The sequence below is a fragment of the Mustela nivalis genome (genome assembly GCF_964662115.1).
Source record: "Mustela nivalis genome assembly, chromosome: 9".
In the NCBI taxonomy this organism is placed as follows: Eukaryota; Metazoa; Chordata; class Mammalia; order Carnivora; family Mustelidae; genus Mustela; species Mustela nivalis.
In genome coordinates, this window is record NC_139028.1 from 112,826,767 (window position 1) to 113,054,791 (window position 228,025).

The 228,025-nt window shown below is 54.9% G+C and overlaps 13 protein-coding genes, 2 long non-coding RNA genes and 1 pseudogene across 38 annotated transcripts; 7 read left to right on the forward strand and 9 right to left on the reverse strand.

The window, feature by feature from the left end:
- Window positions 1-249: 249 nt before the first annotated feature.
- Window positions 250-13,168, reverse strand: MAP4K2 (mitogen-activated protein kinase kinase kinase kinase 2). The gene is made up of 32 exons (XM_082748328.1): window positions 12,744-13,168; window positions 12,563-12,620; window positions 12,268-12,358; window positions 12,109-12,173; window positions 11,747-11,802; window positions 11,337-11,384; window positions 11,202-11,244; window positions 10,730-10,802; window positions 10,517-10,648; window positions 10,373-10,435; window positions 9,926-10,007; window positions 9,723-9,830; window positions 9,253-9,331; window positions 8,436-8,494; window positions 7,894-7,937; window positions 7,772-7,810; window positions 7,640-7,673; window positions 7,406-7,514; window positions 7,238-7,326; window positions 7,116-7,157; window positions 6,926-7,010; window positions 6,746-6,825; window positions 6,598-6,658; window positions 6,395-6,512; window positions 3,063-3,121; window positions 2,880-2,983; window positions 2,588-2,765; window positions 1,544-1,612; window positions 1,323-1,409; window positions 1,007-1,077; window positions 843-898; window positions 250-736 (listed from the first exon to the last, which is right to left on the reverse strand). Exons 1-32 carry the CDS (start codon window positions 12,837-12,839, stop codon window positions 649-651), a joined length of 2,466 nt encoding a protein of 821 aa, XP_082604454.1. The 5' UTR covers window positions 12,840-13,168; the 3' UTR covers window positions 250-648.
- Window positions 13,169-13,248: 80 nt separating this feature from the next.
- MEN1 (menin 1) lies at window positions 13,249-19,683 on the reverse strand. Of its 4 annotated transcripts, none has more exons than XM_082748381.1 (10): window positions 19,442-19,683; window positions 18,592-19,052; window positions 17,477-17,685; window positions 17,163-17,291; window positions 16,826-16,866; window positions 16,659-16,746; window positions 15,840-15,976; window positions 15,331-15,466; window positions 14,777-14,941; window positions 13,249-14,571 (listed from the first exon to the last, which is right to left on the reverse strand). In XM_082748381.1, coding segments are annotated over exons 1-10 (1,851 nt in total). In that variant the 5' UTR covers window positions 19,444-19,683; the 3' UTR covers window positions 13,249-14,088. The 4 variants fall into 4 exon arrangements, with proteins under 4 accessions (XP_082604507.1, XP_082604508.1, XP_082604510.1 ...); XM_082748382.1 differs by having other exon boundaries at window positions 19,430-19,670; XM_082748384.1 differs by having other exon boundaries at window positions 19,339-19,547.
- A 64-nt stretch (window positions 19,684-19,747) lies between these two features.
- On the forward strand, window positions 19,748-21,284 carry LOC309873213. The gene is made up of 2 exons (XR_014316240.1): window positions 19,748-19,853; window positions 21,030-21,284. It is a non-coding gene; the product is annotated as an uncharacterized lncRNA (long non-coding RNA).
- Window positions 21,285-29,521: 8,237 nt separating this feature from the next.
- CDC42BPG (CDC42 binding protein kinase gamma) lies at window positions 29,522-48,702 on the reverse strand. 8 transcript variants are annotated; one of them, XM_082748324.1, is made up of 37 exons: window positions 48,069-48,702; window positions 45,318-45,409; window positions 45,153-45,236; window positions 44,699-44,794; window positions 44,254-44,402; window positions 43,649-43,742; window positions 43,233-43,433; window positions 42,872-43,120; window positions 42,424-42,503; window positions 41,509-41,606; window positions 41,326-41,406; window positions 40,955-41,043; window positions 40,671-40,850; window positions 40,255-40,347; window positions 40,027-40,148; window positions 39,878-39,950; window positions 39,539-39,645; window positions 39,337-39,451; window positions 38,954-39,102; window positions 38,782-38,870; window positions 38,327-38,379; window positions 38,141-38,239; window positions 37,992-38,051; window positions 37,619-37,724; window positions 37,270-37,403; window positions 37,035-37,174; window positions 36,852-36,933; window positions 35,881-36,097; window positions 34,905-34,967; window positions 34,202-34,801; window positions 33,056-33,153; window positions 32,891-32,975; window positions 32,643-32,763; window positions 32,379-32,496; window positions 32,076-32,199; window positions 31,855-31,940; window positions 29,522-30,861 (listed from the first exon to the last, which is right to left on the reverse strand). In XM_082748324.1, the coding sequence occupies exons 1-37, from the start codon at window positions 48,226-48,228 to the stop codon at window positions 30,805-30,807; spliced, it is 4,644 nt and encodes a 1,547-aa protein (XP_082604450.1). In that variant the 5' UTR covers window positions 48,229-48,702; the 3' UTR covers window positions 29,522-30,804. The 8 variants fall into 8 exon arrangements, with proteins under 8 accessions (XP_082604450.1, XP_082604449.1, XP_082604451.1 ...); XM_082748323.1 differs by having other exon boundaries at window positions 31,855-31,943; window positions 48,069-48,373; XM_082748325.1 differs by having other exon boundaries at window positions 31,855-31,943; window positions 38,141-38,236; window positions 48,069-48,363.
- Window positions 48,703-56,030: 7,328 nt separating this feature from the next.
- EHD1 (EH domain containing 1) lies at window positions 56,031-77,035 on the reverse strand. Of its 2 annotated transcripts, none has more exons than XM_082748386.1 (6): window positions 76,937-77,035; window positions 75,318-75,744; window positions 71,409-71,506; window positions 59,827-60,239; window positions 57,080-57,244; window positions 56,031-56,762 (listed from the first exon to the last, which is right to left on the reverse strand). In XM_082748386.1, the coding sequence occupies exons 1-6, from the start codon at window positions 76,962-76,964 to the stop codon at window positions 56,238-56,240; spliced, it is 1,656 nt and encodes a 551-aa protein (XP_082604512.1). In that variant the 5' UTR covers window positions 76,965-77,035; the 3' UTR covers window positions 56,031-56,237. The 2 variants fall into 2 exon arrangements, with proteins under 2 accessions (XP_082604512.1, XP_082604513.1); XM_082748387.1 differs by lacking the exon at window positions 76,937-77,035 and adding an exon at window positions 76,458-76,698.
- Window positions 77,036-89,959: 12,924 nt separating this feature from the next.
- ATG2A (autophagy related 2A) lies at window positions 89,960-109,852 on the reverse strand. 3 transcript variants are annotated; one of them, XM_082748316.1, is made up of 41 exons: window positions 109,469-109,852; window positions 107,191-107,353; window positions 106,948-107,100; window positions 106,688-106,790; window positions 106,128-106,263; window positions 105,888-105,986; window positions 105,478-105,574; window positions 105,225-105,389; window positions 104,978-105,118; window positions 104,196-104,433; window positions 103,966-104,110; window positions 103,779-103,871; window positions 103,216-103,374; window positions 102,858-103,101; window positions 102,423-102,519; window positions 102,151-102,310; window positions 101,328-101,470; window positions 101,100-101,239; window positions 100,827-100,987; window positions 100,047-100,197; window positions 99,753-99,952; window positions 99,571-99,651; window positions 99,233-99,339; window positions 99,049-99,141; window positions 97,965-98,035; window positions 97,565-97,641; window positions 96,828-96,998; window positions 96,583-96,709; window positions 96,285-96,496; window positions 95,480-95,688; window positions 95,074-95,209; window positions 93,458-93,664; window positions 93,171-93,272; window positions 93,006-93,090; window positions 92,776-92,908; window positions 92,620-92,692; window positions 92,351-92,433; window positions 91,991-92,112; window positions 91,690-91,844; window positions 90,711-90,863; window positions 89,960-90,627 (listed from the first exon to the last, which is right to left on the reverse strand). In XM_082748316.1, the coding sequence occupies exons 1-41, from the start codon at window positions 109,637-109,639 to the stop codon at window positions 90,391-90,393; spliced, it is 5,793 nt and encodes a 1,930-aa protein (XP_082604442.1). In that variant the 5' UTR covers window positions 109,640-109,852; the 3' UTR covers window positions 89,960-90,390. The 3 variants fall into 3 exon arrangements, with proteins under 3 accessions (XP_082604442.1, XP_082604443.1, XP_082604444.1); XM_082748317.1 differs by having other exon boundaries at window positions 96,834-96,998; window positions 109,469-109,765; XM_082748318.1 differs by lacking the exon at window positions 107,191-107,353 and having other exon boundaries at window positions 109,469-109,563.
- Window positions 109,853-113,754: 3,902 nt separating this feature from the next.
- Window positions 113,755-122,485, forward strand: PPP2R5B (protein phosphatase 2 regulatory subunit B'beta). 2 transcript variants are annotated; one of them, XM_082748389.1, is made up of 15 exons: window positions 113,755-113,872; window positions 113,972-114,591; window positions 115,063-115,523; window positions 116,289-116,485; window positions 116,980-117,081; window positions 117,222-117,314; window positions 117,441-117,571; window positions 118,645-118,704; window positions 118,803-118,911; window positions 119,425-119,478; window positions 119,550-119,600; window positions 119,719-119,838; window positions 120,924-121,051; window positions 121,268-121,369; window positions 121,703-122,485. In XM_082748389.1, the coding sequence occupies exons 3-15, from the start codon at window positions 115,325-115,327 to the stop codon at window positions 121,848-121,850; spliced, it is 1,494 nt and encodes a 497-aa protein (XP_082604515.1). In that variant the 5' UTR covers window positions 113,755-113,872; window positions 113,972-114,591; window positions 115,063-115,324; the 3' UTR covers window positions 121,851-122,485. The 2 variants fall into 2 exon arrangements, with proteins under 2 accessions (XP_082604515.1, XP_082604514.1); XM_082748388.1 differs by lacking the exon at window positions 113,755-113,872 and having other exon boundaries at window positions 113,955-114,591.
- Window positions 122,482-123,823, reverse strand: GPHA2 (glycoprotein hormone subunit alpha 2). The gene is made up of 4 exons (XM_082748409.1): window positions 123,711-123,823; window positions 123,287-123,459; window positions 122,945-123,129; window positions 122,482-122,815 (listed from the first exon to the last, which is right to left on the reverse strand). Exons 2-4 carry the CDS (start codon window positions 123,381-123,383, stop codon window positions 122,714-122,716), a joined length of 384 nt encoding a protein of 127 aa, XP_082604535.1. The 5' UTR covers window positions 123,384-123,459; window positions 123,711-123,823; the 3' UTR covers window positions 122,482-122,713.
- Window positions 123,824-125,887: 2,064 nt separating this feature from the next.
- On the reverse strand, window positions 125,888-151,610 carry MAJIN (membrane anchored junction protein). Of its 7 annotated transcripts, none has more exons than XM_082748395.1 (12): window positions 151,379-151,610; window positions 150,847-151,010; window positions 142,803-142,919; window positions 137,617-137,662; window positions 134,613-134,688; window positions 134,316-134,441; window positions 133,216-133,247; window positions 132,819-132,910; window positions 131,549-131,612; window positions 127,695-127,767; window positions 126,829-126,946; window positions 125,888-126,219 (listed from the first exon to the last, which is right to left on the reverse strand). In XM_082748395.1, exons 3-12 carry the CDS (start codon window positions 142,901-142,903, stop codon window positions 126,174-126,176), a joined length of 774 nt encoding a protein of 257 aa, XP_082604521.1. In that variant the 5' UTR covers window positions 142,904-142,919; window positions 150,847-151,010; window positions 151,379-151,610; the 3' UTR covers window positions 125,888-126,173. The 7 variants fall into 7 exon arrangements, with proteins under 7 accessions (XP_082604521.1, XP_082604519.1, XP_082604518.1 ...); XM_082748398.1 differs by having other exon boundaries at window positions 126,117-126,219; window positions 126,829-126,938; XM_082748393.1 differs by lacking the exon at window positions 126,829-126,946 and having other exon boundaries at window positions 151,452-151,610.
- Window positions 151,611-157,921: 6,311 nt separating this feature from the next.
- Window positions 157,922-161,426, forward strand: LOC309841308 (nucleoside diphosphate kinase A pseudogene; annotated as a pseudogene). The gene is made up of 2 exons: window positions 157,922-158,530; window positions 161,383-161,426. The product of its transcript is annotated as a nucleoside diphosphate kinase A pseudogene (transcript).
- A 5,074-nt stretch (window positions 161,427-166,500) lies between these two features.
- Window positions 166,501-172,525, reverse strand: BATF2 (basic leucine zipper ATF-like transcription factor 2). 2 transcript variants are annotated; one of them, XM_082748390.1, is made up of 3 exons: window positions 172,275-172,525; window positions 170,879-170,980; window positions 166,501-168,160 (listed from the first exon to the last, which is right to left on the reverse strand). In XM_082748390.1, the coding sequence occupies exons 1-3, from the start codon at window positions 172,311-172,313 to the stop codon at window positions 167,474-167,476; spliced, it is 828 nt and encodes a 275-aa protein (XP_082604516.1). In that variant the 5' UTR covers window positions 172,314-172,525; the 3' UTR covers window positions 166,501-167,473. The 2 variants fall into 2 exon arrangements, with proteins under 2 accessions (XP_082604516.1, XP_082604517.1); XM_082748391.1 differs by having other exon boundaries at window positions 166,501-168,157; window positions 172,275-172,489.
- Window positions 172,526-183,374: 10,849 nt separating this feature from the next.
- Window positions 183,375-189,522, forward strand: ARL2 (ARF like GTPase 2). Its single transcript, XM_082748406.1, has 5 exons — window positions 183,375-183,559; window positions 186,307-186,417; window positions 186,519-186,681; window positions 188,124-188,204; window positions 189,070-189,522. The coding sequence occupies exons 1-5, from the start codon at window positions 183,495-183,497 to the stop codon at window positions 189,202-189,204; spliced, it is 555 nt and encodes a 184-aa protein (XP_082604532.1). The 5' UTR covers window positions 183,375-183,494; the 3' UTR covers window positions 189,205-189,522.
- A 2,449-nt stretch (window positions 189,523-191,971) lies between these two features.
- Window positions 191,972-204,390, forward strand: SNX15 (sorting nexin 15). 2 transcript variants are annotated; one of them, XM_082748411.1, is made up of 9 exons: window positions 192,071-192,200; window positions 195,297-195,366; window positions 197,778-197,813; window positions 198,043-198,163; window positions 199,330-199,445; window positions 199,598-199,745; window positions 200,059-200,202; window positions 203,274-203,525; window positions 203,819-204,390. In XM_082748411.1, the coding sequence occupies exons 2-9, from the start codon at window positions 195,319-195,321 to the stop codon at window positions 203,923-203,925; spliced, it is 972 nt and encodes a 323-aa protein (XP_082604537.1). In that variant the 5' UTR covers window positions 192,071-192,200; window positions 195,297-195,318; the 3' UTR covers window positions 203,926-204,390. The 2 variants fall into 2 exon arrangements, with proteins under 2 accessions (XP_082604536.1, XP_082604537.1); XM_082748410.1 differs by lacking the exon at window positions 195,297-195,366 and having other exon boundaries at window positions 191,972-192,200.
- A 418-nt stretch (window positions 204,391-204,808) lies between these two features.
- SAC3D1 (SAC3 domain containing 1) lies at window positions 204,809-207,104 on the forward strand. The gene is made up of 3 exons (XM_082748412.1): window positions 204,809-204,903; window positions 205,068-205,648; window positions 206,498-207,104. Exons 2-3 carry the CDS (start codon window positions 205,075-205,077, stop codon window positions 206,998-207,000), a joined length of 1,077 nt encoding a protein of 358 aa, XP_082604538.1. The 5' UTR covers window positions 204,809-204,903; window positions 205,068-205,074; the 3' UTR covers window positions 207,001-207,104.
- Window positions 207,067-219,958, reverse strand: NAALADL1 (N-acetylated alpha-linked acidic dipeptidase like 1; the record flags this gene model as incomplete). The annotated part of the gene is made up of 18 exons (XM_082748413.1): window positions 207,067-207,535; window positions 207,877-207,969; window positions 208,078-208,165; window positions 208,242-208,415; window positions 208,502-208,583; window positions 210,474-210,564; window positions 210,646-210,737; window positions 210,958-211,025; window positions 211,110-211,173; window positions 211,256-211,341; window positions 214,201-214,320; window positions 214,437-214,522; window positions 216,371-216,475; window positions 216,568-216,851; window positions 218,838-218,960; window positions 219,289-219,410; window positions 219,500-219,672; window positions 219,765-219,958. 18 exons carry the CDS (start codon window positions 219,956-219,958, stop codon window positions 207,349-207,351), a joined length of 2,232 nt encoding a protein of 743 aa, XP_082604539.1. The 3' UTR covers window positions 207,067-207,348.
- On the forward strand, window positions 214,313-215,333 carry LOC309873217. The gene is made up of 2 exons (XR_014316241.1): window positions 214,313-214,641; window positions 214,916-215,333. It is a non-coding gene; the product is annotated as an uncharacterized lncRNA (long non-coding RNA).
- Window positions 219,959-228,025: the final 8,067 nt, after the last annotated feature.

Below are 228,025 nucleotides of genomic sequence, written 5' to 3' on the forward strand. Positions count from 1 at the left end.
GAGGCCTCTCACTTCAAAGCCGAGGGCTCATGCTGAGCAGGGGAGTCTGGGAAGACAGTACCCCCCGAGATGACTTTCGGGGACACTGGCCTTTCCATCAGCTCTGCCTGGCTCCCCCATGGGTGGCCCCCCTTTTCTGGTGCCACAGAGAGATGAGCTGGAGGGAAGGAGGGGAGGGGGAGGGAGATGAGACCGTGGGCTAGCTTCTCCCCCCCAACCCCCCCCCCCCACAAAGAGGGATCAGTGGAGTAAAATCAAACCAGCTTTAATACCAATATAGTCTCTCTTTTAAATACCATGTTCCCCAGGACAGGGTGCAGGGGGCAGGCTCTTGGCAGGAAGAATGGAAAGGAAATGTGGAACAAAATGGAATGGGGTCGCCTGGGCCTGCCCCCACCCTGCCCAGGGCCCTTGCCGCAGGGCCCCAGCTGCGCACAGGGGAGGGGGAGGGGACAGCAGCTTCCTCTGGTCCAGTTTTGCCGGGGGAGGGGGGGTGGGGGGGCTGGGGTGGGCTCCCCTCCACTCCCCTCTATAGTCCCAAAACTCTTCTCAGGATTATTTCTGCCCTTTAGGCCAGCACAGCCTGGGCTCCTCTGACCGGGGAGAGGGCCCTCTGCCTAAACGGATGGCAAGGCCAGACCCGCCCCCTCAGTAGCTGCTCTGATGGCCGGTGAGGATGTAGAGGTTGCTGTGAGCCCCTGGGTTGTCGGTGGGAATGCTCTCAAGGATGATATCTCTGGAGGCGAGAGAGAACCGGATGTGAGCAAGGCAGGGAAGACCTGTGGGCACCTGCATCGGGCCGCAGGCGCATCTGAAGGGGAGTTCGGGGCACTGTGTCCTACCTGTGGGCCCCGAGCACCCGGAAGATCCTTGTCTCGTCTGTGATCTCCTGGGTCACCTGGGAAGAAAAGAGGCACTGAGGCCACCCCAGTAAGTCCTCTCCTAAGGGGCGGGGCCAACAGGGCATGGGGTTGTCGGGGCAGCCAGGGTCCTGAGTTCCACTTACCTCGTTGGTGTCCAGGCTACGGCCTTGCATCCCATGACTCCAGAAGGCCAGCACGCTGTCTTGCAGACACACTAGGAGGCATCAGGCTGCCTCAGGCCTGCACCAGCTCTGAGGACACACCACCCCCCACCCCGCCCCAGCCACACCCTGGACCTGGCCACAGAGGTTCTTGCAGATGGAAGGTGAGCCGTGTGGCTCTTGAGAGGGGTTGGGGCCTGCCCCCTCATCCAGCTGCCCACCCCCGGCCCCCGAGGGGCCCCAGTCCATGCTCCAGGCTAGGGACCTTCCTGGCCCCACCCCCATCCGGCTCACTCACCCACGGTCTCGATGGGGAAGTCAAAGGTCAGCACAGGTGCCAGTGCGGCCGTGGGCTCACCCAGCAGGTCGACAATCCTCACGCAGCCTGTACAGGGAGAGGGCTGGTGGGTGCGAATGGGGTGGTCCCCTTCTGGGGAGGCGGACCCTTACTCACGTGGCTTCCCTCAGCCTCCCCGCGGCCCCTCCACTGCCTCCAGCCCTGACCTCAGGGGCACTCACGGTCAAAGCAGACTAGCACTGTGTCCCTGTCCACCTGGATCACCTGCTGGGCGGTGCCGGGGAGGCCCTCTGCAGGCAGACAAGGGAGACGTGCCCGGCTAAGCCACCAGCCTCGCTGGGGCCCGCCAGAGGGCCAGCTGTCCCCACAAGCACATTCCAACCCCACAGCAGTCTGACAGACGCCCACACGGGCCAGTGTGGGGAACTGAGATTCAGAGTTGCTGAGTGACCCGCCTGCGGGCACGTAGAGAGGCAGAGGGGCGTCCCAGGAGGCCGGGGAGGCCAGGGTTTCTGGAGCCGGGGGAAGCACAGTGTGCGACTCTGGTGCCATGTGACCGCATGTCTCTGAGCGGTCACACTCGCATTCTCTGCTCCCTCGTGCGAAACACAGGCAGGGCAATGGCGACCTTGCGGGGCCATCGTGCGGATTAAGAATGAAGGCCGGTGTGGGAGGCCCCTGGCTGGGGGCACAACTTGGCCTCAGTCCAGTGCTCCTGTCCTTCCTGACCCATGGCCACCCCCTCTGCTCCCCTGAGCCGTCCCAACCCAGTGTCCTGCTTCCCCTGCTCAGAATGAAGGCCTCGGTGCCTGCCTTGCCCAGTCGGGTTCTGTCCCTGCGGCCCCTACCGACCGGTCTTGGTCAGGCTTTTCTCAGCTGCCAAGCCTGGGGTCTCATGAAACCTTTTATTTTTTTTATTTTTTTTAAACCAAGATTTTATGTATTTATTTGACAGACAGAGATCACAAGTAGGCAAGAGAGGCAGGCAGAGAGAGAGGAGGAAGCAGGCTCCCTGTTGAGCAGAGCCCGATGCGGGGCTCGATCCCAGGACCCTGCGATCATGACCTGAGCCGAAGGCAGAGGCTTAACCCACTGAGCCACCAGGCGCCCCTCATGAAACCTTTTAAAGAAGCCCGGCTGGAGTGGCGCTGGGAGCTCTGGGCTTCCAGGCTCTCCGCGGGGCCCTGAGCTGCTGTGAAGCCAATCCCTAACCCTCCACTCCCCCCCCCCACCCCCATCCCCCTACACACAGCTCTCCGGCTTACCAGGGGGTATGAGAACATCAGGAGTCAGACCAGCCTCCAGGGGCAGGACGTGGAAGAGGACTCGGCAGCCAGGCCCCTCCGGGCCCTCTGCCCCCACGCACACCTGCGGCAGCTCCTTCCCGTCCAGCACCAGGGGTTCCAGCATCCCTGCTGGGCTGGGCAGGGGGCTGGAAAAGTTCTGGGGGCAGCAGCGGTGCTCAGGTCTCCATTTCTCCCCCCAGGCCCACTGCTGCCGCCCAGGGTCGCCCCTGTCCCGGCGGCAGCCCTCCCCGCCGCCACCCCCGTGGCGTACCTTCAGCAGCAGGAACTTCTGCAGCGGCTCATACCACTGCAGCAGGAGCAGGCTGGCGGGCAGGGCGGCCAGCAGGAAGGTGCTGCCCGTGTAGGGGTTCCGCACTGCAAGAGAGGCCGGCGATGGGGACCGGGACGTAGCTGTGACCTCCGCCCCCCCCAGCCCCCAAAACCCGGCTCTTACCCACACGACACTGCAGGCAGCCTTTGGTGTCTGGAATCTTGGCGGACAGGGCAAAGCGCCTGCAGGGGGTGACGACCAGGGCGTGGGTCATGGGCGCCATCCAAGGTCAAGGCCCCCCTGAGCCCTGAGATGGGCACTATCCCCTTCCCTGCCTGATGGGGAGGTGGGGAGAGACTGAGGGTCCAGCGCCCACCTCCACAGCCTGTGCAGCAGGGGTGTGGGCACATTAGTCCCTTCACCTGCGCCACTTTGGGCAGCTCGCTTGACCTGCCCCTGCCTCAACTTCCTCATCTGGAGAATGGAGGTCATTGTGGCACCGACCCCGCGGGGAGGAGAAGGGCTTCCAGCAGAGCCCAGTGCGCTGCGTGCACTCAAGCAGGGCTAGCATTTCCCAGTCTGAATAATTACTTTCCTGCCCACTGTCAGTCACCGAAAATCCTTCTGAGGCGAAGGCAAGATCTAAAAGCGGCCGTGAACGGAGGAACAAGGGCAGGGGAGGGCAGGAGCGGATGGCGGCTCCAGCCTCCGTGAGCACCCGCACCCCCCCCCCCCGCCCTCTGCCTGCCACATGTCACACATGTCACACGTCACAGCAGGGCAGGCGGGCCCAAGGGGATCAAGACTTGCAAGAAAACCACAAACAAACGGCCTCAGCTGAAGGGATGCCACAGGAGACCAGCAGGTGGCTCAACTACCTGGGCCGCCTCGGCAGGGGGAGAGTAGGTATCATCCTTGCTTTGGTTATTGGCTGCCCCCCAAGCCCCCAGGGGACCTCCAGAGTCCGAGTCCTTCTCTGGGGAACAGGGTTACACGTCTGGAGGCCTCCCAGCGACCCAGGCCGTCTGCCCCTCTGTCTCCTGTCCCTTGGCTCTGGCTGCTCTCTGTCCCAAATGGCCTCTGGACGGGACAGAGGCATATATTTTTGTATCCGTTTTTTTTTTTTTCCCTCCAAACAATTCTGGCTCTCTGATTTTAATGTGCAAAGGGGACACCATGACTCTGTGACTTTCCAAACACACACCCAAGCTGGGGCTCTGATGGGCCCGTTTCCTGCAGGTCCTGGGACAAAGCAGAGGTTTGCTCGGGAACTGAGTTCAGGAAGCCCCAGGGCCACAGGGCTCCAGATGTGGTACATGAGTGAGGCCGCTGCAGGAAGGGCCTGGGCCCACAGCTCCCCAGCTGGGGTAGCCACCAGCCTGACTTCTCTCGACGCCCCTACCAGCTCCCACCATGCCCCCTGGGCAGGGCAACATCCAAGCCCCACAGCGAGGACCCCTCCTCGAATCCAGACACAGCTGGCACACAGCTGCCGGAGGTCCCGCTTGCACATCTCAGACTCGATGCGACGACACCCCCATCTGATGACAGCTCTATCCTTCCTGCGGCCCAGGCCGAAAACCCCGGAGTCATCCTAGACTCTCGCTCCCACCCACCAACTGTCAGGAAATCCTGCTGATTCAACTTGCAAAGAAAACCAGAATTCAGCCGCTTTTTATCTCCTTCACTGCTACCCTGACCCGTGCCACCATGGCCTCCGGCCTCATGATTCCAAGAACCTCCTGACCGGTTTCCCTGCTTTCCCTTCACCCCGTCAGTCTATTCTCAACACAGTGGCTACAGGGATCCCTGGTCCATGAACCTCAGAAAACCTCAGTCCACGTCACTCTTCTGCAGCGGCCCTCGGGCTGCAGAGAGTCAAAGTCAAAGGCCTCACTGTGGCTACCGGGCCCTCCCAGATCACCTTCCTTGCACTCCGTCCATCTGGCTACACCAGGCTCCTTGCTGTTTGTCAAATAGGCCAAGCCTGTTCCTGCCCCAGATCCTTTGCACTGGCCGTCCTGGCCCCCTGGAATGCCCCCCCCCACCCCAGATATCAACAAGGCTTGCTCTAAGTCTTTACTCAAACAGCACACGTCACAGGTCCTTCCTGACCACCTTGTTTAAAACACAATCCAGGCCCCACCCCTCCTATTTCTCCTTCTCCCCCTGCTTTACGTACCATTTCCCCTCTGCACATCATCAGAGAATACGCTTTTTATGTTGATTGTTTGTTGTTTGTCTCTCGTGACAAGAGAGTCCAGAGAATACGAGGGACTCTAGTTCACAGAGGGCCCCAGACACGTCCAAGGTGCTGACCTTGGACATCCCCTGGACACCTCACAAAACACACGGCACCAGCTCCCCCGAGGTGCCCCAGTCCCTCCCTTCTCCCTCTTGCTCACTCCGGTCAGGCCCCAGAGCCAGTCAACCCTGCTTCCTGAACATGGCTCAAGCTGAACATGGCTGTCAGCACAGCCAGCCAGCAGATGCCTCTAGTCTTCATCTGTCTCTCTTGACCCCCAGCTCTAGGACAGGGCACGTGACCCATGGACTTTGTGGGAACCCCTTGGAAGCCAAGGTTCTAGTACCACAGAGCTGTTAGCTAAGGCAACGCTGGTCTGGATCGGTGGGCCTGCCTCCCTGGACAGGAAAGCCTACCTGAGGAGGAAGGGTTAGAGGAAAGCAGAGCCAAGAGATGCAGGCAGATTCCTGATGAAGCCGTTTAAGCCTGGATCCAGCTGGGCCTGAAGCTAACTCTACTCCTGACCTTGCAGTTACATGGGCCACTAAATCCCCTTTCCTGCTTCTGTCAATGACCCGCATCGCCGACAACAGGAAGAGTCCCGACTGACATACTAAGGGATCCTTCTAAAACGCTCCCCCTGCTGCTGCCGGTTGAACAAAACCCAGATCCTGGGCCTGGCATCAAAGGAAGGGCTCTGACACCCATGTGTCTTCCCCTCAGGCTGCTCTGCCCTCCTCCCTCTGGCCAAACGACTCCCCAGATCACCCACAAGAATTCTCTCGTGCTCTTCCCCTGCCTGGAACACCCTTCCCAAATTCATCTGCACAGAAGCCTGCTGTGCACCTGCCAACCCAACGGCCTTGGGTGGCTGCCCTCCCAGAGGCCTCTGCCCCACCCCCCCACCAGCTCTCCCTCTGGTTCCCTGCCCGGCCAGGTAGTGACCATTAAGGACGCATGTGATTTGCTGTCTCTAAGCCTAGCTTAGGCACAGACCTACAGCACAAGCATTTCCTGGTATCCTAACGACCACAGCTGCCTCACCAGGGTCTCCCTGCTTCCAAACAGGCCGGGAGACCCAGGGGCCGGGGATGGGGGCTACCAAGGCTCTGACAGAGGAGGCAACTAGGCTCAGACAGGCAGAGCAACCTGTGAGATCACAAGCCCAGTCCCATACAAGGCCATAGTCCAACCACGGCTCTGCCCCTCCACCTCCCCCCTTTCCTGCCCCACACCGCATCATCCAGGCTCCTCGGCTGGGGGTCCTGACCTGGGGATGATGCGCTGTGTGAGGCGGTTGGTGGGGATGGAGAGGGGAACCTGTTGCTGGAGTCTTCGCTGCTCAAACAAGCCTGGGAGGTCATGGGCCCAGATGTGCGTGGATTTCCCTGCCGGAGAGAGGGAGAGAGGGGCTCAGAGAGTGTGGATTGGGGGTGGGGGCAGGCCCCAGCCCCTGGCGGCCCCAGCCCATACCTGAGAGCGACAGCAGCACGTTATTCACACAGTAGAGCCAGGTGCAGCGCTGCGAAATCAGCTGGAGGCCACAGAGCGATGGGTGGACGGGGAGTCGGCACCCCAGCCTCCCAGGGCCCTCCCCCCTCCAAAGCCGGCCGGGCCTCACCTTCTCCAGCGTGTCCTCATGTAATTCATGCAGGTTGAGGGTGTAGATGCCTTCCTCGGCCCCCACCACCAGGAACTGGTCTGCGGGGTGGGGAGGGGGTCTGGGGTCAGGGGTCCGCCCCCACCCTTGGCCCAGGCTGGGGGATTCCTGGGCTCCCGCTTCCTCCCGGCCCTGGCCTACCCCGGGTGACAGGGTGAACCCAGGTGACAGCTGCGTGGATCCGCAGGGGGCAGCCATTGAAGACCTTGGAGAAGCAGGCGCCCATCTGGAGAGAAGGCAAGAGGCTGGTGAAGAAGACAGAGGTGTGGGGGGGGGGGCAGGAGGTGGGCGGGGGGTGGGGAGCGGGCAGGCAGGGCTGCAGGACACTTACGTGCACCTTGGGGGTTGGGGGGAGCCCATGGCACAAGGATCTCTGGAAGGGAGGGACCAAGTCAGGGCCGAGGGGGCACCCCAGCCTCCCATCTTCCCGGTCCCTCTGGAGCGCCGTCTCACCTCAGGGTCCTCCCTGTGCTTCATGGTGGCCCAGGCAGTGGGGAGCAGCGGGGGGCTGTTAGGGCCTGGGGGCGGCGGAGGTGGGGTTCCTGCAGGCACAGACCGGCTGTGAATTCCAGCTCCAGCCCCACCCGAGCTGGCCTCCTGGTCCCCCAAGACTGGACTCACCCAGGGGGCTGGAGAGAGGGTCTTCTTCGGCTGGAGGCTCAGCAGGGGATGGCCCCAAGAACGGGGCCCGCTTGATGGTTCCTGTGGTATCGTCTGGGGAGTCCAGCTCCTGGGAGGAGAGTCAGGGGACCGAGCCTGGCTGTCAGCAGGTGCCCCGTAACCTGGTCTCACCCACCTGTACCCTCTGCAGCCCCCACCCCCCAGCCCCAGCTCCAACTCCTCTCCATGCTGTACCTGGAGTTCTGAGGCTGGCCGGATGGTCAGGCTCCTGTGGGGGACAAACCAGGGGGACGTGAAGTATGAGATGTCACCGGGCCCCAGATCCAGCTGCCCGACCCCCCCCCACCTTCCGGCCCAGTTCCTCACCTTTCCTCTAGGGCCTCCTCCACGGACTGTAGCAGGCTCCTGGGCAGGAGGCGATGAGGTCAGAGGTCAACCTCTTCGGCAGCTCCCCCCACCCCCCCGTGGCTTCCCTCTCCCTCACTCACCCACTCAGCTCCTCCTTTCCCAGCAGCGTCCACTCCTCCTCCCACTGTGGGGAAACCAAGTCAGAAAGGCCCAAAGGGAAGCAGAGAGAAGAGAAGCAACGTGAGAGGGCGCTCGAGGGACCGTGGGAGAGAGCGGACAGACAGACAGATGGAAAATGACACGGTATAGGCAAGAGAGCTATGATCGAGAGACAAGGAGGGACACTATGAAAGAGGAGGACAGACAAAAGGCAAGAGAAGGGGAGAGAGAAGCAGCAGAAAAAGGGACCAGAGAAGGGGACCCAGAGGTGGGGGGTCAGCTAACTGGACCCAGACACAGAACACCAGAGAGAACCACGCCGAGCGGGTGGGGTGCGGGCTCGTGTCTGTGATAGGCCCGTTTTTTAGAAAGGTGTGATCACGGTGCCCAGAAGCACCCCCCAACCCCCTTCGGTGTCACGGTTTTTCCCCAGGCCCCAGGAATCTGAGGCGCTCAACCTCTAGCCCAGCTCCTCCCACGCCGCCTGGGCTCACGGCCCCCCCTCACCACCGGCCCCCCTCACCGGCTCGTTTAGTGGGTCTGTTTCCTTCCTTCGTGGGGCACCAAATTTCACTTGGTGAACTGGGGGGCCCAGGGTATGCGAGTTAGCAAGGTAGTCTCTCGAATGACTCTCATACTCACACCAAATGCCCACACACAGCCCCCCACCATATCCCCTACCACAGCACCCCCCACCAGGTCTATGCACACGGCTCCCCCACCAGATCCCACAGTCCCCAACCAAATCCACACACACAGTTCCCTACCAAATCCATACATGCAGCCCTCCCACCGGAACACCCCCCGCCACAGCCTCCCACCGGTCCACCAACACAGTCCCCCCACCAGATCCCCCACAACCTCCCACCAGATCCACACACAGCCCCCCAAATCCACACATAGCCCCCAAGTCCACGCAGCTACCCTACCAAATCCACACTCAACCCCCAGCAAATCCAAATCCCAGCCCTCTTACTAAATCCACACACAGCCCCCCAATCTACATACAGCCTCTCCCCAAATCCAGTCAGTACCCCGTCAAGTCCACACGCCCCCAACTATATCCAAACACATAAGCCCCCACCAAATCCACATCCGCACACACAGCACCCCCCACCAAGTCCATATACATAGCCCCCACCAAACCCCCCCACAGCTCCCCCACCATACCCCCACATGCATCCCCCATTGGATACCCCCCAGAGTCCCCCTGCACAGCCCCCCACTGGATCCCCCACACAGCACCAGACAAGTCCATCTACACAGCCCCCCACCAGTTCCGCACACACAACCCCACTAACCTCCCCTACCCCCACACGTAACCTGCTGAGCAGACTCACACTGGATCTCCGAGGGGGTCCTCTCGGCTGGGCCGTGCTGCCCCCGGGAGTGAATGGTGTCTGGAAACATGTCATAGGTCTAGGAAAGAACACAGACAGTTGATACGCACCTGACACTTGCTCAAAGTCCTTTACCCACATTTGGTTTTCACAACAACCCTTTGAGATTATCGTAAGAATCAGGAGGAGAAAACCAGCACAAAGCAGCAAGTAACCGGCTAAAGATCACACAGAGACCAGAAGAGAGCTTAGCCAGGGTCAGGTCAGCCTGAGCCAAGGGCAGGAATTTATCAAGTGGGGGTTCCTGGGGGGCAAGATGAGCCCAGGGAAGATTTCTAATGGGTGGGTGCCCCTGGAGGAAGGCTCCCAGTGCTGGAAATACTCAAGTCAAAGGAACCTGACCCAGGCCGCCTCTGCATTGCTTCTCATCTGCCCGGGCCAAGATCCATTCTTCAGCTCCCCTCACTCACCTCTAGGTCACAGTCCTCTGGGGAAGGGGTTCCCAGGTGGGGGTCATTGGCTTTGTCCAACAGCTGTGTGAGGAGAGCCCGAGGGAGGTGCTGGGTTGTGAACGGGTGCTGGAGGAGCGGGGGTGGGGGGGCACAGGTTGGTTCCTGGCCTCTAGGCCCCTGCTTGCCAACCCCTCGGCCCCTGTCCTGCCCCCATCTCCCACCTGCAGAAGCTTCTCTGCTGTTGGCCTCTTCTTGGGGTTCTTGGTCAAGGCCAGCTTGAGGAAGTGGTGGAAATTCTGGGTCCTAGTGGGCACAAGAGCCCCCCACCCCCAGACCCAAGTTAGCCCTCATGGGGGGCATCCTGCCGGCTCCAAAGCAGGGAGTCTGCTCCAGGAAGGAGACAGACTGAGGCCAAGGGCAGCCAGCCTGAGCGATACCACTGTTGTGACCGGGTGGCTCCTTGGTCATTAACCATGTGCCCTCCCTCCCTGCCCACACCGGGTCCCCGCGCCCAGGGGCAGGAGTGGGCCCCGCCCCCGCCCACAGACAGTCCACAAAGGCTGAGAGCACAGAGCTCCCCAGGTTGCACCCTGGGAGTTGGCAGAAGGTTCTCCGCCCCCGTGGAGACTGCTGGAAAGGAGGCCCCGGCAGGGGACGTGGGCCCTCACCAGCGCGTCTTGTCTCTCAGCCTGGGCGGCTGGAAGCTACTCTTCGACATAAGCATCAGGGCCCTGTGGAGAGCACGAGGTCAGGGGACAAGGTCTGCAGGGCACTGGAGGTCAGGCAAGGGGGCCGGTCAGTGTTCAGCAGACCTCATGGGGTGTAGATGGAAGAGAGGGGGCTGCAGCTCGCCCAGCTCGATGGCGGTGATGCCCAGGGCCCAGACGTCACAGAGCTCATTGTAGCCTCCTTTGCGTTCCACGGCGGCCACCTCTGGGGCCATCCTAGAGAGGGGGTCACAGATGGGATGGCCAAGTGCTCGATCTGTGCCCCCCCCGCCCCCTCAGCCAAAGGCACAGCCTCACCAGTATGGAGTCCCAATGAAAGACCTCCTCTTAGCCACGGACGCCGTCAGCTCGCCTGACACCCCAAAGTCGGCTGCAGGGACAAAGAGCTGTTCCCACCTGCCCTCTGGCTACAGCTCCCCACCCACCTCGAGGGCTGAGGCTCGGAATGCACCTAAAGGGTTCAGAGAGCAGGCGGCCCAGGTTCAGCCGCAACTGCCACACGTCCAAGTCGAGGCCAGGGCCCCCTCCAGGAGGGGTCAACCACCTTCTATCCCTGACCAAGTGTGGAGTCCCAGGTTAGACTCCATACAGACCCAACCACATCCAACTGCTAGTGGGGAAAGAGGGCGGTTCCATGTCCTCATGGGGGAAGCTGAGGGTTAAGCGGTGAAGTGACTCGCTCAAGGACACCCAGCGCTCCAATGCAGACCTTAAGACTCCACAGGCTTCCAGAGAACCCTCACCCTGATTGTGTCCCCGGGGTACTGACCCAGCTTGACATCTCCCTGGAGGGTGAGGAGAAGATTGGCTCCCTGTGGGAATGGAGGAGAGAGAATCCCGTCTGGTGCCCCCGAGAGCCTCCCCCCCCCCCGCCCTCCCAGGATGCCCTTGGCCGGACCCCTACCTTGATGTCTCTGTGGATCTTCCCCTGAGAATGCAAGTGGTGCAGGCCCTGGGGACAAAGAGAAGCTCCTGAGAGCAGCCACCCAGGACTATCCCCCCCTTTCCTGAGCCCCCTCTCTCCACTGGGGCCCCCCACCCAAGCAGCTTCCTCCTCCCCTCTCCCCAAACAGGAAGTGACTGAGCCAAGAGGGAAATGTGCTGCTTCCGGCAACAGGGCTGGGGCCCCTTCCCCGCCAGGACCCACAGCCCCTCAGGCCAGCTCTGCCTGAGCCACTCCACTCAACCCCCAACACACACACACACACACACACACACACACACACACATACACACACACAGGCCAGGCCAGCTGGGCTCCCTGCCCATAGCTCCTGGGACTGGGGGTGTGAACAGCCTTAGGGGCCCGGCTACCTTCAATGCCTCTCGGCAGACATAGGCAATCTGCCGTTCCTCCAGGGGCCCGGTGGCTGGAATGGAATGGGTGAAGGCTGGCATGGAGGTCTGGAGAATAGGCTGACCTTCCCAGGCCACCCCTTGTGGGGGAAAGCAGCAGGCACTGCCAGGTGAAATAGATGTTGACCACATCCCCTCCCTGCACAGCCTGGGATACAGAGCCCAGAGAAGGACACCGTTTCTCTCAAGGTCACACAGCCAGTGAGGAGTGGAGAAGGGCCCGAGTCTGGGACCCCAGCTCTTCTCTCATGCCCCATGCTGGGGAAGGGCGGGCTGGGAAAAGGCTGTGGCCCTCTGGGGCCTGGAGTCCCGGTCCTCACCGTGGTAAATCTCCTGCAGGGACCCCCCTCCGCAGAACTCCATGCAGATCCACAAGCGGTCATTCCTGGGGGGTGGGGGGGGCACAGAACTGGGGTGGGCACACAGCAGAGCCACATGGGGGCTGCCTGGGGGTAGGCAAGGGGATAAAGCAGCCTCACCTGAGGTAGCTGCCAATATAGGCCACCACGTTGGGGTGACGGCACTCACGCAGGATGGTGATTTCCTGCTGGAGGGAGCTGGTGTCGTCCCCTGGGGAGAACAGGGCATCATGGGGAGGAGGCGCCTAGGGATTGCTCTAACTCAGTGCCCCCATCTGCAAAATGGGCACATCCGGGCCAGAAAGATCCCAAGTGACAGTACCTCCTGGGGCCTGCCCCTCAGGGGGTCAACTCTCAGCGCCCTCCTGGCGCTCCGCCCTCCCTCCAGCGCAGAGGCCCTGCCCCGGGCCCTCACCTGGGTCTAGCTTGACTATCTTGACCGCGGCCAGTTCGGACGTGACCGTGTCGCGGGCCTGCAGGGGCGGAGGAGGTGAAGCGGGATGAGGAGGGGGCGGGGCTGGGGGCTGGATGCGCGGTACGGCGCAGAGCCGGCACCCTCCCCGCCGCTCTCCCGCCCGTCCGGCCGCCTGGCGCACCTTGTAGACGTCGCCATAGGTCCCGGCCCCCACGCGCTGCAGCAGCTCGAAGCGGTCCCGTGGATCCTGCAGCGACACGTCCCGCAGCAGCGCCATTGCCCGGCGCCGGGCGGGCCGGCGGGCGGGCAGTCGTGAGCTGCGGAGCCGCGGAGCCGGCGCGGGGCGGCGCGGGGCGGGGTGGGGCGGGGCAGGACCGCCGGGGCGGGCGCGGGTGTCTCCGAGGCCGCGGAGGCGGGGCCCGGGCCAGGGGCGGGGCCAGAAGGGGGGGTGCGCAAAATGCCCCGCCGCCCGGCCGGGAGGAGGCGCCCGCGGGACAGGCCCTCGCCGGGAGGGGAAGCCCCGAGGCCCGGCGGAGCAGACCCGGCAGAGGCCCTTCGGCCGGCCACCTGTTCCCTGCGCCGTACAGGTGGGGAGTCCGAAGACCAGAAGGCAGAGGGAAGAGGGGACACCCTTTCCTTGTCCCGCCCGCCCCTCCCGCAATTTCCCCGATGAAACACGGACGTGTACTTTTTTTTTTTTTTTTTTTTTTTTACAAAATGTATTCATCTTCCTTGGAACTGAAAAATAAATCTATGTACAAAACAGGAAGAGATCAGGCTCCCCTCACCCACTCGCAAACCCCTGCAGATTTCCTCCAGAGTCCCCTGAGACGGGCTGGACCTCGGGGAGGTTCCCAGAGGGTCGGAAAGAGGTCTGCTCTGATCTGGGGCCAGTTTGGTCAGGAAGGGGGCGGGGCTCAGGATTCACAGGCCGGAGACTGCGTTTCGTGTCCCAGACTCGCAGGGCAGAGAAGGGAAGAAGCTAGGATTTCCAAACTCTGAAAGTTTTAAGTTCTTTGGGGTCGGGGGCTTGGATTCCCAAAGGATGGAATTCTGAAGTGCGGAACTGTACTCCTAGGGGCCGAGCGGAGTCCCAGGTTCCCGAGTTGGAGGCGGGACCTGTGCTTCTGGGGTGTAGGGCGAAACCTCCGCCCCACAGGCAGGGAGCAAACATGAGCAGCCCCGGTCTGGCCCAGGGTTAGAGCCTCGGTTCTGAGGTGGGGCCTGTTTCCAGTGCTTGGACCTTTAAAGATTAATGATGGAGCTCCAAGTGAGGTTTCCCTTGGCCGGTTGGGATTCCAGGGGATGCGATCTACATTCCAATGACCGGCAGAGCCGGGGAGTGGTCTGCCCTCCCGCAAGTTGCAGCAGGGGTTCCGGGTGGGGGTGGGACCTGAAGGAGGGGCTCAGGCCCCCTTGGCCCGGGGGCGGGGCTTGGGCTCGAGGGCCGGGTGGGGGTGACGGGGGTGGCCCCTCCATCGGGACCGAGTGCCCTTGTCCCCCCACCGCAAGGGCCGGCAGGTAGTTCAGAGGCCCTTGCGCTGGCGCTTGAGGAAGGAAAGTGTGTAGTCGCTAGGTGTAGACACCTTCTGCTTCTTCATCTGCACTTGCGACTGCGCTGTGAGCTGCAGCTTGATGGCGCTCGAGTTGATCTTGGTGGCCACCAGCAGCTCCTTCATGCCCTTCATCTTCTCGCTCTGGAAAGTGAGCACCGGGCCCTCGGGCGGTGGCGTCGCCGCAGGCGCTGGCGCCGGAGCCGTGCTGCCTCCTTCCGGGCCGCGGGCGGTGCCGGGGACCGTCCCTGGGGGCTTCCGAGGAGGTCCTGACATCGCCCCCTGGCCTGCGCCCGGGACCTTATCCAGCGCTGGCTTTTTAGGCGGCGGCGGCTCCTCAGGCTTGGACTCACGCCGCGGGCCTCGCCGGCGTCCTTCACGGGCTTCCTCGCCCCAAAGCTCCTCCGCCTCGGCCGCCTCGGCCTCCCGACTCACGATACGCACCTTCTGCCGTACCTGGCCAGGGAGGGAAAGTGGAGACCAGGCTGCAGGCCTGTGGCTGGAAGCCCAGGACCAGCCTCGGGCCACGCATCCCAGGGCCTCAGTCCTATCTGCACCCAAAGGGGACAAGCCAAGCCTCTTCAGGACCACAAAGGTTCTGCTTCGGCAGCCGCCATCACCCGCCTGGCCTCCCCTGCCGCCCTGCGCAGCTGCGCCTCACCTGTCCCTCGAACCGGCCTAGGGACTGCACGAGGAAGGTGGCCCAGCCCACGTGCAGCACCGGCGTGGGGCTGCCCTCTTCCCACTTGCAGATGCCGTCATAGAACCGCAGCAGGTGGGCAAAGCACTCCGGGTCCTGCAGGGCAGAACCCTGGCTCTGGGCACCCTGGGCAAGGGGTAAAGATGTCTTAGATCTTTCAGAACCTCCTTCCTTTTATAAAACCAGTCCTTAGCCAGGACTTGGGGGAAGGCAGAAGCCAACTCTTACCTATACCCCACCCCCCAACTGAATGAGGGGCACTGACCATGAGAGAGATGGGCTTCCACACCCTTTCCCTGCAGGCACAGAGTAGTGACCCCTAAAATACCCTCAGCTCCCTCAAAGCCAGGCCAGGGACCCCCTACAGCAGATAGAATGTAGCTCTCCATGCGGGGCCACCTTCCCCCAGCAGGCCCCAGTCCCACGCAGCAGTCCCTGTGGCCACGGACAGGGAGCTCTGCTGGGGGGCAGGGAGGCCCGCAAGGTGAACACAGGCTGCCCCTCCAGCCCTTCACCTGGGTCTGCTCCCCTGGCCGCTCCTCGCCGGCCTCCAGCAGGCTGGCTGCCTCCTTCAGCAAGTTGGGGATGACATCATTGGCTACTTCGAAGAACTCCTTGTAGATCTCCTCGTCCTCACGGCAGTAGTTGTAGCTGTGAGAGCAGTAGGGCACTGTGGGGTCTGGGCCATGGCAGGGACCCCCAGGGACCTGGTGAGCGGATGGGAGTCTTCCCTTGGAAATCATGAGTCTGAGTAAGGGGTGGGGGGGGCATGGGGCGGGGGGTACAAGTTCTACTGCTGGATGGCAGTGGTTGCAAACTGGGAGGCCATGGGAGCCAGGGAAAGGTGTGAGGCCCTCATCAAGGGGTCCCAGCCTCCTGGGTGATGGTGGCTTTGGCTGTCTGGGGACTGGAGCGAGAAGGGCTAGGGCTGGGGACCCAGGCCTCACGCCTGGATGAGGGTGGTTGGAAATTAGGTAGAAGGGGAAGGCCAGCCGGCCTGAGGCCCTGGCAGGGGCATCCTCACTCCTGGATGACAGTGGCCGTGTCAGCCCAGGCCTGGAGGGCTTCGCGCACATTGCGGTTGCGACAGTGGTAGCCAGCCAGGTACATGTAGGGGTAGATGTGCTCATCCCGGTAGTAGGTCTTGGCTGAGGCAATGCCCTGGGGACAGAGCGGAGGGACCTCAGGGCGCAGCCCCAGTGGCCGTGGATGGCAAAAATCCCATTCGGTCACACCCGTGAGGCGCAGTGGGCCGATCCCAGAGAGTCTCGCCTCTGATCTCACCCCACCCCGCCTCTGTCCTCTCTGCCAATTGCTCCTGCCCAGGCTCTGCAGGGGGCTACCTGTTGAGGCCTGGACCACACTGCAGGGGGCAGAGACCCCCAGAGAACAAGGGCTAGGAAAGGGAAGGGACCCATCCTCCAAGCTCGGGACGCATCCATTTCCCGGACACACTCCTACATAAACACCAAAGGCTTTTAAGCCGGGCCCAATGTCCCTCCTACTCCCCAAGCCCCACAGAGTTAACAACCCCTTCCTAGGGCTCCCGCCACAGGTGACCTCTGTTATACTCTAGGACAATAACAGGCAGCAGAAAAAGCAGGGTTGAGGGGACAAATTCAGACCCCAGCCCTCCCACGCTGGGGAACACAGAACACCCCTCAGACAGCCCTCTGTGCCCTCAATACATGCGAGGCAAAAACTAAATGAGACACGGATGGGCGATACCCCTCGATACACGTCAAGTTCCTCTCTCCTCACCTGCCCCCTCTCAGTCCCCAAACAGAATGGGACCCCAGCCAGTGTTGGGCCCCCCTTCTGTACCCTCCTGAGATGTCCCCACCTTGTGGTAGAGGGTGAGTGGGTCTGGCCGGCCGGGGGTGGGCTCCAGTTCCTCCAGATCCGCCAGGTTCCCCAGTGCCATGGGGTACCTGGGAAAGGGTCATTGAGTCCAGGCTGCCTCCCAGCCACCCGCTCGGAGGCCCAGCCTGGCCACTTTCCCCTACTGACCTTTCCAGATGTCCCAGGTCATAGAGCAGCCAGAGCAACTTCTGGGGGTGGGGGGTGAAGAAGAGAGAGAGAGGCATGAGGGGGGAGGGGAGGAGGGTCTCAGTCTCCCAGGCAGATGGGAGTTCGGCAGCAGCAGGGACCTCCCACCAGGTGGCTGGGATCAGAATTGAGGAACCAGCCCCTTCGGGAGTCCGAGCCCTTTCACATCCCAGTTCTACTTTTCCCAAGAGCCCTGGGAAAGGCCAGGCAGAGAATGATCAACCTGTGTTCCGGAAGGGGAAGCTGCAGCTCGGGAAGGGAAAGCGCCCCCACCCGGGGTCCCCCAGGCACCCCTCACCTGCTGGAGCTGCAGCAGCTCCAGGGAGTCGGTGTGCAGGTCGATGGAAGGGTTGATGGCACACACCATGAACGCCACCTCCATCTTGCGGTCACAGCGCAAGTACGAGCCTTTCAGGTACAGCCAGCTCTTGGGAAAGGACAAGACCAGATGTCTCAGGATGGCCCACCTGGGCCTGCTCCAGAAAATGACCACCAGGAAAAGGGGATTCCCCCCTCGTTCCTGGCATATGGAGGTGATGCCAGGAGGAGGGGAAGTGGCTTGGGCTAGGAGAGAAGAGTACCAAGTGCACCAAGTGGGGGGAGGGGCAGTACCCGCTCAGCCACACCCGCGTTGACCGTCTGGCCCCTGCGATCCTCGTTGCCCTTGCCATGCCAAGTGACCTCAGCTGTCTGTTCTCCGTTGGGCCCAAACACTACCCAGGCGTGGTCCTCGGACAGGGCCAGGTGGACATCGCGGAGACCCAGAGCCTGGCAGGCCCCCACCACGGCAAAGGCCACACCAGAGCTGTCCAGTTTAGTGCCTGTGGAAGGGAAGGAAATGCAAGAGGGTCCTCTGAGCTCTGACCTCGGGGAAGGGGCCAGGTCGTGATGGGCCATGCTTCCTCCCATGCTCACCTCCAGGCCTGTGCCCAAACCTTAGAGGCTTCCGCCCATCAGTTCTCAATCCCTTTCCTCCTTTGTGTTCAAAGCCTCTCCCTCCCCCTTGACGTGCTGCAGCAGAAGACCTTCTAGGCTTTCCCGCAACTCCACCCAGTCTTTGACCCTGTCCCTTCTCTTTCTCTGCAACCACATTATAATTGCTTTATTGTGCCTGTTAGGTTATAACAGGGACAGCAAAAACAGGACCCTCTGGCCAACACTCCTTCTTCATACACTCACTAGTAGATACTCCTAATTTCTGTTACTCTTTTCCTGCTAGGCACAGAAGAGGCCTCAGATTCCTTCTCAGCGTGGCACTCCAGGACCTGATTGCCAGTCTACTGGGCTTGGAGCAACGAAGAAAGTTCTTTGCAAGCCCTGAGTCTTAAGCTCCTTGACGTGAAGCCCCTCCCTCATCTACTGACTTTCATGTTAAGTGTCTGAAATGTAGCCGGTTTATGGCTCCTCACTCCCCAAATCTGCTCCTGCCTTCAGTGCCTCATACTGAGCTGAGGGACTCCTGTAGCTGCTCAAGGGTGGGGATGGGGGGTACTGAGGAGGCAGAGTCAAGTGAGTGGGGTGCAGGCCATTCTGTGCCTTAGGCATTATCACTTCCCTTCTCTGGGCTTCAGTTTCCCTTGCTGCAAAGAGGGTAGTAACACTTGCCCCACTTCACAAGGCTTACAGGTCTTAATGGGTTCTGCAAACCAGACAGGGTTGTGAAGAGGTGGGCCAAGGTTCCCAGGTGAGACAGGATTCTCGCCCTTTGCCACCTGTCAGGCTCCAACCTGTGATGAAGCTGAAGAGGGATTGGATGTGAGCCCGATCCTTGAAGTAGGAGCGGCTGAGGCTGTTCCAGATGACATCGGAGACCTTCTTCACCAGTTCTCGGCTGGAGACACCCCCCTCTCGCGGGTAGAGAGACAGGTCGACAGCGCCACGGATCTGGGCGGTGAAGCGGGCATACAGCGCAGCGATGATGGACAGGTCAGCCACAGGGAAGTAGGTAAGCCCGCCAGGTGGGTCGGGCGCGGGGCTGGGCTGGAAGGTGAGCTCGGGCACATTGGTGGGGATGACGCGGTTGACAGCAAGGAAATGCTCCACGAAGCCCAGTACCAAGGACAGGAGCACCAGGTCCGGTTCCTCTCGGCCCAACTCGGCAGCGAACAGCCGCACCACGTCGTCGATGGAGCGCAGCGGGAACAGCGTCTTCTGGGCGGCCTTCAGCCCCATGGCGGCGGGCCTCGGCCTGCGGGCGAGCCGGAGGAGGGAGGGTCGGGCGGGTACGACCGGGGAGCCCCCTCCCAGGCTCAGCTAAGGTTCTACACCCCCATTCCCTACATTCTCTTGCTTTCCTGCCCCCCCGGCCCTCCGCTCGTCTGTTCCCCCTCTTCCGTGGAAGACCCCTCAGCCGAGGCTGTAAGGGCCTCCTCGTCCCCCACAACCCTAGGAGCCGCGGCCCCGACGGGGGTGCGCCCCTAGGACCCCGCTGGGGAACCCTCCCTGGCCGCCCCGCCCCCTCTCTACGACCGTACCCCCGGGCACCTAGAGTCCGTCCGGAACACGCCCTTAGGCCAAGCCCCCCAAATCCCAAGGAGAGTCCTGGCCTGGGTCCCCCGCGCCCACCTCCGCGCTTACATCCCACACAAGGCACCACGGCGCCCGCCGCCTGGAGCCTGCTGGGAAATGGAGTTCCGCCCCTTGGGCCGCACCGCCTGCCGGGAAGTGCAGTCCCGGGCTCTCTCCCGTCCCTGCTGCGTCCTGAAATGGTGGCCGGCCCGACAATCCGCGGTGGCTGATGGGAGTGGTAGTCCCGCAGCTCTGGGCTCCTGAGCAGTAGGTGAGGAGTGGAGGCTGCGCCACCTTCCTGAGATCCTCCGGGATTGGTCACTCCATTTCACGCCCTCCAGGTAGGCCGTGGAAGCGCGGTAGATTCTGGGAGATGTAGTCCAGGGAGTGACGCAGGCATTCTTCAGGCTGCTCTGGCTTCGGCTTTCCCATGTAGTCAAGATGTGAGGAACACGGGTACTTTTAAACAATGCAGGGTTCCGTAAGTGCCTTCAAACCCTTGAGTTGGGTATTTATCCGTATCCATTAACATGTAAGTGTGACTACTGTATCTAGCAGTTCTTCCCTAGTTCTGTTCTTCAGGAAGTTTAATATCTGTGCAAAGAGGAACATTTAAAGAATCATTATAGTTACTTGTAATAGGGTAAGAGCATATTATTGAGGGGGAAAAAAGCTTCAGAACGATATTTGTGATAAGATATTAACTACATTAAGAAAAAAATTTTAAGAGGCATTTTTTATTTTTTAAAAGATTTTATTTATTTATTTGACAGAGAGAGAGATCACAAGTAGGCAGAGAGGCAGGCAGAGAGAAAGGGGGAAGCAGACTCCCCGCTGAGCAGAGAGCCTGCTTCAGGCCTGGATCCCAGGACCCTGAGACTATGACCCAAGCCAAAGGCAGAAGCTTTAACACACTGAGCCATCCAGGTGCCCAAGAGGCATTTTTTTTTTTTAAGATTTTATTTGTTTATTTATTTGCCAGAGAGAAAGAGAGCATACAGGCAGGGGAGCGGCAGTCAGAGGGAGAAGCTCAGTGGGGAGCTTCATGCGGGGCTCAATCCTAGGACCCCAGGATCATGACCTGAGCCAAAGGCAGACACGTAACCGACTGAGCCACAAGTCGTCCTTATTAAGAACATTTCAAACCAATACTAAATAATTTCTACAGAATCATCCATTCACCTTCCTTATTAATTCAACAAACAGGTTTTAGGTGCTTGTGGGCCAGGCACTCAGTCCTAGGCACTGGATATATAGCAGTAAGGAAAACATCAAATTTCCACCCTTCTTCACCTCCATAGGTATTTCCCCCCACGTCCATAAGTCTAGTCTCATCATGAGAAAACATCTGGCAAGCCCAAACTGAGGAACATTCTACAAAACACCTGACCAGTACTCTTCAAAAGTGTCAAGGTCGTAAAAGATGAGGAAAGACAAAAACTTGCAGATTAGAACAGAGTAAGACAGGACAACCAAATGCAACATGGTATTTTGGGTTGAAGTCTGGGACAGAACAAGGACATTAACGGAAAAAAATGGTCAACAGGGTGACTGACCTTTGTAGTTTGCCTAGGACTAAAGGGACTTTAGGAGTATAGGACTTTTGTTTTTTTAATAAAGATTTAAAAAAAAAAAATTTTTTTTTTTTTTTTGACAGAGACACATCAAGAGAGAAAACCCAAGCAGGGGGAGTGGGAGAGGGAGAAGCAGGAAGCTGGACTCCCACAGAGCAGGGAGCCCAGTGCAGGCCTGGGCTCAGGGCCTTGGGCTCAGGGCCTTAGCCAAAGGCACACACCCAACCACTGAGCCACCCAGGTGCCCCAGGAACATGGGATTTTAGTCTTAAAACCAAGTCAGGGTATCTGGGAACCCTCCCTGTGAAATTTAAATAAAGTCTATAGCTTTGTTCATAGTTTTCATAGGTTAGGTTTGATAAATGTATCCTGATTATGTCAGATGTTAACATTAGGGGAAGCTGGGCAGAGTGTATACGGGGACAAGAACACCAATGACCAAGCTCTGGGGTACTTCTTCTCATAGAGATTAGGAGACCAGGAGGAACAAGCAAAGAAGACTGGCCGGAGAGATAGGAAGAAAATCAGATGAGCCTTTGTGCAGAAGAAGACAGAGGTGTGACCAATAGTATCAGATGCTGTTGATAGGTTAGCAAACTAAGCATGGAAGGCTGACTGGATTTGGTTCAGAGGGAACGCCTGGTGACCACGTTAAGAGCAGTTTGGGAGCAAAAACCTGGAGTTCCTTGGCTCAAGAAAAATGAGAGGAAAGAAATTGGCGACAGTGCTAACACTCAACACTTTCAGGGAGCTTTGCGGCAAAGATGGAAGAAAAACAAGATGGCAGCTGGTGGGCGGGGCAGGGGTTGGGGGGAAAGAGGGTCAAAGGAGGTTGAGGTGGTGGTGGTGAATAGAGCCTCCAAAAGGGGCGCCTGGGTGGCTCAGTGGGTTAAAGCCTCTGCCTTCTGCTTGGGTCGTGATCCCAGGGTCGTGGGATCGAGCCCCACATCAGGCTCTCTGCCCAGCAGGGAGCCTGCTTACCCCCTCCCTCTCTGCTGCCTCTCTGCCTACTTGTAATCTCTGTCTGTCAAGTAAATAAATAAAATCTTTAAAAAAAAAAAAAAATAGAGCCTCCAATGCATGGAGGGTATGAGAGTTTCTGAGTGGCGTGTTTGGCCTTTGCTAGGAACATGAACAGTTTCCCTGCAATAATTGGAGAGAAGGCAGACTACATGGGCACATGTACTTGGGGACTTTAATGTTCTCGGTGAAACAGGAAACCCAGGTGGTGGTGTCTTTCCCTCCACACCTTTGCTCAGATGTCACCTTCTCAATGAATCTGACCCAGACCTGACCAGCCTACTCGAGATCACGCTCTCTGAGGTGCCTGGATGCATCAGACTCTTGATTCCAGCTCAGGTCATGATCTCAGGGTGCTGGGGTAGAGCACCCCCCGCCCCCCCACCCTCCGCCCCCTGCCTTGGGCTCCGCGCTCAGGAGGGAGTCTGCTTGTCCCTCTGCCCCTCCCCCCATGTGTGCACCTGCTCTCTCTCAAATACAGTCTTAAAAAAAAAAAGATCAGGGGCGCCTGGGTGGCTCAGTGGGCTAAGCCGCTGCCTTCGGCTCAGGTCATGATCTCAGGGTCCTGGGATCGAGTCCCGCATCGGGCTCTCTGCTCGGCAGGGAGCCTGCTTCCTCCTCTCTCTCTGCCTGCCTCTCTGCCTACTTGTGATCTCTCTCTGTCAAATAAATAAATAAAATCTTAAAAAAAAAAAAAAAAGATTATACTCTCCAACCCAAATTTCTCTTTCAATCCCTCCACTCTGCTCTACTCACCCCCCGCCCCACCCAATTAGTAACACTTTCTAGAACAGAGTTTCTCCACCATGGCCGTATTGACATTTGAGCCTAGAAAATTCTTTGTAGTTGGAGACAGCCCTCTGTGCTCTGGGATGTTTAGCAGCATCGCTTGTTTCTATCAACTAGATGCCAGTAGCCCATCTTCCTCTGTTGTGACAGCTGATAATGTCTGCAGACATGGTCAAGTGTCCCCTTGGGGGGGGAGCAAGATTACTCCCAATCGAGAACCACTTTTCCAGCATCTTATATAACTTATTTGTTCATTGATTATCTCCTCCTACCAAAAAAAAAAAGCTCCACGAGGACAGGATATTGTCTCTTTCATTCACTGATGTGTCCCATGTGCCCAGAATAGAGTCTGGTGTACAGTTGGTCTTCAGCAAAGATTTGCTGAATAAATAGATGAATTCTGCAGGAGAGTAACTATAATGATTGACCTGGAATTTATGCTGTGTGAGGCGGGACGTAAGACACATCAGGAACGAGTGACAGTCCAAGTGTGGCAAAATCAGTGGATTGTAGGTTCCAGTGGGGTCAAAAGTTTACTGGGGTTGGGGTGTTAGAGCTGGAAAGATAGGGGTGTTGGTTAGAGATGCTTGAGATAGGAATGCTTGGGATCGAAGTTACAGGGAGAGAGCTGTCGTTATTGGCAATGAAATGACCTAGCATGGTGCTTCCAGTAGAAATGTAACATGAGCTATATATATAAAACTTTAAAATTCCTAGTAACTACATTTAAAAAAGTAAAAGACTTAAGCAAAATTAATTTTAATTATGTCCAAATGTTATTTCAAGTTGTAGTCGATATAAAAATTATTAATGATAATTTATATATTTTTTGACACTGAGTTTTTGAAATCCGCTCTATTTTATATGCACAGCACATCTCACTTCAGGCTAGTCCCTTGTCAAGGGCTCCAGAGCCCGTGTATTTGGTGGCCGTCATGCAGGCGGAAGCAGCTTTCCAAGATGGCTATGGGAGCGTGCGGCTGGGGCAGCAGAAGAAGACGAGGTGCCATGGGAGAGGAGGGTTCAAGGAACAGAGAGACCCAGGGCTGGGTCATGCATATGTTCTATCAGAGTCTCTAAGAATTGAAACTGGAGTAGGAAGGAGAGAGTGACAGCAAGTCAGGAGCTGGAATGCATGCCCTCCTGAGTGTCCGAAAGGAGGAGGAGGGTGTCCGTGAGCGGCAGTGAGAATCATGGAGAGCACCTACCCCACCTCCAGCCCCAGTGTTAGAAGGAGGTGCAGTAGTGACCTCAGGTTCCTGCTAGAGTGGGGGGTTGAGGACCACTTACAGATGGGGATGAGGACATGGGGGATTTTGCTGGAGATGGCCATGAGCCTGGAGGGCACCATGGATCGCTAGTCGGAACTGCGCATGGAGATGAGGTCAGAGAAGGGGACAGCCAGAGCATGGAGAATCTAGGTGGCCTGAGTCCCTCGCGGGACACTGAGCAACAGGGATAAAGGGCAGGACTAGTTTTGATGGTCCTGAGGCAGGAGTGAGGTGGGGGGCTGGTGTGAGGGTGAGAGTACTGAGGGCTGGGCTTCCTGCCAACACTAGGAAGGGCCCTAAAGCTCTGACTTGATTTCTGCTGATGGAAGCAAGGGGACTCGGGGAGGGTAGCCCCTCTTGATGTCTGCCAGTGTATGCATATATACGGGCACATATGACAACACAGAGACGTAAATTCACCTCATGGGGGGAGGGGAGAGAGTCACAGCAGAATTCACTTTCTAATTTACAAAACAAAAGGTATCATAATTAAAATTAATACAATTTTTTAAAAGATTTTATTTATTTATTTGACAGAGACACAGCAAGAGAGGGAACACAAGCCAGGGGAGTGGGAGAGGGAGAAGCAGGCCTCTCGCCAAGCAGGGAGCCTGATGTGGGGCTGGATCCCAGGACCCTGGGATCATGACCTGAGCTGAAGGCAGATGCCCAATGACTGAGCCACCCAAGTACCCCCCAAGTTAATTTAAAATAGCATCAACTATGTAATATTCTTTTTTTAAAAAATATTTTTATTTATTGAGGCTGGTTAAATGTCTGCATTTGGGGGGCACCTGGGTGGCTCAGTGGGTTAAAGCCTCTGCCTTCGGCTCAGGTCATGATCCCGGGTGCTGGGATCGAGCCCCGCATCGGGGTCTCTGCTTGGCGGGGAGCCTGCTTTCACCTCTGTCTCTATCTGCCTACCTCTCTGCCTACTTGTGATCTCTGCCTGTCAAATAAATAAATAAAATCTTGAAAAAATAAATAAAATCTTTAAAAAAAAAAAAAATGTCTGCATTTGGCTTAGGGTATGATCCCAGAGACCTGGGCTTGAGCCCTATATCGGGCTCCCTGTTCAGTGGGGAGTCTGCTTCTCCCTCTCCCTCTGCCTCCCCCTCCTACTCTAGTTCTCTCTCACTCTGCTCTGTCTCTCATTCTCACTCTCAAATAGAAAAAAAAAAAAAAAAAGACACCCGCCCCCCAAAAAGATTTTATTTCTTTATTTGAGAGAGAGAGTGAGCATGCACCTGTGAGTGGGAGTGGAGGGTACAGAGGGAGAGGGAGAAGCAGGCTCCCCGCTAAGCATGGAGCCCGATGCGGGGATTGATCCCAGGACCCTGAGATCATGACCTGAGCCCAAGGCAGACACTCACCGACTGAGCCACCCAGGTGCCCCGGCTATGTAATATTCTTGACAAAAAAGTTAAATGTGAATGTAATGGGGAAATCATCAGAAATATGTAAATTGCAGGCCATTCTACAAAACAATAGGCCTAGACCCATGGAAAAAAAATGTTACTATCACGGAGGCAACAAAAATGGAGGCCAGTAGAATTGTTCCAGGTTAATGGAGACTAGAGAGCCTGGACCCCCAAATGCAACCTTTGATCTAGAATCAGATATCTGATTTTTTTTTTAATGCCATAAAGTACATTTTGGGGGCGCCTGGGTGGCTCAGTGGGTTATGCCTCTGCCTTCGGCTCAGGTAATGATCTCAGGGTCCTGGGATCGAGCCCCGTGTCGGGTTCCCTGCTCAGAAGGGAGCCTGCTTCCCCCTCTTTCTCTGCCTGCCTCTCTGCCTACTTGTGATCTCTGTCTGTCAAATAAATAAATAAAATCTTAAAAAAAAAAAAGATTAAAAAAAAGAACATTTTGGACACAGTCGTACCATGAATTGGGCGGCTTAAACAACAGAAAAACACAGAAATGTCTTGTCCCCCCATCTGGAATTTGGAAGGCTGAGGTCAGGGTGTCCGCCAGGCTGATTCCCTCTGAGGCCACGAGGAAGAATCTGGTCTAGACCTCTCCGCAGCTGCTGGGGGTTTGCTGACAATCTGTGGTGGTCCGTGGCTTATAGAAGCGTCGCCCCAATCTTTGCCTGCACCTTCACATGGCCTTCTCCCTGTGTGTCTTTGTGTCTGCTTCTCCTTCTGCCCCTCCCCGTTTGGACTCTGTTTCTCAAATAAAATCTTTAAGAAAAAAAAAGGTAAAAAAAACCTTTTTTTAAAAAAAAGATTTTATTTATTTATTTAACAGGCAGAGATCACAAGTAGGCAGAGAGGCAGGCAGAGAGAGAGGAGGAAGCAGGATCTCTGCGGAGCAGAGAGCCCGATGCGGGGCTTGATCCCAGGACCCTGGGATCATGACCTGAGCTGAAGGCAGAGGCTTTAACCCACTGAGCCACCCAGGCGCCCCCTCAAAAAACTTTTTTTTTTTTTTTTTTTTTTTTTTTTTTAAAGATTTTATTTATTTATTTGACAGAGAGAAATCACAAGTAGATGGAGAGGCAGGCAGAGAGAGAGAGAGGGAAGCAGGCTCCCTGCTGAGCAGAGAGCCCGATGCGGGACTCGATCCCAGGACCCTGAGATCATGACCTGAGCCGAAGGCAGCGGCTTAACCCACTGAGCCACCCAGGCGCCCTCAAAAAACTTTTTTAAAGCAAACTCTAACCCCATGGGGCACAAACTCACAACCCCAAGATCAAGAATCGCACGTTCTACTGACTGAGCCAGCCGGGTCCCCCAAGTTTTCCTTTTCTTAAAGTAACTGGTCATATTGGATCAGGGCCCACCTTAATGAACTCATTTTATTTATTTATTTATTTGTTTGTTTGTTTAAACTATTTTTTAAATTTATTTGACAGGCAGAGAACACAAGTAGGCGGAGAGGCAGGCAGAGAGAGAGGAGGAAGCAGGCTCCCCACTTGAGCAGAGAGCCCAATGCGGGGCTCGATCCTGGGACCTGGGATCATGACCTGGGCTGAAGGCAGCCGCTTCACCGACTGAGCCACCGAGGCAGCCCTTCTTCTTCTTCTTCTTTTTCTTTTAAAGATCTATTTATATATTTTAGAGAGCGAGCTGGGGGGACAAAGGGAGAGAGGGAATTTCAAGCAGACACCCCCTGCTGAGCACAGAGCTGGACATTATGCTCAAGCCCATGACCCTGAGACCATGACCCCAGCCGGAATTAAAGAGTTGGACACTTAACGAACTGAGCCACCCAGGTGCTGCATGGTCACTCCTTGTTCTTTTTTTTTTTTTTTTTAAGATTTTATTTATTTATTTGACAGACAGAGATCACAAGTAGGCGGGGGGTGGGGGGGTGGGGAGCAGGCTCCCCGCTGAGCAGAGAGCCCGATGCGGGGCTCCATCCCAGGACCCTGGGATCATGACCTGGGTCGCTCCTTGTTCTTAAGGGATGCCTGTGAAATAGGATGCCTCAGTGTAAGACGTCTGCAGCGTCCTTCCAAATGATAGCAGGGTGCGTGCTATACACAAATGCAGATATGGATAGATACGGAGGGGAAGCCAAAGCAGCAAAATGTGAACAGTTGGTGAGTAGAGGTGGAGAGTGCTTTCTTGATCTTTCCGTAGGTTTGAAATTTGTCCACATAAAACATTGGAAGAAAATTAATTCTATTTATTTATTTTTAAGACTTTATTTTTTTAAAGATTTTATTTATTTATTTGCAAGACAGAGAGATCACAAGTAGGCAGAGAGGCAGGCAGAGAGAGAGCGGGAAGCAGGCTCTCTGCTGAGTAGGGAGACTGATGTGGGGCTCGATGTGGGGCTCGATCCCAGGACCCTGAGATCATGACTTGAGCTGAAGGCAGAGGCTTAACCCACTGAGCCACCCAGGCGCCCCTTTAAGATTTTATTTTTAAGTAACCATTATGCCCAGTGATGGGCTTGAACTCATGACCCCAAGATCAAGAGTCACAAACTCGGCTCAGTTGATTGGGCGGCTGCCTTCGGCTCAGGTCATGATCCCAGCGTCCTAGGATCAAGCCCCGCATCGGGCTCCTTGCTCGGCAGGGAGCCTGCTTCTCCCTCCGCCTCCGTCTGCCAGTGCTCACTGTCTCTCTCTCTCTCTCTCTCTCTCTGAGACAAATAAATAAAATCTTAAAAAAAAAAAAAAAAAAGAGTCACACACTCCACCAGGTGCCCTGGAAGAAAAAAAAAATTTTAAAGATTTTATTTATTTATTTGACAGAGCAAGATCACAAGTAGGCAGAGAGGCAGGCAGAGAGAGAGGAGAAAGCAGCCTCCCTGCTAAGCAAGAGACTCAGTCTCAGGACCTTGGGATCATGACCTGAGCCGAAGGCAGAGGCTTTAACCCACTGAGCCACCCAGGCGCCCTGAAAATAAATTTTTAAAAATGTGAAAACCTTTTGGCTGAATCATTGCTGGGTGTCTGGGAAGCAGCCATTTCCCAGGTTTGGGGAGGATGGTTGCGGGCCTTAGCTTGCGAGAGGCCTTGGGGTCCCTGCCCCCTCTCCGGGGTTCTGCATCTCAGTGGGTGGAAGCAGACATTTCCAGAGGGGGCTGAAGGCATTTTACACTCATTGCACCGAAGTCTCGCCAGAACATCCCATGAAGTGGGTCTTAGGATCCTCCATTTACGGATGGGAAGACGGAGGCGCAGAGAGGTCGGGTAACTTGTCCATGACTGCACAGCTAGGCTAGAATTCAGGTTGTCTGACTCTCAAGGCTGGAATTCCCAGGGCACCCTCCAACTCCCATTCCCAGCCAGATGTGACACTGGGGCCCCTTCTTGGTACTGTCCCCGGTTTAGGGCTGGCCATGCATCTCAGGGCATAGTCCTCAGCTCCCCAGGCCTTTCCTGATCCCAGGGGCACAGGCCATGTCCTCCTTCCCCATGCACCTCAGGCCTGGCTCCTGCTCAGTCAGGGACCCTGGAGCTGCGAACAATGAGCGCCCTCCCACACCTACCAGCCTGGGTGGGGCAACAGGGCGCCGGCGCCACAGGAGGGCCCGGCAGATCCCGGTCCGGCTCGCTCCACCCAGCTCTGTGCCCCCAAGGCTGTTCTGCGAGCTGTGGGGACCAAACTCGACGGTCCTCTGGCTGCTGCTTGTGTTTGGACAGAGGGAGGCAGGAGGTGGAGGGAGGTATGAGGAATGTACTCCTGGGCTGGCTGCCATTCTGCTCAGCCACAGCCAAGTTCGAGGAGAGCCTCCGCTCCTATCCGGTGACACCGCCATCTCTTCCCACGCGGCTCGCGCTCAGGAGCCCCGGAGCCCCGCCTCTCCTTGGCAGGTTCCCTGAACACTGACCACGTTTCTGTAAACCGTCCCTTTGCTGTTGAACTGTCCTCACCCCCACTGGCATGTGTCATCTGATTCCTGGAAGTATGGGGGAGAGAACTCAATTCTTTAACTATCCCGACATCCCGCTCCCTCCCTCCATCTTTGACCTCTCCCCGCCACCCCAATTTCTGAGCCCCAGGAAGACAGATCCAGGCAGGGAGGCCAGCAGCTTAAAAAGTCATCTTTATTGGTTTCCAACTGACTCACAGAGCATCAAGGTCAGTCCCTCCTGGGAATACGGCGTTTGAAGAGATAAATACTTATTTTGCCCCCAACTTGTCAGTAGAGGGAAGTTTAATAAAAATAGTAATATAATAACAATAATAATGACTATGATCAATAATAAAATGCCTCCTATGATCCCCTAATACACAGGTGGTTGAAGCTTTGAGAGAAAGGACCACCCCCCCCTTTCTGGGAGGGGCCAGAGTGTGCCTGGAGACCCTCCAGCGGCCCCCATCAGGTGCCATCTCCCACCGAGTAGCCTTTATAAATACCCTCCCCATCCTGTCCCTGTCTAGGAGTGATCTCCCCCTGGGCGGATTAGATACAAGGTCAGTTGGTTCACAGGGCCCCTCTCTGTCTCCAACCCCGCCGAGCTCCTCCCCAGAGAGAAAGGCCCCATTAGTAGTGTTCGCCTCCGGGCCCCTCGGCTCTGCTGCGCTCTTCCTCTAACCCTCTCCTCTGGGTGCCTCCCCTCCCCCTCCTGCCAGTCACTAACACCGCCGCCCTCACTTCCTTTCCATCCCGACCTTCTCCGACTTCCTTCACCTACATCCTCCCTCATCTACATTCTCTCTGTTCCTATTCTCCTTCCCTTTGAAAAAAAATATATTTTAATTTTTAAGTAATCTCTACACCCAACATGGGGCTTGAACTCACAACCCTGAGATCAAGAGTCGTATGCTCTACTGACTGAGCCAGCCAGGCGCCCCATTCTCCTTTCGTTTGGATCAGACTCTGTCTTTCCTACATTGACCCTGAGCAGATACTGCGATACACCCCAACGTGGCCTCACCTACCGTCTAGACAGTCCGCAGTCAAGACCCCTCCCCCCCCCCGTTGCTCCCAAGGCCCAGTCCTTCTCTACCCCTCATCCTGACTCTTGCTTGCAGGCTTTCTAAGGCTTGGCACCGAAAAGGAGAGCTTTGGCACAATTGCCCCAGGACTCCAGGGCAGATGGGCCCCCAGGGCAGAAAGGGGGCCATTCTATTCCCATAGCTAGCACAGACAGGGGCTGGGAGCAGAGGGGAAAGGCAGGATAGGGCTGGGAGTCAGGCCCCCCAGGTCCTGGGTACCCAGACCAGCTTCCAAGTTGCTCTCTGACCCAGGCCCTCCCTGAGTCTGAATTTGCACACATCCCGGGCCAGCCGGAGCATGGCATTCCTCAATCTCCTTGCTCGTTTCTGTCTCTTGGTCCTGGGATCGGGGTGGGCCCTGCCAGAGGGTGTCAAGGGGAGCCCTCTGATTCAGGGGCTGGGGGAAGGCTCCGGGGCCGTTCTGACACCTGGAGGGAAACAGAAGGAAAGACTCTTTCCTCACCAGACCAGTGCCCCCCACAGGCCTTCCCAAGACCCATCACCTGCTGCATCAGGGCCCTTGGAGGAGGCCAGATGTGAGGTGGGAATAGGACTATAGGAGAAAAAGCCCTGGGTAACTCCTACTTAACCCTGGAGCCCAAATCAAAGCCCCTTTGTTCATTTACTCAATTCTTCATCAGTCAGCAAACATACTTTTCTCTAGGCAGAAGCCAAACTTGACCCTCACTATCGGGGAGCCCACCGTTGAGGGAGGAGGACTGGCATCGGAGGAAAACCATAGCACAGAAGGAGTGACAAGGAGGGATGCGGAGCAGGGCCCGGGGCCTAGGGAGGCTGGTGGCTGCCAGGCAGTGCTCTTAGTGGAGAGCCTTGAGAGTGGCCTGGACGTTAACGAGAGGGCATTCACGCCAGGGGGATGTCAGGGGCAAGAGCCTGAAGGTGTGAAAGAATATGGCAAGTCCCAGGGCTCTGAGTGGCCTGGCGTGGCTCCAGTGGGGGTGGCAGTGAAGAAGTGACCGGAGGGTGAAGGGGAGCCTTCCCAGCTCTTACACCTTCCCCTGTGCCCAGCCAGAGCGGCCTCTCCTCTGATCCTCCACCCCAGGTTGGGCCTCTGAAGAGTTCCCCTTCTGTGACTTCTCCCCATGTGTCAGGCACCCTGCTGTAGTCATCATCGCCTCGGACAGCTATCATTTCTAGAATAATCTCACAATAACCTCATTTTATAGGTGAAAGGGAGGCCGGACATCTCGCCCAGGGCCACACTCCTGGGACAGTGAGGGCCAAGATTCCCACCTAGGGTGACCTGACTCGAGGCCTCCGTTGGGGCCCACTGTGGGGCGAGTCAGCCTCTCTTAGTATCCAGGGCAGGGATGGGCCCAGCTTGTTCTGTGGCTTCAGGTCCCAGCCCGGACAGAACTGCCTGTGCTTTTACAGGGGAGGAGAAAACCCCACCAGCTCACCTGTATCAGGGAGTTTGCGGGGCTCAGAGATCCCTGCGGGCAGGACACGGACTCGCTGGACAGAGATGTCCAAGGCTTCCTCTTCACTGCTCCAGGAGCAGGATGGTAGGGGTGGGGGTGGGGAGGGACACAGAAATCCAAGGTCAAATATGAGGAGTCCAAAGGGGGTGGAAACTTCTGGGAACGAATGAAGGCAGTGGAAGCAGCGGGGTTGTCCTTACTGGCGTCCGCGTCTCCAGAAAGCCCGTCACTGCCCACGGAGGCTGGGCGCCGCGAAGCCTCCGAGAAGCTGTGGGGACGCTGCGGGCCGGAGCTGCGCGTGCCTCGGCCCTTCCCTTCTGGAGCCTGTTGGGGGGCAGTGCAGAAGGGCTGGGACCGCGCTGTGAAGCCGTAGCAGTGGGGACCCCCGCCTGGACAGGCTGAGGTCTCGGGTCCCAGGTAAGCAGAGGCTTAAGCGGGTCGGGAAGGCCGGTGATTGGCTGAGCCTCCGCACGGCGGCTTGTGATTGGCTCCGGAGAACTCACCCGGGGCAGGTCCCTGGCGCTGGGCTTCCCGTCCGTGGGGCCCACGTGCACCAGGTGGTTGAAGTTGGTGGGCGGCGAGATGAGCTTGGAGCGCACAAAGGGGTCCTTCAGCATCTCCCTGCGGGTGGAGGGATATGGGGGGAAGGGGTAACTCCTTCACGCCGACCCTCTCCCCAAACGGACCCGCCCCCGGGACGGGCCTGGGTTTCGCCCCGCCCCCAAGCTCGGGAGGCCCCGCCCAGCTTCCGCATCGCGCAGGCGCACCTGCGCCGCTGCTGCCGCTGCTCTTCCGACACGCGAAAGAAAAAGTGGCGCTTGCTCTTGGTGCGGAACAGCTGGCGTCGGCTGTTGTCAGTGAGGTCGGGGATGTCGAACTCGTCCTTCTCTGTGGGAGGAGCAGAGGGCCGGACGGTGCTCCCAAGTGCCCAGGGCCCCCGTCCGCTGGAGTCCAGCGTCACACACTCACACGTGAAGGCACACACTCGGGACTGTCTTGCACACGCACTTCTCACCTGCCAGCCGGTTCCTGAGGTAGGTCAGGCGGACCTTCTCCGTGCCAAAGAGGAACAGGGAGCCCTCCGGGTTTAGGGGTCGCACCTGAGGCAGCAGGCACAGAGGTCAGCCGCGCTCCCCGACTGCACCCCACTCCAGGGCCAGGGGTCTGGGCAGGACCTCACCTTCTTGAGTGGCACCGTCTGGACCCATTCTGCTTTCCTTACATCAAACACGTCGATGGAGTTCTCGCTGAACACTGTCAGGTAGGGGGCTGCATAGCCTGTGGGGCAAGAGACGTGCTGAGCAGCCCCCGCAAGCCAGGCACCTCTGTGGCCTCATCTCCTCCGCCGTGGCCCTGGGAACAACCCCCTGGGTCCTGCCGCCACACAGTAACTTCCACGCCCCACCGAAGGTCCTTCTGAAGACTCCAGCTTGCCCCACCCAACATCCAGAAGAAATCAGATTACAGTCTCGGAGCACTCACTAAGTGGCATGCCAGGCATAGTTCCCACCACTTGGCAGACTTTTTCTCCTTCATTTCTTAAACAACTCTGGGCAGGTCGCGTTATCATCCCTAACTTACAGATGATGCAATGGAACCCCAGAGCTGAGCAGTGGCCAAGGTCACCCAGTGGTGAGTGAGAGCTGGGAATTAGCCCTGGGCAGCCTGATTCCAACTCCTACAGACGAAGTCTGTGCTACACCCAACCCACAGGCCCAACCCGAGAAAAGCCTCTGCTTGTGAAGGCAGCTGTGTCCCTGTCTTCTAGCCCAACGCCATCTCACAGTTACCTGCGCATGTGTTGGACTCCTCCACTGCCCTGTTCATTCATTCATTCATTCATTCACTCATTAATTCCTCCAAACATTCATAGCCCCTAGGATGTGCTTCCCTGGGCTGGTGCAGGATGTGATGAAGAAACCAGCCCCAGCCCATTCCACAAGACCCCCATCGTACCAAACCAGTTATTACAAGAAGGTACAAAGAGCAGTAGGGCTGAGGTCTGCACACACAGGTAGGGGAGCAAAAAGAAACAAAAGACCAGAAATGGGGGAAGGCAGGGTGGGGAGCATGAGAGCAGTAATGACAATGACAGAAGTCATGGTGGTTATTTACGGAGAGCCTACCAGCTCCAGGCCCTGAGCTGGCATCGGGGCTGGACTTGGCTGTTAAGAGTTTGCCAGGTACAAGAAAAACAGTTTAGGCGAGGGGAAGAGCACGAGCAGAGAGGCCCAGGAGAGGAAGATCTGGTGCGGTCCACCGAGGGCAAAGCAGGAGGTGGTCAGGTAGGAGGACCCTCCGCAGCCTGGCCCTCAGCAGGCCTTACCCCAGCCCGTGGGCACTGCTGGCCACAGCAGCTCGTGGATGCGAGACTTGCGGCCGGCGCTGTCCACATAGACCCCCGCGGTGGTGAAGAGCAGCAGGAACTCACTGAGGCTGAGCTCCACGGCGCCCAGCGCCTCACCCAGGCCCCCGCGGGACGGTGGCAGCTCCTCTGGCACCAGACCGGCCCCTAGCGCTAAGGGCGCAGCCTCGTTGAGCAGCGGGTAGAGGGCAAAGGCACCAGCGGCTCCCACGCACAGCCGGTCGCCCAGCAGCCCCAGGCTCTGCACAGGTGCTGGTGCCTGCAGCTCCCGGATGCGCCGCTGCCAGGGCCCTGGGCCCGGGCCCAGCTGGTAGCAGAGCACTTGGCGCTTGACAGCTACACAGAGCACAGGGGTGCGGGCCTGCAGGATGCGCCCGGCTGCCAGCGCCTGGCAGCCTCGAGACTCGGGGATCTTGGCACCCACCACCTCTGCGCTCTCCAGCTTGGCCAGGGCGAAGAGGCGCACGCTGGGGCCGCGGCCGCACAGCACGACCAGAAGGCCCGCCGCGGGGCTCACAGCCAGCCGCTGCACCCGCCGGCACTCGCCCACCTGGAAGATGTCTTCGGGGTTGGCAGAGGAGAGTGTCAGCAACCGTGCCCATCCTCCCCCAGCCCCTGGGGCTGACCCCCACCCAGGCCTACCCCCGCCCTGCCGGGCACGTACCGTTGCTGTGCAGGTGGATTACAAAGAGGCCCTCCTCAGTGCCCAGAGCGAGCCGGTCCTGGTCTGGTAGCGGGAGGGAGAGAATCGGGGCTCAGGGGGCCCATCGGCAGCTGCAGATGAGGCAGCCTGCCCGTCCTTACTAAGCCTCAGCTTCTCCTGAGGACATGGGGACGGCAAGCCCGCTGTCCCTGAGTCACCGACCCTTTTCTCTCAAAGTCTGGGCTGGCTCTACAGGGGGCCGGGGGAAGGCCCACAAGGGCCAGGGGCAGAGTGAGAGGCCCCCACCCCAAGTTGTGGGATTTGGGGTAAGTCCTGTCACCTCTCAGAGGCTTGTCCCTCCTGAAGTAAAGTGGGGACAAGGGGTCCTTTCTCCCAGAGCTGCCCATGAGTGCCCGGCTCACAGCAGTCCCTGCTCAGCCAGTGCCCTTGTCCCCCCAGTGACCGGTGGACACAGGGGCCCTGTGTCAGGAGGAGCTGCACAGTCTCTCCTGGGGTGCCCACTCTGAGTGCAGGGGGAGGCCCCAGCTCTCCAGGGCAGGGGCTGGCTAAGGCCAAGGTGAGCTGCCTAGGGAAGCCAGGAGGCACTGCTCCCTCACTTCTTCATGGAGGTCCCGCTGAGCCCCAGGCTCCTGGACGAACACAGTGGCCCCACAGAGGGCAGTATGCGGCTCCCCCGTGGTCTCCCCGCTGCCGGTAAGAAAGCCAGGACGGGAGCCCTCATTCATCTCTTGCTAAAGCACTTAAGATGCTTTGAGAAAAAGCAGAAACTCTGAGGCACAGAGAAATGGAGTGGCAGAAGCCTAGACCTCAGCCCCTGGCTCCGGGCTGCCCACACAGCCACGCCTGGGGGAGGGTCACGGACATAATGCAGAGAGTCTGCAGCTTGTGGATGTAGGGACCCGGCAGGGACCGGGCAGTGACCAGGCAGGAACCCTCCCAACAGACCCAGGCTCCTCCCCAGAGCCATGCAGCTCACCGATGATGGCGGCGCAGAGTGCGTGGGGCAGCAGCGGCAGCCCGTTGTCATAGGCTTCCTTCAGCGTGTACACAGGCCTTGGCCTTGGCCGCGTGTCCAGCAGCAAGCGCTGCAGTTCGCCCAGCACCTGCAGCCAGCGCTCCCTCTCGGCCTCGCTCTCGGCCAGCAGCAGCACGGTGCACATGGCGGGCGGCACGGTCAGCTGGGAGGCTGTCACCTGCGGGCAGGGGCCCAGGCTGGAGGGCTGTGGACCGACAGTCGGCCATCCCCTCCCTCCCCGGGCCGATGCCTCTTAGCACCATCGGGAGCAGTCAGACGCCCTGCTGGAAGCTGTCTTCCAGCAGGTGATTTGCCAGGCAGGATGGTCAGACTGGCACACCAAGGCCAGAGCCCTGAGCCAGTGCCACGGTGGGGAGGGATGGGGCATTGTGGGAACATCCAGCAGGGCCCGGGCCAGGCTGAGAGGGAAGGATGACCTCTGTGGGGAAGAGACATTTCTGCTGGAGCCCCGAGGGTGAGTGGAGTAACCGGAAATGGTCCAGGCTGGGGAGAGGCTCAGGTATGGCCTGGGCCGAGCAGAGGACACGGGATGGGAAGGGTCCGTGGTTACAGGGCACTTTTGGAACTGGAGAAAGCAAGCCGTGTTCAGAGCAGAGAGAGGATCCAGAGGGAGGCCGGGGAGGCCTGCAGGGTCAGAAATGGGAGGACCCAAGGCCATACTCAGGAGCACCCTGAGGTGATAGGAAGCCACAGAAGGATCCTAACGGAGCAGGACATGGCCAGCGTCACAAACAGAAAGTGTGCTGCACTGTGGGATGGAGGCTATGGTAGCTGTCCCTGTGGAGGTGATGGGGTGGTGGGGGCAGGGGGCGGTGAAGAGGGCAGCCACGGAGAAGGACACAGAGAAGCGTGGCTGGAGCAGGGCCACGCAGAGGCGGACGGCGGCCTGGCTCACCCCGCCCAGCACTCACCCTAAAAATGCATGGCAGGTCCCTGGACTGGGCGTGGATGACATCAGAGGCCAGGACCGGGGTGGCTGAGAACTGGGGGTCCCTGGGGAGGTCCATGGAGCTGGTCAGAAGTCACAGGGCCCCTGGCTGCCTCCCCCCAACCCCTGCAGCCCTTCGCTCCCACCACCCCTGCCTGGTACCCACCTCAGATCCAGGGCCTGCATGAGGGCCCCGCTGGCCGGGCTGAGCCGTGGGTCAGGGGCGTCAAACAGGAGCAGGCGGGAGTCACTGAGGGCAGCAAACACACGCTGCCAGCCGCGCCGGACGCCCGAGGGCCGCGGCACCTGCAGGGTTGGGGGGAACAGCAGGCATGGGAGGGCCCGCCGGGCTCTCAGCCGACCCGCGCTGGCCTCCCCCTCCCTGGCCAGACCCAGCTCACCGACAGGAAGCCCTCGTAGGCTGTGCCCGTGCCCGTTTCGGGGTGCACTCCCAGGGCTGTGCGGAGGAGGTCAGGGGGCACGGGGCAGGGCGGGGCTTGGGGGGCACATGCTGAGTGACAGAAGTAGCCACAGGCTGTGGGGAAAGCAGAAGCCGGTGGTGTGAGGCTGGGTGGGGACAGCCTGGAACCAGGACTCTGAACTGTCACCAATTCCCCCATCACGTGAGAAAAAAAAAGAGAGCACGAAACAGAGCAGCAGGAAAACTGGGGTGCGTCCGGATCAGGGCATCTCATTCCCTCCCCCAGGAACAGGAGCGGGGCGTGCAGGTGGAGTGGGGCGGGGTCTCACCGTCACAGCCCAGGCCCTGGCGGCCCAGGCCCAGCATCAGCGAGGTGCAGCGGAGACACTTGGTAGGGGACGGGAAGGTCCGGGGTCGCAGCGCATGCGAACCAGGCTGGGGAGGCAGGACACGCCTGTTACCCACAGCTGACCGTGGCCTCCCAGGACCCTGTGGCCCATCCCCGAAGCCACCCTCCGGTGGATCCAGGGGACGAGCCTTGGCAGTGTGAGCCCAGCCCCAGTGAGCCCGTCACGGTGCTCAAACTCACCGCCCCCGTCCCCTGTGGAGTCTGCCAGCCGTGACCCCTGGGGAGGGACCCAGGCAGGGACCTGGCAGAATGGCTTGGTGCCCCCACCCCACTCCAGCCCTCTGGGTGCTGACCTTTGCTGGAGGACCTTCAGCAGGGGCGGTGGGAGCAGCGGGCGCTTTGGGGAACACAGCCTACGGGGGAGGCAAGTGGATGGGTGAGGAGGGCACAGGCAGCCGGGGGGGCCCAGCCCCCGAAACGCGGGACTCACGCCTGTCCTCACCCCCAGGCGCAGGCTGCGGCGGCCCTCTGGCCTCAGCTCTGGCTCCACACCGGGCCTCGGAGCCTCTCCCGAGAGACCAGCATCCGTGGTGGACTCCTTCTGGGCAGTGAGATGAGGAGGAAGTCAAGACCCCTGTGCTTCTCCCCAGGACTCCCTCCAACCGGCCCCGCCGCGCACAGTTCTTACCTCTGAGCTCCGGAGGGACAGGAAGGGAATCAGGGAGTTTGAGGGCTTCGTGTCTGCAAACAGAGAGCACAGGTCACTGGGGGTGGGGCCCTGGCCCAGCCCTAACCCTCACTCCTGAGGAACTGGGGGCCAGACAGTGCCTCAGTTTCCACCTCAGTGAAACGGAGCACGGACGGCAGGCTGTGGTGGGTACAGCAGGCGTTCTGTAAGCGCTGGGTAACAGTGGGGTAAGCAGCAGAGTCTGGACTTGTCTCCACAGTCTTGTAAGGCTGTCGTGGACCCCCCCTCAGTCCTCATGAGGCTGGAGCCGGAGGCCTCACTCCAGCACAGGCAGGCAGACAAGCACTCACCCTTCGGGCTGCGGGAGCACCCACCTCTGGGCTGTGGGAGCACTCACCCACCCCCACCCCCGGGCTGTGGGGACACCTGCTCCCCGGGGCCACGGGAGCACTCACCTCCTGGGCCGCGGGCTGCCAGCTCCTCTCTCAGCGCAGCCAGCTCCTGCTGCAGGCCCTGGTTCTGCTTCTGGGCTTCCTGCAGGCGGCTGGGAGACAGGCGGCAGAGGGCTCGTCAGAGGCCTCCGCAGAGGTCCCGAGACCCCTTGGCGGGGCCTGCCGGTGCTCTCACCTCTCAGCCTGCAGCTGGGCCTCCTGCATCTGCGTCAGCCGCTCCTGCAGGCTCTGCTTGGCCCGGATCTCAGCCTCCAGCGCCGACTGCAGCTCCAGCCTGGCCGAAGCCTCCATCTTCTGCAGCCGCCGTGCCTTCCACTGGTGGTCCTGGTGGCCAGGGGGCGCCAGCGTAAGATGCCTCCCAGGGCCTGGCTGCCTCGGAGGCCCCTCCCACCTGAGCGCACTGCTGTCCACGCCACCTGGCCAGACTCAAAGCCCTAGACTGGCCACTGGCCTGCTGTGAGCTCAGGCAAGTCACCGATCTTCCACGAGCTCAATGTCCTTGTCTACTGAGGGAGGCTCCTGGGACGCCCGCCCCCCAGGGTGTTCGCAGGCTCTCACCAGCGGCCGGGAAGGGAGCGTCTGGGTGCCCACATTCCGCAAGGACTCCAGCTCCTCGGCCATCTTGGTGGCCAGGGCCTGCAGGTAGCCCCTTGAGACCTTCTCGTCGTTCACCCTGATGGCAAAGGGGGTTCATGGTCATGGCCTGGACCCTCAGCCCCACCTGGGCCCAGCCCCTCCCCACTACCCCGTCGGCTCCCACCAGCTAAGGATGTCAGCGATCTGGGCCTCCCAGTTGCTCTCCGTCTCCCGCCGTTCACCCTCCAGCTGCTGCTTGCTCTGCTGCTCCCGTTCAAGCTCTTCCACCAGCTGGGGACCAGGCAGGAAAAGGGTCAGTCCCCGGAGGTCCCAGCACCCTCGAGGCCCATCCGTGTCCACCCTAGTTTACCCACCATAGCTCGCCTGCCAGCTGTGGGTGCTACCGGGCTGGGGAGACCGCCTGCTCTAGGACCCTGGCAGCTCGGACCACCCCCCCCCCAGCCAGCTCCCCACTTCCGTCCCGCTGCCTGTTGGTCTGTCCACCTCCGTCCGCCATGCTCACCCGCTCCTGCTCGAGGCTCAGCCTCCGGTTCTCTTCCTGTAGCCGGCACAGAGCCTCCTCCTTCCCACTCAGCCTGGGGAAGCGAGGATGGCCCAATGACTCCCAGCGCAGGACCCCTCCGCCCCCCCAACCCCGGCGGCCCAACTCACGCGTGGCCACGGGCCTGCTCTAGCTGCGCGCGCAGGGCCGCCACCTCCTTCCTCAGCTGCGCTTCCTGAGGCCCGGCCTCCGGCAGCCCCGTGCCATTGGTCTCAGAGGCAGTGTGGATGGTCTTGGGGACACGAGACAGGTCAGGGCAGGGGCCTGAGGAGCTATGGCCCACCGCACTCCAGGGACCCAGGCGGAAGTGCCCCTTGGAAGAGGTTAGACCGCCCTACCTTGACCCGGAAAGAGTCCTTCTCAAGACTTCGTTCCCTCTGTCTCTGGAGCTGTGTCACCTCCCGGCAGAGGGTAGCCACCTGGGCCTGTAACTGTGACGAGAAGGCATGGGGACAGCCACTGCTGACCATGTCCACACCAAGCCACTCCCCCGCCTTGCTACACTCTCTGGGCCCTGGCAGCCATGGCAGGGATGCAGGCAGGGACCGTCCAGCCGGGTCCCCCGGCCAACGCATCCCCTCGCTGGGGCCGCGGGCATCCACAGTGGGGGTGCGAAGGTGTGCAGTGTTGCCGGCACCAAGCCCCAAGCTCCCAGGGCTTCTTCCAGCCCCAAGGGTGTGTGTTTATGTGTGTGTGTGTGTGTGTGTGTGTGTGTGTGTCACAGCAGCAGTCCCCACCTGCCCCTATCACACACCTTCCTGCTGCTCTCCTGGGCTTCCTCCAGCTGGGAGCTCAGGGTCTGGGTCTGGCTGGCTGTGGCCGCTTCTCTCTCCTGGGCCTCCCGCAGCCTCTGGAGCAGCTCCTCCTGCCGCTCCTGGGCTCTGCGTAGCTCCTGAGCCTGCGCCCGCAGCCCTGCCTGAGCCTCGGCCAGCTCCTGGAGGCCCAGAGAGCGGGTGCAGAGGGCAAGGCCTGGAGTCAGGGCACAGATCTCCTGAGCACAGAGCCCTGGGCCGCTCCCCCACCACACCAGGCCCTCACCTGGACGAGCCCGTCTCGCTCCTGCTGTAGCTCGCTGTCCTGGCCCGGGCTCCCACCGTCTGTCTGGGCCTTGCTGTCCCTCGGCGTCTCTGCCAGGAATGGTCACTGAGGCCCTTGCATACTGATGGCCTCAGCCACTCCACATGCGCCAAAACCCTCACCCCAGCCCAAGAAAATGGGTCTTCTTGGCCCATTTCCTATGGGTAGGCTCAGAGAGTTTAAAATATTTCCCTAAGACCACACCTCGTGTCCAGAGTCGGGACACGACTGGAATCCAGGCTGGACCCAGGGGCGCCAGTTACACCGCTCAGCCTCCGGGGTGAGGATGGGGGTAAGAGATGGGGGGGGGTGGGGGCGGGGGCGCGGGATACCTGACAGCCTGCCCTGTAGAGTCTGCACTTCCTTCCGTAGCCTCTCCAGCTCCCGATGGTCTGAGGAGAACTGCAGGGCCTCTGCGGGGCAGGGGGTGGGCACCCGTTGGTGAGCAGCTAGTCCAACAGTAGCTCCCGGGTCAGACCCCACCCCCAACCCCGGCCGGGCTGGCTCCCTAGTACCTTGGAGCTTCCGGCTCAGCTCCGTCTTCTCCTGCTCCAGACAACGGAGCTGCCGCTCGAGGCCAGCCCACTGCTCGGAACTGCTCTCAGGGTCCGGACTGGGGAGAGCAGGACGACATTTGGTGGCAGAAGCCCCACCCCACGAAGGGCCCCTCCACCTTCCCGCATCCACTCATCCATTCATCCAAGAAACACCCTCTGCGTGCCAGCTCCGGACCCAGCCCTGGGCTCTGTGCTGGCAGAAACAGACCAGACCGGACCAGACCCTGCCCCCAGGATCCCAGTGGGCAGGGCCGTGCCCCAAGATCCCCCAGACCCAGGTTCAAGCCCCAGCCCTGGACCTAAGAGGCCGCTTGAACTTGACTGGTCACCTAACATATCTGAGCCTCAGTTTCCTCAAGGCCCTCTTCCAGGGACTGGCAGGACAGTGATCAGGGCCAGCTGGCCCCATCCCCCGTACACGGTGGCGCTCAGAGTGCCGGTTGGATCCATTTGCTGGCTCCTCCGAGCGCCTCCTCACTGCCGCCGCCGACTCAGGCCAGCCCCTCGAATGATCTAGGTCACCTGGCCCAGTGTAGAATGGGCATCAAGAGGCATAAAAGGCAGCTCAGGGACTGGGAGGGGCCCTTTCAACTCTAGGTCTCTGCTTCTGAGTCTGGGACCCTCTCAGCCTGTGTGGAGGGTCCTCTAAGGGCCAGATGCTGGGATGCGACCCAGACGGGGCATCGGCATGGCTCCACCAGAATTTGAGCACATGGGACTTGTCTCCCCGAGAGCTCAGAGTACGCACCCAGACTCCAGTCACGGACAGGCACCGGGTCGGCCATTCAACCTCTTTCCCGGGGTCCTAGTGGCCCACGTGCCCAGTGACCTCCAGGCCAGGCCTCCCACTAGGTATGTGAGGTCTAGACTCACCTTCCCGAGGTGTAGGTGAAGCCCACGAATGGCAGGTGGTGGCCAGAGAAGGCCCCATGGGAGGGTGGTGGGAGGGTTCCCTGCAGCAGGAGGGGAAGGAGTGTCACACCCCACAGGCCTGTCTCCAGGCTGAGGTTCAAAACCCGGAGACTGCCCTGGGACTGGGAATGCCGACCTCCTCCTGCTCAGATGGAACCGAGGAGGGTGACCTGGTCCCCACCTAAGCAGACCACGACCCCTGCGAGTCCTCACAGCCATGGCCTCCCAGGTGCCACTGAGAGTTCTTCCTCACAAGACCTCCGGTTCATAGGATGACACTTGAGGTCCAAAGACCTTCACTCGTTACAACCCACCGTAGCACAGGTGAACCGTAATGCCTGTGAACCTCTGGAGAACTTCTGGGGGCTTCCACAGCCAGCAAGGTCCAGCAGCGGGACCCACAACTCACCGGATGGTTGAGCGTGTCATCATCCACGTCGAAGTTGGAGGTGTCCACGGGCCCACGAAGCTCAGGGATGTAGGGGGCCGTGCTGGTTGCCAGGCGCTCCCAGTCCACGCCCTCAAAGAAGGGGTGGTTCCGGAAGTCATCCAGCCCCCGACGGCCCAGCCGGTCCTCTTGGCGGCACAGCAGCTGGCGGATCAGGTCCCGGGCAGCGGCAGGCACATCGGGCGTGTCCGAGGGAAACTGCAGGTGATCCTGTAGGCCAGGGGGAGGGAGGGTGCAGGTGGGTGTCCCGGACCCCACCCCCGCCCATGGACATCCCAGCTATGGGGGCTTAGGACTCCTGCCACCCTCCTGGCAGCCAGACCTCGTGGTTCATGATCTTGCCGTAGGTTTCCACGAGGGATTCAGCATAGAAGGGCGTCTCCCCGAAGAGCAGCTCATAGGCACAGACGCCCAGAGACCACCAGTCACACTGTGGGCCGTAGTGGCCCTTGCCCTCCTCCATGGCCTGCAGGATCTCAGGGGAGATGTAGTCCGGTGTCCCCACCGCCACTGACGAATCCACCTGTGTGTGTGTGGGGGGGTGCGGGTGGAGGGGTGACGACACCATGAGGACAGCCTTGGGCTTGGCTAGGCCTGATGGCTCCTCACCAGAGCCCCCGGGTCTGGCCCTGACACTCCCACTGGCCCAGTGACCCCACCTGCGGCCTCGACCCCGTCCTTCCTGCCCTGGGAAGCTCTGCGTGCCGGGGGGCCCCTGCCCTCACCCCGGGGCCTTACCATGCCGCTGTTGTTGAGCCGGAGACACGAGCCGAAGTCAGCCAAGCGGATGTGACCGTTCATGTCCAGCAGGACATTGTCCGGCTTGACATCCCTGAGGGAGCGCAGGGGAAGGGAAGGGCTTGAGCCGTGTGTGCAGGGGTGTGTGCAGGCACATGCCTGGATGGGAGTACGTGGGCACACGCACGCTGGCGTGTATCTGCTCACACGCATGTCCACGAGCACACAGGAACAGTGTGTGTGCATGTGTACAGAGGGCCGGGGGGTGGTGGAGGCTGGTGACGAGGCCTCCTGACTCCCAGAAAGGGAGAAGCTGGTTAGACTGGGAAGAAGGACCCATAAAGATGATCCCGGGAGGGAGCAGGGCCCACCATGGGGGATGCGGGAGTCAGACTGCCCCGGTGCAGCCCGCTAGCTAAACCCAAACTAAGCCCTGACTTTCTCACCTGGGGACAAGGGCAGCCCCCCCCACACACAGGGTTTTGGTGGGAGGACTCAAAGGCGTCACATGTACGAAGCAGCCAGCATAGGGCTTGGCACGTGCTAAGCACTCAACCACTGGCAGCCGTCACCAGGGCAGTCAGCGGGTGGACTGGGGGCCCTACCTGTGGACGTAGCCCAGCTGGTGCAAAGAGTGGATGGCCAGCACCATCTCAGCCAGGTAGAACTGGGCCAGCTCGGGTGGGAGGCGGTCTTCAAAGCGGCTCAACAGAGTGAGGAGGTCCCCCCCAGCATAGTAGTCCATCACCAGGTACTGGATGGTGGTGGAAGGGGGGGTGGCCAAGAATCAGACAGTGGGGGGTAACTGTCCTGGGGCCCTGGCTTTTGCCCACCGCCCCATGGTCCTGAGGGGTTCTGGGAAGGCATGAGTGTGTCCCAGCAGCTCTGGGGTCACTAGCGTCCAGCCAGAGCATAGGCAGGGGCTCCAGGCCCAGCAGGTGGCAGGGAGTGGAAGCTTCATGGTTCCCACAGGAGGGGTCTCTCTCTCCTCGGACCCAGCATCTCCTTCATCCCCAGGCAACACCCCCCAACCTGGCTGAGTCCCCTCACCAGGTACTCGTCATCTTGGAAGGCGTAATGCAGAGCGGTCACCCAGCGGCTGTCCCCCTTCACCAGAACGTCCCGCTCCTCCCGGAAACAGGCAGTCTGCAGCAGTTTTGGGGAGTGGGGCAGGGGGGAATGGTGGGATCAGGGCCCAGGAAACCCTCCTCCCCAGCTCAGGGGATGGAGGAAGAATCAGTCAGTCTGGGAGCTCAAAATGAGGTTGCCTGTGTGAGCCGGGGCCTGCGCTCTATGGCTCTGGGCCTCAGTGTTATCATAAGGAAAATGGGAACTATGTTAGCTTCTAAGAAGGGCTTATCGTGGGGAAGCAATGGGGGAGGCATGCTCAGCAGCATCGCCTGCCCCTTCCCCGGTATGCCCCGTACACCCCACTGGCAGCACCCCCGTCCCCACCCCTTGCCCATTGGTAGGACGCCCAAGTCCCATCGGAGCCCAAACCGACCTCAGCCCTCTTCAGCATCTCCCACTTGTGCAGCATCTTCATGGCAAAAATCTGCCCGCTGTCCCTCTGCCTCACCACGGCGACCTGAGGCCACAGGGAGCACCGCGGTCAGCTCTGCCCGGGTGCAAACCCCCTCTCCCCACCCATCCCATGCCTTGCGCTCACCTCCCCGAAGGCCCCTCGGCCGATCACCTTCAAGATCTCGAAGTCATCTCTCTGCAGCCTCAGCTCTTTTACCTTCGCTACGAAGGGGCTGGCTGAGGGGACACAGAAGAGCAGAGCTCAGGGACCCCAAGGGGAGGGCCCCGGCTCCGGCTCTTGCCTGGGGAAAGCAGGAGCTGCGACCCCCACGAGGCCAGGGCAGGGATGGCCTCCCCAGGGAGGGGGGAGTCTCTGGCCAAGTTGCTGAGAGGGGCTGCACCATCCCCGCCTCAGTCGTGGAGTAAGCAGCACGGAAGGTGGGCTTTGCTGACCACCTGGCCCCCAGACCTCCTGAAATCCAGGGTTCCCTGACTCTAGGTAGTCTTGGTTCCAGGGGCTGATGGAACTTGTAGTCCTTCCCAGTCTGGGGCTGACTCTGGCTGACCAGGTCACCCTGGGGAGGAAGGGGATACACCATTCCCACCCTCAGCTCACAGTTCTTGGCACCTGGCAGGACCAGGCCCGGGCCTGTCTTGGGAAACTGGACAGACGACATTCCTTGTCCCCAGAGAGGCTTCCCTGCCACTGGGAGCTGGGAGCCCTGGTCTTGGGACCCTATAGGCACGGAGGTACCTGGCTGCGAGGGAGGCCTGGGGCAGCCCCAGAGGACAGGACACACGGTGGCTCTGCAGGGCTCCGGGAGGGCAGGCTTTGTGTGCCCTATGTGGGGCCTTCTCAGTCTGGAGGCATAAATAGGTCTGCCCACGTTCTCACAAGACTTAAAAACAGAGCCAAAAAACCTTTCCCTGGCGCCTGACGCTGGCACCTGAGGGAGTGAACCCTCAAGATCTCCTCCAGGCCTGACCAGCCCTACAACTCTAGGCCCTGCCTCCCTCTCTGGACTCGGCTTTCACCCAGGCGAGAACCCCCTCTTCTCCCAGTCCCCTATACTCCCTGGAGGGGCATCTCCAGCCACTCCCAGGCCCTTTCCAGGCCCCGAGAAGCCACAGGCCTAGGGAGGGGATTGGAGCCTGGAAACTCAGGGAGGCAAGAATGGGTGGTGGGGTTGGGGGGCAGCTGCAGTCTGGCTCCCTGCCTCAGTTTCCCCCGGCCAGCAGGTAAACTCCCTGCCAGCTGGGCGGGTCTGTGGGTGGGACAGAGAGCTGCTCCACAGGTTTATCAGGCAGAACCCCCGCAGCAGGGGTGGTGTGCAAACCTCATTACAGAAATTAATTGTCTCTTTCCCAGGTCTGTGTGTGCAGCTGGGAAGAAGCAGCCACAGGCATCCGGGGGGGGAACTGAGGCCAGCGTGGCTACCTGTCAGCCAGACAAGAACCAAAACCCGGGGCCCACAGTCGGGAGGATCAAGGTCTCCAGGACAAGCTGCCCAGTCCTCTTGCCTTGCCACAGGGGATGGGGGCTCTGGGCTGGAGCGGGGACAAGTTGGAGCAGGAGCAGAGTGAGTCACCGCCCTGCTGGGTTACCTCGGGAGATGTCAACACACAGGCCCCCATGCTGGGGTCCTGGGCAGAGACACTAGAGGCTGGCAGGGAGGAGCACATGTGTGTGCAAATACACACACACGCGTGTGTGGGCGTCACAGCAGGTGGTGACAATGCGGTCAGAAACACAGGAGTAAGGTGCAAAAAAGTCCCAAGGAGAGTGGCAGGTACCAGAGGCAGGGGCTTCCTAGCTGCCCTCATCCTGGAGGAAAGGGCTAGGCTCGGAGCCAGCTCACTGGACTGTCTTGTGGGCCCCCAACCAGGCCAGGCCCTGTGCCTACCCAGAGCTAAGGAGTGCCGGGAACGCTAGTCACCCACTGGGCAAACACTGGCCTCACCCCACCCTCCCGGCCAGGCTTCATGCCCCCCCCCCCCACGGCCTGGCCAGGCATAACCAGGGAGGCCTAGGGCTGGTGCCAGGCTGGTGCCAGGCTGGTGCCCACACTGGGTTGACCGTTGCTCTGGGTCACCCATTTCCAGTGACTCAGAGGAGTCAACTAGGAGGGGGTGCAGACCCACCTCCAGCCGGACCCCCCCACCCCCACCCTGGGGAACAGACTCAGGAAGCCTGGCCAGCGACCTGCACAGGGAAAGGGGCTGAGGTTGGTGCCTGTGTCCAGTTTGGGGTGGCCTTGTGTGCCATGAGATGGACGTGTTTGTGTGTGTGTGCGTGTGTAGGAATGTGCAAGTATGCAATCCCCATGGATCTGTGAGTAGTAGGCAAGTGTGTAACAGCCAGTGTGGCTGGGACGGCGTTCAGGGCGAAGTGTGGGGTCCCCGGGTCTCTCCTTGAGCTGTGAGGATCTCAGCATGTCTGTGCGGTATGTGGGAGACTGAGAAAGCGTGTGTGTCAGTGCGTGAGACACACGGGTCTGCGTGTGTGCCTGTTTGCTCTCCAGGGTCATGAAGTATGACAGGTGAGTGAGGAGTCCCTGACCCGATTCTGTAGCACATGTGAGGTGGACACGAGTCTGAGGTCTACACCTGAGACCAAGCTTGTGTGTGTCTGCGTAAGTTGTGTATTGTGAACACGCGCCAGCTTCTGTGAGTGGGAAGGAGTGTGTGTGTGAGTCTGAGGGAAGGTAAGGTGTACAGCTGAGAGGGCCCAAGGGGTCCGGTGGCACATGTCAGGGCCAGTGCGGGCTCTATGCGGGTAGCTCGTCGGGGTGCCGCTCCCCGCGGGAGGGTCTGTGGGCGCAGGGCGCGGGAGGGAGAGGGTCTCCGCGCGGTGTCCCTAGAGCCGCCCCACCTCGGTCCCGCCCGAGTCACTCACCCCAGCTCAGGAACTGCGCTACGTTGCGCTCCCGCCGGAGGGGGGCGCTGCTGAGTTCGTGGTGCAGCCCCAGCAGCAGATCCAGGAGGCCGTCGAGCCCGGGGCCACCGCCGGCCTCGCCCCGCGCCAGCCGCTCCAGCGCGCGCAGCCGCCGCTCCATGGCTGCGGCCGGAGCCCCGCGCCTGGGCTAGAGCCGGGACGCTCGCATGCCAGCCCGTCGGCCCGTCCGTCTGTCGGTCCGCGGGTCGTCCGCGAGTCCTCCCCCCACCCCTCCCGCCCTCCCCGCTGTCACCTTCCTCCGCTGCCGCCTGCGCGCCCACACCTGGGCGCCGCGCCACGCCCTCTGCCCCGCCCCTCGACGGACAAGCAGGTGAGCTCCGGCCAATGGGACACGCGACTGAAGGTGAAGGTGGGAGGGCGGAGGCGCCCGGGGGCGGGGCCAACCCTCGGCCAGGAAGTGGGGGGGCGGGCCCCGAAGAGTAAACTCCTGGCTGGGCTGGACAGGGGGTTCTTTCCGTACGGGCCGGGAAGGCTGCCTACATCTCTGTGCGGCCCCAGGCCCAGCCCTACCGGGCCCTTCGCCGGCCCCTAACCTAGGTAGGGGATGCCCGGGGCAGTTCAGCTTCCCTCGCTTCCTTGGGACAGCGACTGCGTCTTCCTTAGTTCAGGGAGAGGGGGCTGGAGACGCCCGCGGCCCCGGAGCCGGATGGGAGTTGTAGTCCCCTCGCTCCCCGGGATGCCCGCCGCGCTTGGCACACCCCCCTACCCCCAAGAGCGGGGCAGGGGTGGGAACCTCGCTAGTTTCTGATTTCATTTTATTTGTGTCGTTACAGCCGACCCGGGAGACAGGTAGGTGAGGCAGGGATGGTTACACCCATTTGGCAGATGGACACACTGAGGCTTGAGAAGGACGGAGGTGAATGGAGAGTCTGAGGGTGAGGAGGCCCCGCAGCTAGACCCTGGAGTGGAGCTGGGCTGGCAACTCCACCACAGGCTTTTCAAGCCTCGGCAGGAGCAAGGCCTGTGGCCAGCCTGGAACGTGAGGGCCAAGGAGAGGTGGAAGCTGGGCAGGAGGGGGAGGGACTGATTCTGTCCAGTGACATTTGATTTCTGCCCAGCTGTCTCCAGCTGGGCTGGACCGGACGCCAGGGGACTGTGGGTCTGTCCAAGAGGAGAGAACAAAGGGTGGGGCATTTTAGTGGCTTTAGACAACAAATTCTTCCATTAGGCGATCTCTTTGGGGATTTGCCTGCCCCCTCAGACGGGGACCTCGTTGAGTCCAGACAGGGTCATTGCCAGTGTTGGTGGAGGAGGCACTCTGTGAATGTCAGCGGAGTTGAACCGAGCCTCCCTGGCGGGACACAGGGGACTTTCTCTCAGGTGTCCCATTTGCTGTCCTCTGAGACTTGCCCTGTGGCTTCCCTGTGCCCACCGTCAACGAAATGGGGAAATGGAGTCAGGCTGTCTCACTCACTCCTGGCAGGGAGTGGGGGCAGGAGTTCTGGGGTGCTCTTACCTGAAGCATTCTGGGTCCTCCTCATGGGGCAGGGCTGGGGTGGAGCCCACAGGAAGAGCCCCCCCTCTACAGACCACAGGAGGGCGCCAGAGACCAGAGGAGGGCCAGGTGCTCAGGACCAGTCCAAGTGCCCATTTCCTAAGGAACTAGAGGGTAGGCAAAGTGTCCTGGGTGGGAAGATGGGCCATTCCCCCTGCCCCTCTTGGACACCCTGATTCCCTGCTCCCAGCCCCCAGGGGTCAGCAGTCACGGGCCAACCAGTGAGGCCTCTGGGTCCTGGATCACTCCCAAGTGCGACCTCTGGCAAGTCCCTAGCCTCTGAATGCTATTCTCAGACAAGGCTATCCTCTTGCCCAGAAGTCTCCATCCCCACAGGGACCCGAATGCCTGGAATTCCTGCCTTTTACTAGGGGCTCCCTATAAAAAACATCACAACAGGGGCACCTGACTTGGTCAGTCCCTAGACCCTGGGACTCTTGAAATCTTAGGGTTGTAAATTCAAGCTCCAGGGTGTAGAGATTACTTAAGAAAATTAAAAATCTGGGGCACCTGGGTGGCTCAGCCATTAAGCCTCTGCCTTCGTCTCAGGTCATTATCCCAGGGTCCTGCTTAGCGGGGAGCCTGCTTCTCCCTTTGCCCCTTCCCCTTCTCGTGCTTTCCTGTCTCTCTTTCTCAAATAAATAAAATATTTTATTAAAAATCTTAAAAAGAAAAGATTCCATGCCCACATTGGACAGCAGAGGGGAAACTGAGTCACGGGCCACAAAAACGGGAGTCCTGCCCAGGTCTGCTTGGGCTGAACTGGGACCAGGGCTCGGCACTCCCCGCCTATCTGGTACTTGGTTCAGTTTGGTTCTGTATTCACTTTTGTCACATCCTTGTTCCAAGTCTCAGTTTCCTTATCTGTCAAAGGAGGTTGGGTGCTCTGCCCACTCCGGCGGGGCTCCAAGGTCGGAAAACCTCTCAGCACTCAGTCAGTGCCTGAACTCCTCCTCCTCCGGCCTCCACAAGCACCTGTCCTCCAGCCCTGAGCCCAGAAAGTTCTTGTACCCAGAGTTGCTTTGTCTCAGTACATCTGTCTCTGAGCTTAGGTCCTTGCCCCAGGGACCCCTGTTGTGGGCCAGCCCCGTGGCTGCTCAGCGGGTGAGTCTGAGCAGGAAACCCCCCACTACTTCCCTCTTCCCTACTGCCATCTCGTTCACTGCTTGTGTGAGGCCCACCCAGATGCGGCACCTGCTGCCCTCATAACCTCTTCTCCCCTCTCTTACCCAGTCCGCAAAGAGCAGATCTCCGGATTACACCTCACATTCCATTCCTGCGGTGCTTCTGAGCATCTCAAAGGGACTGCAGATCTGTTATCTCCGCCAGGAGGGGGTTATTATTTCCCTCCTGTAATAAACTAATACCTTGAGTCTGGGGAGGGGGGAGGGGGGCAGTGCCAGCTTGCCTCCTGACCCAGGCTGCAGGTCTCCGCCAGCGCCGGGGAGCAGGAGGGCAGTGTGTTGTGCCTTTATGCTGGGGACAGGAGTGAGGAAAGGCCAAATGACAGTGGACTTGACATAGAACTTCTGCAAAGGGCCTTAGACGGTGTGACCTGGGCTTAGTGGGGGAGAGAGGCCAGCCCAGATAAGGGGGTCCCAAATAAGGGGCAGGGAACTCTGCTTCTCCTGTCCCCCAGAGTATAGCCCTCTGGGGCTGTGAGAAGCAAGACAGGCTCCAGGGTCTCTCGCATTGACAGCCACATCGTAGGCCTCCCCAGCCTGGTCTGTGGCTCCCCTTTCCCCCAAAGTCGAGAGAGAGGCAGCCCCGTGGCTGAGGCTGAACCCTTCCCAGCCGTGCTCGGGAAGCCGCTCTAGCAGATGGTCCCACAGGGGTGACTAGAGTGCCAGACTGCACTTGCCCTTGGCCGCCCCGGAAGCAGTGACCCACTCCTGCCCTAGAGGACTGGGGAAAACTGAGAGGCTGGCTGTGGCCTCATACAGCCCTTCCTACTGTTGACAGGGCATGTGGTCTGCGGCCCCTCTCTTTTTGGGCCGTGGTCTCTGTGCACCAGGGAGAACTGCCCAGCTCAGGCCAGAGACGCAAAAGAAGACGGACCACCAATGGCTGCTGGAGCTTGTCTGTCCAGGAAGAGTGTGTGGTTGTCGGGGAGGCAGGGTGGTTGCTGTGTCCTGCTGCTCAGGCACTCGGGTTTAATGGCACTGTCTGTCTGTAGGGGTGGCTTTTCGGGGAAGAGCTGATGGAGATGGTGCGGTGGGGCCCCCCCACTCCCCAAGCTAGTCTTGGCAGCCCAGCATGCCCACTCCCCTGCCCTCCCCAGCACACCGGGGGTGTGTCCTTTGAAAAGTCCAAAGCTCCAAATGGGTGGACATATGGTGATTTCATCATCCTGGTTTTTCTTCCAAAAACCTTCTCTGTGCTGCTCCAACACGCTACAGGGGCTCCCACGCTCCACAGCCGTGGCGGCCCCACGTGGTTTTATAATTACCAATCCCTCTGGGTGCACAGGAAGCCAGGCCCAGGAGCCCCTCGGCCACCACCCCCTGACCCACGGGCGCCACCCAGTCTGTGAGCCACTTCAGGGAAGGGTGGGCCCTGCCTGCTTTGTTCTGGGACTTGGGTGGGGTGCTGGGCTTCCCTGCACCAACCCTTAACACCCCACCCCCGTACCAACCATAGCGAGTGGCTGGAGTAGGGCACCCCAGGGACCCGGCCTCAGTGAAGCCGGGGTCCCTGCATTTGGCACCGAAAGAAAACAGTCTCGGGAAGGGAGAGGCTGAGTTCTGCCAAGTGGTGGAACTGGGATTCTAACTCCTGCCTGCCTGGCCTGAGCCCCACAGTAGAAGAATAGAAGAAATGCTCATTCTGGTGTGTTCTCATGTGGAGCATGAATGTGTGAAACAGAGCTGCCACGGGGGCACCTAGGTGGCTCAGCTGGCTGGGCGTCTGTCTACCTTGGCATGGGTCTTGATCTGGGTCCTGGGAGGGAGCCAGCTCCCTGCTCAGCGGAGCTCCCTCTGCCCCTGCCCCTCCCCCTGCTCGTCCTCAAGCTCCCGAGCGCTCGCTCGCGCGCGCTCTCTCTCTCTCTCTCAAATAAATAAGATATTTTAAAAAGGGGCACCTGGATGGCTCAGTCGGCTGGGTGTCTGTCTGCCTTTGGCTCAAGTCATGATCCCAGTGTTCTGGGATCGAGTCTCGCGTCAGGCTCCTCGCTCAGCGGAGAGTCTGCTTCTCCCTCTGCCTGCCACTCCCCCTGCTTGTGCTCTCACACTCTGTTGCTCTTTCCAGCAAATAAATAAATTTTTAAAAAATATAAGAAAACAGAGCTGCAGAGTGCAGCTTAGACAGGGGTGGCACCCATGGCTCCCTGGGTGCTGGACTGAGGTGCCTCTCATTCCAGGAGCTCTAGGGGCCGAGTGCAAGCAGCCCCGTTCCCCAGACTAGGCTCTGAAGAGGGGTCTTTTGCCCAGAATTCTGGCCAGCTGTGGGGTGGGGAGGAGGAAGAGATGTAGCGCCGGTCCTCACGGGGGTTGGCCACACTTGAACCTCAGCCTGGGAGAAGACACCCCACTCCCCCCAGCTATAAAACACAGACTAGGGGGGCGCCTGGGTAGCTCAGTGGGTTAAAGCCTCTGCCTTCAGCTCAGGTCATGATCCCAGAGTCCTAGGATCGAGCCCCGCATCGAGCTCTCTGCTCGACAGGTAGCCTGCCTCCTCCTCTCTCTCTCTGCCTGCCTCTCTGCCTACTTGTGATCTCTGTCAAATAAATAAAATCTTAAAAAAACAATAACACACACACACACAGACTAGGGACACAGGCTCTGAAGCAGCAGTGGGGGACAGCTGCCGAGGGCCTCTCCTCCAAGCCTCAGATGGGCAGCACCCCTGTGCAGTGTGGGCCGTGGCTGGAGGAGGCCGAGCCCGCCAGCAGCGCCTCTCACCCACTTTCCGTAAGAACTTGGAAGTTTTGTTTTCTTTCTCTAGCAGCTCGAACAGCACGCTCTACCTCTCGGGTGACCCCTGGAAATTGAGGACTGTCCTGAGCCTTCAAGGCCCTGGGCCGGAGTGACCGCAATGGACCTTCCGTGTGGGGTTCTCAAACCTGAGTCTTTCACACAGAGTTTGGGAGCACAGCGAGCTTTTCTTTTCTAAGATTTTATTTGTCAGAGAGAGAACACAAGCAGGGGGAGAGGGCAGGCAGAGGGAGAAGCAGACTTCCCACTGAACAGGGAGCCGGATGCGGGGCTCGATCCCAGGACCCCGGGACTATGACCTGAGCTGAAGGCAGATGCTCAGCCGACTAAGCCCCCCAGGCGCCCCACGAGCGATTCCTTTTTAAAGGCTGCTTTCGAGCGCTGGTAGTCTGCAGTCGGGCCGACAGGGTTGGAGCCCCCAGCTCTCCCCAGTCTCCGGTTCCTGGAGGTGAAATGGGAAAAAGCGATTTCCTGGGTCTTGGTGGTCAAGGCAAACCCTCGGAGTGGTACCGGGAACACTGGCGAGCCCCCGCTAGCTCAGCCACTGGCCATCAGACTGGATACCTGCCACGTGGGCTGCGGCCCACAGCCTGGCCCTCAGAAGCCACGGGCACCTCTCTGTGACCTGTTTTTTGCTCCGGCTTGACCGGTGTCCACCCCAACCACATCTCGAGTGTTCTACCTTCCAGGGCGCGTTAGTTTCAACTGGCCACGGTTCCCTCTGGAACCAGCCCTTCCTAATTGTGTTTTTGTCGCAGGGTCTCCAAGCCACCCTGAGGCTAGCCAGTAAACCCCTGTCTAGGTGATCCCTCCTGGGGCCCAGCGACCCGGGGCACCCCCAACTGCCTGAGGCTAGGGAGGGGCCCCGGTTGGAGGTGAAGCTGGGAAGGCGGCAGAGGGCAGGTACCTTCTCCCCCAGCCCCCGGGGCCAGCCTGCTTTCAGTCACCGGAAGTTCCGCTTCTTCACCCCGGTCCTCCCCTTCCCAATATAGCCCGCACCAGCACAAGGACCAGGGACCATCAGCCGCATGGCAGGCCTCACTCTGTGCTGCCGAGCTGAGCATCCCGGGGAGGGGACCCCCCCCACTGCACCCCGGCAGGCTTGCCCAGCGGCCTCTGCGGGCGCCTCCGCCCTCCTAATGCTCGGCCGGCATCCCAGCAGGTGCTGTGCAGGGCGCAGGCCCCAGGGAGAGACAACTCAGCACCAAAAGCCAGCTTCAGTGCAAGTCAACTTGTTTTTTAATGCAAGGGGGGAAAAAAAAGTCGTCTTCTGTTGCTTTTCCTTGCCATAGGCAGGTGGGCACGAGCTAGGGTCCCTCACGGCGACTTCCCAACCAGGAGGCTGCCGCGACCCTCAGCGGATACTGCACACACCCGTGGGCTGAAGCCAGCGCAGGTAACTCAGACCCTGCGAGAGCCCGGGGAGCAGCCCTGGGGGGCTGGGGTCAGGGGGCGCCGAAGAGGTCCGACGGAGGAGTCCCTGAGCCCTGGCCTGGGGGGTGCCCGGTGGGACGCGTGCTCCCCTGCCCGTGGCTCCAGCAGGAAGCCAGTGAGTGGGGTGGTCCTGGGTCTCCCCCACCATGGCTCTGCTGGGAGAGCCCGGCCAAGGCAAAGCTGAGAGGTGGCCTGCCCCGGCTGCTCTGCTCACTGCCTCCAGTCCCGTCCCGCAGTCCGGGGGGATGGATTCTGAGGGCATCCGAGACATCCGCTGCCCTGCTTTGCTCGAGGGGAGAAGGGAGGAGAGAGCTTCAGCAGGGAATGAATGGAGGAGCGGGAAGGGGCGGGTTGTCCCTGGTCTCTGATGTCTGGACGCGAGGCCCAGGCGGGAGCACCAAGCCAGGCCAGACTCATGGAGGCCACCACCCATCCGAGGTCGGGGAGGAGGAACACCAGAATGTTCCAGGAGCATGAAAGGGAGAAGCAGGAAACACAAACCCTGGGGTCCCCAACAGGGTGTGCTCTCCAGGTCCCACGGCGCCTGGGTGGAGCTGCCCCTAGTTGGGAAGTTACTGGAAAATTCGGTCAAGTAGGAAAGGTGTCACTTCACAGAATAAAAGTAGCTTATGTTTTCCTGAGGGACGTTCTCACATCCCCCCTCATTCCCTGGAGCTCATATAAATGGGAGCTGGGCTCATTTCTGTGACTTTCAAGCTGGGGTGGGGGGATGTGAGAGCGGAGAGCAGGGCCCGCGCACGGGGGCTGCCCGGGAGGGCGAGGTGGAAGGTACCAGACCAGCTTATTCCGGGAGCGTGGGGAGGGGGCAGAGCCGGACAGGGAAGGAGCCACGCGCTCAGCAAAGCAGTCCTCAGCTTAGAAACCAGCGGGAATGCTGGGGTTCCTGTCTACACATGGCCCCGGGGTCCCCACAGCTGCTGGGGTGGGGGGGCATGTGCTGTACAGTAGGGCCGGGGGCGGGGAGGACAGGGGCTCACGTGCGTGGGGCTGTCAGACGGAGGAGGCAAGAAAGAACGCTGCCTCTAACGTTATATATTAAAAATATCCATAGTTCTTGTGCACAAAATTCCATCATTCACATACAAGTACCACCCGCCTCCCTGCTGGGCCCGAGAACAGCCTGAAAAGAAAGATGGTGGTTTTCCTTCGCAAGAGCCGAGGAACCGTGGCTCAGTCTTTACGGCCCCTCCCCCCCGGGGCCGCGCTGGCGGTCACTCAGGGCGGTCACTCGTGCCTCCGCTTGGAGGGTGGGACCAGGTGTGGAGGCAGGTCCGCGGGCAGCTCGTGGCCCTCCAGCTTGACCTTGATGAGGTGGTTGGCCAGGGCAAACTCCTCGTCGTCCAGCAGCCCGTCCTTGTCCACATCGGCCAGCTTCCAGATCTTCCCCAGCACCGTGTTGGGCAGCTTGGACTTGACCATCTCCTTCTTGGCGTTGGCGCCCGTGATCTTGCCGTTGACAGGCGACAGGGTGTAGAAGATCTCGTCGTAGGTGGGCTTGTCCTTGCCCACCACCCACTCCACGTCGTCGATGCCCTCGCCGGCGCCCTCGCCGTAGCCGTGCCCGAAGGGCCCGTTCATGGTGCCGTCGAAGGCGCCGCCCTTCACGGCCTGGGAGGGCATCAGGGACTCCTCCTGCCGCACCATCACCATGAGCCGGGCGATGTCGTTGGCCAGCATGTCGTCCACCGTGTCCAGCAGCTTGGGCTTCAAGGCCTGGAACTTGCTGAAGTCCTGAGTCTGCAGGAGCTCCTGTGGTGGGCAGGGGAGGGGGGAAGGCCGGGTTAGGTCCCCGCAGATGCCAGGCCAGGCAAGAGCTGGGCCCAGGTCACGACCCCACCCTGGCTCGCCCCTCAGCTTTGGCTCTGGAGCTTGTAAGGTCAAAGTGGCAACAGCACCTTCCCTTGAGGGCTGGGGTCCGGGCGGGCGGGGGGGGGGGGGTGCGGCGAGGTGAGTCACCGCTCAGGGTGAGTCACCACATTCCCCTCTGCGATGTCATGGCCCGCAGTGGGGTGCTGCCACTGAACTCGGGGGGCCCCTGTGTGGGAGGCCAAGAGGGGCAGCCATACCTGCATCTTGCGGAGGCTCGGGAAGTCCCCGGGGGAGATCTGATGCTCCCGTTCGATCTTCTGATAGATCTCTCCCAAGTTATTCACCAGCTCCTTCTTTTTGCTCTCTTTCCCAAACACATTGGGCATCTCCTTCTTGAGGGAGCTGATGATGTAGGCGTGGACCTGGAAAACAGGAAGGGACACCGTGTCGGGAGGGGCCGGAGATGGGCTGCCCCAGGAGGCTGAGGTCACCAGGGACCGCCCGCAGCCACCCAGGGCCCATGCTCTCTGCGGCGCCGGGCACACCCCCAGCAGAGATACGGGACCTGCTGTCCCGCCATCCGCAAGCACACGTTGGGGGCCACTGACGTCAAGGTCACAAAACCCCAACGCAGCCCGAGCTCTGCTCAGTTTATCACCCGGACAGCTCAGAATGAGTGTTAAGTAAAGCACATAAGCCGTTGCCCAGATGTTTTGAAGTTCCTCTAAGCTCGGTACCTTACTTCGAAGTCTGCCAACGAAGGGCGGCACACCCGTCATTCCCCGCAGTGAGCTGGTAGCGTTGGCCGCCCTCCAAGGCTACGGGCTCTCGGATCCCACTGCCTTGCCAAGGAACGTCCAGGCGCGAAGGGCTGCAGGCAGCCAGCCTCACCCTCCTATTCCCAGCCGTGGCAACTCGACCCCCTCAAACCCCCCCCCATAAGCTGGACCCTGTGTGTCCCAGACTGGGAGCCCCACCGGCTGAGAACAGCTCGAGGGAAGCAGGCCCGCCGCGGCAGGGCAGCCCCTGCTCTGCCCGTCACCGGCCCGTGCGGCTTGGCACGAAGAGCCACTCGCTCCAGGAAAGGGAAGCCGTCTGGAACCCACAGGTGCGGGACAAGATCGGAAGCCTTGGGGTTTTCCGGGCACGGTGACTCAGGGTGCCCACAGGCCAGGCGATTACACACCACTTGTCGGTGAATGGAGAGCCTGCCTGTCGTTCCCTCCCTGAAGAAGGCTGCGCGAGGGCACAGGTAGCCCCTCTGGTGGGGGATGGTGTGGGGGGTGCACTGGACAAAGAGGGAGGAGCTCTGCCCTTCCCTGCAGCCTGGAAATGGGAGGCAAGGAGCCAGCGACAAGGATTTTCCCAGAACCACCCCCCTCCCTGGGAAGCTTCCAGAAGTGAGACATGTGGAAAACTGAGGGTTCCTGGATCCCCCAGAGCAGATCCTGCGACCTCACTGTGCAGACAGATCCCCAGATGGTTCAGTGATGCAGGGTGGGGCCCGAGAGCTTGTCCTTCTAGCACATTCCGGTGGGATCCACGAGCACTCTAGGTAACCAGTGTGGAGACCAGGACTGGTGGTAGGTGAATGTTGAGTTCTTTTTACTCAAGACAGTGAGCACCGGGGTGCCTGGGTGGCTCAGTGGGTTAAAGCCTCTGCCTTCAGCTCGGGTCATGATCTCAGGGTCCTGGAATCAAGCCCCGCATCGGGTTCTCTCCTCAGTGGGGAGCCTGCTTCCTCCTCTCTCTCTGCCTGCCTCTCTGCCTACTTGGATCTCTGTCTGTCAAGTAAATAAATAAAATCTTTAAAAAAAAAAAAAAGACAGCGAGCACCAAAATGCCACCTGACTTCAGACCTTGTGATGGCGTGGCGCAGCCTGAGCCACTGTGTGGGGCCCCTGGTGGATGCTCAAAAGCCAGAACTGCACACGTGCGGTGCGTTCCCAGAGCCAGGAGCCCGGGACTCAGGGTTCCTCTTGGTTTTCGCCGGAGGGGGCCTGCCACTGGAGAGGAGGCGCCCCTCCTCGGTCCTTTACTGGGGAGCCTGGGGTGACTGTCTTCCCAGCCACAGTACTGCCTTTGCCAAAGCCCCTAACCCCCACGGAACCCCTTCCTACACCTCCAGAGCCCCGAGGCAGGTGTGAACACCCCTGCCCTCCACGGCCAAGTCATCAGAGAAGCAGTGATGCTCAGGGTCCCCGTTGAAGCCGAGCTCGGAGCTCCATGGATCCAGGATCTGCGCATGTGCACAGAGGTGGCCGGGCTACATTGTGGGATGTGTTCTGCCCCTCCGTGACCGAAGGGGCCTGCTGGTGGCATCCACCTCCATTCCCAGCCCCAGCCAGTCTCCCTGAAGTCTGTAGGCAGGTGTCGAGATTCTAGGCTTTTGGGCGATCCAGATGCCGCCAGCAGAGGCCAGCGGGCCCTGTGCCTCCCCAGGGGGGCGGGATGGCTCACAAGACCCATGGGGACCAAGGCCACCCAGTGTTCTCCCTCGGCTGACAGGCTTGCCCCCCATCTCTCTGCTAGCTCCCTCCTGTCCTGGCATATGTACCCATGCCCACCCGCGGCCTCCCAGTGGCCACCTTCCGCGGCATCCCACGACAGGACAAACAACTGGGCCTGACTTTCCTCCACACATTCCGCCTTCCTGGTACGACTAGGGCGCGCTGGAAGTGCGTGTCAGTCCCTACTGTGTCCCCAGCAGCCCACCCGTGCGGAATGCTCGACAGGCCTGGGCGGGGAAGCCGGTAAGACCTGCCCTCGCCTCCTCCCCACTTCCCAGGCTGCCCCCGGCCCAGCGCACCCCTCCTGATTAACGTCTGCATGCACCAGGAGGACTCAGTTGAGAAAGGGCCGCACCCATGGGTGCAGAGAGGACCCGTTTAGACACAGGGCAGCGGTGCGGCAGTGGGTTATGGGGATGGGTCTCGGGCACCCCAAGAGCCATGGCAGCTCGATCCTGGGGCCCTCCCCAGCAGTCCCCCACCCACAAGTCTACCTTGGCCAGCCGCGCCCGCTTGATGAGGTCATTGAGCTTCCGGAGGGCAGCATTGCGGGGCAGAGACTGGATGTCTTTGAAGAGGTCCTGCTCCTCCGCCTCAAAGAGCTTGCGATTGTCAGGGATGAGCAGCGGGTGGGACCAGAAGGAGCCGATGTAGACCCTGACGACCTCAGGAGTGTTGATGATCTTGCCCAGGGACCACATGAGGGCCCCGTAGACCCGCATCAGCTGCTGGGTCTCGATCTGGTCCGCCTTGTTCAGCACCACGCGGATCTTGTCCTCGTGGTTCTTGAGGGCCTTGATGACCTCGGAGAACTCGTCCGAGATGTCCAGCTTGTGGGCGTCGAAGAGCAGGATGATGCGGTCCACCCGCTCGGCGAACCACTCCAGCACGGCGGCAAAGTCGTACCCTGCGGGAAGAGCGGGCTGAGCTCGGGGGCACCGGGGGCCGGGCTGCTCTGAGGCTCTCCTCCCCGACTCAACCTGGGACTGCCCAGCCTGGGCTCATTTAAATCCCCACCGTGTCCGCACGGGGCCAGCACAGCACCCAGAGCGCAGGGCCTTGGGTCCCCCTATTTCTGTGTCCGCCCAGTGTGACCCTCGCCCACAGAGCACCTGGCACGGAGAGGTGCGCCACAGATAACGCAGAAGTCGTCACAAAATCCAGGGGTGCCTGGGTGGCTCAGCGCGTTAAGCGTCTGCTGGCGGCTCAGGTCCTGGGATCCAGCCCCGCGTCGGGCTCCCTGCTCGGCAGGCAGTTCTCCCCCTCCCACTACCTCCCCCCACTGTCCTGCTTATTCTCACTCTTGCTGTCAAATAAACATATAAAATCTCAAAAGAAAGAAAAGAAGTCACGAAGTCTGAGCTCTAAGGCGGCAAGGACAAGGAGGGGAGCTCAGCACAGAGAAGAAAAGAGACCCGGCTGCAGCCTGCCCGCGACATGCTCTTGTATGACAAGGACAGTAAGGAACAGCTGTGACACCTGCAGCTGCTACTTGCGGGGCACCCGTGCCGGCACCCCGTCCTCTAGGAACCTCAATTATTCTCCACAGCAGGGGCCGGCCAACGGCAGCTGGCCCATCACCTGCTCCGTATGTCGGAGTTTGACTGGGATATGGCCACATTCCTCCGGACCGTCTGTGGCTGCCCGGGTCTACAGCAGCAGAGTTTAGCTGTAGGACGGAGACCACAGGCCTACGGCCCAAACCATGAACTCTAGCCCATCTCTGCCGCCCAGATAAGCCTACACAATGCTACGCACCACCACCCCCAGGTCTTCAACGCTTCTCTAAAATGAGGTAGCTGGACTACATCAAGTCTAGCTCTCAACTCCAAGTCCCCCACCGTCCAGTGGAAGCCTCCTGGTGGACGTGGCCATCTGTAGCAGAAACTGCTCATTGGAGCTCTCCCTCGAATGACAGAATGGACCAGTTCTAGCTGACTTCTGGCCCGCTAGTTTAAGACCGCATCTCCTAGCCTCTCCTGCAGCAGACATGAACAAGGTTTCTAAGACCTTTGTCCTCTTTTCCCTTCCTAAGGAATGGAATGCAGATGTGATAGCAGGAGCAGGAGCAACCACCTTGAGTTAGGAGATGAAAGCTGAACGTTCAGGATGGCCTTGAACTGTTACTTTTCACGTAAACTAGCGGATATCTGATTTAAGCCAAAGGATTTTTGGGTCTCTGCAACAGCACTTTAACCTGTACCCTATTTCTTTTTTTTTTTTAAGATTTTATTTATTTATTTGACAGAGAGAAATCACAAGTAGATGGAGAGGCAGGCAGAGAGAGAGGAAGGGAAGCGGGCTCCCTGCTGAGCAGAGAGCCCGATGCAGGACTCGATCCCAGGACCCTCAGATCATGACCTGAGCCGAAGGCAGCGGCTTAACCCACTGAGCCACCCAGGCGCCCCAAACCTGTACCCTATTTCACAGCCACGTCTCTTCGAAATGTTTCCACTTCTTCCACTGCCCCCAGAAGGAGGGAGGTTCTATTTCTCATCTTGTATTTTTTTACTTGTAATATTTTATTTCTTTCTTTGAGAGAGAGAGAGCGCGCACGTGCGAGCACAAGCCAAAGGGAGAAGCAGACTCCCTGCTGAGCAGGGAGCCCAGCACGGGGCTCGATCCCTGGACCCTAGGATCCTGAACCGAGCTGAAGACAGACACGTACCGACTGAGCCACCCAGGCGCCCCTATTTCTCAACTTTTAGGAATAAAGATGAGAAGATGTAGGAAGACCACGTGACAACAATGGCCTAAGAGTCTTTGGGAAGCTTGGCTCAAAGCCCCCGAGCTACCATTTCCTCTCCGGGTGATTCTGGGCAAGCCTCCTTTGTCCCTGGGCTCCTGGTTCTTCACCCACTCCCCACAGGCCATGTCCGACACAGGCCGGGCCTCTTAAGCAGCAGCAAACATACCCCAGAGCACAGTCGAGCTCCTGAAAGTATGCTGGAGAAGCTGTTTCCCCAGAGAAGAGCCTGAGACCATGCTCGCCACCCTGAACACACTGGGATGTGGCCATGCGCTGTGTGGACTACAGGTTACAGAAAAGTACCAGGTAGAGGGAGAGAACAGAGAAAAAGGACAGAGTGACCAACGGTGCCATGAGGAGGGAGGGCAGCCCTCCCTGGCCCCAAGGGAACCTGCTCAGTAGGTCAGCAGGGAGGTATTCAGCTGCTCCGGGTCCTGCCAAGGCTCCTGGACTGAATGCAGGTCCCCAAATGGGCTCCTCAAGAGACGACTTCTACTCAGGCCAGAACCGGGGCCCCACTGCCAGGGCTTTAAGATATACAGTTAACGGTGGGGCGTGCCGAGGGGTGAAGCATAAACATTCTGGCCACCAGGTCCCCCAGGTTCAAGTGCGCTGCAGAACTGTATGTCCGAAGCCACAGCGTTCCAAGCCTCGCCCCACACTTAAGCACTCAGAAAGACCGTGGGCTCTTAACCAAGATAGACCTAGATTCGACTCACAGCGCCAGGCACTGACTGAGACCTGCTGTCCCTCACTCCTGAGTTACGATTTCTCGATCTGTGGAATTCCAGAAACAATTCCTCCTTCTCTGACTATAGAGCAGATGAGATCAGGTCACACACCCACACACGCACGCGCACGAGCGCGCACACATGCTCCCAGGCAGGAGCGGCCGAGGGGCCTGGGCCAGCACTACCAGTCAGAACTGAGAGTCACCAAAGTTCAGCCTGGTCCTGGGGCCAGAGGCCAGCTTTCGTCCTCGGGGTGAGACTGAAACCTCAGGAAAACCTCAAATTCACTATTTCCGTTGACTTAGCACGCAGCCTCGCCACAGCTCCAGTGGGCAATCCGTGCCCCCGCCCAGTGTGCCAGGGAGACAGGCCACCCTGATCAGAAGATCCCTCGACCGGCTGGAGTTTCCAAAGGGGGTCAGTGGGAAGGGAGGTGGACCAGGGCGGAGGGGGCAGGGGTGGGGGAGGGGGCAGTAAGGCCTCGGAGAATCTGAACTTGAGCCCAGGCAGGGCAGCCATTCGCCTACCCGAGGCCCATGCTGAGGGTCAGAAACAGCCGGACCACCGAACTGTCCGTGCACAGAAGGTGTGAGGAGGCCTGGAGCCAGCACCACAGGCCACCGGGGGCAGAGGATGCGGCCCCCACGGCCCCGGACACCACGCGGTTGGCTCCGAGAGAAACTCCTGGCAGAAACCGCGAAGGGAGGGCAGAGCAGCAGGCGAGGGAGACTCAGGACTGAATGACGGCTCCCGCTCAGCAAAAACAAGGCCCAACTCCTGCCCTCACCACCCTGCCTGTTCTCAGACCTCCACACGCTGAACGAGCCCAGATTCGCACGGCTGGGGAGGCAGCGGCGCCAGAGGTGAGGTGCTGGAACCAGGGGTTCCCTGATGGGCTGGGCTCCAGGCCAAGTTCGTTTTGGCCCAGGAGTCAGGACAGCGCAGAGGGAGCTGAGCTCAGCCCCCAGCCTCCACCCAATGTCCCCCGCTGGTAGGGGCCCAGAAAGACTCCAGGAATGACAGAGAGGAGGAGGGGGAGCAGCCATCTCTGAATCGTGGCGCCCGAGTCACCACGGGAAGAGCCAAGAACTCCAAGTGCTCCCTCCTGCCCGCCCTCCCACAAGCCCCGTTATCCGCCAACACCTGAAGCTGGAGCCAACAGAGCTAAGTCCATTTTTTTTTTTTTGTGCAGGTGAATGAAATTTCCTGTTTATTATGAAAAATGCTCCCAGTTTCGGGGCGGGAGACATGGTGCCTGGCCAAGTACGTCCACGGGTCACGAAAAGGGTCACGGCACTTAGGCACATGGGACGTCATCACAGCTGTATGACCGCGCACAACCACGTGGCTGCAGCCTCTGCCACGCCCACCCGGCACCCATCTGTCCACCAAACCCTCACTCTGGCCTGATGGATGGTGTCTCCAGGGCTGGACCCACAGCAGCAGCAGCACCAAAGCCTCAATGGAGGCCAGTGCCCCCACCGTAGGCATCACCCAAGGCGGTGAGCCTCCAGGCTTCGGGACACACGAGGGGTCAGCCTCGGCCCCAGGACGCATTGGGCCCCTGAATCCACAGTGTGAGGAAAAGCCGGTGCCGTCTCTGATAAGGGGCAAGTCCTCGCACAGAAAGCTCTGGGACTTTGGAAAAATTTTAAAATAAGCCGGGCACAAAGGGACCAACGCTGCACGATTCCATGCATCCAACGTCCGCAGACACAGAAAGGAGAGCTGAGGGGGCCGCGGGCTGCAGGGAGGGGGACGGAGAACGAGTGGTTAACGGGGATGCTGTTTCTGTCTGGAAGACGGAGAAGTCGGAAAGGCAGATGGTGGGGACCGTCACACAACGCCACGAACGTACTTGATGCCACCGAACCGTGCACCGAGAAGGGTTATTACTGCGGTCAGTCTCAGCGCTCAGGCTCAGACGTGGGGACCCAGGAAGAGAGGACAAAGAAGAGTCGCTTGTGCCCTCGGGGCAACCTGGCTGAGGGCTGGGCTCGGCCTCGGGAAGCAAGCACACAGGGCCACGCGAACAGGACATCCAAACGTGCCGCCCGTCTCCGCTCTGTCCTCACCCAGCCTCGTCTGGGCCCCTCGGGCTCCTCACCAGGTCTGCCGTCCTGACAAGTGTCCCGCTCCCCGCCACGGGCACAGAGGTGAAAGAAAGGAAGTTGTGACAGGTCCTCGCCCTCTCCTGGCGCCCTCCAAATACAGGTAGTTCCAGCAGCTGGGGGGAAAAGCTGCTTCATACATTCCAAGTTTCTAGAACATCAACAATAGAGGGCTTGTCTGCAAACGACTTTTGTTTCCTGCCATTCAAGCTGCGTGGGCCTTGGTATTTCTTGCCGTGGCTCCCACCACACACGTTTCCAACCGGTGCTGGGCACGGGAGAGGGGGCGCAGGACAGCAGGGGGACGATGAAGGAGCTGAGAGAGGACCAACGTGGTGGCCGAGATTCCTCTGGAGGGCACTCTCTTCCGGGAAGGACTTTCCTGGTGTCACTCAGCGGCGAGGAGAAAGGGGCCTCCCCACTCCTAGGTATTTACCCAAGAGAAATTAAGAAACTGAACTCCATGGGGCGCCTGGGGGACTCAGTATGTTAAAGCCTCTGCCTTGGGCTCAGGTCATGATCCCAGGACGCTGGGATCGAGCCCCACATCGGGCTCTCTGCTCAGTGGGGAGTCTGCTTCCTCCTCTCTCTCTCTGCCTGCCTCTCTGCCTACCTAAATAAATAAAATCTAAAAAAAAAAAAAGAAAGAAAGAAACTGAACTCCACACTGTACTATGCAAATGTCTGTAGGAGCTTTATTCAAAAGGGCCCCCAATTGGAAACGCCAAGGCTCTTCGGCAGGTGAATGGATCAGGCATGAGGTACACGGGAGGAATGATGGGTCAATGTTCTCAAACACGACGAACACCCCCAAGCATGGAAGACTTGTACCGGGCATTCTAGAGAAGGCAAACCCTCAGGGATAAGTATCAGGTCCGTTGATACTGCCGGGGACCAGAGGGATTATGAAGGGGAGCAGGGAACTTTCCAGGCTGATGGAAAGACCAGACGCTGATCATGGCGATGGTTACGCAAATGCTTCCTTGAGCTGCGCGCCTAACAAGGGCGAAGACCTCAGTAGCTAGTACTGGGAAATGGGCAAAGGGCGGGGAAGGACCGATGGCCTCTGCAATCAGGCAGGCACTTGAATCCAGAGCCCTCTACTCAGCAACCAGCTGCGTGACTCCAGCAGGCCGTGGCCCCTCTCGGAGCCCGTTTCTCCGTCTGTGACGCGGGGATGTCCCGTCTCTAACACGTGGGGCTGCTGTGGGCACCGAAGTGGTGCCTGGTGGCCCGTAAGCGCTGGTAAATGTTTGTTCTCATTTACACCCAGGAACTGTATTTCGGGCTCAAGGAGTGCAGACTCAGAGGGCTGTGTGGGCAATGACCACCTCTCATGCTCAAAGAATGCCCCGTACCACCGAATATAAACGGAACATTCGCAGGCGCCCGGGCCAGCTGCCAGCTCACAGCCCCCCGAAGCCAGCAGGTGCCGGGCGCCGGCTGGTCCCACTCCTCCGCAACCAGCGGCCCACGCCCCTCGGCAGAGCTGCTGCATTCCCGCCAAAGGCTGAGCCAAAAGCTGTCCGGGGACCAGAGTGGGGGTGGGGCGGGGGCGAGAGGGAGGCCTGGAGGCGGCCAGGGGGCCAGGAAGGGAAACTCCAGCTGAGTCAGTGCTTCCCTAGCCTCTGGACTCCTCAGGGTGTTAGTCAGAGAAAGGTCTTTCTAATCAAAGTCTGGGAATTCCTGGATTTTTTTGACATCTGTTTGTAATTAGCTGACGCTGCCTAAACATGTCACTGAGCATGAGATACTAGGGCAAGGGGTCAGCACACGGGCTGCAGGAACTCCCCAGGGTCCCTGGCTCAAGTACGGAGCTGGGGCCCAAACCTTCCGTCCTCATCCACTCTGTGCGCATGCGGAATCCAAGAAGGGTGCAGCGCGTGGCCTAGCCAGAGGCTTGCAGGCCATCTCATGGAGCAGTCTACGGACTGCAGAGAACCCCGACCTCGATGGAGGGCTTTTAGGGATGGGGCAGCTCTGGAGGCAGTCGCAAGGGTCAGCAGGAACAGGGGGCTGCCCACAGCGCGGGCCCCCTCAGAGTCAGAGGACTTCAGGTCTGCCCCTGGAAGGCCCTACCTGCCTACTGGGGCGGTTTCCAGGCTTGGAGGGAGCCTGGGAACCAGGGGTCAGTCAGTAGGAGGGCCCGTGAGAAGCCAGCCCTGGCCAGGGGTCCTACACCCATCCGCAGAGGGTCTCGGGCGGGAAGGTGATCCTGGCTAGAGGCTGAGAACAGGGAAAAGGAAGAAGACACCAGCATGGTTGTTCCAAGCCCTGGACCTCGGGTCCATTTGTGAACTCGGAGTCTGACTTCAGGCTGGGAGAGAACTGTCAGGAGAGCTCAGAAGCCCCGCAACGTCACCACGCAACAGGTCAAAGACATGCCCGATCTGGGCTCTCGGTGCTGTTGTAGGCCGGGCTGGCGTGTGCCCTCTCCGTAACGGGGTGGTGGGTGGCTGGGGGGCTGGGGGGCGGGAGCACTGCTCCTGCTGGGCCCACAGACACACACCTACCCGTGCAGCCTTGTGCGAACGACTTAACCTTCCCAAGCCTCAGCCTCCTCGTCTGGAAGGCAGCAGGGCTTCCCCATGTGTAGCTGTGTGACAGCTAAGGGGCGCCGGCTCACTCCGAGGCATTGGTACAGACCGCATACAAAACGGCGGGCCCAAGGCTGGCCAGGTGTCAGCTTCCAAACCCAAGCTGAAGGAACACTTCCCTGCAGACACAACTCACGTGAGGGAAATCAGGGCACAAAAGTGACAATACCCAGCTCATAGCCACAAGGTGACGATGGCAGGGAGTGCCCCGGCCAGGCCCCTAACCCCCAGGCTCGGGCCTCCGCCTGAGTGCACCTGCCCCCCACAACCCCGGGACCCGCTGTGGGAAATCCCTGCTCTGGCTTGTGACTGCGCAGGCACAGGCGGGAGCCTGGGAGCGAAGGGCGCCCGCCCCACCAGGCCCCGGATGCCCTTTGGAATGCCCTTTATCAGTCACATGGCACTCAAGAACGAATGTTGTCCCCACAAATCACCTTTCTCTGCTGACACAGGAGAATGTTTTATCTTTAAAGTCACTCGGATTATGTGCACCTGGATGGCTCAGTTAGTTAAACGACTGCCTTCAGCTCAGGTCATGATCCTGGAGTCTGGGTATCGAGTCCCGCATCAGGCTCCCTGCTTGGCAGAGTCTGCTTCTCTCTCCGACCCTCTCTCTTCTCAAGCATGCTCTCTCTCTCAAATAAATAAAATCTTTAAAAAAAAAAAAAATGTCCCTCCAATTAGCACACCAGGGAAGTGCAGCTTGAGACCCCCACGGAGGCCCCTTCTTCCTTGAGTAACTCTTGGGAGTCTCTTGCAGAGCCTGGCCTATATCCTGACTGCTCTGGGCCTACACAGCCCCTGTGTTATCTTTCCAGAAGGTATTTCCTCACACATTAGGGACCACAGGAAAAAGGGGAAGAAGCCAGGAGAGGCCTGGCAGATACGGTGGGAAATGGACATAAATGTAATTAACAACTCTAATGCAAAAGAACCTTGTTTCCAGGGAACAAGATCCGCAGACCAGAGAACTGCACGCTGCTTGCCCAGGACCCGTGTTTTCTGCTGGTCCTATCTTGCTGAGAGGGAAACACCTGCTTTCCATGCTGTCAGCAAAGGGAACAGACAGGCGAGCTGGCCGCGGAGCCTGGAACGCACTGCCCTCCTCTGACTTCCTCTGCTGGACAGAGCCACACGGGACCTTTGCAAAGACTGGTGGGTGGGGCCTCTGAGCGGATGGCGACTCCTTTCCCTGTCCAGCTAGCGGCCACCTCCCTCGAAGACCACAGGCAGCACCACGGAGAGGTAATGCGCGATGGTCTCTCTCTGGCTGATAAAACACTCACACCAAACATATTGCAGAGCAAATCCCAACTTAGTAACTTTTAGTAAAAGAAACCAAGACACCTTGGGTCCTGGAGGGAAAGAACTGTCCAGTAAAATCAGTTTGATCTCGCTATTTCACAAAAGGAAGCCCTGCTCCAATCAGATTAAACCCCACTCCACCTTCCTGCCCACCATGGGGTGGGGGAGCAGCTGCCCCAGGACAGAGAGGGGTCAAGTCTCACACCTGGAGGGGGGCACAGGCAAGCAGGGGAGAGCCCTGGCATCCCCTGCTGGCTTCCTCTGCTGAGAATCTGCCACCTGCACGGACAACTTGAGGGTGGAAATCGCCCTGCACACCTCATGTCCCCCCCCAAACACCTCCCCCATCACATGCACCCTATGTCCACAGATCCACCCCCAGACAGCCCAGGGAGACGCCGCAGTGGGGCCCATCCCAGAGAGAGAAGGTCTAGACACCGCTGCCCACCATTTGCCGACCAGGAAAGGAGGCCAGGGGCAGAAGGCGCATCCCAGCAGAGAGGGCAGGGTGCCCAGAGCAGCCAGACCTACCCTCCCAACCCATCAGCCTGCTGGGCTCCCTGGACCCAGGCTGATGTGTCAAAGACACGCCGCCGCGCCTCCCGCCCCACCCCCGCAGCAGGGGCACGCCACAGCACTAGGGGAAAACAGTGGTCCCCGGGGTCATAAGGCTCACAAGAACCCCGTACCCTTTCCTGCAAATGCCTGAACTCCCAGTTCTGAAGGTCACAGTGAACACAGCCTGAGATGTTAAGCCTCTTTTTGTAAGCTACGGTCCCTATCCCGGCCCCTATCCGAAGACCTGCACGCATCGACTGACCCCTGGGCTGGGAGCGTTGTGCGCAGCCCAGAGGCGGCTTAGTTCTCTACCCCATGGCCCCAGTTACAAGCAGCCCCTCTGCCTACTCTTCCAGATCATTCTGAAGATACCACTAGGGAGCCTCCAACGAGGTCCCTCTAGGATAACTCAGGCTCGAAGTAAACAGAGGATAAATCCCTCCTTGTGGGTCTTTCTCTTGAATGCTTACCAGGCATTTTCTTAAAACCAGCTTGGAACAAGAACAGTAAGAAAGGAAAAACAGCCTTGCTCTTTTATTTTTAAAGGTTTTTTTTTTTTTTAAGATTTTACTTATTTATTTGAGAGAGCGAGCAAGAGCACAAAGGTGGGGGAGGGCAGAGGGAGGAACAGACTCCCCGCTGGGATGCGGAGGATCCTGACCTGAGCCAAAGGCAGACACTTAACTGACTGAGCCACCCACACGCCCCGTATTATTTCTTTAACTAATCTCTACACCCAACGTAGGACTCGAACTCACAACCCTGAGATCAAGAGTGCGCCTCCACCTGAGCCAGCCAGGAGCCCCAGCCCTTGCCTTTTCAGAAGGGGTCTCAAAGCTGGTCCCTTGAACTCCCAGGACTGTCTTTCTCACTGGGGTGCAGAAGCTAAGAGCTTAAACCTGACTGAGAGACAGAGCAGTTTCAGGGAGCTCTGAGATAAGCCCTTACTGGCAGAGGCCCACAGCCTGGATTTAAAAAAAAAAAAAAAAAAGAGAGAAGCAAGGCTTCTCAACACCAAGAACAGGGCCCCCACCCCCTGGGAGCCACAGCAGACATAAACATCCCCCAAATGCCAGGTCGCCAGGTCACCAGGTCGCTGGCTTCAAATGCAAACTTCACCAACACTGGGCAGCTCAGAGGGGAAGGGCCATGGGGAATGATTTGCAAGTAAATGATACACAAATCTGGTTGCTTCTCCCCCACCCGTGGTCTGAGCCTGATTTTTCCCTTCCCCATCTGCAACTATAGGCTCTGCTCCTGGCCTGCCCCCGTGCAACCGCCAGAAAGCATTCAGGCCCCGAGGCTCCCCGCCCCTCCACAAAAAGGAGCCGCAGCAGAAACAGAGCCCAGCTCAGGCTCATCCTGAACCGATCTTCAGGAAAGCGTGGCAAAGTCAAGACAGGAGCCGACACAAGCAGGGGCCGGCTGCCCCGGCACTCAGCCCAAAAACCTTCCAGCGTGCACAGCCCCTGGGGAGGCTGCTGACTGCTAACCCCCGAGCAAACTAAACCCTTTTCCATGAGCCCCCAAACGTTTAACAAACCCCTGCCGCTTCTCCTTTTGGCCGGCCTGCTGGAGTCAAGTGCTCGCTCACAGACCTGCTAGGCTTACCAGGAATTCAGACGGCTTAGCCTTTACACCCCAACTAAGGTGAGGAAGTCCCAGGGGAGCAATGATGCTGGCTGGGGGACCTGGAGCCCGGACACAGAGTGACTTCCCGTGACCTCACAGCCAGCCCGAGGTGCCATCTCGCCAGCCTGCCCATCTCCCAGCATGCCCCAGGGGCTGGAAAGCACGAGAGCCATGAGATTGGTTGTGCTTGCCCCCGGACAGCTCTGTAACTTCGGCCCGGGGAGCCCAGGGCGAGAGCAACTCCTGCCCCGTCAGGGCTCAGCACTCCGAGCAGACACCTGGCCGATGGCAGACGGGTTCTCACTTGGGCCGGGAGGGACCTCAGGGGCAGCCCTGGTCCGGGTCCCAGACCGCAGATGGAAGGCACCCTGGGCTGTGTCAGAGCCTGTTTACCTCTGCTGATGCGCTGCTTCTCTCCAGACAGGATCCCGGGAGTGTCGATGATGCTGATGCTGTCCAGGACCGGGTTGGGCAGCTGGGCACACATGAACCTGCAGGGGAGCGAGCGCCGGAGGGGACATGTCAAGACTCCGCTCTCGCTGCTCTAAAAGTGACGGGGGCTTTCTGTGCACCTTCCTCTCCACCTCTGCCTTCTTTTCCCAGACCAAGGAGTTTAAAGGAGTTTCTAGCATTTCCGGGGTGGCCACTGAACTCTGTACTGTCTTCTTTAAAAAAGATTTTATTTTATTTTATGAGAGTGCAAGTGAAAGCGCACGAGCAGGGGGGAGGAGCAGAGGGAGAGAGAGAGAGAGAGAGAGAGAGAGAGAGAACCAGACTCCCCGCTGGGACACTGACTGAGCCACCCAGGCGCCCCTCCACTCCGTGGTGTCTTAACTGAGAACCCAACCAGCAGCCAATCTGGCCTGCCTCAGCATTTCCCTCACATTAGCTTTTCCCCCAGGGTTCAAGAGTTCAGCTTTCAAGTTGCTGATGTGTTAGTGCAAACTGCACGAGCCTAAGTCACCATTCCATTCCAGAAGGGAAACATAAAGGTGACAGTAGGAGTTAGTAAATTTCCTCACACCCGGAAGGTGGGGAGAGGCTTCCTTACTGCTGCCGGGACCAGCCAACCCCTCCACCCAGCTGCTTGGATGAAGGGATGGCAGGGGGCGGCCAGTAAAAGCTGGGGGATGCGTGGGCTGGTTGGCGGGACAGGGAGTCTGGACCGGGAGTCTGGACCCCATTCTCTGAAAGCCGGAGCAGGCTGGAGGAGGGACAAATTTAAGCCACAGAGAGGTTGGCAACTCCTGGGCCAGGGCCTAACCATGTGTGCCCAAGTTCCCACTAAGCACAGAACAGCCCAGAACAGCAAGGGGCTGTCCCAACTGATAGCAGAGATTCTTTACTGGACACAGAAAAAGCTCCTTTAAAAACCTCTGAAAAAGACATTGTGAGCAAAGAAAATACTGACCCTTTGTCTGTAGGATGCAGGCTTAAAGCTGCCTTTCCAACTGTGGGGAGGAATCCGAGCTGATAAGGTTCTCCTTTTTCGCCCTCCCCCCTCCTACCCCCAAGTGACCAGTGGCCAGGCCTGGGGCAGACCGCCAGGGCGAGGGGTGGTGTCTGCAGGCACAGCGGGGCAGAACCAGCTGACCCTCAGACCTTGGACCCGGTGGCTCCCCCTGCCAGCAGCAGCGCACGCCCTGATTATCGGTGCGCCAGCCCTGGGGATCCTGCTGGGGAAGGGTCAAGGAGAGAAGCCCCAATTAAAAGAACCAAAAGTAGAACTGGCTGGAGTGGTGACATTACACAGCACCACCTTGTAAAGGAGACCTGGGAGTAAGGGAATGGGTAAGACCCGGAAGTGAGCTGTCCCGAGGAGCCCTGGGAGCCTGGTGGGAAACAAGAAAGGGAGCAAGCAGTACAGACACAGAGGCTTCATCTCCCACCAGCAAGGACACACCGACTGCATCTCACCCCACAAGTGGCTGGTGGCAGCCACACAGTGAGTTTTCATAGGCTGCTCGTAGGACACCTTGCCTGCAGCCTGCCTCGGTCTGCTCCGTTGGATTTTAGTCTTAGAGCAGACACTTAATGGTGAAAAGGGCAGAAAGTCAAGTTCATGATTCAATAGGTCTCTTTAAGCTGCTGGGAGAGGCTGTGTCAGCCAGAGAAGAGCCCCCTTTGTATGGCCTGGCTGGCCGGCGGGCGGGCGCTCCGTGCACTCCACAGGCTGACACAGCTTGGGGCCTCTGCTCCAGGGCAAACCCGTGCCCCACCTCCTCCCCACCCCTGGGCTGATAAGGACACTTAGTGATCAAGAACCCTCTGGAGATCAAGTGGCAAGAGGAAAATAAGGGGCGCCTGGGACTCGTCAGCGGAGCCTGAGACTCGATCGCAGGGGCAGGGGTTCAACCCCATATTAGGTGTGGAGCCTACATAAATTAAAAAAAAAAAAAAAGGGGGGGGGAATCAAAGTGTGCTTCTTGAATCCCGAGGCACCAACATCATCAGAGTGTCTGTCCTGGACCCAGCATCCCTGACCTGTGTTTTTTTCCCAGGCAGAAGCAGCAGGAGGCAGTGACCGGACACATGAAGGCCAGTCGGCCAGCTGGCCCTACAGTAAGCTACCCCGGTGAGCTCAGCAAATCAGCAGAGCCCTCTAAGCGGGCACGGAGATTGTGGGGGGGGGGGTGTGCCCAGATGAGTCTATGATCCCATCTGACTGAAATTTTAGGTCTCCAACTTCAGAAACACGTCGCATACTCCATTTCTCCTTTCAAAAGCTGTCTGCTCTCACACTCAGAAGTGGAGGCCCAAGGACCGAAGGCGCAGCACCCCTCCTTCTAGCTTCCCATAGTTGTGTGTGAAAGTCAAGACCTAATAATGCTTGGAATTCCCAGCACAGCAGCCAAACTACGCACAACGCCGTCTGGTGCCCACCAGCTAACAGTCCCGGCCAATCGCGGGTCCGCTGGAGCAGTAATTCCGGGACACAGCGATTCTCCAGAGGAAGGCTCAAGGTGAAGAGGGCCGTGCCTCTCACTCAAAGGGCTCTGCACAGCTCCGGCCGTGACACACAAACGCCAACAGCCATAAAACAGGAGGCCAGGCTTAAATGCCCGAAAGGGGCAAAACAACGTAATATGAGTCTGCCTGTCTTCTCAAAGTCAGCTCTGTGCAGAGAGGTAGGCTGGCCACTGGCCTGGATCGGGAGCAAGCTGGTTCACCCTGTGCGGCTGGACAGTGTCTGGAAAAGGAATGTGATCACACAGGGTGGAGACCTGGAAGGCAAGAGTCAAGGATTCTTTCCTAGGCTCTTCCATTACACACACTTTGAAAGGCATGTGCAGTCACTCCTTGAATGGGGGGTGGCAGGAAGGGCAGATCTGTGAAGTCCTTTGGTATGTCCCTGGGGGTAGGGGTGGGGACAGGGATGTTAGAACCACTGACAAGCGCCTTTGAGTTCCTTTAGAGAAGAGTGAACTTGGCTGTTGGACACCACAGAAAATCAATGTGTTTCCTTCCCAGCAGCATGAGGGTTAGACTCTTGGAGGATGACCTGTATCACGAAGAAGCAAGATTTCCTCCGTCTAACTGGGGAAACTGAGGCCCAAACAGGTTAAGGTACCTCCTAGTGAGGGAGTCAGGGCCCGGATCTCATTCGCCGGCTCCCAGTGCTATAGACAGGCTGCTTCCTGAAACCCTTAAGAGAGCACAGGCCCTGTGGAGCTGCCCCCCAGGGGGAGTGTTCACACTCCATCTGTCTGCTACCTCGTGGGCGGCCCCCAAACTCAGCAGGCCACAGCAGATCCTCCTTGTCCCTCCCACACAAAACCAGCGGTCCCCAGGGAAGCACAGCACAGCACAGCAGCAAAGGGAATGACTAAAGTTTCACATATTTTTCCAGGACACTTAGGCAGCAGCCACTTGAAGGAAGGGAGGAGGACAGGGACTGGTTTGAATGAATTCGGTGCATCCAGCCTGGGACTAACTACACTGGGAGGAGGTGGAGACAAGAATCTCTCACCTTCCCAACTCTGACCCCGGTTCTGAGGAGAGTGGGGCTGGGATCTGCGGGACGGTGCGGGAGTTAAACTGATAACCTGGAAAATTCTGGGGTGACCGAAGCGGGGGAGGGGGCGGCGAAACCCACCGCCAGACCTCCCGGTGGGTTTCTCGTGCGAAGCGGCAGGGGCCCCTGTCCCAGGGAGCGGTCGCAGAGGGGCTCGCTGGGGCCTCGGAGACAAAGGACGATGGGGTGGGGGGGCGGGCCACGACCACAGTACGGCCGGGACCCGAGTGCGGCCGCCCCCGGGGGTTCCCCACCGCCCCCCTCTCCCCGGCGCCAGGGGCGGGTACCTGTTGAGGAAGGCGTTGCCGAAGGCGTTGAGCTTGCGGAAGGGACGCCGCGGGTCGACCACCAGCGCGTTGCCCGGCACCACGCCCTCGGTGGGGCCGTGCATGACCGCGATAAAGGAGTCGGTGGTGGGCTCGGGCCCGATGCGCATTCCCGGGAAGTCCTGCTCGATCAGGTGCCGGATGAAGGTGGTCTTGCCCGTGCTGTACTGGCCCACGAGGAGCACCATGGGCTTGTTGTCGAAGTCCGCGTCCTCCAGCGCGGGCGAGTGGAACTCGTGGAAGCGGTAGTGCTCCTCCAGGGGCAGCAGCTTCTGCGCGTACAGCTGCCGCAGCCCCTCGGCCACCGTCTGGAAGAGCTCCGGCTCCTTCTTGCGGCGGGCATCTTTGCTGACCCAGCTAAACATGCTGGCGGGGACGGGGCTGGCTGCTGCGGGGCAGAGCGGCGGCTGAGAGCGGGGCGAGGGCGCGGAGCCGAGGCGGGGCCCGGCCGGCCGGCGGAGGGGCGGCGGGGCAGGGGGGCGGGGAGCGGCCCGTACTGCGCAGGCGCACTGCACGGCCCGCGGAGCGTCCTCTGCGGAGTGGGGCGCGCGCCTCGCCGAGCCGCCTTTATAGGGCCCGGCCCCATGCCCGGGCGCGCGCACCGCCGCCGCCGCAGCCGCCGCCGCAGCGCCGAGCCGCGGAGAAAAGGGCAGGGGAGGAAGGAGCCCCGCCCGCGAACTCCGCGCCACGTCCTCCCCTCCCCCGCCTCCCATTGGCCTATTCCAAATATCGCGAGCGCCGCTCGCTCTGCTCCCCGCCCCTGGCCCGGCTGCCGTGGCAACCGCACCTGTTTTCGCCCCTCCCTCGGTGGGGCTGCGCTCGCGAGTGCGGCGGTTGGGACGGCGGGAGGAGAGAGTCGGGCGCGAAGAGGTCCCGGAGCCTCCGTGCCTTCGAACGTCCGCGAGACGCTCAGTTAGACACCCGGGTCCCCGGCTGCGCGGCCCACCCGCAGTTCCCCCACGAACGGTCCTCCCTCCCCCGCCGGCTCGGAATCCCCGGCAGTAGCGGCGGACCCCCGGGGAAGGGGCGGCCCGCGCCTCCCGTCGGAGCCGCCCTTCCCCGCCGCCTCCCCGCCCCTGCTTCCCTGCTACTACTTCGCACCCTTCTTGATCTGCTTTGGGAGAGGGAGAGAGAGAGGTGGTAGGGGAGGCGGGCTGGTGATGAGGGAAAGGGGAGTGGGGAGGGAGTCAGAGGCCCCTGGGGAAGGTCCGACCGGCCGCAAGACGCCTGAGCCCCCCGCAGGCCGGTGGCGCTGGGGCTTGGAAGAGGCCCGCGGCAGTGGAGGACACAAAGGGCACTGGACATGTGGGGGAGACGAGATGGCCTCTCCGCAAAGGCTGCCTCTGCGGGAGGAGGGGTGGGGGTACGAAGGAAGTGGAGGCCCTCTGGCCCGAGTTTTGAGGAAGTGAAATCGGAAATTCCCTATGTGGGGAGGAGGCGAAATGTGGGGCAACAATGAAATCTTGTGGGAAACTTAGGGGAAATTAAAAAAACCCAAATACTTCTGCTTTCCTCTCAGGGTCACCAACAGTTACCCTCTTTTACCTCTGGCCCGGGGTCCCCCCCCACTACCACCTTACCAGTTCCTGGCTGTTCCATTACGCTCATTCCCCCGCCATCATTCCTGGCCACACATCGGCCCCCTTGGCTGGCCAGGCTGGTGAGAATCTTCAGCGGGTGATGTCAGAGCTGTGGGGCCGGTGATTGTTAGGTAACCAGTATCCGTGGAGGAGGGGGGGGGGGTGGCACAGCGCTGCGGGGGGGTGGGGGGGGCGGGTTGGCGGGGACTCCTAGGTAGATCTGAAATGCATGCAAGAGCTTGAAGACCTCATATCCAACCTTCTCGCTTCTGGGAGGTGTGGAATGGAGGCAGGAACTCAAGTCTGAGAATGAGCAGAGTTCTTAAGTGGGCTGGGTCAAGTGGGAGCCAGAAGGGGCAAAGTGGAGGGGGAGGTGAGGCCTCCCTGTCTTCTGAAGAAAGAAAATCTTCCCTCCATCGCCTCCCTGTTGGAGAGCCCTGTCTGCACTCTCAAGCCCATGACTTTTATTTGCTTTTATTTGGGGTTTGATTAGCATTCTTTTCATCAATACCAGTAAACCAGAAGCCACAAGACTCTTTTCTTGGTGGCCTGCTCAAAAGAACATATTGAGAACTCCTAAGCAGGGCTGTCACCAGAGGCTGTGTGCCAGCTGGTGATGGGGAACCTTGGGTGGGCCCAGTCCAGACTTCCTGGGCCAGCCTTAGAAGCCAAAGGACTTGCCTCCTCCATGGCGCTTTGAGGGGTCCACCCCGGAGATGCAGTTTCTGGACTGTTCCAGGGAAGGGCTCGGGGCTGAGGCTCCTGAAAGAGGCGGTTGTTCAGTGGCCTGAATGAGGCTCCAAGAAGGCCCCTCTCGGCAGGGTTCACACTGACCCGCCAGGGTCCTCACATCTCCCCAGAGTCCTCTATGCTGGGAATAGCCAGCCCAATAAAACTGAAAACAACAAAATGTTCCTGGGTTATTTATACATGAAACTCCAGCCCCCTGTTTTGTTCTATAGGGCCCTTGACTTTCTCCAAGGAACACAAAGGACTGGAAGAAGGGGTCTCTCCCTCAGTGGGGCTCAAGGGGGGCGGAAATTAGTTTCCCGAAATTCATGGAGTTGGTGCTTGGATCCTGGGCAGCTTCCTGATCTAGTAATTCCCAGATTGTGAAAAAGTCCTAACTCTCTTTTTGTATTCGGAGCCCTGTGGATTCTATTTGGTGGGAGTTTTGTAAATCATTAAGTGAAACATTTCACTTGGTTTCTCTGTTTCACTTTCTGTCTTTGCCCAGGGCTGTGACAAAAGACTAAGGAAGAGTTCAACTATTTTTCTTTTTCGTGGAAATGAGGAATTGTGGAAATGAGGCCCATCCCCCACTCCTAGTGTTTCCTTCGTTCAAATTCACCAACACACACCTGCCCAACCAGGCCTTGTTCTCTAGGTCTCCCCAGAGAAAAGGCTTATCTGCTTCCCCTGGAGGTGATCTGCTCCGTCCTGTAATGGCCTGGTCTGCAGAAGATTCTATGTACAAGGCCCCTAAAAACAACTTAAAAAAAGAGAGGAAGAAAAAGCAGACTTTTGTCCAAATACGGCAGAAGAGTCAGGCTGGGGGTTGGGGAGGGACCAAAAACACATAGGTTTGTTCCTGGAAGAGTGGTTCATTCTTCCTGCGGAGAAAGTCTGTGTAGAAACAGCTTTTCTGTCAGGAGGAACAGATTTGGCCAACGGTGAGTTTTGTCAAATCAAGGTAAAGAACAGGGGAGGTCTGGTCCTCTGCAGTCTGGGGTGTCCAGCACCGGTCACAAGGGCATCCTCTGTACCCCGCGAATCCTCTCGAAGGGGAACGGCAGTGCACGCGGCCATGGTGCTTGGGTTCCAGCAACAGTTGCTGCGCTCCAGGGACCTCTGAAGGTATCCAGCGGCTGGGACAGGCCCAGCTTGGAGGTGACACAGAGTGTCAGGGCCGCTCAGGATCTCTGCTTTCTGATCTCAGTGACAAGAGCCCAAGGCCCACGGATGGTAAGTGCCTGGCCTGGAGTCACTCAGGCCGAATAAGAAGCTGGGCCTTTGGAATCTTAACACGGCCCTCTCCACGCTCACATCTTGAAGTTGCAAGTTCAGGGTCGGGCCGGTGGCCACGCAGTGGGAGAGGGTTTCCAGAACCTTCTTTCCAAGTGCAGGCTGGGGTGAACTCCGCCTGTGAGCTCTGCAACCCCGGGGCCCCAGCCTGCAGGTTGAGCAGGGTGCTGTGGGTACAGAACCCGGTAGTGCTTTGCAGAGCCAAGCCCCAGAAACCTCTGAGCGCTTGTGGTAGACACTCCGCCCACTGCTGGGCTTCCCAGCACCCCCATCCTGCGGGGGCCCCCAAGCCAGGAGCTGCAGCTGAGCCCAGAGCACTATGTTAACTCTAACCCCCCCCCCCCCCAGGAAGGAAGAAGCTGAGGTTAGTGGGAGCCACGGAGGACGTGAGGAGGCCATCGGCCACTTAGGAAGCTGCCAGGGCTGGTGGGAAAGATTGGGAGGTTTGGTCTCAGCAGTCGGAGGGGACACCCGAGAGGCCACAGCTGTAGCCCCACCCGTGTGAGTACAGGCCACTGCCCCACCTCAAGTCCCCTCCAGGCACGCTTCTCTGCTCCAGCCGAGACTCTCCCTCACCATAGCCTTGAGGCCCTGTTCACCCATGGCATGGGGTGGGGGCTACCCTGCGCCCCACAGGCTGGGGGCTGGACAGCAATTCTGTGCCCAACAGGGTGTCACACATGTCTACCCAGACACAAGCCAGCCCCTCTGGGCTCTAGACCTGCCTCCCACCACCCACACCTCTGTGGGGGCCAGACACTGTGCCCAAAGCCACCCTCCGGGCCCGTCTGCTGACCTACAGCTCCCTCCTCCTTCCTCCGCTCGGTCTCCCTGAAGTTGGGGTGGTCCGTGCAGCTGCCCCAGGTGACCTACTCTGCCAAGACTCAGTCTCTCACTTCCCTTTTGGCCCAGCTGGAACATTCCTCTGACCTGTGTCTTCTTCATCCTGCCCTAAGTACGGGCAACGAAAACAGGCCATCTGAAAAGGGACTGGGACCTGGGGAGATGAGAGGACCCAGGCCTGCAGAGACACAGGCTGGGACTCATCCAAGGGCAGGGGCGCAGCAGGACCCTTCCCAGAGCTGGCGTCGAACCCCTGTTTGCTATTCGGCTAGCCTGGCCTCCGGCCCCTTGGGTTCCAAGACCTCACCCTGAGACACCCCATCGCTGTCTACTAGTCATGATAGGCAGAATTCTGAGCTGTACCCAATGTTTCCCACTCTGGTGTACACACCGGCTATAGAGCCTGTGGTTGTGACTATGATGGCTTTCCTCTGTGATAGGTCACGTTCAGTGGCACAGTTGACCTTATTCATTTATGGATTTATTTTAAAGATTTTATTTATTTATTTGAGAGAGAAAGAGAGAACTTGTATGCACAAGAAGGGAGGAGGGACAGAAGGAGAGGGAAAGGCAGACTGGAGCTGGACGCGGGGCACGATCCCATGATCCAGCGATCGTGACCTGAGCCAAAGGCAGACCCTCAACCAACTGAGCCACCTAGGCGTCCCTGCAGTTGACTTTAGATAGGAGAGTCTCCCAGTGGCCTGACCTAATCACAGGAGCTCTTGAAAAGCACAGATATTCTGCCGCTGGTGGCAGAGGAAGGGAGTCAGAAATGCAAAGCACAAGAAGGAGTCAAGGGGCCAGTGTTGGCTTAAAGATGGAGCGTGGCCATGTGGAAGGAATGTATTGGCCTCTAGGAGCCGAGGCTGACAAGTGGCAAGGAAGCCCAGTCCCTGCTAAGGGATAACAAGAACAGGCACGGAGGGAGACTCTTCCGCCCCGAGCCTCCCGCTGAGAACTCAGCCAGGGTAGCCCCGGCATCAGCATCTGAGACTTGGGACTTCTGACCTGCAGAACCAGGAGCTAAAAAACATTTTTTTAAAACACTCTATTAAAAAAAATTTTTTTTTTTAAGATTTTTTATTTATTTATTTGTCAGAGAGAGAGCGAGCGAGAGCAAGCACAGGCAGACAGAGTGGCAGGCAGAGTCAGAGGGAGAAGCAGGCTCCCTGCGGAGCAAGGAGCCCGGTGTGGGACTCGATCCCATGACGCTGGGATGATGACCTGAGCCGAAGGCAGCTGCTTAACCAACTGAGCCACCCAGGCTTCCCACTCAATTTTTAAAATTTTTTTAAAGATTTTATTCAGGGGCACCTGGGTGGCTCAGTGGGTTAAAGCCTCTGCCTTCAGCTCAGGTCACGATCTCCGGGTCCTGGGATCGAGCCCCACATCGGGCTCTCTGCTCATTGGGGAGCCTGCTTCCTCCTCTCTCTCTCTCTGCCTGCCTCTCTGCCTACCTGTGATCTCTGTCTGTCAAATAAATAAATAAAAATCTTTAAAAAAAAAAAAAAAAAGAAGATTCTATTCATTAGTTGACAGAGAGAGACACAGCAAGAGAGAAAACAGAGGTGGGGGAGTGGAAGGGGGAGAGGGAGAGGAAGGAGCAGGCTCCCCGCGCAGGCCAATGCAGGGCTCGATCCCAGGACCCTGGGATCATGGCCTGAGCCCAAGGCAGGCACTTAAGCCACTGAGCCGTGGTGGGTGTGTCTTTTGGTCAATGAACTATTTCTTCAATTGGCAACACCTGGTGGCCAATCGTGACAAAAAGAAAAGGAAAGACACTCACAGTGATCGTGGAGTCAGTAACTGATAAAGCAGATTGCAACACTGAACAGGGTGCTGCCTGGCTTGATACGCGCGCACGCATACACACACACACACACACACACACACACACACACACACACGGCTCCGAACAGAGATTTCCCTCCCCAGGAAACATCTGGAGACATTCTTGGAGGTCACAGCTTGGGGATCATTGCTGGCATCTGGCAGGCTGGAGTCAAGAATGTTGCTTACTGGGGCGCCTGGGTGGCTCAGTGGGTTAAGCCTCTGCCTTCAGCTCAGGTCATGATCTCAGGGTCCTGGGATCAAGCCCCACATCAGGCTCGCTGCTCAGCAGGGAGCCTGCTTCCTCCTCTCTCTCTGCCTGCCTCTGCCTACTTGTGATCTCTCTCTCTCTCTCTCTTTCTCTGTCAAATAGATAAATAAATAAAGAAAGAAACAAATTTTTTAAAAAATGTTGCTTACCATCCTACCACACACAGGACGGCCCCCAACAGAGAATTACCCAGCCCCAAATGTCCATAGAAGGTTGAGAACCCCCCCCAACTTGCACCCAGCCATTGTTAAGAAGCAGTGTAGCCTAAGGGCCAAGTGGAAGGTCAGGTTCCAGTTCTACCCACGGTGTGATCTTCAGCAAGACTTGAGGTCTCTGAGACCAGATGTCAGGAAAGCACCTACCTCTGGGGTAAAGGAGTTACTGTGCAGCGTGCACAGAAAAACAAAGTCAGCTAACTTGAGCGATCACAGGAAATGTCTACACCGCTACGCTTGCATCATAGGAGCTGGGGCAATTTTTGTTGACTTTTCTATATTGCCCAAACTTGATATAATGGACATATTTGATTTTCTTAACTGAGGGGAGAGGGAAAGCTGAGGAACAAAACAACTGGCCTGTACTTTAAAAAAAAATTTTTTTTTAAAAGATTTTATTTATTTGACACAGAGAGATCACAAGTAATCAGAGAGGCACAGAGAGAGAGAGAGAGAGAGAGAAGCAGGCCCCCTGCTGAGCAGAGAGCCCAAGGCGGTTCTCGATCCCAGGACCCCAGGATCATGACCTGAGCTGAAGACAGAGGCTTAAGCCACTGAGCCAACCAGGCGCCCTGGCCTGTACTTAAAAAAAAAAAAAAAAAAAAAAAAAAGTGAGATCTTGAAAAACAAATCAAGGCTAAGGACAATTGCAGACTAAAGAAGGCTGAAGGGAGCTGGTAGCCACATGTGAGGTGTGATCTCTGTTTATTGGGACAGCTGGTGACATTGGAAAGGGGATGGCAGGGGCGCCTGGTGGCCCAGGGGGTTAAGTGTCTGATTTCAGCACAGGTCGTGATCGCAGGGTGGTGGGATAGAGCCCCAGCCCAGGCTCTAGCTGGGCAGAGTCTGCTTGGGATTCTCTCTCTCCCTGTCTCGGCCCCTCCCCCTGCTCCCAAACCAGCTCTCTCTCTCTCAAGTAAATGAATAAATAAAATCTTTAAAAAAAAAAAAAGTAACAAAAAAAGAAAGTGGATGGCATGTTCGATCTCAACACAGGATTGCTTCACTGTCTCTGGGCCTAAATTTGGGAACCATATCTCAGTTGTGTAAGAGATGTCATGGGGGGGGGGGGGTACATGTTGAAATATTTAAGGGTGAAGGGTCATAACCTATGTAACCTTCTCTCAGATGGGTCCGAGGAAATTCCAGGGGTGTGAGAAAGAGAAAGAGAAACCAATTGTTGCAAAATGTTACTCTTATTGGTGAATCCAGGTGAAGGGTTCATTGGTAACTTTTGCTCATTGTACTTTTCTTGCAACTTTTTTGTTTTGGCAAAAACAAAATCAGGCCTGTAACTAGGTGCTCCTCCCCCGCCACCCCCTGGGGACCAGGCCAGTGTGAATTTGCTGCCCCCTGCCGGACACAGCCAAGCGAAGTCCATTTATAGTAAAAGGGAGAAACTGACTGTTTTTCCCTTGGTGCGATGGAATGCCGCACCGCCCTGAACGCACGCTAGCGACCTCCGGGGCCGGACGGACCGGCGGCAGGGTTCCATTGGGATAATAAGCACACGACAACAGCGACAAATGCAGGCAAAACGAACACATATTGTTTTAGGCTGCATACATGGTGGGGGGGTGAACAGGGAAGGACAATGAAGCGATGATTGTAAAAGGCAGCACTGTGCTTACCTAGGGAGGGGTCACCTGGAAGGACACTTGTGGGTGGGGGGGAGCAGGCTCTGCAGCGCAGATATTTTCTTATATTTATTTATTTGAGAGAGAGAGTGTACGAGCGTGGGGGAAGGGGCAGAAGGAGAGGGAGAGAGAATTTTAAGCAGACTCCCTGCTGAGCGAGAACCACCCCCCTTCCCCTCCCCCGCCACCTTCCCCTCATTGATCCAAGGAACCTGGGATCATGACCTGTGCGGAGATCAAGAGTCAGAAGCTTAACCGACTGCGCCACCCAGGCACCCCAGAGATTTTCCTTTTTGAGTGGTAGTTACACGGGGACTTACTTTATAATTACATAAATATACACTATACATTTATGTTTTATACATGAGTAGCAGCTGTAAAAGTGCCAGCAAGGAAGCCCCCCACTTTGTGCCAGGTGCGCCCTGAGTGCCTGGGACCCGCCACTGCGTTGAGGACACTAACTAAGGGATTCTGGCCGCCGCCTCCTGGGAAGGCTGGGGAGGACTCCCTGCGGTGGGGAGGAGGGTGGGAGCGCCGAGCCCCGCCGGCTAGAGAGGGCCGCGGCGCAGTGCTCCCCCTGGTGGTGGCTGCGGGGAGTGAGGCTTGCAGAAGAACCGGCTCCCCTCCATCCTTACCCCCAGCCCCCTGCCTCCTTCTGTCTGCCTCTTTTCCCCTGTTAGTGCCTCCTCCTCCAGGGTCACCACCTATTCCTAGGATTCACCTCAGGAGAAGCTGGACTCGGACTCCCCTCTCAGGGAGACGTCCCTGGGGAAAGGCGCTGCACTCTGACCTTTGCTTCCCCCATTGGCTCTTGACTGTCAGAACAGTGAATTTGCATGCCCTCTCTGCACGCCTGTCCTTTCCCAAAAGTGTGGTGAAGTCTGGCCCTTACTGAGGGCCTCCCCGCTGCCCGCGCTGGCTGACCATGACCGTGGCTCCAGGGTCGGATGCCTGCCTCCCCCCAGGCGTCTCCCTCCACTATCAGTCCCGCAGCTTGCGTTTATGAAGATACCACTCCGCGCCCGTCCCAGGTTACAGGAAACCAAAAGTCAGTGGCTGATAATGCCCGGGGTTCACAAGTTGGGCGGGAAATAGCTAGGCATTGGTGGTGGCTGTGATGCGGACCCTAACAGAGCTCCCAGAACATGAATGGGACAGCGAGCAGCAGGGGTCCCAGAGGGCTCAGGAGGACGTGAGAGCAGGATCCAGGTGAGGTGAGATGGGCACGGGCCAGTGAAGAGGGAGGAGCCTGTCCGCGGCAGCTGGGTCTGCCTTGCTCGGGAGTTGGAATACGATCTGTGGGAGCCCGCAGAGGCTCTGTTGAGGCCAGTGGAGATGGACACTTAAGGCAGGGGACGTGGCGGGTGGATCTGGAACACTTACTATGCTGGGGTGGGGTGGGGCGGGGCAGGCTGGAGGAGTGAATCATGGACTTTGCCCTCAAAGAGTCTCAGACCAGAGCTGGGGTAAGATAAGTGCACAGAGCTCTCAACCCTGCATGAGTAAGACAAAGGGCTGGTGGGAGAGGCCCACAGCGCCCCAGGTGCCGTAGAGGGGAGCAGCTCCTGCAGTCACTGGAGGGACTTCTGAGCTAGAGATGGGGGCCCAGGGAGCCGAAGCAGATAGGGCCCCCGCGAGCAAAGCCACCCTGGGAAAAGTGACTGTCGTAAGTGCCAAGAGAGGGTGCCTGGATGCTTGTCTGCTGCCTAGTCCGTGGAGAGAGAAGGTTCAACTACTCTGTGCCCATATTATTTAAAAAAAAAAAAATCTTATTTATGGGGTGCCTGGGTGGCTCAGTGGGTTAAAGCCCTGCCTTCGGCTCAGGTCATGATCTCAGGGTCCTGGGATCGAGCCCCACATCGGGCTCTCTGCTCAGCGGGGAGCCTGCTTCCTCCTCTCTCTCCGCCTGCCTCTCTGCCTACTTGTGTTCTGTCTGTCAAATAAATAAATCTTTTAAAAAATAAAAATAAAAATTCTGTTTATTTATTTGATAGGGAGAGAGAGAGCGAGAGCATGAGAGAGCACAAGTAGGGGGAGCAGCAGAGGGAGAGGGAGCAGACTCCCCACTGAGCGGGGAGTCCGATGCGGAACTCTATCCCAGGACTTGGGATCATGACTCTGGGATCATGACCTGAGCCGAAGGCCACCCAGGCACCCCTGCTGTGTGGCTTCAGCAAGATGTGCCCCGTCTGAGTCTGTGTCTTCACCTCTGGAACAGGCTTATGACGGCAGCTTTGCAAGGTCGTCGAGCTGACCCCAGGTGACGGAACTGCGCAAGCGCCCAGCGCACGGAGAGGCACAAGAAACGGCTCCTGTTATTATGCAACTCGAACTTTATTCTTAGGTGTGTGTTTCCAGTTTTGAAAAGTGTATCTTTTAGCAGCAGAAGCCTTTTTATTTAAATGAGAATGTCTTCAGAACTGCCTCGTATCAAAGCCAGGCAGGAGTGAGGCTGTGCGGGAAACTGGCAAGGGACTGGGTCTGAGTCTTAGTGGGTCTGGCCCCACTAGGGTATACACCACAGCTGGTGGCTGGAAGCGGGGAGCCTGTGGGGTTGGGGATCCAAGAGAGAGGAGGGAGGCAGCTCTGGGTCCTTGTCCTGGGGGTAGCTCCAACACAGACCAGGGTCCAGGGCCCTTGGGCTCTCTTGGTCACATGGGACATGGGTAGTGCTCCCTTGGGGTGCACGACAAAGGCTTAGGATCTGTTCAGACATTTATTGAGCACATACCTGGGCCTGGCCTGGGCTGGGAGCTGAGCTCCCAGGTGATGGGGTGGATAGAAACCCTGGGGGAGTCCAGTCCTCTAGGGAAGTGCAGGGTGCTAGGGGGGTTGGGATCAAGTGGGCTTCAGGAAGGCTTCCTGGAGGCGGCAAATGCTTGGGCAGAGCTCGGAACAGTTAGTAAGGGCGAACCTGGCCAAAAAAAAAAAAAAAGAAAGAAAGAAAGAAAGCAAGCTGGAAGGTATTCCAGGCAGAGGGAACAGCATGGGTAAGGCCCAGAGGCTTGCCGCAAACAGTCCATATGTAAGTGAGGACCTAAAGCAGTGAGTCTCCCAGGAGGGGAAATGGAAAGGCAGGAAAAAGACAGGAGGGAGTTTGGCCCGAGTGTGCATTAGGGTAGCAAGTAAGTCCTCATTGCCCTAGGGTACCCCAGCCCAACCCTTCCCCCGCAGGCCCTGGCGGCTGGCATTGAGGCGAACATACCTGTGACCTATGGAATTGGCAGCCAGAGGGGAGATGAGAGCACTGGCTGTCAATTCATAGGTCAGAGCCCTGTGCACTCGGTCTCGGCAGCCTGCGGACGGCCCACCGCCCTTGGCCAATCTGGGCCTGGGAGCATGGCCCGGGAGGTCATGGGCAGCAGCCGGTTCCCCTCCTCCATGGGTACTGGCCCCCGTCCCCGATAACAGCAGCCCCACTGGAACCAGTGGGCACTTCCACATGGAGTTGCTGTTACAGGGGGTGGGAGCCGACTGGAGGCCGGGGCCCCGCCTGGCTGGCAGCTCTCCCCCCCGGGCACAAGTCTGGGGGAGGATCTCGTGCCCACCTGTCGGGGCTGCCCAGGTCCTCATGACCACAGGCCCATGGTCTTTTTATTGAGGCTCCTTATCATCTGGGCCCACACCTGGAGGCCCCACACCAGCCCTCCTTCTCCGGGCGAAGTCCAGGCTCAGCCCCGGCGGGGCTCATAAAGCCGGGAGTGGCTCCGATTTACAGCTCCTGGGCAGCCTTTGCCCACTGGGCCACCCCCACGCCCTCTGTCCCCAAGTTCCTTGTTTCCGCCTTTCTTTCCCAGCCAGCGCCGGGTCTCCACCCTCTGCCCTTTGCCCACCCTTCCTGCCACGGCCTCAGGGTGGACGGACAGGACAGTGAGGGACACCTGGGCATCTGTCAGTCTCCAGGGACCGCCGACTGCCCAGATTCCTGGGGATGGCCCCAGATGAGAAGCTGGAGGCAAGACTGAGAGGGGCGGGGGTGCGGGGGGCGGGGGAGACAGAAAGTAGGAGAAAGAGGCCAAGAGGCCAAGAGGAAGGCAGATGTGGAACAGGAGGGAACTAGAACGGAACAGAGCAAAAAGGGACTGAGAAAGGCCAGGGGGGAGGGAGAGGGAGAACAGGGAACGAGAAAGGATGCTAACCCCTGGCAGAAGGCTACAAACAGGGCTGTCAGCAATCCCGTCTAGAAGAACGCTTAGCACCTCAGTGGCCTGAGAGCCAGCAGGGGTCTGGGAGCTGGGTGACCTTTGAGCACGTGGCTTAACCTCTCAGAGCCACTGCTGTTTCCTCACATGCAAATCAGGCCTTGTGAGGTCCCTCCTGCCCTCTGGCCCCCACTGTTGGGAAGCCACCCTCCCATCAAGCTCTGGTTCCATCCCTGCTGTGGGGAGTGGAGGGGGCTGCTTGCTGTGGTCCCTGAGCCAGACCAGGACCCCCAGGAGAGCAGACTTTTCTCCTGCAAGGTGTGTTCTCGCCCACCCTCCCACCCCCCTGACAGGATCTGGCCCGAGAGGTTTCAGTGACAGGTTCCAATGCCAGTCCTCCCCATCTAGGGGACATGTTGGAGAGAACCCAAAACTTCTAGAGAGAAGGGGGACCGGAGATTCTGAGCCTTGAGAGTGGACTTGGGCCATGCCCCCCTCTCCCGGCAGTGGAAACACCCAAAGAGGCAAAGGAAGCTGCCCAAGGTCACGGAGCCGGGCCTTGAGGTCCGTCCCGTCTGGCGACTTCGCTGAAGTGGCCTCCTTCCCCTTGGGATGCAGTCAAGGTAGGATGGGGGGTGCCCGGGCAGGAGTCCGTTGCCTGGGCGGACAGGCCTGTGAATGAAGACACCATAGCAGGTGACACTGCCCACCCGCCAAAGCCCAGAAGGGCCTCCCGAAGACACCCAGGCAAGGCCAAGCGCCAGGCTTGGTGGAGGCAGTAGCGGTGGCCCCCCAAGCACAAGTCCTGACCCCCTCATCTCACAGGTGGAAATGGAGGCCCAGGGCCAGAAGGGATTGCTTAGGTCACCCAGCAGCTGCCTTGGCCCTTCCCTTTCTTCCTCAGAAGGGTTGGGTCCCTTGCAGCAGTGGCAGGGCCCAGGAGAGCCCTGGGGCCAAGGGGCTGTAGGGGTCTGACGGCCTGGGGCAGGCTCTTACCTGGGTGCCTGGCTGGCCCTCGGGGCACGAGGAGGAAGTGGGGACGCCCTGGGCCCTGTGCCTTTTGAGCCGTTGGCCCAGCCCCTGGCGATGGTTAATGATTACCCTGCTGTCTGTCCATACGGAGGGCAAGTGTGGTTCGAAGGGCATGGAAGCCTGGACTGTGCCCAGGCAGGGTGGGGTACTTCTAGGAAGCATCAGGCTGGGCCCCCATCCACCTCTTCTGGGGCATCAGACCCACTCCCCCTCATTTCGGCTTACCGGCCCAGTGACCATGGACAGAACTTCTGCGCTATTCATTTGGTGCCAACACAAAGGGGACAGCAAAGACCCAGAGGGGACTGGGGGGACCTTTGCTCACCCAAGAGGTCTGCAGATAGCAAGTGAGGGTTCTCTAAGTCTGTGCTTCTTAACCTGAGCCTCAGTTTCCCCACAGGCCCACCTGCTTCTGTGCAATGCTCGTGGGGAACCGTGGTGGGGTATGATTAGATTAGCTCCTTCTTGTTCGGAAGCAACAAGGTATGTGGGGAAGGCGGGGGGGCGGTTTACGATGGGCATTTTCCCTACACCATGTCAGTCTCTGTGCGAAACTGACCCTGCTGGTTGCTGGTTAGGGATTACCAGGAGGGACCCAAAACTCAGAGACCAAGGGCACAGCCTCAGAATACATGGTCAGGGTCTGAACCTTCTTGGGGTACCCCACAGCCTGACCCTTTGCTCCGGCTCAAGTGTCCTCCCAGCTGTCCCCTCACCCAGGCCCTAGGTAAGGCTGGATCCTGGGCTCTTGCAGGGCTGGAAGCAAGAAACATGGTCTGGGTGAGGCGAGCTCCAGGCCGCCTCTTTCCCGCAGGGCCCATGGCGAGGAGCACAGTGCAGGGACAGTCGGGGGAAGGACTGTGGGGGCGGACAGTCGCTGGGGCCAGTTTGAACCTGCTGGGGAGGTGTGGTGACCCCTGCTGGTAACAGGGGAGGTCCTGGGGCAAAGGTGGGGATCTGGGTATGGGCCAAGGTCAAGGCTAAGGCTGAGGCTGGGGCAGCACAGGCACACAGGACAAGGGGGCTGGCGGTGGGTGCAGTTTATTCCACGTCATGCAGACACGGACCCACACGCTCAAGGAGCTTAAAAATACATTGAACCACACAGTGTCTGTCCCCTACCTCCCCCCAGACACAGAAAGACACTTGGCTGAGAGGGGATGGGGTCTGAGGGTCCAAAGGCCTCCGTCCTGGGACAAGGTGGCAGTGTGGGCCCAGGTAGTGGTGGAGGCAGTGTCCTTTCTCCCCAGAATAAAAGTGCAGAGACGGGGCTGAGGCCCCAGGCAGGGAGGCCTCATTCTCACAGCGATTGGCAGGTGGGCCGGGCAGGGTCCTTCCAGAGCCTTCCCCTGAGGGCTTGCCCGGCTGTGGACCGAAAGAGCTCTGGGGAGGCGCAGGAGCCCTGGGGCTGGCTGGGCGGAGAGCGGCCGCGCCCGAGGTCCTAGGTGCCCAGTGCTCAGTCTTGGCCTTCGTCCGAACGCCACTTGAGAGCGTGGTCCTTGTGTGCGTCGGGAAGGATCTGGTTTCGCATGCCCCCAAGCAGACTGGACGTGGCCTCCGTGGCGAGAATGAGGGGCTTCACCACAGTGGGGGGCAGCTGGCGGATCACGCCCCCCACGGCGCCCGTCAGCCCCTTCTGCTCGTGCCCCCGGGAGGCCACATCACAGATGGTCTGAGCCGTGTCCAGGATGCCCTGTGGAAGTCGGAAGTCAGCCACTGGGGGGCGGGGGGTGAGGAGGCGGGTGTGGGGCTGGGAGGAGGGCAGGGTCGCATCACCTCTCGAACGGTGTCATAAGCCTTTGCCACACCCTCCCGGAGGTCAGCGGGCTGGTGGCCCTTTCGTAGCCTCCGCACTGAGCGCTTGTCCTGCAGGGAGCGGGGGATGGGCGCGGCTGGGGACAGGATGTCGTACACAGTCTCAGCTGTGGCCTGAGGGAACACAGAGGGCACCCGATGAGGAGCCAGCCCAGGCACACACCACCCCCAGCCCTGACATCCCCAGGCCAGCCCCAGAGGAGGGTGTCGAACCCCTGCCTGCCCCTTGGCCCTGCGTTACGTGCTGCTCCTGGGGGTCCTGCCGATGCTTCCAGCACCCAAGTCGGGGGGCTTCAGGTGGAGGGCATACCTCCTGAGGGGATCGTGCTCAAGTCCTCTGGACCCCCAGCCCTCCTTGGGTGGACCGCCACGCGTGGACCCTTGCCCCACCTGGGGGGCTCTCTGGGGCCTGCTTCTCCTTCCAGCGTCCTGGCTGGACATCTCGCTCCGGCGTACAGGGGGCTGCGCATGCAGATCCCAGAAAGCACCGAGCTCCCCATCATCTGCGCGCTCATCGGCCGTGACCGCTGCAGAGGCCTACCTCCCCTCGCCCTCCTACTGGGGTTCAGGGCACTAAACCACAGCTGCTTGCAGGACTCCCGCGCCTCCCCGGGGGTCTGTCTCTGGGCCTGGCAATGTGCGGGGCTTGAATGAGTGAGGGCCAGTCTGTGCCTCAGTTTTCCTGTCTATAAACAGAGCCATAGCCCCCCCTCCTCTCCAGGAGCTGGCCAGGAGCAGACTCGGGAGGCTACAGGGCGCCCACATTCTGAGGGCTTGCTGTGGGAGTCACCAGGCCTCCCCCGTGCAAGACTGTGTCTCAGAGAACGAGACTGCGCCCCCAGACCTGCCATCCTCAGTAGCGCTTTGGGGACGGATGGGGTACCGTGGGGCAGATCCGCTCGGCCGGCCCTACCCGGCCTGGAAGCACGAGCCCGCTCACCTGGATAGCCTGCACCAGCCGGTTGCTGAGTTCCAGGGCGGCCGAGGCTGTGGATGAGCCAAAGGAGGCAGCCCCCCGCTGCAGCCCCCGCATGAGGCGCCCATCCTTTCTGTACTGCTCGATGGGCAGCCAAAGCAGGTCCCGGAACCCTTGGACTGCAAGCACGGGGTCGTCAGACATGCCCGAGGCTGTGCAGCCCGCGCGGACCCTGGTTTAGGACCTCCTCCCTCTCCTCCCAGGGCAGCGTCTAGGCTGCCCCAGAGTCAGAGCCATTCCCAGGGCCCCCACAGCCGCCACTCACAGAGCTGGACCACCGAGTGCATGGGGCCCACCCCCCCCAGCAGGCCGGGCAGCTGGTTCTTCCGGATGTCCTGCAGCCACTCGTTGAGCGCGTAGCCCAGCACCTTGTCCACGCCCAGCAGTCTGGGCAGGGGAGAGGAGAGGAGGGTCTGGGGGCACAGCCCCACACGGAGGGCCAGGGCCTGAGGTACCCCCCCACTCTCCCCAGCAGCCGCCCAGCCCAGTGCAAAGGATGACTGTGCCCACTTTACAGAGCGGAAACTGAGACACCAGAGGAGTAATGACTCGGCCAAGGCCTCGTAACCTGTCAGGATGTGGCAGGGGGAGAGGGGGACCCTGAAGGGAGGCTGGGGGTGCTCACCCATGTCGGCAACAGAGCCGCTTCAGCTTCAGCTCGGAGCAGTTGAGCTGGGCCAGGCCGATGAGGAGGCCGGCGAACGTGCCCTGGGGAAGGAGAAGGGATTCGGGGGGACGCGGGTCAGTACAGGGCGCCACCCAGCCCATCGGAGGCCCTGGGGCCCGACTCAGCCGCCAGTACAGCCCGGATACAGGCTCCGGCCACACCCGGGCAGAGTGGGGACCCCGAGAGGGATGGCGCACACAGCCACTCCGCGGGACAGCCCCACTTACCACCTGGTCCATGGTGACGTGCTTGCCGTGGTAATCCAACCAGATGGGCACCTCGGACGTGAAGCGGAACTCCCTGGGGGTGGAGGGAGAGCGGGCTTGGTTCCCACCCCCGCCCCCCGCCGCCTGGGCGAGGACCCCCAGCACCCCCCACACTACCTGAAGTAGATGGGCTGCTGCTCGGCTGAGCAGCTGTGCCCACCGCCCGCCGCCTCCCGGGAGCCGGTCATCTCTGCGTCCTCAGGCAGGCCTTCCTGGACACTGCTGGGCTGGACTCGGGTCTCGGGGCGAGCTGGGGGGGGGGACACCGATGGGGGGTGGACCCAGGGCTGGTTGGGAGGGCGGAGGTGGGGGGGCCCGGGCCCTCCCCTCCCAGCTCAGCTTCTCACCCTCAGCGGACGTTTCTGCCGAGACCACGGGGTGGATGCCAGCCGCCAAGCTGGTGAAGAAGTCCTTGAGGAAGAACAGGGCGTCCTGCCGGGGAAGGTGCGAGTCAGGGGGGCCCAGCGGCCGTGGGGCTCACCGCAGGACCTGCCCCTGCCTGGCCTGCTCACCTGGTCCACGTTGAGCCGCAGCGGCATCAGCGAGACTCGGAGACAGCACTCGGGTCCACCCGGGTGGGTGGCGGGAGCCACATGTAGCGCTTTGATGGTGAGCTGGGGGACAGAGGGCAAGCTCTGGGTACCTGCCGGGCCCTGGGCCCCGGCCCCCACCCTGTGCTCAGCCGTGGCTGCATCTGCACACGTGGCGCCCTTGGCTGGGCCCGCCTGAGCCCCGGCATTCTCCCGGGCCCCCAAACCCCCAGGCTCGGCCCAGGGTGGCCAGCGGGGGTGGCCGGTACCATGTTGGAGTGGGCGCGACGGGGCATCCGCTCGCTCGTGTGCAGGTACAAGAACTTGTTGATCTGGGAGGAGGCCAGCCGGTCTCGGACCTCTAGCTCCTGCACAATGAACACCTGGCGGGACAGCGGCCGCTCCTCTGGCTCCTGGCTGGGGGCTGCAGGGCCCGAGGGGGGCTCCGCCGGGTACACCTCGTGCTGGAAGCTGACCTGCGAGGCCGATGGAGGCCTGAGTCAGGGAGGCAGCACCCCGCCTCCCCCAGCCCCGTGCCGGGCTGCCTCCCCATGGTCGTTCCGAGAGCATTTCAAACTCCGCTTGGCACACTGAGCTCTTGACCTGAAGTTTTCCCCTGAAGCCACTGGCTCCCAGTCCCTTCCTATCACCCAAGAGGCCCCCGTGTGCCTGTCACCAAGCGCCAGCACCGCCCTCTGCCTCTCCATCACCAGCCGCCGCCTGGCTCCTCCGCACATGTCTCCAGTCTCCTCGTACCTGTGTCGGCCTCCACCCCTGCCCCCTGGCCTGGCGGCTGCTGCCCCCTCAGCCCAGGACAGCCTCCCGCCTGGGCCCCTCGGCACCTTCCCCACTCACCCAGAGGGATCTTCATCCAGCACCCGCCCACCCACCTTGCGCCCTGTGAACACCCCCTTGGGGCCTGGAGGGGCCCAGCCTCTGCCTTGCTCGGACATGCCAGCCCCACTGGCCTCTCTCTTGCACCTCGAACAGCTCAAGGCCTCTCTCGTCTTTGGAACGTGGCCCTGGCCTTCCCTCTCCCCCACACCCCGTGCTGGCTCCCCAACCCTACTGGCTGCAGGGAGCCCCCGAGTTTTCCTGGCATGACAGCCCCGTGTGCTGGGGGAGAAGGTCTGCACCGGGTCGCCCTCAGGGAACGGGACCTCCACTCACAGCGCCTCAGGGCAGCCTGGCGGCCCCCCCAGCCTGTGGTTCCTCCCCATCCAAGTATCTCCAGAAACGGACCGCTGTCCCCGGATCTGCGGCTGCCCCTACCCTCCCTGCTTGGCCACCGTCTCCTGCTGACTGCATCTCATTCTGGTAAAATCCAAAACCGTCCTGTGGTCTGCAGGGCCATAGGCCGCCGGGCTCCTGGTCAGACCCACGGCCACCCTCCTGGCCCGGCTGCGGTCCCGCCGGCCACATGCCCCCACACACAGCGGAGATGCTCGCGGCCCGTGGCCCTCATGCTGACACCCTCAGCCCGCCCCCTCCCGCAGGTCTCCCTCCAGCCCGCGGGTCTCCGTGCCCACGACACCTTCTCAGGCTCCTCCCCCTGCTCCCTGCGCTCCACCCCGCCCTGGCTCGCCTTCCCCAAACATTTATCTCCTGCCACACCGTACAGACCCACAGACCCGTAGCTCCCTCCACTACCACACATTATGACAGGGAAGCGGGGCTTCTTTCTGCCGTGCTCACTGCTCCCTCCAAAGTCTAGAACAGCACCTGGGGAGTGGCATGGCTGTGCCCTGCAAACACTCGGGGACATGGTTCCTGACTGGGGACCTGGAGCTAAGTGGCCGTGGTGGAGGGCTGGCTGGGTGCCAGGGATGGCATGGCGGGCCTGTCCCCCATGCAGGTGGCTTTCTATACTGAGCCCCCAGCTCACCTTGCTGAGCTGGATCTCCATGAGGACATGGTGCTGCCTCCCACTGCCCCCCTGCGTACGCCAGGAGTTCTGGGGCCGGTTGGGACCGGAGCAGCGGGAAGGGGAGCCCCTAGGGCCCATGAAGCTGCCTCTTGCCCTGGAAGAGGGACAGGGAACAAGCTGACACGGAGGGACACCCTTCCTGTCAGAGCGGGCCCTTCAGCGCGGGGCAGGAAGCCCTTTTTGGCCTCAGACCCGGGAGTGGGTGTGGGGGACAAGGAAGGAGAAAGAACAGAGGCCACTGAGTCAAGGACACGGCTTAAGATTATCAGCTGCTGAAGGTCAGAGCTGACCTCCAGCCCAGGCCCCATCTCCTGGCCGGGTGGGCCCCATGGCCCTAGTGGCCGCCTGCACCCGTCCTTCTCACCTGTGGCCAGGGTGGGGGCCAAAGTCCCGGCCACCATAGAGGTGCCAGACGAGCGAGACCTCCCGGAGCACCACACGGCTGCTGGGCACGGGGAAGTGGGCAGGTGCCCGCAGCAGGTCCGTGCTGCCCAGGGGCCGGGAGAAGTACCCGTCCTGCACGATGATGGGGCCGGGATGCAGCTGTGTCACCACGGGCTCCCCATCTCGGGGCTGTAGAGAGGCGGGGGTGAGTCAACGTATGTGCACAGACACCTTCCCCAGTCCAGGCCACCCTCTCCCAGCTTCCCCCCCCATCCTCATATCTCCCCCCCCCTCACCCCGTTCTGGACAAAAGGTGACTCTCCTGGGTCACCATGCCCAGAAGCTGTGTCAAAGTGCCCTGTCCTGGGGGCCGGTGCGGGGGGTGGGGGGATCGGACCCAAGTGCCCCGTGCTCTTGCCAACCCTATCTGCCTGGGCCTGGGTCTCGCTTGCATGTGGCCTTCCCATTGGCTCCTGGGGACCAGCCGGTCCGCACCCCACCAGTCAGACGGTTCTCTCCCTCCTGCTAACCATCCAGCTCCTCTTCCTCCCTTCCCCTGATGTCCTGTCCTCGGCCCTGGATGTCATTCTCTCTCTCTTCCTCTGGAAATCCACTTGCTCCCTCAAGGCCAGTATTCACAGGGACTGTCAGGGACCCAGACCCGCCTCCCCGGTGGCAGAGACCACCTCCTACCCCTCTAGCAGCAGGAGCTCTAGAAGGCTGCAGAAGGAAGCCACCCTCTCCTACCACTTCCTGGCCCTGCCCAGCCCGCCCCCCGCACCCACCGGGATGCCGAGGCCGGGAGCATCAAGGATGCAGAACTCATCACTGTCCACAGTGTCTCCATCTCCGTCTTCCTTTTCATCTTCCTTGACCTCTGAGCGGGACCCCAAGCTGCTGGCAGGGGCCACGACAGGGGGCAAGTGGGGCTGGGCCCCGCTCCGTTCACCTGGGAAGAGGTAGACTGACACGGGCGAGGCCTGAGGGAGGGGGCCACCTGTGGAACGAGATGCCAGTTTTGGAGGGGATGGCTGATTTGGGTGCCTGATTGTCCTCTGGCCCCAGAGCACCCCCGCACCGCACCTGAAGGCTGGGTCAGCTCCCGTAAGCTGCGCTCAGTGTCCAAGAGGGCGTCAGCCAGGTCCCGCTGGTTGATGAGGGCTGTCTCCACTGGGGGGCAGGAGGGCAGGGAGGCAGGGCTCTCGGAGAGCTGGGCCAGGCCGGGGAGGGGTAGGATGAATGAGCGACAAAAGGAAGGGCGCCACCTCTTCCTTCTCCGATGCCAGGGAGCTGGGGGAGTTCCCGGAGCCGGCAGGGCCAGGCCTCACCTGTACCTTCTGGCCGGCGATCTCCGTGGGGCTGGGGGGCCGGGGCGGGGGGTGCAGGTCGCCCTCACTCATCACATACTGCAGCAGGTTGACCAGCAGGGCGCAGGAGTCCGCACAGCTGTGCACGCGCACCACGTTGTTGGAGCAACGCAGCTCGAACAGCGGCTGGCTCTGGGGAGGGGTGCGGGGTACGGGGGGCCATCAGGCGGGGCTTCATCCCCACCACGCACAGACAGGGCTCGGCCTGGTCTTCCCTCGGCTGGGCAGCCTGCCGCCCAGCACCTCTGCTGAAGGAAGGAGCAATTGGAGCCCAGAAAGTGAGGGGACTTCCCTCGGGGCCACGCAGAGAAACTGGAGTGCCCCCCCCCCCCCCCCGTGATCATGTTCCAGGGCCCGGGTCCTCAGTTGCTCCCCTTAGCCTGGCCACGTGCAGCCCGTTACCTCCATCTGACCAGGGAGGACACAGGCCCCACAGGGCCCGCTGACTCCTAATACACTGCTTCGGCCCTGGCCGCAGCTGCCCCCTGATGGGGGGGTTCACACGATGGGCCGCCCTGCTGGCAGGGGGACTGGCCCAGAGCCCAGCATGGAAGGGCAGTTAGTGACTGGAACCTGAGCCCAGACCCAGGGAGCAGAAGGGATGAGACGGTTCAAGAGGAAACGGTGACCGCCTGGAGGCTTCGCCCTCCCAGCCCCTGCAACCGCTCTGGCTCTGGGGGACTCTGGGCAACTCTCACCAGCTTGCCCTCGGTGCTCCCCTTCCAGGTTTTAATCACGAGCTCCAGAAGGTCAACATCCAAGACACAGACATAATCTGCAGCAGAAAGCGAGAGAAGTTCCAGTTGCTTCTTCACGCTGAGCCCCTGGCCCAGCACCCGAGCAGGAGAAGCGGGCGTTGATCTAAGCGCAGCCCTTGGGGGCGGGCGGGCGCGGGTGCTGAGACCCGGGCCAGCAGCTGGGTGAGGGTGTCCGGCTGCTCCGGGTGCGGGCGTTGATCTAAGCGCAGCCCTTGGGGGCGGGCGGGCGCGGGTGCTGAGACCCGGGCCAGCAGCTGGGTGAGGGTGTCCGGCTGCTCCGGGTGCGGCCTGGGGCTGTGAGCCCTCAGAGGGGAGGGGGCCCCGTCCAGGCCCTGCCCACCTCGCTGCAGGTCCGGGGTCTCCACCTCACACTTGTCGGACAGGTACAAGGCTGAGTCATCGAGGATGAACCTGGTGGGGAACAGGGCTGAGAAGGGCCCAGGAACCGCTGCAGAGTGCAGCTCCGTGGGAGCCACAGGGCGGGGGCCCCCAGAGACAGGCAGAGGGGCAGCCACAGGGGGTCCCAAACCCACAAGCAACTAGCACTGGGTCCCCTCTGGCCTCAGTGTTCATCTCTGTATACTGGGCCTGTCTCCAGGGCCGCAGGCCCCAAAATAACGCAAGCTCGCCTAGGTCAGAGGGCAGAGTGCACGCTCCCAGTTTCTCCCGCTTCTCTGCCTCATCTGGGCCTCAGGGCCTCTTTTCTGAGGCCTAAGGAAAATGTCCTGCTCCCTTACCGACTCTCCCACAGCATTCACTGTTCTTTCAAAGTCAGTCCTTATTTTAGTGGCAACATGACACGAGCTCCTTTAAGATGTTCTAAAACACAGGACTAAGAAATCATCTCTAATCATATTCTCTAATCCCGAATTCTGAGAAAAGCGCCCTATGCATTTTCTTTTATCTGCTCTGTGAAGCCCCAGAGTATACAAATAAACCTTCATAAATCTTAAAAAGCACCACCACCACACAGAGCTTTCTAGCTCGGGTTTTCAGTAAATGCTGCATTACGACGGCTCTCGTGTTCTTCAATGTCATTCTTCAACCTGACTTTAATGGTCAGGTAAGCCACATTTACTGACTCAAGTTGTCATTTGGGGGCATTTAGGTTATTTACAAGTTTTAAATGATACGACAAAGGCATTGCATTCCGCCCCTGTTATCTGTGTATCCTTAGAACAAGCACGTCTGTGAGATGATCAGGTTAGCACAAATGCTTTCAAGGCTCTGACAAGGAGAGCAACTGTCGTCCAGGAAGGTGGAATCAATTCTCATTCCTGAGCAAGGAATCGTCACCCAAATGTACAGAAAGGCTCAGGGACGGGCCTGAGGACACATAGCAGGTAGGCAGGACCCTGGGGGAGTAGCAGCTGCAGCCCAGTTTTGGGGGCGGTGTGTGTGAGCTGGGTGGAGGTGGTGCGTACCTGAGCAGGAAGGTCGAGGTGTCCATGATGATGTTGCTGGAGAGGGTGAAGGTCTCAGCGGTGACAAGGACACGCACGGGGAGGTAGAGGGGCCTGGAGGGGTGGGTCACACATGTGCTGGGGTGGGCTCCTTACCGAGAGCCTACCCCCGGCCCCTGGCTCTCGGCCCACCCAGCCTGGGTACCTGTAGTCCACGGCGCAGGAGAACAGGTGAGTGTGTAGGACAGTGATGACGGTTGGGGGCAGGTAGCCCAGCACGGGGTCATCAAGGACATCTAAGAACTCTAACAGCTTTGGGGGCCAGGACGGGAGGGGTGGTGAGGATCAGAAACCTCTTCCTTCCTCTAACCGCCTCTCCGCCACACCCCCCCGCCCCAGGATGGCTCCCCACGTGCTGCCCATCCCTCCTACCATACCCCTTGCCTTCGCTTGGAAGTCAGCTCTGGCCCAGCCCAGGCCCCTCACACTGGCCTCCACCTCTCCAAGCCCAGAGACCCACCTGACCACCCTACTTTTGCTCACCTGGGAATGCCAACTTTGTTCTGGAAGAGCCATGAAGTGGCGCAGGGTGGCCCTGTGCAGCCGCAACGTCACCAGGAACTCCTGGAGGTGGGACACAGTCAGCCCGGGGTACCCAGACCACCAGGCACCAGGAGGCAGTAGCCCCTGCCAAGCGGGTAGACCAGAAGCAGGCACTGTTGTACCTTGACATTCTTGTGGGGGTCCAGATGGATGCGCACAGCTGTGGACAGCATGTGAGGACCCCGGCCCTGGCCCCTGGGGCCCGAGGCTCCCCGTTCAGTCACCCCTTCCTCCGACGGGTAGATGGTTGGGGCCAGCTGGGCCGGAGGGGCAAAGCTGGGCAGATCCAGGCGACTGGGCAGCCGGGAGTCATCCACAGTCGCTGGGGAAGCAGCTGGTGAGCCCCTGCCACGCTGGCTCACCGGCAGCCCCCCCCCAAGGCCCTTGGCCCTCCGGCAAGTCCCCTCCCTTCACACCTCGGTGGTAGAGCTTTGCCTTCTCCGCTTCCAGGCAGAAGTAGCCGAGTCCTGGCTGGCCTCGGTACTGGGAGACGCTGAAGATGGTACCTTGCTCCACATCCAACACCAGCTCCCCATGTGATGTCTCCAGCCGCTGCCCAACCTCGTCCTGCACACAGAGCATGGGGCGTGGCCTCACCAGGGCCCTCCCCCAGGGGCGTGGCCTCCCATATTCTGCCTACATAGGACCAGCTCTGGCTCCACCCAGATTCGCTGACATCCCAGAGCAGCACCTGTTTTTTTGTTTTTGTTTTTTCCTTTTTAGAAAGAGAGTGGGAAGGGGCAGAGGGAGAGGGAGAGAGAATGTTTTTTTTTTTGGCGGGGTGGGGGGCATCCTAAGCAGACTCCACGCCCAGTGTGGAGCCCGATACGGGGCTCTTGAGATGATCAAGAATCAGACCCTAAGCAGTCTAAGCCACCCCAGCACCCCATCACTTGTGTCTTTTGCCAGAAGGAGAGTCATCCCTGCCCTACTTGCCATCTGGCGTGAGACATTGCCACCCCCTCCCCGGACCTCTGGTATGACACCTTCCATACAACAGGGGCCAATGGGGTGTGTTGGGATGGTTGGGGAGGCATGGGTGGGTTCTGCTCGCCAGACACACCACTCTCAGCCACACTGGGCTTTCATTTCCTAGATTCCCAAACTGGAGCTGCTCACACTGGTCTTCCTCTCCTGCCAACGGTGGGTGGGGGCACCAGAGTCTGCGGGGTTCACCTCCCTGGGGCTGCCCTCACCTTAGTCTCACAGAGGGCTGTGATCCGACCCTGCAGCACAGTCACCAGTGTCGAGAAGGTGCTCTGGGAGCGAGGACTTGGGGACTCAGGGGCAGGGGGCTGGGGAGCACCCGATGCCCCTACTGAGAAGAAGTGGGCATCCTCTTCATCGGAGTCTGAGTCTGGGGTGAGATCAAGGAGCCAAGTGGGAAGGAGACCTGGGAGGGCTGCCTGAGCCCTGCCCAGCTCTGGGTGGTGGGGAGCTCAGGACCCCAGTTGGGACGTCCCTCCTACCCAGCTTGAAGGCTGACTTGCACATCTTGAAGTTGTCGTGCCAGAAGCCCGAGGGGCCCGGGAAGCCAGCGGGGTGAGTGGCGGGGGCGGGGGCGGGAAGCAGGTCTGCAGGCTCCCACATGAGCAGGTCGTTGTTGATCCTGGGGCAGGTGGAGGGACAGTGGCGGTGAGGGTGGCCCAGCCCCGCCCCTCCCCACACTCCGCCCCCACCTGTGCCCGAGTTTGCACCTGTTGTACAGGCTCTCATAGACCTCCTTGCTGGGCAGGAAGATGTGGGCGCTGGGCAGGAGCACTTCTAGGCTGCAGCGTGACAGCGCCAGGGCCCGGCTCTGGAAGGTCCTCATCTCCTCGGGGTCTCCAGGAATCACCATCTAGACAGGCGAGCGGAGAGAGGCATCTGATAGACTGGGCTGGCTCGGGAACCAGACCCCGGGCTGCACCCTACTTCCTATCATTCATTCTTTCACTCTCATTCGTTCATAGGAGCCCCTCTCTGCTGGGACGGATGGCAGCCAGCTCGTGCGAACGCCGACCGTGTGCCAACCCTGCGATGAGGGAGGACCCCAAGGAAGTCAACTCCTTTCTCCTCGTGGTGATAAGCCTGTGACGCAGGTCACTGTATCCACTTTCAAGACGAGGAAACTCATCCGTGTGTAACTCTGAGATTACACCAGTTCCAAGAGGACGAGACCACTGAATGGAAGCGCCTAGATTCAAACCCAGACCACGGAGCCCAGAGACCAGGCCCTTTACTGTCTCTCACTCAAATCTCAGCACCCCCAGAGAAGAGGATGGTGAGGTCCACACATACATTGTCCACAGACGTGGTTCTGACCTTCCCGATCAATGACCTGTGCCGTCCGGGGCCTGCCCTCTCCAGTGTCCTCACGCCCAGGCCCCATGAGCCGGGGCCACCTGACTCCCCACTGGTCTAAGATGACGGAAGAGATGACATTCTTGCTGGTGCCAGGTCACATCCCCTGGTGCCTCAGGCGGTCCTGTCCTCCTGTCCCACAGCCACCAAGTGGCTACCCTGGGTTCGGCGCCTTACCTCCTCCGTCTCATACATGGTCCTCTTGGAGGAGAAGGGTGAGGGCTCCGGCTCCCGCAGCTCACACGGACTCTCGGCCGACCGCTCCAGCTCCTCTCCCTTCTCGGGGGCCGCTTCCCACTGGGCGCTGCTCAGCTGGGGGTGCAGCGTCACCGCTATCCTGCCAGGGCATGGGACTGTCACTGGCCTGCCAGGCCCCCGGAGCCCCAGATCCCAGCTCAGGAGCTAAGCGCTCCTCTCCCGCCTATGCCTTCCAGAGCCCCCCCATTTACTGGGGCAGGAAGTATTTGCGCCCGGGGCTCTTGGGATCCAGAGCTTTGGAGACCCGAAGGCAGGGGACAGGCGGCTTCTCTCCATCTTCGTAAGTGCCTGGAAGGTAAGGAGGAGCAGAGGTTGTCACAGCTGCCTCTCCCCATTCCTTCCCCCGTGGGAGGTGAGGTCGGGGGGCCTGGAACCTCCACCTCAGTGACTGTCCTTTATCATTTACAGGCCCGTGCTCTCTCTTACACCCACAATCTGTTGCAGACCAGCAACAAAGGGCCCGCTCTGCTCGCTCTCAGGCAAGCCTAGAAATAGGCAACGCTGGTACCTCACGGAGCTGGTAAGGCTTGGGCCAGAGTCTGTCCCGATGTTGCCTCAGTCCCTTCCACACCTCTCCCACGGGCCTGAGGCCCTGCCCTGGGGACTGTCCCCTGGGAGGCTCTCACCATGCAGGTCGGAGCAGGTCAGTTCCAGGCGGGTGGGGATCGGGGGACCAGGACCGCTGTTCAGCTCTGACCGGAACTGGGGCTCACTCAGCTCCAGCCGCAGCTGCTCGGCCCGCACGGCCCGGCCTGCCCAGGGGTCCCGCTCGGGCCGCAGGTCAGCGATGGGGAAGCGCAGCTGCAGCGTGGCCCGGGGTGCCGACAGCCGCACCACAGTCTGCTGCTCGGCAGCTGGTGGGGGTTCTGTCTGCGGGAGGATGGCGGGGGTGGGGGGGAATCAGAGCCACTGCTGGGGGCCCTGCCATTGTGGCTTCGAGCCAGAGGGTCCGCGCCAGCTCCCTGGCCCAGCCGGGTCTCTTACCAGGAGGCCAGCAGGTGGCTCGGAAGGGGGTACAGTGGCCAGGCGCAGCACGGCAGCCAGCCGGTCCAGGGACCCCAGCTCCACATCCGCCTGGAAGTCAGCCAAGTCCAGGGCCAGCTCGGAGTGGCAATGGCAGGTAGCGGGGCGCCGGGGTCGGCTCTGAGGGCGAGGATGCTCAGGTCAGCGAGGGCTGTAGGGCAGTTGAGGGCAGGATGGGAAGGCACGCCCTTGAGCAGAAATGAAACACAGAGCCCTCCCCGGTGGTGGGAAGGAAAGTTCGGGCAGAGGACCTGGAGAGCCTCAGCACGCTGCCTGAGAAGGATGACCATGTTTGTTTAATAAAAGCCGCCCCATATTTGGAGACCCGCCGGGGTTTGCCCAGATGAGCCAGGGAAGGGGCAACCGGGCACAGAGGATGCCTTGCACAGGGCCCAGCCCCCGAGGGCTCCCAGATGGGGAGGCGCGCTCCAGCTGAGCACGGGCACAGGCGGTGGAGGCGGGGAGCAGGGAGGTACTAACGGAGGCTGAGAGGCCGGAAACAGCCAGGGGGTGGGGGGGGTTACCCTGGACACCCTGCGGAGAGTCTGTGTATGACGCAGGTGGGCACAGGGCCGAGCTGAGGCCTGGGAACCGTGGCTGCTGGGGAAGCTGAGGACCTGGCACGGGACACAGGAGGCCAAAGTCAGGCTGAGCTTCCACATCCGCTGGAAGCCGCAGGCTCCGCCGTGCACACCGGCTCTTGGTCCTCACCTCTGTGTACTCGGGCTCCGACGTGTCCCTGGGCCACAAGCACTCCAGCACCTCAAGCTGCCCGAAGTGCACTTGTGTGCTGGTAGTCCGCCGGCCCCTGCCCGTCCGCAGCTCCCAGGACAGCTGCACAGCTGTCCCCGTTAGCCTGTGACGAAGCAGCAGGGTATCAGAGGTTGGGCTTATGGGGGTGGAGGGAGTCTCTCTTTGGGGTCCCTGCCTCGGGCTTGTACCGGACATGGCTACAGGGACAGGCCCTCTGGAAGCGCGGCCGTAGATGGTGGAAGTCACGGGAGCCGAAGGGCCCATCTTTGGTGGCATCAAACTCCGAAAAAAAGTGGGTGGTGAGGTCAGGTGGTCCGGAAGATGGGGCAGACGTCTGCAGCAAGGTCAGGGTCATACCCCCCAAGGTCATCTTCACTAGCGAGTCCGGGCGCAGGGTGTCCGGGAGGGGTGTGGGGGCCATCTTGCCTGAGAGGACAGAGGTGTCACCAGGGCCTTCCCAGGGCTCATGGGTACCCCAGGTAGAGGGTTGCTCAGACACCGGGCTGGGGGCTGGGAGAAGCCCCAGCCCTGAAGGACTGTGACTCTGGCATGGGGCTTGGCGGGGCGGGGCTAACCCAGAGTCTCCTTAGCCAGATACCGACCTAGGCTCAGTCCAACCCTCTCAAGGAGCTGGAGGAACAGGGGCATAAAGCACTCAGACTCGTACCTGTGAGATGCAATCCCTCAATAAACACTGGCCAAACCTCATAGCCTGGCAAGGCCAGATCTTACTAGAACCTTTTTACGGAAAGGGAAACTGAGTCTCCAAGAATTTAAGTGCCTGGCCCCAGATCACTGACTTTGAAACCTGGCCTCTATCCACTGTGGTACCAGCCTCCCCCCTGAGCATCCCCAGGGAACCAAGTCACCCACGGTGGGCCGTAGCATCGGTGGGGGGCCTCCTGTGGGCACATGACATCACTCGGGCACTGAGGCCTCCTCCAGCTCCTCTCGCCCCGGGAGCACTCACCAGTTGGGTGGGCATGGGCAGAGAGCCGGCGGGAGGCCACGTCGCTGTGCATGGAGGACCCCAGGTCTACATCCGAGAGGGAGAGCTCAGAGAGTGCTGAAGCCACACTGCTCGTGAGGCCCGCCATGGAGAAGAAGAGGTCTGCGGGCGAGGGCAGGGGAGGTCAGGGAAGGCCACACTTGGCCCCCGTGAGTCCCGCACCCGGGCCCACTGCCCCTACAACCGCCAGGTCTGGCCCCACGCCCACCAGTACTGTCCAGGTTGACAAGAGGGTTGCTGAGGGGTTCTGGGCTGAGGGGCTCGGCCACAGCCCCTGCCTGCAGCTGCTGGTTCAGGTCCTGCTCGATCAACCACAGGTCTTCGGCACCTAGCGGGCGGCTCTTGTTCAGCTTGTCAACCAGGCCCCCGGGGTCTACGGAGGAGGACATATCCTTGTGTGGGTCCAGCCCAGCCGGCCCCTCCCCAGCCATCCCAACATCTGCAGCACCCGGAGGCCTCACCTGCGAGGCTCATGGCACTGAGCAGTTCTTGAAGCTGCTGGAGCTGCTGAGGGGTCAGGAGCAGGTGCAAGGAGCCCAGCTGTCCAGCCACCTCCAGCTGGGGACAGAAGGGGCCAGAGGGGCCCACCATGGAGCCTACACCTGCCGCCTCGGCCCTCTGAGAGCCGCCACCCACCTGCCCTCACCCAGAGGAGGGAGAATGCCAGTTGCCAGGCTGCGCGCCCTCACCAAGCAGCTTTGTGACCCTGGCCACAACTTGACCACTGAGCCTATTTCCCTACTGCCAAGAAGGCAGTAACTTTCCCCCATCAAAGAGCCTGCTTTGTACGGGGTGCGGGGGAAGATCGGCACTGCCGAGGAGTATCCTGAGATGGGGCCCGCTCCCTCCTCCACGGGAGCTGGGGACCCACCTTGGGGCCTGGGAAGGCCTCATTCTGCTTCAATTTCACTGTCAATTCCATATACCCTGAGCAGCTGCCGATCTGCAAGGGGGGTTTCGGGGGATCTTCCTGGAGGCAAAAGGGTATAGGAGGGAAGGGAATGAGAAGATGAGGTCAGACATGCTCAGGAGGGATGGGGCCCAGTGGGGCAGGCGGACAGGAGAAAAGGTGGGGAGGAGAGAAGAAAGGCAGGGATCCGAGTGAGCCCACCTGCGCGGGGAGCTCCTCGAAGTGCAGGCGGACTCCTGCCAGCTGCAGCAGCTTGTGCAGGAAGGCGGGAGGCTGGTGCACGTCCACTGGCGGTGCCTGGCTTGGGTCCCGCACTGCCTCATCACAGTACTCCAGTCTGGCGAGTGTAGGATCAGCCCTCGCCCCAGCCACCGCAGGCTGGAGCCCCTCTCCCCACGCAGTATTCTGTTCTAGGGGTCTGCGGCCAGAGAGGCTGGCCGACAGAGCTGGCCCGTCACAGCCAGACCATACTGGACCTCCAGGGCCAGCCCTGGCTCTTCAGACCCTCCATGTGTAACCTGATCCTTGGGAGCCCCAGCCACCCAGGACCGCCAGTACCCCTTGGCCCCTGGACACCACTCTGGGCTTGTAATATGGTTTCCCTACCACCATGGCCACCACCCAGTCCCACGCAAGCTTTGCCGTGCTGCTTCCCAGGAGCCCAAGCTGGGGAGAGGGGCAGGGGCAGGGCCCATACTGTTCAGCAGCCCCTCACTGCCTCCTGTCTGCACCCCAGCCCACCCCTCGGGGCACGCCCCTACCTCTGTACGTGGACTTCTACTGCCACGCCGTGCTCCCCATCACCCGGCGAGTGCTCAACCCTCACCACAGTGTCCAGGAAGGTCACCTTGATCCTGCGCAGCACTGAGGGATGGGAAGCGGTCTCAGGCCAGTTGGGACAGCAAGAGGTAGGCAGAGTTTCCCAGCTGGGGCGGCCATGTGGCCATCCTGCTGTCTGGGGCCCCCGTCTTGTGGGCTACGGAGGGGTAGACAGCAGGATACCCACGAGAGGCCTACTTACCAGTCTCAATGGTCTGGGCAAACATTTCCAGGCCCTCCAGGGGCTGTGGTGGCTCAGAGGGCTCGGGGAGCCCATCCCGGAGGCACTCCTGAGCCAGCTGCAGGCTCGTGGTCATGCATGAGGCCCAGCTCTGCGAGTCGGCAGCCCCTGGCCCTGCGAGGAGGAAGAGGGTATCAGAAAAGGCAGGCCTACTCCTACCACCAGGCTCCCCACGCCCGCACCCCAGCCTTGCCCTGCCCTCACCGGGGCCCTGGCGAGGCTGCAGGGTGAGCTGGAGGCCTGACACGTGCACAGTGCAGTGGTCGGTGAGCAGCGCAGCCCAGGGCACGGCCACCTCGATAGAGCCCACGAAGCCTTCCACCAGCTCCAAGGGTGACTCGATGGACTCCAGCACTTCGTTCACGGACTAAGAACGGGGAAGAGACAGAGCCGGCTCAGGGAAACCCCAAATGGGGCTGTCTCCTTGGCTGCCACACTCCTTGTTGGTCTGCCCTAACCCTGGAGAGCTCCCTGGTTCTCCCGGCCCACCGTGGGCTACTACAGAGTTCTGCCACTGCTTTAGCTGGTTCCTACTCTTGGTCCATCCAAATGTGCTTCAGCCTTTAAGCCAGAGGAGGAGGCAGCTGAAGCATGAAGAGGAGGAAGCCAGGCAGAGAGGATGGAAGGTAGCATGCTCCAGGCATAGGAGCGGCATGTGGAAAGGCCCAGGGGGAGTGCAGCAACTATGTTCTCTCTGGGCAAGGAGTTCAAGGAGTTCAAGGGGAGGCTGGCAGAGGACTGAACGGAGCCAGAGGTGACCCCCGCCCCCCAACTCCGAACACTTGGTACAGCTGTACCTCTTTGAGATACAAGGCTGAGAGCCCCTGGTTACCAATGGGGAAAGAGCACCACCGCCATCAGGGAGCTCCGTGAAGGCAGGAAGCCACCTGCCTGCTCCGTGTGATCCCAGGTGCCGTATGGTACCACCCAGAGAAGTTGGATCCAAGAATCAACAAACACATGGCAGAACTAGAAGGCTTATAGAGGTCAAGCTGAAACTCCTTACCCAGAGATCCACAGATGGGAACTGAGGCCTAGAGAGAAGGAACTAGTTTAATTACTCAGTGTACTGTGAGGACTGCAACTAGGAAGACAGGCCTCTCTCCTCACCCCATCCCAGGCTCCCCATGCACTCGGCTTCTTCTGGGGTCTTCCTGGCGGGGGTTGCAGGCTGAGCCAGTGGGAGGAGGGGCTGGCTATGAAAGGACCTGCTTTCCACCAGCGGGGGGGGGGGGGGGGGGGGGGGAACTCCTCCCTGGAGGCCAGCCCAGAAAGCAGCCTAGCTGGGAGTCATTTCAATCCCCACCAAGAGGGCAGGGCAGGGCAGGGCAGGGTGGGAGTGTTTTCTGGAACTGGAACTACAAAGAGGCAGCCTAGAGGTCTTCGCCATTTCTTTCAGGCCAGCCTAAAAGTCAGAGGTCAGAGAAGGCCTTCACTAGGATTCGCAGACAAGAGGTTATCAGGAGGTGTCCCCAATTCTGGGCTTGGCGGTCTCCCTCTGCCCCTACATTTGCTCAGCAAGTCCTGGCCTACCCCTAAAGCTCACTGCATTTAGGCCGAGAACCCTGTCTGCCCAGACAGAAATTTCGCTGAGAAGCCCGGACCCCATGCCCACCCCTGCTGTTCTGGAGTTGGGGGGCAGGGTTGACCCAGTGCCAGCCTTGGCCTGACACCTCTAACTGGTGGCTCCATTGCAACTTCCCAGTTTGGATGAGTTGTGAGTCACTGCCCCTCACCGCCCCCAGCCTCCGGCTTCTGACCCAGACCTCCTGTCTCCCTGCCTCCTCAGCATCTCCCTAGGCCTCCTCCCCACCTGAAGAGGAACCTCTCCACCCTTCCTCAGGGGCTTGCCGGCAGGTAGGGAGGCTGATTCCCAAGCCCCTCCCCAAACCCCACTGGGTCCATCCCACTCTCCCCAAAGCAGGAAGTAGGCAGCCGCAGCAGTCACACGAGGTGTTGATCAACACGGGTGCTGACGCGCTTGTTGACATCCACATCCTGAGGCGGACGCCACCCACTTGGCCCAGGATCGGAGGGTCAGGAGGTCAGAGCACCTTTCCTACAGGTGCTCCCAGCAGGACTCTAGACCCCCACCAGCCTTGCCTGACCAACTAGCTGCACGGCCCCAACTCTGTCCCCGCCCTGGTCCCGTCCTGTCAGAGCCCCCTAGTTCCTTCGCCTTTCTCAGCCCCCAAGGACCACAGCTCTCAACTCGGGCCCCAAACTCGATGTGCTTATTCTGGCATTCCACAGACAAGTGACACCCCCCTCCTCAACCTCACTTTCTCCTACGGTGAAGTGGAGGCAGGAACCCCCTTCCCACCCAGCTTCTGGCTCTGAAGCCGATCAGTCGCCTGGAAAGGGCCTGACTCCCACGGCCTCTCCACACCCTCTGCCCGGTCCCCCAGCCTGACCCTTTAGCCAGGATCCTCAGGTCTCTGCGCACCGCCCCGGCTTCCCGATCTCGGGCCTCGTTCCTCACCCATATCTCCAGGTGGATATCCCGCAAGGCAACGCTGCCCTTGTACAAGTCGAGGCTGAGCTGATCCAGGCTGAGGTGCTCCTGGAAGAAGTGACCCAAGTAGTGGTGCAGCAAGTAGCGGCATACCCGCTCTTTCACACAGTTCGACCATGGCCACAGCCATCGTGACATCTCGGAGACCGCCGGGCCCAGGCCGCCTCTGCTCGCCGACCGCCGGCGATCCTTGTCCGGCTTCGCAGTTCACTAGAGCCCCCGGCTGTCCCCGCCGCTTCTCTCAGCGCCAGGCCGCGCCCCCGGACCCTCAGCCACGCCCCCCACGCTCACTGCCATTCGTCGTTGTAAAGGGCGAGGCCTACTGATTGGCCGTGGAGGGCGGAGTCTTCGAGCACGAAAAAGGGACTGGGCTCTCTGCATGATATAGTGCTCCCAAGCTTGATTTACGCCTGCGTAAAAATTCTGTGTGGGAGGACCTTTAGCCTCCCTTCTACGGGCTCTGGGAAGGCTGGGGCTCGAGGTGTCAGCCCCGCAGAGGAGTGCGCATGTGCCGACTCTTCCACCTCCTTGAGGTAGTTGGGGAGTATTTAAAGGGACAGTGTCTCATCAAACTTACCAGCAAGCTTCCCGGGGGAATGAGTCTGTGTGAAAACTCCTCCAGCACGCGTCCTAGAAACAATTAAGTGAGTAAGCGTTTGCATTTTACAAAACGCTTTCCAACTTTTATTTCATTCAAACCTTACCATCCTCTAAGGTGGCGGTTTTACTGATAAGAAAACCATCTTAGAGATAAGAAAGCAAGTTTACAAAGGTTGCTGTTAAGTTCATCGCCCAGGAAATCTTTTTTCACCAGTCCTCACCTGGAATGCAGATCAGGAAATTGACCCAGCCTCCCTTCTCTCTGCATTTGGTCAGGCCTCCAGCTCCTCTGAAAAAAACAATAGTTTTTCTTATCTCTAACCTAAAATTAATAACGAATGGATTCTAAACCCCTTGGGCAGGGTTCTATTGGTTTTGTACAATTTTTATTTATTTAAATTTTTTTTACATTTTTAAGTAGTTAAAAAAAAATAGGATTTCATAACACTTGAAAATATCCTGAAATTCACACGTGAGTATCCATAAAGTTTCAGTGGATCGCAGCTACACACACTCGATTAAGTACTGTCTGGGTCCCGCAGCAGAGCTGAGCACTTGGTGCAAGGTGTGGGGGGGGGGGGGCGGTTGCAAAGCCTCAAATAATTATTTTCTGGCCATTTACAGAAAGTTTGCCAACTCTTGCTCAACAGGGTTGGTCACCCAAGCCCTCTTACATCATGGTTGACTTAAAGGATACCCACAGGTAATTATAATCCTATTTTAGCCTTGCTAGGGAGGTGGACTCTACTGCAGTCTAGTGCTTGAAGTCAGCCTGAAGCAAGGGCAACTGCCCTGGCCTGAGGGCAGGACCTGGTTTCCAGTCCTGTGTGGCCTCAGGCAAGTTACTGTTCCTCCAGTCGCCTGTTTTATCCCCTTGTCACCAGAGGTTCGATTAGTAGGTGGTATAGCTCATTTTCTTGGAAGGGACTAAGGAATAACCTCAAAGAGAATTCAGGGAAGCACTGGGAAGGTTCCATTCAAGGAGGCAGGCTAACAGGAAAATACTTGTGGAATGAATCAAAAGATCACCTTTCCCCGTGACAGGCCAGGGGCAGTGTTGTATTCATAGCACATATATTCAGTTCGTAATAATTAAAGTGATAGACACCATGAATGGAGCCTGTGTGATGTCCTGGGCCACGGCCTTGTCACTTTCTAGACATTACTTCATTTGCTCTTCAGCACACCCTTGGAGAGAGGTACTATTAAAATCCCCATTTTACAGGAGCGGAAACTGAGGCCATGCATCTAAGAGCCTATGGAGCCAAGTGAATGAACAAACATCACTTCTCCCAAAGGCAGTGGGGATGGAAGGGTATATTCTGGAGTCTAGGGAAAGTTGTCCTGATGTCCAGACTAAGAGAGGCGGTCATTCCCCTGCTGTGAGAATGGGGTACATCATGTTCAAGGCTTGGGAACACAGAGCCCCCAGTACCCAGGCCCCTGATCTGGGGTGGCTGCTTCATGGGCCAGCTTCCCTCCAGTGAGGCTGTACCCACATCTGTGACATAGCGCAGTGTCTGCACACAGCAGAGAGATAAACAGGACTCAGAGGGGCACAAAAGTCTTTCCTGCTGCCTCCCCCAGCGTACTATGAGATCCACAGAAGACCAGCTCCAAAGACATAGTAGTTCCAGAATCTGGCCAGGGCATTGGAGTAGGAGCTGAAAGGGAGAATAAGAAATACAGAGTAAAGAGAATGCTATGTTCTCAGGAGGGAAGGCGGTGTGGGGATCCCCCAGGGGTATTTCTGGGGTGAAGACCCAGGCCATGGTTCCTCTCCACAGAGATAAAAGGGGGGAGGGTCAGGGTTTATGGGGCTCCTTGGGGGCCTCTCCATATTAGTTTAGGTACAAACTCAATAGGTGGGGCACCTGGGCGGCTCAGTGGGTTAAGCCTCTGCCTTCTGCTCAGCTCAGGATCTCATGAGCTCAGGGTCCAGGGATGAGCCCCGAGTTGGGCTCTCTGCTCAGCAGGGAGTCTGCTTCCTCCTCTCTCTCTGCCTGCTTCTCTGCCTACTTGCGATCTCTGTCAAATAAATAAATAAAATAAAATAAAAAGAAAATTTAAAAAAGAAAAAAAGAAACTCAACAGGCAAACCGGTTGCTGAAGGCCTCCAGGGCCCTGGGAGGAGGCTCTCCCTTTTCCAGGGATGAGCTGCTTAGAAGAAGAAGCCCCTCTGGGAATTCCCTCAGTGGCCTCTGGATAGCTATGGAAGGGATCATGGAAGGTTATCTGTGGGCTGTGGCTTTTGACTTGGTCCATGATGGAAGACCTAGATTTTGCATTTTGCCTAAATGGTGGTAAAATACATATAACAAATTCTACCATCTTAACCATTTCTAAGTATACAGTTCAATAGTATTAGGGATATTCACATTGTTGTGCAACCAATATCCAGAACTTTTTTTTTCTTTTTCCAGAACTTTTTCATCTTGAAAAACCGCAACTCTGCACTCATTAAATGCCAGTGCCAAAATCGGTGAACTGTATAGTATGTGAATGATATCTCAATAATGATGATTTTAAAAAAGGATTTTTATCCAATACCTCCCTCCCCCGGGTGACATTGTATCTATTTTGAGATCTAGTTCAAATGCTACTTCTTATAAGAAGTCTTATGTCTTCCACCATTCAGAACCCCAAATCCTCAAACGGAGCACACCCTTTCTATAAAACATGACCTCTCCACACTCATTCTGGCCTGGAGATCCTCAGAGTTCAGGGCACTAGCCCCCAGGGAGCTGGGGTGGGGGGAGGCTGGAGCTGGTGTCCTCCTAATTCAGGCTGGGACGTCTGTGGTCCTAGCTTTGTGACCTTGGGCAAAGCCCTTCTCTTGTCTGGGCTGGGAAGGGGGTGGGTCCTCATCTGGCTGGAGGTGGTTCTGTGGGCCTGCTGTCCCCCAGCCTTTTTCTGCAGGGATGTGGGACAGGCTTCACTTCTGAGCCTGGGAGGTAGGCAAGGAGAAAATTTATGGGTTTTCATTTGACAGTTAAGGACACCAAGGGCCAGGTGGACAAAGCCTGCTGAAGACTTCCTAGCAGGGGGCTGCTGGCCACCTCTTCAGTCACAGAGCCCTGTGCCCTGCCTGGCTAAACTATGGCCTTTGCTTTCTGTACCTCCAGTAGATGGGCACCTCTCGGGGAAGATGGCTGGTCACCAAGGTATAAGGCAGGGTAAGAAGATTCTGAAAACGGCCTCAGTGTCCAAGCCTCATTGCTCTTTTCTTCTGCTTGCACGAACCGGTTAGTTGTTGATCCTGACAGAACTTCTGGATGAAAATTTCACAGTGTAGGGTAGGGGATGGAGTTAAGACATATAAAGGATATTGGGGTCCAGAGTCCTAAGAAGGAGGCCCAAGACTATAGGACAGGAATATTTGTCCAGAACGCCAAACTCCTGGAATCCCACCTGTACCTTGAATGCCCTGCAGTAGAGTTTTAACAAGAGACCCCACTATCACATCTTAGGGCCCAGAGGAGCTAAGGGTCTGTCCAGGGAGGCCTGCTTGCCCGGGAGGGGGGTGGCAGTGCCAGGGAGCACCTCCTACTTGGATGCTTTGCCATTCCAAGGCTGGCCCTTTAAACCCCAGACCATGATGTCACCATAGACAGCAAGGGATGGGAGGGGGACTGCAGGCCTGAGGGTGGACTGCATTTCCCAGCAGTCTTGGGTACACCACACCTCTCCCAGCAGGCACTGGCTCACTGCAGAATATTAACCAGTTCCGTGCCCGTTTCCAAGTTGGTTCTGCTGTCCTGCCCTTCCGGGGTGAGGGAGGGATTCCCCCAGTGGGTGGAATGCTTGGGGCACAGATGAAGCAGGTCAAATCTTTGGGCCTGGTATAGGATTGGTCCTCTTTCCTGCCAGGGTCCTGGCATCACTCCCAGCTTCCTGGTGCAGACTCCGGAGTCCTCTCTTCCGGTGCAGTCTCCTTCCTAGAACGCAGGAGCCTAGCCCCAGTTGGACCCCATCCCATTCTGCTTAAGCTTTGACCCCAGGCTCCTGCAGGGGTTACCCCTGGTCTGGCAGGACCCTTTAAGCCGTGCGGGGACTACATTTCCCAGCGGCCCCGGGAATTTCCTGACGCAGCGCTCCCCTCCCTCCACCCCCCCCCCCCAGCCCTCGGGGAGGTGCGGGCCGGGCGGGGGGAGGTGACTTGATGTCATCCTGAGCAGCTGGGCGGCGGGTGCCGGTGCGCACAGAGCCGGGGTTCCCGCGGCGCAGCGCGGCGCTGGGTCGGGTCCCAAGACTTGAGGAGAGGTCCACACGCTGCCGGGGTAGCCCAGAGCGCGCCGACCGCCTGCACCCCGACCTGGGGCTGAGCTGGGGCATGCTCCGGCTCTCCCGGAGCGAGAGAGAGAACCCAGGAGCGCCGCCACCCAGAGCCAGCGCCCGGAGCGAAACCGCTGCGAAGGAGACCTGAACAGCCTACCCCTCCCCACTCGCAGCCCCCGGTGGTCGGGGACGGAAGTCGGGGCTTCTGAGAAGTGAGTGTCCCCCACCAGGAGGCAGATGAGATTTGGGGGACGAGGAAGGAGGAGCTGAGGTAGAGGAGCTTGCCAGATTTTAGAAGGGAGGGGTGGCGTGGGGATAGGGCCCCCATTCTTGGGGAAGTCTCTGGTGGCCTGGATTAGTGGAGCAGAAGGGGGCCCCATTCTGTTAGGGGCCAGGGATAAGGATGGGGTTCCCCATTCTACATAGGGACTGGTGTGGGGGATAGGCCCCATCCCAAGAGGGGTTGTTTTGGAGCCTGGGATCTTTCCATCTGGGAGAAGGGCGGGACATGCTCCTTTGGGAAGGGGCTGCACCTGTATTTAGGATCTGGGTGAGGGTAGGAGGGAAACGAAGATTTGAGCACTCGGACTTGGGCAGCCCCACACACTGTCTTTCCTGGAAGAACTGACAGGCTCTCTCTGTTTCTTTTGCTGGTCTCTCTGCCCTGACTTCATTTTCAAAAGAGCCAGGGTGAGAACCCTCACTGGACTCTTCGGGACCCCCAGGAAGGACCTGAGGCCTGAGCCATCCTCCTCTCTACTCTGCCTGCCCCCCCAGGACTGGGCAGTTGCCAAAGGCCCTGGGGGGGGGCCCAGACTGTGGTTGTGCCCACCGCCCCCCGCCTCCAGGATGGGCCCAAGTTAGTCAGCCTCACCCCGTTTGGCATCCTCCAGGCCCAGAGGGAACCCCGGGGGCTCTAAAAGCTTGACCCACCACCTGGCTGCCATGGAGACGAAGCTGCCCCCCGCAAGCACCCCCACCAGCCCTTCTTCCCCAGGGCTGTCGCCTGTGCCCCCACCCGATAAGGTGGATGGCTTCTCCCGCCGTTCCCTCCGCAGGGCCCGGCCCCGGCGCTCCCACAGCTCCTCTCAGTTCCGCTATCAGAGCAACCAGCAAGAGCTCACTCCGCTGCCCCTGCTCAAAGGTGAGCCGTGCTGCTGGCTGCCAGGGTCCCTGAGCCCGACGGTGGGCAAGCAAAGCTGCAGCGGGTAGTGACATGCAGCTGGTAGCTGCGGTTAGAGGGTTTAGAAGGCCCCTTCCAGGCGAGGGACTCCACCACTAGAGATGACCCCCACCCCCCAGCCCTCCAGCCCTCTCTGCTGACGCATGGCCTGACTGGCCTGTCATCCTTGGAGGTGGGGCATCTGGAAGTGGCGCCACCCTGGGGGGCAGACCAGGGCCAAGGGTGGGGCGCATAGCCTGGGTTCCAGGAGGCCACAGCTAGGGTCCTGGAGCAGGTGCTCAGCCCGGCTCCCCGTGATCACCGTGTAGTCTCCCCACCGCTGGGCCGCAGGGCCCCCCGACTGGCTGAGCCAGGGAGCACCCAAGAGATCCTCAGCCCCCACCGTCCTCCCCCTTTCTGGTTCTTAGAACAGAGCGCCGGCTGGGAGAGGAAGGCATGGCCGTTTCAGGCACCTGTGGAAAGCCCAGGCTTCCGGGGTCCCTTCCCTGGCTCTGAGTCAGGCCATCATGCCGTCTGCGCCTGGGTTAGGAGGGAGAGATGCAGCTCCTTTACCCTGCAGGAGTGGAGGATGGGACAGAAGTCGTTTGCTCTCTGCAGAGAGTGGGGGATGACACAAGAGCAGGGGGTCCGGGGGCAGAGGAGGCCGCTCTGTGGATTCGGAGGGCACGCCAAAGCCGGGAGCTGTGGTAACTGGGGCACAGGCTCAGCCCCCTCCCTTCTCCCCAGATGTGCCAGCCTCTGAGCTGCATGAGCTGTTGAGCCGGAAGCTGGCCCAGTGTGGGGTGATGTTTGACTTTTTGGACTGTGTGGCTGACCTGAAGGGGAAGGAGGTGAAGCGGGCGGCACTCAATGAGCTGGTGGAGTGTGTGGGGAGCACCCGGGGGGTCCTCATTGAGCCTGTCTACCCAGACATCATCCGCATGGTAAGCGCCTGGCCCCTGACCTCTGGGGGAGGGCTGGGGGGACATGGAACCCTACTGACCTGCTTCTGCAAAGAAGAACCTGCCACTACCGGTCCCCCAGCCCCACTGCCTCCCTCAGCGCCTCCTGGGCCTGACCCACCATGCACTTCGACTTATGCCCTCCCGAGGCCCGGTGTGCCCGCCCACCACGTCCCTTATTGCCATGGCCTGGCTCAGGCGCTGCCTCTTCCACAGAGTTTCTTAATGTTCGAGCTAGAAATCTCCTTTGTGTTGATTAGAATGTCCATAGACCTTACCGCTTAACATCTTGTCTTCCCCGCTGGACTGTGCCCACTAGAGAGCAGGGATGTGTCTTGTTTATTTCTGGGTTCCCAGCCCCCTGCCCAGGGCTTCCGTGAGGCAGGCGCTGAGGCTCATTAGAACTCTGGATAGGGGACCTCCTGGCTTCTGCCTCCGACGACTCTTCCTAAAAGAACCCTGCCCCTGCCCTTCAGATCTCAGTGAATATCTTCCGGACCCTACCACCCAGTGAGAACCCTGAATTTGATCCTGAAGAGGATGAACCCAACCTGGAGCCTTCTTGGCCACATCTGCAGGTATGGGGGCTGGGGAAGGCAGGAAGCTGGGTTTCCGTAGAGGGGAGAGGGTCTCCTATGCTGGCAGAGAGGGGGCCGTAGGGCCGGGGGAGGAGGGGGGCTGTTCCTGAACTCACCTTTTTGTCTGTCCCCTCTCCCAGCTGGTGTATGAGTTTTTCCTACGTTTCCTGGAGAGCCCAGACTTCCAGCCCTCCGTGGCCAAGAGATATGTGGATCAAAAGTTTGTGCTGATGGTGAAGTGGGGAGCCCAGGCTGGGTGGTGCCATGGGACAGGGGCAGGCTCTCTGAGGGGTGTGGGGATAGGATGGAAGCAGCCTGGGCTTGGGCTCCCCCCTGACCCCTGACCCTGGGTCCCCTAGCTCCTGGAGCTATTTGATAGTGAGGACCCCCGGGAGCGCGAGTACCTCAAGACCATCCTGCACAGGGTCTATGGCAAGTTCCTGGGGCTCCGGGCCTACATCCGCAAACAGTGCAGCCACATCTTCCTCCGGTGGGTGCCTGCTGCCTGCCCAGCTGAGACCTGGGGCGGGAGGGGAGAGCTACAGGGGAGAAGAGGGAGGCAGAGTCTCCCGTGAGGTCAGCAGGGAAAGGGTATTTATTTCCATTTTACAGATGAGGAAATACAGACTGAGGGAGATGAATTGGTTTGCAGGGACTAGGTCAGTCCTGGGAGCCTAGGATCAAATCTTCTGACCTTTATTGCGACCAAGCCATAAAGACCCAAGTAAAGAGATTGTTTCTGCAAACGTGGATTGAGCAACAGTGCCCAGTGGGGATAGGGGCCCACATGGCCTTGTAGTTGAGATTGGCTTTGGAGCTCAGTGGCCTTTCTGAGTTTGGTTCAAATGTTTAGGTGAACGTGGGCACATTATTTAAGTTCTCTCATCTCTAAAACGGGAATGATAGCTCTACTCCCCCGGGGATGGTCATCAGAGCGAAATGAGACAATGTCTCCAAAGCACACAGGATGTAGCTCTTTGGCCAAGGCTGGGAATCTGAAACATTAGCTCTTACGGTATTGGCTACAAAATAGCCGAGCCCCGGTCCCTGTCCTCCAGGAGCTCCGGTCCATCAGATCCCCGGCTTATTAACTTTGGGGCAGGAGTTGTTGAACTGCTGAGCCTCGATTTCTTCATCTATATAATGGATCTAATAAACCCTATCTCGCAGGATAATTTCGAGAAGTATGTAGCACAGAGTAGACACTCTTTAAGTGTTTGTCATTCTTTCGGTTGAAAGGCATGAAAGCGAAGGATGCAAGCTAGGGGGCCTGCGGACTGGATGGGGTCCCGAAAATGAGAGTCAGGGTCTGGGGGAGAAAGAGACAAGTTGGAATGCCTCATAGAAGAGAGGTCTGAGCACCAGGGCCTGGGCTGAGGAGGGTGATTCAGAGGTGGGTGTGGATTTCAGGGGGGCCTGGTTTGGGAAGGGAGCACAGCCTCTGGGTTGGGAGACAGTCAGATTAGTGTGCAGGGTGGGGGCGGCAGGCACGATGGCTGAAGGGGGCGCTGGGCCGACTGGAATTGCTCTGAACCCTTCCGCAACCTCCCCTTCTTCTCACAGGTTCATCTATGAACTCGAGCACTTCAATGGTGTGGCTGAGCTGCTGGAGATCTTAGGAAGGTGACTCTCTGGGCCTCGGCTGGAGCCTTAGGATTCTGGGAGGAGAAACAGAGACCGCGTCATCTGAGCCCTCCTCCTCTCTTCTTCCCCCTCCACAGCATCATCAATGGCTTTGCGCTGCCCTTGAAGACCGAGCACAAGCAGTTCCTGGTCCGGGTCCTGATTCCCCTACACTCTGTCAAGTCACTCTCTGTGTTTCATGCCCAGGTAAGGCCCAGGCCTGGCCCTGCTGCAGGAGAGAGATCCTGGCAGAGGCAGGGCAGCTGTGGGGTCAGCCCGCACTAAGTCATGAACTCCTGGGGTCTCCCCTCACCTTTTTTCTTTACCAATTCTGTTCCGTCTACTATAGAGAATTTCCACGATGCTTTAAGGCTGATGTCAGACATCAGCTTCCTGAAGCCTTCCCAGTCCTTTCCCTTCCGACCTGCTCTAGGCAGGATTAAATTCTTCTCTTTCCATATTCCCATAGATTGTGATGTAGATTTCAATTATGGAAACTTTTGTGAAATTTATAAGGGCTATTTTGGTGCCTCTTCCCTCTGGAAGGACACTCTGTGTCCCGCGCACAGAGCATGGTGCTTGGCCCAATCTAGATGGTCGGTAAATGCTTGGCGAATGAGGGAGGAGACTGGGTAAGGGAGCGAACATCTGGCGTCTGGTCACAGTCCCTTCCTGACCCAGTCTTCTTTCTCCCCCCAATCCCCACCCCCCCCCCCCCAGCTGGCATACTGTGTGGTGCAGTTCCTGGAGAAGGACGCCACCTTAACAGAGCACGTGAGTACCTCTGGGGGGGAAAGGCAGGCCGCACCCCTGCAGGTCTGACTCTTCTGCCTCAACTCCCACAGGTGATCCGGGGGCTGCTCAAATACTGGCCAAAGACCTGTACGCAGAAAGAGGTATGAGGAAGGGCTCTGATGTCCCCCAGAGCGGGGTTGGGGGGCCCCGGTTCCGGCGGGTGGTCACATGTGGGTGGGGGGAGATGGGAACTGCGATCTCCTGTGTCCCGAACCCCAGGTGATGTTTTTGGGGGAGATGGAAGAGATTCTTGATGTCATTGAGCCCTCCCAGTTTGTGAAGATCCAGGAGCCCCTCTTCAAGCAGGTGGCCCGCTGTGTGTCCAGCCCCCATTTCCAGGTATGGGGTGGGAACAGGTAGGGGTGGGATCCGGGGTATGGACTAGGAGGGCTGGCCAGTTGACCTAACACAGCTCCCTCCAACCTCAGTTTCTCCTCTGGACCCACCAGGGTCTGATAACGGGGCAATAACTGGACTTCAGGTCGGGAGACCTAGGGGCAGGCCTCAGCCCTTTAACCCCACGGGCTAAAGGTCCCAGGCCATCATTTGCCACTCGAATCTGATGACGCTTCCTCATCTGTGGAGTGGACCACAGTAGTCTCTTCACAAGGTAGTGATGAGGACGAAGGAGAGTGTAGTGCTAACCTAGCTGGTAAACTCAGGGGTGCTCCAAAATGGCTTGTTATCCCCGCCCCCTCTTGGTGGCTTTTGATGTCATGAGTCCCACTCCAGCGCCCAGCCAGGCAGTCCCGCTTCCTCAGGCTGGTCGGAATTGCTATTTTCCTGCACGTGTGTGCAGACTTTCGCCCATTTGTCTGTGCTTTAACCTGGTGAAAGTCAAGTCTTCCTCACAGGGAGTCTGGCATTGAAGTTTATTAAACACCTCGTTTGATTCTTACAACAGCCCTGGGGAGAGAGCTATTAAGAGCCCCATTTGGGACGCCTGGGTGGCTCAGGGGATTAAGCCGCTGCCTTCGGCTCAGGTCATGATCTCAGGGTCCTGGGATCGAGTCCCGCATCGGGCTCTCTGCTCAGCGGGGAGCCTGCTTCCCTCTCTCTCTGCCTGCCTCTCCGACTACTTGTGATCTCTCTGTCAAATAAATAAATAAAATCTAAAAAAAAAAAAAAAAAAAAGAGCCCCATTTTACAATTGAAAAGACCGAAGCTGAGAGGTTGAAGGCCTCACCCTGGGTCATCTGTCCAGTGTGTAGCAGAACTAGGATTCGACCCTGAGCGGTGGACTCCAAATCCAGTGCTCTTTTGTCTTCACTATACTGTCTTCTCCAGTGGGTCAGATGAGCCCTGAGAATTTGGGTGTGTGGAGGGTGGGGCACCCTGGGTTTGGTGGGTAGAGGTGGGTACCAGGCCTTGCACCTGCGGGGACGCCACTGCCAGGCGCCCACTCTGCCCCCTTGCTGTCCCAGGTTGCAGAGCGGGCTCTGTACTTCTGGAACAATGAGTATATCCTGAGCCTCATTGAGGACAACTGCCACACTGTGCTGCCTGCTGTGTTTGGGACCCTCTACCAAGTCTCTAAGGAACACTGGAATCAGTGAGTGCCTAGGCCTTGACCTAACCCACAGAAGCTGGGTCCAGGGCCGGCCGGTCCAGACCCGGGAGGGTCGGGGCTGGGGAGAGGGGCAGGCTGAGAGCAGAGCTGTTCAGAGCTGCGTGTGCGGTTGGGGAACGGGTCGGCAGAGTGCAGGGGAGGGAGACGGTGCCCGACTGAGCTGTCCCCATTTCCTCACCCTCCCCGGACCCTGCCAAGAACCATCGTGTCTCTGATCTACAACGTGCTCAAGACGTTCATGGAGATGAATGGAAAGCTGTTTGATGAGCTCACAGCCTCCTACAAGCTAGAAAAGCAGCAGTGAGTGTTGGGCTGCACCTGGGGGGAGAGGGGAAAAGCAGGATGGAGCCGGCTCCTGTGGTTGGAAGGAGCCTCAGGGTTTAGTCTGTGGGTTCCTGCTGGGCCTTGTACGCCCAGCTCCCCAGTGCAGCCTCCAGTCGTGTTCCCAAGTTGTCTCCCAGGTCTGGAGCTTTCTCCCCTTCAGCTCCATGACCACAGGCTAGGGCCTGTTTCCCAGCGCTCTCTTCCCTAAGTGGAAGGTCCCGTAAAGTCCCTACATAGTAGGGTGGTGGTGAGCGAGGCTGGACGGTGGGTGGGCTCGGGTAGGGGAGCTGCCTCACCCTCTCTCCTCAGGGAGCAGCAGAAGGCCCGGGAGCGTCAGGAGCTGTGGCAAGGCCTGGAGGAGCTACGGCTACGCCGGTTACAGGGGACCCAAGGGGCCAAAGAGGCACCCCTCCAACGGCTTACACCCCAGGTGGCCGCCAGCGGGGGTCAGAGCTAGAGACCCCCTAGAAGGGGAGGAGCTGAATCCCGAGCTGTCAGTCCCTCCGTCCCCTCTCCTACCCAGGGGCCCAGAGAGACACGCACCTGCCCCTGGCCTTGCCAGAGTGGGCTCGGAGGGCTCCCTGCCTGGCCCAGCGTGGGCAGCTTCCACTGCGGGGGAGGAGGAGAGGAGATGGTGGTCCTGGCAACAGAACTCTCAGGCCTTTGTGGCAGGACTTGACCAGGGCAGGCTTGGCCAGGAGGCTGCCGCTGCGGACTGCACCTGCCCCGCAAAGCTGGGCTCCAGACTGCAGGCAGGTTCTCCCCCTGCTCCTGCCTAGAGCAAGGGGACTCAGCCCCGCGCCTGCCCTGCCTCGTGCCAGCACGAGGTCCTTCCTCACCCTACCATGGGATCCATGGTTTATTTATTCTCCCCAGCTCACCCCCGACACATGCCCCTGGGGCATCCTCTTTCCCTCCTCTCCCTCACCCTGTACTTCCTGGTCCCCTTTTTATTTATTGGGCAGGGGGAGGGGTGAGGGCATAGGCAGAAGAGATTCCCCGTGTCCTAGGGTGGGGGGTGGTGTCACAGTTAACCATGGTCTGTCCCCCTTCCCCTGGCTGGGGGTAGACTTAATAAAGAGAGAAACTTGAGAACTGCTTGCTTTATTTAGGGGTAGGGACAAAGAACCGAGTAAAATGATGACAGACTGGTTAGGAGGCCAGGCCGAGGCAGGGGAGGGGCCGAAATTGTCCTCTTCTCTCGAGGTGACAATCACAGAATCTTAAGAGAGCTGGCTGAACCTGTTGTCCTCAAGGAGGCTCAGGATATAGAGGATATACTCCAGCTCAGACCCTCTGACCAAGGAGAAGGAAGAAGGGCTAGTAGCGCGAGAGGCGACACATGTCACACTGGCAGGTCCTGGCCGTGAAGATCTCCAGCTCCTCCCTCCGGTCCCCCCCACACTGCAGCTGCACCTTCACCTGTGGGGGAGGGGACCGTGTTCCACTCACGTGGCCATCCATTCCATCCATTCTTGGGCCATCTTGATCCCCGTCTTCCTCTGTCTCTCCCCACCCCCAAAGAGCCACTACCGGGCTGGGCTCTCTCACCTTCCTCAGGCCACTGATGGTGCAGCACTGAGAGACGGAGGTCACGTTATGTCGATAGCCACTGGCCACCAGCACGGAGTACCGGGAAGGGAAGGCGCTAGACTCACAGTGGCCCACACAGGCCTGTGCCACATGGGAGCCCTGGCAGGTGCCTTGGCGGTCACTTCGCACTGTCACATTGAAGGCTAGAAGGAGACAGGCGAGTGGCAAGCAGTGCCTCTGCGAAGCCTCGCCTAGCTCCTGTCGCCGGAACCTCAGGTCCATGGCGGGTGCTGCCCGCCCTTCCGTCCGGTGCATCAGCTCTCTGCCCCCACCCAGCTGTCTGTTCCCAGGGTTACTCACGGTGCAGGTGGCAGCCTGGGATGGGTGCCTGGCGACCCCAACCTTCCGTCACTGCCAGGACCAGCAGGCAGAGGAGCAGCGTTTGGGGGGATGCCATGGGGATCTGCAACAGCGGGTAGAGCGCGGTCTCGAGAGAAGTGTGCAGCTGGGAAGGCCAGTCCTTTACTGTGTGCCTGCAGGTGAAGGAGCCAGAGTTAGGCTGGTTTTCCTGACTGGGGGGAGGCGAGCCCGGGAGTGGGGCTGGCTTTTCCTCTATCTGCCTTTGGGTGCATGGGCGTGCGTGTGCGCAGCTGTCAGCCCACTGCAGTGATTCTCCCGCGGAATCTCTTCTACCATCTGGAGCACAAACATCGGCCTCCCCTCCATCTGCCCCATCTGCAGGCCCCAGGCCCTCCCGGGGCTCCTGCTGCCTCTGGGGGCTTACCACTTCCCAGGCCCAGGCACTGAGTGGCTCGCCGAATGGGTTCCTCAGATCTCCGGACGGCTCAGCTCTCTGGATCTTTATTTGCCGCGTCTGGAGCCACACCCTCCTGGGGATCAGCTTACGGGCCCGCCTCCCGGGCAGAGGCCTCCGAGCAACCCCACCTGGGAGATGCAGCTCTGCTCCGAGGCGTGGTCCTCGGAGAGTGACTGCTGTGGCTTTCTGCGGCCCAAGGTCCAGGGCTGGGGGAAGTGAGATGTGGAAGAAAGCCCGGGAGCTGGTGGAGTGGGCAGCTTCTGTGCAGCTGGGGAGAGAGGGATCGAGCCTGGGCTGCGCTGTGGCCGCCAGGGTTCTTCTCTGCTGCGAGACTTTGGGCAAGACACTCCCCTGTTCGGGGCCTTACCACCCCAACCCTAGAGCTACTAAACTCATCCTTGCTTGTCCCTTATCCACTGCACAGGAAAAGGGTTGAGAAGATGTTTTTTTTTTTTAAGATTTTATTTATTTATTTATTTGTCAGAGAGTGAGCACAGGCAGACAGAGTGGCAGGCAGAGGCGGAGGGAGAAGCAGGCTCCCCGCTGAGCAAGGAGCCCGATGTGGGACTCGATCCCAGGACGCTGGGATCATGACCTGAGCCGAAGGCAGCCGCGTAACCAACTGAGCCACCCAGGTGTCCCGAGAAGATGTTTTTAAGGACAAAGGAAGTGACACCAGTAAGGGGCTCCTGAAATACGCTGGGAGGCAGAACTGGGGAGATGGGGGTTCTAAGTCCGTTTCAAAGCTTCATTTTCACTTGTCACCCTGGGGGTCAGCCACAGAGTGTGGCTCTCCTTTGACCCTGGAATAACAGGGACCTGACTCCTGGAACAGTCTGAAGCTGTCAACCCCAGCAAAGCCCGTGGCCTAGTCCAGCTCTGGCTCTGGTTTTACAGGTAAAGCAGCGAAGGCTTAGAGAAGGAAAGCTACCAAAGGTCACAGAGTCAATGTCAGGCCCAAGCTGCTCTCCATACCCAGTGCTAAATTACACTTGGGGCAAAAATGGGGCAAGTTGGAAAAGATCCCTGGTCAACAGTAGCTGCACGGACTAGGGCACTGCCAGAGATCAGAAAGAAGCCTGTGGTGATTTGGCCCCCCACACCCCAGGGCCACTGCCTCACTGACTTACTCAGAAAGGCAGGGCCAGCCACACACACCACCCTAGCTTGAAGGTGCCTAAGAGCTCACTGAATCCTACCCCTTTGTTGTTCAGATGAGAAAGTCTGAACCAGAGAGGAAAGTGTAAGGCCTCACTGTAAGCTAGTCTGAGTCAGAGTGGCACTCGGCTCTCTAGATTCTGGAGTTGTGCCTTTCAGCATCTTTGCAAAGTAGGCCATGTTCGGGACCATAGGACAAAGGCTATAAACGCAACTTGTCCTTAACCTTGCAGTTCCCCTTTGGCCCTTCTCCCCTCAGCACTTGGGCCTGTCTACACCAGCCAGGTCTTCTCCCCATCCCAGTAATGCGGCCAAACAAGGGGACCCCAAGGAACTTCCAACATTCCAGCCCCAATTCTCCCATTGATCACGGGAACCTAGCATCCGACAGATCATCAGTTGTGTTTAAAGACTAGAAGTGACAAGGACTCACTATCTCACAAGGTGGCCCATTCTAATACTGGATATTTATAACATATTCCTTTGTTCTGAGCTAAACTGAGTTTCCCTAAATTCCCATCTATTTGATCTGTGGCCACACAACCAAGTCTAACCTGTCTGTCCCAGATCAGCCCTCGGGTTACGTGAAGTCAGAGCTTAGGTGCCCTGGTCTTCTCCAGTGGCCCCAACCCCGGGCAAACTTGCAGTTAATCTGAGAAGCTTTATTTTACTTTACTGTCAAAAGCCAGAGGGATAGGTGAGTGGAAAGCATTTATCTCCTGAGAGTGTACTCTGAGGCCAAACTGCGTGGGTTTGGGATAGATGAGATCTTGAGGGTCAGCAGGGCTCAGGAAAGTGAGTCTTCTAAGACCCCATTCTCTAAGCCCTGGTGCAGAGGCTAAGGTTTGTAGGCGGGTATGGACCCCACCCACCCAAAGCATCCCCCCAACAGTAACTAGGCAAACCCAGGGGGAGGCTTTAGGCTTTGCTTCCCCGTATCTTCAGGAAAGAGTTTGCTCTCTCTCTACTTCATGAAATTCAGTCAATAACTCTTCATAAATAATTTATTTTCATTAGGATCCTAAGTGCTGGAGATGAAAGACCTAAACTGGCCCTTAGAGCAGTACAGCTCTCAGACTGGAACATTTTAGGAAGTTCTTTTCTTAGTGTTTTAAATTGAAAAAAAAAAAAAAATCCATTGTAAAGGGGCAAAGGATAAGACAAACCCACAAGGGGACTCCGGGAGTTTGGAGCCCGCGTTCCCCATGACAGAGGCCGGAATGTGAAAAGTCAGTGCGAGAGGACACTCTTCCCCTGCTGCATCTGGAAGGCTCACTGGCTGCTCCTTCTGAAGAAATAGCGAAAGGGGAAGAGAGATCTGTGGAAGGAGAGGAGGATGGTTTGAGATTCGGGAGGTCCCTCCCTTCTCCCAGTCCCATTAAGGCTCCATTAACTAGGGCATTTTTGCTTTGGATCACTGTATGGATTCAACTCTGGAGCCGCATTTGAAAAGGTACCCAAGTTAGCTGATACTCAGGAGTGGGGCATGACGAAGGAGAATTGCAGTGGGGCGGCTGAGCTGGAGAGAGAGAAAGGGATCTGCGGACTATCTTCTGCAGAAAGGACTCTGAAGACAGCCTGGATGCAGAGGGGGAGAATGGAAGCATTTTGGTAACCAAAGAGTCCGAATGACCCAATGGTAAGACTCGTCTCTGTCCAAGCAGCATTTGTGGAACGAGGTCTAATGCCAGGCACATTGCGGGGGGGGGGGGGGGGGCGGTGTAAGAATGAACAAGACACAGTCTTTATTAGATTCAGTTAGGGCCCTTGTGCAGAGTCTCACTTCCCTCAAGTATCCTGGGGGAAATAGAGATTATGCAGGTAATCTGTTTTCTTTTCTAACTTCCCTGAGAGACTCGATGAGGCCGACTCTGGAGCTAGACTGCCCTGGGTCTCAGTGTGATGGTGGGAGCGACACCTGTCCTACCTTAGAAACCCAAAGAAGCCACTGGTTCCCAGCTCTGGGGGTCCTTTAGGTGGAGGTGGATGGTTTTGCTGCAGTGGGGGGATGATCTGCTGGGCTAGGCTGTCCTCCCACTTAGAATCTCCAAGGAAAACAGGGAAAAAGTGTTAGTTTGCGGACTGCTTTCATGGGACATCGTGTGGACCAAGGGCAGCCTTACACCAAGACTCGTTTGTTCTGACCTTCCCAGTTTCATCTCAGCTCTGGAGATGTTCTTCTAACCTTGGAGTATTTTCTGTTGGGCCCCTGAGAGTTTTACACTGCTCAAGTCCTAGCCACCGACCACAGATGGTTTTCGCATGGAATGACGACTTGTTGAAGAACTCACGTGCTTACATCCCAGCATCTGTGATGACTACAGTCCATACCGAATCCTTATGCTAGACAACACCTTAACATGCATTCCCAGCCCCTCCCAAGCATCCACTGCACCTTCAATATTAACACTAATGCCCTGAAGGGAAGAGGTGGAGAGACAGCTTCCCAAAGATAAATCTTCAACGAGACAAAAAAGTGAAACACATCCCTCCCAACTTTTCTGCAAAACTTATCACTCCACGCAGAAATGTTTTCAAATAGTGTGAGCATCATTTTCACCATCAGAAGCACAAGAAGTACATGAATCGTTTCCCTTTGCTTCTCTTTGGGGAGCTTTTATTATTTAAGGACAGGCCCCCGGACCCGGAGGATGGCCAATAGGCATCTCCACCAGAGCAAGACACATCGCCCAGCAAGTGTGCCCAGACTCAGAACTCCACACTGCTCTGCTCATGAGAGAACTAAAGAGGACAGGACGATTATTAAAAAAGAATAAAATTCCCAGAACCTACCCTGTTCCTGGATATCAGTGGTGTTAAATGTTGGGGTGTCCTGCCATTCCTGCTGGGTTTTTCTTTCTCCATTCTAATAAAAAGAGGACCAAGAAAAGTTTTAAACTTTACTCCTATAGAGCTGAATGCTATTTGTTGACTGTTGACTGGTGGTTAGCCAATGAAGACTTCATAGGGCAAGTGCTATTAGAATGGGGACTTGATGGCTGAGTGGGATTTTGTCCTAATTAGGGTGAAGAGATGGTCAGGGAGAGCAGGACATTCTAGACAGGGACATGATGGACAAAGGCACAGTACATTAACAAGTAAATGTGATGAGTGTGGCTAGAACTGGGACAGTGAAAACATGACTATGGCCTAAGCAACAAGCACAACTACAACTCAATCTTCTCCCTGGGCTACTCCATTGTAGAACTTCTTTTGTACTTTGAAGGGGACATCCTATAACCCAGTTCCAAGCCCACAACATTTCCAGTGGACACCCTGATATTCAGACTCATGGTTCATGTATTTCCTTTGGTATTTTCTGCCAACTGGCCACTCCCCTCACCTGGAAAGGACCTGAGGGCCTGACTACTGTAGCAGTGCTGAGAAGTTCCTTGAGCCATTGTGCTGGTGAAGAATCCTACAGCAAGAGCTACGTAGACTGGCAGGTGGGGCAGGAGGCAGAGGTATGATAAGCTTCTAGGAAAGTTAGGATGTAGCCCCCATCCAAAGCATAAGCTGTATTTATTTTCTTTCTTTCTTTTAAGATTTGATTGATTGATTGGTTTTTGAAAGAGATAGTGAGCGAAAGAGAGAGCGCACAAGCCAGGAGGAGAGGCAGAGGGAGAAGCCCACTTCTCACAGAGTAGGGAGCCCAATGCGGCTGATCACCAAACCCTGAGGTCATGACCTGAGCTGAAGGCAGATGCTCTACCGACTGAGCCACCCAGGCACCCTAAGCTGTATTTCTAAGAGAAACTTTTCCACAAAACCTCAGATTCCAGAAAACATAGGCTGCTATTAAGTAACATTCCTGTAAACATGAAAGGGAACTCTGGGGAGGAAGAAAACCATCTCGGACCACTTCTGCGTCTCCAGGAGCACTGGTTTACAGGGATACAGCTCTGATTTGTAGCTTGAGGAAATGATTCTTACAGATTTAATGAAACTACGACTAGAGCTTAAATTCTGCTGCACTGGCCCTAACGAAAGCATCTACTTAGGCTGGCAGTGGGGAACAGAAGGGCAGAGGCCCTGAGGCAAAGGTAAAGGTCTCCCACCAGGGGAGATTCCCCTTACAAGACAGTCTAGCATTTGTGCTCTCCTGAAAACTTGACAGATGTCTTTTTAGGCAAATGTCATAAGAAAGGAAAAAAACCCAGCCTGAAATAAGATTGAGGGCACCATCTGGGACTTCCAGCAAGACATAATGCACTTACAACCCAACACAAGGTTGTTCTCTGTATGTTCAGGGCCAGATCTGCTTAGATGTACAGTTGAAGCAGAGGTGGCAAAAAAAAGAGACAAAAACTACACACATGACAATCTGTTTTACTTCTGAACTCTTCATCTGCTCTCCCCTACTTTTTATCCTTAGGAAGTGTGGGATCTCTAGTCTGGGACCTGGAGTCATAAAAGGATTGGGTCTGCTTTTCCTTCCCATTCCCCCCAAAACACCTCTTATGAAACGGACACCTTATTCAGATACGTGTTGTGTTCTAAGCTTTCCCCGTACCAGATCCTAGTGGTGTCATGTTCAGACATGACCGTCCACACTGACTGTGACCCAACACCCTGAGTTCCCCAAAGGGGAGAGGAAATATTAAGCATTGGACCATAGGAGCAAATTCAATGTTTCCAGCTCAAGTGACTTACACTGAGAGTTACTGTGATCAGTCTAATTCAGGAGAAATCCTCTCTCCGGGAACAGGGTCTACAATGGAGACCGTCATTGGGCTTTGAGTCAAAATCAATAAACATGTTCCCTTTGGGTTTTTTTTTTTTCTTGTTTTTCTCTAAACCCAGTATCAGGTTGAAAAGGTAATTATGTTGAGTAAGAAACTGTGGGTACTGTTCTTGAGGGAGATGATGTGTCAAACTAAGAATAGGAAGGTATGAAGGATAGAGAGTGAGGGAAATGTTCTTTTAATAGTAATTCTCTGGGTTGTATAAAGCGTCTTTGTTCTTCAGATCTTCATGTACTCCTCCTGTACTTTCTCATGTCTTCTTCTTCTTTCTTGAAAGGACGGGAGTATAGAAGAGGGCAATCACCTGCCTATCATCACTCAGTGGGCCACTCTGCACAATGGGTCCTGTGCCCTGCCCCTACTCTGAGAGGCAGAGGTCCGAGTCCCTAAGGGTTCTCTCTTTCCCCAACTAAACAGTAAGTTACTGGAAAGAAACCAGGTTTTACGTGTTTGCATGCCTCCCAGCAACTAACACAGTATCTTGCAAACAGGAGGCAGAAGAACCATTTAGAAATGAAAATCACTTTACTTTTCTACTTTAAAAATGTTTTAGGGAAATTTTTAGGGAAATCCTGTGCTCTTGAAGGCAGCCTTAGGTCCTTCATGATCGAGCCTGTGCCGACCTCTGCAGTACCATTTCTTAGCACTGTACTTTCACTTAAGCCAGCCCCAGGCACACTGGCTTGCAGTCACCAAGTGCGCCGTTCTCCTTCCTCTTGGCCTTAGTTCTCTGAGCTCCTCTGGGAGGCCTGCCTCACACCCACCTGATTTGGGTGACGTTCCCCTTTGTGGTTCCTTTGTTCCCTGTACTTCCTTTATTCCTGGACGTAGCACATCTATCAATAATTATCTGCCTAGGGATGCCTGGGTGGCTCAGTTGGTTGGACGACTGCCTTCGGCTCAGGTCATGATCCTGGAGTCCCGGGATCAAGTCCCGCATCGGACTCCCAGCTCCATGGGGAGTCTGCTTCTCCCTCTGACCCTCTCCTTGTTCATGCTCTCTCTCACTGTCTCTCTCTCAAGTAAATAAATAAAATCTTAAAAAAAAATAATAATTATCTGCCTAGCTTTATACCGTTGGCATTTTTAGAGGAGGGCAGGATACCTCTAACACGCGGCACGCAGTAGACACCCAGTAAGTCTGCTGAATAAGTGCACGGATAGGTGTTGGCTCTGTGACTGGTCATGCGATGGGACTTGGGAAGGCGAGGGAGGTGAACTGGGAGCATTTAAATGTGGAAGGTCGGAGCTACTGTAGAGTGATCAGTGAAAAGTAAGAAAAAGGCACAAATAGCGGCTATCTCAAGAGGGGAAGAAAAGAAAAAGAGCGCTCTTCTAGAGACTACTGTGGAACAGAGGCTCTGAAATGGAGTAGCAGCAGATATAGGATATAGGAATATCAAAATGGGGAATAAGCCTCACAAATGAAATCGAATACTACTGGGGTCAGCCCGTGGCTGCCTTACAAAGTTTTCTCTTACCAGTACCCCATGCTGATACACACCTAGCTCATCTACGAAAACTAGATGTTCCCAGGCTCAGACCCCAGTTAGATGATGGCAAAAAGGTTTCTAAAATGAAAAAAATTCTCTATCGGATCCCACCACAATTCAAGAGACCTGTTTTCTTATCTCACTGCAGAGTACAAGAAGCAGCCTTTTAAGCTGAGAAGAAAAGACCTTTTCACAAAAGGATTCACCCACGTGCAAAATGCGGCCATTTTGGGGACAGGTCGCGGCAAGGCTGGAATGGTTGGATGTTGCTCTGCAGATGGTGAAACCTGAGAGTGAGTTCAGTCGGCTCAGTCTGTACTTAGGACCAAGATGTGCTGGTAACAGGAAGCCTGACTTGTAACAGAGCAGGAATAGCCAGAAGCCTTAAAGCCTCCATTTTGGTGCTTACCCTCCTGGTATCCATAAGGGGCTTCTTTTTGCTGGGGCCTTGGCTGGAAATCCCCATCTTGGTCCTGAGTGGGGGAAAAGCCCAGGAAATGTTACTGGCAGCAGCAACATCACCACATTTAAGCAAATGTGGCCCAAATGAATATTTCAGCAGGTTGGCTATTTTTATACCACTCCTGGCCTGCAGAATAAATCGTGTGGCCAAATTCTCTTTGGGTGCTGCTTTAATTCACAGCAGAATCCCAATTTGAGATATTTAGCGATCTGGGGTTGAGAAAGGAAAAATGTGATTGCCGGCAGGTAATCGGATTTTTAAATACTTGCCTGCATCAAACCCAGAGAAAGGCAAGTCTGAGGCCTCATCCCCATGGAAAATTCAGTCAAACAGAACTGAGCAAAGCTTCATACCTCCAAGTACCTTCACATTCCACCTGGCTGGGAAAGAAATTTCCTAACTCTTCCCTGACATGTGCATTTGGAGGGTAGAGGGCTCAACCCCCTCATGGTCCACCCTTACCACTCCTGTGTGAGACTGCGCCATCCCGGGAAGGGAGGAGCTGCTCTCTGTGAACACGGGCTGAAAGCACACTGGGCTGGAGGGCAGACCACATCTTGGATTATTCTAGCTGCCGTCTCTGGGTGCTAATAAGAATGACTGTGTTCCTTACTGATTCACTCTGTCCCTGACAGAGACTGGGAAGAAGAAGGTAAGTAACCCCCACGACAGCAACTTCAGCAGTTTAGGGATGGGCTCAACATTGCCGCTAATGTTGCAGCATCTCACGCAGTAATTGGTACATAACCTCTTGCAGACATTCCCATTTTAGCCTACTCTATCTCTTAAGGTAGAATTCCAAATGTTTACAGCTTACTAGGTAAAACAGAATTATATATACATTTTTCTCATTCTTTTGCAGGTTTCTCTATGTTCTTGTATAATATTTGGGGACTTCCAAAGTCTTACGCTTTCTGGTAGTATGACCATACTAAATGTTCACTAAGTACAAGCCAGATTCAACGGTATAGATCTGATTGCATTTCCTCCCAGCCATTGTCTGATGAACAGAAGAATCCCATTTTGCCGGAATCGTGTTCCAATTGTATTGCAAACATCAACTTGCCTCCTTTCCTTAGTCCACCCATGGAAATAGGCAACTACCAATGAACCCAAGACAAAAAGTGACTCACTGAAGGTCAGGATTGCGTGGCAGCAATCACTGGCAAAGCCTAGCCAGGATGCAGGATTTAGACTCTCTCCCAACACCACTGACCTGTCCAGCGCCGGCCTGCTGGGGGAGCTGGGCACTTCCACTCGTTTTCGTTTCCTCGTCATGGCTCCTGCTGCTTTCCTCTCCGCTAGGACCTTCAGAGAGGAACCCGCCTCCTGTGACTCCTTTTCCAGAGCTGCTCACAGTTCAGGAGGGCACAGTGAAGAGAACTCCCCATCTTTAAATTGCCAGAAGTGACTTTTAACACCAGCTTTTCAAGTAAGGACAGGCATTCTGTTAGAGACGGTCTCAGAAATCTAGCCACCAGTAAAAAGATGGTCTCATTTTAACTGCATCTGAGCAGCGACCAAGGGGCAGAGGAAGAGGTGAGAGCAGAACCTTTTGGACAACACAAGGCAATAAAGGCAATTGTTATCTTGTATAGAAAAGGCAAACTTACCAAGCCAAGAGGACTGTCATTTATTGGCTCCCCTACAATAGGAAATTTAAATGTCATAATGGATCAAGATGTTGTTTCTTTTTTTTTTTTTTAAGATTTTATTTATTTATTTGACACACAGAGACATCACAAGTAGGCAGAGACGCAGGCAGAGAGAGGGGGAAGCAGTCTCCCTGCTGAGCAGAGAGCCTGAGGTGGGGCTCCATCCCAGGACCCTGAGATCATGACCTGAGCCAAAGGCAAAGGCTTAACCCACTGAGCCACCCAGGCATCCCAAGATGTGGTTACACTTGGATTTCTGGCTATCATTTATTTCTCAGAACTTGTCCTAGACAAAAACTTGTGTCTGCCCTTCTTTCTGCCTGATACCACTTTTGGTAGAAATACAATGTCTTCAAATTCTCTTCCTCCCCCATTTTAGAACTATTGTCATCTATAAGCTCAAAAGTATTACATTTGTACTGTATTCTAATGATATGCCACTTAAAAGGGAATGATCCTTACTAAAAGAAACAAGATGCAACTTCAAACATCAGTGATAAACAAACTGGGGAGATATTCTGAAGCAAGGCCTTTGCACTCTTTTCCCAATAAAACTGGAAGGTATGTTTGTCCCTCTATGAGTAAAAATAGCAATGGCCTTCAGAGATTAAAAATTGGGAATGCCTTTAAGACATCCCTAAGGTGAAAGTCACTGCATACTCTAAAGTGAAAGGAGGTATTTTTTATAATAGATCGCTTTCGCTGAGTGATTACTGTCAGAGTTTGTACTCCTTTTCACCTACCAGTATGTATATTTATTTAATCCTGTTAACAACCCATCCTTATTCTTCACCATTTTACAAAGAAGGCACAGAAAGATTAACTAATTCATCTAAGGTCATACAACTGTTAAGTGGCAAATCCACCAGGATCTGAACCATGCAGTCTGGCTTGGAGCACTCCGTTCCTAACCTCTGCCCCGTGCAGCGCTGGGGCCCAGTCTGGCTGACCATTTTGCCATACTGAGCGTGCACTGCTAACCCACGGACATTCACTGCTAACCCAGGGACATTCATCCCCATTTCTTCTCTACCTCTCACTCCCATCATTCTACTTACCAGGTGACAGGTTTTCATGAAACCATTTCATCTCCACATATAGAGTGAAAACAAATGGGTAGGGGACCAAGACAATTTCCCCATGCTTGAATTTCAGGTGGGACACTCTCTCCCATTTGCTTTTATCTGGAAAACGGTGCTAAGGAGTGAGGAAAGAAATCAGTCCGTATGAACCCTTGATTACTACTTTAAGGATAAGACCCTCTCCTTTCCCTGGTTTGGCCTGTGGGTTTGTGGCTTCCATTTGGATCTCCAATGTGATCTGCAGCTCATTTCTATCCAGAAATGAAAGGATACAGGGAAATACAATGAAGTGCTCTGTAGCAAATGGCTGCAGATTGTCCAAGTTTCCCAAGACTACACGAATAGAATCCTGGAAAAAAAACAAACCAACCAACTTGAAATGACTTTAATACTGTCTGGTCCCGGCCAATCTTTCCGTCTATACCTGGCGCTGCTTTTTCTATACTCTGTATTCCATTAAAGTTGAACTATTCCCTGAACATGCCTTCTGCTTCTCCATTTCTGTGTTCCTGCAGAGTCTGCTCCTCTACCTGAAATGCCCTTTCTACCCATCAGCCTATTTCCAAATCTTACCTATCCTTTAAGGGCCAGTTCAAAAGCTATCTCCTCTGGAAACTCTTCCCTGATTTCCCCAAGTTGTAAATTAATTATTAGTCTCTAACTTCACAGTAGTTAGCCTTGGATCTTTATTACATTCCATCCACATATGTTTTATTTTCCTTACTGAGAGATCTGGAGCTAGAATATACACCTGATTTATTTTAGCATCCCTTCTATGGTGTCTACCTCAAGTAAATGTATACTGACTGTGTGAATGAATAATACTGGTATTTATTGATTTGTAGTTTTTTTACTTTAGCTTAAGTTCAGCCTTTTCTTCTACTTTTTAAAAATCTTAACTGATTAGTCTCTAATTAACCTATGCTTATTAGTATTCAACCAACTAAACAGTTTGGTATCATAAAAAGACTACTGGATTTCTATGGGGAAAACATCTGAATTTCAGTCTTAATTTGGTCATTTCTCTAAGCCTCGATTTCCTTGTATTGGGGCTCACAGAAGGCAGAAATGGTGCTTTATTTTTTTAGGATTTTATTTATTTATTTGACAGACAGAGATCACAAGTAGGCAGAGAGGCAGGCAGAGAGAGAGGGAGGAGGAAGCAGGTTCCCCACTGAGCAGAGAGCCCAATGCGGGGCTCAACCCCAGAACCCTGAAATCATGACCTGAGCTGAAGGCAGAGGCTTTAACCCACTGAACCACCCAGGTTCCCTGAAATGGTGCTTTATTTATCTTTGTATTCTCTGCACTACCATAGTATCTGGCTTATAATTTTAAAGTTTATTTATAATCTATATGGCCAACATGGGGTTCAAATTTATGATCTCAAGATCAAAACTCATATGCTCCACCAACTGAACCAGCCAGGAGCCTCTGTCTTATAATCTTAATAGCTAACATTTATTGAATAATCATGATGTCAAATGTTATTGTTACTATACACATTAACAGTTATAGAGACCTTATGAGATAGGCACTCTATTATTCCCTTTTTATAGACAGGGAAGCCAAAAGAAAGAGAGGTGAAACAACTTATCCAGTTCCACAGATAGTAATGGTGGAGCCAACATATGAACCCAGGCAATGGGGTTCCAGAGTTTACCCTCCTAACCATGAAGCTCACTACCTATCAGTAAACATTTTCTGGATAAATGAAAAAGGATGGTAATGTCTGACTCAAAACTGAGAGTAAGAACATATAAGAAGCACTTAGAAAGATTTGGTGGGCTCATAAGTGCAGACAGACGCTCTCTAGCTGTGATGATGTATGGAGCTGCTCACTGTGTGGCCAGCACTGCACACATCCGACTCGCATCGTGACCACAGCCTGGAGACAGGGGCTTTTATGAACTTCACTGACAGGTAGAAAAATAGAATACAGGTAACTTCCCCCAAATCCCAGTGTGAAGGCAGAACCTAACTCAGATCCAGATGTGACTGGCTTTAATGTCTATGCTCTCTCCACTTTACTATGCTGCCTTTAGTTTTTCTCTGCCCGAATTAACTGAAGCAAAGTAAAATAAACACTTTCTACTCACTACTAAAATAAGCAGAAAACTGTCATGGTTCTATATTAAAATAACTGTTAGTTATAATGATGTCTGTGAGCTCCTACAAGAGCCTAACATATCTTTCAACACTTAGCCAAAGAGGGATGCCTGGGTGGCTCAGTCGTTAAGCTTCGGCCTTCAGCTCAGGACAGGATCCCAGCCTCCAGGGATCAGGTTCTGCATCAGGCTCCCTGCTCAGTGAGAAACCTGCTTCTCCCTCTCCCATTCCCCCTGCTTGTACTTCCTCTCCTGTTGTGTCTCTGTCAAATAAATAAAATCTTTAAAAAAAAAAACAACAAAAAAAAAACACTTTGCCAAAGAGCTATAGATAGATACCATACCTTAAGGCTATGACTTAAATTTCTGGTTTCATAGAGTTTTGTTTGTATATTTCATTGTATTCAAATTCTTTGAAATATGGCAGCAGATGTGTTCATAAATTAGAACAGTCCTAAATCACTGAGTTGTGAAGTTAGAAGACAACCTAATTTAGCACTCTCATTTTATGAATGAGACAATTAAGACCACGAGAACGATTTGCTAGGGGGCTGCACAGCTAATTGGTGGCTCAGCCAGGGCTGGAATCCAGGGCCAGCACCCAGGGCTATAACTCCTTGGACAATGCTTTCACCAGTTTACAAAGCTGTTGACTTGCTCGATCTTCTTCCTGTGGGAGAACCTAAAGCTGGGTAGAAAAGGAATGAAAATGAAGTGGGAATAGAGCAAACTGCAAATGTTTCCAATTAAAGCGAAGGCACAGCAGTTTTGTCTGTGTATTTACAGTTGAGTTTCCTGAACGTCAAGTACAAGGCAGTAGTTGGGAGGGTGAGGTTTCCAGAGCCCTGGAAGGTGGCAGTCCTCCAGAAGCTTTCTCCATGCCAGCTGCCACAAAAGAGAGCTGCGGAGGGCCGGGAACTCTGGTGGAAACAATAGAACTCCACCTCAAAGGTGCTGACACTTCAACTAGGAGAACTGACAAAGGATACAGGCTTTAATTTTCCTGGAAAAACAGTGAAGTTTCTTTGCAGAGGAAATATGGCAGGGAGAAGCCAAGAGATCAGGTGGAGGCTGTGACTCAGTTCACAGGAAATAATTAAGATCTGGATATGGACACATCCTTCGCTTAAAGAATAACTTTCCCAGAAGTCGTGTGCTTCTTTCCCTACCTCCAGCTCCTGGACGATGACTTCCTTATTCTCTATGTCTTTCCCTCTAGAAGGTAAACAGATCAGAGGTAAGTAAACCGAGAAGGAAAACTGTGAAGACAGTAGACTCTACTGTCAGTAAAGTGAAGACAGTAGAGCAAAAAGGACACCTCCATTCACGACTAGTAAGATTTGCAAAAATTTAAAACAATATCCATCTTCTCACTAACGTTTTGTCTTAAAATATGGTTTTTCCAATAAAAATGTATTAGCATTTAATGGATATATTATTATTTTAAATTAACACACTTTAAAGTTGTAGTAAGATATATATAACCTAAAATTTGCCATTTTAAACATTTTTTAAAAAGATTTTATTTATTTGACAGAGAGAGATCACAAGTAGACAGAGAGGCAGGCGCAGAGAGAGAGGGGGAAGCAGGCTCCCTGCTGAGCAGAGAACCCGATGCGGGACTCGACTCCAGGATGCTGGGATCATGACCTGAGCCGAAAGCAGAGGCTTTAACTCACTGAGCCACCCAGGCGCCCCAAAGATTTTATTTATTAAAAAAAGATTTTATTTATTTATTTGACAGAGAGAGAGACAAACAAGCAGGGAGAGAGGGAGAGGGAGAAGCAGGCTTCCCTTGTAGCAGGGAGTGCAATGTGGGGCTCAATCCCAGGACCCTGGGATCATGACCTGAGCCGAAGGCAGACACTTAATGATTGAGCCACCCAGGCACCCCTTTTTAAACATTTTTAAGTATACAATTCAGTGGTATTAATTACACTTATAACCATGGTGTGTAACAATCACCACTGTTTTCAAAGTTTATCTTCCCAAACAGAAACACTATACTCCTTAAGCAATAATTCCCCATTCTGCCCTCCACCCCACCCCTGATGACCCCTATTCTACTTTCTCTCTATAAATTTTCCTATTTAATATTTCATGGAAGCGGAATCCTACAATATTTTTTCCTTTTGTTATTGGATTATTTCACTTAGCATAATGTTTTCAAGGTTTATCCATGTTGTACCTATATCAGAACTTCATTTCTTTTGCAACTTTCTTTTTATGGCTGAATAATACTCCATTGTATATATATCTATACACACCATATAGATAACTCTATTTTGTTTGTCCATTCACAATCTGATGGACCCTTGGGTTGTTTCCGTCTTCTGGCTTTTGTGAATAATATCGCTACAGTGTTGTACAACCATCTGCTTGCATCCCTGTTTTCAATTCTTTGCGGCACATACCTACAAATGAAATTGCTGGGTCATGTGGTAATTCCATGTTTCATTTTTTGAGAAGCTGCCAAATTGTTTTCCATGGCAAGTGCGCTACTTTATATTTCCATAAGCACTACACAAGGGCTCCAATTTCTCTACATCCTTGCCAACTGTTATTTTCTGGGTGGTGTTTTGTTTTTCTTTTATATGGCTATCCTAGTAGGTATGAAGTTGTCTCATTGTGGTTTGGATTTGCATTTCAGTAGTGACTAATGATACTGAGCATCTTTTCATGTGCTTATTGGCATTTGTGTATCTCCACTGAAGAATGTCTAGTGAAGTCTTTTGTCCATTTTAAAACTGGGGTTTTTTTTGCTGTTGAGTTGTACTTCTTTCTATATTCTAAACATTAAAGTTCTACCAGATATATGATTAACAAATATTTCCTCCCATCTGTGAGTTGCCCTTTAACTCTGCTGATAGTGTCCTTTGATGCACAATTAAAAAAAAAAAATTTAGGGGCACCTGGGTGACTCAGTTGTTAGTATCTGCCTTTGGCTCAGGGTATGATCCCAGGGTCCTGGGATCGAGCCCCTCATCAGGCTCCCTGCTTGATGGGAAACCTGCTTCTCCTTCTCCCACTCCCCTTGCTTGTATTCCCTCTCTGTGTCTCTGTCAAATAAATAAAATCTTTAAAAATTTTTAAAAATATTTAGTTGGGGGCACCTGGGTGGCTCAGTGGGTTGGGCCTCTGCCTTCGGCTCAGGTCATGGTCTCAGAGTCCTGGGATTGAGCCCCCACCTCGGGCTCTCTGCTCAGCAGGGAGCCTGCCTCCCCCTCCCCCTCTGCCTGCCTCTCTGCCTACTTGTGATGTCTCTCTCTGTCAAATAAATTTAAAAAAAAAAAAATTTAGTCAGGGCACCTGGGTGGCTCAGTAGGTTAAGCATCTGCCTTTGGTTCAGGTCATGATCTCAGGGTCCTGGGATTGAGCCCTGCATTGAGCTCCCTGCTCAGGAGGGAGTCTGCTTCTCCCTCTGCCCCTCCCCTCCATGCTTTCTCTCTCAAATAAATAAAACCATTATAAAAAATTTTTTTATTTAGTCAAGTCCAAATTTATCTAATTTCTTTTGGTGTCAATGTCTTTGGTATTGTGTTTAAGAAACCATTGCCAAATTCAAAGTCATGAAGACTTGTCACTATGTTTTCTTCTAAGAGTTTCATAGTTTTAGCTCTTAAATTTAGATCATTGATTTATTTTTTAAAATATTTTATTATTTATTTATATTGGGTGGCAGAAGAAGAGGGAAAAGGAGTCTTTTTAAAAAATTTTATTTATTTATTTGACAGAGAGAGAAATCACAAGTAGGCAGAGAGGCTGGCAGAGAGAAAGGAAGAAGCAGGTACCCCACTGAGCAGAGAGTCCAATGTGGGGCTCAATCCCAGGACCCTGAGATTATGACCTGAGCCGAAGACAGAGGCTTAACCCACTGAGTCACCCAGGCGCCCCAGGAGAAAGTCTTAAGCAGATTCCACACTGAATGGACCCCAATATGGGTCTCAATCTCACAAGCCTGAGATCATGACCTGAGTCAAAACCAAGAGTTGGTAGCTCAACTGTGCCACCCAGGTGCCCCTAGATCTTTGATCTATGTTTAGTTAAGTTTTGTATACAGTATAAGGTAAGGGTCTAACTTTATTCTTCTACATGTGGATATCTACTCTTCTCAGAACCACTGATTAAAGAGAAGAGACTGTTCTTCCCCTATTGAATGGTCTTGGCATTCTAGTTAAAACAAATTGATCAGAATGCCTGGGTGGCTCAGTCAGTTAAGCGACTGCTTAGGTCATGATCCTGGAGTCCCAAGACTGAGTCCCAAATCCAGCTCCTTGCTCCGTAGGGAGTCTGCTTTTCCCTCTGACCCTCCCCCACTCTCATGCTCTCTCTCAAATAACTAAAATCTTTAAAAAAAAAAAAAAAAGTGACCATAGATGTGAGGCCTTATTTCTGGGCTCTCAATTCTATTCTATGGTCTATAAAGTTGTCCTAATGCCATTACCATACTTTTTGATTACCTGTAGTTTTGTAGTAAGTTTTTAAATTGGGAAGTACAAATCTTCCAATTTTGTTCTTTTTTTTTTTTTTTTTTTTTTTAGATTTTATTTATTTACTTGACAGACAGATCACAAATAGACAGAGAGGCAGGCAGGGATTTTCTACATGTAAGATCACATTTTCCACAGATATAGTTTCACTTCTTCCTTTCTAATTTGTATGGTCAGTCAGTTTTTTTTTATTTTTGATATTAAGGGAAAAGCTTTTTCTAAAAATGATTGTGACATTAGCTGTGGCATTTTCCTATACGGCCTTTATCATACTGAGGACGTTCCCCTCTATTCCTAGTTTATTGACTGTTCTTATCATGAAAGGGTGCTGGATTTGGTCAAATGTTTTTTCTTTTCTTTTTTTTTAAAGATTTAATCCATCCATTTGACAGACAGAGATCACAGCAGGCAGAGAGGCAGGCAGAGAGAGTGAGAAGCAGGCTCCCCGCTGAGCTGAGAACCCGATGCGGGCCTCGATCCCAGGACCCTGGGATCACGACCTGAGCTGAAGGCAGAGGCTTTAACCACTGAGCCACCCAGGCGTGCCCCTTTTTTTCTTAAAGGAGGTAAAAGTTTACTGAATACACCTCAAAGGAGTGGCAGACAGTACAGCAGAGGAGTGGCTGTCTCTGCCTTGGATGCTTTTTCTTTATCAGTTGGGATGATTATGTGTTTTTTTTTACCCTTCATTCTATTAATGCAGTGTACTATATTGGTTGATTTCTTTTTTTTAAAAAAAAAAGGTTTTATTTATTTGAGAGTGAAAAGAGAGAGCATGAGAGAGACAGAGAGCACAAAAGCAGGGGGAAGGGGCAGAGGGAGAAACAGACTCCCCACCAAGCAGGGAGCCCAGTGCAGCACTTGATCCCAGAACCCTGGATCATGACCTGAGGTGAAGGCAGATGCTTAACTGACTGAGCCACCCAGATGCCCCTATACTGGTTGATGTCTGTATGCTGAACCATCCTTGAATTCCTGGTGTAAGTCCCAGGTATATGAATAATGCCAGTCTCCTCATTAATTTTTTAGAAATATACTTGTTTTTTTTTAAGATTTACTATTTTTTTTAGATTATTTATTTATTTATTTGTCAGAGAGAGAGAGAAAGAGGGAGAGTGAGCACAGGCAGACAGAGAGGCAGGCAGAGTCAGAGGGAGAAGCAGGCTCCCTGCAGAGCAAGGAGCCTGATGTGGGACTTGATCCCAGGATGCGGGGATCAAGACCTGAGCCGAAGGCAGCTGCTTAACCAACTGAGCCACCCAGGCGTCCCTACTATTTATTTTAGAGAGAGGGAGAGCATGAGCAGGAGGAGGGGAAGAGAAAGAAGAAAAGAGAGAATCTCCAGCAAACTCCCGCTGAGTGTGGTGCCTGATGTGGAGTTCGATTTCACAACACTGAGATCATGACCCGAGCAGAAATCAAGAGTCAGATGCTTAACTAAGAGAGCCACGCAGGTGCCCCTAGAAATATAGATATTTTAAATAAAATATATTATCTGTTAACATTTAATGATATATTATTTTTAAATTAATAAGTATGCTATTTTAATTTTTGTTTTACTCTTTATATGACACATATTGGCAGGTATAACCACAACTATCAAAACCTCTTTAGGATCCTTGATAATCTTAAGAGTGCAAAGGGATCCTGAGATAAAAAATATTGAGAACCCCTGCTCCAAATGTATGCCATCACTAATTTAGAAACTTACCTGAATAATAATATATGGAATATAAAATATCTGGGAAAGAGAGTCCTACATACTTCAGCCAGTCTCCAGGACTGAGTGAAGGCAGAGAAGAGATGACACATGGGAATGTACCGACCTGTATTTGCAAAGGCTACTCTCCTAGCTTTAAAATTACCTGATGCTGTTGCCGTATCTAATTTTGAATTTATACACATTGGGTCCTGCGTGAAGAAACCTCGTCTCTGGAAACGGGTAGGTGAAGGGTTTTAAAGTCATACTTCCAAACAATAGCCTAATAAAACAGAAATATGAGAGAATTATTAAAAAGCAAAAGACAGTTCCTTATCAACTTTATGGTATAGGAAAGAGAGCCTGCCCAATATATAGCATCTCTTCATGAGTAAAATATTCAACACTCAACATCGGTTAGTTTTTATATTAACTGTCTACATTAATCACCTGGATCATTCTCCTACCTGCATGGGGAAGATATATGGTGATTGGGGATAATCTCTATCCTTGAAATCAAAACACCTGAGTTCAAGGTTTGTTGTTTGCCTTACACCTCAGGCAAATCACTTCTCTCCGTGAGACTAATAATAGCAACATCTGATGACTCACAAGGTTTTTGTTAAGATTAAGTCTATCTCCCAAATATCTCCTGAATCTATTCTCCTCCCTGTCCCCACTTTCCCTGGAACCTAGGGCCAGTGTGAAGAGGGCTCAAGTCAAATAATGAAACAACCCAAATGCATCAAGGTGGCATAATTAGGAAGACCTCTGCTATTAATTTTAGATGAAATTAAGGGATGAGCACACCGTCCTGTCACAGCTAATACAGCAAATAAGGATGTACACTAATGTTTTCCAGTGTTGTCGAGGAACGCCTTCTCTTTCCTAGCTCCCAACCATTCTTCCTCTTTACCCGCTTGTGAGACTGCCCGTGCCACAAGAGTGCCTACTATCCTCTTAGCACTTGCTTTACTTTTCCTATTCCAGAATCTTTGCCCACTTGAGGTCCTCTCTGAGGGAAACTGGAGAAAGGGGAAAGATGGAAAAAGGAGAATGGCAGGTCTCTTCTCCTTCAAGGGGGCATTTGGGACACACTCAAAAGTAAGAATCAAGCACAGTGATTAGCGGTATTCAAAGTCATTAGGACTTTTCTGTGCTTCTTTTTACTTGCAGGGATAATAAACCCTGCATTTTCTGTCTCTTCATATGGAAGTTTAAGTAATAAATAATGAGATTAGAGGTCCAGAATTCCTGAGGATAAAAGCTACCCACACACAACACAAAGTATTGATTTCAGAGGCAGCTAAGATGCCATAGACCAAACAGGCACAAAGAAAGAATAATTCAGGGTTGAACCTTAGCTCCCCTTATACCCCTCCTTATTTTCTCCAGGCCTTGGTTTTCTTAGTTATACAATAATAACAAAAACTAACAATAGCTTTTTGTTATGCCCTATTTTAAGTGTCTTACATATATTACCTCACTTAATCCTCACAATAAGCCTGAAATCAATAGTCTAAATTTGATAGATAAGGAAACCGAGGCACTGAGAGATGAATTAACCTCCCCATAGTTATATGAATGTTGGAATCGGGATTCAAAGTGAGGTAATACAGGGCCAGACTTGATGCACTTATCCACTTTTCCACTCTGCTTTCTGAGGGTTTTAGTTTTTTAAAAAAGTACATTTTGTAAGTACTAAAATATTATATACACATAAAAGACTATTTTTATTATTCTTTCCTCCATATTACCCCAATACCATTTCTACTCAGCAGGGAAAACTCTTGTTTGGTGGAGTCCGGAGATCTATGTGCCCAAAGAATGGAATTTCCCACAATTTGCAAAGTTCATGTCTGGGCCTGCCAGTAAAGAGATATTCCAGTGTCTGATCTTGGCTGCTTGGGATTAGAATGACAGGAGGCTGGAGCCAGAGCCCATGAGACTATTTAGACTAGAATTGCAGTCAAAAGTGAAAAGAAATAGTTGGTGCCAACTGCAAAGTTACCAGAGGGGAAATATTGTTCATATCCTGAAGGGAAAGGAAAAAAAAAAATCTCACTGATTCCCATGTCCAAGGCATGGGAGGAACTGAACTAGATTTGATTGTGTTTTTGGTGCTAAGGTGACATTTTTTCAAAGTAGGAAAGGAGTCTACCGGTAAGACTTGGGTTGCTGCCACAAAAATTTAGCTTTCACTTATTCAGAGGGTTCTCCTAAAATCCAGTCACTGTCATCACAGACAGAGGGCTGAGGGATCAGAGTAAAGGAAATGAAGGACATTTGCTGGAAATGACAGTCCAGAGAGGAAACTTCATGCACTGTGCCACAGCTGGCTGCCTGAGAGAGGTAAAAACAGCCCTCTCTGGCTGGGGCCTGCCTGTTAATTGCTGGCTGCCTGCTTCAGAAACAAACACCACACACACTAATTACCTCATTTGAAAATAAAGATTAGAGAGCATAATCCAGAAGAACCACGTAAGTGGTGGTGGTTCAAAGATTTCACAAGGTTATTTCCCAACACGAGTACTGCAGTTCATGACGACACTATGGGATCTTAACAGGTGAAGGGTCAGACTCTCAACCCATTTTTAGGTGATCAAAAAACACGATGGGTTTAAAACAGAAAAGCTTAGAGGCAATATCCATTAGTTGGAAAGACATAAGACTTGGAAGGGGAGGATCAAGACTTGAGTCCTAGCTCTGCCTTTTATTAGTCATTAGACCCCGAGCAAGACACTTGGCCTCATCGTTTCTGTTTCCACACCTGCAAATGGGAATCCCATCTACCTGTCAAATTGCTGAGGTATTAAATATGATTATATTGTAAATAACACTTCGTAAGCTCTAGAGTATTATATAAACATTAGCTTTTTGATATATTTGAAGTTTCTCTCTTAATGCCTCACTAGAAAAGCAAATTTAATAAGAGAGGAAAACTATCTTTCATCTCAGCGCAAAAATCTGACACATCCCAATCAAGAACCTTTCTTTGAAAATCCCCCAATAATTAGCTTTAAATGACATACTGGCAAGGATGTTAGATTTTTAAAGATTTTTAGTCATTTGTTTCCCATAAATAAACATCTGGGTCAGTGCATGGAATCTAAAGCAGGGCTGAAGGCTCTATGAGGATAATGATATTGACTACTGCGGTGGAAGGAGATGATAAGGAAGTCCTGTCATTCAATATATCTGGGGACATTTGATGGAAAAATCCTCCACAGGGTTAAAGAACAAAAGATCTTTCATAAGCATTTATTCAAAATACATTTACTGGGCAGATCTAATACGACAGGCTCTGCGACAACTGAGGGTGGGCAACAAGATAGGGAAATCCCACTGATACTGTGGATTTACTACCCAAGTTTTAGAACTTAGATTGAAGACAGATGACCAGCTTCTCCTTTTGCCTTCACAAGTCCTTGGCTGGTCTCAGACATCTGCCTGGCTCTACTAAATTATATTCAGAATAGAGGTTCTATACTAGAGAATATTTCCAACTAGAGACTCACGGTTGCCTATAGCCTCAAGTGCCCTTCATTTTATTTTTATTTTTTATTTTATTTCATTATTATTATTTTTTAAAGATTCCACTCATTTATTTGACAGACAGAGATCACAAATAGACAGAGAGGCAGGCAGAGAGATAGGAAGGGAAGCAGGCTCCCTGCTAAGCAGAGAGCCTGATGTGGGGCTCAATCCCAGGACCCCGGGAACGTGACCTGAGCTGAAGGCAGAGGCTCCAACCCACTGAGCCACCCAGACACCCCATGCCCTTCATTTTAGAGGGTATGAGAAGAAACTGATTTCACCAAAGTAGGAAATAAGTTCCACAAGGTCACATAACTCAGAATGCAACCAGGATTAGTTCTCCCCAAGACTGCTGATTCCTTTGGCCCACACATTTTCCATTACAACACATCACTGTCAGTCACTTTATAAACTGTAATCCCTGGTTATCTCGTAATTGTGGATGACTAGAGACAAACTCAATCTGGGTACAAAGGGATCAAATCAAAATGTAAGCTTTTCTGATTAAATGTTCTTAGAATTATTTCTTGGCGGTGTTAAAGGGTCACATTCACATTTGTTTGTCTTCAAGCTCTATTTTCAAAAGGAACTATTCTCGGTTTCTTCACCTTGCAGAGTGACTAGGACAGCTAATGAAATAATGAAGGTATAATTGCTTATTGTAGCACTCTACACATAGGTTATTCTTTATTTAAAAACAAATCAGGGCACCTGGGTGGCTCAGTTGGTTAAGCCACTGCCTTCAGCTCAGGTCATGATCCTGGGGTCCTGGGATCAAGTACAGAATTGGGCTCCCAGCTCCTCGAGGAGTCTGCTTCTCCCTCTGACCTTCTCCCCTCTCATGCTCTCTCTCTCAAATAAATAAAACCTTTTAAAAAATGTTTTTAAAAAGCAGTGTTAAAATACGGGACAAGAAGATACTAATCTAAGACGACCCAGGATACTTTCATGCTTATCAATGTCATTTTTCCTCATTAGGTTTCTTCCCACTCTTTAGACACAATCTTTAAAATGCTCTTGGCATTTGTTCAGGATTTGCTCTTGGAAGTGTCATATTTTGTTTTGTTTGAGAGAGGAGGAGTAACTAAACCTAACAGAGAGGTAGGAAGATGCCCCAGAATGAAACTAAAAGGCCTACTGGACAACTCAATAGACCAGAAAGGAGTCTAAGTTAATCTCTTCTGCTACTTTTGGGACCGAAGTGCCACTTCCACTTACATCTTAACCATCCTAAAAGCTATTGGAAAAACTGCCTTTGGTCGATAGGTCCAGATCTGTGCTCCCTATTCTGGAAAAACAATAGAATGATATTGTTTCTCTCCACCCTAACCAGAAGCTGTGGCTTGTTTAATGACAATCAACCTATTAGCATTTTAACATTATAGTGCAGAGCTCTAAACATCCTACCAACTCCAGGAACCCGAAAAGCATTTGGATGTAAAACTGCTGGCAAAGAAAGACATTTTATTTTTTGGTTACACCATTGGGTGAGTTGCCCTGAAGCAGTTCATGTAGGAAAGAAAATTTTAAATGGGGGGGAAAAAGTACCAATAGTTTCAGAAGGACAAGTGGTGGAGAGAAAAGAACACCTTCTATAATTTTGAGCTAAAAACTCTTTAGTCTTTGATGTACCTATCTCAAGGGTCTTAGTGACAGAAGACTAATAAAGTGTAAAAAGAAAGCTTCTAAAATATACAGCTTTGTTCTTGCCATGAAACAATGGCAGATTCTGAAGAAATTAAGTTAATAAGAAAACTAAATTACTTTTTATGTAAAGAGAGCAAATTTCACACAGGAAATTTGAAATATCTTACTAACTTTAATCCAATGCTGGTGAGATACTGGGGAAATAAGAATTGTATTTACAAAAAGATGTATCTGAATTGAGATCATCTTCTAATTTGGCCAAGATCATACAACAAGGGCAAGACTAAAACTCAGATGTATTGCTAAAGCAAGATAGTCTAGCTGATTATGAACTGGCCTACACACCATATTAGCCTCAATTCTTTATATTTTACCACCTAAGCCTAGCTCTCAAATAAGAAAATCAGTTATTATTGCTAAGAAACATATAAAGCTTTGTACTTTGAAAAACCATCAAACCATAGGGATCTGATGGTGAACTGATCTTAACAAACAATCTCATATTTATAAAGCACTTTCAATGTATATAATGCTTTCCTGTCCCTATCCCACAAGATCAAAAAACCTCTATTAAAGTAGGAAGGCAGATTCAGCTATTTTATACTCTAACTGCTCTCTTCATTTTTACTTGATTTCTCTCATTCTCATGTTCATTCAACATTCACTCATTCGGCTCACAAATACTCACATACATACTATGTTCCAGAAACGAAGTGCCAGAGATATAGTGGAGATAGTAAGAATTTGGTTCTCACCTGCAAAGAGCTTACAAATAATTTTAAGTGTGATGACTGCTACAAAAAGGAATAGGGTGATGTGGCAACATGATAGAGACTCTTACCCTAGAATGGAAATCATGGAAGCCAACTGTAAGTAACAGACTCACATCTGAGGGATGAGTATGAGTTAGGGAGGCACCAACAGAGAGTGGGTCTGGGGTGGGTACAGGAAACAGCAGATGTAAGAGTCCTCAACTGGGAGAGAGCATGGCACTTTCAAAAGACAGAAGTGTAGTGACCCAGAAGATAGTGGGCAAAAAGGACAGTGCTATGAAAGTAATAGAGAGATAAGCAGTGGGTCAGCTGGCATACATCTGAGAGCCTACTATGCACTAGGCACTGTTTAGAGTAGGTAACAAAAAAGAGCATGTTTAGAGTAGGTAACTAGAAAGACATGATAACTTGTCTTTAAGGGCTTACATTTCAGGTGTGGAGAGCAACAATGAACACATAAATATAACCTGAAGTACTCCAAGTACTCTAAAGAAAAGAAAATAGGGCTTTATAGTAAAGAGTGACTGGGAGGCTGGTTTAACTACTGAGGCCAGGGAAGGCCTTTCGGACAAGATCACAGCGGAGTTGAGGCTTTCGTGGAAAGTGGAACAACCATGCAAAGTCAAGAGGAAAAGCATGTCAAGGTGGAAAAAAAACCCAGCAAGCACAGATGCCCTGCGATGGGTGGTTTAATGGATGGAAAGGTCAGTGTGACTAGAGCACAGAGAATGTAGACAGGCTAGAGGGAGATGAAGTGAGAGAAAGGCAGGAACCAAAACATGTAAGATCTGTAGGCCACTGTAAAGAGTTCAAATTTTATGGTAAGGGTTTTAGAAAGAAAAGTGAAATGATTTATGCTTCAGAAAGATGAACTGTACATGGGTTACCTGGATAGCCCAGCTGGCTAAGTGTCCAATTCTTGATTTTGGCTCAGGTCATAATCTCAGGGTCATGAGATAGGCCCCCACTCGTTGGGCTCCAAGCTGGGTGGGGAGTCTGCTGGAGATTCTCTCTCCTTCCCCTCCAACCCACGATCATGCACTCTCTCTCTAAAATAAATAATCTTAAAAAAAAAAAAAAGTAAAGAAAAGTAAAAAGAAAGATGAACTGTACAAGGATAAGAGTAAAAGCAGGGAACCAGTCAGGAAGCTTTTGTAGTAATTCAAAGGAAAGATGCTGCTGATATTGACTGGAGTTTCAGTAGTTAGTGAATAGTTCGGGTATATTTTAGACTGATGGCCTAGGTGTGGGAATCAAGGATATCTCTTATGTTTTTAGCCTTTGCTAGTTTATTAGGTAGATAATGGTACATACCCTTTACTGAGCTGGGCAAGGATTCTAGGGTGAGAGATTTGTGGAGAAAACTCCCATCATTCTGTTTTGGTTAAGTCTGAGAGGCCTTTGAAAGATTTTTTTTTTTTAATTTATTTGACAGAGAGACATCACAAGTAGGCAGAGAGAGAGAGAGATAGGAGGAAGCAGGCTCCCTGCCGAGCAGAGAGCCCGACGCGGGACTCGATCCCAGGACCCTGAGATCATGACCCGAGCTGAAGGCAGCGGCCCAACCCACTGAGCCACCCAGGCGCCCTGAGAGGCCTTTTAGACATCTTGGTGGATATGCCAAGAGGGTGGTTGCCTAGTGTGCAAAGATGGAAATCAGGATGGAAATATAAATTTAAGTCATCAGTGTTTAGATGATTTAAAGCTACTGAACAGATGAGATCATCTAAGAAGCTATAGCTAGAGAAGGGATGAAGGCCTTACTTACAATCCAGGTTATGACTCATGGAGTCTATCCTAAGAGCAATAGGAAGGCACTGAAGGGTATAATAAAGAAATGACCACACAGCTGTGAGTTAAAGATGTGTGTATCTGGTTGTACTATGGGAAATAACCCAGAACAAGAGCAGATTTAAAAAAAAAAAAAAAAAAAAAAGGACCAGGACCAGCCTGTGGTTCAAGGCAGAGGCTGGTAAGGAGCCTGGTCTACAGTCACTGGTTTGCAAGATGCCTAAGAAGTCATCTAGCTATGACTGCGTGAATTGACAGGGGAGGCAGAGAGAACAAAGATCATTCCTAGTTGCTTGAGCAACTTATTGAAGAGGAAAAAAGGGCCAGTTCCTGGAAAAGGTAGCCTTACAAAGTAAATTTTTGAGGGGGAGGATATGAAGTCCTTATTGGGACATGCCCAATGTCGAGGTGCCAGAGGGAGGTTTTAGGTGGACTGCTGGGGTCCTGTGGCGGGTGTGCTACCTGCGGATACGCAAACGAAGGAATCAGGTTCAGAAAAGCCGAGGAGGTACAGGCAGCTACGGGCGCCGGAATCCTTCCACTTTCTCCGATGCCAAGATTCAGTGAACACAGACGCCTCCCCGAGGGCCGTGACTCCAGTCTCTACCCCCGAGGTGCAGTCAGGCCTTAGAAGGCAGAAACTCGCTGAGATCCCGAAGACACGACGGGACAAGAAATGTCTCCATGGGACAAGTCTTGCTTTCATGGCAACCGCGAAGCCTGGGTCCGAGGGAGGCTGCAGACCCGAGCGCAGCTTTCCTTCCCCGGGCGGGAGGGGGTCCCAAGTGGGGGAGGTGTCCCAAGTGGGGAGGTGTTCCAAGAGGGAGTGGGGAGGGGGGTGTTCCAGGAGGGGGTGCGGCCAGAGGCAGCCCGGGAGGCGGGTCTGCACCGGCGCGCCCCCGCCCTCCCTCGCACCCTCGCGGCCCGCAAGCGGCCACGGCCTGGCCCTCGGGGTTGGGAGTGCAGCTGCGGAACGCAGCAACGAAGCGCGCACCTCAGGGGAGAACCAGGCCGCTGTGGCCGTTACCTCATACCCAAGAACTTCCCGGGCCCAGCCGGGCTCTTACACAGGCTAAGGGTTCTTCGGGCCTCGTAAAAGTGGCCTCGGCCTCTGCTGCCACGAGAGAGCGCCCCCGAAAGGGGCCGGCGTCGACTGCGCTCCAAGCGCGTCTCGTGAGCTCACTCACTCCCCGCCCGAGATTTGGCTTTTGCCGCGCGCCCGTCACGCGTTCTGCGCGCGCGCAGCTGCGCTCCCTGCGCCCTTTCTCGACCGACTGGGCGTTCTGCGCATGCGCAATTGCTCTTCCTGGCCTCCCCCAGTTGGCGCGCTCTCCGAGGCTGGCCATGATGTGCGCGTGCGCGGTGCGGCGACACCGCCCAAAGGTTGGGCGGAGCCGAGGCTGGGAGTGACCCATAGCTCCACCCGCCGGGATGCAGGCTCTTGGCGCCTTTTTGTCACTATGCAGCCTGTACACATTTTTTTTTAAGATTTTTATTTATTTATTTGATAGAGATCACAAGTAGGCAGAGAGGCAGGCAGAGAGAGAGAGAGAGAGGAGGAGAAAGCAGAATTCACATGGAGCAGAGAGCCCAATATGGGGCTGGATCCCAGGACCCCGGGACCATGACCTGAGCCGAAGGCAGAGGCTTCAACGCACTGAGCCACCCAGGCGCCCCTGGCCTATACACTGTTGTTCATTAATCGTGCACACAATCCCTGCGATGGTCCGGTCAGGAGCTGTCTACCGCGGAGTTCCTACTACGTGTGGAACATCGTGCAAGCACTTTCTGTACTCTTCTCTCCTTTGATCCTGTCCATGGTGTTGTAAAGCTGTTAATATCTTAATTTTAAAGAGGCCTGGGAATGGGAGCGACTTGTGGAGGTGCAAGAACACGAACAGGGATCTCTGATTTCAAAGTCCAGCACCTTCCCTTCCACTTCCTGCTGATCAAATTCTGACCATGTTGTGAATTATTAAGCGATTTGGCCCCACATCACTGGAGGGGTAGGAGGGCTGGGTTTGCTGCGTTCCTGATCACGGATGGACCATGATCGCAGTCCCAGCTCATACCTATAGTTCTCCTGCATTCTTCTGCCTTCCTCTTCACGCTCTTGCTGTGCCTCTGCTTGGAATGTCTCCCCCACCCCCTCCTAAAAGCTCTATTCCACAAGCCCAGATAGTAAGCTCTTCGAAGGCTGACTCTTGTATATCTTTTGTACACAGGAAACTAAGCTCCTCCTATTGGGTAGTACACATAAATTCCTGGAAAAAGCGAGGCAGGAAAAGAAAGAAAAAGAGTGGGTGGAGGGCGGATGAAAGACGAAAATTGGTCTCACGAGGGCACCTGCTCCATCTTAAGAAGGCATCTGCTATGCAGTGTCCCAATAAGTGGGGCTTGTGGGAAGTGTGACCTGGTAATGCCAGATCTGATTTTCACGGGAAATTTCTCAATTAAAAAAAGTTGGCAACTGATTGAAAAACTTGAATATAATGTGGACTGAAACTAACACATGTGTGACTCTGACCTTCCTTGGCACAGAGTAAAAGTTGACCAAGCCAGTCAGACTTGAGTCCCAGGCCAGCACAGCCTTTGGCATCTGTTGTGCACATATCCCTTGCACAATCCATGCTTGGGAACCAAGAGAAAGACCCTTTTTTGAGCAAGGGATGGGGTCCATGCAGAGTAAAGGAATCAGGATTCTGGTGAGGCTGGAGAAAACTGTTCTGTGCCTGTTCTGTTTACTTGTAATCTACCTACGTTGATATTATTTGTAGCTAAGATTATAGTAGGCAAGGTTATGAGTCTTAAATGGCCACTTGTGTGATGCACCTAATTTCCTATGGAGGATGGTAGCCGGTCGGGTGTGATGGACAGGGGAAATAACCAACCAGTGGACACAAATACACTTTAGTTTCAACCGGACTGGAGGGAAATAGGCAGAAACCCAGGGATTCTAACCAAAAGTCTTATTGCAACCCCAAATGACCAAACATCCAACTTCCTGTCATCAACAATTTCAGTGTATCAAGTGAAATAAAAGGAACACACAAACACTTTGAATGAGTAAGACTGAATGGTCTTCCAGGGGACAGATACAAGCACACACTGCTGTAGAGGCATGACAGCAGCACTTGGAGAACCCGAGGTGGCCTCCCAGCCCAGGTGGTCCACGTTATTTCTTTCCAGTTTGAGGAGGGCACCAATCCCATGGTTGGGTACCATCTTTTGTGATGAGGCCAGGCTCCTTTCACTGGGGCTCTGGCTGAGGGTCCATAACGGAAGAAGACAAAATTAGCTGTCTTTATGGAGATGACCATGAGATCAAACTATACCGGAGGATTGTAGCTTGCTATCGTGAGCCAGCCAGGAGGGCTGTATGACCCACTGACCTTGCCTAAAGAGCTGGAGGGGACACAGACACTGTGACACTGGTCGCTGCAGACAAGACAATGGGAAGGGAGCCCCTTGTGGGCCCGAGGACTGCCTTGTCCCTTGGGATTCTTCTTTACTTGAAACTGGTATTACATTTTTTATTATTATTTATTATTTTTTAATTTTTAAAAAAGATTTTATTTATTCATTTGAGACAGAGACAGGAAGTTTGAGCAGGGGCGAGAGGCAGAGGAAGAGGAAGAAGCAGACTCCCTGGCAGATAGATGGCAAGGCCCGGAGATTATGACTGGAGCCAAAAGCCGATACAACCATCTGAGCCACCCAGGCACCCCAAAACTAGTATTACATTTTTTAAAATTACATGTAGTACAATTTACTGTTGTTGGTGTATATGTCTATGATCTTTTTTAAGGTTTTATTTATTTATTTGACAGAGAGAGAGACACAGCTAGAGAGGGAACACAAGCAGGGGAGCAGGAGAGGGAGAATCAGGCTTCCTATCGAGCAGGAAGCCCGATGTGGAACTCGATCCCAGGACTCTGAGATCGTGACCTGAGCTGAAGGCAGTCGCTTAACCCAGGGCCCCAAGTCTATGATTTTTTTAACATACGCATAGATTCAAGGATAGATCAGAATAAAGAACGGTTTTGTCACTCCAAAATTTACCGCAGGTTACCCCTTTGTAGTCAAATCCCCCCTTCCACCCCAACCACTGACAAGCTGTTCTCCACTCCTGGTTTTGCCTCTTCCAGTGTGTCATGTACATGGATTCTCCAATAGGTAGCCTTTCGGTATTGGGCTTTTTCTCACTCTTTCTCTGAGTGATACATTCAGATTTTTGAATGTTGTATATCTCGGTAGCTCATTCCTTTTTATTGCCAAGATATATCCAATTGTGTGGATATTTCACCACTTTTTAATTATTTGCCCATTGTTGGACATTTGGGTTGTTTTCCATTTGGGGGAATTTCAAATAGAGCTTCTATAAGGATCGACATCCCAGTTGTCGTATGACCTTAAAAGGCTTCATATTTCTCAACAGATACTGAGAATGGGGGTCGCTGGGTTGTACGGCCAGTGTATGTTTGACTTTGTAAGAAACTACTAAACTGTTTTCCAGAGTGGCTGAACTGGTTTGCATTCTCATCTGCAGAGTATGAGAGTTTGGGTTGCCATGTGTCCTTGTCCATTTTCTGTTTATTTTTTATTTTTTTTATTTTTTATAAACATATATTTTTATCCCCAGGGGTACAGGTCTGTGAATCGCTGTCCATTTTCTGTTTTAATTTGGGGGGGGGCATTCTTATAGATGTTTGTGGTATCTAATTGTAGATCTAATTTGCATTTCCCTCATGACTAATGATGTTGAGCATCTTTTGATATATTCTTGGGATTCTTGAGAATTAATAAACTTGTACTGCAACTCATAAACCGATCCACAGTGCTAGAGAGACTTCTATGGATTCACACATGGCCTGGCAGACTGGAACATTTTAGCAGCAGTGCTCGGCACATGATAATAGGAGTCAGAGCACATAGGCTAGATCTGTCCAGCCAGCAAGCAGGTGGCTAGAGGCTCCTGGTGGCTGAGCACGGTCTTGTCTGTTCCATGCTTTAGAGAGAGGAAAACATTTTGTGCCTTTGCCTTCAGGACGTGCCCCTTGTGAGACTCTATATCGTTCCTGCCATGGTTTTTCCCCTGGATCTCCTATTTAACATCTTCTTTTCTTTGCTAAATGACTATTTATTGCAATGCACTCTGCATGCCAGGCACTGTGCTAGGCTCTAGGGTCACAAAGTTGAAGAAGATTCCTACTCCCAGTAGGTTCTCATTCTAACAGGGGGATTAACAAAAAGCAGCTTTTTACTTTTAAAAAATATATTTTTTATTTACTTATTTGTGAGAGAAAGTGAGCTCACAAGCAGGGGGGAGCAGCAGGCAGAAGGAGAAGCAGACTCCCTGCTGAGCCAGGGGCCCAACATGGGACTCAATCCCAGGACCCTGAGATCATGACCTGAGCCAAAGGCAGCTGACCCACCAAGGCACCCCCCCGCCTCCCCCCAGGGAGGATGATTCTTAACCAGCTAGGAGTCGAGAGGGCTTCCTGGAAGAGGAAAGACCAAAAAGGGGTCCTGAAGGATGTGTGGCTGTTGGGCTAAGAGACACAAAGAGGGCATTCCAGGCAGAGGGACAAAAGACCCAGAGATAAAAAATAGCATGTTGTGTGTGCACTTCGGTGAGAAGCTCAGTTTTACTTGGATAGAGGTGTGGAATGGCAGGAGATGGAGTGAATGAAGGAGATGGGGCTGGATCATGGAGAAGCTTGTGCTGAGGCACGTGAATGTATCCCCAAATCTATAAGGTGTTTCTAAAAGCTAGGTTTTGGGGGGCACCTGGGTGGCTCAGATGGTTAAGCATTTGCCTTCGGCTTAGGCCATGATCTCAGGCCTCTGAGGTCTCAGATCTCAGGTCCTGCTCTTTGGGAAGCCTGCTTCCCCCTCTCCCTCTGCCCCTCGCCTCCCTTCCAGTCCCTTCTGTGCATGCTCTCTCTCTTTCAAGTGAATAAATAAAAATCTTTAAAATCAATCAATAAATAAAAGCTAGGGTTTTGGTGGGGCTCAGTGGGCTACGCATCCAACTCTGGATTTCCATTCAGGTCAGGATCTCGACCTTGAGATGAAGCCCCGTATGGCACTCTATGTGTAGAGTCTGTTTAAGATTCTCTCTCTCCCTCTGCCCCATCCCACCTGCTTATGTGCGCTCGCTCTCCCTCATAAATAAATAAATAAAATTTTAAAATAAAAGTTAGATGTTGGTTTTAGAAGTGCCTTCCTTTTCTACTTTGTTGATTCTAACTCATCCTTCAAGGACCATCTCAAAGTCCTCCTCTTCTGGGAAGTCCTCTCGGATCGCTCTAGCCAGAAAGATCGACTCCTTCCTGCGGCTCTTTGCCCTGCTTTGCACTTTCTAGTCAGTCTGCCTGGAGGGTGGCAGATATAATTTGTCCCACTTTGGGCTCCTCATGATACTCGACGCTGCGTCAACTCATAGAAGGTGCTAATAAATGTTTGACAAATGTGAATGGAGGAAGTTTTGGGGGCAGCCCAGCTCCAGAATCTGATCATAGTAGTCCTCAAATTTGAGCACGCGTCAGAATCACCTAGAGGGCTTGTGGATTGCTGCAATTAGCCCCCCCAGTTTCTGATTTATAGGTCTGGAAGGCGGTGGCGGGGGGGGGGGGTGCTGAAAACGTGCATATTGAACATGCAAAGTTCCCAGGCAATCACGATGCTGCTGGGGAAGACCACACTCGGGGAACCTTCGATGTGGCTGTGATTACAATTCACGTGCCTCTCATAGCCAAGCCGTGGGCCAGGCATTATCAAGAGGCCCTCGTTTCTGCTTCTTATCATAGCCATCTGACCACCTAACCCTTCAGAGGATTCCTTCCTGGAATTTCCTTAGTCTTGCTCCTGTTCCAGCCTTTGGAGCTGGAGCTGGGCATTCGAGTGCCCTCTCCTGGTCTGTTGCTTCCAGGGACTCCCTAAGGCTTCTCAGAGGAACCCTGGTCACATGGGTTCCTTAACAGGCTTCTCTCCCGCTGAGTAGTTCCACCATCGAGCCCCAGAGGACAGAACAAATCCTGGGTGTGACCTGTGAGGAAGCCTGGGATATAACACGGCTCTTTCTAATAGGGTCAGAAAGGGGTCTTGTCTCCTTTAAGGGCTGCTGCTTCCTGGGCCTCTGCAGCTCCCCATCTACCTCTCCCAGGGTGGGAAGGAGCCCGTTCATTAACAACTCCACTTCCTGCAGCACCTGGGGCTCCCCCTCCCCGGAGTCCCTGCCACCTCCCTTTGGGCTTCCCAGGTCAATTACCAGAGCCAGGTGATAGTCCTCAGCCCTCAGCTGGGGGAGGCTGGAGGCCAGAGACTGGCCTGGTGGGGCCACAGGGAAAACTGGCACAGACAGGCAGCCCTGTGGGTAGGACCAAGGAGGTTTCCTAAGGGAAACTCTCATTTGATTGGCCAATTTTTTTTTTCTCCTTCTTTGTGTTGTTGGGTGGCTGGGTTCTCTGAAAGGCTGTGAAATACCCAAGCGGGAGACTTGTAGTGCTCAGGGATGCAACGGATTGGGCTAGGTATGCTCAAAGAGGCCTCAGAATCCTTCTGGGCTCCTCCAGTGCCGGCTGCCCCAGATGGAGTTGCAACCGGTGGGCTGTCTATCCCCAGGTCCAAGGGCAACAGTGAACACGCCTTCACTGCCATCAAGCCTGATGGAGTCCAGTGCAGCCTCTTGGGAGAGATTATGAATGTTTTGAGCAAAAGGGATTCCTCCCCATTGCTATGAAAAGAATCCAGGCTTCAGAAGACTTTCTCAAGGAACACGACATTGAGCTGAAGACTGTCCTTTCTTTGTGCCGGCCTGGTGACATACTTGAGATCAGGGCCTGTGGTTGCCATGGCCCATAAGGGGCTGAATGTGAAGACGGACCAAGTGATGCTCTGGGAGACCAACCCTTCTTACTCCAAGCCTGGGACCATCCATGGGGGTTTTTGCCTCCAGGTTGTCAGGAACATTACCCATGACAGCGATTCCATATAGAGTGCAGAGAAGGAGACTGGCTTGTGATTTTGGCCTGAAGAGCTGGTAGATTAGAAGAGCTGTGCGCAGAACCAGATCCATGAGTGAGGAGAGAGCAGACCTCAGCACTTTGCCCACTCTGTTTCCTTTCCCTCTCATGGCCAGGGGGTCAGGCTTTAGCAGAACCAGTTAGTTTAATCTGGAGGGCAACAGGGAGTGCACCCTGTTCAGTATTACGTGCTACCATCAGATTAGAATGTTTTATTCCTCCCACTACCACCCTGAAAAGAGAATCGTTCTGGGCTCAGCTTAGACCCTGGAGGCCTTTGTGAATTTAGTGGGGAGAGTTGGTTTCTGCTGGTGGTGTTAGCCATAGGACAGAAGCAGAGAACCCCAGCAAGGAGGTGAGAGAGACTCCAGAAAGACCCCTTTAGAAGGCTGATCCTTGGAGAGGCTTTGTGTTTGGACCTAGCTGGGCCCCTTTAGAAGTTCAGGTGTGCCAAGAATCCTCCAAAGAACATGATCGAGACACTGGTCCCAGGCCTAGCCCAGGGAATCACATTGCTGGGGGGCACTCTGCATCTGTACCAAGGATTCCAGTGACTTTTGTCTAAATTTTAAAATATATATATATTTATATATATAATGAAAATCTTCAAACATATAGAAAAGTCGTACACCTATCTCCCCAGACTATCATTAATCTAATCATTAATTTAATCATTCTAATTTAATTTAATTTTGAGAATTTCAAAGAAGTTGCAGATATCGGTATACTTCCCATGGATCCTGCTGCATGCACTTCATTAAATAGAAATCATACTGACTTATGAGTTTTTTCTTCTGAGATAAAATTTACACGAATGAAATGCCTACATCGTAGGCATTTGCTTCATCTTAACAAATGCATACACCTGAGTAACACAAATCCCTATCAAGATATGGACCATTACCAGAAAGTTCCCTCATGCCCCTGCCCAGGCAATCTCTGCCCTCATTTCTACCACCACCCCCACAGATTACTACTATCCTAATTTTTACCCATTATGGATTGTTTGCTTGTTTTAGAACTTTATATAAATGAAAGCATAGAGTGTATACTATTTGTGTAAGGCTTCTTCCACTCAGCATAATGTTTGTGAAATTTATCCATATTGGTGCATTTTGTTCCTTTTGATCACTGGGTAATATTTTATTGTATAAATGTATTACAGTTTATTTATCCATTTTTCCAAGTGATGAGCATAACTATTACAGTGATTGTATTAGTAGAGTAGTTAATGATATAGGAAATGCCTATGCTATTCTTTTTTGTTTTTTTTTAATGCCTTTGCTATTCTATTAAGAAAAAAATTTCAGGGGCGCCTGGTTGGCCCAGTGGGTTAAAGCCTCTGCCTTCAGCTCAGGTCATAATCCCAGGATCCTGAGATCAAGGCCTGCACTGGGCTCTCTGCTCAGTAGGGAGCCTGCTTCCCTTCCTCTCTCTCTGCCTGCCTCTCTGCCTACTTGTGATGTCTGTCAAATAAATAAATAAATAAAATCTTAAAAAAAAAAAAAAGAAAACAATTTCAGGATGCAAAATTTATATACAATAGGATCCTAACTGTGTAAAGAAAATAATTCATAGGAAATAGGCTAAAATGTCAACAGTGGGCTTTGCTCTGCTCTAAAAGCTTTTTATATTAATAAATTTTATTTTGTTTATTTATTTTTTTAAAGATTTTATTTGTTTATTTGACAGACAGAGATCACAAGTAAGCAGGGAGGCAGGCAGAGAGAGAGGGGTAGCAGGCTCCCTGCTGAGAAGAGAGCCAGATATGGGGCTCGATCCCAGAATGCTGGGATCATGACCTGAGCCCTGAGCCGAAGGCAGAGGTTTTAACCCACTGAGCCACCCAGGTGCCCTTTATTTTGAGTATTTTTATAAATAATTATAGATTCACAAGAAATTGCAAAGGCAGCCCAAAGAGGTATTACACGTTTCATCCGTTGTCCTCAATGATTAGATCTTACCTGACCTTGTACAATATTAAAACCAGAGAAGTGTCATTGCTATAAAGCACATGTATAGTTCAGAATCATTTTATCAGGTGTGTGAATTCATGTAATGACCACATGCAAGGTACAGAATTGTTCTATCACCTCAAAGATGCAACCCTTTATAGCCACACCCATCTCCTCCCCAACCATCCCTAACCCTTTGCAACCACTAATCTGTGTTCCATCTCTATAATTTCCTCATTTTTCAAGTGTTCCATAAGTGAGATCATGCAGTGTGTGGCCTTTTGAGATTTGGCCTTTTTCATTCAGCATAATGCCTTGAGATCCATCAAAGTTGTTAAGTGTATCTGTAGTTCATTCCTTTTTATTGCTGAGTAATATTCAATGGTATGGATACCCCCCCAACACACACATACACACTTTTCAAAGTTCCTACTGAACATGAAATATTTTAATCCTTAGGAAAAAAGAAAAGTTCTGATGGGGGGTGGGTAATGGATAGAGAAGAAGTTCATGCCTTTAAGAAAATGTTGTGTTGAATTAAATAAGAGAATTTTAGCTTTGGGATGCCCTTGGCAGTCACCTAGGTTAAGTTTTTCATTTTGCAGGGGTTCTCCTTGCAATATCCTGACAAGCAGTTGTGCAGCCTCTGTGTGGATATTCCTAGTAATGGGAACTCACTATCAAATAAAGCATTAGATTGATAACAAAAAATGCCTTTCTTATTTTTTTTTAAATTTTATTTATTTGACAGGGAGAGACACAGTGAGAGAGGGAACACAAGCAGGGGGCGTGGGAGAGGGGCAAAGCAGGCTTCCTGCCAAGCAGGGAGCCCAGTGTGGGTCTCCATCCCAGGACCCTGGGGATCACGACCTGAGCCGAAGGCAGATGCTTAATGACTGAGCCACCCAGGCGCTCCAAAATATACCTTTCTTCATAGAACCTGGGCTTGACTGAGAGAAGATCTCTTTCGTTGGTTATCTTTGCCCTAGGGTCTCTTCCCTATCTCCCCTAACCAGGTAGACACAAGCCCAAGACAGTGAACAAAGCCTGCAGAGCTTGAGCAAGCCATTGAATATGCTAGATCTAGGAATGACCTCTCCAGGGAGATTTCAGTATTCACTGGTGTAGAAAAACAATGGGCTGCAGACCTTTCAAAATGGAATGAAATGCTGCATGAGCGCACACAGAGATACCCACAGTCCCCTAGCAATAGTCTTCTTTCTGCATTGTAGGATGCCCTCCAAAAGGCACTGAACCACTAATCCAAGAGGAAAGGTCTCAGGTTCTCTCCTGCTTGCAGTCCTTTTGACCCAAGATCAGTTTCTTCCCCTTTAGCTTTCCTTGAGAGCAGATTCTGATCTGTCCATGGTTCTGATTGTTAATGGATTTCACTGGACAGCCATGTGGGTCCTTTCACTCATTCCTTCACGATCACTAACATTTATTGAGCACTTACTATGTGTCAGAGACTGTGATATCCTCCTTACATTTAGCCTCTTTTTACTGAAGTCTATCAGATGTAATGAAGAGCACAGATCATAAATGTACAGCTTAATGAAGTTTCATACAGTGAATCCATTTCATACATCGAACCAAAACAAAGATCAAGAAATAGAACATTATCGGGCGCCTGGGTGGCTCAGTGGGTTAAGCCGCTACCTTCGGCTCAGGTCATGATCTCAGGGTCCTGGGATCGAGTCCCGCATCGGGCTCTCTGCTCAGCAGGGAGCCTGCTTCCTCCTCTCTCTCTCTCTGCCTGCCTCTCTGCCTACTTGTAATCTCTCTCTGTCAAATAAATAAATAAATCTTTAAAAAAAAAAAAAAAAGAAATAGAACATTATCATCACCCAAGAAGGCCTTTCATCTCCCCTTCCAGGTGCTACCCTCCAATTGTAACCACTGCCTTGACTTTTGACAGCACAGATTACTTTGTTCCTACTTCTATACTTTATTTATATAAATGGATCATACAAACTGTCTTCTCTTTTGTGTCTGGCTTCTATAGCCCAACATTATGTTTGTGAAGTTTATTCATATTGTTCTAGATGGTTGTGGTTTATTTACCCTTGTTGCCATGTAGCATTACCTCGTGTAGAACATTCCACAATTTAGGGTCGCCTGAGTGGCTCGGTCATTAAGCGGCTGCCTTCAGCTCAGGTCATGATCCCAGAGTCCTGGGATTGAGCCCCACATCACGCTCCCTGCTCAGCAGGAAGCCTGTTTCTTCCTCTGCCTGCCACTTCCCCTGCTTGTGTTCCCTCTCTCGCTGTGTCTCTCTCTGTCAAATAAATAAATAAAATCTTAAAAATAAAATTCCGCAATTTATTCATTCTACTGCTGATGGGGCATTTGAGTTGTTTCAAGTTTTCTACCACTATGAATATTGCTGATAGAAACATTCTTGCTCATATCTTTAGATGAACAGATGTCTTTCCATAATATATAAGATATTTTATATACATGGATATATGGATATGTATACACATACATACATATACATTGGGTGGAATGTGGTACATTTTTCAATTCCCATCTTTCAGATGAGAAACAGAGCCTTGAAGAAGTTGACCTAGGAAGTAGTAGGACATGAGCTGGGATATGAATCCTATCCTGTCTGGCATTGGAGCTCAAGTTCTCTAACCATCATGCTTTACTGCCTTCCAGTGCATGGGCCATTTAAAAGTATACATGATGCTGGGGCGCCTGGCTGTAGAGCATTTGACTCTTGATCTTGGGGATGTGGGTTCAAGCCCCATGTGAGGTGCAGAAACTATGTAAAAACAAAATATTTTTTAAAATATTTTATTTATTTATTTGACACAGAGAGAGAAAGAGAAAGGCAGAGATCACAAGTAGGCAGGGGGGCAGACAGAGAGTGAGAGGAAGCAGTCTCCCCGCCGAGCAGAGAGACCCATGTGGAGCTGGATCCCAGGACCCTGAGATCATGACCTGAGCTGAAGGCAGAGGCTTAATCCACTGAGCCACCCAGGCGCCCCAAAATAAAATCTTTAAAAAAAGAAAAAAAGTACTCATGATGTGCCAGACTGGTTGCTGCTATTGAGGGAGATAAAAAGATAGGAAGGCACAGTCATGTAAGAAAGAAAATGATAGATGGGTGTGATAGGAGTCTGAGGGAAAGGGGGTTAATTTTATCTTGGAAGATCACAGGAGGCTTCCTAGAGGAGAAAGCGCCTAAATAGAAAATGCAGGGGTCAGATTATGGGCATGCCAGGATGCCAGGATGATGAGGGAAAGAGTGCCAGGCTGAGAGAGTCTGGGGGCAGAAGAAGAGGAAGTCCTCATAGAGTCACAGCTGCAAGGGCCCTCAGGGGTCACCTTGCCCAGTCCCTATTGTCCATGCATCCATTTTTACATTGCTGACTTCCAAATTGATATACTCAGTCTTGACCATCACCCTGCTCTCTAAACTCTTTTCTATTTAGTTGGATGACAAACAGGCATCTCAAATTAAGATTGCCAAGACAGGGCTCCTGATTTTGTCCCCATGCACTCTAAACTGCTCCTCTTCCCATCTTTCTTGTTCTTTGAAACTACCAGACACCAACTACTCAGGCCTCCAACAGCATCATCATGCTTCCTTGCTCCGTTTCCCTGCATCCAATCCATGAGCATCTCCCATCAGCGATATCTACAAAGCATACACTGAATGTGATCTCTCATTACCACCTCCCCACTACCACCCTGGTCATGATTACCATCACCACTCATCTGGATGACTGCAACAGTCATTCTTCCTGCTTCCTGCTTTACCTGCATCCATGCTCCTTTGGAAGGCCACAAAGAGAAGCCTTCTTTGCCTCTTACAGGTTCTGGTGGTTCCAAATGTTCCTTGGTTTTGAGTTTCCTAACTCCAGTCTCTCCAAGTGGGCTTCTTCTCTGCACCTTCTCTTCCAATTATTGATGACCTCCTTTTATTGGTCATTAAATTTAGGGTCCGCCTGGATAATCTACAATAATCTCATCTTAAGGTCCTTAATTACATCTGCAAAGATCCTTTTCCCAAATAAGGTCACATTCATAGGTTATAGATGGACACAGCTTTTATGGATCCATCATTCGACTGAGATGAATCTCAGAAGCTAAGAGAGTTTAAATTGAGTTTAAGCGTTAGTTCTCCAGTGAGTGATTACTTTTCAAAGCGTGTTAGACTCTTGGCCTGCACATACTTGCTATCTCAGCACTGACTGTCCATGCACCCCTTCAAAGGTCATTCTGTGGAGGGAGTGTCTGCTGCAAGGCTAACTTGGGGCCATGAGTCTAGCCAGGGACCTTGCCACTACCCCAAACGCACCAGATCATTGCTGGGGTATAGCCACCATGACTAAGGGCCAAAATAGTTTCCTTCTGAAAAACGATCTTCCCAAAGAGAGCTAGCTACCGGCTATGCTGGTAACAAAAGGAAAAAGACAGGATCCAAGAAAGTGCTGGTTTTGACCAAAGAGGGGGTAGATAACCATCCCCAGTGGTTCCCCCCTTCCTGGTTTTTATGCCCGTGTGTAATCCCCTCCCCTCAAGCATAGGCTGAGGCTACAATACAGTAAAAGTGTCCGGATCATTTCTAAAATTTCCGTGGCTTCTGTATTGCTCACCTTTTCTCACTCTCTAGCTTGCTTTCTCCGAGGGAAGCCAGCTCCCATGTCGAGCTGCCCTGTGGGAAGGCCCACATGACAAGAAACTAATCGCTCCTGCCAACGGCCTACAAGAACCTGAGGTCCTTGGTCCAGCAGCCCGCAAGGAACTGAAACCTGCCAACAACCTTGCGAGGAGGCTTGGAAGTGGACTCTCTGAGGCCCGCGGACAGCCAGTGAGTGAGCTTGGAAGCTGATGTCCCCGCCCCAGGTGACCTTCCCAGTGATGCAGCCTTGGCCAACACTCTGACTGGAGTTCATGGAAGACCGTGAGCCAGATGACCCACCCTGAGCCATGCCCAGATTCTTGCCCCCACAAAAACTGCGAGATGCTAAGACATTTGTCAGTTAAGCCATGACATTTTGGAGCAATTTGCAGAGCAGTGATAGATACATTCAGAAATAAACTCCGAGGATATATTCAACCATGTTGAAGCCTTATGCTATAATAGTAACTGTGTTTACAAATTTGAGGATTCACAGATATTAGCTCATATCCCTTCCCAAGAATCCTACAACAACTTCACCCACTCCTTTTCTTTTTTCTATTTTTAAATAAACATAATATCAAACTATAGTGACAGTTACACATTCTATTTTTTTCTGCCTCATGTGTTGAGCGTTTCCCCATCTCGTTTACTATTCTTCAAAGCATTCTTTTTCCCTCACATCTCTTCAGCGGCCCATTATAGGAATGCATCAAAGTTAATTTAGTCACTTCCCTCCCTCTTTTATGTTTTGAGCTTAAGGTGGGGTTTTAATGCCTTGGGTCACATTGATGAGTACGTGCTGGCCCCTTCAAGCTGGGCTCATGGGAGGAGTATGGGGCAGGTAGAAGGCAGGATCATCTGTGTTCGATGAACACAGTGCTCCTGATGTCCCATCAGGTCTGTGCCACTTCCTGGCTATGTGTCCTTGGGCTTGGTACTTAACACTCCCAGGCCTCAGTTTCCCCTTCTGAATAGTGGGAGTAATGCCCATACCTACCTCACAGAATTATTAGAGGCATAATCTGGAGTTAACCCAGCACAGTATCTAACAAATTTTAGGGTATATGGACTCAAGCCAGAACACAGTATCCTCGCACACACACACCCCCTACTCCTTGTTGAGTCCTGGACTCAACATGGTACACGGACTCTCATTCCAGACTCCAGCTGACCCCCAATCAAAAGCACCTTGGCTTTCCTCCCACCAGCCTGCTCTTCGTGAACCTGTGCTGACCCCGGCTGGGGCACCATCCGCAATCCTGCAACCATCACACTTGGTCTAGTTGTGTGGTCCTGGGCAAGTTCAGCCCGGCTCTGGGTCTCAGCTTCCTCCTCTGCGATATTCAGAGGAGGTTAAATGGGAAGGTGTACGAGGGATTGCCCACCTCTAAATAGAGTTTAGAGGAGGATTAGTCCCTCTTCTTTCAAAGGCCCTTCAGTTTCAACCGTGCCGAGTACGACCAGAGATTTAACGAACGGGCAAAGGCAAAAAGAATTGGAAAACACTTTGATTTATTTACCATAACATGTGTGCCGAGACTTGTGCTCAGTGTCCCGGAGTGTGTCAAATACCAGCATAGTGTCTGTTTACATGTGTGTGAAAATCTGGGGGAAGATTTGGGGTTTCTCATCTCAGGCTCGTTACAGAGCTTGTCCTGAGTCTGAGTGAGAACCCCTCCCTATAACCCCATCCCGGCGATACTGCCGCTGAGCTCCCGCCTGAGAGGCAGGGAGCTACTGGGGAATAGCCTGGAGAGCTGACCTCGGAGAATCTTCCACAGGTCTTGGTATGGCTATGGGTGCCCTTCCTGCAGAAATCCCTGGAGGGGGACTGTTCCAGGCTTCTCCCCAACTCCAGACTTCAGGTTCAGTTCCTTGGCACTGAAAACACTGCTAGGGGAGAAAGAGTTCACTTCTGGGCCTTCTGGGCCCCTGCCTGGCCTCTCCCCATGCAGGCTTGGACTCTGGACTAGCCCCAGCTAGGGCGGGGTTTCAGGAACTGTCCATGGCTCTGGGAATCGAAAACCAGAAGGAAAAGCTCCTCCCTGCTCCCAGCACGTAAACCTCCTCATACCAGCCCCCAGTTTCTAGGACTTTAGCTCCTAGGGTGCCTGGGTGAGGATCCCACCAGGAGAAGGAAGATCAGATGGTGGTGTTTCAGGTCCCCCAAAAAGACTTTGTGACCTTGGGCATGTCACACGGCTTCTCTGGCCTCTGTCTCTTTATCTAAAAAGGTGGCGTGACCATCTGGATTTTTGCGGAATGACCATGAAGTTGAAATAAGATAATGGCGGTCACAGGGCCCGGCGGAGCGCTGGGCAGCAGCAATGACGTTCTTTTCCTGGTGAAATGGTGGGCCAGCTGGTCAACCAAGAAAGGCAACCTCCAGTGGAAGACGAGGAGATGCCTGTGTGCTAAGGCTGCTACTTCAGCCCAAGGAAGGGGCTAGCTCAGCTCCCAGGGATGCGTTAGAAGTGGACTTGAGCAGAGGAGAGCAGGGGGAAGGCCAAGAGGGGGTGGGGGCTGGGATCCACCCCCAGCCGGAGCTGATGTGCAGCTGAGAGCACCCCAGGCTTGTGCTCGCTACCCTGCAGGCAGGCCACCCCCAGAGCCACTGAGAGGTTGTCAGCGGAAGACCCCAGCTTCCCGCTGGTGGGGTACTCCATCACAAGGGGTTGTAGAGGGCCGCATAGGGCTGGGGGGCTGGGCAGTAGGGTGTCGAGCTCAGAGGAAGGCCTTGGAAGGCTGGAGCCAAGGGGTGAGGCTGACTGGACAGGGCTGGGGGATGGCTGGGCAGAAGGTGCAGTGACCTTGGTAGAGCCAAGGGACAGAGAGGGCAGAGGGGACACGGGGAGGCCAGGCGAACTGTGAGGCTGCAGATCTGGAGAGAGCCGGTGAGCCGAGGGAGAGGAGACTGGGGTCTGGAACAGGCCCAGAGGCTCCTGGCAGCCATGTTGTCCGTGGAACACGGGGTCCGGGGGCCGCTCCGTCTGACCCCAGCCGCCAGGGGTCCCTGGAGCCAAGCAGGTGGCAGAGTCCACGAGGCACATGTCCTCGTGTGTGCGCAGGGTCCGGCTCCACCACACCAGCTCCGCCTGCAGGGCCTGGATCTCCTTCCGCAGCACGTGGTTGTGCTTCTCCAGGGTCTCGTGCTGCTGGGGGCAGAAGCAGATAGGTGGGGGAGGGGATGTCAGCCTCTCCACCAGCCGGCCACCTCCACTCGCCTGAGAACTCCATCAGCCTCCTGACTGGGGCATCCCTGAAACCGTCCTGTCCTCTTGGCCCAGAGGAACCATTTGGTAATTATGACATCAACTGTACGTCCAAGTTCAAGACCTTCAAAGTCTCCCATGCCTCCCTGGGCACCGTGGCCCCAGCTCACACCTCCAGCTGTATCTGTCTGACGTCTCCTGCTCCCCTGAACTTCCTGTCCCTCCGGTGGACTCTGCTTCTTCACATTTCCTGTCTCCTCTGCCCGCACACTCTGCCAGCACCTCCCCCCCTTGGGCTAACCCTGACATGGCCTTCTCATGACCGCTTGGAGGTCATTCTGTCTTGCACACCTCTAGGCGGCTTCATGCCCTTGTCAGACCTCCCTAGCACCCAGAACTGACTCACGGGGGCACTGTGAGAGGAGCCCTGGGTGGTGTTTGCACCAGAACGTTCTACTCGGCACTCCTGAACCAGCAGCTGGTAGGTTCTGTTCTGCTGGACTCTGCGTTCTGCTTACCCACTGAGAGCAAGCGGTTTCTAAACGACCATTTATAGTGACAGCAATGAAAGAACTTTCTTTCCACGGCTCCAAAGGGTGAGTGACTTCCTCTGGTTCCCTCCCCTACATCACTACTTTTGTGGACAATTTTTTATTTATCTTTTATTTATTTTCCTTTTTTCATTTATTTGAAAGAGAGAGAGCCTGCGTGTGCGGGGGAGAGGGAGAGACAGAAGCTCAAGCCGACTCCTGGCGGAGCACAAGGCCCCAGCCAGGCTCCATGTGGGGCTCGATCTCATGACCCTCATGACCTGAGCCGAAACCAGGAACCCATGGAGCCACACAGGCACCCTTTTTGCAGACAGTTTTTAAAAGGAGAAGCCACGAGGGTGTTTTACATAAAAAAGTTGCTGCAGACATGAACTCAAAATGCAAACAAGCCTCAAAACCACCAGCAGCCCTACTCCTGGGCTGGTCTCTGCATGTGGAATGATATTTTTAAAACCCGGCATTAGGTCACCTCTCACCTAAATTCTCCAAAGGCTTCAATTCACCTCCAGAAACGGAGTCACTTGCTGGGTCCCTCCTACGTTCACTCGCCACCTCCAGGCCGCTCACGTGTTACGTCCTCAGGGAAGGAGTCCCCAGTTCCATCACCTCGCCCTCCCTGCTCCCTTGTCTCTTCCCTGCTGTACTTGACCGCACAGTGCTCATCACCAGCTGACACCCCAAATCCCTCATGGATCATTTATTTTCTGTCTGGCTCCCCCATGAAAATATGAGCCCTGGAGAGTGTGGGGTAGGCTTTTGCTGCATCGCCAATGCTGAGAACTGTACCTGCCACACGGGAGACACTCAATAGAACTTTCTAGAAGGAAGGAACACGTGAATGCATGAAGTCTCTACCCTGTCAGGACGGTGCCCTGGTTCTCACTCACACACACTCATGCCAGCGCTATTTCATCTGCCGGCAATGCCTTTTCCTACCCTCATCCGTTTGGAAAACTCCTATGCATCCTTTAAGACCAGCTCAGACTCCATCCCCATGGACACCCCGATTCCGTGACCTGTGTGTTGCCCCACCCAGGTGCTCCTAGAGCGTTTTATTCTGACTCTATCATCTGCTCCACAGGGCACAACTGAGTTTCTTCTATTTGTCGGGCCCTGTTCCAGGGATGGGGAAAGAGCAGGGGACAAAATCATTCCCTCCCTTCACGGTGCTTCCAGTCTGGTGAGGGAGACAAGCAACAGACCTCTAAAAATCTAAGTAAGAAAACAGGTAGCAGCTGGGTCTGGAGATCGGGTGTTTTAGGAAAAGCCTTCTGAGGAGCTGACATTTAAACCAAACAGCCGGAAAGAGTGAGGATCTAGCTGGGCTGAGGTCTGAGGCTAGAGGGAATGGTCTCTGCAGAATGACTGGGTGTGCGTGGCCAGTGAAGGAACAGGGAGAACAGGGTGTGGGGTTAAGGGGAGGAGACAGCATAGGACCTTTGGCAGGGAGGGTTGTGAATTTCACTCAGTGCTCTAAGGACTAAGGTGTAAGCAGCTTTCCCAAGGGCCAGGTCCTGAGCCCAGCTCTGAATCCCCTTCCCTGGGATGAAACTGGTGATGTCCTTTCTCTTTGCACAGAGGAAGAAAAGCTCCAAGGGTCAGGTTACCACCCAAGGTCAAGTTACCATCCAAGGTTAAGAGGCGAGGAAAGTGGAGCCTCCCACCCCGCCCACCGCCCACTGGGGTCCTTTGTCTCTTCTAGTCTCCACAAGGGTCCTGACTGTGGGCAGGGGTTGTGGTCCCCATTTTTGGATGAGGACAGGGAAGCTCAGCAAAGGAGGTAACTTGTAGGTATGAGTGCCACGGGCTGGGGCTGTAAAGCCAGTCCCTCTTCACCCTGAACCAGTTTCTCTTAGGGTGAGTGCTTGTCTCTTCTCCCTAGATCCGGGGCGCCCCAAGGGCAGAGCTGGGCCTCGGACACACCTTTGTGTCCCCAGAGGCCACCCCGAGTCTGGCACAGTTTGTACTCAGCACCTCTCTCCGGCTCAGGCGACCTGGGAACACACAACTGTGGAGGGGGAGCTGCTCACAGGCAGGGAGATGGGGATGGAGAAGAGGCAGCCAGGCCAGGTAAGTGGAGTCAGGGTCGGGAGAGGAAGGCACCCCTGACCTGGTGCAGGGCGTCCGCCTTGTCCGTGTGCTTCTGCCGGCTGCGCTGGGCCGCTGCGCGGTTCTTCTGTTTCTTCTTCAGCCTCTGATGGTCCTCGGGGTCCTGCAGGGTGTGAGGCAGAGAGCTCAAGGGTTCCGGCAGGTGCCTGCACCCTCTGACCTAGCCATCTGTAAAGCCACACCCTCCCGGATCCAATTCCCCAAGGGTCTCCCGTCTCCTAGAGGACCCTCTCTGGCTTCCTGGGCACCCACACACGGCATCGCTCGCGTGGTACACCTTGTTGCAACACCTGCCTCACCCACACATCCTGCTTACAGCTCCCGATGGGGGAGGACACATGGAGAAGCCCAAAGCCTCAGTTCCAATGCAGACAGAACTGACTTCACGCCTACGCTCTCCTTAGCAGCCATCTGGCTCTGGGCAAATCACTCCCTTCTCTGAGCCCCGCCGCCTCATCTGTGCAAGAGCCATAAAGCAGGCATGCGCCTCGTCTACAAGGTCAGGACCAGGGTCCGATTCGGCTCCGAATTCCAGCCCAAGCCCGAAGCTCATATTCAGGGACTCAACAGACATTTATGGAGCACCTACTGTATGCTGGGCACTGAGCGAGGGAGACAGAACCGCAAATCAGGCAGGCAAAAATCCCTGCCCTCCAGTTGCTGACATTCTAGTGTGGCCGCAACCTGGAAGGAATGCATGAGTGGACCCGAAGCTCCCCAGCAGTGCCCCTCCCCTTCCCCTGGGCCCCACATTAGGGGGTCCTGGTCCATGAAACTTAGACAAGATATTTAACCCCAATGCCCAAAGTTTTGGAAGGTCAGGCAAGAGAGAATGTTGGAGCCCCACAGCCCAAATCCCCCTTCCCCTAGGTCACTCTGTAGGTGTGTTCTGAGTGTAGGGAGCTCAGATAAGACCCTGCCCTCCCTGGCTGAGGACTCCATGCTGCTCAGTTCAAGGTCACTAGAAGACCACTGCAGGTGCTGGGAGGCCCAAGAGACTGGAGCCTGGTGGGGGAAAAGACCTGTGCTTGACAGAAGGAAGTGGGCTTCTGGTACTTGGGTCCTAGGAGAGGAACAGGGCCTCCAAGGGAAGCCAAGCCAGGGAATTTGGGGAGGGCAGTGGGGGGAGGGGTGGGCAAGGGGACAGCCTTATTCAGAAGCCACATTCACATTCTAAACGGGAACGGGGCTCTGTCCCCTGAGAGCAGGAAAGCCCGCATTTCAATCACCTGGGGAAACTGAAGCCCAGAGAGGGTTTATGTGGGTCCCACGGTCACACCGCCCATAAGTACAGAGCTGGGACTAGAAGCTCTGAACACGTTCCTCCCGGCCTAGAAACTGGGGACGCTTGGCCCTAGTCCCCTTCTCATCCCCTGTCCCTGGTTCCCTGTACTCACCGTCCTGGTCAGTAGCCCATTGCCCCCACAGAGGTGCATGGCTTAGGCAGAGGGTAGGCAGAGGCTCAGTTCGGGTGTCCCTCTGCCACTGTGACCTCCCAGTGCCCTCTGGGGGCCCAAGGAAGTGGCAGCTCTTTAAATCCGCGGTGACCACTCCGCCCCCAGCAAACCAAGTTTCAGTTTCTTCTAAAGCCACCGGCTGCTCAGAATCCCTGGCTCGGGTTGGCTCACGTGGCTGGAATTTCCTAACACGAACTGGCCTTCCGGTTGGGTCCCTTTTCTGGAAGGAGAACGAGGGAGGGTGACCAGAGGAGGGGAGACCAAAAGCCTGGTAGGGGGAGGGGTGTTCTGGGGGAGCGAGAGCAGGCGGCCAGGTGCAGAGCCAAGAGGGGAAGCCAATGGGGAGCCGAGGGCTCATGTGGGACATGGGAGGGCCTCTGGGCTCTGGCATTGCCAACCGTCCATGTTCACAGCCCACCTCTGGCCCATTGGAGCTGTGTGGCTTTGAGAAGGTGATTCACCCTCTCTGAGCCTTAGTTTCCTCATCTCTAACCAGTGTAGGGGGTGGAACAAATAGCTATTCACAGCTTCACAGAGGAACCAAGCAAGACAATACAACCACCCCCAAACCCTCTGAGACCAATGTTGAGGCAAGTGTGCAAAAATAAGCAATGGCCCTTAAGTAGGAGAACAGATGGATAAATTACTGTGTTTTCATTCAACAGACCACGCAGCAGGAGAGGGAGTGGTGTCTAGCGGTTAGGAGAACAGCTTCCAAGCTATGTGACTTGGGGACATAATTTCACCTTTCTGGGGTGCCTGGGCGGCTCAGTCTTAAGCGTCTGCCTTTGGCTCAGGTCATGATCTCGGGGTCCTGGGTCAAGCCCCACATCGGGCTCCCTGCTCAACATGGAGCCTGCTTCTCCTTCCCCCTCTGTCTGCTGCTCCCCCTGCTTGTGCTCTCTCTCTCCTTCTCGCTCTCTCAAACAAATAAACACAATCTTAAAAAAATAAGAATTTCACCTTTCTGCGCCTTTGTTTTCAAATCTATAAAGTGGGGATAAAAATAGTTCTGTTGGGAACGTGACATGAGTTGAATCGGGCAAGGCACCTGTCACTGTGCTTGGTACAGAGGAAGAGTTCAACAAGTATTTGCAGCCACGAGCTGTGGCCGGTTCGGAGCTGCACTGAGTGAGCATCGTGTGCCTGCTAGTCCATCGTGTCCAGCTGGTTGAAAATCACAAGCTGCAGCAAGGTCCGAACAACACCAGCTCTGTAAGGTGTAATCATATGGGTACGCGAATTTGTAATAAAAGTATAAAAATGTGGGGCGCCTGGATGGCTCAGTGGGTTAAGCCTCTGCCTTCAGCTCAGGTCATGATCTCAGGATCCTGGGATCGAGTTCCGCGTCAGGCTCTCTGCTCAGCAGGGAGCCTGTGTCCCCGCGGCCCCCCCCCCCGCGCCTGCCTCTCTGCCTACTTGTGATCTCTCTCTCTCTGTCAAATAAATAAATAAAATCTTAAAAAAAAAAAAAAAAGGTATTAAAATGTGCATGTGAGGGATGCCTGGGTGGCTCAGTGGTTTTAGCCTGGGTGGCTCAGTGGTTTCAGACCTCTGCCTTCAGCTCAGGTCATGATCCCGGGGTCCTGGGATTGAGCCCCGCATCTGGCTCCTTGCTCAGCGGGGAGCCTGCCTCTCTCTCTGCCTCTGCCTGCCACTCTGCCTGCTTGTGCTCTCTCTCTTTCTGACAAATAAATAAATAAAATCTTTTTTTTTAAGATTTTATTTATTTATTTGACAGACAGAGATCACAAGTAGGCTCTGCCTAGAATCCGGCACCAAACCAGCCTGGGCTTTAGATTCAGACTCTGCTCTGATATTAGGAACTCGAAGGTCGGTGACCTGCAGCGTCAGTGTTGTATCTGCACGCTGCAGACGACAATGAGATCAAACCTAGTTTACAAAGTTGCTTTGAAGATGGAAAAGAATGAGCTGAGAAGAAAGCTCTCTGCATATTGCAAAGTGCTCTCCCACTAGAATCCATTCCCATTGGCGAGACTGGTGGGAACGCAGGATTAACGAAGCCTCCTAATTTGGCCTCCGTCCTTGAAAGGGGCCTTCGAGCAGAGGCTGAAGTGGGGCACCTCCTGCAGGGAGGCTGCCTTGATGTCTCTGGATGATTTTTGTTCCAGAAACCAAGAGGGCCAGGTCATCGTGCCCAAGGCAGGCCCCTATGGGCTCAGTAAGCCAGTGCATGAGCTCCAAAGGGAAGGATCTGGGGAAGCCACACACATAATGTAACCAAGAAAAAATATCTGTGGGTCAGGGGGCAGTGGCTAGGGCCCCATTGTTCCCCAACTCAGCCCCCAGCTCCAGACTCGGATCCCCAGTCTTTCCCTCTGCAGACCCTAGTCCTGGGAGGAAGGGAGACAGTCCCTGAGTGTGCCTGTGGCCCCTCTCCAGAGGCCACAGCCCTGGAGGAAGTCTGAAGGAGGCAGCGTTTATGGCTGGCCCTCCCTGAGGTGTGGCAGGGATGAGGGACACAGAATGGGTAATGTTTAACCATGAATGGCTGTGCCTGGCTTCCCCCAGACTGGCTGCACAGGCTTCAGGGTCCCCCAGGGCAACTTCTCACTTAGAAGGGGAAGACACTAATGCCTGGAGAGGTCAGGTGGCCTGGGAGGAGGGGACAGAGCTGGAGGCAGGACACGCCTCTCCTCCGAGGCTTGAGTCCCCGTCCACAGCCAGGTTGGAAGGGCTTGATCCTCTAGGTCAAAGCCTGAGGCTCCCACAGTGGGAGGCTTGGAAGCCTCCCCAGACTAGAGCTACAGAGTGAGACCTTGGGCAATGGTTCTTTCCTGTCTTAGTCTCTGAAGTATCCCCAGGGCCTCAGACAATGCCTCCACATAGGGGGTGTTCAACAGATGAATGAACGAATGGAAGTCCTGCCGACAGCTTGTCAGAAACCCCAGAAGCTTCCTGGACAAGAAGTCATTCCCATAGGACCTGCTTTGGGTTCCTGGGGGTCTCTCCTTAGCCAGCCTCCTCATTTTACCAGTGAGGAAACAGAGGCACAAAGAAGATAGAGTCCCCCAGCTGGTTTGAGAGATGCCCTGCCCAGTTCCTTCCCACACCTTACAGGCTTGGAGGGATGCTGGAGGTCTCTAGTTATCCAGGAATGAGGAGCCTCTGGCTAGGTCTCCCCCACCGTGTGCACCCCTCACTTGAGGCCTGGTCTTCTTTGCAGAGCAGAGAAAGAGGCCAAGTGGTTGCGGATGGAGCCGAGACTGGCTACTGGCTTCCCACTTGCAACTGTGGATGGGCCTGCCTGGGAGTGAAGCCTCGGCCACACCGGTTCACACTCGGCCCAGGACAGGAGCCACACACCCAGCACATCAGCTGGCAGGGAGGGGTGGGGAGTCCACAGCAACAGAGGACACTTCCTTCTGGGGAGATCAGAGGTCTTCCAAAGAAGAAACTCTTCAGCAAGGACATCGAAGGACAGGTAGGCTCCATTCTGGCACCTGGACATTTTTTTTATAAGATTTTATTTATTTATTTGACATATAGAGATCACAAGTAGGCAGAGAGGCAGGCAGAGAGAGAGAGAGAGGAGGAAGCAGACTCCCTGCTAAGCAGAGACCCCAATGCGGGGCTTGATCCCAGGACCCTGGGATCATGACCCGAGCAGAAGGCAGAGGCTTTAACCCACTGAGCCACCCAGGTGCCCCTGGGACATGGAACTTGATCTCGGGTAAGTCACTTAACTCTTCATGCCTCTTTCGTAAAATGGGCATGATAAAAAAGGGATTTGATGAACTCATATGGAAAGGGCTTAGTACAGTGCCTGGCACACAGAGAGTCACATACACATCAGTAAAACTTTTAACAAAGGTATTCAATAAATATCTGATAAATTTTTGTTCACATAACCAAAGGCTTGTATTTTATTTCATTATTATTATGTATTTTAAGAAAAAAAATGGTGGAGGGGTGCCTGGGTGGCTCAGTTGGTTAAGTGTCTGCCTTCGGCTCAGGTCATGATCTCAGGGTCCTGGGATCAAGCCCTGAGTCGGGCTCTCTGCTGAGCAGGAAACCTGCTTCCCCTCGGCCCTCTGCCTGCCTCTCTGCCTATTTGTGATCTCTCTCTGTCAAATAAGTAAATAAAATCTTCAAAAAAAAAAAAAAACTTGAAATCAATTGTTCAAAAGTTCTCATGCTTATAAAGGAGTATTAATAAAAGGTGGGAAATTAGAATTCTCTGGTTCTTAGTTTTCTAAGTGATCTAACTCCAGCTTACGTTACTGACATGTCTAGAGATACCAGCTTCAGGCACAGCTGGATCATGAAGCCCAGACAACATCATCAGGAGCCAATGTCTCACCCTCGCTCGTCTAGTAAGATGGGGTGGGGGGTAGCGCTTGCCTCCACCCTCAGCCACTCTCCCACATGTTTCCACAAAGGGCCAGGACTTGGTTTGGCTTAAGTCATGTGGTTATTCCTGACGTCAGTCACTGTGGCCAGGTGGTAAGGTAAGATAGGCAAGGCTGGGGTCCCAGGCCCATCCTGGAGTCCAGGAGAAGGGGTCATCCCTGTCTTAACCCAAGGGATGAGGGGTGAGGGAAGGGCAACCCCCACAGGGCTGTTGGCAGAAGAAGGGGAAACGGATACTGGGCTGACGCCACCATCTTGGCTCAGATTCAGATACGCAGAGGCTGCCGCTAGCCGTTCATCCCTTGGCGGAGTCACATCCCTAGGTGGGATGGACTCCATGCCTCCCATCTCTGACATCAACCCTGCACCCCCTCTTTCCATTGCTTCACAGGGACTCGGGGTGGAAAAGTGGTGGCTTGCTGAGTAGAAGATTCCAGATGAACCGAATGCTGGGCTGGGACTAGGGCAGCAACATCGTGGGGACTCCCCAGGGCGGAGGGAAGAGAGGACTTTCACTTCAGCAGGGCACCCTGTGAACACCCATCCCAGCTGCCATCTGCATATAGCCGGGCTTCCCAGGAACTGGATGACTTCACCAGGGCTCAGTGACCCCGTCACTGCTCAGTGGTTAGTGGAAGCTGGGGCAGGTGCCCAGCCCTCATCCTGCCGGGCCCCCTGCTGCCCCCAAGCTTTGTGCTTCTGATTCTCTGTTCCTTGAACATACACATCTTTCCAGCAAGCGGACTCAAACTTTGGGAGTGGGCAGGGAGTATAAATAATCAACAAGTGAGTACTGGGGTCAGCAAACCTTCCCAGGGCTTTGCAGGATGTGACCTGGGGGACAGCAGCTCCTGGATTCTTCAGGTGGCCCAAGTCCCACACAGGCTATGGTTCAAATGCCTGCTCTGTCACTTCCAGCTGTGTGACCTTAAACATGGCCTGTGGTTTCTCTGGGCCTCCATTTCCTTGTCTGTAAAATGGGGATAATACCCTGGCCAGAGCTGTCATGATGATGGAAACCATGGATGGAAAGCAGTCACCAGGGGTGCCTGGGTGGCTCTGTGGGTTAAGTGTCCGACACTTGATTTTGGCTCAGGTCATGATCTTAGGGCCATGGGATCAAGCCCCACGTCCGGCTCTGCGCTCCGGTTGTGAAGTCTGCTTGAGATGCTCTGTCTCCCTCTCTTCCTCTCTGCCCCTCCCCCTGCCCACACTCTCTCTCTCAAAATAGATGAAAATAAAATCAGGTAGGAAAGAAGGAAGGAAGTCACCAGCAAATTCCCTCTTTCCCCAGAGTCCCTGGCCAGCTCTCCCTTGTCCCATCTCCACTGTCTGCTGCAGACGGCAGAGAAGCCCAGGCTGGGAACCCTGCTTAGATCCTAGACACCGAGAGGAGGGACTGTCACCTTGGCCTTTGAGGGAGCCTCTCCACTCCCCAAATGGCATTCCCTCATGTTGTCTTTGGTGTTGGTTCCCATAAGAGCTCTGGGCCTTGTTTGGAGGCTAATGGTGGGGGGTGAGGGGAGGCGGCCAGGCAGGGTCACAAGCCAGAGTCTGGAGAGGCTTAGTGCGGTGGGATATATGAGCCCAGCTCAGCGTGGCCAGTGTCCCCCAAGCAAGAGACAAGAGAGCACGTGTATTGGCTGACCCATCCCAAGTACTGTACCAAGGGGGTCAAGAACTTTGGCAAGGCAGCTTGGCCGTAAGTCAAGGTCAGAAGTCTCTGGAGACTGCCCACCTGGTCTTCCTGGGATGGAGCCCCGAGTCGGGCTTTCTGCTTGGTGGGGAGTCTGCGTGGCCTTCCCCTCTGTCTTCCACATCCCCACCCTCTGGCTCATGCTCTGTCTCTCTCTCTCTCTCAAATAAATAAAATCTTTTTAAAAAAGTATTAAAAAGATCCCTATCCAACACCAGAGATGGATAATCCAGGAGGGGCAGATCGAGCAAGGTGGTCCGAACACACCAGCTTCTAGTTGCAAGATAACGAAGTACTGGGGACGACGACGGGAGGTGAGACCCCCCAGGCCCAGAGCCAACAGTGCCTCGAGAGGTATAGGGAAGTTACGAGAATAAATCCTAAGAGTTATCATCGTAAGGAGAATTTCTTCTCCTTTTTCTTTTTCTTTTCTTTATTGTATTTACATGAGAAGCTAAACCTATCACAGCAACCATTTCACCAGGTCAAACCATCATGCTGTAGACCTTAGGCGGTGACCGAGGTCAATCATTTTGCCTCTCAGGTTGCCGAGGGAAGGCATAGCTACCACGCACCCCACCAGTCCGTTCACCCCGCCAGGCGCCGTGGCCACGAGAAGCCTGGGCACAGTATAGCTCTCGAGGACCCCACAGGCACACGTGGACGTGTTTGTTGGAAGAGCTCAGGCTCTCAAGACCTTCCCCCACTCTAAAGGTTCTGGAAAAGCCTAAAGATGTCATGTGCCCTTGGACGGAGGTGTGCGTGAAGACTTTGTTTTGTCATCTGTAAGTTGGAGTGAGGCAGCTGGGCTGAGGCCAGGAGTGAGGAGGCTTGGACACTCCTGCTTGCCCTGTGAGGATTTATTCGGCCGGGGCCGGCACGTTCGTACACACCCACCGGGGACAGCGCCTTTCCTCGGTGCTTGCGGTTTACAGAAAGATCAGGGGTGAGAGTCCTAGAACGGGCCAGAGCAGAACTGTGGTCTGAAGGCCACGGCCATTCCAGCGCACGCACTCCGCCTTCCAGCTCTCTGTTTACTGATTAGTAGGACAAGACCTACACTTGGGTATGCTGCCACCAAGTGATAGTTGATGCTTCTGTCATTCGCCTGGGCTCAAAGATGACTCTCACCAGGGGAAAAAAAATAGGCTTTCTCTTATCAAAACTATAGCTTTAAACAACGTCCATGAACGTTATACTTCATTATAGAAAATTCATCGAGGGCAAGCTTAAAAATAAATACTTATATACACAAATAAATAAATAAAATACTTAGGTACAGCTCTGGCCAGTGCTTCATGACTAGCAATTTAAGTAAGGCAGGATCTTTTCCCCCGGCTTGCTGTTGTTCCAGGATAAAAAGAGTTCTGTTACTTTTCTTTTATGATTCTAAAGGTGATACACGAAATGTATTGCCGACTCAGAAAGGGTGCACCTCTTACAATTAAAATAATACCAAAAATTTCCTCCCCAGACATTGGGTAAACACGTGTGCCTTTTTAAAAGGCATCTAGAGCTCCATCCTCAAGTTCTAATCCATTTACTGGGCCTCAAGAAACTCTCCCTCCAACAGCAGGTTTCACAGTTGTTAAGATTTGGTATTTCAGTTTCCCGATTCTCTCTTGTGAATATATATATATTCACAGTTTTATATATAGCGACAGCTATATAGATCTTTCCAATTTTCTTCCAAAGGTATTCCCTAAAGATTTGACTTTCTTAAGAACACCCTTTCTTCCTTTCGATCAGGCAAATAAAAATACCACCTGTCATTCTTGAGGCTCCTGACCTTGTCTTTAAAACCCGCTCTGCCCCTCCTCTCTACCCTCCCGTCTAGATCTCTAGCTACAGGTGATTGTTATTTTTCTAAGATTTATTATTTATTCCAGAGAGAGAGCACGAGTGAGTGTGCTTGTGCAGAATCTCAAGCAGACTCCATGCTGAGATCGGGACAGGAACCCAAACCAAGAATGCAATGCTTAACCCACTGAGCCTCCCAGGTGCCTCCCTAGGCAATTATTATTCAAAAGTTAAATATAGGACTGCCTGGGTGGCTCAGTGGGTTAAGCATCTGCCTTTGGCTCAGGTCATGATCCCAGGGTCTGGGGATGGAGTCCTGCATCGGGCTCTCTGCTCAGCGGGAAATCTGTTTCTTCCTCTGACCTCTCCCCTCTCCTGCTCGCTCTCTCTCTCGCTCTCAAAAAAATAAATAAAAGTAAAATCTTTCTTTTTTTTTTTAAGAAAAATCTTAAAAAAAAAAAAAAGTTAAATACAGTTACATCCTGGACCACTATTTCACAGAGCCTTCAGGTTTTTGTTTTTAAAGATTTATTTATTTGACAGAAAGAGAGATCACAAGTAGGCAGAGCAACAGGCAGGCTGGGGAGGTGGGGTGGGGTGGGTGGAGCAGGCTCCCTGCTGAGCAGAGCACCTGATGGGCTTGATCCCAGCACCCTGGGATCATGACCTGAGTCAAAGGCAGAGGTTTAACCCACTGAGCCATCCAGGCGCCTGTTTTGTGTGTGTGTGTGTGTGTTTTTTTTTTTTTTTTTTTTGCTTTTTTAATTGCTATTCATTATAATCCTACCCTGTGGCCTGTGAGAAGCTACAACAGCTTGCACAGAGCAGGGCTTTGATCCTGACATTTAAACAAGGGTTTGGATACTAGAGGTGGTCATAAAGTAAATCAATCCAGGTGTGCTTAAGGTAATTTTTTTTTTTTAAGATTTATTTATTTATTTGACAGACAGATCACAAGTAGGCAGAGAGGCAGGCAGAGAGAGAGGGGGGAAGCAGGTTCCCCACTGAGCAGAGAGCCCTGGGACCATGACCTGAGCCAAAGGCAGAGGCTTTAATCCACTGAGCCACCCAGGCGCCCCTTAAGGTAATTTTTAAGTTTCCCTCAAACCCACTCGAGAGTTAACAGTTGAATGGCAGTGATTTTCAAACTTCCATGACTAGGACTCTCACTCAAAGAGATGTACGTACTCTCACGTACATATAAATATCCGGATTTTTCAACAAATGTGACTTACCTTTACTCCATGGGCAAAGGCAGCGATATGGTCTAGTCGGTTCATTCCACGTAATTTTTTTTTAAAGATTTTATTTATTTATTTGACAGACACAGATCACAAGTAGGCAGAGAAGCAGGCAGAGAGAGAGAGAGCAGGAAGCAGGCTCCCAGCTGAGCAGAGAGCCTGACACCGGGCTCGATCCCAGAATCCTGAGACCATGACCCGAGCTGAAGGCAGAGGCTTTAACCCATTGAGCCACCCAGGTGCCCCCCCACATAATTTTTTTGCTAATGCTGTCGGGTTGAACCATACAAAACTGACATCTTTGTAGTCAAAACAGTCAGATCTGAGTGATTTCCTATGGTTCAACGAATTTGTGACCCTAAAGTAGTTTCTCATTCTGCTTAATGGGCTGCACCCCATAAGAAAACACTGTTTTGTGAGTCATTGTTATTAGTGTTATTTTTTAAATTAAAATAGGATTGAAAATGGATTTTTCACTTAACGTGTCATGACATCTGCTCCATCTCACCCTTCTCAAAAGCTTCATGGGATCTACCACACCAGTACCCCAGCTTAGGTAACTGATTCCCCACTGGAGGCATTTTCAACCCCGTTTCTTGTTGTTCCAAACCCTGTCACGGTGAACTTCCTTATCGTAACTGTTCACTCGTTGGTGCTGGAATTTCTGGAGCATAGACTCTCGGAGGCAGAGCGGTAGGCATCTTGTGATCTTAGTTGTGTCTCAAAGCCTTTGGATAAGAGTTAGGCTGCTGTCTCCCCTTTTGTGTGCCTGGTGGAGGGTACACAGTACTGACTGAGGGCACTCCCCCAGGCACCCTGTTCTGTCCAGCCCGCATCTGTCCACAACCTTCTTCTCACCCTAAGCTCGGGATTGCTCCAGACTTCCCCCTCTCTAGGCCAACACTATGGAGAGCCCCTGAAAAAACGGGGCATCTTCCTGTCAACCGGACCTGAGTTTCCCTGCTGCCCAAGCTCCTTCTAGATTCTCCCGAGGTCACTCTCACATGTACAATAAGGAAACAAAAAGGTTGCCAGGTGGATGAAGTGGAAAACGTGGAGTGCTTTATAAACAATTCCAGAAATCAGCCGCTATCTTCAGCTCCGGTGGAACTGTTCTTTCCCAAGCAACAGAGAGCCTTCTACTCGCATTTTCCCTGCAGTGGGCTGGGGGAAGGGCTCAGCCTAAGACCACAAGCTTAGCTCCCCACTCTTGAGTTTACAATTTGCCTACTCCCTATCCTCGTTTTCTTCCCGTCTTCAGGACTTGAGAGCCGAGGTGAAGAACCAAACTCTTGAACAATTTCATTCGTTCAACAACTATTTACTGAGTACCTACTATATGCCAGTCACGGTATAAGCATCATGTGAAAGGGCTTCTCAACGGAGAGACCACGGACATCCTGGGCGGGACAGTGCTTCACGTGGGCCTGCTCCCCACCTTCAAAACGACAGGGGCTGTACCTTGCAATTGGGACACCCCCAAAATGCCCCCGCACATTTCGAAACGGCCCCTAGGGGGCATTTTCGCCCGCGATGTAGAATCCTCCGCCCACCCTCGACAAACCCAGGAGACGGAGGAAGGGAAAAGCCCGCTAACTGGCAAGTTGAGGATGATGCCGAGGTCCAAGACGGGCAAGATCTGGACCTTGTTTCCGGGGAACGCGGCCAATAACGAGCTTGTCAACCTCCGTGGGGCTCTGAATTCCGACTCCTGGGTCACAACTCCTACTTCCTATGCATCCAAGATACAACCCGGGTTTCCGTTCCCAGCCGAGCCTGGGTTTCTGGGGAGGAAGGACTGGCGGGGCCCTTGTACCCCAAGCCCTCGGGAAGCGAAGGGTTAACGCGGGCGGCCCCGCAGAAGCCCCCAGCGCCGCTAGAGGGACCAGCACTGCCCGGCGCCTTCGCGGTCACGTGGGAGCGAGGGCGGGACCAAACGAGAGGCCGACCAATAGACTGCGCTGTCGGTGGGCGTGATAGCCAATAGGAGCAGAGAGAGGAGTCCCGGGACTAGGAAGAAACGGCGGCCGGGAGGGGGCTACAGGGACCATGGGGCTCCTGACCATTCTGAAGAAGATGAAGCAGAAAGAGCGGGAGCTGCGACTGCTCATGCTGTATCCTCCCGGACGCCGGAGCCGCGAGGGTAGCGGAGTGGGGGAAGCCTCGCCGGGCGGGCGGGGCCAGGCGCCCCCTACCGGGCGCGGGGGGCGCGGCCGGCGCGCACCAACTGCCCATTGTGCGTCACGCACGTGGGCCCTACCAAACGCCCCGGCGGGGGGCCGGGAGGAGGCCGTACCACCGGCTCGGGGCGGGGGGGCTCCTTTCCCAAGGCCAAAGGTGAGGGCCTAAAGGCGCAGCAGCCGGGGCCACATGTCCTTATGTAGGGGGGGAGGGGGGCTCGGAGGCGTCTCGGATGCCACCACCCGTTGGTCTGGCTCGAGCGTGAGGCCCCTGTCCCCCCTGGCTCTGACCTTCCTCCCCCACGTCCGAGGGTGCCAGGCCCCGGCCCCGCCCTCAAGGTCGGAAACCCGGGGGTGTGCGGGCCCCGCCCTGCGCTCCTAGCGAGGTGGGTGTAGACCGCGAGGTTTGTTTTTTCCGTGTGGGCAGTATCTCGTCTTTGTGACCGCACGGCCGGTCAGTAACCACCCGCATCACTACCCCGACGTTTGTAGGCCCGAGGGCCCCGCCGACCTTCTGAGTCCGGTTAGCGGGCGCCTGCACTCGCGCCCTCTCCACCGTTCCAGGCCCCGTTGCGAATCTGAAATCCCAGAGCTGGGCGGGTCTTACCCGGAGCTCCCCAATCCCGGCAGAAAAGACACTGAAGTGCGCAGATAACTTTATAATATTCACATCGTGTTTGTTATAAAGAGCTCAGAGAAAGGCACAGAGAATTCACTCATCTGATTAAATATTTATTGAGTGCCTACCCTGTGCTAGGCACTGTCGTAGGGCCTGGGGTAAAACAGTAAAACAAATCCTTAACGGCAGGGATGGTCTGTAATGCTGTGGGGAGAAAGATGTTGACAAAGCAAATAGGTAAAATGTCTAAGATGCGTGGAGACGAATGCAGTTTAAACAAGGTCAGCGAAGGCCACAGTGAGAAAATGACAGTAAAGACAGATGTGGGATGAACCGTGTAGCTATCTGGGGAAATTTGTTTAAGCAAAAGGAACAACAAATGGAAGGTCTGGAAGGAGGCGCTCAGCTGGTGTGTCGAGGAGGGCCTGGTGGCTGGAGAGAGTGTGCAAGGAGATTAGGACAGAGGGGACAGAAGAGCCACTTCGTGTAAGGCCTTTTGGTTCTTGGCTTTTCCTTTAAATGAGAAGTGCCGGGGGAGTGTGATCTGAGCTGAAGTGTGAGCTTGCTGCACCACAGGCTCTGTAGCATGATGGCTTGGACCAGTGGAATCTGTGAAGCGATGGGTGTTGGGGGACATTTTGACCGGAGGCCCTGCAGGCATTGCTACTGGATTGGACTCGGGTGTAAGCAGGGAGTGAAGTCAAGTCCGACTTCTAGGTTTCTGGCCTGAGCAGTTCAGAGAATGAAGAACCACTCGCTGAGATGGGGAAGGGATAGGGAGCAGGTTCAGAAAGATGGGAACTCAGGGTGTGGCACTCCCGTGTAAGTGTCAGATGGGCAGCTGGATCGAGGGACTGACGCCAGGGGAGGAGCTGGGTGGGATGTGTACATTTGGAAGCCATGAGCATAAAGATGGTATTTGAAGTCATGATCCTGGGTGAGAGCACTGAGGGATGAATGTGGACAGAGGAGCACTGAGGCATGCCTGGATTATAGGCTGGGGCAATGGGAACCAGGCAAGAGAATGGAGGTGGGAGATGGGGAGGAGGAGGGGGGGCTGGGGACTGCCCAGCCGGAGAACAACGTGAGGTCTTCAGGGACTTTGGCCAGAGCAGTTTCAGGGAAGCAGTGGGAGCAAAAGTCTCACGGGTTCAAGAAAGAGCAGGGGGACAGAAATGGGAAAGGGTGAGTATGGACAGCATTTGGGGGAGATTTGCTATAAAGGGAAAGAAATCAAGGAGTAAGTAGAGGGAAGAGGGATCAAGAGCCGGTGTGGGGAGAGAGACTCCAGCTTGTCAGCTGATGGGAATGGTCCGGTGGAGGAAGGCGGTTCGGGGGGGCCGAAGGCTGAAGGCTGGGCCTCCAGACAGCTTTTCGCACCGTCATTCTACTGGTTTGAGTCCCCTGGGCCCCCTCTTGGGTGCCAGCCCTCTTAAGTGTTGGAAGGATGGGATGGGGGGGTGGGGCTCCACTAGCTGCTGAACTCACCCATTCGTTTGCACACTCAACTTAGCAGCAAAGGGTTTGGAACAGTCTAGAAACAGGTGCAGGTAACTACCTTCAGAAACTTGCTCGTGCCGTTCTCTCTGTATGGAAGGCTCTTCCCTAGTCCTCTGGAAAGCTGGCTCCTTGCAGTTTGGGCCTCAGGTCTAGAGGGGCCCCAGCTAAAGAAGGCTCCTGCGGTGGCCCTCTCTGAAAACTCCTTAGTTGTATTTCTTATGCTCCCCATGAGCTGACGGTGCCTTGTTTCTCATTTGTTTGCCCTCTGTCTCCATACTGGAGTAGGAGCTGCCCAGGGTGGGGACTTTGGCTCTGGGGTACCCCCAGCACCGGAAGAGGGCCCAGCACATAGTAAGCATTCATTAAATACTGTGGAGTAGCCTGAGCAGCCTTTGGTTAGGCAGAGGTGAGAAAGTCTTAAATGCTCCAACCTTTCCCACTTATCCTGGGCCAATTAATGTGTGTGTCAGGCATGGGCTCAACTAATATGCTACGTGGTGGGAAGCAACACCTCCCCTAAAACAAGGGCCTGGGGACTTCTCCTTAACCTGCCGTGCCCCAGTGGGCTGGACAATGCTGGCAAAACAACCATCCTCAAGAAGTTCAATGGGGAAGACATTGACACCATCTCCCCGACGCTGGGCTTCAACATCAAGACCTTGGAACACCGAGGGTGAGCGGGGACCCTGCGGAGGGCTGGCCCTGGAGTGGGGCAGGGAGCATGGTTGAGGGGCCTGGCTGAGCCTTGCGCCACCACCCCCCCTTCCTGCCCAGGTTCAAGCTGAACATCTGGGATGTGGGTGGCCAGAAGTCCCTGCGGTCCTACTGGAGGAACTACTTCGAGAGCACGGATGGCCTCATCTGGGTGGTGGACAGCGCTGACCGCCAACGCATGCAGGACTGCCGGCGGGAGCTCCAGAGCCTGTTGGTGGAGGAGGTGGGCGGGGCACCTGCCAAGCCTGGGAAGCCAGGCTTCCAGTACCATCCAGCCCCCAAGACTCGGTGCCCTGGCGTGGATGCGCGAACCCCTTCCTCAGCGGATTCCCTGAGGGGCCCATGACCCCAGAGGAACACCTAGGGTGGGGTCTCTTTCTTCTCAGAGCACCCTTTAGGAGACAGAGACCACCTGTATGCTTGGTCCCAGGAAGCCCCAAAGTGCTGTGGGCAGGACGTGCTATGAACTGAGACCTGGGTTCATGTCCCTTTGATGTCACTGCCATGAGTTCAGGTTCTCCACCTGAATGGGGCTTTAAGGAGGATGACTCGAGGCCAGTGTGTGAAGCTTTGAGAGGCAGTGGAGCCTGGCTCAGGAGTTGGACTCTTTGCTGTGTGACCACAGGCAAGACACTTAGCCTCTCTGAACCTTCATGTCCTCATTTCTGAGATGGGCATTTGAATTAGGGGGATCATATAACTCATTATCTGGCCCCATACACTTTTCTTTAAATAAAATTTTAGGTTTACAGAAAAGTTGCAAGGAGTTTGAAGAGATACCCTGTCTGCTGTTCACCCTGCTTCCCGTAGTGGTAATATTGCACATAACAACCTGCATTTGTCAAAACAAAGAAATTAACATTGGCAAGTTAGTCTTGACTGTAGATTCTACTTAGATTTCACCAGTTTTTCTATTAAGCCCCTTTTTTCTGCCCCAGTACTTGATCCAGGTTACTGTACTGGCATTTAATTGAAAACCAGGAGACTTTTAAGAAGAAAGAGGGACTTGTTCCTAATTATACAGGGACAACAGACATAAACAGGACCGTTCTGGGCATACAGGGGCGCGGTCACCTGGTCTAGCACTAGCCACCTCCGGGGGGTGTCAGGCAGGTCCAGTGAGATCGTGGCTGTTCGTGCTCAGCCCTGGCCTGGCACCTCGAGGCCTTTTATCACGCCCAGATTCACCTACCTACCTGGAGGGACTCCCAGTCAGAAACACACGTGGAAGGAACTGGAAGCAGAGGCAGAGAGAGAGGCCCAGAAGGGTAGTGAACAGTGGAAGTGCTACATGACCTTGGAAGACAGAAAGGTCACTCCCAGCAGACCCCGTGGCCTTGGGATGATTGCATTCTTTGGGCAGCTCAGGTCATCACAGAGCAATCTAGAACAAAAGGCTCATTATCTTGTCCATCACCCCCTTCGAGAAGTGTCTGCTGGGCCCCCACCTAGGGCTCCTTCCTTCCCTGCCCCCTCCCCACACATGGCTGGACTCACAAGGCACATCCACATTCATTACCCTGTTTGGGCCTCTCCAACCACCCTGAGGCATTACCCTAATTTTCCAGGTTGCTCTCTGACCCCGTCTGCTCTGGGTGATCAGAGGAGAGGGGGGGCTGCCCTCTGAGTCCCTACTCCCCACCCTCCCCATTTCTCTCCCCCCAGCGCCTGGCTGGAGCCACCCTCCTCATCTTTGCCAACAAGCAGGACCTGCCTGGAGCACTGTCCTCTAACGCCATCCGTGAGGTGAGTGTGGGCCTTTGCATAGGCCCATGGAGGAAAAGGGGCCTACATTTCTTGGTTAACTTATTTAAAAAGCATGTGTTAGCTCCTCTTCTGGGGCAGGACGTATGCAGGACACTGCAGATGGAGCGATGAACAAGAGTGAGCTGTTACGCCCCAGGCTGGGGGAAGGCAGACATGCAGACCTTACCCTAAAGGGTAACAGCGGCTGGCCCAGTGGTGAATCCTCATTCTGTGCCAGATCTGGGCGTGGGCGAACCCCTTCAGTCCTCACCCCCGGCTCGTGCAGGAGGAGCCATTACAATCCTTCTGCAGAGGGCGAAGCAGGTTTAGAGAAGCGAGGTCATGCAGAGCCAGGGTTTCCGTGCTGGCCCTTGGGACCCCAGATTGTATCCTGCCTCCTACTGTAGAACGTGAGCACCAGCATGAGAAAGAGTGGGGTTAGAATCTCGGTTCTGTCTCTTACGAGCTGTGTGACCTTAGGCAGGTTGCTTGACCTCTCTGAGGTGTTCTCCTCCATGAAATGGCCAACAATCCCTGTGGCTCCTTGGGACTTGGAAGGAATGGATGGGAGGACATTTGTGTGGCACAGAGCACAAGGCCTGGATCCTAGCAGGTGCTCCTGGAGCCACAGCAGGTGCTGTGCTGTTACTGAGGGGTAGTGCTGGTCTGGGGGTGTACACAGGGCCCAGGGGCTCTGAGGGGCTGATGGGTCTTCACCAGGGGCCAGGGGGGTACTTCTGAGAGCCTTTGAGGGAGGCCCGGATTTCTCCTGGGCCAGGAGAGGGGAAGGGGCTGTGGGTGGCAGGGCCTGTGGTCACCGGGGGTCCCTCCCTGCTCTCTCCCTCCCCGACCCCCGCCTCTCCAGGCCCTGGAACTGGACTCCATCCACAGCCACCATTGGTGCATCCGGGGCTGTAGTGCCGTCACCGGCGAGAACCTCCTGCTCGGTGTCGACTGGCTCCTGGATGACATTTCCAGCCGCATATTCACAGCTGACTGAACCCCTCCGGATGCCCCCCACCTCACAATCCGGCCCTCCCCCACCCCCACCCCAGCCCTCCTCAGGCGCCATCTGTGGGGGTATGGGAGTCAGCCAGCCTGACCAATGCCCTGACCCCCACCCTGTAACCTGCCGCTGCTGCTAATGCCCCCACTGCTGCTCTGTGGCCCCAGGCTGTCACCCTGCCTCCCAACCCACCGTGGGCAGCTGCCACACTGAAGGGACAGGGCTGGGGCCGGGAGGGGGCTGCCTCTGCTGCTACCAAGGCTTGGGCCTCACCCTTAACTCCGCTGTGAGAATAAACCGTTCCTTGCCCCAGTTCCTCGTGGAGTCGTTTGTTGCTTCCACAGCTCTGCAAGACCCCCAGGGGGGTTCACTACTGCTGTGTCAGAGGGACACATGAAGAATTACAGGAGCACAGGCCGGGGGCCGAAACTAATTCCATTTGGAAGAGTCCAGGCAGGCTTCCTGGAGGAAGTGACATTAACGTTGGGCATGAAGGCCAAGTAGAAGTTCTCTATGTAGAGGAAGGGGAAGGGGCAGTTTACTGTAACAGTGAATAAGGAAAAGGGACACAGCCCCCCATCAGGGCTCAGCTGAATGGAATATGGGCTGAATTTCAGCTCCCAACTCCCCACCACAGCCAGGAACCCAGAGGCAGCAGACTGCCTGTACAGCTCTGCGCGCAGGTCTGGGTCAAGCACGTGACCGAGAAATGAAGCTCAAGGACTCTTGGAAGTGGGGAGGGGAGAGGACTCAGGTGTAAGAGGACAAGGTCAAGCAGAGCTTGCTAAGCAAACAGAGCAGGGAAGGGTCTTCTGAAGACTAAGGCGCTCTCCGGAGCAGGGCTGCCCCACAGATGTCCGGACAGGTGGCTGTTTTCACAGGGCCCCCTGCCCTGGTCCTAGCGGTGGCCGCTAACTCCACTGGGTTCTGTTCGAAGCTCTTCCCGGTATCATCACATTGAAGAACAGCCCTCAGCAGTACAGACTCTCCGGATCCCGTCTATAGTGCAACTGAGCCTCCAGGAGGGAGATCATGTGACTTGCTCAAAGCCACCCAGCGAGGAGGTGGGGGAGCTGGGATATGGACCCAGCACATTTAACGACTACACCATACTATTCCAGGTTTTTGTTTCTGCTCAAAGCTTAGTAAGCAGCATCCTTGGTTTAAAGCATGAATTCTGCATGGTTGGAGACAAGGAAATAACAAGGTTATACTCATTACCAAGGCCTGTGGAGGGGGGTGGGTGTCTGAGCCGTGGCAGCAAGTCTGCATCCTGTGGTCAGGCCCTCAAGGGTGGGGATGTGGGGAGCTAGGCTGGCAGCTGTGCCTTTGCAGCTTTCCTCTCTCCTGCCCAGGGAGAAAGCTCTTTTGTTTGCTTTTTCTGGTGATGGAAATGGTGGAGTTGGAGTCTGAAGGCGGGGTGGGGGGGGGGTAGTGGGATTGGGGGGGACTGATCTAAATAGGAATGGGCTTGGAGGAGACAGAGCAAAAAAAGAGAAAAAGATGAGAATTGGGGAATTGGGAAATGCAATGCAGGGCCAGGAAGGGGAGAGAATAATGGGCAAGAAAGAGATTTGGGGCCAGTCCTGCTGGGAGAGCTTGAGAGAACAGAAGTGATGCTAAAAGGGGTTTCTAGAGGTGTGTGTTGTTCAAGGGGACGCCACCCCATCTAAGCCTCCTCCCAAACAGCTCCTGGATAATCTACCCCATGTCCGAGTTTCCACGAGTCTCATTTGGGAGTTGGCTTTGTCTCTTTCTGGAAACTAGCCATACAGTGTCCCCTCTAAGAGTGGCCATGAGTCTTAAATGCTTCACCCACACACTACCACTTTGAACCTTCACAACCTGGCTGTCCTGGTATTGGTCAGGGTCCCCAGCGACCTGCCCCAGACATGGATCACAACTGCCTTCCCCAGAAAGGATGGTTCCTGGAGGGATACTAAGAACTCACAGCATCCTGACGGCAGACTCCAGATGTCCAACATCAGGTTCAGAAAGCAGAGGGCCCGGAGGCTTTCTGCTTTCTGCACATGAGGAACACAGTGGTCCCTTGGCCCTGGGGACCTCTATCCTCTATCCCTCACTCAAGAAACTCAAGATTCAGACTTCAGAAGAGACCTGCCCCACACAAGACCTGGGGCAAGGACCTGGCACCTTTGGATTCTGGGGTAGGAAGCTGAAGGGCTACCTAGACAGAACCACCTCCAAACAAAGATACGGTTCTAATGGAGAGGTGGCAGTGAACGCTGGACAGACCAAGAAGGGGGGAAAAAAAGTCATCCTCTGAAGTAGATTCTATTATAATATCTCCTATCATAAACACTATAAACATTCTAGAGATAAGAAACTTGGGCTCCAGTAGTTAAGGGAAACTCGCGCAGCCGGTAAGAAGTGTGACTTCAGAAACTGTGAAACCATTCTGCTGCTCTGGAGGTCAATTTTGCCCCCTCTACCCTTGCAGAAAACATGAACTAGCGAATCCTATGGAAGGAGACAGGGAAATGATTGGCTACACCTGGCACGCACTGGACACGATAAAACTTCGGTGGGTAGCCAAAAGAAGGGAACCGGGAAGCAGAGGTGAAGTCGTTGGATACGTAGGCTTGGGCTGACTTAAACGTTGTTCGGAGCGGAGTGATCCAACCTTCCCAAGTCCTTAACTCTCAAATCACCTAGTTTACGCTTTACCAGCCACCGAGAACTTTTTAGACGCTCCCTGGATGCACACCGCGGCCGAGAACTGCGCCGTCACTTGCGACCTGCTCCCTGGGACCGAGGAAGGCGGGCGCAGGCCCCGGAGCGGCGGCGGCTGGCGTAGACTATCCCGGAGGGGCGGGGGCGGCGTGGAGGAGGCAGAGGCCGGCGGTCAGCTCCACTCTCGCTCGGCTGCCATGTCCCGCCAGGCGAAGGACGACTTCCTGCGGCACTACACAGTCTCCGACCCCAGGACCCACCCCAAGGGCTACACCGAGTATAAAGTGACCGCGCAGGTGAGGTGGGGCCCGGAGGGGACCTTTACCCTTTTAACAAGGGGGGGGGCAGTGTTTTACTTTGAGACAAGTCACTGCTGGACGCTCCCTTTCTAGATGGCAGAAATGCATTTCCCCTTTAAGAGGAGGCTGCGGTAGGAGCCTGCGTTTACTTCTTTAACCGGGGGGGGGTGCGGCTCTGGGAGGGCGCTGTCCTTTTAAAAGGGCGTGGACAGCAGCTCTTGGAGTGGGAGGGGTGGGTTCCCACGCCCGACGTGTGGTGTCTGCTCATCAGACTGTGAATTTCTTTAAATTAACGCCAAAACTCTGGCTCCGCCCAAATCTTAGTTATTTCTTCAGTCTCTTGGAGTAAGTTGTGTTAACTGGTTTGTTTGATATTTACATAAAAACCCCTTTGAAAAGAGTTTAATTAAAAAACAAAACAAAACAACAACAACAACAAAAAAACAACCTATCTATGCCTAAAAATTCGTACAGCTCCGGAGAAATTTTCAAGTCTCTATCTTCACGGTCACAGCAGGAAGTCAATAAAGACTAAACTTGATTACGAAGCAGTAACAACGTTATAAGCAGATTTTATAGATACAGGGAGGAAACTATGAGGAATTTAAAAAAAGGAACGGTATAAAATTTATCTGCAGAATGATACCCGAGAACTGGTGGTGGGGGGGAAGACTTTTCACTGTAAATTGTTTCGTACCTTTCAAAGTTTAAACTAGGCAACTATTAAACTGATGCATTAGTAACTATTAAAGGGAAGTGAAAACACAAAGACCCTCCTTCCAAAGCGATTTAAGTACAGAATCTTAGATGTTTAAAACAGCTTTCCCCATATTTTTTATGTCTCTCTTGCCTCTGCAAACACACACACACACACACACACACACAGTCCCTAGGAAGATCCGACTGGGGGTGGGAAAGGTGCGGCAAGGGACTTAAACCTTTTCCTATAAATCTTTCTGTTGGTTTTTAAGCAAGTAACATGCATTACATCGGTATGTTTTTATGATTTTGAAAGAGAAATAGTTTTCCCTCTTTTACTATCCCTGTTCGTCTGCCATTTTGGTGAGAACCAATGCTGCTAATTCCTTGTTTATCCTTGCACAGCAACCCTACATTTAAAAGCAGATATGAGTATCCAGTTTATCATTTACGCACAGCTCCGCAAGTCACATGCCGGTATTCCTCAGTTTTTTGTTGTTTCCCCTTGTAAAATTTTTAAAACGGAGACATAAGCTGTATACATAATGTGCATAAACCCTAAGTGTACAGCTCAGTAATTTTCTCATACCTATAGATCCGCCTAGGCAGTGCTCACATCAGGATACAAACATTTCCCTCACCCCAGAGACTTTCTTTGTATCTTTCCGTCTATAGTTCTTCTCCCACAGAGGTAACCACTGTCCTGGCTTCTTTCACTATAAGAGTAGTTTTGTTGGTTCTTGAACCTCAACCGAATAAAATCAGCAAGTATTTGTATTTGGCATTTTTCACTCTCTATATAATGTTTTTGGAATTCATCCATGTTGTTGCATGAGTAATTTTTTTTGCCATGTGATAGTAGTCCTTTCTAGAAATATACCACCATTTCTTTATTCATTCTCCTTTTGATGGACATTTGAGTTGTGTCTAAAAAATTTTTTAGTTGTTATGAGTAGAGTTGTGGGAATATTCATGTACAAGTCTTTTTAGGGACCTGTGCACCCATTTTTCCTTGGTGTGTACCTAGGAGTGGAATTGCTCAGTCATTTGATAGCTACGTATGTAGTTGTCCTAGAAATTACCAGTTTCCCATGTGTCCTTTGCTGTTCATCCTAGCTGAAACTGACAAAATATTTAAAAGAGTGTTTAAGTAGCTCTGTGGGTGGAAGTTGGCCAGGTTAGTGGCTGATACTCAGAGCCTGATAAGAACTTGTTTCTTGTTGTCTTAGTTTTTGGTTTTTGGCCTTTACCCCTATGCTAAATGTTCCCAAAGGGACAGAAGAACTTTCCAACAAAAATGGATCAGTCTTTTGATATCTTATTAATTCCCTGAAGAATTAAAAGCAGCTGTCCCTGTTTTACACCTTGAGTCTTTACAGAACCACAGGTGAGGCTCTGGAAAATTCAAAGCCAATTTTTTTTTTTTTTTTTACTGATCCCTAAACCTCCCCTGTTATCTCCAAAGGCTCCTCCTTGTGCCTCTGAGATGTTAAGTGTGCTTCTCCAGGAGCTTTTATCTAGGTCATCTCTTTAAAGTACCAGCTTCTGGGGTGCCTGGCTGGCTCTGTTGGAGTGTGTGACTCTTTTTTTAAAAGATCTTATTTATTTATTTGACAGAGAGAAGGCACAAACGGGGAGTGGGAAGCAGAGGAAGGAGAAGCAGGCTTCCTACAGAGGAGGGAGAACCTGGTGGGGCTCAATCCCAGGACCCCAGGATCATGACCTGAGCCAAGGCAGTCGCTAAACCAACTGAGCCACCCAGGCGCCCTAGAGCATGCAACTCTTGATTTCAGGGTTGTGAGTTCAGGCCCCACGTTGGATGTAGAGATTGCTTTAAAATCATTAAAAAACGAAGGAAGGGAAGGGAGTGGAGGAGAAGGAAGGAAGGAATTTACCAGTTTTCCAAAGTGGTACAGTACTTAAAGTACCGTTTTATACTCCCATTTCTCACAAATGCTTCAGCATCTTCAGTTTTAGACATTTTAGGTGGGTGGGTATGTGATACCTCATTAGGGTATAATTTGCATTTCTCTGATGACTAATGATATCGAGCATATTCTCATCATTTTTTCTTTTAAGATTTTATTTATTTATTTATTTGAGAGAGCGTGAAAGTGAGGGAGATCACAGAAGGGGAGAGGGAGAAGCAGGCTTCCTGCTGAGCAGGGAGCTCAAATCAGGGCTCAGTCCCAGGACCCTGGGATCATGACCTGAGCCGAAGGCAGAGGCTTTAACCCACTGAGCCACCCCGGCACCCCATATTTTGCCCAGTTTTGAAAGTCGAGTTGTTTGTCTTTAGTACTGATCTCTGGTTCTTTCTATATTCTAGATCTGACTCCTTTGTCAGGCATATATATTCCTGAGCAGTTTTTAAATCTAGTTTCTTTTACCCAGGATATTTCAGGCTGACTCGGGCATGAAAAGCAAAGGCCAGGGTTTTGATCCTAGCAGTCCCTCATATTTGGTATGTGATTTTTTTTCCTAATTTTTATTTTCAACTGAGGTATAGTTGACATAGACTATTACAATATTATGTTAGTCTCAGGTGCACAGCATAGTGATTCGACATTTATCGTCATTAGGAATTGCTCACCATGGTAAGTGTAGTTCACCATCGGTTGCCACACAAAGTTATTGCAGTATTATAGACTGTGTTCCCTGTGTTGTACTTTTTCATCCCGATGACTTATTTATTGTTGAACTGGAAGTCTGTACCTCTTATCTGCTTCATCTATGTCACTGATTCCCTCCATTCGCATCCCCTCTGGCAACCACCAGTTCCTTCTCTGTATTTATGAGTCTGTTCCTGGTTTTGTTTATTTTGTTTTGTTTTTTAGATTCCACGCATCAGTGAAATCCCGTAGTGTTTGTCTTTCTGGGTCTGACGTATTTCACGTAGTGTAGTATCTTCTCAGTCCATCCATGTTGGCACAAATGACAAGATTTTATTCTTTTTTATGGCTAAGTAATACTCCATCGTCTGTATCTACAACATTTTCTTTATCCATTCACCTATGGGTGGACACTTAGAACGCTTCCATATCTTGGCTATTATAAATAATGCTGCAATAAACATAAGGGTGCATATATCTTTTCCAATTAGTGATTTCGTATTCTTTGGGTAAATACCCAGAAGTGGAATTACCGGATCCAGTGGTATTTCTATTTTTAATTTTTTGGGAAACTCCATACTGTTTTCCACAGTGGCGCACTGATTTACATCCCCACAGACAGTGCTTCAAAGTTTTTTTCTCTACATTTTCACCAACAGTTGTTATTTCTTACCTTTTTGTTCTGACTGGCATGAGGTGGTATCTCATTGTGACTTTGATTTGCATTTCCTTGGTGGTGAGTGATATGGATATCTTTTCATCTATTTGTTGCTTATCTGTATATCTTCTTTGGAGAAACATCTATTCAGGTCCTCTGCCTCCCCCCCCCTTTTTTTTTAAAGATTTATTTATTTGGCAGACAGAGATCACAAGTAGGCAGAGAGGCAGGCAGAGAGAGAGGAGGAAGCAAGCTCCCCGCTGAGCAGAGAGCCCCATGCAGGGCTCGATCCCAGGACCCTGAAATCATGACCCGAGCTGAAGGCAGCGGCTTTAACCCACTGAGCCACCCAGGCGCCCCTCTGCCCCCCGCTTTTTGGGATTGATTTAGTTACCTTTACTCGTGTCCTTCCTCTCTCTCTTCTTTACTTCCTTCCTTCCTTCCTTGACCCAGTGAGGGATACAGAAAGAGTGGGAGAGAGAGAGAATCTTTAAGTAGGCTCCACACCCAGCACGGAGCCCTACATGAGACTCGATCTTACGACCCTGAGATCATGACCTAAGCCACCAGTCTCCTCTCTCTGTCCATTTTTAAATTGGATTGTTTTGGGTTTTTTGGTATTGAGTAGGAGTTCTTTATATATTTTGGATATCAGCTCATTATCAGATAAGTCATTTGCAAAATGTGCTGTGTAATCTTCACTGGTAAATGGGCATGTTAATCCTATCTGCTGCCTCGGGATCTAGGATAGTTAAAGGGGATTCTGGAAAACTAACAAATAGTCCACACTGTAGTGTTATTTTCTTTCTTTTTTTTTTTTTTTTAAGATTTTATTTTTTATTTGAGAGACAGAGATCACAGGCAGGCAGAGAGAGAGAGGGAACCAAGCTCCCCACTGAGCAGAGAGCCTGATGCGGGGCTAGATCCCAGGACCCTGGGATCATGACCTGAGCAAAAGGCAGAGGCTTTAACCCACTGAGCCACCCAGGCGCCCTTGGAGTGTTATTTTCTAATTATTATGAATATACCATAGTGAATACAGAGTCTTCTCTCCAGCTCAGACCCCATTCTTCTCTTCCGGGGGTCGCAACCCAGTGATGCTGTCTTCTGCATTCAGGAGTGTTTGCCCACAGAGACTTCCTCACTTAAGGAAGGAGTGGCTCCTGGGACAGAAGCTCACTTTTTAGAGAACTGGAGGGTCTCTAGTTTCAGAAGGAGATGCAGGGACTTGGGCCTTCAAAGGAAGGGCGATAGTGCTCGCTTCGGCAGCACACACAGAAGACGGGAACGATGCAGAGGTCAGCGTGGCCCCTTGTGCCAGGATGACATGCAGATTCGTGAAGGAACGGAGATGAAAGTTGGGCTGAGGACCAAGGGGTCTGGATGGGATCCTTCCATCTGGCAGATGAAGAAACTAGCACGTGAGAGAAAAACTGCTTCAGGTGACACAAAGCCTTGAAGCCAGCACCCCTTGATACCAGTGGCCAACAGCCAAAGGCCACAATGAGGGCTGGGAGGTACCTGGGGTGTCGCTGGATTTTACTGGGAGATGGGGTGTCAGATGTCAGCCTCTGGTCTCATCTGGTTCTTGCCTTTCTTCCTCAGTTCATCTCAAAGAAGGATCCAGAGGATGTCAAAGAGGTGAGGCTCCTGGGAGGAAGGGGAACCATTCCCCAGGTCCAGATGCAGGAGCAGCAAAGGAACAGCTGGTAACTCCTCAGCCCTGGGAGGAACTGGCCCTCTGCCCCAAGCCACACACGCACTCACACACGCACACAGGCACGCATGTGCTGTTCCAGGCTGGGAATGGGGAAAGCCTCTTTCGTCCGCCACCATTGCCAGCCTAGGTCAAGTCTTGCATCGTTGGCAGGTGGTGGTCTGGAAGCGGTACAGCGACTTCCGCAAGCTGCATGGGGACCTGGCCTACACCCACCGCAACCTCTTCCGCCGCCTGGAGGAGTTCCCGGCCTTCCCCCGCGCCCAAGTGTTTGGTGAGTGTTGATCTACGCATTCAGGCCAGAGATGGAGGAAGAGGTAGGCAGAGGGGACCCCTGCTGGTGGAGGGAGCCTGATGGGGGCCCAAAACCCCCAGCAGAAGCACTTCTTAGAGGGGGGTGCCCTTAGAGACAGCCTCATTTCACACCTGGGGAAACTGAGGCAGGCTCAGAGCAGCCGAGCCTTCAGTATGTGTGGAGCCCTTCAGCAGTCCATCTTCCTTAGCCCCATTTCCAGGACAAGGAAGCTGAGGCTCAGGGTCCTAAAGGGGCTTGGCCTGTCAGTGGCAGAACCAGAATTCCTCCCCAGGAGCTGGTCTCACCTCTAGACCCACACTGTCCAAAGCAGCAGCTGTGAGCCAGATGTGGGGAGTCTGAGCCGAGGCTTGCCGTATGGGTCGAATGCCCACTGAAATGGACTGTAAACTGTGGCAATAATTTATATATCGATCACACGTGCAAATGAGACTATTTCGGATATACCGGGTTAAGTGGAATGTATTACTAAAGTTGAGTTAACCTGTTTCTTTTTAACGTGGCTAAGAGAAAATTAGTAATTGCACATGCCACTCATGACGTATTTCTGGTGGACAGGAGTGAGCTGCTGTTTGGATCTCTAGACTTGTGGGAGATTCTCTTTCACAGCAAGGTGAAGGGTTGCTGCCGGAGGGTGGTGCCAGGCTGTGGGCACCGTAGCCGGCTGCTAGGTCCGAGGTAGCTAATTCCGCAGCATACCTAGAACAGAGCAGGGAGACTGGGAAAAAGCAGCTGCTAGCTGTGTGACCTTAGGCAAGTCACTTCTCCTCCCTGAGTCTTAACCTTCCTCTCTGTTGCATCAGAGCCATCTGAAGTTATTTTGTTTCTTGTGGGTTGCACGCCTCCCCCTGTCTGGGATGTGATCCTGTGACAGCGGACTCCGTGCCCTCCTCCCATTCACCTGCTGAACCTTGCACCGTAGTAGGTGCTTGATAAACATCTGGTACACAGAGGACGAGGGAGCTTGGTCCCTGCCCCCTTGGGGGAGCCCCGGAAGGTTGCTCCCCCAGGAGCAAGGAGAATGGGCGGGAGAGCTATTGGCTGCTGGGATCCTCCGTGGCAGAAGAAGGAAAGCGACCCCCGTGGACCACTGCTTCTCTCCCCATTTCTCCTCCTGGGGGCTGCAGGCCGGTTCGAGGCCTCAGTGATTGAAGAGCGGCGGAAGGGGGCCGAGGACTTGCTTCGCTTCACTGTGCACATCCCTGCGCTCAACAACAGCCCGCAGCTCCAGGCCTTCTTCCGGGTATGTGTCGCTGCCTGACCCTCCTCCCCAGCGCCTGGGAGAGCTCCCTGCCCCCTGGGCTGCACCCTGAGGCCACCACCCCCCCCACCCCCCACCCCCTCCACCCCCCCCCACCCCCGTCCCCGCTGCCCGTCCCTGTCTTTCTCCTGCAGGGTGGGGAGGTGACCCGGCCCTCCGACATGTCCAGAGACCTCCACATCTTGCCGCCCCCTCTGATCCCCACGCCGCCCCCTGAGGAGCCCTGGTTGCCCCAGCCGCTCCCTGCAGAGAGGAGAGGCCTGGAGGAACTGGAGGTGCCAGGTACATCTCTGTGTCGGGGTGGGAGCCAGGGCTGGAGGGTGTTGGAGAGGACACACTCCCTCCTTGGTGAGCTTAGAAAAAATTCTGGGGTTTGTCCCAGCTTCTCTGCTGCTAACGTGCTGAGAAGTCTAGCCAGGCCATTTTCCTTCTCTTGGCTCTAGTTTCTTCATCTGTAAAAGCGGTACAACCCATATGGAGAGTGGGCTTGTCAGATGCCCTTGGGCGCCACAAGGCGTTAGTGAGAGGGTAATTGTATTTGAAAGCTGGGAATGTCAAGGAAGGGCAGGAATGTCCCCAATGATTGGTTCCACAGCGGATCCCCCACCGTCCAGCCCTGCCCAGGAGGCCCTGGATCTCCTCTTTAACTGCGGGAGCACCGAGGAGGCGTCCAGTTCCCCTGCCCGAGGCCCCCTCACAGAGGCCGAGCTCGCCCTCTTCGACCCCTTCTCCAGGGAAGGTAACAAGCTGGGACAAGCCGAGGGGGGCTGCGGTAGGGGCAAGGAGAGGGGGGCAGAGCCGCTGACCAACATGCGTAGCACCTGTAAATCCTAGAAACACGCCCCCCCCCCCCCCCCGCGGGCAGTGGGCAGCCTCAGTGAGCAGTGGAAGCAGGCACCCTGCTGCCAGGGCCCACGAGTTAGATGCCCCTGGACAGTGAGCAACCACAGGGGAAAGGGAGGTCTGCTCAGGGAGAGCTGGCTCTTCTAAGAAAGCTTTGGAACAGTTAGGGGTCACCCTGTCTTGGTAGTATTTGAGTTCCTTCCGTTGGAAGCCCAAGGTTGGGGTGTCCTGGCCGGCTCAGGGTCACACCGCAGATCCTGAAGGCAGGCCAGGCTTCTGGTCAGGGGGGTGAGGCTCGGACTCAGAGAACAGCACAGGATGCCCTCTTGCAGGAAGCGTAGGCATGGCGGGGGCACCCCAGACCTGCCATGGAAAGAGAAGCCTCCCCACTTCCCGTGGAGGTCTGGGTCCTGGAGCTGAGAGTCCCCGGCTCCGAGACCCTGGACCTTTTCATTCTCAAAGTCTCCGACTCTGTGCGGTTCCTCCAGCTGGGGTGTGGAAGTGGCTCTTCTGCTTCGGGATCATTGTGAAAGGGTTTCAGTTTGGAATCCTGCCGTATTCTGAAGCCTGCTTTGTTGGTTTTTCTTCTTTGGCCTTTGGTGACCTCCTGGGCAGACCGTCAGCTTTGTGATCGGTGTCAGGCATCTGGGTTTGCTCCCCGCCCCGGCTCCGATCCACATGGGGACCTCAGTCTTCCACCTGGTTATTCAGCTCCATACCGCCGCCCCACTCACCTGGGAGGGGTGTCCTTTTACTCCTCTCGTTCTGCTTCCTCCTGTTCCAGGGGCTCCTTCAGCCCCTCCATAGCTGGGATAGGAGAGAAGGGGTTAGGGGGGAAGGAGGGATTGGTGTCACCGGGGCCTGCCTCCCTGCCCCAGTTGAACACCCACGGGTGCCCGGTGGCCAGATGCTCTGACTGGAATCGTCAAGACTCCTGTCAGTAGCTCCCATCAGACATTCCCTTGCCCCATAAGAAAACTCCCGAACTCTGGAATGCCAGGGTGGCTCAGTTGATTAAGCATCAGGGTCCTGGAATTGAGTCTCGATAGGGCTCCTTTCTCAGTGGGAAACCTACTTCTCCCTCTTCCTCTGCCTACCGCTCCCCCTGCTTTTGCTCGCTCTCTCGCTCTCTCTCTCACAAATCAATAAAATCTTGGGGCGCCTGGGTGGCTCAGGGGGTTAAGCTGCTGCCTTCGGCTCGGGTCGTGATCCCAGGGTCCTGGGATCGAGTCCCGTGTCGGGCTCTCTGCTCAGCAGAGAGCCTGCTTCCTCCTCTCTCTCTCTCTGCCTGCCTCTCTGCTTACTTGTGATCTCTCTCTCTGTCAAATTTTTTTAAAAAATTTTGTTTATTTATTTGTCAGACAGATCACAAGTAAGCAGAAAGGCAGGCAGAGAGAGGGGAGGGGAAGCAGACTCCCTGCTGAGCAGAGAGCCCGACGCGGGGCTCGAACCCAGGACCCTGGGATCACGACCCGAGCCGAAAGCAGAGGCTTTAACCCACTGAGCCACCCAGGCACCCCAATAAAATCTTTAAAAAGAAGAGAAAACTTGGGGCACCTGGGTGGTTTGGTGGGTTAAAGCCTCTGCCTTCGGTTCAGGTCGTGATCTCAGGGTTCTGGGATCAAGCCCCGCATCGGGCTCTCTGCTCTGCAGGGAGCCTGCTCCCCGCCCTGCACCCCCCTCCCCACCGCCTGCTGCTTGTGATCTCTCTCTCTCTGTCAAATAAATAAATAAAATCCTAAAGAAAAAAAAAAAGGAAAGAAAATTTTAACTCCCCAACTCCTGCCCCGCGAAAGCCTGGAAGTACCGTTCCCTCAGATGGTGCGTTGCCTCCTTGTCCCGCTGTTGTGGGCACTTCTAGCCAGTCCCTCACCATCAGAATCGTCCAAGCAAGGAGCTGGCACTTGTCTCTCTCTTCAGCACGTGCATCATCAGACTCTTGAACTCACGTTAGGGCATCCCCGGAACTTCTCTGCCTTCTGCTCCATGAGCAGCATAGGGAGGGCTGTATGTGCAGCTGGGAAGTGAGAGGTCATCTTCACTTCCTTCAGGAGGCCCTCCAGTCTCCTCCTGGGGTCACTGGGTTGGAGCTAAAAGAAATGCCCGCCCCTCCCCCTCCAGGCCAGTGGTGCGCCCTGGTGCTTCTGTTTCTGGCACCTTCCTTCCAAAGGCCTTTTCACCAAAGATGGGCCAAATCACTAGCCTTACCTTTTGTTTGTTTTTTTTTAAAGAAACTTTTTTTTTTTTTTTTAAGATTTTATTTATCTAACAGACAGAGGTCACAAGTAGGCAGAGAGGCAGGCAGAGAGAAAGGAGGAAGCAGGTTCCATGCTGAGCAGAGAGCCCAATGCGGGGCTCGATCTCAGGACCCTGAACCGAAGGCAGAGGCTTTAACCCACTGAGCCACCCAGGCGCCCCTAGCCTTCTCTTGTATAAGCTGCAGAGGGGATGTTTGGCCTCCTTTTTGCCAGTCCTGGGGTCTATAAGGAGCCCTCTCTGGAACTGGAGGATACCCACCACCCACTGTCTTCCTGTTTGGGTCCTCAGCTGAAGTTGTAAGATGTGAGATTCTCTGCATCTGTTACTCTAACATTCCAGGGTTTGGAGCATTTCTGCCCTGGTCTGGCATCCTTCAGTTAAACTTTGTGGTGGGAATTCTTAGATTTGTAGATCAACTGTCAGGAGGGAAGTAGGTCCAGTGACCCAGACCCCGCAAACTAATGTTAATACAGACCTAAAGAAAGAATTAGGAAGGTAATATTGTCTTTACAAAAGCATAGGAACTCCGCCAATTAAATCGATCGTGGCAAGTCTGTTATATATGAATGACTTTTGACTTCCTTGGGCAATGCTTCCCTCCATCTGCGGCAGGTTGGCACCCTGATGGGCAAGAGAGGTCTGGGGAGGGGCTTCAGGCCCTGGGAAATGGAGGGCAGCCTGGCCTGAGCCCTCCATATCTGATTGTAGAAGGTGCGGGCCCCAGTCCAACCCACGTGGGTGAGCTGGCAGCGATGGAGGCAGAGACTGAAAGGCCGGACCAGGAACCCTGGGAGCCTGGAGGGCAGGAGGAGGACGAGGAAGGCCGGCCGGCCCCTGCCTACCTGAGCCAAGCCACAGAGCTCATCACCCAGGCTCTGCGGGATGAGAAGGCAGGTGCCTACGCTGCAGCTCTGCAGGGCTACCGGGACGGCGTGCACATCCTGCTGCAGGGTGTTCCTGGTGAGTACGACTGGAAGGTGGAAGGTCAGGCCTGGAGTCTCGGGTGTGAAGGGAACGGAAAGTGAAAGACAAACCAGTCAAGGATCAGAATTGCCACCACTGACCAACTGCATAACCTCCGACAGTTTCTTTACCTCTTGTGGCCTCAGTTTTCTTATCTGTAAAATGGGGCAAATAGATGGGGTTTCCAGGGAGGTGGGGAAAGACACATGTTGATGCTCTGTGAGCCGTTAAGGGGCTTGGCCAAGGGTTTTGAACCCAGGGATCTCAGCCGAGCCATTCTCTCTCCACAGGTGACCCATCACCTGCCCGCCGGGAGGGTGTGAAGAAGAAGGCAGCTGAGTACTTGAAGAGAGCAGAAGAAATCTTGCACATGCACCTGTCCCAGCTCCCCTCCTGAGGAGGAGTGAACCCCAGCCCAGGACTCTAGCTCCAGCACTGCCAGCCACCACTCCCTTTCACACTCCCTGGGGCCTGGCCCAGGGTCCTGGTCTTGTAACTCTAGGGGTCATTTCTGTATGTAACTGGACCAACAGTGAGACAAATACGAATTCAGAGCTCCTTGACCGAACTGCCACTTTGGAATCAGGACAAAACACTTCTGATCCCACCTGTGTATCTTGTGGGGGCCGCACCCCTGGTCCTGAGCTAGACGTTCACCCATCTAGAACAGGGTTCTGCTGACCATGGCCTGCAGCTGCATCCTGCCCAAGGCCTTTTTTTTTTTTTTTTTGGTAAGGCTCATGAGCTGGAATGGTTTTTACATTTTTTAATAGTTGAAAAAAAAGATCAAAAGCATAGTATTCTGTGACAGATGGAAATTAATGAAATTTAAGTATTGAAAATAAAATTCTGTTGGAACACAGATTCGTTCACTTGATACTGTCTGTGGCTGCTTTCCCGCTGCACCAGCAGAGGTGAATAGTTGCCGAGTTGCCCAGTTGCGACCTGCCAATCCCAAAGCATTTACTATCTGGGCCTTTGCAGGAAAAGTCTGCTGACCCCTGATCTAGAAAATGGGGAGAACAGTCTCCAGGGAAACGAGTAGAAAATAACAGTAAGGCCCATTGAGCCAGACGAAGAGGAACCGAAACTGGGGTTACCCATCTTGGGAGGTGCCCAAAAGCTAAGCGCGAGGTTTCACGGTTTGGCTAGCTGAAGCCCGGAGGGCGTGGCTCCACGGCTTTCCCCGCCTCTCCGGCAAAGTGATTGGTTGCGGAAGGGACTACAGGCTGGTGCATCATGGGAGTGGGCTGGGCTGGGTGCGGTGCATCCTGGGCGCTTTGGCCGCGCTTGAGTCGGAAGTGGCGGCGCTGAACTACAACGCAGTGTGTCTCGGGAGGCCTACTCCAGGCCTTGTGGGAGGGGACAAGACTCGGTGAGAGGACGGCGGGAGCCGGGTAGGGCGGGTAGGCGGGGCCCAGCTGGGATCCGCCCGCCCCGGCGCTCGAGCTCCGGCCGCCCTCCGCCTGCCTTCGGGTAGAATGGGGCGAGCGGCCGCCGTCGTCTCCGGGATGTTGAGACCCTATCCTTTCCCCTCAGCGCCGCCATGGCCGGCTGCGAGCTGCCCATGGGCACCTGCCCAGACATGTGTCCGGCCGCCGAGCGCGCCGAGCGCGAAAAGGAGCGCCGCCTCCACCGCTTCGAGGTGGCGCCGGGGTGCGGTAGCGACCCGCCCCGCGCGGACCCGCAGCGCGCCGTGAAGGAGTACCAGCGGCCGGCCGCCGGCAAGGCGCGGCCCCCGCCGAGCCAGCTGCGTCCGCCGTCCGTGCTGCTGGCCACCGTGCGCTACCTGGCCGGCGAGGTGGCCGAGCGCGCCGACGCATCCTGCGCCGAGGTGGCCAGCTTCGTGGCAGACCGGCTGCGCGCCGTGCGGCTGGACCTGGCCCTGCAGGGCGCGGGCGACGCCGAGGCGGCGGCGGTGCTGGAGGCCGCGCTGGCCGTGCTGCTGGCCGTGGCGGCGCGGCTGGGGCCGGACGGGGCGCGCGGGCCGGCGGACCCGGTGCTGCTGCAGGCCCAGGTGCAGGAGGGCTTCGGTTCCCTGCGGCGCTGCTACGCGCAGGGTGCCGGGCCGCATCCCCGCCAGGCCGCCTTCCAGGGTCTCTTTCTGCTCTATAATCTGGGTGAGTCGGGGTCTCCGCGGCGGTACGGGGTAGAGGTGGTGCCTCCGTGGGGACAGTGGAGGCCGGGGAAGGAAATAGAAGCTTTGCAATCTCACCTTTAGCTCCCTCCCCACCCCTGCCTTCTAAATGTGTGTCAAGTCAATGCACAGGATCCACTGAACCCTCACGTGGTGACACACAAGTTTCAAAACATTAGATCCTTCCCATGAACGGACGGTGCATTCTAATAAATTCTGTCGTATTTAATTGTAATAAAATGCTCTTGGTTTCAAACACCACTAATGGGTCAGAAGCCTCAGTTTACAAAAGTAGTCCAAGGTTCCAGTGTCCATGATTCTCCTGCAGGGGAAGCAGAGGCAGAATGTCCTCTAAAGAAAAGGCCTTAACCGGGTGGACACCTGAGCCAGCTTTTTAGGGCAATTGGAGAAAGGGCTGTGGATTTGAAGTCAGGAAACTTGGATTTTGTTGTGTCAAATTCTACTACATTGGAACTCTGAGACAGCCCTCGGGCAAGTCGTGAACTTATCTGGGCCTGTCTCCCTCATCCAAAAACAATGCCTCCCTTCGTTACGAGGATCCGGACTGAAGGGGCTCTGGCAACTCATTCAGATAAGGCTCTGGAGGGGGCTGATGGAAAAAAGCCCGCGGGAAGGTGAGCTTGGCCCAGGGGAGGGGCGCGGCCAAAGTGGAAAGTAGGCGGGCCAAGGTCGGAGGTGCGCTTGGCGGTAGGCGGGGAGGTAGGCGGGGCTGAGGACCGAGCCTTTGGGAGGGAGGCCTAACGGGACGGGATGGAGGGGGGCCCGGTATGGGAAAGACAAGCTCTCCTCACCCTGGCTTCCGCCCTTACAGGCTCCGTGGAGGCCCTGCATGAGGTCCTGCAGCTGCCTGACGCCCTTCGTTCCTGCCCGGCCCTGCGCCGGGCCTTGGCTGTGGACTCGGCCTTTCGCGAAGGCAACACCGCCCGCCTGTTCCGCCTGCTCCGCGTCCTGCCTTACCTGCAGAGCTGCGCTGTCCGGTGTCACGTAGGCCGTGCTCGCCGGGGAGCCCTGGCCCGCCTCGCTCGTGCCCTGAGCACCCCCAAAGGCCAGACCTTGCCTCTGGCCTTCATGGTCCACCTCCTGGCCCTGGATGGGCCCGAAGAGGCGCGGGACCTGTGCCAGGCCCACGGACTGCCCTTGGATGGACAGGAAAGAGTTGTGTTTCTCAGAGGTCGCTACACTGAGGAAGGGCTGCCACCTGCTGGCACCTGCCAAGTGTTGGTGGGGAGCAAACTTGCAGGGCGCACCCTGGAGGAGGTGGTCATGGCTGAGGAGGAAGAGGAGGGTGTGGACAGACCCAAGTCCCCCCCATGAGGAGGAGCCGGACACTCTCCCAGAGCCCAGGACTGGCTCTGAGCCCTCAGGTTTCTTTTTTCATAGTTCCTACACAATAAAAGTGTTTTATTTGTTTTGTAGGAGCAATAACTCTGCTTGGTTGATTTGGGGGAGGGCAGGGAGGAGTTGAGACAGGGTAGGGGTATACCCTGAGGAAAGCATCTCATTCCCCTCCGGTGTCCCCAACTGGTGGGACCCTAAGCTGTTGTCTCAGAAGCTTGATAGGGTCCCGTGATTGGCCTCAGGTTGGCATCAAGGAAGACTGGGACACACTCAAAGAAAACTGGAGTGGGAGAACGTCAGGTTGAAGGCCGTGAGGAGCTGGGGTCAGAGGTCAGCCACAGGCCTTAGGGTGGCCGCTGCACCCTCCAGGGCCACCACCAAGATGCTGAGCTGCCTCCGCACTTCAGCCCAGGCTTCCGATCCAAGGCTGGTGTTCATGGCCCTGGAGCAGGCATTGGCCAGGCCGGGGAATGTGGCTACGGAGCTGGTGCGGGGTGCCCAGAGCACATGGCTGACGGGAGAGATGGGGGAAGCATAGTCACTCAGGGACCAGGAAAGAGAGGGGCTTCAGCCTGGAACGGGCTCATCTGTACATAGCAAGGCACAGAGGCGCCTCCCCACTGCCTCTGAAATCTGGGACCCTTAAAGCAGTGGTGGTGAGAGACCACTTAATAGTCCCAAGGTGACCTTGATGGGTTTGCGCCCATCCTTTGAGCCCAATTCCCCAACTGTTTGAAGGGGCTGGGCTGTGCTCTAAAGACCAGGAAATCTCTTAGCTCCTCCTACCTCCAGTGGCTGCCCCTGCCCAGCCTCCCCCCACTGTACTTCCCAAGAGCTTTGGAACAGGCTCACCTGTAGTAGCGTTCCTCTGGGAAGGCTCGCGGGTTTAGGAAGGTCCGCTCCAAAAGCATCAGCTGGTCGTTGAGCATCCGGACCTGCAGGGGGCTGGAAGCGGTGGGACCTTTGTCACCCCGGAACCAGCAGCCCAGTGGGCAGCCTGCCTCCTGGCCCCGATGCCGCCCTCCCAGACACCTGCTTAGTGCCCTCGCTCACTCAGGGGAGCCTTTCTGCAGCGCGGATCGGTGCTGCTCCAAGGCCTCGGCTGCGGCCTCAAATTTCTCCACTGCAGTCACCAGACGGCCTGTGGGGAACAGCCAGCATCTTAGCCCTGGAGGGCAGAGCGCTCCCCACACCTCCATGTCAAGGGGGCTCCATACCCAGGCTGATGCTGTGCTGCTCCAAAAGGCCCCCCAGGTGCTGCTGTGCAGCCTGCAGAAAACTTCGGAGGGTCTCTCCATAGTCACTGACATTCAGAGGAAGGAAGAGGCTGTCGCTGAGCCTAAGAAGCACGCTCCCTGCTGTCCGGGCCACAGCCTGGTGGCTGCTGAAGCCTGCGGGGAGGGTGACCAGGCCAGGGCTCAGTCTTCGGTCCCTCCTCCCCCAACCTCAGGATTCCCCTTGCCCGCCCCCTCCTCACCAGGGTCCACAAATTTGTCCACGTAACCAAAGGTGTCGAAGGCTGTGTGGTAAGTGGGGTAGATCCTGGCTGACGTCTTGCTCTAGGGGAACAATGCCAAGGTGACAGGCTTGGGATGAGAAGAGAGGGGCATGTACCAACAGTGAGCTACAGCAGAAGGATATTATCTCAAATCATCGCTACAGCCACGAGATGGGTTCTAGAATTCCACTTAAAGAGGAGGAAACTGAGGGCTGAGATTACATTACCTGCCTGACCTCACAGCTAATAGTGGCCCAGCTGAGTCCGCTGCCAGTTTCCTATTTCATATGAAGGAGAAAGCTCGGGACTCAAATCAGAGGATTCCAATCCCAACTCTACCACCCAGGAGCGGTAGGGCCATGAGGGGGAGAAGGAGCTTTTGGAGCATCAGGCAGGGAGACACAGCTGGGCACTCCATATGCCTCACCTTCTTTGACCCCGCACACCAGTGCTACCAATCCACCCCTGTTCATGTCGCGGCCGGTGCGACACATCGACCAGGGTCGAGAGGGTAAGAGGATGGTGAAAAGAAATTAAGAGACAAAGAGATGGGGACAGGAGGAGAACCAAGGAGGATGTCCAACAGTGCCGATTTGATCCAAGGCTGTGAGGCATTATATAGCTAACAGAAACAATCATAAGAAAGTATTTATTTTTAGCGGATTACTAAAGAGTTTGCAACATGCACAGAAAATCCTTCAAGCTTTCCTATTATCTATTTCCCAAGCACCAATAGCAGACCCTCTAGCGCCAGATGTACTGACTTCAAGGCCACTCAAGACATAGTTTGTGTAAGCACAGCACAGTCTTAAAAACGGTGTACAAACCGTAAGTGACTCTTAATCTCATGAAACAAACTGAGGGTTGCTGGGGGGAGAGGGGTTGGGAGAAGGGGGTGGGATTATGGACATTGGGGAGGGTATGTGCTTTCTTGAGTGCTGTGAAGTGTGTAAACCTGGCGATTCACAGACCTGTACCCTGGGGATAAAAATATATGTTTATAAAAATATAAAAAATAAACAACAACAACAAAAAAATGGTGTAGTCTATAGCCCTTGCAAGGACCAGCCAAGAATTTCTGACCCCGACCAAATCGTTTCTATCTGACTAGCAAATGTGTGGGAAGTCACGTAGGCGAGCACCCAACACATAGCACAGACCCTTTCTCAGTGCTACTCGACTTTATCAACCTAAGCCTTTTGTTCGGCTATTCAGCCTTTCAAGGAGGCACAGGTCAGGGCCTGGACCAGGGCCTGGTTCTCGTCTCAAGCCTTCCCGTGGCCTTCCACAGTTTCATACCGTTCTTTAATTATTCTGGGGTAAACATGTTTTCATTTTTTAAGATCTTGAATCAGGATGCCTCTTTAGTTTTAAGATTTTATTATATATATATTTTAAGATTTTATTTATTTATTTGACAGAGAAAGACAGTGAGAGAGAGAACACAAGCAGGGGAAGTGGGAAAGGGAAGGAGCAGACTTTCCGCTGAGCAGGGGCCTGATGTGGAACTCAATCCCAGGACCCCGGGATCACGACCTGAAGGTTAATGACTGAGCCACGCAGGCGCCCTAAGATTTTATTTTTTTAAGTAACCTCTACATCCAACGTGGGGCTTGAACTCATGACCCCAAGATCAAGAGTTGCAAGCTCCTTGAAGAGCTGAAAGGCCAGGATGCTTTTCAAGTCAATGTCATCCTACAACTAACTGGCAGTGTGTCCCTGCGCCCCCCCCTCCGCCAATGGTGCATATCACAGTGTTGCATCTTAAAATCAGTAGTAGCTTAAATTGGATAAAATAACATAGGTGAGTGTAAACAGATGCTCAGAGAGGCTAAGTTTCTTAAGCTACTGAGTGAGTGAGCCAGACTCGGCTGCACTAGAGAGGCTCTAAGAGAGGAAGGGGCTGGGGGAGCAGCTTACGGAGCTGGGGGACAGAGGGGTACGCACTCACCCGGTCATAGGTGTAGGCGATGTCCATGGAGGAGATGCCCAGGAAGTGAATGAAAGGTGCATAGTCGCTGCCAGCGCCCAGAGAGCCCAGGCTGCGAAAAGAAAGTCGGTTGGGCTGGAGGGTACTGGGCTAGGCTGCCCACCTAGGGCCCCTGTCCTGGCCCTGGGCTCACCTGGGAACCATGCCGTAGGCTGGGCTGCTACGGTTGGAATACCGGATCCAGTTGTCGTAGATGCTGAGGCCAACCGGGCTTGGTGCGGGGATCTGAACCAGAGGGGAACCTAATCTGGGGCCGGCCCCTCCCCAGGCCCAACAGGTGGCCCTCCTCCGGGTCCACCCGAGTATCCATCCTAAACACAGGCCTGAGGGTCCTACAAGGCCTGTCCCCGGCCTCAGTATCCCCGCCAGGCCCCTGCGATCAGGACCGGCTCCAGCCCCGCCCGCCCCACCCGCCCCGCCCTCCTCCCTGCCCCGCCCCTTTCACCTGTTTGGCGGCAGCAAAGATGACGCTCTGGACCGGGGGCGTCCCCTGCGCCCTCAAAGTGGCATTGGCTGTGGGCAGACCGCAGAAAGACTATTCGGGCCGCCGCCCCTTGTTCTCCCTGTCCCCGTCAGCCCAGCCGCCGGCCCCCATACCAAACACCGAGATGTCCACGTTGATGTAGGCCACGGTGCGCTCCTGCAGCTTGCTGAAGAATTCCTGCGGGTCGGGAGCCCACGTGAGCCCGGCCAGCCTCCGCCTCGGGAACCCGGCCACCGCGCGCCTCGCCGGGCTCACTCACCTCGGTGAATTCTGTGGAGTCAATGAGCCCAAACTCCTCTGCGCCCCAGCTCGCGAACACTATAGATCTGCGGGGACGCCAGGTTCCTGGGGAGCGGGATAAAGGGCTGGAGGACAGGGTCGCCGGATCTTCGGGGTGGCTTGGGGGGAACGCCGGGGACGTGGAGAGGAGGAAGGGCCGGCCCTGGCGGGGCAGCCAGTGACGGGAGGTCTAGGTCCCCCGGCCTCTCCAGGCCATCCTTCGAGTTTCCGTCCCCTTCTCCCAGGCTCCCTCGAGGGCTGGGACCCTGCCCCAACACTGCCCTCTGTGCCAATCCCAGGTGGTCCCTTCTGCCAGAATGCCCTGCCTCCCCCTTCCTTAGAGGGGAGTAGAGACCTCCGGACACTCCATCCCCCACTGTCTCCTTCCGGCACCCCGTGCCAAACTCTCCCGCAACCTTCACTCGGTGATAATAAAGTGAGGCTCTCCTTAGGGCCTTAAGGGACAGAGGCTTACTGTCTCCATTTTGCAGATGAAACTGAGCCACACAAAAGTTAAATGAATTGCCCAGCATTACACAGCTGGTAGGCATGAAGTCAGGGTTCAAGTCCAGGGTCTGGCTCCAGAGTCCAGGGGCTTAAGGAATTGGCAACCCTGCCTCCCACAGCCCCCGGCAGCCTACAGCACCACACATCCCTGTGTGTGCTTCCATCTTGAGCTCCATCTCAGTGTCCTTTGTTCCTTTCTCAGCTTTCTGTTTTAATTTTATCTTTTTAAGTAGACTCCATGCCCAGCGTGGAACCCAATGCAGAGCCCAACTTGGGGCTTGAACCCACGACCCTGAGTTCTAGACCTGAGCTGAGATCAAGTGTTGGATGCTTAACCAACTGAGCCACCCAGGCGCCCCTCTCAGCTTTTTATTTTAAATCCAAATCGTTAAAATATAAAAGGATTATGTGCTTGCCATGACTAATTCTCACACTCTTTCCTGCCCAAAATGTATAACCTGACTCTAATCAGATGAATCCAAATTAAGGAACCCTCAACAAAGTAACATGAGGATCATAAAAGAATTATGGAACTCTTACAGATGACACGTGTCACTACCACACATACAATGTGTGACCCTGCATTGACACCTTGGGTCAGAAATTTCTTTTGCTCTTTAAAGGTCATCATAAGAACAGGTAGCAACATTGTTCTTTTGCTGATTCTGATCATTATATTGTGGCCCTGAAAGAAAATGTCCTTATTTTTAGGAAATACACCATGATATGTTTGTGGGTAAAGGTGCCGCGTTTCTGCAACTTTCAAACACTCCAGAAAACAACAGAGAGAGAAAGAGCTAACATGGTAAAATCTTAGTATCAGGAGTATCTGGGTGAATGGTGTCCAAGGCTCCTTTGTACTGTTTTGGCAAGTCTCATGTAAGTCTGAAATTATTTCAAAATAAAATACTTGTGGGGCGCCTGGGTGACTCAGTTAGTTAAGCGACTGCCTTTGGCTCATGTCATGGTCTCAGGGCCCTGGGATGGAGCCCCTGCATCCGGCTCCTTGCTCAGCAGGGAGCCTGCTTTTCCCCCTCCCACTCTCTACTACTCCACCTGCTTGTGCTCTCTCTCTGTCAAATAAATAAATAAATAATATTTAAAAAAAAATTAAACACTTGAACAGAGACAGAAATTCCTACACTACCAAAGGGAGTAAAGCCACACTCCCAGTCTCTCTCCACAAGCCCCTCCCTCCGCTATCAGTTGATCTCAACCACACCTGTGGTTTTACCAGTCATGGATGCCAGCAACTCCTCAGCGGATGTCTGGAGTCTCTTTTCTGAGCTTGGAGATTGGCACCTTCAACTGCCTGCTTGCCCTCCCCCCCAGGAATGTCTCTTAGGCACCTCAAAATCAATGTGAAGGGGGACACATGCATAAAGATGTAATTTGTGACATTAGTACCGTAACCGGGAAGGACAGAGCTCTATAGGAGTGAGCTTTTGTATGAGATTCAGTTGGTACCAATTCAAATTATATAGTTAGAACTTTAGAATGGTGATGAAAAGTTCTAGAGATGAATAGTGGTGATGGGTGTACAACACGGAATATACTTAATGCCACTGATCTGTACACTTAAACATGGTTAAGGGCATGTGGGTGGCTCAGTCATTTGGGCGTCTGCCTTCAGCTCAGGTCCTGATCTCAGGATCCTGGGATTGAGTCCCGCATGGGGCTCCCTGCTCAGCGTGGAGCCTGCTTCTCCCTCTCTGCCTCTGCTCCTTCCCATATCCCCCCACACCCGCCCACTTGTGCCTTCTCTCTCTCTCAAATAAATAAATAAATATATTTTTTAAAAACTTAAAAAAAAATCCCATGCCATCTTCCCCCCAACCTTGGACTGAACCCCAAACCCCCCAGCTGGGTGGCCCCTGGTCCAGGCCCTCCTTTTCACATGCTATGCCCTCCACCTGGATCCCCACCCCACCCCAAACTGCCACTTCCACAGGGAGGCGTTCCTGAGCTCAGGCGTGTGCCCGGAAAGCCCCTTGGATAGTCCTCCTTATGGCGACGTCTTTGCATGCAGCAATTGGGGTGTTCACTGTGGAGTCTGCTGTGCCTGGAACTGGCTTGGCATACAGCAGGCACACGGGACATATTTGTTAGCGACTGTCTGTTATCGCTGCCTCAACTGTGCTGAAGCTCCCTGAAAGCAGAGGCTGGGGACCGCCTTGCTCCTGGCGGCACCCGGCCTCACCACTGCACGAGTTCCCCACATCCCACCGGGCGACTTGAGCTAGGCCAGGGCTGGCGTCCATGCAGGTCGGCCCCCGGGGCCCTCGAACTTGGCACAAGTGAGCACTGGAGCGGGAGACAGAGGAGGTGGGGCAGGACTCCCGCGAGCGTAGGGAGGCGCGGGCTGGAGGTGACCGCCTGCGAGGACGGTCCCTAGACCAGAGACCGGGGCTGCCTCACCCTTCTTCAGCAGGGTCCCCAGGACTCGGGAGAGCTCCAGGAGGACGGCAGTGCCACTGCTGGGGTCCACGGCCCCATGTACCCAGCTGTCGCGGTGGTTTCCGTAAAGCACGTAGCGGTCTGGCGAGAGGAGTGGACACTCAGATTCCCCGGGGAGTGTGGGCGGGGCCAGCCAAGCCGGGCGCAGGGGGCGTGGCTAGAGACGCCCGGGGCGGGGCCCAGCCCGAGGGACTCACCTGGCTCCACAGCGCCGCGGATGATCCCCAGGACGTTGGAGGAGTTCCGCAGCTCCCGGCGGTTGTGGACACTCACGTTCACCTGGCTTGGGGAGCCCAGGGGGCGACCAGAGGCTTGGCCCTGCCCACTCCCGCTCCCAACCCAATGCAGGGGAAACTGAGACCCAGAACGAGAAAGGGACACCACCAAGTCTCTGGCCCGCAGGTAAGTAGAGAGGCAGCAAGGACCTCCGCACCATCCTTCCCTGCCCCCTCCCACCACCCCCAGTAAATCCTAAGACCAAGATCCAAAAACAAAATCGTTCTTATGCCGGAAGCAAAACCCAAAACTTCTTGTTCGCTTTTTCCTCGGCTGCTTCCCACTCCCGCTCCAGCTCCTCCTCCTTGCTCCCACCCTGACCCCAGGCTGGAAGCCCCCCCTCCACTTAAGTTACAGGTGTTGTTTTGTTTTTGTTTTTATTTTTGTTTTTGTTTTTAAGATTTTATTTATTTGTCAGAGAAGGAGAGTGCTGAGCCCAGGCAGAGGGAGAAGAAGGCTCCCCACTGAGCAAAGACCCAGGCATCCCTTAACGTACAGTTTTAAACTGGTGGTGTCAGCTGGTGGCCCAGACCCTGTCTCCACCTTTCCTCCACCCCACCCTCTGAGGACCCTGGGACTCAGTAGAGGCTGGGGGCCCTGCTCACCGCCACTCTGCTCTTGGCCAGCCTGGAGGAAAGAATGGGGGCAGAGGGAAAGAAGGTGCATAGCCCTAGGGGTTCTCATCTCCTCCGGCAGTGGGCCCTGAGCCCTAGTCCCAACCCTGGCCTGCTTCCTGGACGCCCTCCGGACTCCTCGCAAGGACCAAGTCCCCTATCACACCAGGAGTGTGGATTCTAGCAAAGGAGCTGGAAAAAAGGTGAGACTCCACAGACACCCTGTGGGGGCCCCAACTTAGGCCAAGGACTGGGTGCCTTGGATGCACATCATACCCAAAGGCCAGGCCCCTTTGCTCAGGAGACTCCAGGGACTACTTTCCAAAACCCCTCCCCGCCACACACACCCCTGCACAAGCTACCCCTCCCCTGTGAACTCTCCACTTGTGTTCTGTTTGATCAGCACTTAATATTAAATGTCCTCTAGGGCACCTGGGTGGCTCATTGGGTTAAGCCTCTGCCTTTGGCTCAGGTCATGGTCTCAGGGTCATGGGATCGAGCCCCGCATTGGGCTCTCTGTTCAGCAGGGAGGCTGCTTCCCACTCTCTCTCTGCCTGCCTGTCTACTTGTGATTTCTCTCTCTGTGTGTCAAATAAATAAAATATTTTTTTAAAAAGTCCTCTATTCACCAGGAAAAAAAAAAGAGGAAGCAAGCCCCACTCTTCTGATTCCAGTTCTTTCCATGGACTCATTCAGTTAAGTACTTATTGGATATTTAGCAGGCACTGGGCAGTAACTGAGACAGACACAGCCCCGCCTTTGTGGGATGACCCATCCCCCCTCCCCCAGCAAGACGAAGCCTGAGGAACTGAGTGACTGCAGAGGAGAACTGACTGAAGGGAAATGGGGAGGACACTAAGGGGTCCACCCCTGAGAGGTTACCTGGTGGCAGGTGGGAAGGTTAGTGCTGGCCAGGAATGGCAGGAGTATGGGGAAGGGTGTTCCAGGCAGAGGGAACAGCGGGTGCGGAAGTCTTGGTTTGGGAATGAGCTTGGTAGTTCAAGAGAGGGGGTGGCCGAAGTGTGGAGGTCAGAGGTGAAGTGGGCGTGAAACTCCACAGGGCCTTGTGGGCCGCACAGCTGTTTCACTGGCTTTCCCCAAGACAGGACAGGTAGGTGTTCTGGAGTCAGGGGACCGTTGGGAGAGAGAAGAAAGGGAAGGCCTTGAGGTGGACAGGGAAGCATGACCAGGGGAGAGGAGGCAGAGGAGAGGAGCCGTGAGGAGGAGGGGCCCCAGCTCACCTGTCTGCTGGGAAGTCGCCATCAGACCGGAAGCCGGGCCCCAACCTGTAGTCACAACCCAGTGCTCCCTGCCAGGCAGCCGGGGCCACGGGTCCCTGGAGGTTACTGGGGAGATGAATGGTGTGAGCATCGAAGGTTGGGGCCACTGGAGGGTGGGTAGGGGTCCCCCCCCGGGGGTGGCGGGCACAAGAGCTTACCAGAGAAGGCTTTTGGCATCATCGAAGCCAATGGGTTGAGCGGGAATTGGAGGAAATCCAGGGGCTGCATCAGGATCCAGGCGAAAGGAAGAGGGATTGGCTGGAAGGTAGGGAGTCAGGGGATCCCCAAAATACTCATAATAGGAGCCTCGCTCCACCCCAGACGGAGGCAGGCGCCAGGAGTTTGGGAAGGTCTCGTTGGCGGAGCTCTGCCCGTCGTTGATGTCTGCGGGGTCCGTGTATACCAGCACCCCAGCGACCCCGTACTTGGCAGCGTTCACAGCCTGCGGGAGGTGAATGAGACTGTGTTCAGGGCAAGGGGGAGGCGGGCCCAGGTCCCTTTCCCACTTCCTTCCTTGCTGTGGAAGATCTGTCTTCCCACAGGCAAGAGGATGTTGGCACCAGTCCTTGACTGCAGTGCGGCTGGGGGCAGCAACGGACCACTTGACTTTTTTTTTTTAAAGGGAAATTCTGTGATCAGCTGGGCCAATGCTGATCAGTGCGGAGGGCACAGAAATGGAGTGTTGAGCCGCGGCCGCCAGGCAGCTGCCTAGGGGAGCAGGGTATGGTGCGGCCACGGGCACAGTGGCCCTGTTCATAGGAGCCATCAGCGGAGATCGGCCCAAGTGCCCACTGGGAGGAGTGGACGAACCAGTGGCCCCCCACGTGCAAGAGAATATAATTCAGCCTTTGGAAGCAATGATGCTCGGGCTCCGCATCCCTGTGACTTGAAAACATGACGATCGGTGAGAAGCCAGACACAAAAAGACAGATAGTGTGGGATTCCTCTTATGTGAGGTTTCTAGAACAGGCAAATTCATACGTTTCTAGAACGTATGAGTGAGATGTTCCCCAGAGCTGGGGAGGAATGGGGGGAGCTTGAGTGTTTAAGGGGCACAGAGTTTCATTGGGAATGATCGAGAGTCCTGGAAATGGATGGTGGCGACCGTTGTCCAACACTGTAAAGGTGCTTAAGGGCCAGCATTAAACATTGGAGATTTATTTTATAATTTGATTCAATTTAATTTTATGCTGGCGTGTTTTAGTACCATAAAAACAAAACAGGACCTCAGAAAAAGAAAAAGAACAAGGTCGCAATTTATGTACCAGTCGAGAATGATCTCCAGGAGGTATTAAGGTAAACAAACAAACAAACAAAAGCACTGTTTGAAACAGTGGGTATAGTACGCTGCTTTTATAGAAGAAGGGGGAAATAAAAAATCATATTCATATGCACCTCTTCCAAAAGAAACTGTGGGTTGATCTCCCGAAAACTAAAACAAATAAACAAATCAGCAGATTACCTCTTTGGAGGATGGCATTACAGGAGAACTTTCCCACTCGACTTTTTTTTTTTTTTTTTTAAAGATTTTATTTATTAATTTGACAGAGAGAAATCACAAGTAGACGGAGAGGCAGCCAGAGAGAGAGAGAGAGGGAAGCAGGCTCTCTGCCGAGGAGAGAGCCCGATGCGGGACTCGATCCCAGGACTCTGAGATCATGACCTGAGCCGAAGGCAGCGGCTTAACCCACTGAGCCACCCAGGCGCCCCTCGACTTTTTTTTTTTTAAAGGGAAATTCTGTGATCTGTATAATTAGACCATGCCTCTTCCCTCTTTTTTTTTTTTTTTTTTTTTTGCAGCTTTTATTATGGGCACCTCTTTCAACTACAGATAACATAAAATTTACTGCCCTCTCCACTTTATAGCACAAAGTTCAGCGGGATGAAGGACATATTACATTACTACACTGCCACTGCCACTGCCACTGCCACCACCCACTGAGTTCCTCATCTTGCCAACCTGAAACTCTGAAGTCACCAAACACTAATCCGTACCTAGTCTTTTCCCTCACTCTATACCTTTTTTAATTAAAAAAAAAAACTAAACTAAATTTTAAAAAACCACAGACATGACATAATTAGTCAAAATTTTTAGTTGAAAAGATGCAGGCTGGGAGGCAACCAACCAGAGGGATTTAAGCTAAATATTCAGAACTCCTTGGCAGGAAAACTTGGACTCCAGAATAACAAAGGTGCACCCTTTGCCTGATCCACTGATTTCCCAAGGCTCAGAGGGGTAAGAGGAGGCCTCTAGGGTCACACAGCACATCACGAGTGCCAACAGTAGAAATGGAGCCCGCTGCTTCTGTCCCAACCCAGGGCTCGGTGCACCACCCAACACTGTTCCATCCCGTCAGGGGCTGGCTCCTGGCCCACCCAGTTCCCTGCCCTGTTCCCAGCCCCCAGTTCCCCGGCGCTGGCTGCTCACCTTAGCCCCCCGTCCTGCACCCCCATAGCGGGTCAGCGCAATGGTGCCTTCCAGTTTGATGCCCTGAGTCTGTAGATTCATAAAGTCTTCTTCCGTTCCGCGGTTGGCATAGACGAGGAGGCCCTGGTAGCAAGAGGAGGTGATTCTCAGAACCCGCCCCAGGAAAGAGGGGGTGAGGACAGGAGAGCGTGGCTGCTGCGTGGCAGGGTGATGACATTGGATTCGATTTTCCTCCTCAGTCAGAGCTTGTAAGCTCCCCAGGATCAGAGTTACCCCTGGTCTGGTCTTGAGTAAGGGCCACTAGGGTTTGCAGAATGACTCGGTGATGGTAAAGGAGCAGCAATGGAATATGGGGGAGGGCCCCGGGTCAGGAAGGGAGAAGCTGGGCTGGAGCCAGAGGAAAGGGGGGGGGGGGCTGGCGCTGGGCATGGAGGGGATGTCCCAGACCCACCTGTGGGGTTCCTGGGGGAGCGTAGGCGGCATATGGGGGCACCACGTCGGGCCCCGCCTGCTCCCCAGTCAGGTTCTGCTCGCTCTGGCGACAGGAGAACACGACGCTCCCGGTGGGACTCACTGTGGACGGGAGGAGACCTCAGGACTGGGCCTGGCAGCTCCCCCCGCCCCGCCCGCACAGGTGCCCCTCCGCCTGAGCGGCACCTCACCAACGGCCACACGGTTGGGCTGCTCCCGGCTGGGGAAGGACAGCAGCACTTCATAGGCGGGCGCCTCAGCTGCGTCAAGGCCCGACTCTGGGTCCTGCCATCGCTGCAGCAGCAGCTGCACCAGGGCCTCATCCCGGGGGCTGGAGGCCAAGTGAGGCTCTCTGGAGAGTTCTCTGTAGGGTGGGCAGAGGCATGGGCAGACGCAGATGCAGGGGGAGGGGGGTGGCTCTAGCAAGCAGGCGGGGAGGGGAGCCAGCCCTCTCACCTGAGGTTCTCTCGGATCCTGCTGGCTTCCAGCTGCTGCATGACGGTCTCAAGGATCTCCAGGTCCAGGTCCTGGGAGACGCTGGGCGCTGGGACATTGGCCCCTTTAGGGATGGCGAAGTGGCCCAGGATGATCCCCAGCCCCAAGAGGGCAGCGGCCCCCACCACCCCCCCAAGCACCTTCACCCACTGCATCCTGCAGTGTCTTGGCAAGATGGGGTCACTCTTTATAGATGGGTGCAGGTCTAGTTAACCATTACCTGGTGGGTGGCCCTGCCCTTTGGCCCCCAGCCCTAGGGAGAGTCCCGGAGCATCCTGCAGGGAGGGCCAGGAGTGGTTCACAGCCATCTCGGTTCTGGCATCAGTCACCTGGGAGGGACCCCCAGGGATGTCAAGTCACACTGAGACCCAGACAGGGACAAGGGCTCAGCCAGATCTCCCAGTAAAACAGAGGGCCAAGCCCGAATGGAAACTCAGAGCCCCGGTTAGAGCAAGACTGGGCCAACTCCCTGCCATCCCTACCTATCTCCTCAGTGTCATTTCTTATATATATATATATTTAAAGATTTTATTTATGTATTTAGTTGACAGAGAGAGAGATCACAAGTAGGCAGAGAGACAGGCAGAGAGAGAGAGGGGGAAGCAGGCTCCCTACTGAGCAGAGAGCCCAATGTGGGGCTCCATCCCAGGACTCTGGGATCATGACCTGAGCCAAAGGCAGAGGCTATAATCCAATCAGGCACCCATTAGAGGTGCCCCTCTAATATATATTTTTAAAGACTTTATTTATTTGAGAGAGAGAGAGTGAGCAGGAAGAGGGGGAGATGGAGAAGCAGACTCCCTACTAAGCAGGGAGTCCCTTGCATGGCTCCATCCCAGGACCCCAGGATCATGACCTGAGCCAAAGGCAAACCCTTAACCAACTGAGCCACCCGGGGGCCCCTCCTCAGTGTCATTTGATTTCCAGCATTTCCAGCCCTGGCTGCTGGAAGAGGTTTTGAGTTCAAATTGCCATCCTTGCTAGACATGGGCTGTGTGATGTTGGGCAATTCACTTAGCTTCTCTAAACCTGTTAGCTGTGAAATAGGGATAATAGGCTTATTTCACAAAACTAATGCTATTTCCATTTAAGAAGACTGCATCCATGGAAACATCTAGCCAGTGTCGGGCACCTAGTGGGAGCTCAATAAGTTTTAGCCACTCCTGCCTCATCTGGATCCCTAAAATGTGAAGAGGGATTTACAAGAATTCTCTCTATGTATCCTGTAGGGGTCCCAGCTGATGGGAGGACATCGAATTCTAAGAGAGGGAGGCCATTCTAGAGGTCAGAGCCAAGGAAGGCCACTGTTCCTTGGCTAGGTGACCTCCATCCCCTGACCTGATCTGGAATCCATTCGTCTCTTCAACCATCTGTCCATCCTACTTACCCACCCACCCCCCAACCCACTCTTCCATCCATCCATTGAGCCATCTGTCAGTCCACCGCTCCAGCCAGCCGGCCAGCCAGCTACCTGCCCCCCATCCATCCACCTACCCATCCATCCACCTACCCATCCATCCACCTACCCATCCATCCACCTACCCATCTAGCCATTCGTTTATTCACTCCTTCACTCCTGCAAACTTCATTCATTCATTTGGCTCTGTGCAAGACCCATGCCAGCCCCTGAGGAGGAGAAGGTGCCCAGATCCAGGTCCTGGGAGACCCAGGAATTCAAGTCTAGTAGGGAGACAGGCAGGCTTTGGGCTCAACCATGTGGTAAGCGCCCCTATAAAGGGAGGACCAGTGTGTTTCCCCTGGGGAGGATGAGGACTTCTAAGAGGGAACATTTGAGGGGATCTTCCAAGGTTGAGAAGGCATTCAGCATGTTGAGGAGGCAAGGGGCAAAAGGGCCAATGCAAATGGCCCAGCATGTGCACAGGGAGAGGGAGAGTACTTCCTCGGTACAAATGCTGAGCCTCCTCTGGGCCTCAGAGAGCTGGGCAGGGTTGAGGAGCTCCCTGGGCTGTGACTCCTCCTACCCGCCATCATCTATCCTGCCTTGGGCCTTTGGCAGCCATTGATTGTCCCAAAGATGCCCGAAGAGCTGGAGGAGCCAGGCCATGGAAAATGTGTGTGTGTGTGTGTGTGTGTGTGTGTGATATTTCACTGCCCAGTCTCAGATCAGCCTCCTTCCTGCTCACAACCCTGTTTCGTGGGCACCTGCCCCTCACTCTCCATGTCCATCTCCCTGCATGCTGCCCGGTCGGGAGGATTAGCATGTTAGTGTGGCAGGACTATGGAGGGGGCCTAGCGTGATCAGTGACTTCAGGGAGGCACACCAGGAAGCCACAGTTTCTGGCTGGGTGATTATCAGCGCTCCACATATGACCTTGGATCTTATCAGAAGCCCATCTGGGTAGGGAGCAGATGCATTCCTGAGGACACAGGAGGGAGGCAGGCAGTGGGAGGGACACCAAGATCCACTGATAAGCTAAAGAACAGACATGGTAAGGACACGAGGAAGCAGCTGCTGCATGTTCTACACCGCCTGCTCGTGGAAGAATTTTGCCTTTTAAACATGGGATGTTCCAGACAGGATATGTGGACAAGAGCGTGTGACAGCTGTGTGTGAGATCTGAGACCTCCAGCTCTGGCTGTTGGAGTCAGCTGGTGTTCGCACAGCTGTAGGCACGGACATGAGCCTGGTCAGTTTTCCTTTCCCCATCTTGGCTGGGTGGGAGGTGTGACCCCTCCCTGAACATTACCTTTTTTGAGACAGTGTTCTAGCATTATAAGTCAAAGCCAAGGTCTGGAGCGCAGGGAGGGGAGGGCTGGGGTTTGAACCCTACTACAAACCTGTAGCTCCGGGGAATGCCTTCATCCTGAGATTCCAAACACCCAAAGTGCAGCGAAGAGCTCTTTGGCAGCAGGACTCAAAACAGATTTCTCAAAATTCCTTGAACAAGTAAACTTGAGCTTCCTTTGTCTTTTAAAAATTCCCCCCCCCTTTTTTTTTTTTGGTAGGAAAGAAAAGAATGAAAAGGCACATAGGAATTTAAAAGGAACACAAAGAATTGATCTTAGGAATGTCTGGTTGATTTATAGGAGCTTCTCTAGGGGGTAAACAATTTGTTTACCACGAGGAGCTGTCCAGCTCTGAACTTACTGCACGTGACAGTGAAAAGTCATTGTGGCAGGCAAAAACCACGGGCGGCCTGGTGCAACCAACATTAAAAACAGCCAGACACAGCCGGGAAAGTGTAGGGACGAAGGTGGGCTTTGTTTTTTTATTGTAAAAGAAAAAGTAATTCTCAGGAAGCTTAAGAGAGAAAAGGTGTATCTCACACCCAGAGAATAGACACGAAGACACAAAATGACATGGGTTCTGACACCGGGGCTGTCCCATCTCCTCACAGAGCAGAGATGGGAAGGGGACAGTTGAAGCCTACAAGGGCTTCTGCAAAGACAAAGGCTCAGAAGCACTACAGATAGGATTAAAAGCTAAGCTTCTCTCTTTTGCTTCTTGAAAAATGTTAATGTATCAGAAGATCCACGTTAGTGACGTGCTAGAATACATTCCCAGGAGCTCCTTGTCAGTACCACGCTCAGGTCGACCAGCTAACTCTTCTTTCTAAACCGCCACATGTACGTGTGTGTCTTTTAAACCAAAGCCACAGGACTCCGGTGACTGCCCCTTCTACTACGCGCTTCCACCTGTTACCTGACCGGTATCCACCTCCCTGCCCCCCACCAAGGGTGGGCAGAACACAGAGGACCCTGCAGTGACAAGGAGGGAATAACAGAGAGCCCCAGATCGCCAGCTTTGCCAGCCCTGCCTCGCTCACCCTTATGTCCAACCGGACTATTATTCACCCCGTATCTGACTCCCAGTAACCGCTGTGTTTTTCCTCCTTTAGGAGAAAAACACAAAAAACACAAATCTGCACACCCATATATATCATTTTCTACATTTAAATATGGAAATACTACCCTGCTTTGTGTTATAAATGGAGGACCAAGCAGTAAGGACTTTTTCTTCCGAGAATGGGGTCATCCCTTCATGATGCTCTTGTCTCCAGGGAAGGGCCATTTTGCCCCCGTGAGGGAAGCTGTACCAGGAGGATGGGGGGAGGGGCATTTCCTGCTTGGTTCTCTCCTAAGTCTCACTTTTTTTTTTTTTTAAGTTTTATTTATTTATTTGAGAGAAAGAGAGAGAGCAGGATCGGGGGAGAGGGAGAAGGAGCAGGGAGCCCGATGTGGGGCTCAATTCCAGGACCCTGGGATCAGGATTTGAGCTGAAAGCAGATGCTTAACTCACTGACCCACCCAGGTGCCCCTCATAAGTCTCCCTTTTATTTTTAATTTTTTTTTTAAGATTTTATTTATTTATTTGTCAGAGAGAGAGAGCAAGAGCGAGCACAGGCAGCGTGGCAGGCAGAGTCAGAGGGAGAAGCAGGCACCCTGTGGAGCAAGGCCGAGGCGGAGGGAGAAGCAGGCTCCCCGCTGAGCAAGGAGCCCGATGTGGGACTCGATCCCAGGACGCTGGGATCATGACCTGAGCCGAAGGCAGCTGCTTAACCAACTGAGCCACCCAGGCGTCCCTTATTTTTAATTTTTAATTTTTTATTAAAATAATGTATTATTAGCCCCAGGGGTACAGGTCTGTGAATCGCCAGGTTTATACACTTCACAGCCCTCACCATAGCACATACCTTCCCCAGTGTCCATAACCCAACCACCCTCTTCCTACCCCCTTCCCCCTGGCAACCCTCAGTTTGTTTTGTGAGATTAAGAGTCTCCCTCCTGATCCCATCTTGTTTCATTTATTCTTTTCCTATGCCCCAAACCCCCCACGTTGCCTCTCAACTTCCTCATATCAGGGAGATTATATTGATGAGGGAGCAGGAGGCCGGCTGGGGACAAAGCAAAAGCTGGCACCTTGCACCCCCTCTCCACCCGCTCCCCTCGGTAATATGTGTGACATTCCTCAGGCACCCCTGGCTGCCCTAAAGGAAAATAAAAAGGTTAACCTGCAGAGATCACAACCCTGCAAGGCAGGAGTCTCCCTTGGTTTACAAATGTCCTTGAGATTTACAAAAAAAAAAAGAAATTACCTTATCAATAGCCCAGTTTCCAGAGGCACAGAACTCAGTTCCTCAAGCCCTAATGTCGCCCTCCCCTCCATAAACAAAACTGAAGGAGGCTGAGGTAGAAGGAAAAGTAAATAGAGTTAAATTTCTTCTAAACCTAAATCTCACTAACAAGGACGCTTGATAGCAGGAATGTGACATTTTACCGGGAGACTCCCAATTGTCTTTATGTTAGCGCCTCATTAGAGGGAAAATGGCCTTGGCTTGATAGTAACCAGGGCTTCAATATCCTGACAGTCTTCTTTTCCCTGATAGCCCTTCTGAACACCCTCTTTGTCCTCACCTACCCAACTCCTGTGTATATAAGCCACTCCTCACATCCCCGGGGCAGCATCTCCGTCTGCCCACGGCTCCTGTCCTCGTGCTCTAATAAACCACCTTTTTGCACCAAAGACATCTTAAGAATTCTTTCTTAGCCTTTGGCTCCGAACCTCACCTAGGTTCAAGAACTTCATCAATATGATAATTGTCTTTCTCCAATTGACTTATTTTGCTCAGCATAATACCCTCTAGTTCCATCCACCTCGTCGCAGATGGCAAGATTTCATTTCTTTTGATGGCTGCATAGTATTCCATTATATATATATAAATATATATAATATATAATATATATTATATATTATATATATATACCTCTTCTTCTTTATCCATTCATCTATTGATGGACAACTAGGTTCTTTCCATAGTTTGGCTATTGTGGACATTGCTGCTATAAACATTCGGGTGCACGTGCCCCTTCGGATCACTACATTTGTATCTTTAGGGTAAATACCCAGTAGTGCAATTGCTGGGTCATAGGGTAGCTCTATTTTCAACTTTTTGAGGAAACTCCATGCTGTTTTCTTTTTTAATATTTTACTTATTTATTTGACAGACAGAGATCAGTAGTAGGCAGAGAAGTAGCCAGAGAGAGAAGGAAGCAGGCTCCCTGCTGAGCAGAGAGCCTGAGATCATGACCTGAGCTGAAGGCAGAGGCTTTAACCCACTAAGCCACCCAGGCGCCCCATCCATGCTGTTTTCTAGAGTGGTTGCTCCAGCTCGCATTCCCACCAACAGTGTAGGAGGGTTCCCCTTTCTCTGCATCCTCTCCAGCATCTGTCATTTCCTGACTTGTTAATTTTAGCCATTCTGATAAATCTCCCTTTTAATAGAAAGTTGGTTATAGGGGCCCCTGACTGAATGGAAACAGTGGTGTGTCTCCCTACCCCTCCCTGCTAACGTATTAGACGCTTCAGTGACAGGGGAGGAAAGGGGTGGGGGCTGTAAGAAGATTAAGAGCTTGACCCTGGCCAAAGAAAGCAAGAGATATTACCTGGGCATGAGGGATAAAAGTGACCTTGATATTCTGCCCTTTAAGTTACAGCTATTAGGAGAGCCAAGAAGGGGCAAACATGGAGGCAGGATGGAGGGCTAGGAGGGGTTTGATAGCGGCAAGTCTAGTCCCCTTCGTTTTTGTTCTGGAAGGTTCGTCGCCAGTTTCACTGAGAAGACTCGTGTGGATGACGGCTCTTGTCACCAGAAAGGGCTCGCGGTTGGCAGGGGTCTTCTCCTGACTGACAGTCCAGGTAACGCTGATGCTAACCCCCAGCGGGCCACACTGGCGGAAAAGTCAGTGATGTTTGGACATTTCACGAAATCCATTTCGGTGCCCGGCGTTATCCAGGCTCCCCTCGAGTCTGTAGGCTCTGATGTCGTACTGGTGTCGCTTGCTCGGTTTCCCGATGGACTCCTCAATGTACTTCCGATCACTCTCTTCTCGCGTGGCCTTGGCACTGAAGTTGGCATAGACATCCCGGTTCCTGGGAATGGGCCCAGGATCCAAGGTTGCTATCGCTGCAGAGTCTTCACATACATGACTCAAGATGAAAGAGGCCACCCAGAGATGATCTCCCGCGCCGATTCCTTCTCTTGGTCCTGTCCGGACTTCCCACTGGACGGGCGTGACCTCAGCATTTGTCCCAGCAATCCTGATGCTGGCGTACAAGCAGGCCTGGTAGTGAGTCCCCAAGATATCCCTGTCACAGGCTTTTTCTGCTCCCACGCCACAGCAGTGTGGCCTTGGGGCCCTCCCTGAACATGTTGGTTTGTGGGGCTGATGGAAACCACTTAAGGTAGCAAACTCATCTCCTTTTCTTTTCCCACTTCGCTCATCGATCCCACTGATGGCAGAGTTCTTGGGTCCCTCCAGGACCCCTGACATACGGTGCCAGGTCTTCCCACTTTCCCTGTCCTTCCTCCGGCCCAGCCCCTTGCAAAGCCTCTCCACTCACCTATTCCTCTCTGTCTTGGCCACCTCCACTGGGGAAAAAACCTAACTCTCTGCCCACCCTGCACCTGTACCCTTGACCCTGAATGGGCCTGCCGACTCACAGGACCTCACTGGTCTTGCTTTAAGTTTAGGATCCCAAACCTCAAGCCAGCCCTCACCACTGGCCAGCAACCCCACTGTCTTCACCTGGTCCCGGCCTTCTCACTCTTCCTCGCTCCTAGAGGGCAATTTCACCATCAGTCTGCTGTTCTGGCTTTCTGGAACACTGTTCCCCCAGCCATCTTTGGGGCTCCTCCCTCAGGTCCCCCGCATCTTTGCTGCAGTGTCGCTTCTCCATGAGACCTTCCCTGGTCCCTGGGTCCCCACTGACATCCACCCTGCCTGGGTTCTCTGGTCCTGAACTCCCACCACCCCAGAAGAGATTCCAGGTCTGGTTGGTGTTAGCCACAAGGGCAACGTTCCAGTGATAAGCAGTTCAATCGCCCATGGAATTATGGGGCTTTGAGAAAAACTTTTCCAGAAGGTATTGACCAATTTTTATCTAACTTTGTGATCTTATTTCAGGATTCCTTCTGTTTTCTCAGATCTCTATCTAATATACATATATATATATATATATATATATATATATATATATATATATGTAGAGAGAGAGAGAGATTTCTTGATTGGATTGCTTTCTTGTAACCTCCTTAAAACTGGTTCTGTCATCTTACTGTCGCCATCAACTTCCTCACAGAACTGAAGCATGCTCCCTGTCTAGTTGTACGGAAATTTTTTCTCTCTCTCTTTCTCTCTCTCTCTCTCTCTGCTTCAGTGGGAAGTCAGGCAGCCAGTTGCTGCCAAGGGTGGGATGGTCC

Coding starts and splice junctions, on each gene's coding strand:
- SNX15 (XM_082748410.1), top strand. CDS start 192,102: ATGTCCCGCCAGGCGAAGGACGACTTCCTGCGGCACTACACAGTCTCC. Junction 199,446..199,597: donor AGCTCCAGGCCTTCTTCCGG/GTATGTGTCGCT, acceptor TTTCTCCTGCAG/GGTGGGGAGGTGACCCGGCC. Junction 199,746..200,058: donor GGAGGAACTGGAGGTGCCAG/GTACATCTCTGT, acceptor TTGGTTCCACAG/CGGATCCCCCACCGTCCAGC.
- GPHA2 (XM_082748409.1), bottom strand. CDS start 123,383: ATGGCATCCCCCCAAACGCTGCTCCTCTGCCTGCTGGTCCTGGCAGTG. Junction 123,130..123,286: donor CCCAGGCTGCCACCTGCACC/GTGAGTAACCCT, acceptor GTCTCCTTCTAG/CCTTCAATGTGACAGTGCGA. Junction 122,816..122,944: donor CCATCAGTGGCCTGAGGAAG/GTGAGAGAGCCC, acceptor CCTCCCCCACAG/GTGAAGGTGCAGCTGCAGTG.
- SAC3D1 (XM_082748412.1), top strand. CDS start 205,075: ATGGCCGGCTGCGAGCTGCCCATGGGCACCTGCCCAGACATGTGTCCG. Junction 205,649..206,497: donor CTTTCTGCTCTATAATCTGG/GTGAGTCGGGGT, acceptor CCGCCCTTACAG/GCTCCGTGGAGGCCCTGCAT.
- CDC42BPG (XM_082748319.1), bottom strand. CDS start 48,228: ATGGAGCGGCGGCTGCGCGCGCTGGAGCGGCTGGCGCGGGGCGAGGCC. Junction 44,403..44,698: donor TCCAAGATGACGAGTACCTG/GTGAGGGGACTC, acceptor ACCACCATCCAG/TACCTGGTGATGGACTACTA. Junction 37,404..37,618: donor CCAGGGCCTGGGCTGTGACG/GTGAGACCCCGC, acceptor CTTTCCCCACAG/CCTGTGGCTACTTCTGTCAC.
- PPP2R5B (XM_082748389.1), top strand. CDS start 115,325: ATGGAGACGAAGCTGCCCCCCGCAAGCACCCCCACCAGCCCTTCTTCC. Junction 117,315..117,440: donor ATCAAAAGTTTGTGCTGATG/GTGAAGTGGGGA, acceptor TGGGTCCCCTAG/CTCCTGGAGCTATTTGATAG. Junction 121,052..121,267: donor TCTAAGGAACACTGGAATCA/GTGAGTGCCTAG, acceptor GACCCTGCCAAG/AACCATCGTGTCTCTGATCT.
- ARL2 (XM_082748406.1), top strand. CDS start 183,495: ATGGGGCTCCTGACCATTCTGAAGAAGATGAAGCAGAAAGAGCGGGAG. Junction 186,682..188,123: donor AGAGCCTGTTGGTGGAGGAG/GTGGGCGGGGCA, acceptor CTCTCCCCCCAG/CGCCTGGCTGGAGCCACCCT. Junction 188,205..189,069: donor CCTCTAACGCCATCCGTGAG/GTGAGTGTGGGC, acceptor CCGCCTCTCCAG/GCCCTGGAACTGGACTCCAT.
- ATG2A (XM_082748316.1), bottom strand. CDS start 109,639: ATGTCACGATGGCTGTGGCCATGGTCGAACTGTGTGAAAGAGCGGGTA. Junction 106,264..106,687: donor GTAGAAGTCCACGTACAGAG/GTAGGGGCGTGC, acceptor TACACTCGCCAG/ACTGGAGTACTGTGATGAGG. Junction 99,340..99,570: donor AACAAAGTTGGCATTCCCAG/GTGAGCAAAAGT, acceptor TGGCCCCCAAAG/CTGTTAGAGTTCTTAGATGT.
- MAP4K2 (XM_082748328.1), bottom strand. CDS start 12,839: ATGGCGCTGCTGCGGGACGTGTCGCTGCAGGATCCACGGGACCGCTTC. Junction 10,436..10,516: donor TTCCATCTACACCCCATGAG/GTCTGCTGAACA, acceptor TGCTCTCCACAG/GGCCCTGATGCTTATGTCGA. Junction 9,831..9,925: donor CAGCAGAGAAGCTTCTGCAG/GTGGGAGATGGG, acceptor CCGCTCCTCCAG/CACCCGTTCACAACCCAGCA.
- BATF2 (XM_082748390.1), bottom strand. CDS start 172,313: ATGCACCTCTGTGGGGGCAATGGGCTACTGACCAGGACG. Junction 170,981..172,274: donor ATGGGCTACTGACCAGGACG/GTGAGTACAGGG, acceptor CACACCCTGCAG/GACCCCGAGGACCATCAGAG. Junction 168,161..170,878: donor AGGCGGACGCCCTGCACCAG/GTCAGGGGTGCC, acceptor TTCTGCCCCCAG/CAGCACGAGACCCTGGAGAA.
- EHD1 (XM_082748386.1), bottom strand. CDS start 76,964: ATGAGCGTAATGGAACAGCCAGGAACTG. Junction 60,240..71,408: donor GAAGCAGCGCATCAGCAGAG/GTAAACAGGCTC, acceptor CTCTTCCCGCAG/GGTACGACTTTGCCGCCGTG. Junction 56,763..57,079: donor CGAGCCTCCGCAAGATGCAG/GTATGGCTGCCC, acceptor TGCCCACCACAG/GAGCTCCTGCAGACTCAGGA.
- MEN1 (XM_082748381.1), bottom strand. Junction 16,867..17,162: donor AGCTGCTGCAGCTCCAGCAG/GTGAGGGGTGCC, acceptor CCCCACCCCCAG/AAGTTGCTCTGGCTGCTCTA. Junction 15,977..16,658: donor CACTCACCCTCTACCACAAG/GTGGGGACATCT, acceptor CTCTGTCCCCAG/GGCATTGCCTCAGCCAAGAC.
- MAJIN (XM_082748394.1), bottom strand. CDS start 142,903: ATGACTTTAAAACCCTTCACCTACCCGTTTCCAGAGACGAGGTTTCTT. Junction 131,613..132,818: donor AGCAGGCCGGCGCTGGACAG/GTCAGTGGTGTT, acceptor TCCCCCACTCAG/GACCAAGATGGGGATTTCCA. Junction 126,220..127,694: donor CACTGATATCCAGGAACAGG/GTAGGTTCTGGG, acceptor CTCCTTCCACAG/ATCTCTCTTCCCCTTTCGCT.